The sequence below is a fragment of the Eupeodes corollae genome, chromosome 2 (genome assembly GCF_945859685.1).
Source record: "Eupeodes corollae chromosome 2, idEupCoro1.1, whole genome shotgun sequence".
Taxonomy (NCBI): Eukaryota; Metazoa; Arthropoda; class Insecta; order Diptera; family Syrphidae; genus Eupeodes; species Eupeodes corollae.
Window position 1 is genome coordinate 55,652,216 of NC_079148.1, and position 253,100 is coordinate 55,905,315.

At 32.8% G+C, this 253,100-nt stretch overlaps 10 protein-coding genes across 14 annotated transcripts; 3 read left to right on the top strand and 7 right to left on the bottom strand.

The window, feature by feature from the left end:
- Nucleotides 1–51,327: 51,327 nt before the first annotated feature.
- LOC129947315 (28S ribosomal protein S30, mitochondrial) lies at nt 51,328–53,268 on the bottom strand. Its single transcript, XM_056057835.1, has 3 exons — nt 52,715–53,268; nt 52,216–52,655; nt 51,328–52,156 (listed from the first exon to the last, which is right to left on the bottom strand). Exons 1-3 carry the CDS (start codon nt 53,179–53,181, stop codon nt 51,387–51,389), a joined length of 1,677 nt encoding a protein of 558 aa, XP_055913810.1. The 5' UTR covers nt 53,182–53,268; the 3' UTR covers nt 51,328–51,386.
- A 1,820-nt stretch (nt 53,269–55,088) lies between these two features.
- LOC129944336 (putative uncharacterized protein DDB_G0289263) lies at nt 55,089–65,859 on the top strand. 2 transcript variants are annotated; one of them, XM_056053693.1, is made up of 10 exons: nt 55,089–55,310; nt 60,245–62,558; nt 62,638–62,672; nt 62,742–62,923; nt 64,344–64,515; nt 64,575–64,718; nt 64,930–65,123; nt 65,189–65,310; nt 65,376–65,491; nt 65,563–65,859. In XM_056053693.1, the coding sequence occupies exons 2-10, from the start codon at nt 60,511–60,513 to the stop codon at nt 65,724–65,726; spliced, it is 3,177 nt and encodes a 1,058-aa protein (XP_055909668.1). In that variant the 5' UTR covers nt 55,089–55,310; nt 60,245–60,510; the 3' UTR covers nt 65,727–65,859. The 2 variants fall into 2 exon arrangements, with proteins under 2 accessions (XP_055909668.1, XP_055909669.1); XM_056053694.1 differs by lacking the exon at nt 55,089–55,310 and adding an exon at nt 55,498–55,714.
- A 13,239-nt stretch (nt 65,860–79,098) lies between these two features.
- On the bottom strand, nt 79,099–81,184 carry LOC129944926 (uncharacterized). The gene is made up of 5 exons (XM_056054585.1): nt 80,880–81,184; nt 79,646–80,818; nt 79,399–79,560; nt 79,183–79,332; nt 79,099–79,139 (listed from the first exon to the last, which is right to left on the bottom strand). The coding sequence occupies exons 2-5, from the start codon at nt 79,680–79,682 to the stop codon at nt 79,099–79,101; spliced, it is 390 nt and encodes a 129-aa protein (XP_055910560.1). The 5' UTR covers nt 79,683–80,818; nt 80,880–81,184.
- A 14,218-nt stretch (nt 81,185–95,402) lies between these two features.
- Nucleotides 95,403–102,516, bottom strand: LOC129947193 (ankyrin repeat and LEM domain-containing protein 2 homolog). The gene is made up of 10 exons (XM_056057645.1): nt 102,313–102,516; nt 98,798–98,959; nt 98,257–98,735; nt 98,047–98,199; nt 97,898–97,975; nt 96,762–97,820; nt 96,348–96,701; nt 96,164–96,279; nt 95,973–96,104; nt 95,403–95,897 (listed from the first exon to the last, which is right to left on the bottom strand). The coding sequence occupies exons 1-10, from the start codon at nt 102,362–102,364 to the stop codon at nt 95,651–95,653; spliced, it is 2,832 nt and encodes a 943-aa protein (XP_055913620.1). The 5' UTR covers nt 102,365–102,516; the 3' UTR covers nt 95,403–95,650.
- Nucleotides 102,517–104,997: 2,481 nt separating this feature from the next.
- On the top strand, nt 104,998–111,092 carry LOC129947265 (ubiquitin-conjugating enzyme E2 H). The gene is made up of 2 exons (XM_056057768.1): nt 104,998–105,511; nt 110,439–111,092. The coding sequence occupies exon 2, from the start codon at nt 110,449–110,451 to the stop codon at nt 110,995–110,997; it is 549 nt and encodes a 182-aa protein (XP_055913743.1). The 5' UTR covers nt 104,998–105,511; nt 110,439–110,448; the 3' UTR covers nt 110,998–111,092.
- Nucleotides 111,093–114,461: 3,369 nt separating this feature from the next.
- On the bottom strand, nt 114,462–201,481 carry LOC129944173 (phospholipid-transporting ATPase ID). Of its 2 annotated transcripts, none has more exons than XM_056053408.1 (24): nt 200,912–201,481; nt 175,261–175,707; nt 147,993–148,051; nt 144,375–144,587; nt 139,200–139,292; nt 138,812–139,055; nt 132,078–132,277; nt 131,919–132,002; nt 131,672–131,806; nt 131,358–131,606; nt 129,557–129,723; nt 129,367–129,490; nt 129,123–129,296; nt 128,770–129,046; nt 128,539–128,694; nt 127,726–127,843; nt 127,499–127,639; nt 122,876–123,027; nt 122,572–122,795; nt 122,265–122,490; nt 122,097–122,200; nt 121,774–122,022; nt 115,998–116,117; nt 114,462–115,917 (listed from the first exon to the last, which is right to left on the bottom strand). In XM_056053408.1, exons 2-24 carry the CDS (start codon nt 175,286–175,288, stop codon nt 115,690–115,692), a joined length of 3,765 nt encoding a protein of 1,254 aa, XP_055909383.1. In that variant the 5' UTR covers nt 175,289–175,707; nt 200,912–201,481; the 3' UTR covers nt 114,462–115,689. The 2 variants fall into 2 exon arrangements, with proteins under 2 accessions (XP_055909383.1, XP_055909382.1); XM_056053407.1 differs by lacking the exons at nt 175,261–175,707; nt 200,912–201,481 and adding exons at nt 148,173–148,894; nt 159,817–160,138.
- A 6,394-nt stretch (nt 201,482–207,875) lies between these two features.
- LOC129946138 (heparan sulfate glucosamine 3-O-sulfotransferase 6) lies at nt 207,876–212,505 on the bottom strand. Its single transcript, XM_056056200.1, has 4 exons — nt 212,118–212,505; nt 211,600–212,036; nt 209,142–209,412; nt 207,876–209,069 (listed from the first exon to the last, which is right to left on the bottom strand). Exons 1-4 carry the CDS (start codon nt 212,250–212,252, stop codon nt 208,833–208,835), a joined length of 1,080 nt encoding a protein of 359 aa, XP_055912175.1. The 5' UTR covers nt 212,253–212,505; the 3' UTR covers nt 207,876–208,832.
- A 3,937-nt stretch (nt 212,506–216,442) lies between these two features.
- Nucleotides 216,443–231,741, bottom strand: LOC129945367 (rapamycin-insensitive companion of mTOR). 2 transcript variants are annotated; one of them, XM_056055057.1, is made up of 20 exons: nt 231,452–231,741; nt 227,171–227,369; nt 226,912–227,098; nt 226,490–226,848; nt 226,271–226,424; nt 225,934–226,038; nt 225,668–225,872; nt 225,398–225,601; nt 225,005–225,336; nt 224,753–224,929; nt 224,484–224,692; nt 224,127–224,421; nt 223,890–224,053; nt 223,490–223,822; nt 223,301–223,425; nt 219,712–219,947; nt 219,435–219,655; nt 219,015–219,356; nt 218,855–218,949; nt 216,443–218,776 (listed from the first exon to the last, which is right to left on the bottom strand). In XM_056055057.1, the coding sequence occupies exons 1-20, from the start codon at nt 231,495–231,497 to the stop codon at nt 217,206–217,208; spliced, it is 5,559 nt and encodes a 1,852-aa protein (XP_055911032.1). In that variant the 5' UTR covers nt 231,498–231,741; the 3' UTR covers nt 216,443–217,205. The 2 variants fall into 2 exon arrangements, with proteins under 2 accessions (XP_055911032.1, XP_055911033.1); XM_056055058.1 differs by lacking the exon at nt 231,452–231,741 and adding an exon at nt 229,827–230,168.
- Nucleotides 231,742–233,098: 1,357 nt separating this feature from the next.
- Nucleotides 233,099–238,215, bottom strand: LOC129948024 (ubiquitin carboxyl-terminal hydrolase MINDY-3 homolog). The gene is made up of 9 exons (XM_056058831.1): nt 238,002–238,215; nt 237,514–237,644; nt 237,240–237,431; nt 234,483–234,638; nt 234,270–234,423; nt 234,067–234,204; nt 233,834–233,993; nt 233,600–233,759; nt 233,099–233,530 (listed from the first exon to the last, which is right to left on the bottom strand). The coding sequence occupies exons 1-9, from the start codon at nt 238,114–238,116 to the stop codon at nt 233,384–233,386; spliced, it is 1,353 nt and encodes a 450-aa protein (XP_055914806.1). The 5' UTR covers nt 238,117–238,215; the 3' UTR covers nt 233,099–233,383.
- A 2,888-nt stretch (nt 238,216–241,103) lies between these two features.
- LOC129947479 (chitinase-3-like protein 2) lies at nt 241,104–243,241 on the top strand. Of its 2 annotated transcripts, XM_056058052.1 has the most exons (5): nt 241,105–241,371; nt 241,451–241,569; nt 241,645–242,415; nt 242,474–242,621; nt 242,688–243,241. In XM_056058052.1, the coding sequence occupies exons 1-5, from the start codon at nt 241,331–241,333 to the stop codon at nt 243,082–243,084; spliced, it is 1,476 nt and encodes a 491-aa protein (XP_055914027.1). In that variant the 5' UTR covers nt 241,105–241,330; the 3' UTR covers nt 243,085–243,241. The 2 variants fall into 2 exon arrangements, with proteins under 2 accessions (XP_055914029.1, XP_055914027.1); XM_056058054.1 differs by lacking the exon at nt 241,451–241,569 and having other exon boundaries at nt 241,104–241,371.
- Nucleotides 243,242–253,100: the final 9,859 nt, after the last annotated feature.

Consider the following 253,100-nt stretch of genomic DNA (forward strand, 5'->3'; position numbering starts at 1 on the left):
ACGGATTTATATGGAGTCAAGGTATTTAGATATTCTGCTAAAATAAACATAGCAAAGGCATGCAGTAGTAGCAACAATATTGGAGGTTGGAGATGGTGATGGGTCTTTGTTGGTTTTGCGGTATTTTAGGTCAAAGTTGACAACTGCAATGCTCCGTCGGATTCCATTGTACGACTATGCAACTATGTGTGTGTATTTTGTATAAATGTGTGTGAATATAGTTTTATAGGGATTCATAGTTCATCATAAAATACAATATTATACTCGTACCTTACCGAATTTTATGACACAAAAGACAATTGGGGAAATCTTTTGTCAACTTATCTATCTACTTTATAAATCTATCATGTAGCATTCTACAAATATTTAAGTCAGTTTGATGGGAATGAAATTAATGAATTATACATTATTTATTTTACTAGCTTGCGATATAATGATGAATGTGTAACCGGAATTAATGTACAAAATATTTATCATTCAGTAGTCATTAGTAACAGAAATATTAGATTCAGCAGGATATTTGATGATGAATTCTTCTTACATAAGGTAAAATAATTCTCGTTAATCAATTTCTAATTCTGTTTCTATTAATAGGCTTTGTGATGATGAAAGTATAACATTTATAATACACGCTTTAGTGTATATACATAAATACGTCATACATAGGTTAGATAGGTAGGTTTCCCGATACAATATTAAAAAAGAGGCTGGGATACGACCCACACTGATAACTTCCGATCCTGTCTGTCGATTTGTCTTGCTTAAAAGTTTATATATATGTACTCGAATCAATTTTTACCAAATTTGCGTACTATTTTTTATAGATTTTATTTTTTATGAAAAAACGGACTATGAAATAAAAAAAGTTAAAAGACAATATTTTTAATTTTTAAAAAGCTATTTGATTCGTAAGTAAATTTTTACCAAGTTTTAGTATTGTTTTTTTTTTTTTAGAGTTTTATTTTTTGTAAAAAAAACTGTCAATTCGAATTTTTTAAAAATTTTACCAAATGTTGAAACAATATTTTTTATAAGATAAAATTAGTTTGAAGCCAATATTTAAAATTTTTGAAGAGATATTTGAGTCGCAAATCAATTTTTACCAACTTTTATACATTTTTTTTTTTTTTAATTTTTTGTAAAAAAAACTGTCAATTCGATTTTTCTTAAAATGAGTCCTAATGTTGAAAACAATATTTCTTTTAAGAAAAAATTAGTTAGAAGCTATTATCTCGAAGTTTTTAAAAGATATTTGAGTCGAAAATCATTTTTTACCAACTTTTGTATATTTTTTTCGGTTTTTAATTTTTTGTAAAAAAAACTATCAATTCGATTTTTTTCAAACCTTAACTGATTTTTTTAGAGATATAAGCAAATTAAAGCGAATATCTCAAAGTTTTAAAAAGATATTTTAGTCGAAAATCAATTTTTACCAACTTTTATTCATTTTTTTTAGGTTTTTATTTTTTATAAAAAAAACTTTCAATTAGATTTTTCTCAAAATTTTATCAGATGACAAAAACATTATTATTCGTTGCACAAAATTCTTAGGGTTTAGATTTGTTATTCTTCCTATCTAGAAGAAGTCAAATATCACGTCGAATATAAAAAATTAAGGGTACTGTCATGAGCGAAACAGGTAAGTGGATTTGAAGTTTCAGAAAAGAAACATGGGAAAAAATATCGGAGACATAAAAGACCGCTGAGACTTGAACCCGTCAAATACTAACTGTTTTGGAACGGCCCAAAAGGTAACTTTAAATCAATTGAAAGGATGAATTGTCAAAACCGAAGGCATGCGTTTCGATAGGAAAACCTGATGGCAAATTTTATAAAACGATTTTGAATTAACCTTATATTTTTTCCAAAGCAATGATAATATTGGTTATAATGTTCAGTTAGATAAACCATCAAATCACAGGTGGACCTATTACTCCGAAAACTGTCATTAAAAACCATTCGACCTTCGAGATACTTCTCAAGGTGATAAGTAATAGCGTTCCAATTACCTAAGAAAGAAGACACATAAGTTCTAGCCGTTGATAATTCGTGCGGGAAAGGAATTGAAGAACAACTCTTTCGAACAAAAGTAGCCTTTCAAACATTCTTCTCGGACTGTTGGATTAACAATTATTGTGCTTATTAACATAAGCTCCGAGATGAAAAAAGGAGTTATTACTGAAGATGATTTGTCCATGAAAATCTGAACCAGAATGATCTAACGTCTTAAGATCTTATGTCATTTTTCGGAATACCAAATTCCTTAGATCGAGAAGGAATCAACAGCCTGAATTTTCACAACTCTAGAAACTAAAAAGGAAAACAATATTCTAAGTAACGCACACATGGTCCTTTTTTTACATCACTTGTCCCAACACCTCGGTTGGGGATTCAAAAAAAGTTATATCATTTTTTTAATGAATTTTAACAGTTATAATGCATTGTTGTGAATTAAATTTAGGTGGCGTAGAGAACTAGGGCCTATTAACTTACAACTCTCAAACATTCCTGTGTGTGAGTAATTAGTAATGTAGAGGACCTACAGTTTAAACAATCTAAACGGCTAATTTGAAAAAGCACTGTTCATGACAAGAATTACTCTTGAAGGATTTGTCAATTTCTTGCAAAAGGCAGTACCAGTGAAAAAAAAAACCTTTAAGTTCCAAAATCAGGAATTGAACACAAGACCTCTAGCGATTTCTTGCTGAAGCTTGGTAGGGGTCACATTGCGAGAGCGATGTCGTCGACTAACAGCTTAATTTGTTACTACTCCAACAATGAGTACTACGAAAGTGCACGTTTAAGTGGCAACATTTCGCCCGAAGCTTTTCTCTATTAAGACAATCGAGAGCTGATATAGGATAGGTTGGTGATTCCGCTAATCTACCACCTCACCCGTAAAACTGTAGATAGGCGACTCCTTTACAGTCGAGACGTCTTCGCACTGGACGGAGCCGAAAGCCTTCGGTTCAGTAGGACTGTTTCCGATATTGACCGAAGAGATAGGGTGAAGCAGGAGAACCAGTTTTGATGGCTTCAAATCGAGAATAACATTTAAAGTTGTCTATTGCGTTTGGTCTTGGCCGGCTTACATAGGTTTAAGGATAAGGTTAGGGACAGTAAGGATGGCGCCAAAAAAAAATAAAAAAAATAACACAAGTAAAATACGTATTATTAAGTAGTATTATTGGTTTTGGTTGGTTTTAAGGAGGTTAAGTATTATAATTTGTTTCAGTTTTTTTTTTTTATTTAGTTTTAAGTTTTATACAAAATAGAAAATAATGATAAAGATACAAAGCTTTTTTTTTAATTTTCTTGGTTTTAGATTAAGTTCTTGTTAACTTTCCATAGGAAGTTATTGTAATGGGTCCGATTTGTCAAATTGAAAATTTTGACATTTCTCGACGTTTCAAGGTCCCTAGAGTCGAAATAAAAGATTTTTAGAAAGATGTCTGTGCGTGTGTGTACGTACGTTCGTACGTCCGTACGTCCGTACGTTCGCGACGTTCACGACGTTTTTTTCGTCCTAGCTCAAGAACCAGAAGAGATATCAACTTCAAATACATTTTGTTATACAGATAATAAGGCAGAAAATTGCAGAAAGGGCTCTCAAAAAAATTGCGTGGGTGGTTTTTTTACCATAGCAGTTTAAAAAAAGGTGAACATTTTGGTTAACCCCAAATATCTTACGAACCAAAAACGCTAGAGACTTGAATTAAATTTTATATAACAAACTGTAACGTGATACCAAACAGGTATATTTTTAAAAAAAAATCAATATTACGGTTTTTTTATAAATCAATAAAACTGAAAAAAAATTGTCACCTCCAAAATTTTACGACTGAAATATTATTTCATCTCCAAAACAATTTTGTGCAACGAAGAATATTGTTTTTAACATCTGATAAAATTTTAAGAAAAATCTAATTGACAGTTTTTTTTATAAAAAAATAAAAATCTAAAAAAAACATTACTCAAAGTTCATAAAAATTGAATATCGATTCAAATATCTTTTCAAAAACTTGAAATTTAGGCTTGAAGCTTATTTTATCTTATAAGAAATATTGTTTTTAACATTTTGAAAAATTTTGAGAAGAATCGAAGTGACGGTTTTTTTTACAAAAAATAAAAACCTAAACAAAAAATTAATAAAAGTTGGTAAAAATTGATTTTCGACTCAAATATCTTTTCAAAACTTTGAGATATTGGCTTCAATTTACTTTTATCTTTCAAAAAATATTGTTGTCAACATTCAGTTAAAGTTTGAAAAAAATCGAATAGACAGTTTTTTTACAAAAAATTAAAAACCGAAAAAAAAATTAACAAAAGTTGGTAAAAAATGATTTTCGACTCAAATATCTTTTAAAAAGTTTGAGGTAATAGCTTTAAACTAATTTTATCTTAAAAGAAATATTGTTTTCAACATTTGGTAAAATTTTTAAAAAAATCGAATTGACAGTTTGTTTACAAAAAATAAAACTCTAAAAAAAAACAATACTAAAACTTGGTAAAAATTTACTTTCGGCTCAAATTTTTCGGCTTTTCAAAAATTAAAAATATTGGCTTCAAACTTTTTTAATTTCATAGAAAATATTGTTTCCGATATTCAGTAATTTTTATATAAAAATCCAACAGCCAATAGTACGCAAATTTGGTAAAAATTGATACGAGTACATTTAAACTTTTAAGCAAGACAAATCGACAGACGGGGTGGGAAGTTATCAGTGTGGGTCGCATCCCAGCCTCTTTTTTAGTTTAAAAAATTGTTCCTAGACCGAAAGGCAGTAGTTATAAGATTATGGATTAACTTAGAGCAACCGCTCTGATTTGAAATTTGCGATAGTTTTTTAAGAATTTTTGTCTAGCTTTAGGATAGCTTTAAGATTTTGATAAAGTAAAAAAAAATAAAAAATAAACCATCACACCACTTACAAAATTTTAAGCACACCTCTAGACATTAATCGAAGAAAGGACTTAGTTCGTTTACACTCTTTTGGAGTCTGTATATTTATTTCTAAAGATAAACAACCAAGGTAAGAGTTATGAAATTCCACTGAAAAAAAAGCTTTACCAATCTTTCATTACGTTGCTCAACGGTAAGCTAAACAACTAAAATCAAAACAAAATCCTGGCTGACTCCTTGCAAATGTGTTTCAACTAAAAGATAAATGGTATGACAAAAAATGAAAATTAACCGAGGGTAAAAATAATGGATTTTTCATAGTTTTTCTCTTGGGCGCTTGGTAAAAAAAACCTCATATCAATGTTCCCATAAATACAAATTAACACATACATAACTAAAATAGTGTCATTTATGTAAAAGCTCTCGTAGAAAAATTCTATTAACCAAATCATCCAAGTCATACACATTGCGAGTATATCTACTCAGACAAATACTAAATGATATAAGTCACGTACTCTATTTTGTGATCCCCATCATTTTAATTTCCATTTGCTTTGTCTAGAAACCCTGCTTCATTTACATGCATATGTTATTTATGTATCTACGTACGTTATGTACATATCTATATGTAAAATTGTAGACTCTACCGAGGTAGAATAATGGAAACAGAAAATATCACCATCATTGCAATCGCAAAAGGGTCATTCACACTCATTTGCACAACAGAAATGACGACGACGACGAAGACAATGGACGTTCTATTCTATCTGACCAACAATGACCATATAGCAGACGTGAAGAGAATTATAGAATTCCACATTTTGGTCGTGTCTTTCGGTCTTCAAGAGAAAAGTCCAATTCCAAAATATAATATCCCTCAACGGAGATGAAGAAGAAGAGAAAGAAGAGGAAGACGAGGACGAAGACGAAGACCATGATAAGATTGACATTCAAATAGAGAGAAACGAGAAATATTGTGGTGCTGCAAAATCCTCAGGAGTCAGGACCAGGACCAGGACTAATACCAAGATGAAACGGCACCGGACAATCCGAATTCCGAAGAAGAACTTATGTAACCTAAATTTATTATTCTCAAGCAGTCAGTCACTGAGTCGCTCTTCTGAGTATATGTAGAATGTAACATAACTGTATACGAGTGTTTAGGGACGATATGACGACAAACAAAGCAACGCAACGTAGTCTTATACTAAAGTCATAACTCGTATAGTCCTTCCATTATATTGTGATATCAATTTAAGACTTAAGGGATTCACATTATGTGTGTAGATACAAATAGTTATCACTTTTACTTCCACATTAGCCCAGATGACTAAAAAACTTTTGATTTCTTTCCTGTCTACTTCTCTGATGATGAGGATATTATGTTCTACTATACGAGTACGTTACGTATCTACAACTGAGTATATATGGTGGGGAACAATAAGTATTATAGTACCTAGTTGTCCTCAGTAGCTGAAGCGTGCTGTTGGCCCATTGAAGAGATAAAGCCAGGAAACTATGCTTATAGTATACGAGAACGAGTACGAGAACGAGTAGCTATGCTTAGTAAGTTCGTGCTTATTCTGGCTGGGTGAAAGTAAGTAAAAGAGTTATCCTTTCTTTTTCCCTGTACTATGTGCTATGGTATCCTGTGCTTTGCTGTACTGATGTACTGTACTGTAATACTATGTGCAATGTGCGTGTTGAGCACTTTGAAAAACTTAACAACAAGACAACGAGTGCAATTTCTTCTTCCCCCCTTCTTGTTTTCCCTCTTTGCTTGTAATTACACAACTTCACAGCTAAGGGCGTTTTTTTTTTTTTGAGTCATATTCCCAACAAAAGGCATCACTGCTGCAGCCCCGTGAAAGGAAAATGAAAGTTTTGAGGAACGCTATCGTCATAGTCGAGATTGGTACCTACTTTTCTATACTATAAACAGAACATGATAATGGGGTGGTGGCGGGGGTGTAGTTGTTTGACTATATACATTTTAAAATAAAAAACTGCTTAAACAAGATGAAAGACTGATATTTTAAAGGTAGAACGTTTTTAGATTATAATAATAGGTGTTTATGTATTGAAATGTTTTCAAAAAAAATTAAAATTGAGAGTGAAAGCTTTGTCGGAGCTCCTATCCTAAGTGCAAACGTAAGTGGTGAAATAAAGTATTATTATAGTATTTTGCAGTGAGCAGGTTTTAGATCCATCAGAAGCATCTATGGGGATTGAGAAAAAATGCTCCTTTTTTTTAAAGCTTAATTTAATAGCTTACCTTTTTGGTGTTTGTAAATATACCACAATAACGGTGAAGACGAACCGAATTCCGCTGTCAGAAAGGATCATATTCACTTTGACGAATTTAAAAGCAGCTAGTGATAATTTGGTTAATATGGTTGAAAGAAAGCTTGCCCGATGTAAGGAACTTTATTATTGTTTGCCCGATACTGAAAAAGAGACCCTCTAAACTGCACCAACTAAAGAGGAATCAGTGTTCTTAACATTGCATTCAAAATGTTATATGTCGTAATACATGCAGAATACGATGTTCATATTGAGGCAGTTAATAAGGATCATCCCAAGGAAGACCCTTTAGGGCAAAGTGAATGAAATTACATTGAATTGATTCAATACGTTTTCTACGAAGTTCTTAATAGGAAGTCCATAGCTGACAATTGTACAAAGAAGGAATAACATAGGGATCATTGAACTCCTTTGCCCAGCGTCTTAAAAAACCAAGCATAGAATTTGATTTATTGACAATTAAATTAATGTGATGTGTAAATTCTTAGTTGAAACAGAAATGAACACCTAAATCTTTAAATGTGTTTAAATGTAAAGACGCGACAGAGTTTCTGCTGAGATATACAATAATCAAATTGAGGGTTGAGGGCGCAATTTTTTCCACACCAAAATGTGAAACTATCATTGTCAGCTTGTAAAAGGATACGCTCATGGGTGGACTTTATTATCTTAAAAATGTTCATGTCATCAGCAAAAATAATAATTTCACTTGAGCTTCATTGGGGAACACCAGATTCAGCAACAAAAGGTTCAGAATGATATTTTTATCCAAACATAAGAAAATGGTGGAAAATCAAGAGCTTTGAGTTTAATTAAAATAACTCCGTGGATAAGTCGGTAAAAAGCTTTAGAAAAGTCAGTGTATACACAGTCAACTTCATAACCTTGTTCTAAAGTGTTTGAACATGTGTTTGAGAATGTGAGGATATTTGTAACGGTTGATCTTTTTCTTACAAAACCATGTTGCTGATCGCAAATGAGATTTTTACCAAGGCTCATTTAACAATTCTCAAGTATTCCTGTGTTCGAGTAATATTGTCTTAATGGCTGATTTGAGATAGTACATTCATGATAAGAATTACTTTTTGAAAATCAATCAATTCCTAGCAAAACGCAGTACCCGTAAGAAACTCTTTAGATGACACAGGCAGAGATTAAAGCCAAGACGTCTGGAATGACAATACTACTCACTAACAATCACACCACAGGTACTACCAAACATGTTGATGTTTTTTTTTTTTATAATTTGCAGGCACTCAAGGGGTTATTAGTACCCTTTATATGTTTATATTCAAACACAGTGCGAGCTTTAGGAAAATAGGGAAGGATTAAAAAGGAGATACAGGTGCACATTGGTCTTAAAGTTCTGAACATCAAAATGGGAGGGAAAAACAGAGTTGGCTAAAGCATTCCACATTCTCGATGTGCGATTTAAGAAAGAATCTCTATACTTGATAGTACGCCCGAAATTGAGCTCAAGGGTAAACTGATGGGCATTCCTGGAAGTGCGAGTATTAGGGCTGAACTGTTTGAGGGGTGGAATGCAACTGGCTAGTTCAACAGAACATTTTTTGTAAAAATATCGATAAAACAACGAAAGGCATGAAACATTGCGACGGTGTTCTAGCGATGTAAATGTTTCGATTATAGTTCTATCGCCTATCATTTTTAAAGCCCTTTTTTGTATTCTATCCAAGAGATGTAAACTTGTTTTAGGGGCACCTGCCCAGTTATGCGAATTATATTCAAGCTTTGGACGGATGAAGGCTTTGTAAATTACAGCCAGATCAGAAGGGGTGAAAAATTTATTGCACCGTCGGAGAAATCCTAAGCACCTGGCAGCATTTTTGTCAATATCAAATATATGATCGTTCCATAAAAGGTGATCTGTGATACACATACCAAGTACTGCCAGTTGATTAGTTTCTTGGATGCAAGTGCCACTCATAGATAGTGGCATCAGGGGTATGTTACGCTTTAACGACAGGATACAGCATTGAGTTTTCGAAGCATTAAATTCTACACGGTTTTTGATTCCCCATTGTACAATGCTGTCAAGATCTTTTCCATCCGCTCGGAAAGAGACCTGTAGAGTAGGAAAGATGGAAAAGCTTACGCAGTGGTTTTGCCAGCGATAAAGAACACCTCTTCAGAACAATTGGGGAGATACTATCCGGGCCAGCGGATTTGTGTACGTCAAGGTCTTTCATTACTCTTACAACTGCACGATTGCGAAAGCAGATTCGTCCCATTGAATCATTTACGCTCTCAAGAACAAGAGTACTCATGACACTTTCCGGTAGCGTCGAATTAACAGCAAACTGTGCTGCAAGCAAATTGGCTTTATCAATCGAGCTAACATAGGGAGTGTCATTGTGGACCAGCGTTGGAACCGAGGATGACGTGGTGTTTCGTACGTTTTGTATAAATGACCAGACATTTTTACTACCTTTGGGACATTGTAGTATTTTTTTCCTTAATTTCTGATAATGCAAAAATTTGGTTCGACGATATGACCATTACATGTCTTTTTAGCTTGTTTGAACTTATTCCGGTTTTCCTCAATCGGGTTGGCTTTGTAACAACGGAAACTTACATCTCTGATCCTAATAACCTCCTTACAGCTCGAATCAAACCATGAGTTCTCTTTGGGTTTGATAGATTTTACCCTGTTCGGGATAAAATTTCTCATTCCACAAAGAATTAAATTTGTAACCATATCTGCGCTGGAATCCACGTCACTATCGAGGAAGCATAGTGACCAGTTTAAGTTCCTGAAGGTCCTCATAGGAGTTTTTTCTTTAACTGGGTTTTTCGACATGAGAATTTTGCAGATATGATACAATGGTCTGTTGTTCCTGGAGGCGGTAATACACTAATTGTGTATTTATTAGGGTCAGAGGTAAGAAACAAGTCTAGGGTGTTGGCGGATTGACCTGCAACGTCAGGGATTCGAGTTAGCTCATCGACAAGCTGAGTTAATTGATTTAACTCAGCAAAGATCTCAACATACCTTCCTTCCGGTGTTGACTGACCAGAATAACGAAGCCAAGATGAATTGTGTACATTGAAATCGCCCGCAATGACAATTTCAGTGTGAGGATAATGGGCAACAATTCTTTGAATGGAGTCAGACAGAGCATCAAATTCGTTAAAAGTTGCATTTCTGTCCAGATTTGGACTTCGATATAAAAAACATGTGTGGATGATGTGTTTATTTGCCGTGAATTTTAACCACATAAAGTTAAAGTTTGTGTTAGAGCATAAACCATATTGTGGCTGGAGTTGGAATGCAACATCATTTCTTATATATACGGCTAATCCATAATAAGGAAAAAATAATGGCACTAAGTTATACCCATTTAGATTGAATTCCGAATGATCGGAATCTTCACCTATTTGAGTTTCACTCAATGCAAAAACAGCTGGCCTGTTTGATGCAGTGTGGACATATCAAATTAAATGGGGTGGCGCAAAAGTCCGTTGTGAACCAGGGCCTAGTGACTTACAACTCTCAACCATTCCTGTGTGCGAGTACTGTTGTCAGGAATGGAAGGGACCTACAATTTTAGGCCGAATCCGAACGGCTAGTTTTGAGAAAGCACTTTTTTCATGACGAGAATTACTCTTGAAGGGTTTGTCAATTCCTCGCAAGAGGCATTACCCGCGAAAATTATTTTTTTTTTAAATTAAGGTGGCACGGGTAGGGATTGAACCCAAGACCCCTTGCATGACAGTCCAACGCACTAACTATCGGGTACTACCAGTGTGGACATATGTGGCATAGGAATTCACTCAACATTTTAATGTATAAAACTTGTAAAACAACAAAAGACTTTAGACAATGAGATAGGCAATGAAAGGTCAACACTGGAGTCTCTCGAGCAACCAAAATGTCGCTATAGAGGACCCTTATCATTTCAAGATAAAAGAACCTTGAGTTCTTGGTGTTATCTACGGTCCCGTATGCATAGAAGATAAGGAGAAGATGGGCTGTACAGTGATGTAGACTATAAGCCAGCTTGACAACGATTGATGGGTCATATAGTGCGCATGGAAACCAACGCTCAGTTTCCATCTCAGTCTTCAAATCCACCCCACAGCAGATAAATTCCACACACAAGTGAAAAGTGACCTCACCTCACTTGGAGTTTACTTAGAGTGTTTAGCTGGAGACATCTGAAATGTATCCTTGTTTCGCAGGACCGTAGTTTTCAATTAAATAAGTAAGTAAGATGTTAATAGTTCTTTTTGCTTCTTCCAACTTTTGTACAATTGAATCTTGAAGGAAATTTGATGCTTATATTGTTTAACCTTTTCTAATTCTTCGTTTTTCCAATACCATTATTAATTTCTTGCATACTGTCCAGTTCCATTAATGAAAAAAAAATTGTTTGATTTCTAATATTTAACTTTAAGTTCCCTAGGTCACTATAGGTTTTTAGTTTGTTGATCATCTGTTGCATCATATTTGTACTGACAGCCACAAAAGAGCAATGATTTTACACCCTGGTACATTGAGCTCACCCAAAAAGATAGAGGAAAGAACTGGACTAAGGAGGCAGCCCTGTTTCTGTTTCAAACTATTTCGATAATATATCCCATACAGCTGACTTATTTACGTAGTAAGGCTGTTGAAGACATAATTAGATTCGATATTTTGTAAAACAAAACTTTTCTATTGATGGTGTTGACAGCTGCTTTGAAGTCTAGATTGGATCTGATAATATTCATCGGGATAAAGATATTGTGAACTATGGAATAACGTTTTCTTAATTCGTCTTTATTTTTATTGAGTTCCCAAATGTTGTTAAATTAATACCAGTCCTAGAAAATGTTTTGACCGAAACACACAGCGAATCATTTGTTGGTAAAAAATGTATTAAATGTGAAAGCAAAGTAATTTAAATGGCATGCGATGCTTTTGAGGTTATACCTCTACCGCTTTTTTGAATATTTTGGGTGGTATCTTAGTCATAACTTGAGTAATGTTGTCAATTAGTAGTAGTAAAATGTTTTTTATTTCCAACGTAATATCTAGAAGTTACCATTTTCAAATAAGATTTTAAGTTTCTTTTGAAGTTAAAAATGCAAAACTTACGACATTGACAAACGTCATCATACAGTTATTAGTTTCACATTAAAATTTGGTGATAATTTTAACAAATTTTTTTACTGCTTATATTCTCTCACTAGTTTATTTCGGTATGGTAAGGCTACAGAGAAAAAAAAATCGCAAGTCCTTCAAAACTGGTGCTGTTTTCTCCATTGAGCACCTGGATTATTTGCGCTTCTGTTAAACAAACTTTCCCAAGGAAGGCCACCCTAAATTCCTTTAAACCCGGGCATCTCCCCAAGAAGTGCTGGATGTTTTCTTCCTCCCTTAAGTTGCACACAGTACATAATGATGATTCGTCCTGGTCAAATCCGTTTCCATTAAACTAGATTAAATCACATCTTGACTTTAAAATCCAGGTGATCTTGTTCAGTTCGAAACAATTGTTAATGTTAATCTGTCCTCTTACATCTTCCAGATATTTGTAAATGCGCGTACTGCTCTCAAATACCCTTCGTAGGTTTTCTTGTTGACCCTCTGATTTCAACAGCCGCAATAGATCATTGCGTTTTTGCATCCAATCAATTTTAGAAATAGATCTCTCATCCCAACGCAGTCCAAAAGAATATCCAAGATTGTTTCATTCCTTTACCCAGAATAATTTTTCCCTCAAAAGTATTTTTATATAGCTGATGCGCTAGTCTTGTTGCACATTCGAATATTGTTTTTGATATATATCTGAGGTGAAGATAGTAATGTCCGTCTTCCGCCCCAGTTTCCATTGCCAAAGAGTAGATTGGAGTAAATGTAGGCAATTTTAAAATTTGTTTTAAAAAATATGGTTGAAGTTTATCCACTTCTTCGAACATTCCAAAGCCCCAGATCTAAGCAACGTAGGTTTGAATAACTCTACAAACTGCCTCAAATAGTTTCCATTTGGGTTTAAAGTTGATATTTCTTTTTGCTAGAAAACATTGCCACGTTCGAGTTAATACTGTTCCTGGCTGCAGTGTTTCTTATTTCTACGTGCTTTGAAAACGGCATCTTTGGTGAAAGTGAAACTCCGAAGTAAGTATAGTTGGAGACAATTCGAATTCTTTCTCCATTTAATGACAAATTTTCTTGATTAGATAGCCTTCCACCATTTCTGAACACCATTATCTCGAATTTAGATAGATTTACCTTTAGGCTCCATCTAATGAAGTTACATTCCAGTTGCTTTATCATCTGCTGCAAGACCGTGACATCATCCGTCAGTATAATCATATCGTCTGCATAAAAGAGGCAACCTTATGTTCACCAAGTCAATAAAGAGTCCTCTTCCTAAAGATTCATGCAAATCGTTTATATACAGTCCGAAAAGCAATGGTGATAGCAAGCATCCCTGTTTGACTCCAAAAAGTGTCTCACAATATTCGGAGAGTTCTTGTGTTTTGGAGTATATGGCTTCTATGAAATTAACATATTTAGATTTAGAATTAGTAGTACAAACATGGTCTTTTTCGTGGCCCCACAGACAAAAATCCAAAGGTATCAAATCGCAGGATCTTGACGTCATAAAAACGTGAAAATGAACTATGTAGTAGGAATTTGTTCACAGTATGAAGCTATAATTGGTAACATTTTGTGGCTTCGCTTCTTGGAAGCACATAATTTCAATCAACCATCTTCATCTTTGATGACATCTTTGACACAAAAAATATCGACCAATGACACGTTTTTTACCATAGAAAACACCAAATAGTCAACTTGTTTAAATGCCAGGTCTATTTTTTTATCTCTTGTGGGTTTTGAAACCTACTCGTACATACATGTGAAAATATTTCTCTTTAATTACTTACCGAGTTTCAAATATGCCTCAGCTCAAAATCGTCTTCTGTTCCTTGTCCAAGAATCGTATCAACCTATGTAAGCTGCACTTACGATGTTTTTTGAAATTTATATGGATGGAGATTCATGCCATAGTGAGGATTACCCCAATCTTAATTGCTGCAAACACAGAAATATTGATAAATTCGGATCATCAGTAACAATGTTTTCGAATGAGACTGCATAAAGATGAGGTACGGGCCTTATGACATCTATAACACTTTTTTTTCTCTTGATGACGCCAAAATGACTGACCTTATACTTTGCGAATGATGTTTCACAAAGCCATGACTCTAAAATCAAAAACATAAATCATTCAAAGATGTCCTTTCTTATACTCATAAAAAAGTGTGTATACGCCTGGGTGAACTTACGTATGGATGTTTAAACCGGGGAGAAAAGGTCATCACATATGTACGTCATATTTACGGTTTCTTTTGTTTCAATTGATGATATTTCCATAAATATTAAATTAATTTAAGTTATTTATTTCTATTCAAGCCAACAGTGCCAACATTTTTTAATGTTACTTTTTAGTATCCTAAAGACTATACATCCTATATACGTCATATAAATCTTTGCCCTTTCTTTGCCACTCCTTGTCGATGCCAATCTTAATGTCTCTGAAAATAATTCCTTCAGCCCTTTAGCTGAAAAACGTCCATCTGCAGAGTATTTTGTATTTTGCACTATGAGCATTCAATATTAGATTCCCGCTCTTGATTCCTGTCAGTTATACCATGTCAACGAAAATTCAATTACAATTTTAAAACATTCTTCCCGCATCCTGATGCACCAAGTATACATACATACATTATACATTATATATACATATGAACATTCTATGTAATGTACATATATAGAAAAAGTTCTTCTAAGCAGTATTATAGTGCACCGATTATATTGGTTTTTTTCGAACGATATATAAACGACCTTCATATCATATCCTGGGTCTTTTTCTTCTCTGAATTTTTATCGTTCACTCTGTGTGTTAAGTAGGGCAAGGTGCCTTTTTCTTGTAGGTCAAGGCCCCATTCACCATATTCGCAACGTGACTTGGGAGAAGACTTGGTTGAAAATGAAATGCAATGCCAACAAAACCCCATCACATCGCATCGCATCGCCACGCCATCCATCGCCATATCACCATCATCATCATCATTATCATCTTCTTCATCATCGTCGTCGTCATCGTAGTCGTTGTGGGTATTCTTCTTCGTTTTCATATTTGAAAAAGACCACAGTATTAAGGAAAAGTTTACCGAACATGACAGCAAATAAAAATCCAATTGAAGCCAAAATTAATCGACATATAGCGATGAGATGTGAATGATCGAAATCGAAATAAGGAATATTCTTAAAAAGTATGAATGTTGATACATATGAAATCTACAAACATACAGATCTATAAACATACAAAAGTACATACGATACATACATATATTTGTAAAGTACATATACTACTTCATTGATTTTATTGATTTACCAAGAAATTTAAATGAATGTTGGTTGGTTGGAAAATACAAATAAAATGCCACATAATATTTGTATTGGTTTTAGAAACGTTTGTCAATCTTGTTTTTATAATTAGTTTTTGTTTGTTTTTTTTTTATGTAAATGTATCTTCTGTTTTATTAGTAGCTATGTTGTCAATGTTAATATTAAACTTTTACTTTAACAATTCGTTAAAGATTGATCACGACATCATAAAATACCATATTTATCTCTATAAACAAAAACTCCAAATTATTTTGTTGAAATCAGAAAATTGGTTTTGGTTGTTAAAAAAGTAGTTTATTCTTAAAATGTATTCTTTCAAAAACTGTAACACATTTTAAAACTATTATAATCATTTTAATAATTATTTTTAGTGATGGTTAGTTCTTGGTTTAATCTCTGCCTGTGTCATCTTAAGTTTTTTTAAGGGTACTTCCTTTTTTTGAGGATTTAACAAAACCTCCAAGAGTATGTAATTCTTGTCATAATATGTGCTTTCTTAAAATTTCCGATCGGATTGGGCATAAAATCTGTGGGTCCCCTCCGTTCCTGAAGTGACTCATACACTTGAATGGTTAAGAGTTGCAAGTGACTAGGCCCAAGTTATCTACGGACTTTTGTGTTACTGAAAAAACAAAAACCGTACGCATTTGAACTTTAATTTTAAGTCCAGTAGTTTTGTCAGTTGAATTTAAGACCTTACATGATATCTGTGATGCCTAAACTGTTTTAGTCAATCGTATGTAGCGTCCTTTCTGTGATAACCAGCATGGTTTTGTTAAAAAGCGTTCAACTGTTACTAATCTGTTTCACTTTACGTCCTTTTGTTTAGATGTTTTTGAAAAAAGTGAAAAAGTAGATTGTATCCTTACTGATTTCAGCAAGGTCTTTGACATCTTGTGTCATAAAACATTACTTTTAACCACCGAAGCAAGGTTTTAATGACAATTTGATAAACTGGATCTCCTCATATTTGCAATACAGACGTTATAGTGTTAAATTTCGTAATGAGTGTTCAAGTTCATTTGTTGTGAATTCTGGTGTCCCCCAGGGTAGTCACCTTGGTCCTATTCTATTTGTTTTATTTATAAATGACTTCCGATCATATAAACTTCATCTGTCCTAATATATGCTGATGACAGTAAGATGTTTACAAAATTAATTCTACATCTGACTGTCTTCTCTTGCAAGAAGACTCAATATTATTCTGAGAATGGTGCAACAATAATCGTCTTGTTTTAAATGTTGACAAATCTAAAACCATGAGTGTTCACGCAAAAAAAATTCCAATCGTTTTTAGTTACATGTTTGATTCATGTCCTTTGAGTAGAGTATATGTATTTTCTGTCTTGGGTGTTGTCTTAGATCCTAAACTAAACATATTAACTTCATAGTTAAAAAAATCAAATAGAGTTTTGGGTTTTATTAAGAGATTTGGACGTGGTTTCCGTGATTCATATTTTTTAAATTACTTTTTGTTTCATTTGTGAGACCAGTACTGGAATATGCTTGTACAGTATAGTCACCTTACTACCTACCGTACAAGTCACAAGACTCGAAGCCATTCAGAAAAGATTTTTGCGTTTTTGTCTACGATCCCTTCCGTGGTTCCATGATATTCAAACATTAAAACCTTATTCACATAGACTTTCTCTCATAAATCTTCCTTCTTTGACAATTCATAGGATGTACTTGCAGTTTTGGTTTATTGTGGGAATAATAAACGGAAAAATGTCATCATCATCAGTTTTTGGTAGTTTATACTTTAGTTTTAGTCGTTCAAGTATAAGACTCCAGAAACTCATTTTAGCAGATCAAACTATGGTGTACATAGCCCCTTAAATCAATTAATTGAAATCTATAATAAATTTCAGTCTTGTATTAATCCACCAAATGATAATATAAAAAGTGTAAATTGCAAATTAATATTTTTTAACAGCACAGTTTAAGTTTAAGATTTTAAGTTTATATTATATTAATAAGCATTGTTAACGTAAGTACTTACTTACTTACTTAAGGTGGCGCTACAGTCCGGGGCGGACCTGGGCCTCAACCAACAAGCGTCTCCAGCCAGCTCGGTCCCTAGCTAGCTGTCTCCAGTTTCGCACACCAAGTTGTTTGAGGTCCTCTCCCACCTGGGTGCGCCACCTGAGTCACGGTCTTCCTCTACTGCTCAGCCGTCCCTCGGGATTTGATTCGAAGACCTTCCGGGCTGGAGCGTTGATGTCCATCCGCTCTACATGATCTAGCCATCTAAGCCGTAGGACTTTAATTGTGCTAACTAGATCAGTGTCGCTGTACAGCCCGTACAGTTTGTCGTTATATCTTCTCCTCCATTCTCCATCTATGCGTACGGGACCAAAAATCACCCGAAGAATTTTTCTCTCGAAGCATCCTAAGACGCTCTCATCTTTCTTTCACAGGGTCCAGGCCTCAGCGCCATAAATGAGAACCGGGATGATGAGTGTCTTATAGATGGTGATTTTACATGCTCGAGAGAGGACTTTACTTCTAAATTGCCTTCTAAGTCCAAAGAAGCAGCGATTTGCAAGAGTTATTCTTCGTTTGATTTCAGCGCTGGTGTCGTTGTCTGCATTAATAGCGGTGCCTAGGTAGACAAAGTCCTTAGCTACCTCAAAGTTATAGCTATCCATGGTGACGTTTTGTCCAATACGTCGTCGTTCAGTGTCCTTTTTTGATGACAGCATATACTTGGTCTTACCCTCATTGACCACTAAACCCATCTTCTTCGCTTCCGTCGCAATGCTCAAAAACGCTCCACTGACATCACGCTTTGATCTTCCAATTATGTCAATATCATCTGCGTATCCGAGTAATTGGATGGATCTTTGGAAGATTGTGCCTCTAGTGTTGACGGTTGAGTTTTGCACAATTCTTTCCAGAACGATGTTTGAAGAAGTCGCATGACAGTGCATCGCCTTGTATAAAACCTTTTTTGACATCAAATGCATCGGTAAGATCTTTTCCGACCTTGATAGACCAGCGTGCATTCTCCATCGTCATTCTGCACAAACGGACAAGTTTGACAGGGATGCCAAAACTAGTCATTGCTCGGTAGAGCTCTTCCCTATAGATGCTGTCATACGCGGCTTTAAAATCGATAAAGAGATGGTGGGTATCGATTTGAAGCTCCTGGGTTTTTCCAAGATCTGCGGTAGTGTGAATATTTGGTCGATAGTGGACTTTCCTGGTCTGAAGCCACCCTGATAAGGACCAATCAGGTTGTTGACGAATGGCTTCAGACGTTAACATAATACGGCAGAGAGGATCTTATACGCAATGTTAAGGAGACTGATGCCTCTGTAGTTGGCGCAGTTTAGAGGGTCTCTTTTCTTATGTATCGGGCACACTATGCTGAGATTCCACTCATCGGGCATGCCTTCTTCCGACCATATATTGCAGACGAGTTGGTGCATGCTCCCTACCAAGTCTTCGCCTGCTGCTTTGAATAGTTCGGCGGTGATGCCGATATAGCTATCTTTACTTCGTCAAGGTCGGGTAGGCGGAATTGTTGATCTGCGTCGCCGAGGTTGAGTGGTTCTATCTCCCTTACAGCGGAATTCGGTTGGTCGTCGCCGTTACATAATGTGGAGAAGTGATCTTTCCATATTCTCAGCATCGACTGTGGTTCTACTACGATGTTCCCTTGATCGTCTTTACAGGCTTCGGTTCGTGGCTGGTACCCTTGGGAGGTTTTTTTTACCTTTTGGTAAAATTTACGAACCTCATTCCTGTTATGACATCCCTATATCTCCTCGATCGCGCGCTTCTCATGCTCTCTTTTTTTCCGTCTAAGAAGCCGGTCTTCCTCTCTCCTCTTCTGCTCGTAGAGCTCGCGAGCAGCTCTAGTCCTTTTGTGCAGCGCCGTTTTGTATGCGATTGTAGCCGTCTAACGTCGAATCTTCTCACAGTACTTCCTTGTTTTGGCTTGGATCGGGATATCCGTAGCCGTACCTTGGCTACAACGAGGTAGTGGTCCGAGTCAATGTTGGCCTCTCGGAATGTTCGGATATACTGGATACTGGAGAAGTGTCGTGCGTCAATCGCAATGTGGTCAATCTGGTTGACGGTTGATTGATCAGGAGATTTCCATGTCCCCTTGTGGATATTAAGATGCGTGAACTGCGTACTAGCTACCAGAACGTCTCGCCCTGCAGCGAAATCGACCAGCCTGAATCCGTTGTCGGAGGTAGTGTCGTGCAGGCTGTATCTCCCGATTATGCCACCAAAGATGTCTTCTCTTCCTAGCTTGGCATTAAGACAATTTTAATGTCATAGCCAGGGCACTGCTCATATGTCTTGTCCAAGAGCTCGAAGAATATGTCTTTGGTGTCTTCATCTTTCTCCTCTGTTGGAGCATGCGCGCATATTAGGCTTATGTTGGCGAATTTAGCCTTGATGCTAAAAGACTTTTTGTCTGAGCCTAGTTCCAACAACAAATCCACACCCAAATAGACGCTGTCTTTGTTCTCGGTAGCAATCGCCGTAGTAGATATCGCAGTATTTTAGTTTGCGTTTGCCCGGTCCATCCCATCGCACTTCTTGGATGGCTGTAATATCTGCCTTGCAGCAGTTTAGGGCTTCCGTTAATTGTTCGGCTGCACGTCTGTTAAGGGACCTAACATTCCACGTACATATCCGAAGTTCGTTGTCCTTATTTTGTTTGCGTGGTTGTCAACAGTGAATCCGTCCGTATCCGAGGCTTGTTGTTGCTTCGAAACTATGATGTTTTTACTTGGCCAGGAAGTCACCCCGACGGCACAACCCCCAACCTGGAGGGCCAAATCCTTAGTATAACTCCAAGGAAGGGGAGCCGGATGAACCGCTCCTTATAGGCCTGAGCTCCGAATATGTCGAAGAAGCCCTATAAGGTGTTCACTAAGTAGTTCGACCTTACTGGAACTATAAACGCCACCATTGATTCTATCTCGAGAATTCGTCCGCTGCCGCCTGGATAAGGAGAGGTGCCTTAGTGGAAACACCTCTCCCCCCCTCTCTCGTTTGCTGCCCCCAACAACTTTCCACTGGGGTTGGAACCCAATCTCCAGTTGAGGTACTAGGCACCCGATGTTCACCGCGGGGAGGTGAGAGTAGGAGTTGATAGACAGAGGTGGGTTTTGAGAAAAAAACCTGTGGACGCTTGTGTCCTCTTGAATGCACATTTCTACCATTTGAACATCGTTAACGCAAGTATTTAACAAATTATAACAATAAACCCGTTAGATCCAATAATTCTGACTCATTGGTAATTGGTTTATGATATTGGCCTAGTTAATAATAGAAGTTTCCGACCTCGAGAACGGAGCCCAATACCATTCCTTTGTGCATAATACTTTCCAAAATTAATACTGTTTATTTGTTAACTTCCCATAGGAAGTTATTGTAATCGGTCCGATTTGTCGAATTAAATTTTTTTACATTTCTTGACGTTTCAAGGTCCTTATATTTCAAATAAAAGGTTCTTAGAGAGATGTGTGTGAGTGGTGTGTACGTAAGTACGTTCGCGAAGTTTTTTTAGTCCTCAAGAACCAGTAGAGATATCGACTTTGAATAAATTTTGTTACACAGATTATACCCCATAAAGATGCAGAAAGGACTCTCAAAAGAATTGAATGGGTGTTTTTTTACCATAGCAATTTAAAAAAGGTGAAAATTTTCGTTAACCCAAAATAAATCACGAACCAATAACGCAAGAGACTTGAATTTAATTTATAATTAAATATTGTTACGTTATACCAAAAAATTATATTAAATCCAATTAACTTTTTTTTGTATAAATCAAAAAAACTGAAAAAAAGTATTTTCCACCTCGAATGCTTTTTACGAACAAAAAATGATTTTATCTTCAAAACAATTTCGTGCAATGAAAAAAAAACGTTTTTGACATCTGGTAAAGTTTTGAGAAAAATCGAATTGACAGTTTTTTTATAAAAATTAAAAACCAAAAATAAAACATTACTAAAAGTTTCTAAAAATTGGTTTCAAATCAAATATCTTTTCAGAAATTTGAGATATTCTCTTTAAATTAATTTTTATTTAAAAAAAACGTTCGGTAAAAAAATTAATAAAAGTTGGTAAAAGTTCATTTTTGACTCAAATATATTTTTAAAACTTTAAGATGGCTTCCAACTAGTTTAATCTTATAAGAAATATTGTTTTCAACATTCGGTTTAATTCTGAAAAAAATCAAATTGATAGTTATTTTTACAAAAAATAAAAACTTAAAAGAAATTTTTAACAATAGTTCGTAAAAATTGATTTTCGGCACAAATATCTTTTCAAATATTTAAGATTATGGCTTTTAACTAATTTTAACTTATAAGAAACATAGTTTTCAACATTTTTCAAAAACTAAGAGAAAAATCGAATTGTCAGGTGTCTTACAAAAAATAAAAACCTAAACAAAAAAAATTAATAAAAGTTGGTAAAAATTGATTTTCGCCTCAAATATCTTTTCAAAACTTTGAAATATTGGCTGTAATCTACTTTTGTTTTTTAAAAAATATTGTTTTCAACATTCGAACTAACAATTCTCTTGCAAAACAAATTAAAAACCTAAAAATAACAATACTAAAACTTGATAAACATATACTTTCGACTCAAATGCATTTTCAAAAATTTGAGATTATGTTTTCAAACTAATTTTTTCTTATATGAAATATTGTTTTTAACATTCGATACAATTTTGAGAAAAATCGAATCGAAAGTTTTCTAACAAAAAAATAAAAACCTATAAAAAGCAAATCTAAAGCTTGGTGCAAATTTACTTTTGACTCAAATATCTTTTCAAAAATATTGGCTTGAAACTAATTTTATCTCACAGAAAAAAATGTTTTCGACATTCAGTAATTTTTCTTTTAAATCCAACAGTCAGTTTTTTAATACAAAAATAAAATCATAGTACTCAAAATTTGGTAAAAATTGATATTCGGTTCTCGATATCTCGGGAACAATAGAAGATATTGACTTCAAATTGATTTCATTCATTTAATATATATGTTTATAATATTATAAGAAATACAAACTTTTAAGAAATGGTACTAAAACTGGTAATAATTGGTTTTCGATTAAAACATAGATTTTGAAATAAAACTATTTCATTAGATGACATTTAAAAAAAACTCGAAAACCTACAAACTTTTAAGCAAGAACTATCGACAGACGGGATGGAGAGTAATTAGTATGGGTCGGATTCCAGCTTTTTGTTATTCCTATTTTTTTAAGACCAACGTACCAACACCAAGTACAAGATTGGAATTACCGGATTTATAAATACGACTGTTTCTGACAGGGGGGATATAGACCCCCTATTCCATCCTATTTTTTCTTCTTTTTGTACTCCAAAGTTATGGTATTGGCAAATTGTCTGTTTTTGTTATTTTAAAAGTAGTTGATCGATTTTTGTTAGTAGTTAAGTGTAGTTTATCTTAGTTATTTCGTTATTTTGTAAACAGTTCCATTCTAAAAACTATTAAATCTACCCAAACAACTTTAGGCTCGAATGTTTTTGCCTCAATCGTATTACATAAATACATTAAAAAAATCTCCTTCAGAGTTAAAAATACCTATATAAGACAGAATCTCCAAATTTAATTTATAATTTTTGAACATCTTGCGTTGAATTATTTAATCACTTTTTTTAATATTTCAAAACTTCTGCCATTCGCTCTCCTAGACTTAATGAAAAACTCTTAGTTTTGTTTTTGTCTTGTTATCCTTTTTCTACTTAAAAAACAATTGTTTAGACGTTTGGTTTACAATCTGTCAATACCTTTTTCGGAGCTATAGATCAGTTTCGCACAACATTTACTTTGTGGGAGATTTTGCGGACTTACAAAGCGAGATGGTCACCGATCCCGATTTTCACCAGAAGATTATTCCGCGGTAAAGTTCTTTTTGATGAATTCAATACGTTAATAAACAATCCATAGTTTAAGCATTGCCGTTAAATCCTCAAAGAAGCCCTATTGGGTGAGCTCTATGGGCAAAGGGATTCATTGTTCTATATGTCTTAAAAAATTGAGGCGGTCATAAAATAACAGTCAATGGAAAAAGCTATAGCAACATGATTCGTGAATAAAGTGAAGGATTTTAATGTGGACGACTTTTGGTTTCACAAGACGGCAATACACGCCATACAGCCAACGAAATAATCAATTTATTGGTTTTTACTGCTAGTATTGTAATAATATTTTATTTTTGATTTTATAAAACAAAGTCCCAGTCTGTTTGCTTAAAACCCTGGCGTAAATTGAATATATATTGAAACCAAGTCTAAATTATTTTTAAACTCAAAGTCGACTCTGAAAATAAGTTTTAGAATGAGGATTGACTTTTTGATAAACTTTTAAACGATGTAAAGTACACTTTAACGCTAAAGCATTTGTCTAAATCCAAAAGTGAGAAAATGCTTCTTAGTTGTTTCAAAAGTTTACTTTATTCATTCGACGTTTGTCTTCGAAACAATAACTTCCGAAGGGAAGTTAAAAACTTAAAATGAATGTCATTTTGCCTCGAGGCTGTAAGACTTAAATTTGAACGAGCTAGTTCCTTTGACCCAAATTGGATAAAGAAAAACCAATGAATTAGCCTATACACAAAAATATCACATTCAAACCTCAAAGTTATACCTTCTTGGCTCTCGAATAACTCATATCCCAGGAAGCTATTGTTGATATAATTTTTTCTTTTCCCAAAGCATACCAAAAATGCCGATATTTTGTATCAATGAACTTTATTGGCAAATTCATAGTTAAGTGTTATCAATCCATTCCGTTCCGGCAACATACCCTACTAACATTTTATGTGTGCATATAGTGTAAGGTGTTTCCCCTGAAATTTCAAGACACCCAACCCTAAAATTAATTGTATGCAAACATTAAACACTCCAATAACCAACCATAAGCAAATTGATATCTTGGAGTGCTCATACAGACACACACCTCCTTAAAACGTCTCTAAGGACCATGCTAAGGACACACTACTCGTACCACCATAAAGAAAGAGCGACAGAGACAAAGAGATATATTTTGATCGTATTGTGACTGTAAGAACATCAAAAGTGCTGCTCAACGGATGTAGCTTTTATTATGTTCAATCAATGGTACTTCCTTCGTCCTCAGAATCAGAAGCCTATCAATATTTCAACATCAACAACAACAACAAGTAGTATCGATGCCATTTATAATATATCGACCTGTTTAGGCACAAAAGTGATTCAATTGGCAAATATGCTGAGCTGAACCTGGTCTATTTGACTGCGACCTTTGTAAACATTTCCTCTATGTTAGCTTGTTGTTCTCCAAAAGTTGAGGTTTTGTGACTCTGATTCGATGTGATTTTGTTTTCAAAAAAAAAAACTCACAACTCAACACAACAAAATGTTTGTCATCTTCTACTGATGTGATGTTTTTGGTTAAATGAGGGAGAAATAGTCATCTACAAAAATTTACTATATATATATGTACGAATGAGTATGCCATAGGGGCAATATGTAAAGGCTTTTCAGTTTTCACAATCAAATACGGACATAAGAGGTTAGATTTAACCTTTTTGAAGTATTTCGAACAAGGAATAAAGATGCAATTCCGATTGGGCGGACTTTTTGTTGTTCATTTTGTGTTACCAATTTTACATATTCTATCCTACATTTATCCGTATATGGGTACCTAGGTATGAGAGCTTTCGACTTTTCTACTTTTTGAAGATGGAATGTTGATTGTTGATATATTGAACGCATTGAATTGGTAAAACCCTAAAAACCATTGGGTATGTTGAATACGAGCAAATTTATAGTTTGAGCTTGTCAATGTGCTATTGTCAAGTAGGTACATATGTACGTTAGATCGATGCCGAAAATATTTCTTTGTGAGAATTCATTTTCTATACTTACATACATACATATGTACATATGTACAATACCATCCTATTTTGTGTTTTGAAATCAATCAAATAATGCCTGTAAATAGTGTTTGGAAAATTGGAAATTCTTTTAAAAACGAAAATAGTATTTGCTAAGGGGTTTCTTTCTAGATATAGAATCTTCGAAAATGTGTCGATAGAATGTATAAAACAAACAATTCGAATAGATTGCACAGATCGATTAAATTAGAAATACAATGGATGACAGATTTTCTATAATATTCTAGGCAACACAACATTTTGAAGTTAAATTCAAATATTTAAATCGAAAATTGAGAATTTGAAAAAAGTCTGGAAAGTACTAACCATAGACTTACTTAAGGATGGACTGTAGCTACCAATTTTAATCAGTGTCTTAAAAAGATTTTTTTAAGTTTGGTCTTCATTTTCTTTTTGTTTCAAACTAAAATTCCCCATTATTTGTAGTAAAATTATAACGTTAAATGTTTTAAATTCATAAATGTAAAAATAGGAACAAGTTTCGGGGACATTAAAATAGAAACAAAAAAATAAATAGATAAACAAATTAAATTAAATGGAAAACTATTCTGCATTTAAAAATTATTTTAATAGATGGTAGCCTGGCCCTTAGCTTTAATTACAGTGCGACATTTGTTGATAATCGACGGCATCTGTCAATTTAAATATTGTACCACTTCTATTGAACCATCCTCCAAAGTTCGGTTTAATTTTTTGTTAGATGTTTCCAAACCACGCATTTTAAATCTCCATAAAATGTTTCATGGGATCTAATAGACTTTTCAAACCAAACCCAAAACCAGGTTTTCGGCAAAAAGCTTTCGAAAACCCGAAAATCGTTCACCCCGAACATTTACACGTTTTCATTTGACATTTAAATTTGTTTAACACTGACTGTCAAATTTTGTGTTGATGAAAAAAATTGTGAGTAAAGAGTTTTGTTCTTCTCAAATTATTTGTAAAAATAAAATGAATTCTAACCAAATCAAATTGATTTTAACGAAACACTAGCTCATATCGAAGAAGAGTTTTAACTCCAGTTTTGGGAACGGGTGGAATTGGCTGACGGCATGAACCAACAAGAACTACAAGCTCGCTTGGCAACAATTCACTAAGGAGAAGCTAATTGTCTAGGAAATACATATGTATATCATAGAATCAACAACAAACAAAACTGTTTTATTTTATTTAAAACATTTTCTTCTTCTTTCACAACAAATTCAATCCAAAATACTGAGCTTTTGACTATTGCTTCTTTTGCCAAATGCGTCTTTAGAATCGCCATACATTGTGGCCGTCCGAGAAACTTAGAGGTGGGGTCGAGAAGATTCTGAACAATTTCGTGTAGGTTCTTATGGCCGGAGCAGAAAAGGTCAATTCCCAGTTCCAAATTCGTGCCGAAATCACACTCATCCAGGGCGATCACTGAAGCTGTTATGATGGGCTGTAATTTCTCCATGACTATCTCTTTGGCTTCTTTCTTTGAGAACTCGCATTTCTTGTCCAAAGCACTGAGGATCTTTTTGATGTTGGCATCGCTGTCCATCAAGGGCCGATAGCCCACTGTTGTGGTTTTATTCACTGGAACAACGATTCCCACATTGTAGAGTGTTTTAGCGCAAATTTTCCTAGCCCGCTGCGATATAGCCTCCACCAGAGATTTTCTTTCATATACTTATTCTCCTCCAAAAATGAACTTATCGCCTTTCTCATATCTCCTAAGCCCTTGTGATGGAACGGAGTTACTGGAAAGTCTGTTTCCAGGTAGTAAGCGAAAGCGTCGAACATATTTGTGGCAACGAGTTCGAAGACGCATCCCTTAGAAACGTCATTACGAACTATGAGCAGGTCTTCCTCGTCCTTGGGTTCGTCACGCCGGTAGCCATAGTGAATTCCGGTTTCTCACTTAACAAAAGCGTTTGAAACTATGGAGGGTCATAAAAGAACCGCCAATGTTGCAAATAGTCACCGGGGCTTTTATTCTCGACGTTGGCAAATTTTCCCGAAAATTTTTCTATTGCTACGCAGCTCCCGCAGTTTCCTTTTTTTTTGTCTCTTCCATATTCTGTAAATAAAAAACAAAAAGGAATAACTCTTATTTTGTAAGGAAATTGTATAAATAATATTATTTACCACGACCAAATTTATTTCGAAATGAAATATTTGTTTTGATAGCAGCCGTCAGCTGTTTTGTTTACATTAATCTGAGCGCTGAAATTTTGTGTCAAGTCCTTATTGGAAAACACTTTAGAACTGCATACGTTTCTCAATTATTTGTTCTTTTTCTTAATGTCTCTCTTTGATAATCTTACGCATTTGGGATTGTATTGCCCAAGACCTTTTGTCATATGTGATAGAGAGTTTTTAATGGCTGTTCCAAAACCTACAACTTTTACTGCAAGTAAGGCCCAGGGTTAATGTTTAAGTGCCTATTATAAATTGACAATGACAGGATAAATAGACTTGTTACTATTTTTAAGTTACTTGTATAGCTTAACTTATGCAGCCTTTAAATGGTTTATATAATATGAAGTGCTATGCTTTTTTGATTTAGTTTTATATAATTTTTTAAAAGCCATAAGCCATTAATTTGATTTTGGCACTTAAGGTCCACTATGTTTAGTCAAAAGCATCCTCTGACACTTTTGACCTACAATTATGATTCACAAGTTCTGAAAACCAAACGCAGAACTTTTTTAAAAAGCATTTGTACTTATTCAAGAGTTTTCCTTGTTATCCATAGTGTTCGGTTCTTTTCTGCCAATCAACTCAATCTTACACAATGGTTAGCACCACCATGTTCTACTTGTGAGTCTTTGCGTGTTGTGAAGACCTTTAGGGCTTCTCTGATAGAGAGTTACACTGTTGGAACATAGTGCACAAATTAAAAATGAAATTTTGTCTTCTATTTATTAAAGCAACTCTTCACGACATTTGCCTGTTTTTCTGTGAAAAGGTAATTGTTTAGTACCTTAACAAAACCAAAAGTCAGCCAATCTTTTAGGTGAGTGCTTTGAAGAGAACTCAAGTCAGTTTATTTCGCAACTAGTAAAAGAAGACGACGACGTTTGACACTGTACAACTTGTCGTATTTTGTATGATACGCTAACATCTGCTAACACTTCCACATATTCTACTGATTAACGATCTTAAATCTAGTGACCATAGAATACGACATTCATTCACGAATTGGGTTTTAAAATATTTAGAAGTTTGCCTTTATTTCGTTAAAAATATCAAACTTAGATCATTGCAGAGAAAATCACAGTTTTCACGGTTTTCGATCTAAGGCTAACAATAAAATCAGTCCGTACCAGCTTTTAAATGTTCGCTTAAATGTTAGTTCTTAATTTGACTTCTTTCAATAAAGAAAATATTTTTGTATTGCTGACAAGGGTTCCCCCCATTGAACATTGATTTAGTTTTTAACTTTTCTCAAGAACTTAACTAATTTTTTTTCTGCCAAAGTTCCAATGCTGTCTGAATAATATTTTATGACCAAAAATTTAACTGTTTTTAGTTTTCAAAAAAAATATTGATTTTTTTTTCGAAATTCGATACGTTGAAAATGGCTCATCGATGTTTTACAAAGTTGAAATGCAAGACGTCTAATAACAAGTTCTACAAAACTGGATACCAACAATATTTTAAAACTAAAATAAAAAAAATGTATACAATTTTCTCTGTAATTTAAAAACATGTAGAATAATATGAAAAAGTAAATTTTTGATTTGTCAGCTGTCAAGTGAAATGCTTCCTATGTGTGAAAATTTATTTTAAAAATCAAGGTTTTTGGTTTTCGGTGATAAGCTCACTTTGGTTAAATGGATACGTCAATAAACTAAACTGTCGCATTTGGAGTAATGGTAATCAAGGCACCATTGCATTCATAAGAACTAACTGTTCTTTGTGTACTTTATGGGTTTGTGATATAATTAGAATTTAGAGTCAATTTTGACCGCTATAGAGCCATAATTTCTGGGGAACTCTCTTATCAATTGGATGATGTGAAGAATCTGTGAGCATAGGTATATCTCTCTATAGCACAAAGTAGATTACAAGCAACATTCCGTTTAACCCTTCTTAATTTTCAAATAACAAACTAACTAACTAACGCGTTCTAGAATATCGCCTACACTCCGTTCTTTCAGCCCAAAACAATAAAATTAGCCTATCTGCCACTTTTTGTTCAAACTAACGGGATACTGCTAGTGCAGTGAAAAATTTCAAGTTACGCGTGTGTGGTAAAGAACAACAATTAATAAAAAATAGATTTTACGTTTGTTTGTGCTTATTTATAATTTTAGCGGATCCTGATTTCGAGCCAGATGAGGAGTCTTTTAAAGACGAGTTTTATATTGAGAAATTAATAGGCAACTTGGATAAAGACATTAGTAATTAAAACCCCGAGGAAGAACCTACCCTCCCGAGTTCAGGCATTTAAGTTCCATCAGGACCTCCCGCAAAACGAAGAAAGCTTGAAAATCTTAAATTGCTCTGGAAAAAAAAGAATCTAGAGCTAAATACGCAGCAGCTGGCTTTTAATGGCAAAGAATCGTTGGGCTCGGATATATCGAATCTTGATAGTCCTATACAGTTCTTTCTGTACTTATTTCCCCCGGAACTTATAAAGAAAATTTCCGAAGAAGCACATCTCTCTGTGGTACAAAAAGATCCAAATAACACTTTTCGTGAATCTGAGACTGAAATCAGGCAATTTATTGGTCTGGTTTATATAATGTCACTGAATTAGTTGCCATTGGAGTTTCGTCCTTGATACACCTCTCATCCAACAAACAATGCCATCAAATAAATTCGAAAAGATCAGACAGCATCTCCATTTCAACGACTACACTAAATGTCTTCCCAGGAGTAATCCTGGTGCCGATAGAATTTGTAAAATCCATTCTAGTTGTTGATACTTTGAATAAAGCATATGGTAGAGTTCCGCTATAATCAAGGCTTTGTGTGGATGAACAAATGTGCTCTACAAAAGCAAGGAATATTCTAAAAAGGTATAACCCGAATAAACCTCATAAATGATGTTACAAATTATACGTTTTGAGTGGTGTTTGGGGTTTCGGTTCACTTCTACCCCTACTTGGACCTTACGATGGCCAACTCCTGGCTGCTCTACAAAAAGGTGAGCAAAGATACAAATCTTCCTCACAAGGCTGCCATGGCATCCGCTGATTTTCGCCTGGAAGTTGCTGAAACTCTGTGTAAGATGGGCTCAAAACCGGTTTGACAACACGCCGATCTATAGAAAGTGATATTCTAGCAAAAAAAAAAAACATAAAGGACATGCCCAACATGTACCACCACAAGCAGTTCGCCAAGATCAAGCCGGTCACTGGCATCAATGGGCCGAAAGAAAATACGATGCAAGTTCCAAAAACGTTTTGGTTTCACTGTGAAGTGCGTGGTGGCTTTATGCTATACCAAAAACAAAAATAGTTTTAGGAATTTGCATCTTTCCTAAGTTGTTTTTTTTTTCTTACTTAAAATATCGTTTCTCATACTTTAGCAGTTATTATTATTATTATTTAGGAGGACTATTGGCCTGTCATTAGTAGTACCCGTGGCATGATGGTTAGTGCGTTGGACTGTCATGCAAGGGGTCTTGGGTTCAATCCCTGCCTCTTGCGAGGAATTGACAAATCCTTCAAGAGTAAATCTTGTCATGAAAAAGTGCTTTCTCAAACTAGCCGTTCGGATTCGGTCTAAAATTGTCCCTTCCATTCCTGACAACAGTACTCGCACACAGGAATGGTTGAGAGTCGTAAGTCACTAGGCCCTGGTTCACAATGGACTGTTGTGCCACGCCATTTGATTTGATTTGATCATCAGATAATACAATAGAGACAACAATCCAACATCCAGTCCATGATCCGGTCATCGCAGTTTGGATTTTTCGAGTGGATCAAAATCATGTCATCAAATTTGACGTTTGTGTTGTATGTAGTGGTGTGCGTCCATTTTCCATAGTCTTTTTGAAATTCAAATTTCATTTCGTTTAAATTGTCGTCGAGTGCCTAAAATCATTAACTCAAAGTTATCTTTACTATGCACACAACAGCTTTAAAGCTGTAGGCCGAAAATTCGTATAGTCTGCACCGTCTTCCCATAGTAAGTCCTTGAGTAGGTGCGCCTCCAAATCATGGAGTTCCTTTACTTCGAGAAATTGGTTCACCAAAAAACCAATAACTACCGACACTAAAGGTAAATCAAAAAAAAAGTAAACCAGATATTAACCGTTTCCTATGCCAAATGTGACATTTGAAGTTGCTCATGGCAAGACATAATATGCCCAGTAAAAAAAAAACAATGGATTGCGGATGAGATTGCGGAAGAGTTGCTGGATTGGATTTTACTCTTGTGGAGCCTCAGGGTAAATGAACTAGCAGTGACAGTTTCATTATAAATGAAAGGATGTGTTCACAAATTAAATCCAAAGTTGTCAACTCCCAAGTAGAAAACCAGATTTACGAACATCAAATCGGTTTTTCTAACTTCATCTATGTAATGTATCTCAAAACAGACGTTCATGAGATGCTCAAAAAAGTACAGAATTGATACATTTATATGTATATGTGTGATCAATGCGAATGTTGAAATATTCAAAATAATATAAAATCCACTTAAAATTTCGTATTGATATAATATTCATCTAAACCAATGCTAAATATTTACGTCGGAAATGAATACTTCGCTGTTCACAAATTTTGTGTTGATATTTTTGATATAAGTACAAGGTTATGGTATTACATTTCTCACATTACATCAGAAGTGGAAATATATCTGCATTATGTACTCTAATTTATCCATCACACATGTATTTATATTATATTTGATAGGTAAAAGCTTTGCTGTCATTGTGAATGTTTCACATTGGTGGTTTGAGAGCTTCTTAACTTCGGTTATAGTCTCTTAGATGCTTATTCCATTATCATGCTACTTAAACTTCATATGTACATAGTAATGAATAACTTATAATATGTCATATGTGCATGCTTAAATCCACTTTCTCTTAATCATATAAAGAGCATTAAGGGAACAATTAGTTGACAGTTCAAGTTCACATTTCTTCAAATCCAACCTACAAGCTTTACGATTTAACATTCATAACCAACATAAATAAAAAAGGAACGATGATCGAAAGTAAAACTAATCCGTATCCATATCAACGGACATGAATTAGACACAGATAAATATAGAGACCAAGGCCCAAAAATAAATCATACAAATAAAAATGACACTGATCGAAAACATCATTCCTAAATTATTATTATTATTTTGTGATATCTGCTTTCAGGTTTCAGATTGAGACCGAAATGAAAATCCAACCATATCGCTCGCTCTACCTCATTTATTTTCTTGGCTTCGATGGTGTAATCAATTTTGAAACAAAGCCCAATTCTGAGTGCTTTTCCTCTAGCATCTCACTCTCTCTCTCTCTGCTCGTATCTCTTCCTCTCTCTGGATGGATGGACATGGGCACTGAGCAGGATACGGATGTTGGACAAATGTTATATTTATAACACGGTGTATATGTAGGTTCCTATTCCTATTTATACGATATCAACCATACCCAAAACATAAAATCGATTTCGATTTGTCTGACAACTAATTAGACATTTTGCAATATAATATTGCAGGCTCATTAGAACCACCAAGTCCCATAAGCGAATCGCCACCAACTTCCGCTAGATTGGCTGCTTGTGAGCTTCTATAGTCAAAATTGAAGTATTAAGCCAAATTATTGATGAGATCTCATTTGTCGTCGTGGTCCTGGTCCTGTTCCTGGTCATGGTTGATTTTAAGACTTGGTCCTTTTTGTGCTTGGCATGGTTGGTTCTTGGTTCTTGGTTGGGTTGTGGTATAACAAGTGTGCCTGGAATTTTTATTTTACTATGAGAATATACAAATCTTAACCACTTAATTACCATTTTGGAGTAAGTAAAATGATTCTAGGGTGAGAAAGGTATTAAATTTGTATATAGATGGAAACGTGAGGCTCTTTTAGCAGCAACACTATAGCCATCACGTATAATTAGCTGATTTTCAGATTCGGATCAATAATAATTAAACATTAACAACTTGGCACATCTAAATTGTTTCCTCTTCCATTTCGTTCCATTTCCATTCGCATTACATTTTGAAGGACCTCTGTGCTGTCCCTAAATATAAAGAACCTACACCTTAACACGGATTCCGAATCGGATACACCCAGAACACCCTAAACTACGACTACACAACATTTCTGACATCAAACGATGAAGACGAACGAGGAATTGAGCACTGAGGAAAGGTTGGTGTGATTTAAGTCATATTCGTTTTGGGTGTTCGTGTTCGTGTTCGTGTTCACAAAATATAAAGGAATCCGAATCTGATTGAAGTTGATGCTGGACCTTAACTTTTGACTGGGATTTGGACTGGGCACTGGGTATTGGGATAGGAGGAAAGGAGAGGTTTTGGGTTTATATTATTTGGCTTGCTGAGCACGTTTTGGGTGCTCTTTCTATACCTACCGGTTGTTTATACTTGGCTAATGGAAGTTTGTGTTACATATACAACCAGCAGCGCCAAAGAGAGCGAAGCGGAGGGAATCACATCGAAAATGTTGAATGAAAATGCTGCATTAAGGGTCAGGCCCAGGGATTGTTTGTGCGGTGTGTTAATGGAAATAAATTAGAAACGTGTTATTTTAAATACGTATTTTTCTCTTGTTTTGTTTTTGCGTTTGTTTTGTGTTTTATAGGTATTGACTAAAAGATATAAAAAAGTAGGACAGCAAAAGAAAAAAAAATTATCCTTCAATTAAGTTATCAAAAAGTTTGTCGTGATATATTTGCTTTTTTATTTCATACATATAAAATAAGGGTGTATACCTAACGAAGCGATTCTTTAATTAAAGGAATATATTTATGGGAATACCACGCAGAGTGTTAGGTTAAATTAACGAAGTGTGCTATCAATCTAAGACAAGATTGGAACCTAACTTTATGGGTATCATAAAAATTCACTTATACTTATCTGTATAAAATAAAAGACATCGCGGTGGGAAACTAATTGGATTGAATTACATAACTTGAATTACTTCTTGTTAAAGTGTACTTACTTTGGTCAACCTAGCACTTTTTTCTGCTCTAAGATCTAAAAACAGCGGCGGCGGTGGTTCCCTTTGTCATCAACTCAGAATGTAGGTGTGCAGCTGGCCTTAGTTGATTGTGAATTATAATCATCCTACGACATTGCCGACAAGGTTATCTGTCAAAATAGAAAATGGTTTGATATAGCTAAGATGTCATATGAGGCATAAATCTTATTCAGCTGAGTTGTAAAATTAATGATTTCATTAAAAGATTTGTTAGTAATTTAACAATATTTATCAAAAAATAGTGTGCTGTCAAAAACAACTAACATTTTTTTTATGCAATTTAGAATTATCAAAACCTTTATTTATGCTTTAACTTATTTTCATTAAATTTGTTTCTAAAAAAAGCAAATATTCATGTTATCAAAACCTTTATTTATGCTTTAAATTATTTTCACAAAATTTGTTTCTAAAAAAAGCAAATATTCAGGTTCTCAAAATGAAACCTTGAATAAGAGACCGACAATTTGATATTAACTTGCCCTTAAATTCCTGAAACTTCCCTTCCGTCTTATTCTTTTGACGCAAATAAATAGTAAACATTGAGGTGACTTTTACTTGCGACTTATAGGAACTAAAGGTTGATTTTTTTAAAGCTGTAGGAAAGCTAAAAAAAATAATACATACAATTTAGAAAAATGCATGAAATCTTTATTTGAATGGATACTACGGGCCATATAATTTAATGCTTGAAGATTATTGCATACAAATGTTGACCTTGACTGTGCCTCAAATGATCCATCCGCTTATTCCAATTTTTGCATATTTTTTCAACATTTTGGCCGGTATCTCACGAAAAAATGCTTTAATTTTGTCTTCCAATGCGTCAATTGAAGCGGGCTTGTCTGCATAGACATGAGCTCTAACATAGCCTCAGAAACAATAGTCTAAAAGCGTTAAATTGACCGGCCCTGCACGTGAAAAAAAATGTTCACCGAAATTGCCTCTAAATATGTAAGTCCATTGATGCGCGTGCTGTGTAGTATGTGGCACCTTCTTTTTGCAAGTCAAGCTCTTACATTTTGGGCAAACAAAAGTTGGAAATCATCTCACGGTAGCGCTTACCATTCACAGTTCCGTTACGATTCGCATCATCTTTGAAAAAGTACGGTCCAATGATGCCACCAGCCCATAAACCGCACTAAACTGTGACGTTTTCTGGATCAAAAATCCTGCTTATTTACGTATCCACTGAGCCAGAAATGAGCTTCGTCGCTGAACACAATTTTTCGATAAAAAACGTGCGATGAACTTACTCAACAGAGCACGCATTTTGATAATAAAATTCAATAATTTGCAAGCGTTGTTCTTTTGTGAGACGATTCATGGTAAAATTATAGACCAAACTGAAGATGTTTGACAGTGAATCAAAACACGAAACGTGCGTCAGCTGTTTAAACCAGTGTTAACAAAAAGATAATAGCATAAAAATCACCCTTTATATTTCAAGTATTGCACTCGTAAAAAAATTCGAACTTGAGCTTTTAATCAAACATGACGATGTTAAAAAAGTAGAAAAAGTGGGTCCTCCGATACTGTCCGTCTGACTGTGCTGGCCCCTACATCGCAAACCCTTGTGTCGATTGAGTTGAAACTGGGAGTTTAAAGGTTTTAAGGCGATTGGCGTAAGCCGTTTTTTTTTATTATTTTTAACACGAAATACAAATTTGTTGGTTAAAAATTGAAAATTCGAAATTAACCTATCCATTAACTTTCTAAATTTTGTCAATATAGCTTCTTTTTACAAGAAAAACATATTACGGTATTGATCAAGAGTAGATCCCTTCATAAACCCGTTGTTTTGTTATTAAGTTTTCTCAAGAATATCATTTTTTTTTTATTTTTACAAATATATTGAATTTTGTTTACAAAAATCGATTTCTCAGAAAGGGGTCACTATGTAAAATGTATATTTATATAAGCACTTAGCAACTGCATACCAAAAATATTTTTTAAACAAAATTTAGAAGTTTTATATATAAAAATGAATTTAAAAAAAAATCCGCCATTTTGATTTAATAAGTTAATCTAGATTTCTTGCAATTTATTTTGCAAATACACAATGAAATCTTAAAATGTAATAAATGCAAACAGACTTTTTAGAAGATATTATCAAGTTCTAACGACCCAGTCGTGCATTTTGTTTCTTTCAAAATTGATTTTCTGTTGAATAACAAATACTTTCGAGATCAAAAAATTGAATAAATCTACTGTGTGAAGTGAATTCGCTTTGGATGCTATAGAACTGAGATTTTAACACGAATTTCAATAAAAAAAACCGCAGAAAGTGACACTTTTGTTAAGCTAATGGCTAATTGAAAAACAAAATGAACGGTTTTAATCTATTGATATAGAAGCTTAAAATCTCTTGAGATTTGAAGTAAAAAGACATTCTGAAACGTTTAATTTGTTAGTGTCTGGCAAAAGTTTCTTCCCAACTTATTTGTTTACCTGAATTTCTTTTTATTTAATTTTTAGAAAAATTATGTACTTAAATGCACCTATAAATAGTCCAAAAAGTCTCCGTACAGCAGCTTTTTTTGTTGGTTCTGAGATAAGTATTTACTATAACAATATATTAAAAACAAGAATTTTTAAAATCACAATTTCTTTAAATTTGGTAAAAAGGTGAATGTGGAAACTTAATTTTTTACAATGCTACCGCTTTGGTTTTTATATTTATTCCTAATACTTAAACAAAGTAAGGAGATGTTTTGGATTAAGAGTATTTCCTTATATTAAATGGGATCTAAATCAAATAGTTAGACCATATCTTGCTGGAAAACAGTTTTCTAAAATAATTTAGTAACTACAGTTTAGCCCTTGAAATGTGTTAATGTAAGGTTAAGATACACATCATGTTATTTAAATTTTATCAGCCTCCTTTACAGAACATTTTAAAGCGGTGAATAAAAACTCTATTTATTTATTTATTTATTTCATTTTTCGTGATTGCCTACAATCTGTAAGATATAAAATCTTATAAAATAGAGGTAAGCTAATTTTACAGAATTGAGCCAAAAATGTTACTTTAATTAATAAAATTGAAAACAAATTAATTATATGAGATATCTAAATATATACATAAGTTCAATTAATATCGTATAATAGCAAAATTAAATTCAAATTGAAAAATGAGCTTTTAGAACTTTTTTAATGCTTGTTGCACTTTGGTTTTCTTTTAAGTTACGCGGCAATGAGTTCCAAAGACGGACGGAATTTACAAAAAATTGTCGCTCCGATGTTAGATATGAGAACCGAGGAACGATTAACTGATGAGATCTGTGCGAGGATCCAATTCTAATTTTTTCAAAGCAGTATTGTGGCTGGCGTGTTATAAGAATATCAGAGAATAAAATTAAACTTCGATAATCGAGATAGTTTTCAAATGGCATATTCAGTAGGCGCGAAGCAAAACCAGATATTCTGTCGTATCTCCGTAGCCCGTATACATAACGTACGATAGAATTAAATGCGACATTTAGTTTACGTTTGCTCACATAATTACAATTACAATAAATTTCGCTACCATATAATAGGATAGGAATAATCAAAGACCTAGCAAGGAGAAAACGCGTTTTTGTTGGAGTAAAAGCTTGTGTAACCCAAAGTGTACGAAGTGCACCATATACTTTGCCAACAATTCCATTAATGTGGTTATCCCAGGTCAGAAAGCGGTTAAAAGTCACACCGAGATTTTTTGCTGTTAAAACGTATTCGATTGGAGCATTGCTCAGAACAATCGGTGGAAAGTACGTGAGATCAATAGATCTTCTAGAAATGACAAGACACTTAGATTTTTTAGGGTTTAAAACAAGACCATTTGACTGCGACCAATTTACCACTTTTTCTAAGTCCTCATTGACACAAAATGCTCCATGCTCAATAAGTCCCAGTGGGCAGCTAAAATATAACTGAATGTCATCAGCGTACATGTGAGATGAACAATTTGCAAGTGAAGATGGAAGTTCATTTACATATATTGAAAATAAAAGGGGTCCGAGAATGGATCCCTGGGGCACACCAATAACATTTGGTAAAAAACTAGATAGTCTATCTCCAACTTGCACTGCTTGTCTTCTGTTAGTGAGGTAAGAAAAAATTAATTTTGTAGCACCGGATGAAAAATTAAAATTTTGCATAAGTTTTCTACACAAATTGACATGATTGACAGTGTCAAAAGCCTTTGAAAAGTCAAGCAAAACCAAGAAAGTAATCTGATCTTTGTCCAAAGCTTGCCTCAGGTCTTCAGTTACATTTAAAAGTGCAGTTATACAACTGTGTTTTTTACGAAAACCAGATTGCTTTGGACTAAGCAATGAGTTGGCAGCGAGGTAAGCATTTACTTGTTTTTGCAGAATCCTTTCAAAGACCTTTGACAGAAATGGCAGTATGGAGATAGGCCTAAATTCGTCTTTTTTGGCATTTTTAGGAAGCGGTATGATTTTGGCATCTTTCCATAAGTCCGGGTACACGCCAGACATCAAAATAGTGTTGAAAGCAAAAGTTATGTAGGGTAATACAATTGGCAAAATCATACACAAAAAAGAAGGATGAACATCATCGAGCCCAACAGCCTTTGACTTAATAGAAAGAACACTTTCGACCACATCAGCACTTATTACAGCGGAAAAACCAAAGCCATGTTCATCGCGGTGATCGGTAAACGAAAAGGAATTTTCGACGCTGATTTGGGGGGTCTGCCCAGATGGAGTGGACACAAATATTTTATTGAGGATGTTACAATCAATATCCTCAGCTGGTCTGATTTTTGTCTTACCTATCCCAATATTATGAATGTTTTTCCAAAGCTGACGTCCGTTTAACGTTGTGGTGAGCTGTTGAGAGAAATGAAGGGATTTGGCTTTACGTATTTCCGCTACCACTCTATTTCGGAGCGAACAGAACGCACGACGCAGCTCATTCAAACGATACCGCTTCCAATTCGTATAAGCATCATCTCGCTGTTGGATTAAGTTTCTAATATTTACAGTGAACCACGGTTTATTGTTTGGTTTAAGAATTTTTGTTTTTAATGGAACATGAGTATTAAACAGATTAGAAATATTATAAGTTAAAAATTCAATCTGGTCGTTTGATGACGGTAGATAATACATGGCATCCCAGTTTATTTCTCGTGTACGATCGCCAAGTTCCTGAATATTAATATTATGGAAATCTCGATAAGTAATTTTTTCAACGGAGAAATCAAGACTAAATCTAAGAGTGAGAAAAATTAAATCATGCTTTGAAAAAGCTGGCGCAGAAAGCTGATCATAAAAAGCAACGTCATGAATATCGCTAACAAACATCAGGTCCAACAACGAAGCATCTCTACCAAAATAATGAGTTGGTACGTTAGTGTTTGCTGGTTTTAAATTGTAAGTTTGCATATTATGTGTCAGAACATTAGTATTTAAAAGATTGCAATTGAAATCTCCACAGAGTACAATATTGGGGGAGCTCAGAGAGATTTCCTCCAATACTGTATACAGTGGTGAGAAATCTATGTATCTATTAGGCCTGTAGATAGTACCCAAAAGCAAATTTCCATCATTACCTACAACTTCAACGAACAAATATTCAATAGTGCTATCCACAGTGGCTGAAAGTTTAAGTTTACATTTAATTGTTCTCTTAACATAAATCGCAACGCCCCCCCCAACACGGTTCACTCTATTAAATCGAAAAACTCGATAGCCCTCTAAGCAACAGATATCATCATTTAGTTCATCCCTCAACCAAGTTTCAGTGACACAAATAACATCTACATCGGAATCAGTAAAAATATCGCGAAATTCATCAATCTTTGGAAGCAAACTTTGCGCATTGATGTGACAAATCCGGAGCCCACATTTCTGCTTGCTCAGAACTCGAACCATCGAACGCATTGATCTATTATTAGACATTACAACAAGCAAAAATAAAGTTTTTTTTTTTTTTTTTTTAAGAAAGAAAATTTAAAAAGTAAATAATTTAAAAAAGAACTAATAAAAAAATTAATTTAATAATTTAATTTAATTTAATTTAAAGTTAAATTATAATTTTGAAAATATATAAGAAAAAAAGAAAAACAAAAAAAAAAAAAAAAAAAATTCAATAATATTAATTTTCATTCGAAAGTGATGATCTGGCAACGTCTTCGAGTCCCTCGATGCAGTCAACAGGAACAGCTGTGTCATCCGCTTTACCTTTGACATAAACAACTCCCCGCGCGGAGAAGACAAGTGTTATTTGTTTGCTCTTTCTCAATTCAAGTGCACGCTGCATTATTAATTTATTTTTTTGAGTTAAGCTTTCGCGTATATGGATTGCAGAAGATGATGCGGGGGATCCATCAAGAACGAAGTGAATGTCTTCAAGGCAAAGCTGTCTATTGTTTACTTTACGGAATTGTGCGATGGAAGTTAAAACATAGTTTTTGTCATACGGGGAAGTAAATTTAATTTTGATCGCAGAGTTTAGCGAATTAAGCTTCGGGCGAGTGCGGTATATATTAATCAGTGACGGTGGTTTGATATTAATGGTATCGCAAATTAAATTGAAAATAGATCTTAAATTTTCATTTTGCACGAACGGAATACCGAAGATAAAAGCATCTCTGGCGATAATTTGATTTTCGTATGTGTTCATCGTGTGTTTAAGTTTGTATAGTTCTTCGGCAATGTCACTAGAGTTATTGTTTACATTACTAAGTTCTGTGGCTTTTTCGTTTAGTAAAGTTTTAGTGTTATTGCACTCCGCGGTGACATTTGCAAGTGACATTTTAATATTGTTCATATCAGTGTTGAGTGAATTAATATTTAAATTTAAATCAGAATTATTTAATTCTAATTTGTCAACTCGGCTAGTTATGTCACTAATGTTTTTTTTAATGTCTTTGATTTCGCGGCCTAGCTCCTCTGTTATTCTTTTCTCGGACTCTTCAAGTTTTTGAGACAATAATTTAACGATAAACTCACTTTGTTGGCGAAGCTTATCATCCATCCAAGAGTGATCGTCAAGCCCCATGGGTTTTGTAGTGGTTGTTCGGAGGGGAGATGGATTAACACGGGGCGAACTTACGGAGGAGGAGCTTTTAGTGCGGGAAACTGAACGTGTAATATTTGCCATGCGAACGAGAGTTTTTATGTGTTTTATGTAAGCGGGTGAGTTTGTTTATGTAAGATAAGTAGTGTTAGTGTAGAGAGTCGGTAAAATTTCACTCAAAGTATAAATTTTCTTTGTTTAAAATGAGGCAAAGAAAAAAAAAAAGAAATTTAAGAAAATTATTTAACTTTAATTTGATCAATAATGAACACTTTTTCCGACAAAACAACAGTGTAATTCGTTTCAGAATGAATGGAACTATAAGCACAACAACTTTTTTTTTTTGGGTTGATTGCGTTTTCGATTAAAAATAAATAAAAACAGTGTCACCAGAATCAAAGCACGTCCACTCAGCAGCTCATATTGTTAATGTTCTCTATATGTTAAGTGTGTCAATAATTAAAAGTGTGGATCCGCCCTTGACCTTTCCTTCTTTTATTTCAGATATTTTGTTGAAAACTAAATGATATATACTCGCATTGTCAAGATCAGTAATGTCACAGTCGAATTTCATTCTGATCTGATAAAAAAGTGACACTTACGTTTCAGTCATAATCCTTTTCTAAAACTTTAAAAAATAGAACGATTCAAATTAGATTTTAGATTTTTCGAGAGAGACAGAAAGTTTAGATAGGCCGTGCTACACCTCCGATAAATTTCAATTTAATGCTAGGTCTAAAAACATTGGATTATACAATTATCTTACAAATCAGTTTTATTCGATTTGTTCAAATAATTTTGTTTTCCTAATCCAGAATTAAATAAAATTAAAAAGAAAGTTTGCTCTTACATCTCGATTAAATTCTTTTTTTTCATTTGATTCACATTATTGTACGGCTGCATATTTTATAATACACAATGTGATCAATATTGATAATCAAATATTACTGAACAGAACCCATACATAATATGACATACATATATGTATGTATAACATACGCAAATCTGGTGGCCACGATAGTATTCCTGCTATTGTTTTGAAGAGGTGTTCTGTAAAGCCGGTAAGCCCACTGCGTAAGCTTTTCCACCTTTCCTACTTGCCCCTTAAAAGGCGAATCCTCCTCCCTCTCCAACTATTGTTCAATAGCTCTCACGTTTGTTCTTTCGAAGGTCATGGAAACGCTGATTAATTATCAGCTTAAAAAATGTCTCGAAGAACAGAAGCTTTAAAATGACCAGCAATATGACATTCGTAGCAATAGATCCACTGGTAATCTCATGGTTTATCTCACCGAACTGTGTAACATCTCTTTACATCGTTTTGGAGAAAGTAAAATAATTGCACTTGATATTTCAAAGGCATATAATATGAGTTTGGCACCAAGATCTTTTATCGAAAATGCGTGGTTTTGGTATTGATGAATCTCTTCTTCGTTTGATTAAAAATTACATTTCTCACCTTTGAATACAAGTTGTATTGGATGGTTACAAGTCTGAAATTTATAAAATAAGTGCTGGTGTTCCCCAGGGCTCCGTTTTGTCTCCGACTCCCTTCCTTAACTTCATAAACTATCTTTTGTCTGTCACTTCTAATCCATTAAACTGTTTCGCTGACGCCAGTACTCTCAGCTTTTCATATTAGTTTTTAGATTAACATCGTTGTCCTTCGGGATGTGGAACTTCAACGCCAGTGTATGAAAAGCTCATTAAATTCCGATCTCGACAGCATTGTCCAAAGGGAGAATTTTATGCTTCGAAAACTAAATGCTGTCCCCTGTCGTTAAAGCGTAACCCCACCCCGATGCCGCTATCCATGAGCGACACTTGCATCCAGGAAACTAATCAACTTTTAGTATTCGGTATGAGTACCACAGATCACCTCTTATGGAATGATCACATATTTGACATTGCCAAAAATGCTGCTAGGTGCTTAGGATTTTTCCGACGCTGCAAGAACTTTGTCACCCCTTCTGGCTGTAACTAAAAAAGTCTTCATTCGTCCAAAACTTGAATATAACTCGCAAACAAGTTTAAGTATTTTGAACAAGATCCAAAAAAAAAAGAGCTTTGAAAATGATTGGCAATAGAACTACTCGTATAACCAAAATCATTACGTCACTCAAACACCACTACAATGTTTCATGCCTTTCGTTGTTCTACCAATATTCTTATAAACAGTGTTCTGTCCAGTGCTGCCAAGTTGACCTGTTTCATGTCAAATTTGACAAGATTTCATCGCTGTTGACATGAAATGAAATCTTGTCAAAAGTGTTTTGACTTGTTTGTGTAGGCAGAGTGTAATGTATTATACTATGAACGGCAATCAATGAAGTTACCTTTGAATATATCGCACCTTCGGTGCAATATCGACGCAATTGCAATTTTTTCTGAAATTGAGTTAAGAACGCCATAATGTCCCAAATGTCAAGTTTTATCCGTGGTAAAACTGACGTGATTGTATCTTTGCTAGTGCCCAAAAGAGGCCACTTTTTTGTTTGACACAAAAGTTTAAACTATAAAATTTTTCGGAGCAACAAAGTCGTAATGTACCTTGCGCTCCACAATAGTTCAAACCCTTCACAAGCTCAAAAAAGAAACAGGTGAAAGATATAAAAGGTAAGAATATGAACTCTAACTCACTGAATAGTCAGCTATTTTTAGGACTCTTGAAGTCGATTCTGTAGGCCTATTTTAGGGCGATATAGTATTTTCAATAAGCAAGCAAACTTTAACCGTGATTAGTGAACATTTAAGAAAATTGCATTTACGTCATTATTGCACCGGAGGTGCGATATATAATATGGAGTACGGCTTAACAAAAACCATTCCCAAATACCGAACTGTAAAACCTGAATCAGATTTTGAAGATGATTCGAATTTGAAAGACTTAGAGTTACAAACTAATCCTTATCTAGGATCAGAGTGCGAGGAAAAACTTAACGAATTGAAGATCAATTTGGAAGTTACCGACGCAGACATTCTTATTCTTAGAAAAAATTGCAAAAGTTTTATTATCAAGCTTATACAGAAGAGAGTGCCAAAAAATTTAAAAACTCTCAAAGAGATCAGCATGCTTTCTTTCGACACATGCCTTTCCCAAAATAAAAGCTAATCGCTTCCAGTTCTGGAAGAGATGAAGGTTGACCCCGATTAAATAGAAAAAAATTTAAGCCAATGGAGCAATCTTTGTTTCATAAAATGGAAAAATATAAAAGAGACGGTGGCTTTTTGGTGTGAAGTTTATTCGCATAAGGATGCCAGTGGAAAAAATCCATTTAAGGAGTTGGCAAAGTTTTCTTTATCAATATTGGTTTTACCAATTTCGAATGCACAAGTAGAAAGAATTTTTAGTCAATCAAATTTGATTAAAACGAAACAAAGACGATATGAAATCATTTGCGCAATAAATAACTTTGCAATTCCTGCAGAAGTAACAAAAAAAGTTGGAACTTATGCTAAATACAAAAATATAGATATAACCAATGAAATTGAATGTGATAGCTCAGATTTTGAAGATCTTTAACTTTATGTACCTTAACTTAAGTACCTATGTACCTATTTGTATATAATAATAATTTATGAAATATTATTTGTTTAAATTAACTCGTTGAATTGAAGTTGAAATACTTTGGCTTTGATTTGTTTATAATTAATAAAATGTATTTATGTTATCATTAATATTTGGTGTTTTGATATTTGACTTTTTTTTTTACTAGAAACCAAATTTTCAAATATTTGACTTTTTTTGAGTTGATTTGGAAGAGACAAATAAAGTCAACAAGTCAGAATTGACTTTATTTAAAATTTCGACTTGGCAACACTGGTTCTGTCAAATTAGCCAGTTGCATTCCCCTTCCCTCTCATACAATCAATGCACATCAGCGCATCGAGAATGTGGAGTGCTTTGCCCAACTCTGTTTTTCCCTATCATTTTGATAATCAACACTTTAAGACCAATCTGCATTGGCACTACTCTTTCTACTTACTTAAGGTGGCGCTACAGTTCGGGGCGGACCTGGGCCTCAGCCAACAAGCGTCTCCAGCCAGCTCGGTCCATGCTTGAGAGAGGACTTTACTTCTCAATTGCCTTCTAAGTCCAAAGAAGCAGCGATTTGCAAGAGTTATTCTTCGTTTGATTTCAGCGCTGGTGTCGTTGTCTTGTCTGCATTAATAGCGGTGCCTAGGTAGACAAAGTCCTTAACTACCTCAAAGTTATAGCTGTCCATGGTGACGTTTTGTCCAAGACGTCGTCGTTCAGTGTCCTTTTTTGATGACAGCATAAACTTGGTCTAGCCCTCATTGACCACTAAACCCATCTTCTTCGCTTCCGTCGCAATGCTCAAAAACGCTCCACTGACATCACGCTTTGATCTTCCAATTATGTCAATATCATCTGCGTATCCGAGTAATTGGATGGACCTTTGGAAGATTATGCCTCTAGTGTTGACGGTTGAGTTTGGCACAATTCTTTCCAGAACGATGTTGAAGAAGTCGCATGACCGTGCATCGCCTTGTCTAAAACCTTTTTTGACATCAAATGAATCGGTAAGATTTGTCCAACCTTGATAGAGCAGCGTGCATTCTCCATAATCATTCTGCACAAACGGCAGCATCTCTGATGGCTTGGATCGGGATATCCGTAGCCGTACCTTGGCTACAATGAGGTAGTGGTCCGAGTCAATGTTGGCCTCTCGGAATGTTCGGATATCCTGGATACTGGAGAAGTGTCGTGCGTCGATCGCAATGTGTGGCAATCGACCAACCTGAATCCATTGTCGGAGGTAGTGTCGTGCAGGCTGTATCTCCCGATTATGCCACCAAAGATGTCTTCTCTTCCTAGCTTGGCATTAAGACAATTTTAATGTCACAGCCAAGAATATGTCTTTGGTGTCTTCATCTTTCTCCTCTGTTGGGGCATGCGCGCATATTAGGCTTATGTTGGCGAATTTAGCCTTGATGCGGATTGTCGTGATGCACTCGCTCACACTGTTGAAACTCAAGACTTTTTGCCTGAGCCTAGTTCCAACAACAAATCCACACCCAAATATACGCTGTCTTTGTTCTCGGTAGCAGTCGCCGTAGTAGATATCGCAGTCTTTTAGTTTGCGTTTTCCCGGTCCATCCCATCGCACTTCTTGGATGGCTGTAATATCTGCCTTGCAGCAGTTTAGGGCTTCCGTTAATTGTTTGGCTGCACGTCTGTTAAGGGACCTAACATTCCACGTACATATCCGAAGTTCGTTGTCCTTATTTCGTTTGCGTGGGTTGTCAACAGTGAATCCGTCCGTTTCCGAGGCTTGCTAGTGCTTCGAAACTTAAGGTATTTTTTACGTGGCCAGGAAGTCACCCCGACGGCACAACCCCCAACCTGGAGGGCCAGATCCTTAGTATAACTCCCAAGAAGGAGAGCCGGATTACAGGCCTCCGAATATGTCGAAGAAGCCCTATAAGGTGTTCACTAAGTAGTTCAACCTTACTGGAACTGTAGACGCCACCGTTGATTCCATCTCGAGAATTCGTCCGCTGCCGCCTGGATAAGGAGAGGTGCCTTAGTGGTCACACATCTCCCCCCCCTCTCTCGTTTACTGCCCCCCAACAACTTTCCACTGGGGTTGGAACCCAATCTCCATTTGAGGTACTAGGCACCCGATGTTCACCGCGAGGAGGTGAGAGGAGGAGTTGATAGACAGAGGTGGGTTTTGAGAAAAACCTGTGGACGCTTGTGTTCTCTTGAATGCACATGTCTACCATTTGAACATAAAATTACTCTTTCATCCTTCTCTATTTTCCTAAAGCTCGCACTGTGTTTAAACTTTCGACATGCTAAGGGTATTAATAACCCATTGAGTGTCCTTTAAATAATACAAAAAAATGCGAAACCCTATTTTATTTATTCTTTTTCACACTAGGTGCCGTTGTGTCTTGTAAGGCTTGGTATCACCTTTGTATATTTAAACCATAGTACTCTCATGGTGGAAGTGGAATAGGGCGGCATCTACATATTTTTTGTGGAACGTCTAGCGAAGACATAAAGTTAGAAATCGATTGCAGTCGGGAGACTTATAAATGTTTTAATTTGCAATAGAGAAAGACTATAGTGAATTAACAAAAGTTTGAGTGCGAAAGGAATACACACTTGTTTCTTTGTGTTTGTAAAGGGTGATTTTTTTGAGGTTAGGATTTTCATGCATTAGTATTTGACAGATCACGCAGGATTTCAGACATGGTGTCTGATGCTCAGTATGCTTTGACATTTCATCATGAATAGACTTACTAACGAGCAACGCTTGCAAATCATTGAATTTTATTACCAAAATAAGTGTTCGGTTCGAAATGTGTTTCGCGCTTTACGTCCGATTTATGGTCTACATAATCGACCAAGTGAGCAAACAATTAATGCGATTGTGACCAAGTTTCGCACTCAGTTTACTTTATTGGACATTAAACCAACCACACGAATGCGTACAGTGCGTACAGAAGAGAATATTGCGTCTGTTTCTGAGAGTGTTGCTGAAGACCGTGAAATGTCGATTCGTCGCCGTTCGCAGCAATTGGGTTTCTGTTATTCGACCACATGGAAGATTTTACGCAAAGGTCTTGGTGTAAAACCGTATAAAATACAGCTCGTGCAAGAACTGAAGCCGAACGATCTGCCACAACGTCGAATTTTCAGTGAATGGGCCCTAGAAAAGTTGGCAGAAAATCCGCTTTTTTATCAACAAATTTTGTTCAGCGATGAGGCTCATTTCTGGTTGAATGGCTACGTAAATAAGCAAAATTGCCGCATTTGGAGTGAAGAGCAACCAGAAGCCGTTCAAGAACTGCCCATGCATCCCGAAAAATGCACTGTTTGGTGTGGTTTGTACGCTGGTGGAATCATTGGACCGTATTTTTTTCAAAGATGCTGTTGGACGCAACGTTACGGTGAATGGCGATCGCTATCGTTCAATGCTAACAAACTTTTTGTTGCCAAAAATGGAAGAACTGAACTTGGTTGACATGTGGTTCCAACAAGATGGTGCTACATGCCACACAGCTCGCGATTCTATGGCCATTTTGAGGGAAAACTTCGGAGAACAATTCATCTCAAGGAATGGACCGGTAAGTTGTCCACCAAGATCATGCGATTTGACGCCTTCAGACTATTTTTTGTGGGGCTACGTCAAGTCTTAAGTCTACACAAATAAGCCAGCAACTATTCCAGCTTTGGAAGACAACATTTCCGAAGAAATTCGGGCTATTCCGGCCGAAATGCTCGAAAAAGTTACCCAAAATTGGACTTTCCGAATGGACCACCTAAGACGCAGCCGCGGTCAACATTTAAATGAAATTATCTTCAAAAAGTAAATGTCATGGACCAATCTAACGTTTCAAATAAAGAATTGATGAGATTTTGCAAATTTTATGGATTTTTTTTTTCAAAAAAAGTTCTCAAGCTCTTAAAAAATCACCGTTTATTTTGGTTTGGTTGTATTTTAACATATACGCAAAACGGTAGACGATAATAAGACAAAAGCAGGTGAATTGCCTATATGTACGGATAAAGATCGTACACAAGGAGAAGAACCTTATGAATGTAAATAAAAAAAAAATCGGTAAAAGATCCTTAACAGACACAATATTGATACATTTTTGTTTACTTTGCCGTTTTCCATATAAAAGTCCATTGATATAAAGAAAAAACAAAAACAAATTCATCGGCCTCCATATGGAAGCTTTGTATATGAAAACATATACAAGGATAGACTCAAATAGAATGAAGGAAATTGTGTAGAGGAAAATGAATTATCTCCCTTATTCTGCTGGCTGTTTATGGAAATGGAAATAATATTTTTCTCTCGTTCCCCCGAAATGTCTCCACTATCGATATTACCGCCAACGACTCGGCATCCGGTCGCCCTAAAAAATTTTGCTCATGAGACTACTCTAGTTTTCATATACAACGGTATCAGTTTCTACTAAATATTTCAATAAAACTATGTTTCCATATTTCATTGGTCTTTAAATTAATTTTTGTATGTACAAGCAAAAAGCTTAATATTTACATATTTATTTTATACAAGGTTATCCTTTAAGGTTTCAAAAGTGAACGTAAATAAAACACTTATTAAATATTTCTTTTTTACAATGCCATCATCCTGAAGAAGTCACTCCTTCCTTCGATCACTAATGGATTCACTCACTTGATAACTGATGCGGTATTTCTGCCCTTATTTTATATTTTCATTCATAAATACCAAAAATTAACAATTATTCAATTGAAGATTTTGTAACAAAGGTTATCTTGTTATTCAAATTTAATATTTTTATGTACCGCTAAAGTTTAAGAAAAACACTTGAATTTTTCATATATATTTTCTCTGTAAGGAAATTTAAAATTGTATTTTAATACAAGAATTCTGTTGATAACATTGGCTACAGTTCCAGTTACCGAAACGGTTAACAGCATATCCTCGAACCGAATGTGCTAATATGCAAAATAATAGTGAGAACAGATATTTTAAAAGCTCTACCTACCGAAAGACGTCGCCATTTTCAGTTCAAAGAAACTAAAACGACCAAATTTCAATTTCAAATTTAAATAAATAATTTAAAATCTGGCCAGTAATTTGCTAACGTACCAAGCATTCAGTTATGGTTTAGAGAACTTTAAATTTCAAGCTAAACACTTAAAAAAAATCATACATATGTATATACATAAAAATGTATTTATTATTCTCATCTTGGACTGGTAAACAGTTTTTTAATAATTCAAAGCATGTGGCTTGGCTCCCGGATAAAAAACCTAATGTGGATTATTAATCTAATTGGAGACAATGTGATTCTCCAATATTACGATTTAATTCAATCGTGTGGATCCAACCGCATCGGGACATTAAAATCTTAAATGTGAATGGATATATTAAATATGCCAAGTTTAGTAAATTTAATCGCTAATCTCATATTCAATTATTTTTATTATTTATTTATAAAAGTATTTTGAAAAGAATCTTATAACTTCTTCGCTGTCTTTTCAATTCCTTAGGAAATCCGTTCGTTATTCTTCTCAGAAAATTTTCTATCTATGCAACTTTCTTACGAAATTTTTTAATCAGATGCATGGTTAAATCTTTATAAATATTTGCTAACATGGGCTAAATTATTGGATGAATTTTAAAAACTCAAAATTTGTACCAATATTGAAACCAATAAATTTTAAGTCTTAATGAATGTTCTAGAAATCGAAAAGCAAGTGAAATTTTATTCAATGTTTTACATTTCGATTACTTTCAAAAACGTCTGAAAACCAGTGAGCATTGAAAGATAATTTTTCATTAGCCCATTTCTCATATGGAACGACTGCACTTGTGATAAGCCTCTGATAGTAGTGTGACGCTTGCTATAAACTAACTATTTTCTGAAAACTCTTAAGTTTAAAAAAAGAAAGTAGAATTCGACTCCTAGCGGTGTAATTTTGTTCTAATTTATTTAAGCACAATTCCGAACAAGTTAAAAATGTTGCACTCGCAATTTATTTTAATGCAACACTTTCTCAAAAACTATTTAAACAACGCATCAAAATTTCAAGCATTTCAAAAACAACCAAATAAATAACTTATTAACCATTTAATTTGTTGATTAACAACTTTAACTTTTATTTTGATCTATACTTAAGGGTAATAAGTTTTCTTAAATCTAGGTTTGCTCTTTGGGCCTCCTGGGCGTACAGCTTTCGGAATATATTCCTTCGCATGCTGATCCAAAGTTCTTCTCCATGGATTAATTCCCAGTTCGAAGAATCGACGTTTAGCTTCCATTTGTCGTGTCTTATTGTCAATCTTATAGATCCTCTCCCACAAATAGATTTCAGGAATTTCCAAATGCCTTGGTCGATTTGCTGATAAATGTTTGAAAATTTCTTCCAAAAATTCACGTTTGTCATTGTCATCGATGTCGGCAATTGTTTTAGCTTCAGGTGACAAATTAGGTTGCAATTCGGAATTCGGTTCCACTGGGGCATTAAGATACAACTCAATTAAATGCCTAGCGACGTCTTCATTGAATCCAATACATTTGCCACTCGCATCGATCTCTTGGAATAAGCTCATTTCTTTGCTTCCCCAGCAGAAATTCACTTTTGGATTATCGTGAACATGATTGGAGTGGATCAGTGTCGTATTCAGTTGGTAACGGTAGAACGACCATTGTTTTCCGTTTGTGATAACTGTTTGAGTGGTCATGGGATAGGTCAAATCGTTGTAGGTGTTGAATCCGTTATAGTTGGCTTGCGCCAATAGCCACCCAAAGCTGGACTGGATGCCTTGTGCATGGAGGACTTCTTGAAAATCTTCAGGGCCGAATTTCGAATTTCGTACGACTAAGTGGTCTCGTGGCTGGAACGAGATAATTCCAAAACCACTTGAACTACCAGGCCAATAACCTGTAAACCAAACAATTTATTCTAAAATCAAGCAACAATCAAAGATGAAGATTACAAACCAGGGATATTTGTGGCATGCCGATAGCTGGTCTTGTAGCCAAGAGTTCGTGCATCAAATTTGTAGATAGGTATCTGCTTGGCCAACTCTTCGGAAGTGCTCTCCTGTATCGACTTGATAGGAGCCAGAGGTAAGCTATGTCGGATGGCTAGGTAAGGTTCGCCAGTATATTGAACAAGGCGATCAACAGGAATATCTAGATTGTCTTTCTGCCATTTGCAACCTCTTCTACTCTCTACGACGTTCTTCGACGGGTTCACTCCACCAACCGCCCAGAATGCTTCATGTCTTGGATTAAGATCAATTTCGACCTCTGACAAGTGTCCGGCATCGGCGCCCAGTGAATTAATCAAAGTTCTGTTGAGGTTTTCAACAAGCATCTGTCCCAGCATTTTATCTTTCTGTTGAGGAGACAACGACTCATCTAAACCATATTTCTCCCTAGAAACAAAAAATTAAAATTTGGTTAATTTGATGTCGAAGACACTAGACCAACGTACTTGAAAAATTCATGGGAATACTCGAGAGCTTCTTGAACGTTTTTCGAAATAGACTTTACAAATGATTCCATTTGAGCCTTGCTATTTTCGTCTTTTGCTGCGTTGTTGGGTAATTTCTCGTAGGCCTCCAAAACTGTTCGAGTGTAATGCTGATTTAGAGGCAAACAATTGTAAGGATTTTCGGCACTATTCAACATAACCGTCTTGAATCCATAATACCGGGGCATGTTGATTTTTATAAGTTTCTCTTCTACAGTGGGAACGGACTGTATTTGTTCATGCCATGACTGCTTTTCACGTCTCATGCGTGCTTCGCGGGACAATTCGAAGATTTCTGGATACTCTGGTTTGTCGGTGTATTCGTCGGAGGCAACATTTAGCTGAGGTTGTGCGGCATAGTGGCGTTTTGTTTTAATTGATTGCCTCAGATAATGGCATCTGGAGCTGCTTCTTTTTAAAGCAAACATATTTTGGAAAACTTAAATTTTTAATGAAAATCGTGAGAAAAAACCCAAATGCAGAAAATTTGGTTATGAAATATTATTTTTCGTTGACATTTGGTATTGACAGTTTTCTTGACATTGGTGAGTGTGTTCATGGGTATGGTAAAAAGGCGTGTTCCACAGTGCACCGTTTCTGGAAATAAAACTTTTCGTAGAAGTTTTAAAAAGGCGGATTGGCTTATAAAACAGAAGAAGTTGTCAGGAGTGTGTTATACGAAGCATGTATGCCTCAGAAAAATAAACTCTTATTACATAATACGATAAATTAGTTCTGGATGGATTCTTATTAAATTTATGTACACTTTTGTTGTAATTTAATTGCCAGAATTTGACACTTATTTCTTTTATTTTATTTTGTAATCTTTTTAATTATTAAAAATCATGAAAAACTTAATTTGGTGAAATACGGCACAAAATACCATTTGTTTCCTGACAGAAACCTTTCAGGCTGTAAAATAAAGTGGTTTTCCAACTCAATTGAATAAAGTCATACAAAATTTAAACAGATTATTTTTATTAATATATATATTTAAAACACGCTTTTTTAATTTTTTCTTTAGCAGATTATAATTTGTGAATGTATTCATATTTTTATTATATGTTAAATCAGATTTTCTAAAAGATTCAACACCGATCATTCTCCTATTTAGCATGCTAATAACCAAATTAATTTTATTACAATATCTACTACAATCTCTGTAAAAAAGACAGCATAGAATTGACATTTGTAAAATTTGCAAACGTAAACAACACAAAAATATTTGATTAAAATTAAATTTTAAAATGGATTCGATCTATTCAATAATAGAAGGCATATGTAAATATATTGGAAAATATGGCAGAAGCAAGGAGGCAAAAAGTATATAAAGACAAAATTAAACATTATTCAAAATATGACGATACAAGGTTTTATCGGTGCTATGGGTAAATATTTTTTTTTCAGCACAATTATATATTAAAACAAATATTATTCTTATTATATATTAAAAAAAGTATTATTCTACTTACTTTTTTATAAAATATTGCCACAAACAATGAACGGACAACAATCAAAATAAATCTCAACTCTTGTGAAATGGAAAGTATTTGTTGCGTGTGAAAACGACAGTGCAAACCATTGAGTTTAATTTAATATAAACTGTCCGTTTATAGTTGAGTTTCCCAACAATAAATTTAACTGGGCTTTAGCCCTTAACCTTACTATTAAAATGTTTATTGGTAGGGCAAAATATTTAAAACTTAGTCAAATATTTAAGTGAGCTTTAATTTTGATTATTGGTAAGGCCCTAAGTCTTGGAGAGAATTTTGTAAAGCTTAATTTTAGCTCAATCTTCGTACTATTTTTGCCAATTCGTTTGAATTCAATTTTAGTTCGGATTTGTTTTTTTCTTAATACAGAATAGAATTATGATTATGAGGAATTTTATTTGCATAAGTATATCATTTTTTTGATAGAGACTCTGTTTTAAAAACACTTTCCCTTTTATGGAACGAGATTAAACTTTTGTATACAAATACAAAATACAAAATACTATAGCGAACTAATTGCCGCCCCAGTTTGTTTTTCCCGAATGTAGTACTATACTATAGTTTTTCAATATCTATAAACATGACATTAAATAGATCTAAGCTTCTTGTAAATGTTTAAGTTGACTTCTGATAATATTTTAGTGTTTATTTATGAAATCGTATGGAAGCCCTAAAAAATGCGTTTTGATCTATTTTGCTAAAAATGATGTGCATTCATCAATCTTTTTGGCTGAATTCGTTCACTTTACGAAAGTCTCCACTTTCCAATTTTTTCCTTGCCGTCAAATGAATCAGCTGTCACTTTTAAAAAATCGTACATTTTATAATCGTCGTATCGTAGTCGTTCGTGCCGCCGCAATTTATTCTGATAAAAGAGATTTCTATTCTTCTTCAATAATTATTGATAAATTAATTCATATATAAAAAAGGTGCCCTTTAAAAATTTTACAACTTGCTAGTTCAAGGAATAAATTTATATATACATTGAGTTTGTTTTTTTTAAATAAAGAACTAATTTACGTGGAGAATTTCCAAAGGAACTTATAAAAAAGAAAAATCATGAGGTAATTTATTTTCTGAATTTTCTAAACCAACATACACTACAACTGTGTAGTAGTACAGCCATTGCCGCCGAATCAAATTTCGACTTCTCGAGTATTGAAAATTGCATTCTATGCAAAAAAAAAGAAGGACTGGAAGTCTCTCTCTCTTGTAATACAAAGCAAGAATAGTTTCAAGCCCCGTTAATCTTTATTTAAATGCAGTTTCTTTTGCAAATGACTAGGATTAGAAAAAGAAGTGGATTTGTTGTTTTCTGTTATGTCGGCTATCATTAAATATACAAACGCTTCCATTGCCGCCGTCGTTGTCGTCGTCGCCGCCAAGTTGTCTATATTGGGGCATGCCATGCCTAGCATTTATGCAAAACTTGATGAGTATTCTTCTAACCAAACTTATGCAAATTTGGGTAAGAATTCAATTATCTTTGATTCATTTCATCTCGTGAGAAACAGAAAGCATGTTTAAAATAGTAAAATGAAAATAAAAGTGAAGCGTAGGTAGGTATACGGTATACTACGGCTTAGTTATAGATTTATGCATATCTATGTCTATATTTAAATTGAAACAATTTGTGTAGTTTTTATATCTAAAAAGTTTAAGAAAAAATAAAACATTTTAGTAAGATTATAAATAAAAAAATCAAAACGAAAAACAAACAAGTGGTTTGATTTTGAATGCAGAAATAGTTCGGCACATATTAACTTAGTTGGTAAGGCTAACGCCCATATCATGTTGATAATGTATGTGAAAATAAGAGATTTTTGTTTGTTTAAATAATTTTATCAATAGATTTGTTTTTTTCTACTGCCTCTGGCAAGTTCAATTCTACTACTTTAGTAAAGGTTGCATTCGTAGCTCCATCTTCAGCTTCATATTTTAGAGATTTTCTCTATGACCATACATTCATATCGGTAACGCTTTTTACAACTTCTTCCACAGCTTTTACCATTGTCTACAGCCAAGAATGGTATTAGTCGAGGAAGTTGAAGAATTTTCTTTAATAATTTAAAGGCTATCTGCAGAGAGCACTTTTCACAAAAATTAAAATGTTCAAAAAACTGATTTTTTTAAAGTACCTAGGTTTAAGTATCTACTGTATAAAGAGAAAGACTACACAAATCGTTATGAAATATAAAATCTAGTTTTGTTAAGTATGTTGGTAAAGTTGGTAACAAGCAAGATTATAATTCCCATCGAAATATTCGTTTGGAGAATTTCCGTAGCGTAAGTGAATTCCAATAGGAACTGTGTTTATATCGAGTTATCCGTTCCGAAAAAAAAAATGGAATGAAGCATACAATTGCATTTGTTTGAACAAACAGTTTTTATATAAATTAGAAACATAATTATATACATTTCTTTCTTTTTTTTTTGGTGTTGGTCGTCCTGAACTTTTACCGTAGAAATATCCGCAGTTTCAAGGTCACTGTTTGGTTCTTGCATTTTTGTCCGATACTCAGTTTCTTTATCACACTTCTCTGTGCCATCTGTGACCTAGCTCCAAAACCGTCTATGGGATCTTTGAAGTTTATAATAACAGTTTCTTTGTCTGCAATAAAGCCTTTTTCTGATTGAACCATTCTACCACTAGTTGATTCTGCGTCTTTCTTATTCTTGAACAGTTTTATAATCACTCTATCCATCTATACCATCTTAAAAAGTTACTTTTTAAGTTTCAAAATATATTTTCAACCATTTACATTTCAAATTGGCGATTCAAGTGAGTTGACCTGATCCGCAAAATCGCCAAACTGCCGAAAAATCGCAGCTACACCTATTTTTGTGGACATAATCTTTACATTTTCTTCTTTTTCTAAATAAAACAAAAAATTTAATTTAAATAGTAGAAGAACGTTATTGTTAATATTTTACCTACAATTTGTTTTCATTTTCGAATAGATTGCGCAATGATTTTTCATCGGACAACTTCCGAAGAAATACATCGCATAGCTAATTCAAAATTTGTTGACTATTTGCATTGCGTCGTTGCGTTGCGTTCTTCCGAACGGATACCTCAATAGATTTATATATTAATGCTGTTAAAAGTAGTACTCAAAAATAAAGTCTATAACCAACAGGACGAGAAAACTTGTTAACAATAGTTAACTAGTGTTATTCTAGACGTTTAGATTGTTAAAATTTATAACATTATGACATCATTACATCGTTCCTAATCGCATTGTTTAAGTGTCAAATAGTTACGTTTTTTAACAATTAACAACTCAGTTCGGAAGCTGTTTTTCGTTGATTCCTCTCTTTTCTTATGGTAAAAAAAAACAAACGTTACATTCAGGAAGTGCTTTATTATTCATCTCATCATTTTTATTAAATTTCTTCAGTTTTTCTTTCATTGTTTATTTTGCTATTTAAGGGGGTCATCCCATGTAACGGACTGTATTTTAAGGAATTTTTAGAAGTTTCAAGTCCTCTTAACTATGAAAATACGATGCCTGGTCCATATTCCTTCCTCTTTTTTTTAAACTCTTTCAAAGCAGATTGTTCGGCTCTTGAATCCATGGCTTGTTTAACAGCATCACTTACGGGCCGCTCAGAACGTGAGATTCGCTTTTCATTACGTTTCTCAACATAAGTATGGGCTTCGCGGCCTATAGGGCATCGCATAACCGACGTTACTTTTAAATTACCTTCAAAACCTTCATTAAAGACTTCCTGAATAACTTTATCAGTAGTTTACCTGGTCCTTTTCCACCGATTCCTTAATTTGTTTTATCTTTTTAACAGCCAAATGTCGTATCTTTAAAACTTCGAATTTAAAAAAATCCCTTTTTACCGTATTCTTGGCATATTTAACCAGCAATTTATAAAAAAAAATCGATTTTTTGAACCCATCACATGGGATGACCCTCTTAAAGCTACAATCGATGGTGGTACCTAGTTTGACAGGTCAATAATTTCTAACAATTGTCGTTCTAAAAATACCATTTACATTTCCAGCTTTTAAAATATTTGTAATCCTATATTTCTTACCACGTCTTCACATTTATGTTTCATATAATCCACAAGGGCCTGCCATCTCTCCAATTGGATATTTTTTTTCCATCCAGTATCCACTGTGATCGTAAAAAGTTGATGGTTAGTAGTAGGATTGTTATTTATCAGTAGGATTGTTATTTAGTAGTAGGATTGTTATTTTTCAACTTGTTTACGTCTAAGTGAATTTTAATTCAGCACTTCCAATGTACGAATTTACTTTTATCCGTCCATAAATTATTCTGCCCTTCCCAAATAAGATTTATAAGACTAAGTCAAATTTCTATATATAGGTGTTAAGATTACATATTATGAATCATAGTTTCACTTTTATGTCTGTCTCCACAACTATGGCAATAAGTGTTGTAAGAGATTCCCAACTTTGCTTCATGCTTTTCTTACGGCCAGTGTCTGTATCTGCACAAAAGACCGATAGAACGGTTTTCGTTATGGGTAGGCCATATATTTCTAGATATAATACACTTCGTTAGATTTACGCCGCGCCGTCCTCAAGTGAGCAATGAAGTTCATCCAGACATTGTTGGACCAGTGTATAGGGAATGTTGTAGTCCTTACCAATAATGTTTATATAAGAAATATGAAAAAAATGAAAATATTGATATCAACTAATTAAACATAATCTGCTACTTTAATGACCACAAATAACTAACAATTGAAAAAATTTGCTTATTTAATGGATTTCAGAGACAAGAGACAAGGGTTGGGTTCAATCTCAGATAAAAAAGGTGTCCGGAAACCTTTTTATTAGTGTTTTACTTGTAAAAAATAAGCTGATCCAAAACAGCTGGGCTGATAGCCCAAAACGAAATCCAGCCTCCACAAATTTTGTTTTCTTTTGATTAAATATGTGAAGTTTTCGGTGATATATTCAATAATAAATATTAAATATTTAATATTAATTAAACTTGTTTAAGCCTGGTATTCAGGACAGACGATTGCTTCCGTTGCAATGCCTTTATTTTTCTTCATGAATTCGACGAGAGCCAAAAATTGATGTCGATTTGTTTGCTTGTTTTTATCGTTCCTTGAATGAATTTTAAAATTTTATATTTTATAGTGGATAAAATTAAAATAAAGCTAACTCACATTTATATATAATTACAATCAAGAAAGAATTGACGAAATCGAACAGTGAATAATAATAAACAATTTCGCCTGTGAATCAGCCAAAAAAAGCAGTTGGATTTTAACTTGCCGAACAAACATTATGACTTTTCAAATTCGCCTTCGAATTCTTTAATTGGTCGAAAAGAAAACGATTCGCCGCGAATCCCATAATCAGGTCCCAGTTGATTAGGCATGGTGGTGAATTTAAACGAACTTGAAAATTGATTTCAAATTTGTTTGTTGATGTTTAATGTCTATCTGCCTTTTGGGAACAGCTTAAATATGTTTTATTTTCGCTCAGCTATCAAAATTTAGCTATAGGAATCGTTTAATAAGAGCAATATTTTCAAGTGTCAATTTAAATTTGTACTACACAATGTCGATTGTAAGGTTTCCCAGCGCAAGTGTATATAGATCATCATCATCACATCAGCGGCCAGTTCCATTCGTTCCATCTTCTCTTACGCAACTAAGTCCAATAATTAATAGCGTCTTATATGATTGAGATTCGGAGTCTTTCTTCTTTGATTACCAATTACTTTTGTGTTATTACTTTTTGTTCAAAAATTGAATCTGAATTTTGTAATGTTAAAACATTTTGGATTTAGTTTGATTGTCTTGATAACACAAAACTTGCTTCTTAGATTATAATAAACAATAAGTATATTAATATAAAAAAAGATCATTGTGCTTAATTTTTGAATTTAATTCATTACTTGGCCATCAGTCCAATTTGTTTATTTGATGCCGGTTTTTTTGTTTCAGTTAATAAGATGAAAACATTAATATTTTGTATTATTTTTTATTTTATTTGCAGTCAATAAAAAATAAGTTCGTTGCAAGAACGTTCAATTCCCGAACTTAATTGTTTGAAGCTGACATGTTGAGCCATTTAAAGTGCTGCTTAAAAAAGTAATCAAATAATCTAACATCCAATGCGAACAAGTTGAGGTAATCTTCGTTTAAATAATATATACAGGGATCAGGAATACACAGCATAGATTCTAGAAAATTTGCTTTTATTTTATTTGTTTTTTATTAATAAACCTCAACAAACGCTATTTATTTAAATATAAAATTAAGATGTTCGCAACAGATTTAAAAATTTTAACATTAACTACAAATGATGTAAAGAGCGAGAATAATTCGCCAATGATAAGATATCAAAAACAACAAAATTTATCACAAAAATATCAAAACAATAATGTAATACACCATCACAACAACAATAACAATAATAATAGCAACAATAGAAAGAAAGTTCCAAAAGTCCCTGTAGTAAATAGTAACAATAACGCAAATAAGAATCATCACAATACCAATAGTCAGTCTTATGCAACGAACAATCACAATCATAATCACAATCGCAAAAAACTCAATAATCATCAATTAAATAATAACACTTGCACTACAAAATCAAATAGCAATATGATTAAAAATCAAAACACTCACACACCCACAAGCGGTGGTAGCAACGCCAATATAGTTATTAAAAATAACACAAATAACCTTTGCAGTGATCGTGATCAAATCGTGGTACCAAAAAGCCGCTGTGATAGCTTAGTCAGTAAAAATATTGCAAGTGACCTAATCTCTACGTCAACGTTTCAAAAACCTTCAACTAGCTCAAATTCATTAGTTTCGTCGTCTTCATCTTTGTCGTCATCATCATCGTCATTATCCTCCTCAACTAATATTGGTAATAATAGTAGTTTTAATAATAACAGTAATAATAATAATAAGGGCCGAGTAGCGATTCGATTTGGCACTACTGTATCGAATCATCAGCGCAAAAAGTCACAACAAATTGAAGAAGATATTAATAGTAAAAAGTCTCCAATTCCCATAATGGTGGTCAGTACCAGTGGGGGTTCGAATAATAATTATCAACAACTGCCAGCTGTTTTCACAGCGCCCATTTGCACAACATCGAGTGCTCCTTCATCTGCCCCTGTCTCACCGAGCTCGTATTCTCTCGATTTTTTACATTCGGTTGGTGTACAAATGGCGGGTGGTGCAGATCCTCGTCATTTGGGGAATAACCATCATCATCACGTTTATAGCAATAGTGCTACGGTATCTCCTGCTCGAAGTGCACATAATATGATTGTTCAAGGCCAGCGAATAATCTACCAGGACATACCTCCTCCAGAAAAACGAACCCTCCTCCTAGACCATACCCAACATAAGTATAGTCCGAAAGTTCATTCGCCTACATACAGTGACTATCAGAGCTATGATATTCCGATTCTGATAAACCAGAATCATCATCCTGGAGGCGATTGTTTTTCCTCACCGTACAACTACCCGCCATTAAACAACAACTACAAACGCAACAGCTTCATTCCCGTTTCCTACCCATACCAAAAATCACACAATGAAGGTTATGCGAGTGGAAACAATACACCAAACCAAACGTACAATCGAAACAGAAATCAATCGAAAGCGTGGAACAATGGCAATGCTAACGCGCACAAGAATGCTTCCAACGGAATGCCGAAACACAATGGGGAATATGCCAATTCCAATTCAAACTCCCAAAATATGAATCGCGTTAAAAACCATCAAAACATTAGGAACCTAACCTATGTGACAACAGATTCCAATAATAACAAGTATTTGGATGGAAGCAGTAGATCGCAATCATCCAGTCCAAAATCAGAGAATCCGGTGGCGATTAATAACAAGGCAACAAACAAATCTGAGTGTCCACCGCCTGTGAATACTCTCACTCAGATTCCAGGAAAAGGCGAAACATTAAATGCCGTTGATATCGCACACTATCGGGTCGCAAGCGAAGGTTATGAATCGGATTCTTCGAATTCCAGTTGCGGCAAAAAAGCCAATGCAGGACATCGTAATTTTCTCTCCTCTTCATCTTCGTCAATATCGTCTACGGAAATTCCTTATCAACCACCCTCGAGTATTGGTTTTAATTTCCCAACATCGTTTACCGAAGAAGACGTTATGCAGACTTTTTATGGATCAGAACATAACTTGGCGCATTTATTGCCGGCATTGCATGCCCAATTTATGTGTAGTGCTCATGGAATCTATCCTCAAAATGAAAATTCAACCGAATTCCAACAACAACAGCACCAACATCAACAACACCAACACCATAAAAAGAGGTCAATTAAAAGCATTTTAATTTAATTTTATTAAATTTTACATTAAAATTTTGTTTGTTTTTTTCTTTCTACAATTTAGTCAAACACATCGCAGTTCTTATCGAGGAGGAAGAGGTCGCAACTACATTCACAACAACGTTCGTTCGATTCATTTAACTAATGAGTTTTTATTTACACCTCCAGATAGATTTCTTGCCCGATCGCATCTCGTTGAAATAAAAGAAGTTCCTCGTACATTGCTGACGTGTTCAAAGTGGGATAATTTATCACAAGGCATTTGGAACAAATTTATTAATGCACAACAAACTGAAGACACATTCAAGAGGAAAATGAAACTTTGGCGATATTTGTACATTATTGTAAAGGTAAAGGAAACAATTATAATAAAACTAAATTTAAAATTTATTTAGTTGTAGAAAATAAACCAACTGATTTAGAATTACTTTAGAAAACAGGAATAAATTGAAGACAAGAATCAAACTTTTATTATTTTAAGGAAGACAATTTTTATTTGATTCAATAGTAGGGTCAATATAATCTTAATGTTTAAAAATTATTATACGCCTGCGACTCAAAGGATCCATCTGCTCAGTCCAGTTTTGAAAGTCCCTCGCTTTTATTTCGGTCTGTATCTCCCGAATAAATCCTTTAATATTGGCTTCCAGTGCGTTAATAGAAGAGAGTTTGTCGCTATAGATATGAGCCTCACAAAAATAGTCTTAAGTTATTAAATCGCAAGTAGGTTGCTAAGGAACCGGCCCTAAAACTAAAATTAACTGTTCACCGGACACGCCTCATAAATCGCCCATTGTTACGCGTACCGTATAGCATGTAGCACCGTGTTGAATTTACATATTACGCAAGTCAAGCTATTCTGTTTTGCCCAAAAAAAAGTGTGTTCGCTCAGTAGCGTTCACCATCCACAGTAACGAACTTTTCGATTCGAATCAAATTTTTAAGACGACCCAAAACCATCATACCATAATTTGGTGCTCAAAACAGTGAATTTTTCTGCATGCATTTGAAGCTCTTGCAATGCTTCTGGCTGCCCTACAATATAAATACGGCAGTTATGCTTTTTCACGTATCCATTTAACCAGAGATGATCTTAATCCCTGAACAGATTTTTGGATAGAAAAATGAATGTTAAACCAATTTCAGCCAAATTTTAAAGATGGTGAGTCGTTTGGCTTCCATTTTTATTAAGGCTAAAATCCTTCCTCAAAATTTCCTACGTATTGGATTAATCTTGCAACAGACCAATTGCTGCGATCGACATCGAATCGATAGTTCACGGTTCGATCACTAAAAATGGGCGATACAGCTACATATTCAGATTCATTAGAAATCTAAAATCTACTCAAGTATGTTTGTGGTTAATGTCCAGACTGCGATTCAAATTTGGTGCGAAATTTAGTCACAATTACCCGAAAAGTCGCCTCGGTAGGTAGACAATAAAGTGACCACAAAATAGAAGAAGCGCCCGATAAAATTTCTTAACAGAGCAGTTAATAAAATACAATAATATGCAAGCGTTGTTCGTTTTTAAGACGATTCAAAATTAAATAATAGACCGAAATGAAGATTTTTGACAGTGTTGCCAAAAAAAAATTCGTGCTGGAAATATTAACAAACTCACAAAAACACAAGCAGTGCCCTGTCTAGTGAATATTTTTATAAATTTTCTTAAATTCTGCTTAAATAGGAAAATAATAAAATAAATAAGTACAATATATTTTTATTTCGATCAAAATACATAAAATATTTATAATTGTATCGTTCAAGAATGCGTATCCCCGGCTTGGCCTTTATTTAGTTGGATCCACAATGTCAGGATTTGGTGCGGATACATCTGATATTGATATGTGCCTTGTATCACGAGCAATGTCTAATATAGACCCAAGAATGGAAGCTTTATTTAATTTAACTCTTTTAAGAGACTGTTTAATCAAGACTGGTAATTATATAACAAAGAAAAAGTTGTTTGTATTATTTTCATTTTTCCTAATTTTTCAGGGGAATTTGAAAAATTCAATTTAATTGGAGCTAAAGTTCCTATTCTTCGATTTAAGGATAGAGTACATAATCTCGAAGTTGATTTAAATTTTAACAATTGTGTTGGAATCAGAAATACACATTTGTTGTTTTGTTATTCTCAACGTAAGTTTAATTTCCATTTTTTAAATGTTGTTTATTTATTTTTCAGTGTGAATTCGTGAGAAAGATTTGTTATATAAATAATTCAAATGGCAGTTGTTTATGATCTTACTCGTCGTCGTGTGGAAATTGAATCACAGCGATTCGCTCAGCATAATTGCAACATATTATTATACTGAGCGAACTATGTTCATAATTGTTTTTTATTTCGTAGTCGATTGGAGACTGCGGCCGCTTGTACTTGTTATAAAACTATGGGCTCAATATCACAACATCAACAATGCTAAAAACATGACAATATCTAGTTATTCTCTAGTGTTGATGGTTATACATTTTTTGCAATGTGCTGTTAGTCCACCTGTATTGCCTTGTTTACACGAAATGTATCCTGATAAATTTACCTTAATTGTAAGTTTTATACATTCAAAATTTTATAATACAAGAAATTGCGCTAAGTTATTAACTAACTACAGCATCGATCAAATGATTTCGGTCATGTGGACATGAATGAAACAATGGCTCCATATGATTCTCAGAATACTCAGCCAATAGGACAGTTGTTCCTTCAATTTCTTCAATACTACAGTAATTTTAAGTAAGTTTTATTAAGAAATGAAGATTTTGGGATATATTCTTATTTCTACTTCTTTTTTATTGTAGTTACTCTCAATTCGCTATTTCTATAAGAACAGGAGCATTAATTCCAGTCGAATATTGCCGTCAAGCAAAATCATTGAAAAATGACATTCATCAATGGAAGGAGTTGTGCATAGAAGGTAGAGATCATTATTTTATATGAGTATATTATTCGGGAGCGAAAAGAAATATATATTATGTATTTTTTTAGAACCATTTGATCTCACAAATACTGCCAGATCTGTGTACGACTATGATACATTCGAAAGGGTGAAACTAGTATTTATAACCTCATACAGAGTGCTACAGGAAACACTTGATATAAATTCTATATTCACACCACTTGTTCCAGTTTGGCCAGTACAAGAAAACTAAATTTTGCGCACCAGCACCATAAAAGTGCTTTCGCAAATACCAAACAAAAAACAACAACAACACCAACAAAACATCAGCAAACAAGAATGATACAAATGAAAAAAGATATCACCATTCGTGTTGAATGCATAAAGTAAGTCATTTATTTATTTTCGTTATAATGTAAGATATTCGAAACAAAAATACGAATACAAAATAGGTTAGAAGGTTTTCTTTTTTTAGATAAAACTTAAATCTCTGTACATAACATTTTTATAAGATGAAAATATCCTATAAAATTAAAAAGACTGATTAGCTAGAAAATATTTGTTATAAAACATAATAATTATGTATTCATAACAAAAAAAAAATACGTAGCGTAATTATTATTATTGAACTAATAACTTTTTGTGTTTTCTTGTTTGTAAGTAAGTTAAATGTGTCTTATTTTTTTTTAAGTGTGAATTTGGACAGATAAAAATTGAAAAAAAAAGAACAAAATATTGATAGTAATTCCTCTTTGAATAGACTGATTAATTATTAAGGTATTATCTCTTGTGTCCACCTTTAAACGAAAAATGTATAAAACTTATTTTATTGAATGCCATTTCTGTGTTTTATGACTACGCAATGTACTTTTAAATGGTATTTATGTTACACTATCTATATTGATGAAATTTCAATTAATAATATTTCGAACGTCTTAAAACAAGTTACCTTCTAAGGTTTCAAATTCAATAAATTTACTTTATTTTTAATACTGATTTATTTAAAAACTTACGATTTGCAGATAAATTGATTGATTGGTTTTTATTTTGATAAACAAAAACAAGAAGCATGACTTTGCCGTCTGCCTAGTTGACTAATCATAAAACAAAATAAGAGCTCAATAATATATTTAAAAAAACTTTCAATTATAATTCTACTTCTATAGAGAAGAGCTAGCGTGCAGAATTGATATAATTTTGTAACTTCCATATTGTTAAGCAAGAGTATAACTTGATTTTGCGTCAGTATTTCGCTACCAAAAGTATTCCTTTATGTTTCTTTAAAAACTGGACATCTTCCAACAAAGTGTAAAACATATTCCCTTTCTTTTAAATTGCACTATGAGCATATAACTGGTAAGTCATCTCTTTGAGGTATAAAATTCAGCTGCTTAACTTCACCGCTCAATTTAACCATCATTGAAGTTTCGACAATGCTATTATTGTACCTAAAATAATTCCTCTCTTCCAAGTTGTGATTTATTTGAAAGTAGAGCTGCCTGTAATAGATCCTATAGCGTCATGCAAGTATTTTTTCTCGTTGTTTTATATCCACTGCGGAAATAATTTTTTTTTCTTTATAAAGTACCAACGCATTTACAACTGATGTTGAAAGAAGGAACTTAAAAGTTATTTTGTGATACCATCATATGGTTTTTCGCAGAGGCGTAAAATAGCAAGCCATTTGATCGGATATGTCAATACCTTGTTTGGCATGATTGTAGTCAACGATCATTTTCAATTTGTTGGTTTCCTGACCATTTCTATCCCGTTTTCCAGTTGCAACTTCCTCCAATCCATGTTTTGTGCCCATTATTAGGACATCGCGCTTATCTTTCCATTAAGCATAAACAATACCCGAATTTTCAAGCCCTTTTATTTCGTTTCTCCTTAGCTTGGCATTAGTAACATCTCTAGGATTCCCTTGTCTGTTACTGCGTAGAATACCGATAATATAAGTCTGACGTCCAAGGAGTTCTTTGGCTAAGGAAACAGATGTGTAGAAATTATTCGTCGCAATCGTTCTACCACTGTCTAGATATTTTTTAGCTAAGTCCAAGACAATTTGTGTTGAATGTGTACTAGTTTGGGTAGGTTTTCCCCTTTGATTACCTGTACCCGACTGGATCACAAAGTTTATACACTTTTTTACCATACTTATGTGATTTGCCTGGGTTATATTGCCGAAATTGCAGTCTACCACGTCGAGACACCATCGATTCATTAACTGCCACAACTTCGCTCGGATTTCTAGCGTTCATAAAGTTTTTTACAAGCAGTTCCAAAAGTACACTTACTTTTCCTAAGCGGTTACCACTTATAAAAGAGTTGTCCGCAAAGTGGATCTGCGAGATCACTTGGGGCACATATGAATTCTTGAAGAACCTGTCAGTACTCCAGTAGTGAGCAATAGATGGGTGTTTCACTATTCTCATATACACGACTGAAAAAAAATTGTATTTCCTGCTCGTTGGTATCTGTCCGTAGCCTTGCGCGAGTTAAAGAAAAAGAGTTTTTTAGTTTTGTGCTTTAGTTCTTTTTATTGCGGAGGTATATTCACGACTGAATTTCTAGATGTACATTTTTGTAGGTTGTTCGATCATATATATTTCACATTTATTTTTAAAATGCTGATCAAACAATTTACTTAATATAATATTTTACAATTTGATATTTTAATAATTGTCAATTTGACATTTTAATTAATTTATATTACATTTTATATTGAGCTCATTGCATATCCGTTTGGGGTTGTTGGACTATAATGGTGTCGAAGGTCACCATACAAATATGTAACTCGCGCGAAGAATGCGCCCCAAAAATTGGTTTGCATTAGCATTTGTTTCGGTAACAATAAATTGATAAACATCTTCCGTAACCATTAGTTGAAAAATGTCTATAGGCTTTACTGATGCTTGTGGTTGTGGTTAAATATCAGCATTCGGCTGAAAAGTGAAACTTTTAGACGATTATAAGTTCTCCAGGAAATTCGAAGCCACAAAATCCATATCATCATTATCGGAATCATTCGGTTGCGTTTTCCATAGAACATGTAGGGATTTGAACGATCAAAAGACTTGACCTTTGTTGTGATTGTTTTCAACTTCTTATAATCTTAAAATAACAAAGCAAGCACTTCTTAAATAAAATTATTAATTTATTGAATAAGAATCTATGTCTAAACACGTTCAACTATCAATCAAGAGTAGATATCCTTTCTTCCAATCAGTTTTAAAAAATGGTCGGTCAAAATATTATTTGCAATTGGTACCATTGCTTGTTTATTCCAGGGTTGTCAACAACCTTCAACCCGGAGATCGATTATCAACGGTAGCGAATAAACAATTTTCTTAAATTTGATCTTACTGACTTTGTCTCAATTCAACGAGGACTTTGAATGGCTTTCGAATAAAGACCATCAAAGCGAGCGAAATACAACGACGAGATTTGTTAAAAGTAAAAAGACAGTTAAAGTTTTAAGGCGAATTTATAAATATAAAAAAGATGGCGATTGGTATAATGTGAGTGCCAGATTTGAATTTTAAACGTCAATTTTGACAGTTACAGAATTTGAATTTAAATCCAAGGTATTTAAGAATTATTTACAACATTTAAAAATAAAAGTTAATGATGTAATGATTAGTAGTAATAATTTGTGCTTCAACAGGGTTGTAGTTTGTCGAACAATTATTTTATTTCAATCATTATATGTGAATTATAAATAGAAACTTGTTGACAAGAAGCTTCAGAGATATTCATATTTATCAGGTGCCATGTGACCCGCCGGTAGTGACACACATAAAACACTCAAAAATTGACACACCAAAAAACACGAGAACTATTTATAAACACTAAACAAACACTTTTATGCAATTAAAAATTGTATGGTGGCAGGGAACGTGTTGAAGCTTTTAAAGCATCCTGATTATTACCCAAAACGTTAAGTTCCATTCCACATTCTCTTGCCAAATTTATCCAATCAGTACACCAACTTGTTATGGTTCGTATTACTTGAAGCGCTGCTATCTTCGGAAGCCTATTATTGCTCATCTTCATAACTCTCAAGATTTAATCGACTTGCATTTTTAGGGTTCGTATGAACATAGGTGATAATCCTGATCACAACATAATAACATAGTTGGGTGTATTTAATGGCAGTCTAAAAATTCGCTTAATAAGCTATCGGAGAAGTTTCTCAACTGTTTCGTATTGTTTCGTCCTCCAAGTTAGTGTCGCGTAAAACATGACAGACTCAGATACCGCTTCAAATATCTTCACCTTGGTGCTATTTGCTATACTTTTGTCAGAAAAAACATCTTTTTAAAGTTCGTTTGTAATTAACTGGGATGCGACGTCGTTTATAAACACTAGATGCCAGAGATTATTACATTAGAGACAGGATATAAGTATGTTAATGTCCCTGTTTAATTATATTTTTACCGCATGATGATGTGTCTCATGTGACTCACGGCGCGCAGTTGAATATAGATGTTTCCCTAAAATGGAATGAAAGAAACAATAAGTATTTCATTATTAGTAGCTATGTCTGCCATTCTAAATTCTAGCTCCCGTAAGTGGATCTACACCAGCTTCCAAAAAAAGACTAAAAAAATCTACTTCAATAATTTCGCCGAACTCGTTCGTTTCCATTATTCATTATCGCCTACACGGAAGCGGCGGCGGCGAAAATTATTTTGTGTTGATTCTTCACGTTCACAGAGTAAAAGCATGTGTGATAAAGAAATTCAAGTAGTTCATCTTATGGTGATTTACAGCAAAAATGAGACTTTCTCGCGAAGATGGCCCTACACGGGGAACATTGAAATCAACGAACACGACAAAATCGAGCAAAAAAAGCGTTAATTTAGGAAGCCTATCAAAGGCAAATTGTTCTGCTGACTGGTCGACTGAAATAGGACAAAGGACGGTTAGTAAACATCTTTGAAAACTAAATACTCTCATTCCCCGCATAATACAGAATTCCGATTAATATACATTCCAAATCTATATTTTGGCTCGACAGTTTTTCGATTTGTGTTATTGGGCGCATTCACTAATATAGTCACTACGTAGTGAAATCATTCTCATTGGCTACTTCCAACTACAAAATGACGTATTGTAAAAATTTCGCCTACAAAGTTCAGATGCAGATTCTGATTCAATTTTTGTATTGAGACTTATAGGCAGCATGACAGAGTAGCTTATGTTAAAAAAAGTTGTTTTGACAAATTTACATTTTTGTCTAAAAGTTGTATTTATGGTGTTTATTGTTATTTGTAAAGTCGAATCATTAAACAAGATAAATACATCATGATTTATGTTATTTGTGATAAAAAATATTGAGCGCAAAGTAGAAAAAACTTAGGTTTTTCTGTAAAAAAAAAAAAACAATTTTCAAATAATGCTTGTCTTAAGTAACATAAGCTTCTCTGTCACATTTACACAAATAAATAAAAGAACCTTAAGTTGACTTGAGATTTTATGTCGGATTCCACTATTTTAAATAAATAGACATAGTGTATTTTTTGATAATTTTTAATTTTGATTATTATTAATATTAATGGTTAATTAAAACAATGAAAGAAAAATAAACCGTACAAAATTAATTTAAAGCTATTGGTTTAAAAAAAGCAGTTATAGAAACTAATTCGTACGAAATTCATTTATTCAACTTAGATTTAACATTAAAAATATGAGCATTTTAGATGAATTTTAATTCTCATCTTCACCTTCGGTTAAATCTGGATGGTAGTCTTCCTTTTGATTTGTGTTTAGGTGATTATGAAAAGGATGGTAAATATTGTCTATCAATGGCAGAATATCCAATAAATCACTCTTTTAGTTTATTTCCAGAGGTGAAGAATAGCATTTCTGCAAATCTGTAATTTTGATCGACTGAAAACCACGGAGTCTGATATTAAATACTCTAAACTCTTCGGCTTCATTGAGTGAAGTTTTAAAATAATCCATACCAAAATCTTTCGTGAACCTCATCAATTTAACATTTTGCCAAAAAAATGTCTGCCCATCACTATATACCTTGCGCAACATAAATTTTTCTTTGGAAATGCCCGAGACACTAAAAATATCATCTTGATTTATTTCCTTTGCATCAAATTTGTGTTTCCCGCCCACTGTCCTTACAAACTGATGCCAATCACGGGGATAGTGTATTTTGACCGTTGTTATTTTTTTCTTTTTTTTTTCGATTAGGGCATGATCAACTTCGCACTTCTTGTGCGTATGGCCGGGAAGAAGACATTTTGAAATCAATGGTTTCCACATATATAGTTTTCGAGTGAAGCAATATATGAATTTTTATTTTGTCCTGGACAACAATCGCTATATAGGATAACATGTCTAGTCTCAGATAGAAGGTTTTGAAGGTAGTTAAACACACATTAGGCGATCTCGATTCCACCACGATTTCCTATCGCTTCATGCCACAATAAAAAACATATTGGCTGTCCCGTATTACAGTCATGAACATGTCCGCAATGGTCGTTTATAAAAAGAAACCGAAGATGAATCAAATGTAAGAACTTTTATAAACATAGAGTTACCAGCTTTTAATTTGCCTGTCGCTTTCGATTTATACGCCAACTCAGCTTCAGGATGGTGATGATCTTGTTCCTTTTTAAGTATATCACGTTTGTCCTCAGTAGCAATATCAATTTTCATTTCAAGAACTTCACACTTATGAGAAGTATCTAATTTAGGCTTTTAAAATTTTAGATTTAGTGCTTTTTGTATATCAACAGGTTCACTTTTTTCAGTGTTAGTAAATTTAGGCATTTTAAATAATTCCGTGGAGCCTTTTGATTCCACTGTATCAAAATCTAAAACTGGCCTTGATATTTTAAAATTTAGTTCGTCAAAAATGACATCACGGGCTTTTATAAATTTTTGTGTTCTAGGATCCAAAATTTTATATCCATTTGGCTCATAGCCCACAAATATACCTTTAAAAGATTTGTCGTCAAATTTACTTTTCCTATTTTTATCGTGGACAAAAACAGTAGAGCCAAAAATTTTTAAGTTACCTATATTTGGTTTTCTGTTATGCCACATTTCAAAAGGGGTTTTGTTTGGGCATAATGCTTTTGTTGGGGGAAATATTTAATAAATACGTAGCAGTTAAAATTGCTTCTCCCCAAAAATATTTTTGTAAATTAGCATTATTTAATATAGCACGAGCTTTTTCTGTGAGTGTCCGATTCATTCTTTCAGCAACCGAGTTCTGCTGAGGAGTATATGGGACCGTTAAATGATATGTTATACCCTTTTCCTTGAAAAATGATTTCATATCATTTGAAATATATTCACGTCCATTATCACAGTAAAGTTGTTCTACTTTTAGACTAAAATGCACTTCACTTTTAGTTACGTAGTCTTTAAAAACTTCAAAAAGTTCTGACTTATGAGTCAATAGATAAACCACAGTGTAATGGGTGAATTCATTAGTAGGAACGAGATTTTTAATGACTTCACTATCTGCAGCCATTTTTCTTTCTCGCATTTCTATAAGTTTGTTTTTACTTATATGACCTAGTCTTTTATGCCATAGCATATAACTTTCGGTATCTTGCTTACAGGTATTAATTTCTGAATTTGTTTTCAGATTCAAATAATAAAACTGTATTATAATTAAATTTTTACATAACTCACCCTTAACCAATATTTCGTTGCATTTTTTAATTACAACTTCACCATTGTTTTCAAAATGTACCGACATCCCTGCTTCTTGAATCCTTCGAACAGACAAAATGTTATAGGGAATATCCGGTGAGTAAAACACGTTTTGTAGTACGCCTTTAATGCCATCCTTAGTTATAACGTCGATGGTTCCTTTTTCGTTGAAGTCCAGCGTTGTGTTCTCCTTTGCTACTCAAATTTCCAAGGATTGTTCCAGTTGATTCAAAGTTGAAAAATATTCACGCTTGTTTGCAAAGTGGTCTGTTGCTCCAGAATCCAGCAAAAATTTTATTTCATTATTCGCAGTATATTTATTTATATATTTTGTTTCGCCAATCATAAAAGCAAATTTTTTGTCACTTGGGATAATTGTTTGAACTGCTCCAGATCTGGTCCATTCCTTAGTCCTTTTGTTTGAATTGCGATGTTTATTGTTCGAAATAAATTTCTTATAATAAAAACAGTTTGCTTTGATATGGTTAGAGCGTCCGCAATGATCACATTTTGTTCGATTTGACTTTACATTAAATTTATTTCTTTTGAAAGTATTGTGATGTTTACGTTCATTTCTCATATTGTTTGTTGGTGTATTCAATTCAATCTGAAGCACTTTGGATGATGTATCTGTTTGATCAAGTTTTATTTGGTAATCAAGCAGCCTGGTTTTTACGAATGCCAGTGTCAAGTCCTTTTCCGCTAAAGTTTGTATGGCCGTCACAATTCCATCATAAGATGAAGGTAGCGATAAAAGTAATTGTGCCACTTTATTCATCTCGTCGACCTGAGCTCCTGCTGCTTGTAGCTCAGTGATTAACTCATCAAATTTTATGAAGTGATCAAATAAAGAGGTATCGCCTTTGAATTTAAATGTTAAGAGCTTCTTCTGCACCGATAACTGGGTGGCCAAACTTTTACGCTCATAAATTTCGTCGAGCTTCTTAATTATGTCCAATGCTGTCTTTTCTTCAGTTATCATGCCAATCATTGTGTCGTTCAGATGCTCAATAATGCATCCTTTTGCAATTCGCTCCATTCTCCTGAGTTTTTATTTTCGGAAGAGTTCTCTTCCAGTGCTGGAAGACAATTTTCTTCAGCAAGTAATGCTTTCAATCGAAATTTCCATATACTATAATTTTCTCCATTGAAAGGAGTTATATTCCTCTTATTTTTGGAATTTGACATCTTGGTACTTTTTTGTATTATATAATTTTATATAAAAGCACAACAATAATTAATTAATTAAACAAACACAGAAAGCAATGACTGGACCCATAGCCTATTGGTATTTTCAGTTGAAATAATAATAAACGCTTTTGTATTTAAAAAACTTTTAATGCATACACTAAGGCTATCTTACAAAGAATGAAAAAGAAGGAAAAAGAACAATTGTATTAAAGCATACAAATCATAGATATTAGGGAATTCCCCTTATAATATAAAAAACTCATAGGTTGCTTTTATTTAAATACTTACAAGTGATGACAAATAAATTTATAAAGTTGAATACTAAAGGATTGTATTTTGCCTTAAGGTGCAAACTCAATAGATATCCTTCGCGAGGATATTAAAAAAAACGCGAACGCCAGCCCAGAGGGCCGGCCCAACAGTTCGACTTACAGATTAAATGAAACAAGTTTTATTTCTTAAGGATCTGTGTATATTTAATTGACCGTTCTAAGTCGAGTCCCAATTAACACTGAACTCTCATAATAAATTTAAGTATAATGATACTCCGCCTATGCAAGGGTAAATTGCAACATAAGCATTTCCCGCCAATGGGAACAGCGGATGGAGATCGTATTCCAATTTGGCCTTGATACAACACAGTGCATTTACCTCGTAGTCGTATGCACTAATATGCTACCTCAGCATATACGTGGGAAATGCCCCGTGTTAACTGATATATTTTTATTTTTTTTATATGATCATTAAAAACAAAAGACTGTCTTGCGGCTTGTCGATTTGAAAATTCTTTTTCTTTCGGCCGACACTTTACCCATCAACATTTTGTGCTGAATTAGTAAATAAAATTCAGCCAAACAGCTAAAATGAACCCTATTCTCCCAAAAGCAATACTACTCATTTATCTCAATGAGATTTCTCTTTTCAGTGTCCCAAGTCACTATTCTCTGAACCTATCCTTAGCCAATTATCGATCTACACTACCGAATCGCAATATCGTAAATTTCGATCTTGTATATGTCACTTTCACAAGTCAAGATTCCTAATCAGATTCATTTTTTGTTTGTTGACGTATGGTCGTCGTCGTCGGTTTTCTTTAATTTGTATCTCGTCGTGTTTTGTATATTTCATAAATAATGTCGAATGGATTTTGTAACATAATGTTTGTTAACACAGTCTTAAGATCCTTCTTTTTTGCTTCTCCAAATCGCCAACGGCTGTTGGTGAGATGGAAAACCAAATATAACCTAATCTGGATATATATACAAAACATAACTTGGTTGTCTTAATGAAGAGAGTTGGACGAGAAGTCCTTGGACAACTAGACTACTTAAAACGAGATGATTAAGGTAGAACATCAACTCCCATCGATAAGCGTCGGTTCGTTGCTAGGCTTACATTAATTATTGGTTGTTCTTCAGCTACGAGTAAATATTCATAGAAGATGAATTGAAGAAAAACCAAATGATAATAAATACAGTGTCACAGTAAAGTATTTGTCCTGCAAGTACAAAGTATGGTGAAAAGCTATTTTATAGTATGTTTGTCAGGCAAAACTTTAAATATATGTATCTTTGTGGAATATTACACTGTGTAAGCAGTCTATAATAAAACTTCCGAAATTAAAGCAAAGAAAACACTTTTAATATCAAATTAATGCAAATCTTTATTATGGCGTGCTTTACACTACGACGGTCTTTCTGCAACTGACTCGTTCGTTAGCTTGTTTTATACATAATAATCTTGGTTTCTTTCGTTAAGCGTTAAGTGATATAATATACATATGGATAACTTACAACGTAGTAAATAGGCACCTCACACCGACAGTCTATACGTAGGGGAAACAATATGTGTATATATACAAATTTTTTATTTTTATATTAACTAGGTACTGAAAGGCTACAACTGTTTTATTTTAAAATCAACAATGTTCTTATTGGTTTTAGTAGAAGGAGTCCAGTTCCAATACATAACTTCTCCATACCAAAACAAATCAAAATATTTTGTGTTTTGAAAATTAAATAAACTTAAAAGAGTCTGCTTTCAAAAATGTTTTTTATTGGAAAAGTAAAAAAGTTTTTAATGATACATGCATACATAATATAATCATTTTGTTGCATACTTATTATCTTTTGAATCGTCTTGATAATATAATTTTTCTGGATCGTGTGCAACATAAATAATCTTGTCTGTGTCGAAATTTACGTTGCGCGAGTGCTCTTGTTGAGATGAAGATGGCTAAAATACAAAAATTGTACATAAATCTGAGTAAAAATAAATAAAAAATAGACTTACCATAATAACTTCCTCCATTATATCGTTGAACGCTCTTCTCAGTTTCAACCGTGCCAGTGTAGCCTGTGTGTCCAACTCTGAAGCCATGTACTGGCAAAGGAGGACGGATGGAGTCTTCGGGGTTTTAGAAGAAGAACGCATACTTTTGCAATGCCCATTGTATATATATTTACTAAGAAATATATATACAAATCAATTCAATCAATTCTGTTGTAGTACATATCGTCGCCCGAGAATTGTTTTGTTGTATCTCCCAAAAACACGATTTCGAGAAATCGCATTTAAAGGTTTCCGTTACTATAAAAAAAACTAAGCGATTAAGTTTTTTTTTTATTAGAATATATTGTGTGGAGTATCTTCTTTTGATTTATGTATTTAAAACTGTCCTAGCTATTTTGGTTTTCAAATTATAAAGCTTTTTCCCCAAAATGAGTTTGTCGTATACGCCACCAAAATAAGCTTTTGTTTCCATCCTATACACGTACGACAAAGTAAACGCACGTACGACATTTCAATATTCAAGCGTCGTGTTTATTTCAATAGGGATTAGTATGAGAACCAATTGAAAAAAGTCAATTTGCAATGATAACAATTAAATTTTATTTATTTTATAAAGGTTAATATAGCAATACATAAATACATACTACATACATCACATTTATTGAGTCTTTGTTTAAAGGCAATTTTGGTGTGAAAAAATCAACTTGATTAAAAATGGTAAACAAAAAACAAAAAAGTCATCCTATGACCATAAAAATATTAATGTAAATATAGGTACAAAATTAAAATCACATTTTGTTTCATAAAAACTAACTAAAAAGTAATTCTATGACTATAAAATATACGATTAAATCTATGAGATCAAAATTTTGGTTAGTAAACCTAACGTTAACATAAATAACTGTATAGGTAAAATAATAATATTAAATAATATATTATGAATGATTTTTTTCTTATTTTTTTGATTTGAACAAGGCTTCGTAGTAGTTTTGATCTACCTTTGGCATAAAAACAAATAAACTCTTCAGGTCATTCATTTTGTCTTTTGACAACGGTTTGGAGTTACTTGAAACAAGAAGATTTAGCTTGAACAAATTTTTTGGAGTTGCCAGGCTACTCTTGTTTGATTTTTTCAGTATTGAAGCTGTCTTGTATTCAATTTCTCTTCCGCTCGTTTTATAATAAGTTAAGTGTAAATTTTTCGTCTTTAATATATTTCAGAAACTTTATTTTACTGAATGGAATTGACGAAAAGTTTAATTGGCCAGCTCTGGCGGAAAATGCTTTAAAATCTGTTGGCAACATTTGAACTAATTTTAATTTTACGTTCTTAAATTGCATATTCTTAAGATGTCACATAAGTGAAAACTGGCTAAATATTTCCAAGTTGCGCAAGTATTTGTTAATAGAGCTATGGACGCAATTTACCTCTTGAATTAGAGAATGTCCAGGCTCCGAAAATGTTTGTGTAATTAATTTTAAGGATAATGCATTTTGAATGAAAAAAATCAAAGCAGTGGACATGACCTTGTTTTTATTTTGGGGGACGCAGGAGTCACTCCAAAGAGTCAGAGCTTCAATAAAAGGATAGTCAACAAAAATTTGATGCAGTATTTTTGAAACTGCGCTGGCAATATCGTCACCAGAACGGCCACTTTGCAACTCATTCCAAATTCCACAATAAGTTATTTTTTCTATTTTATTTGGCAAAATAAGTGTTGCGGTCATATTGTACACATTTAGTTTTCTCTTGTAAAAAAACGAAGAGGCATTACCTTTCGGCAGAGCAAAGACACTTTGGAGGTCGAAGCAGACAGTGGCATGCTTGGGATCAATGTTTTTCCGATCAAGATCTCGTTCTGCCTTCATTGATGCCTTTTCGTCTTTATGCTGCTCGAAATCATGCTTTTCAATTGTGCTCGGATTTTCATTTGCCTTGAAAATGAGGCAGCGGTCGCACTGGTCTTTTTTTGGCTTAAAAAACGACAAATTGAAACTATAGTTGAACTCTCTTCTGTACACGTGCTCTTTCACCGGATCATTTGAAAATTCTTTGTACAGCTAGTACATTTTTTTTATGCTTAAGTTGCTTTCTAAGTATTTCCTACTTGAGCTTGCTCTGCAGTAATGCGAGTCTATAGTTGGAAAGCTTGCAATATGATTTCGAACACCTTCAATTTGGTGAGGAGGTATTACTTTTTTTACATTTTTACCTCTTTTTTGCGGTTTAGGGCAGCCATTCTCGTTCAAATTCTTATAATAGGAATAAATGCGTCGCTCACTTATTGAAAGGGTGTTAAGAAAAAATATCTTGCATACTTGCTGTATTCTGTCATCGTTAGAAAGATAGTATTGGAATGTATTTTTTTTAATAATACTAGATTCTTGTCTCCTCCTTCGCACGTCGTTTTTCTTTATATACTTGCAATAAAAGGCCGGTTTCTCAGCGTCACTCAATTTCCAAAAGGAATCATGGATTCTTTGTCTGTCATCGCTTGAAAAGTTTTTAGAGCAGAAATAGAAACATGTTGTCTTGCATGGAGGTTTGAGACACCTTTTGGGCATGACATCCCCTTTGATGTTTTCATATGTCTGCCCTGACTCTCTGAGCTTTTGACGGATATGATTTTTCCATAGTTCCGGACGCCTTGCTCTTTTTTTCGTTCCGTGTGGAGAACCGTCACTTTCTTTAGAAAAATAAAAAACAAAACTTAATAGAAAAAGGTCATTGCTTCGTTGTAAATTAAATTAACCTGATGATGCTAAGTATTCCGAAGGTATACTTCTGAGCTCTTTATTAAAAGGAAGGCAATCTGCATTGTTATCGGGTGGTATATTTTCGGCTGTATGAGCGTCCAACTCTTTTTCTTCACTGGGTGGAATGAAAGTTGGATCGTTACATAAATCGTCGCTATCTAAAATCAATAATATAAACATTATAAAATATATGAGTTACTTATTAGGAAATAAAAAGAATATTAAACAATTATATCCACCTACCAAAATCGTTTTCAGATAAAACATCTTCAGATTCCATGTTTTCGCCAAAATCGTCTTCGTTTGGAACAATATCATCAATGAGTCTAACATTTAGATATAATAACAATAAGTTAAATTAAAATTGACAGTTTCAATAAAATATGTTTACTCATAAAACAAAATTAACAATATAATTTTTGTATGTACTTACGAAAGTATTGCCTTCGAAATTGTTCTCACCGGGGAATCCATTACAACCACACGACGCGACACGTCCTTACTCAACAAGATTCTGCTAACGACTGAATTTTTTTTGATCGCTCTTTGTATTTATACTTTTTGCACCTCCAGTTGAAATCTCTATACACGTACGACAAACCAAACCGCAATATTTTTTTTCTTGTTTGTGTTGTATTTCTCTATGATCAGTCCTTCATTATATGCGAGTCTCATACAAGTACGACAAACCAATTTTAAGGTTTCATTTTAAGTTTTTGATCGTATGATTTAAGCGTATACACTTACGACAAAACAATATTAAGAAAAAAAAAGAGAGAAAACACATGGAATTTTTGTCGTATATGCCAAAAACTGTCGCTTACGACAAAACAAAACTCAAGGGGTGATTATTTTGTGGACATACGACCAAAATGCATACTATTTACCTCAGCAACGGTAAGAGATAGGCAAACTCTGACAACAGAAATGAAAAGAGCACCTTTGAAAACATAATACTGCATATCCAGTTTAAAAAAAAAAACAATTTGGCGCTTACGACAAAACAATTTTCGGGCGACGATATGTTGATCTGCTTTTTTCGGTGCCAAAATTTTGATATGGGTCCCATCGACTGCGCCAATAATACCAGGAATTCCAGCCTGCTGGAAAAAGTGTAATTTAGCTTCAATTTTTTCTTCCTCAGAGAGTTCCATCTTTATCCATAATGGGCACAGATATTCCTCAAGAAAATTTATCACTTCCTTAAGAATGATGCTAAATGTAGGCTGTGCTAGTCCCAAATTAAAATCATTCCCAACACCTTTTTGGTAACCTCCCTCAGCAAGAAACCTTAAGGTGGCCGCTAATTTTAAAATATTTGGTACTGAGACAGAACGCCTCTCAGGAAAATTACTTTCCATCAAGTTTAAAATATATAGAAAGGCTTCTTTATTGAGTCGGAAATACATTTTAAACCTGGAAAATATTTTAAATATTGAAGTTCCAGTAAAAATTTTGTGAGCACAACTACGAGTACTTTGAATTAGGCAAATCCATTGGGTTAGCTGTGGATCGAATCCATCGTCTCTGCAAAACTAAATCTTTCTTTCTTCGTTTTTCCTCTTGCTGCTCGTCGTCCTTACTGCTGCTCCATGAAAAATAGCTGGCCACACTATACATTCTTTTAAGAATTTGTATTTGTAAACAAAAATTTCACAAAATAACAAAAACAAAATTAAATTAATTAAAATGTCTGTGTCAAAATGTCAGCTGTTTAAGTGGATCGCATTTGGAACTTAATAGCGACGAGGAGTCTGGCGTTTAAGCTACGCAATACCGATTTAAAAACGACACGACTACAAAAACGACAATTGGCGTTTTAGTAAAACGACTATCGCAATAAGGGTGAATGCCTCTACCGCCATTGCCTTGATATTTGAGCCCCGGCTTTGGCTGGTGTCACTATCAAAAGACGTAGAGACGTTAGTCCTACGCCTGTTTGGCTGTTGAACAGGCAGTTCCTCCTCGAGAGTCGTTAAAAACGACGCGTCGTCAATGGCAGAGTTCTAAAAAAAAAGAAAAGTTCATTTATACAACAATTTTAGATATTGTGAACTTGGGGATTCTTACAAGTTCAAATGAGGACGTTGATTTTGTTGATTTTAGAACCTTATTTGAAATATTTCCAGGTGATAGGTATTCCTTCACTGGTGCTCTGACCTGACTTTTTTTTTCTTCGTTTTTCTAGGTTGGCATTAAATGTTATTCTTAAATTAGACCACTTGCCTTTACAATTGTTTGGCGTCATATTTGTGGCGTCGGCGAACTCTTGCCATAATAATTCTTTTGGCAGTTTATATTCTGGACATCCCACAAACTCCGCCTCATCTCAATTTCTTCAATAAGCTTCATCGTATCTTCATGGGTCCACTCCTTCTCTACCCTCTTCCAATACGACTTCTTAATTTTGTTGGGCAAGTTTTCAGGCGACGGTGACCGTGTAAATGCACCAACCGTAATGGGCTGTACATGTTGAGCACTATCATTTTCAATATAAGCATCCATATCTGAAAATAAATGTTAACGTTTTTATACATTTTCTTTGAAATGAAAAAAAAAACAACTTAAAATTTACCTTGTAGTTTTCTCCTTATGGTGAAAAGCTATTTTATAGTATGTTTGTCAGGCAAAGAGTGTGTGTACATTTTCTGTAGATAACAATATAGAATACTCTGTCAGATAAAAAACTTATAAGTATATTTTGCAAGGAACACCATCATGAATATTACCATTATCACAAGTATCATCACTTTCATTTAAATAGTCCATTAGATCCTCTAATGAATTTATATCATCTCCATTCTCTTCGGCTACGTCAGTTTTTCGTTTTTCTCAGGGGGGGGGGGGGGCAAACCGAAGGGCTAGCCAAACCTTCCACAGCTTCGTTAACACCTATAAGTTGTAATATAGCTTATTCCACATATGTGTAATTGACTGTTTTATTAGGGCCATCTTCGGTTGCTCTTTGGTTTGCTTTATTTTCCGTTGCCTTTTTCCTCACATATCTTTTTTGGTCATTCCAAACCTTATAACCCTTAATAACAGAAGAACAGGTAACCTTTTTCCACTCAGTTTTTGACTTTATTGGATGTCCTGCACTGTTGAGATTATTTGCCGTTGTCTTCCAGAACTCTGAAATTATATCTTTATTTTCATTCGAATAGCATTTGGCAATATAGGGGTGTAATTGTATTTCATTCAAAAGCAACTCGCATTGCCTTCTATTTTGTTGTTTTCGGTACTTCTTGAAAATGAAAAAGTAGGAATTATTTTCGATTTTTTTTTTTGTTATTTATACCAATGTCTTACATTTTCTGCCAAAGTTGTCCTTTTCCGCCGCCAAATTTTAATTGAAAGAAAGAGTTGTCAAAGACTTGACGTTCCACCCAAAAACAAAGTTCACAATAGGTAGTGTACAATTTTCCGTCCGAAACTGACAATAGAAAATGTGAAATGTCATTTTTTTTCGGACGGAATCCTGAAAAAGTGAAACTCACAATAGGATTAGGTGATTAACTAAATGTTTGGTTATTGAACTTCCAACATTTTATAATTTAGTTCTTCCCTCCATTCTATGTCGAACGCCTTTTCCGCGTCTAAAGAACAGGCTGTGGTACGTTTTTTATCTTTCAAGTTATCTGTTATGTCTTTTGACCAACCGGTTGTGGTGGAGTTTTGGATTCTTGAGGTGTTGGCAACCTGTTTCTTTGTTGCCTCATCTGAGGCGGGCGCTTCTCCGTCGATTTTCTTCTTTTTTTTCGGCCCGGCGTAGGCCAGTCTGTAGTTTTCTGAGAATGTGGAGCGGGATATAGCTCTTGAAAATCTGTTGGATACCATGTTAACGCAAACAGTTGAGCAACCCTTGGTTGCAGTACTGGGAACCGTTGTTGTACGCAAAACTCTAATGGTTTTCTGAATTTAATTTTTTACGATTCTTCTGAACTGATCGAACCTCAGACTTGTTCTTCAAGAGGTACAGAAAAACTTTTCGGCTGAAGTACGAAAATCTAAATACATCTCGAACCTCCAAATGAATTGACGAACATAGGCCCACAAACGTCAGAATGCACCACCTCAAGTAAATCTTTTGCTCTCGTTCCGGGGCTTTTAAATGGAAGTCTGGTATCCCGCCCGGAAATCTTTTTTGTGCTCTTGAGTATGACTTCACCTAGTACTTTAATCTGGTGGTTGGCAAATGAACGGAGTGACTTTATTTTGCATTGTTTCAAGGTGTTTTTATTGCCATTTAACAATTGTATTGGCAGCACATTACATTCTGCGCCAATGTAGAGATGTATGTTGCACTTCTTTCCAAATTCGAAGTGGATTTCTTCCGTCCATAGCTTCGAATCCTGATTTGAATCCTTTGGTGTTGTTGGAATGGCAACATTTCCAATAAATGCTGACCAGTCGTTATCATTGCTTGTGTCACTTTTTCAATCGCAAACTACTGCCTTTACCGTATTGTCTTTGTTGTATCTTTTAATTTATTGTCTCATCTTTTAATTTATTGTCTAGATTGTCGCACTTCTTGCATGTATTCGAACGAGGTGACCAAAGCTGTTATTAAAATTTTGTTTAAAATACCTGTAGTAAAAGTCAAACGAAACATTTGGCATGGCAGATTCTACGAGTCCAGGTTCATACAGCTTCAAAAATAAATCATGCATTTTTTTTATATTTAACTCATGTGACGACGAAGACTAGAACCTAGAACGTAAGGATGGTCGTAGAAAAATTTAGCACATTCAGCACGTATGATGCTGATATCTCCGGCCACTCAGCTTAGGGTGGGTTCAGCAAGTCTTTTTTTAAACATCATTATCTTTATATCACCTACTTTGATTTTCTCCTTTCTATCATTTATAGAATAATTCGATCCCATGTCTTCAGATAATTTTTTAAAATTATAAAAGGATGAATGATCCATTTCGTGTACTTTAAATGGAGCTCCAGTCTTCTTCGCAGTTCTTATAAGTGTTATATATTGCTCTGGAACATAGATTGGAGCTGATTTTAGTGATCTCTTCACGTTGCGCTCTATTACTGAATGAGCAGAATCACCCTCATTTTGGGAATGACCTTTGATAAAAAATGTATGAGTTATACTTTTAAGTTTTGGCAAAACCTGGACAGCGTAAGCATATAAGGCCATCATAAATTTATTTTTCTGCTGCCCACAACAATTATCGCTATAAAAAACGACATCAATTTCGGTGTTTGCTTTATAGTTCAATTCCCTGAGGCACTTGAAAACGCACGTACAAATCTCGTTAGCTCCTCTTCCTGCTTGACCTTCATGCCAAACAAAACAATCAACTTCGTTGGTGCCAAGCTGACAAATAGGAAAATTGAAAACGTTGAGCTTAGAGACATAGTAAATTATTCCAGAATCTCCTTTCGGGCACTGGAGCACAGCCTGGAGATCATACACTAAAACGATTAATCGATCACTTACAGTGTCTTTATCACGGGTCTTTTCTTCTCTAGATAAAGTTTTCTCTTGTAAGTGTTTTTCATACTTTTCTTGCAAATCTTGTTTGTCTGTAGCGTTTTCATAGGCAACGCAGTCCTCACACTGGTCCTTCTTGGGGTTGTGGAAAGATATATTATAATCCTTTTTGAATATTCGATAGTATGCCATATATTTGGCAAAAGGAACGTTTTTCTCTTTGCATTGTTCGACGTAGTTTCTGTGGACTTCGGAAATAGTTTTGCCTCCATCGATGTACTCCCTGGAAGAATTTGCCCTGCAGAAATGACTGGGCATTCGAGGGATTGAATCAATGTGTTCTTTTATCCCATTTTCAGTGTCAATATCAAATTTATTTTTGGGAATGTGCTTTCCTCTTTTGTCGCTTTCAACTATATTTGAAACATTTAAGTCTTTCTTTTCCAGTACAGTTCTTATAGGTCTTTGAGTTATACCAAGTGTGGACATAAAGTAGATTTTGCATACCCTTATCCGGGTGTTATCGACGTTAAAATAAAAGGCGTTATTCTGACCTCGTTTTTTTTCTTGTACTGGGTTCTCCTAAATCTCGAATATACCTGTACTTAGGCTTAATCTCAACCATAGAACCAGCCAGAAAGTTTCTCTGCTTCTCGATACAACCCAAAGCCCAGTATCTTTCAAAAATAATTTTTCTTTTTTCTTCACTTATCTTGGAAGAACAACTCAGTCGACAATTACAAACTGGACCTATGCACCGCTTAGGTACAATTTTCTTACCTTTGGTAGCGACATACGATTGTCCTAAGTTTCGCAGAGTCTTAGCTATTGCTCTCTTTGAAATTTGTTTGTTACCTCTTTTTTTACCTTTTTTTAGCTCTTCATCTTGTGGGTTTTTTTCTATTTCTTCGACTTGGGGAGCTTTGTTTTCTTGGTCGATGGTTGGGCAAAAAGTTGGGTCTTTTTCAATATCAACGGAGGAAAAGTCCTTTTCTGAAGAACGCGATGACGATGATGATGACGATGATGAAGATGAGTCTGAAGTATCCATCGGAACAGCGAATGAAGGAAATACTTCATGGTGTGATGAGACATTGGGTCCACCAGGTTCAAAATCCTTGTGTTCAGAACTCGAAGGTTCATTTAATTCTTTGAATTGACTTTCATTTCCAGTAATTGTAACATTCTACAAAAAAAAACTCATTTTAGCTTTTTCTTAAAGCTAAATTAATTTATTATGCACTTACTTCTGAGTTTTGGGGACAAGTTATATGCAAAGGATCAGCTTCGAAATTGCTTGATATCATAAATAATTTTGTATCTGTAGTAATTGTTTCGTTACTATTTCTTGCTAGTTTGACGAGGAGTTCTGATCGGCTCAGTGATTTTCTGCAATAAGAAAGCAGATAAAAAAGATTGCAGTTTTCTGCTTTTGTCAGTTTTTTCAATGAAAATTGTCACTTTTGCGATCTCAAGAAAATAAAAACGAGCAAAATCAAACATCATTTTATAAGGTAAACTGGCATAATCGAAGAAAAACGATTTTTTTTTTATGTAAATTCAATAAATATTTGGACATAAAAGAGAAATGACATTATTCGATTAAAAAGTTAGTAAATAAACATTGCAAATATTAAGCGGTATAACGACATAACACAGAAGTGACAATTTGAAGAAAAAATAATGGATCCTTTTAAAAAGATTTTATGTCATAAGAAAAAAGTGTCAGATTTTTTTAAATTTCTCAAGAAGAATCTCGATTTTTTTTTAGGTAAAAACGTACTAATTCAAAAAAAAACGAATTGACACAAAAATCTTACCTGTTTGCTTCTTTGTTCTGCGACATCTTTTGGATTATGACGTTTCGTAGAAAAACTTACAACCATTCGCTCCGGCGATAAAGAAGAAACTAAAGAAATGACATTTATGGCTGAAACACATACACGCTTCGGCTTCGTCTGCGTTACGTTAGGCCTGCTTCGAGGTTGCTTTAAATGACATTTCTATTATTTCATCCCTTCAAAGAGCAAATATTTTGTTTGTTGACATTTTTTTTACAGCTGATGAGCTGTCAGACAAAGCAAATGTTCAGATAATTGAACTAGAGCTTCCGTTTGGAGTCACATTACCTTACATTACGTTCTTTTTCTTACGATTGTCAAACGAAACGTGAGGTCGAAGCTCCATTGTGATAGCATGCATTGAATTCCTATGGCTGAACTCGTAAACGTCAGGCGAAGCCGAAGCTGAACCGTGTATGTGTTTCAGCCATTATGCTGAAAATATTACAGGGATGTTTGTGAAAATCAACAACGACACTTTTTCACTACGCGGAGAATAGAAGAAGTAGAATAATGCCGATTACACAGAAATGTATAGAATTTTTTTGTGATTATTTTTGCGTTAGTTTCTTAAAAACGTCACTTTTCGACTTATGCCCGTTTGCCAGAAAAGCGACGATATCTTACTTTTACTTATTGAAAGGGCGTTAAAAAAAATATTTTGCGAACTTGTTGTATTGTATCATCTTCTGATTGAAGATGTTATTTAAACTTTTTTTTTTGAAGCGGATTCTTTTCTTCATTCCTTTGAAAAGAGATTTCCTTTAATGAACTTAAAATAAAAAGCCGGTTTTTAGTATCCGTCAACTTTTTAAAAAGTCATGGATTTTTTTTCTGTCCTTGTTGCACAAATCTTTGGAGCAGAAATTAAAGCAGTTTGTTTTGCATTGTGGTTTTACTTTCCTTTTCTCGTGAATTTTCCCTTTTTATGTGAAATATTACCTAGTTTATAAATAAATAAAATACTTTATTTTTATCCTATCTTCAGTTTAAATTGTATTAATTATTGCAAATAAAGTAAATAAACATCACCTTAATCCTATCAAGTTTGGTACATTAATCTTAGAAGTTACATCTGCGAGTCATAGAATACGTTCTAGTTTTGTTCACTTAAGATGAACTTGTGTACAGTGTACAAATTTATTTTCTGTAAAATACCAATTCATCTGTCCAAATAAACACAATAAGTTTTTGTTTTCTGTTTAATCATGTCGTCACTATATATCTCAGGTTGTTTATTTCTACAATATTGTTATAAGGTCCAAAAGTCATAATGTTATATACTTAATTTTGTGCTTTCAGAAAGAAAAAAAAAGTTAATCTTAATAATAAGAAACATGGATAAAGCAAAACAAGAAAAAAAAACAAATAAAATTAATAAAAAACCCATAAAAATAAACAAAAAGTAAGAAAACTAAAAAAAAAATATAAAATATCTTAAAAAACAACTAAAAATTGCTCTATAATAATATCAGTTTGTTCAATATTCAAGTAAGCAATAGCAGTTATAAAATAAATTGTGTCTTTGAATGAAAAATTAAAAAAAATAAAATCACGTATAAAGGTTGTGAATTTTGTAAATCTATCTTCAATTTATTTATATTTATATATACGCTTAAGTTTACGAATATTAATATGTATGTACTTTTCATAAGTTTGTTTGTTATCATCGATTTTATTTCCTAAATCTCAAGTACAATAATATCATGTAATATAAAACACAAAATAACAGCTAAATCCATCAGCGTGTATAAACAGAAGATAATTTGTATTATTATTATTACTGCTAACTAAATTTTCATTGTAATATTCAAAACTTATCCAGTTTCGAAGGCAAAGTTCTTGTTATTAGGCAAAACTTTAATGAATTAAATTCCTATTTTTGTACAAATTGCTAAACGAAAACAAAAAATACAATAAGAAAAAAAGCAGACAAATGTAAAAAAAAGAGAAATTAAAAAAGAACACCTCTATATTATTGTGAGGGGATGTGCAAGTAAAACATTTATCTCGATCCTTTCAATAGTTTTATATATATATTCATACATATACTTACATTTACAATATTCAATATATTTTTTAACTTGTAACTTTATTTCAATTAAGAACCATCGCCCAAACTTTGTGTACCATTTATATAATTATTTAAAAACCATTCCTGTTCAAAAACTACATATTACTATACTTGCACGTCTCTTATACACGAAAATTGTTATGTAAATGAAATTAAAAAAATATATAAAAAAAGTCTTTAAGTGAAAATAAAAAAAAACACGGTTACGTGAAAAGCAAAGAAATTGAATTTTGTATGTGTTTCAGCGTGAACAAAATTAAATTAAATTATGTTATTTTAAGATGACGAAAACACTTCAGATAAGTATAAAGAAAATTGCTTCTTTTGTATTATTAACTTCCCATGAAGTTATTGTAATGGGTCCGATTTGTCAAATTGAACTTTTTGACATTTCTCGACGTTTCAAGGTCCCTAGAGTCGAAATAAAATTTTTTTAGAAAGATGTCTGTGCGTGCGTGTGTACGTACGTTGGTACATCCGTACGTTCGCGACGATTTTTCGTCGTCAATAGCTCAAGAACCAGAAGAGATATCGACTTCAAATAAATTTTGTTATATAAATAAAAAGGCAAAAAGATGCAGAAAGGGCTCTCAAGAAAATTGCGTGGGCGGTTTTTTACCATAGCAGTTTAAAAAAAGTTGAAAATGTTGGTTAACCCTAAATATCTCACGAACCAATGACGCTAGAGACTTGAATTAAATTTTATATTATATATTTTGTAACGTGATACCAAATCAGTATATTTTTGGCAAACATCCAATCAACGGTTTTTTTTATAAATCAAAAAATCTAAAAAAATGTGTCACCTCGAAAATTTTAAGAATACAAAATGATTTTATCTCCAAAACAGTTTTGTGCATCGTTTTTAACATCTGGTAAAATTTTGAAAAAAAAATAGAATTGACAATATTCTTTATAAAAAAATAAAACTTAAAAAAAATCATGACTCAAAGTTGGTAAAAATTAAATTTCGACTCAAATATCTTTTCAAAAAATTAAGGTTATGGCTTCCAACTAATTTCAACTTATAAGAAATATTGTTTTCAACATTCAGAACAATTTTTTTGAAAAATCGAATTGACAGTTTTCTTACAAAAAAATAAAAACCTGAACAAAAAAATTAATAAAAGTTGGTAAAAATTGATATTCGACTGAAATATCTTTTCAAAACTTTGAGATATTGGCTTTAAGCTAATTTTATATTTTGAAAAATATTGTTTTCAACATTCAGTAAAATTTTGAGAAAAATCGAATTGGCAGTTTTTTTTACAAAAAATAAAAACTTAAAAGAAAATTTAACCAAAGTTAGTAAAAATTGATTTTCGATTCAAATATCTTTTCAAAAATTTGAGATTATGGCTTCGAAATAATTTTTACTTATAAGAAATATTGTTTTCAACATTCAGAACAATTTTGAAAAAAATCGAATTGACATTTTTTTATAAAAAATAAAAAGTTAATTTTATCTTTTAAAAAAATATTGTTGTCAACGTTCAGTAAAATTTTGAGAAAAATCGAATTGACAGTTTTTTTACCAGAAATAAAAACCTAACAAAAAAACAATACTAAAACTTGGTAAAATTTTATTTCGTTCTCATTTCTATTTGTTATTTAATGGTGGTACTAACGCATCTATGTTCGAAAATTGTCTTCGAATTGTGATTAGTTTAAAGCCTCCAGGAAAATGAAAGCCTCTTAGAAATGAAACTAAGTCCTCTTGCTATAAATAATCCCATATATTTTGTTATATTTATTTGAATTTATTTAACAGCCATTAAAGTAGGTTCGACGGGCTCTCTTAAAGCTTTCATAAACGTTTCAACTTTGTCAAAAAAAGTTGGCAGCCAAACGTTGGCAAATTTTCTATCAAAAAATTGTCCGACCTTTTGTACTTCTTCGTTGTACTCGTCTAAACACCCAATTTTTTGTATTTTCAAATAATTGTGCGATGTCCACTAGTTGGATATTGGATCATATTCTTTTCAAACAAAATCATCCAATTTGTATTTGGCAGAAAGTTTTTGAGCAGTAGAAAACAACAAAAGTTTACAAGATTTTGAAAGAATTTAAGAACTACGACAAGAGAAGTTATACAAAAAAAAAGGTTGAAATGGATTGGATGTATGAACAAATTTTGCAAGATAGTCGTTACTTTACTATATTCTACATTTTTTAAAAATGTTTTTGCACGATCGTTTGTTATTACTTCTAAAATAATGTTCAAACTCGTCGTCATCTTTCGAGAAAATGGACAGGTTCAGGCGGCATAAGATAAGGGCCTTGAAAGTAAGGTAAGTTTCCAGCATCTGATTGGCCTGCTACCAAAAAATTGCCTTCCAATTAAGGCAAATTTGTTGGAAAGTTAGTCAAACAGAAGCAGAACTTCATTTAGATAGATAGTAATTTTGTTGGTACTTTTTGTTCAATGAACATAAAGTAGAAGTTTGCGAAGTAAAGTTCTGAAAGTGAAATTCATGACACTTGAAAAACTAACAAGATGTTTTGGTCGAAATCTACGTTCAAAGAATGAAGTTGACTGCAAATGAAGTCCCTTTTGTTGCCTGAACCTTTCCAATGTCTTCCAATTCATAATTTTATTAAGTGCCAGCTTTTTGGCGCTTTGCCCATTGTGTCGGCTTTGGACTGATTTTGACGTCAGAGTCAGCCCATTAATCGTGTAATAGTAGTTTGATTTTTGATGAAAAATTCATATACAGTGGGGTGCAAAAACGAGTACATGTTTGTATCTCGTGTACTTATTGTTAAATAAGAATAAAAATAATGTTTCTTGTTTGATTCTTAGCAATATGGTTCTTATTAAAACGGGGAACATGTACAATGTGCTCAATTTTGCATTATGTGTTGCTTTGCTTGTATGTAATCCGCAAAAACTTCAAAAATTATTGTTGGATTTGCATTTCTTTGGCTGGTTTTATCTGTATTATTTTGATGTGAGCCGTATTGTGTATGGTAAGAACTTTATTTTGAACAGCATTCAAATAAATAAAATAAACAATAAATAAATATGTATACTTCAAAGATTTGTCAGTCTTATAGCCATGACGGAGAGATGTTCCTCGACGCGGATAGTAGCCAAGCGCTTAAAATTACCCAATCAGTAGTCATTAAAGTCTAGAAAAGGCGAGCTATTGTTCCTAAAGTTAAACTTGCACATTTTACAGAGTTGTCTTTGCAATTTTTTAGCTATGAGCTACCGTCATATTTCAACAGTATGGTGATCCAAAACACACTTTCAAAATCGTGAAGGAATCGCTCACGGAAAAAACTTTCGAATTGATGCAGTATCCTGCACGAAGTCCCGACATCAATTGTCAATTGTAAAAAAATGACTTTTGGGACATTACCAATCAGCTTTCTGATTTTATCAAGCCATTTTATTAAGAATCAAATTTGAAGTGAATTGCAAAAAAACAACATGAAAATCTGCGCTTTTACAATCGCATTTCTTTTCTGATGCATTTGCGAACGCAATCCCAATGCAGAATGTCTGCAGTAAACAAAAAGGTCTGACTAAGTACAAATTATTTTAATAATTCCCGCTCTTTCTGCAGCCAACAAATTCAGCTGCACAATCTGCCCGACGCACGCGAAGCTGACGAGACGACATTCTGACGTTTATTAACGGTAGGTACTGCAGTTCGACTAGGTTAGTTCGATCGAAATCTGCAGATAACGCAGTTCCTAGTTAGGCTGACGTTTATGAATACACCCATACTCTCTTATTCCCCTTTATTGTATGCATGAGTTACAAACATGTACTCATTTTTTGCACCCCATTGTACATACAGCGGTGAACACGAATTTAGCACATTGAAAAGAGTACAAGTATTTTTCTACTTTCAATTATTCATTACTTGCAAGTAACGGTCATTTTTATATTGTTACTATGATTACCTCATATGGTAATAAAAATGGGAAATTAATGATTGAAAAGTAAAATACCGTTTTGCGAAAAATGAAGATTATTTGTGTTTTGCATTGTTTTTAGTTGGACATAAATTTAGTCCGTTTTACAACCAAAGAGTGTATTTTTAATTTTTCTGTTTTTTTTAAAAAGAAAATAATAATTTTTGAGCTAATTAAATATTATTCCTTTAATGATCTATATTTAAGAGATTTAATGATCCGTTTAAGACCTCCAGTGCCATTCGAAGCATTGTGAAACGTCAAAATCATTCTCCACTAGCTTTGTAGCTGATTTTTTTAAACTACGTCGGAGGGGAAATTTCAACTACTTCTGTAGTTAGATTTAGCCAATCAGAATCCCTTGACTACGTAGCCACTAGCTTTGTGAATGCGACCAATGTTTGCTCAAGGACCATACGTCGCCGATTAAATGAAAACAATTTATGTGGGTGCGTTGCTCAGAGAAAACCGCTTGTATAAAAAAAAATCTGATATCTAGGTTATAGTTTGCCAAACCTCACCTAGACAAACCAATTAGTTTTGTTGGAAAAACGTGTTCTGGAGCGATGAATCAAAATTCTGCCGGTGCGGATCGGATGGGAAAAAATATGTATGGCGTCCAAAAAACAGGGAATATGATCCAAGGTACACCATTAAGGCGGTGAAACACGGCGGAGGCAAAGTTATGGTCTGGGCTGCTTTTTCATGGCATGGCGGCGTTGGCCCCATCGTACAAATTGACACCAAAATGGATCGGAACGTGTACAGAGATATGAGCCGGTTATTATGAAAGTGGCATAAGTCACTTTTTCAAAAAAAATCGAGTTTATGGCAACACTAAATACAATTGAACGGTATCTTTTCATTTTTAAAAATTTGCACTCAATAAGTTGAGAACTATTGAGATTTCTTCGAGAGAAGTATTGGTAATTAACGGTATAACAAATATCTTAAATATCTCGACTTAAAACAAAAGTGACTTATGCCACTTTCAAAATAAACGGCTAATATCCTGTTGGATCATATGATACCCTACGCAGAAGACAATTTGCCGTTATTATGGCGCTTCATGCACCACAACGACACACTTCAAAGTTAGTAAAGTGTGCCTTCAAAGTTAGTGAAGTGTGCCTTCAAAGTTAGTGAAGTGTGAATTAGAGGTAAATAAAATCGACGTTTTTAAGTGGCCAGCACAATCACCCGATCTTATCCCGATCGCGAATTAGTGAAATGATGTTGAACATCACATTGAGCAAAAAAAACAACCAATTTAACACAATTGTGGCAGGAGATTCAAAATGCATGGTATGCAATTCCAAAGTCACGATGTGAAGCTTTGGTTGAAAGTTTTCCAAGAAGAATTGCTCCTGTACTGCAAAATAAAGGGATCCCTACCAAATACTAAGAAAAACTTAGAATTGATAAGGGTAAGTAAAATTTTATCAAGAAACTCTTGAATGTGCTTAATAAGTGTCCAGGCGAAAAATTGATGTTTCTGCATTCCATACTTTTTTTTCTTACAGATGTTAAACATATTTGATGATGTTCTATGAAAACATAGTGCTATGTTATGTATGTATATATGTAAAGTAAATAAAATATAACTAATTTCATAATAAGAAAACAAATTAAAAATTAATGGTTTTTATTTTCTTTAACAAGTGTACTAAATTCTTGTGCACCACTGTATGTAAAATATTAAACATTTCGTCTTTGATTATTTCAATATTCAGTGTTCTTTCTATACTTTGGTACCGTATTTTAGCCAGCTCTCATAATTTAGTGTACAACAAATATCAATTCTCTATAGCCAAAGACAAAATTGTCTTGACCTTTTATGGTCACTTATCAACACAAACAAATGGAACCGTAGCACGAACCTTGAATGCGAAGTTTTCATTTAGTTTTGAAAAGGTAGACCTTTTCAATTTCGCTAAAACTTTATTATAATAAAATTCTTACGCCCATGTTCCGAATTTCTATCGAAAGTGAATTGAAATCACTTTTCAATTTCACGTGAAAAGAAATTTCATGTTCTTCAATTAAACCGATTTCGAAAACTTCGAAATTACTTCGAACTGTCAGTATCATCCATTTTTATTTTTTTTCTGAAGTGAAATTTTTGCTGTTTTAAAGATGGATGCAATATTATTCTCAATTTTAAGTGAAAAAAGGAAGCAGAATTCAAGAGAAAAAATAAGAAGACGAATTTTGGGAGACAAATCAAATATAATGGATTTACCTGACATAATGTAATTGCATGAAAATTATGTAAAATTGTTCTCATAAATAAAGAAAATTCTTGGTTTTCTCTTTAAAGCTTGCATTGTTTTTTTTAGATCAAGCAAACACGTTTTTTTATATGTTCTAAGGGAAATAAAACCTTTTATAATACCTTCATCGATTCCTTCAGTTCAAAAACTTGCTGCAACCCTCCGATTCCTAGCAGAAGGAAGCTAACAAAGATCAATTCACAGAAATAAAAAATGTGAATGCGTTCAAAAAATGTAATTAACCGAAATACAGAACACCCATTTGCATGTTCGAAAATCCAATTCACAATAACGAATTGTGGAACACCCAAATTCACTTTCGCAAAGTATATTCGCAATAAGTGAAATGCAGAACATGGGCAATAAATTTGAATTGTTGTTTTTCAAAACATATCCTTAGGTGCTCAAAAATAATTAAAAAGACTTTTTTTTTTGTTAAAATGCATTCGATAAGAAAAATATATTTTTTAATGGATAATAAGGAAACAAAGAAGAAACAAAAAAGTTAATGATATAACAAATTTGGCCGAACAATACAAAATGCAAAGTATCATTCTTTCCTTTTTTTAAATTCAATCTGAATTCAGAAAGAATATTACTATAAAATAGATTGTTGTTATACATTTATGAAAACTTTGACGGTTCAAGAGAAAAATAATTAATAAAAAAAAAAACAGAACTTCAAGTAGAAACATTCATCCAAGCAAGTTCACTGCAAGTACTATTTTCATTCGCATCGGACAGCGAGAAACTAACATCTTTTCGATTTTCTCTATAAATTATGAGATTTTCCATTGTTTTGTTCTTTAGCATAGGTGATGGATGCGATGGACGCGACGGAGAATTGAAAAGAGTTCTAGGTGTTGGCAGTCGTTCAGTAATTGAGAATGATAATGACTTCTTGACAATCGCTGATGGTGATGGGAAGCTATAAAAAAAAGAAAAAGAAGGGAAATCATTAAGTATAGTCTATGTTGCGAGAGAAACAACAAATATTCCTTACTGATCCATCTCTTCATTTGAATAACGCAGAACTGCTGCTTTCCAAGCATAAATATATGGATAGGTTTCTTTGTTTATATCAAAATGAAATATTGCATTTAATACATCTAGGTCTCGCTTGGTTGGTTCATTTCTGAAATGAAGTTTGGTTTGGTAAAACTGTTTTACGATAAAATAGTAGCTAAATAATACCCCAATAAGAATAAATGATAATCTTCGGTATCGACACTTTCAACGGAGAGCTCTGATGGACTCTCTGGCGGCGTGACAAAACACTCATCAGCATCATCATCTGAACCTAAATCCGACTAAATAGTGGAAAATTGAGAAAATTATCCGAATTATGCTTAAATCAAAGATCAGTTAGTCAGTTTACCCAAAAAACATCTTCGCCTTCATCATCGTCTACTGAACCATCTAATGTATCAGGCTGGGTTCTCCATTCTTGAGATTTGACTTCAGCAACATGGCTGGGCGGTGATGATCTCGCTTTACGTAATTCAATTCGCGACCGTCGACTCTCCCTTCGACTTAATACATTATCCCACTTACAACCACATTGCGATTCCTTAACCCATGCTTGAATGCAATTTTCTTCGGTCTTAAGGTTCTCCGATTGAATAATACCAATGTTTTTGTTCATATAGAACAGCATTTTATTGCAAACACATAGCAAATGCTCTTTTCTTTCGCCAGGTGACGAAACTATTTGCTGGAGACACTTTTGAATCTACAAAAAAAAACAAAAAATTGGAACCAATTTTACAAACAAATCAACAACTTCCAATACCTTTGTTTTATTAGTTGAATCAATACCCTGAGCATCATTCAGATAGCTGGCAATTAAGAAGGCAAATCTTGAATGCACTTTTGTGAAGTTCACATTTAAAAAACGAGCATCGTCCATAAAGCTAACTATTAGCGATTTCAGTCTTTTTAATTCGGAAAGGAAGGCATCGTTGATTGAAACAATGCTATCAATATTATGTAGCAGATTTTTTGTCATTCGCTTTGCAAATACCTGCAATGACTTTTCCACACAAGTATAAGGCATTGTTATTTGTGGAGCATTGTTTGCTATTGATTTATTATACATTTGTCTGCTGTCGTGATCGTCTTCAACTGCATTTGCTGTTTCAGTGCGTAAACTCAATTTATCGAGAGCCGTACATAAATCATCCAAGAGCACTTTATTTTTATTAACAACAACTGGCGGTTTGTTCTCTTTGTCCTTTTGCGCTAAGAAATTTTCAAATTTCTTTAAACCCTTCTCCGAGGCAATATCAATGAACATGCCTAGAAAATCCCAGTATTCTTTCCATTCGACATTTTGTTCCTTTGCTAGTTCTCTGCCAATTATTTCAAAGCCCTTCTCGGCATCCATGAGCTTTAAATGTCGCTCCTTAAAGCCAGGACTATCGTAACGATCTATATAACTTCTATCAAGCTGTAGACCACTTGTTGATAATGAATCATTTGCATTCAAAACAATTGGTGATGCAATGTTGTTCTCTCGAAAGGTGGAAAAAATATCTTTTTTCCGATATGGTGTCAGGCAATTCGTGTTGATTATGCCTCCATTTTCGTATGTGCCATTATTATTGTCCTCTAGCAGTTTATTGTTGACAATTATTTTGTTTGAATTGTTTAAAGGGCTTTCATCTATTTGTGATTGCTTATTATTTAAAATGTATTTTCTGTTTGGAGTTAAGGAGAATGAATTGTTTAGGGATTTTGGTGTTAATTTTGTTGGAGTACTGGTTCGGCTGGGGCTTTTGAAGGGACTGTTGGGTAGTGGTAAGGAATTACTAGCCAAACGAGGTGGAGTCTTCCAGCGTCGGAAAAAACTCTGAAGAAAATTGAGAAGAATTTCAAAGTTTAAATTAATAAAAAGTAAAAATAAAAAAACACATTTCTTTTGCATACCTTTGCTTGTTCCTTATTCATTGGCCCAGCCACTGCCTGAATTTCAACTTCAGGACTCATAGGGTCAGAATTTAGATTCTAAAATGTTTTAATTAGTTTTTATTTCGGTTTTTGTAAGTTGTTAGTAAATATTAAAGACTTTTAATTACCGGTGGATTATTTGTGGAAAAAGGCTGTCCAATCGTCGGAGGAACAATATTGTTGGCAGAACGAATAACGGGAACATAAAAGCGTTCTTCAAGGAGTAGTGCAATTTTTTCTATTAACTCAGGACTTGCACTAGGATCACGCGAACAGATAATCTAAAAAACAAAAACAAAAATTCAACAGGAAATCCAAAACAGAAAAAAATAACTTACATCTTTAGGCAAGAGACCATCGTTATTTAATTTCATTTTACACTGACGATACGATGTGAGAACTTCAACAACTTCAACAGCGCCTATTTTAGCCGCTAAATGCAATGGAGTCTCACACCTTCCCTTTTCAGGCATATTTAGAAAATAATCCAATATAATTGCACTCGCTTCGATGCAAACCTTTTGATTCTTTTTACCATACACTAATTCGATGAATGCAATATTAGAAACTGTTTCGAGAATAAGTGCGGCAATTTGAGATTTTTTATTTAAAGCACAAATATGCATAGCATTGTAACGAAAGCCTTCTTTAAGTGATGTTGGTGTATCTGCCGAACTAATTAGGAATCTGGGATTGTCCCAAATTTTTGTGTTAACTTTATCACGATCACCTGATTCGATTAATTTACGAAATTCTGTGAGTTCTTGCTTTGTTGGAGCACGATATGCTGGCTTCTCCAGATTTACTGGAGAGCTTGCTAATTTCAAAATAATCATACAAAATTAATTTTTTATATTATTGTTTGGGTATAAAACTTACGTTTTGCGTCTGAATATTTGGATTGGCATACTTCGTAGCCAGTTTCGGCATAGTTTGCAGCATCATCAGAGTTTGAAAATACTTTCAGTCGGGCATCTTTGTGTTGCTTCAGTAAGGTAAGGGCTTCGACTTTTTTTTCAAAAACACATTCTCGCACGTTAACTGGAAATATATAACACAAAGTTTTAAGACCAGCAGGAAGTATCAAATGATCACAAATTAAACGCTATCAATACATAAAATATGAAAGGATAATAAACCTGGACACACAAGGCAATACATTCCAGACAAACCTATTAAGTTTGCAGCTTAAGGCGAAATACAACAGTTCAGTTAGTCACTTATATAACTTCATTCATGGTCATAAAGACCACATCTCCAAATTATAAAACGGCGATGACGAACCGAATTCCGCTGTAAGGGAGATAGAACCACTCAACCTATGCGGCGCAGATCAACAATTCCGCCTACCCGACCTTGACGAAGTGAAGATAGCTATATCTAAACTTAAGTCAAACAAAGCTGCTGGAGCTGACGGCATCGCTGTCGAACTATTCAAAGCAGCAGGCGATGACTTGGTAGGGAGCATGCACCAACTCATCTGCAAAATATGGTCGGACGAAAGCATGCCCGAGGCATCAGTCTCCTTAACATTGCGTATCCTCTCTGCCGTATTATGTGAACTTCTGAAGCCGTTCGTCAACAACCTGATTGGTGCTTATCAGTGTGCCTTCAGACCAGGGAAGTCCACTATCAACCAAATATTCACACTACGGCAGATCTTGGAAAAAACCCAGGAACTTCAAATCGATACCCACCATCTCTTTATCGATTTAAAAGCCGCATATGACAGCATCTATAGGGTAGAGCTCTACAGAGCAATGTCTAGCATCCTTGTCAAACTTATCCGTTTGTGCAGAATGACGATGGAGAATGCACGCTGCTCTATCAAGGTCGGAAAAAGAACTGTGCAAAACTCAACCGTCAACATTAGAGGCACAATCTTCCAAAGGTCCATCCAATTACTCGGATACCCAGATGATATTGACATAGTTGGACGATCAAAGCGTGATGTCAGTGGAGCGTTTTTGAGCATTGCGACGGAAGCGAAGAAAATGGCTTTAGTGGTCAATGAGGGCAAGACCAAGTATATGCTGTCATCATAAAAGGACACTGAACGACGACGTCTTGGACAAAACGTCACCATGGACAGCTATAACTTTGAGGTAGTTAAGGACTTTGTCTACCTAGGCACCGCTATTAATGCAGACAACGACACCAGCGCTGAAATCAAACGAAGAATAACTCTTGCAAATCGCTGCTTCTTTGAACTTAGAAGGCAATTGAGAAGTAAAGTCCTCTCTCGAGCATCTAAAATCACCATCTATAAGACACACATCATCCTGGTTCTCATTTACATATATCGCTGAGGCCTGGACCCTGTCAAAGAAAAATGAGAGGTTCTTAAGGATGCTTCGAGAAAAAAATTCTTCGGGTGATTTTTGGTCCCGTACGCATAGATGGAGAATGGAGGAGAATATATAACGACGAACTGTACGGACTGTACAGCGACACTGACCTAGTTAGAAGAATTAAAGTCCAACGGCTTAGATGGCTAAGTCAAGTAGAGCGAATGGACATCAACGCTACAGCCCGGAAGGTCTTCGAATCCAATCCGGAGGGATGGCGCAGTAGAGGAAGACCGCGACTCAGGTGGCGCACTCAGGTGGGTGAAGACCTCAACTAACTTGGCGTGCGAAACGATATGTTGCCTACGATAGCATTGAAAGGTCCTAAATAAATGTTCACGACTTTTTAGGTTGACCATTATCGAATGATCTAACAAGCAAGTTAAAATATTAGGATTGCTGTCCAGGCCAATGAACGTCTACAATGCACTCAGACAAGGGAATGGTCTGGCCTGTCTTTCAGCCTGTCGTTGCAGAAAGCAATCCGTGATTTTGGTCCACCAACAAGAGGGATCATCTAGCCAAATAACTGCTTACTCAGAGGACATTTACATCATCTTGAGAAGCAAAACAACCTGTAACTGATGCCTCATTCCAGTAGCACAGGCGAAGCATGAATTGGAAGGATTGCAATATTTTAAAAATCAAGCAGTTGATAACAGTATATGAATAGGTAGGCGAAAAAATGCGCGGTCAGCTTACTATAGTCCGTCGAAGCTATTTAAATCCAAGCTCTTAGCCCCTTTCGAGAGGACAGTCTAGAGGAGAATTGTTGACCCATTATGTGAGGAAGGATAATTCTAGAGACACAACAACCGTGAACTGCAATCTACTACGAAGCAGATATTGTACAAATGATTAAGCCCGTTTGTCTTCGTTTGCAAAAGCGAATGAGCGAAGAGAAACCAGACCGAAAAGTCTTTTTTAGAAAATTTATGGTACAGCTGGAGAGATAGCGATCGGGATAAATGGAGAGACTTTTTGAATGAGGATGGAATCGTATCCTGGTTTTAGATCGAACTTAAGAACGAAATTCCAAGCCATACATCTTAGAAAATTGATTTTTTTGACTACCATAAAGTTAAAAACAAAATTATTTTCTTTATTATTTTTAAAGTATATTGTTATTAAGTCAGTCTATTAATTAAAATTAAGAAAGAACGAAAATTATGTCTTTTTTTATGGAAAGAACAGAAACAGCAACACATAAGACATGATATTTTGTCAACAATTCGTCGCATGTCATCAGAATCAGTCTAGATATAAAAAATGTTGAAATTTTCTAAGAATAAATCAGAGGATTGTCTAAAAAGCTGATTCGTTACTATTTAAAAAAACAACAAATAAAAAAAAAAGAAAAAGAAATTTAAATCGTTTTTGCATTAGAAATCAAATTTAGATCACACAATTGAAAGCTGCGTGTCCTAAGAAAATGTAAAGGAATGCTCAACAAACATCTGGTATTGGCTACTTGCCAGTGCTTAAGCTCATTAGAGCGCATCACATGAAGGGCCAGCCACTGATTTCCTATCGAAAGTGTATTGACTTTTAACAAAACCAAGAAAGAAAAAAAAATTGAATGACTAAAATTAACAACATAATTAATGTTGTTTTTCGAAAGGTAGCGTTTGCAGGTAGTTTGTTTGAAAACAAAACATTGGACTAAACCCAAAATACAAAAAGGAAAAAGAGGAGGAATAATAGAAAGAAAATCACACCACTATCTGCCTCTGCAGTCTTGTTTTTTTTTGTTTTGCAGCCAGACAGACTTGTGGGGCACGACGAGACGACAACGACAACGAAGACAATGCAGGTTAGATGATGGAGAAAAAACATTCTTGTATGGATTTACTTTTGTTATTAATCTATTAAGAATTTATATATGAAATTATATTTGAATCGATTTCAAGTTAACAATAAAAAAGGAAAGGAAGAAACGGACTTCACAAATAGAAAGTTTCACCAGGATTGGCGAACGGCGAAGTTAAGTTCGTAGATGACACACATAAGGCGGCATAAATAATTGTGATGGACAAATTAACTTACCCAATGGGTCCTGGGAGCCCTTTTGTGGAATGTGCACACTAAAATATGACATTGTAGTAACTCGAACGAAAATTAAATTTAAAAAAAAAACTAATAATTGCAAGTTAAATTATGAATAATAACATTAACTGCGGCTAAGGAATTTCTTTAATCTGTTTATCTGCTGTTTTTTCGTTTTTATATTGAAAATGCATTTGACAATTCGAAACAAAAACCTGTGAAGATGGTTGTGGTTTGATGTTTGATCCTGTGCAAGGGCCAATCCACAATAAATACAAATTAGAGTTAAGGTGTAAGTGTAGTGTGAAAAGAAGCTAATGGTCGCGTTCTGGTAACTATCCAGACAAATATTTACCCTGAGGCTCCACAAGAGTAAAATCCACTCCAGCTTCTCTTCCGCAATGTCATCCGCAATCCATTGTTTTTTTTTGTATGTCTTGCCATGAGCAACCTCAAATGTCTTATTTGACATTAGAAACGGTTGATTAACCTTTAGTGTCGGTAGTTTTTGTTTTTTTTTTACAAAAAAAAAATGCTTTTGAGTAATAAAAAATAAGCCCTGAGAAGCTGGAGGAACTGCTATGACCGGATCATGAACTAGATGTTGCATTGTTTCTATCTATTCGATTATCTGAGGACAGGCCGATAATGTTCAATGGAGACCTCAAGTTAGATTCATGACGAATATCAGAGGTTAGTTTTGATTATCTCATAGCCTTACTGTCAATTATACTCGTTTTAGACTTGGTGTAGTTAAAAGAAATGAAATTAGTCAAACAAATCCTTATTTTAAAAATATTTTCCAACCTGTTCTATGTCAAATATTTTATTATAAATGTTTAAAATGTAAAACTCTGGTTGATATTAAAAATATTAACAAACCCAGCTGATTTGCAAAGCTATTCCAACCGATCAGCTTTTAAAAACAATTCGAAATATCACAGGAGGAGAGCCACCTCTTAAGTTATCAGACTCGGAAAAGGGAGAGCTCATTTCACTATAATATTTGAGCGGGCTCTTTTGTAAGGTAAAAGGGCGAATTTTATGGTTGAGAAATTCAACTTTAACCCTAGAAAGATAACCTACGTCGAATCGACGTATAAATCATGTGTTATGGTCAATGAAATATGGTTATCTTTCTAGGGTTAAAACCACCGTTAAATATAATTAACTTCACGATTTGAACTGCCATTTTGACATTAAAAAAGAGCTATGATTGTTTGTGATTGTCAATTCTTAGTGACAATATTTTATACAAAAAAAGTGGAAGAATATTTTGTTTCAATATATTAAATTGTTTTTTTGTGTACTGAGTAGTTTCCCATCATTATTTTCTAGTTAAATACTTCCGCCTCATAAGTAAATGTATTGGTTTTTTAAGTATTTGAGACGTTTTGACAAACGATCTTTGTTAGATTTATTGTTTCATTTCTAGTTAAGATTGGGATTTCGATTTTTTTATTGTCAATGTTTAGTTAGTTCTCGGGTATGTAAATAAATAAATTAAATAAATTGCGTGGCGCAACAGTCCGTTGAGAACTAGGGCCTAGTGGCTTACAACTGTCAGCCATTTCTGTGTGTGAGTAATGTTGTCAGAGTCGTAGGGGACCTACAGTTCTAAACCGAATCCGAATGACAAATTTGGGAAAGCACTTTTCATTTCAAGAATTACTCTTAGACAATTTGTCAATTCCTTGCAAGAAACAGTACCAGTGAAAAAAAAACTTTATATGTCATAGGCAGGGATCAAACCTCTGGCATGACAGTCCAACGCACTAACCATTATGCCACGGGTACTACAGAAAATGTATCATAGCTTATTTCTCTATACGATATATGCAATAAAGTCGATTTCGTCAAAAGGTTTAATTTAGTTTGTCCTTTTTCAAAATTCGTGATTTCTTCAATAATTCTTTAAGAAAAGCAAACGAATTCATCCTTAAAGTTATCAAAAAGAACGCAAACCCTATTGCGAACATTTTTGATCTTCATGATAGAACTTTTTACGCTGCTAACTGCTCTGTTGGTACTTTATCCAACTAATAAGTTACTCGTTACATTTACTTCTAGTTAGGCCTCTACTCAGGTCCTAAATGTCTATCATTTTATAAATGACTGAAAAAGAAAATTCGAAAATTAGTAGTAGATCTGCAAATTGGAAGGAAAATAGCAAGTCATTAAATTTAAAAGCTGCAGCCTGCAAAATATTGCTACAATAATTTTATAAACTCTTTGCTTACTTCCTTCAGTAATATCTTTCTAAAGAAATATGTCTTTAATTATTAATTTTGTTAAAATAAATATTTTTGTTGTTTATGTTTATTTTTACAAATATTATTAGTGCCACTTAAAATGTTGTCTTTTTGGCAGCTAATGTGGTAGACCATGTAATAGAGCGTATAAATTTAATTCTACGATGCCAATGTGTGTTTAGTGATTTATTATATATTTAAAATAGAAAAAGTACCACAATACAGATTATGAAGATCCACTTTTATTAATAATAAATCTTTGCCATTACTCAGTCAGTTCATTAGCAAAAATTGTCAAGTTCTGACAACATTGTGAGAATTGTTAATCGTGAGCACTCAGCTTTAATTTCTTGTCTGAATTCAATACATTTTTGTTTGTTTTGTGAACACATCCGCTGTCTTAAATCGATGCGACCCTGAACGAAAAACTTTTCTCCATAACAAAAAATTGTCGTAGGAGATCACTCTATTATACTTTTGTTCAGCAAGACAAAAAAGAAATTAAAATTAGCAATTCTCCGAGTCTGCTTTTATTTTTGTTAATTTCTATCGTCAAATTAATTAACAAATTACTTATTCAACGAATAACTGTGAATTGTAAAAAGTGTACTTAAGTCCATCACACAGAAATTCATAACAGAAAAAAGAGCAATCCCGTTTGAATGCAGTTATAAATTATATTTTATTACTTTATAATACTGTTCCAATCGAATTGGTTGTGTCGTTGTCGTTGTCGTTGTCGTTCTCGTCAAAGTCGAAGTCGAAGTTGATTAATATTTAAAAAAGAAATAAAATAAAAGAAAAGGCTGTGTTTTTGGTATTTGGTATTAATAGTCAATACGAGAGAGACTTTGGCAATAATAAGAAACTTAATGGAATAACAAAGTGTGGTTTTCTATCTATCGGAATTTCACGCAGCTGAAACGCAATAGAATCTTTATAAATTGGTAAGAAGACAAGACACACACTGAATCTGAATGTGAATATGTATTAACAGAAAAAAAATCCTCAAGTTCACTTCTTTCTCTGAGCAATGTTATAAAATCAGCTCGCCAATAAGCAAGTACGATTTTATAAAACAAAGGAAGCCCTTATTACATACTTACTCGCATTATTGTTTCCTTTGTTTACTTGTCATATTTCGCATGTGCTATCAATTTGTTAAACAGACTCTGAGAACCTAAGGAAGTCTGACAATGACAAATGCAAGATTTTACATAAATATTTTTGTTTTTATTCTCTTTTATAAATAATTTTATGAAAATAGACTCTATTAGGTATTAAAGCGAAACAAAATCTTGTATGTTTTGAGGAAAATCGTTATTCAGTAGTTCGGAAAAGATTATCTTGTTGTTTGCTAGAAATGTGTGATTGAGTGAGGGTCATCGCAAATTGTAGGTAAATACATATCAATGGAAAATAAATAAATCAAAACTCACGCAGAAAAACACACTTATAATCAAAAGTCTAAAATGAGAGAGATGAAACTTCTGCTGCTGCTAACGTTGGAGGACAACATTAGATTATTTTGTTATGTGCGTTATTGTTGTCTGTTGTGTCATAATGAGTGGAAAATAATTTTAATATGCATAGAGCACGGGCAAAAATAGTTGGAAATCAAATCAGAGTCGTAGCAGCTATCATTTGCACCGCCCATAATGAGCTCTGCTTGCATATTTGGATCGTTAATAAGCAATGATTAATAGTTTTTTGTTTTTCATGTACATATGTATTTCCTCTTGTTGCTGTAGCCTTAAATTTAACAAGAGGATTTTTTTCACAATTTGTGAACTTCTATAAATTAACAAGTTTAGGGAATTAATAATGTTTTTCTGATAATCCACTTTTGTAGAATTTTGTCTTCATCAAGTCCGCTTAGCAATAAGCAATTTTGGCAATATTGTTCCAACTATGGGCTGATAAAATGAAGACTCCTAGACCAGTTATTGGTGCATTGTAATTAAATCTTGGATCTTTTCTTAAATCTCTGGAGCTGTTAAAGTACAAAACCAATGCGTAAGCTTTTTCATCTGTCCTACTCCTCTGGGATGGCCAGCCTATTCCCAAAAAAGGCGGATCTTCACTCTCAGATTATCGAACGATTGCACTTAAGTCCCTTCTTTCCAAAGTCATGGAAACTCTGATTAATTATCAGCTTAATAAATGTCTTGAAGATCGAAAGCTTCTTAATGACCGACAATACGGCTTTTGTGGCAATAGGTCCACTGGTGATCTAATGGTTCATCTCACCAAACAGTGGAACAATTCTTTACATCGTTTTGGAGAAAGTAAGATTATTGCACTTGATATTTCAAAAGCATTTGATAGAGTATGGCATCAGGCTCTCTTATCGAAAATTCGTGCTTTCGGTTTTCATGAATCCCTCCTTCATTGGATTAGTAATTACCTTTCGAATCGTTCAATACAAGTTGTAATGGATGGATTTAAGTCTGAAAACCAAAAAATAAATGCTGATGTGCCCCTGAGCTCTGTTCTATCTCCAACCCTCTTTCTAATTTTTATTAATAATCTCCTGTCTGCAACTTTTAATCCAATACATTGTTTCGCTGACGATAGTACTCTTAGCTTTTCAGATTCACATCCACTGCACCACAAAATATGATAAGCTCACTAAATTCCGAGATAAACAGAATTGTGCAATGGGGAATAAGAAACCGCGTGGAATTTAATGTTTCGAAAACACAATGCTTTCTTGTATCGTTAAAGCGAAATATACCTACTTGCCATTGTCCATAAATGGCACATGCATTCTCGGTATGTGTATCACCAACCACTTTTTGTGGAATAATCGCATACGCGATGTCGCCAAAAATACCGCAAGATGTTTGGGTTTTCTAAGGCGATGCAAGAAGTTTTTCTCCCCCTCTGATCTCGCTGTTTTCTACAAGACCTATATACGTCCAAAGCTTGAGTATAACGCTCATATCTAGGCTGGTGCTCCTGTAACTTACTCAAGCTTCTTGGACAGTATTAAACGTAGAGCATTTAGATTAATGATAGCACCATCATAGGATCGTCGTAAAGTTTGTTTTCTTACGCTTTTTTACCGTTAATTTAACGTTTCATGCTCAAGAGAAATAGCCAGTTGCATTCCCTCCCTTAAACAGTTCAACAGTAATACTCGCGCTTCTATTAATGCTCATCTGTATACCCACGAGCCCTATTTCGGTCGTACTGTCAAGTACAGAGATTCGTTCTTTAGCCGTATTACGCGAATGTGGAATGCCTTACCAAACTCTGTTTTTCCCACCCATTGCAATATTCAGGAATTCAAAACCAATGTGCACCGACACCTCCTTTCAACCTCTCTCTCCTCTTCCTAGTGCGTTATAAAAAAAATAAGTACAGATATTCTTTTCTTTAGCCGTACTATACGAATGTGGAATACTTTACCAGGTTCATTTTATTTTGTTAATATAATTTCCCCTTAATGTGTGTCTCCTCTTAAAACTAGCTTTCCTCCTTCCATGTAAAACATTAGTTTATTGTATCCTTTAACTTTTCATTGTGAGAAAATCGTTTACCACAAATATTTTTTTCTTAATAACTTGGGGGGCAAGTCCGAGCTAAAAGGTGAATTTCTTCGAAACGACATTCGCGAATTCGTGCTGTGTGAAGTGTTGTCGTCGTTGACCCTTCTCTTTCTCTCAATTTCTTCTTTAAACGTTGCATAGTGAATGCGTAAGACGTGGTGTTTATTCACCAATTTTTTTTAGTCGATCAGCAATGTACCCTTTGAATCCCAAAAAACTATAGCCATGAACTTTTCGCTAGAAAGATTGACTTCTTCTGGGATCCTTCTTATGACACTGCGTAGAGTTCTGATTGTTCTTTAGTCATAATAATTGCACGGTAATAATTCGATCAATAAATAGGAAGATAAGGGACATATTTAAAACACTCTAAAGTAAGCTGTTAGCATTTGTTTTTAAATTCCTGTGAGTATTCTCGACGCTTACTTTTCACAGGTTAAGGCAGCTATGTAGAAAATTACCTTTATTCGGTGAAAAAGTATATCGACCCTTACATTTTTTTAAAGGCAGTCGTAATCATTGAACGAAGTCATCTTCAATGCTCTTAGTACTTCATTAAAATTCACTTCACCGTTTTTAGATGGAAGGTAACGAAGGTACAGAATCTTGATGTACAAACTCCATACCTTTGTGAATACATTTTTAGATTTTGTTGAAATCAATTTAATTACAAAGTGATGCTCAATTTCCTTTTTCTTCAAGCCAGAAAATAGTAATGTGATATTTTACAGTGAAGTAGTTAATTAATTAATTATTAACAGATATCACGCTTTTTTGGAAAAAAGAGAGGACTTCTATAGTATCCAGAAGCTGTGATTGGGTTAAAAAAGAATAAATAAATAGATATGTCGGAGCATGTGCACCCACCGACTTCGTCATTGGACTTAGATTTAGTATAATAAAAATTCAATAAATAATACTTAGTATGTACATATGTACATGCAAAAAAAGCTCCGAAGGATTTCATAATTCTTTCAAAACTATATAAAAATGCATTTTAAACTAAAACAAGTCGTAAGTATAGAAATTTTTCTTTTTTAAATAAAAAACTATGTTTAAAAGAATATATTATTACCTATCGAGTTTCGTTGAGTAGAATACTTTTGGTATTGACTCTCACATAAATTTTGTGGCCTAATAAACCTGGGTGTATAGTCATATTTTTTTAAATTATATTATAAGTGCAATAGACAGGTATTTATTGAACTTGTTTATTGCATTGTTTTTTTCTCTATGGAAAATTGCTAAAATTTGCAAAAAAAATGTCTTACCAAACATATGAACTATTTAATCTTGTTTCGACGACTATATAGTAATAATTTCAAAATGTAAGTTATTTGTGTCTGATTAATAATGGGTATAAACTCAACACTGTCCATGTGTATAAACCCAATTCCGTCCTAGATAGAAATAAGCTATTTGTAGGTAATATTGGTCCTATTAACCTCCTGTTGTTCAACATTTTTGAAAATAACTTAGCTTAATTTCGGACATTTCGTTTTCCCTAGAAAGACTTGGCTTTATCTAAAGGGGAGATAATTTGGCTTCCAAAATATTGTTGTTTCCGTAAATATTTTGGATACGTGCTTTGTGCAAGAGCGAGTTGTAAATCGTTGCCTGCCAACCATTGGTAAACCTCTTCACCCAAAGTCTTAATAGTTACAGCAAATCTTAATATTGAAGTATTGTAGAATGACAACCGTCTGCAAAATGTATTGCGTCCAGTATCAATTAAAGGCGTCTTGAAATGCGAACATTTTAAACGGAATTATAATTGTTTAAATTATTTTACAACAAGTAAGAAAAGTGGTTTTCAATACCTATTTAGCAATCGTTTGAAGATTATCATCTTACGTGAAGTGAGACTATCGTCAAAACGCTATCGTCTGAGACAGAGTAGTTAAGTCGCACGATCATGGATGCCACGCAACACTCCTACGACGCGAAATAATGCTCTCGTTGATAGCTTCCTTCCTTTAACTAATTATTTCGATACGTAGCTCAAATTAAACTGTTGTAATGGTAATAAATTTGCACGATTTGCAAACGTTGCTCTGGAGTAAGTCTTTCAAACTTAGCATAAATAAAATTACGGCTACCAAAAAGACCAACCCCGAAAAAGTATTGCCAAATTAAAAAACACATGTCTAAAAAAACAGCTGTTATAACTTGCCTTGTGTTAGAGAATTATTTTTTGAAAATTACCAATGCAAATTATGTAGCACGTTTGGTGTTGTTAAATATTCTTTTTTTAAATCTATTAATTATCTTTGCAAAATGCCTCATTTTATTTAATTTTTTGTTATTGATACATTTACAGAGCAATAAATATGTCATCCCCAAGTGCTGGTAAACGTCGCATGGACAATGATGTCATCAAATTAATTGAAAGTAAGCACGAGGTGACAATCCTCGGTGGTCTTAATGAGTTCCATGTGAAATTCTTTGGACCACAGGGTACACCGTACGAGGGTGGCATATGGAAGGTACGCGTATATTTGCCAGATAACTATCCCTTCAAATCACCTAGTATAGGTTTTGTCAATAAAATTTACCATCCTAATATCGATGAATCATCGGGCACTGTTTGCTTAGACGTTATTAATCAAGCATGGACGGCGCTTTACGACTTATCTAATATATTCGAGTCATTTTTACCGCAACTATTAACATATCCAAATCCGGTCGATCCATTAAATCGTGATGCTGCTGCGTTGTATTTGCATGAGCCTGAAGAATATCGGCGAAAAGTTGCCGATTATGTTCAGCGATACGCAACAGAAGAAGCTTTACGTGCACACCAAGAACGTGAGAGCTCAGACAGCGAGTCTAGCATGTCCGACTATAGTGAAGATGAAGCTAGGGATATGGAATTATAATATCGTTTTCGTTTTAATTTAAAAAATAAATTTTACAAATTTATTATTGTAACTATACACATACATAATATATTAATTATAAATTATGAATAATAGATGACTTTTTTTAATTAAGTTTCAAATAAATGAGTTTTATTTCAAAACAAAATAAATTGGTGTGTTGTTTTTTTTTTTCTTTTTTTAAATGTTGATAATAATATGGTACCCATTATGCCCAAAAACTTGATTCTTTATTTTCCGATTCCTTTAACATACTGTGAGTATGGTGATATTAAGAAAAAAATAAGTCATTAAAGTTAATAATGACATTTTTATACTTATTATGATTACCCTTAATTTGTTAACAGTTCAAACACAGTGTTCGAAATTCTGCTCGAAATTGATTGTCTTTTCATTTCTCAAAAAAATTGAAATTTATTTGGTAAATAAACACAATATTTTAATTTTATTATAGGACGAACTCAAATTAAAATTAAAGAGAATTGGTCAATATACTGGAAAAGAATATATATATAGCGACTGGATTTACTACTTAAATGAAAACATAATATTTAGCATAATCTTGTTTTTTAGAAGACCGAGCTCAATAATTTTGGTCCATCGATCAAGTCCTTATTTAATTTTTTTTTAAATGTTCAGGAAAATTGGCAATACTTTCGAGATGTTGACTGGGTAAAACCTACATGAGGGTCCTTCTCCTTGCCGACTCATTTGGTACTCACATTTAGCAAAAAAAAACACAACTAATGATTTTTTTGCAATAGGGAACGAATCGAAGAGAGTATCCAGTAAATACTATGGCAAATATTGAACAAACTAACTTTAAATGATCCAAATTATGACGCTTATTTTTAAGAATGATTTGTTCTAAAAAATATGACAATGATTCAGGAATATCGTTATTTACATCCTCGAACATTCTACCAGGTGGCGGGTACATAGAATTATCGAATACACAAGATTGAATATCTTCTCGAAGGGTTTTTGCCGCAGCTTTCAAAGTTATCAGGCGTTTTTCTTTTTCATCCAAGTTTTTATTAGACTAAGCTTGACTTAAACTGTCTTGGCAATTGTCTATAAAACAGATAAATGTTAATTTTCCAGGCTTCTCAGTAATAATAATTCTACGACCATACTTTGACTTCAATCGTACTTTTATAATTCTGTTATCTAAAGTTACATTTTGAGAAACATTCTTTAATTCTAAAATCGTAAACTGGCATTCGTCACTACTTTCGATGAATTTAAAAATTTCCTCCATCGCAGAGTTCACATCCTCTTTTGGGGACGCCCAATTTTACCGCCAGTATTAGGTCTCAGGAAAGATTTGTAACAACTGTCATGGTATTTAGCATCAGAAGCTATTAAATCATACTCAAAATTAATACGTGCAATGACAGCTTTTGATACGTCATCAGAACGATCTTTAGCTAATTTCAAAAGGGATTCTTTAAAGTTAAATGTAGAAACTTTGTAAATTTTTTTTCGAAGACTCTGCGGTTTCTTTTTCTCAGCCTCTTCATCTGCTTCATCACCACAAAATAAACAGTTCTCTTAAAAACAAAAGCTGGATTCGCTTACTCGCGCTCTAGTACGAGGTGGACTTACTTTTGAACTACTGGCTTCTTCATTTTCCCGTTGTCTTTTTGCTGCAGAGATTGAACTTTTCCGGGTGTATGCTTTTCTGCAATCCACGTGTATTGTGACGGACTTTTCACTTCTTAAATACTCAATAAACTCATCATTTCTCGCAACACTTGCATCGATTAAAGTTTGCATTCCACGACTAACCACAACAGTTTCATCTTCAGACAAAAGTTTCTTGCAAATAAAACAAAATTGTGACATTTTTTTAAAATAATGATTAACACAGACTCTAATAGTCAACGCTTCTAATAAATACGTATATTCATTAGAACAGAACGTTTAACAATAAAAGAAGCCGGTATAAGAAAGACACGAACATTTATATGTGGGGCAAATATGTGCATATTATTTTGAACATAACTCTTACAATCGCGATATCTCAGGAACGGTGATACTTAGAAAAAAAACCATAGGCACCATTTTTGTAGAGAATTTTGAGATTTACAAATTCGGTCTGAGGTATTTTTGTCATAAAACTTACCGTTTTTGAGAAAAAATCCAAAAAACCTAAAATGTTGACCTTTGACCCCGAATAACTTTTTAAGCTCGCATGGGATTAATGGGAACTTTTAAATTTTTATTTCTTACTGTAAACCCAAGGTCTCCACCAAAATTTGGCTCTGTCGGAATTTTTGTTATTTGACCACTATTTGTGTGTCTAAATTGACCGGACTATTAGCATTTACACCAGCGATTTGATAGGTAGTCTAACAAAGGCAATTCTGTACGCCGTACAGAATGGCCCAAAAGGTTGATGTTATTATAATTCTCTTGTAGCGTTATTTAGACAAGATTAAGCGATATTGCGTCGATTGGAAACTAAAAATAAACGTCCAGAAGTCGGAGAAAATTTTGTTCTGGGCTCCGTTAGCTGGGGTCACGAGGGAAACGTGCAAGAATAGTAGGAATAAGTTGATCGTCATTGATCTTCACTGGTAGCGATTAGCGGCCAAAAGTTTAGTGAAGTATGTCGGTATCTGGTTCCGAGATGGCGAAGTTTCAGCGGCATTGTTTACGAAGCTGCTGTAGATACATCTTATAACGAACAGTCGAGTCTTCTTGTGTTCATTACTATTCAATAGAGGTTCTATACAACTGGACTTGAATCAACGGAATTAACAAATTCGTGATAAAACTTGATCGAAGTCACGTTGTAAGAGCTATGTCCTCGAAAAAAAATATAATTGTACCCAGATGAAAAATTTGTTGAAAGTGCACGCTTGAGCGACTTTACTCCTCATTTTTATTTTAGAAACTAAGTAAAAAATATTAAAATTACTTTTTTCAGTTTTCTAATAAAATAAAAAAAAAAAAAAAATTGAATTAAGTTAAATATATTGTGGGTACAGCCAAATGTTCGACTTGAAGTGTCCGTATGGTACCAATAGTAGTAGTTAGCTATTACTATGAATTTTTGTTTAGCTTTAAGATCATTTTAAAAATGAATTTAAGAAAGTGCCAGGGACTGTTATATCAGATGTCTTGGATTCAATCCCTGCCTGTGCCACCTTAAGTCTTTTTTCACAGGTACTGTTACTGTCCCTTTCGAGGAATTGACCAATCCTCAAAAAGTAATTCTTGTCCTGAAAAGTGCTTTCTTAAAATTAGTGTTCGGACTCCACATAACAACTGTAGTGCCCTCTCTTTCTGAAATTACTCGCACACAAAAGTGGTTTAGAGAATGCTAAGTCACAAGACAAGTCCCTGGTTTTCTAAGAGCTGTTAATCGATAAATATTTACGATACACAGGGAGATAATTTCAGGGTATAAATTCTGGAAAATTTATTGAAACGCTAATCATATGAAAAGAAAATGCTTTTACTTAAAATAATTTCTTATGTTTTATTACTAAATAAATTGGAACTAGACAATTCCTTACAATTTAATATTCTTTACAGTAAAAGATTTGTCACATAATATTATTTGGTGTCAGTTACAAAATAAAAATCCAAAAGATATACATACCTACACATTTTTTAAAAAATAAAATAATATTAAATACAGAAACTAATCAATTAAAACATACATTATTTTTACTCTATTATTATTATTTAGTTGTTGTTTATTGTTTATTGTTTATTTTTAAGATAAAGCAGAATATAAGGCAAAAATTGGGAATTTTAAATTAATTAAACGACAAGACACGTTTTTGGTGATTCAATCGAACATTTTCTCCTGTTTCATAGAAAAATCTAAATATCTTTTATTTTGTATTAATTGTACGATTTAGGAAATATTAGTAGTTAACCTCTTTGAGTGATGCAATTTTTTCTATTCCATCATAGTAGTATGTAGATAGTGTAGTATATCGTCGTATATATGTATGTATAATTGTTAATATACCTAATATTCGATTGATATTAATTTAAGAATTTAAGTAAGCCTCTCCTTTTATTATTACTATTTATGTATTATTTAATTTGTTTTTATTTTAAGTCTTATTTTTTTATTTAACTTTACAAAAATTTAAATTCAGTTTTAATTTAATGTATTAATTATTATTAAATTACTACTTAAGTATCTCTTTTAAAGTATGAATAAAATAATAACATGAAATTCCGAATTAATACTTTTGTTTTTTGTAGACATTTGTTTAAAGCAAAGTATTCAAAAATGAATAAAGTCTTAGCAGAAGAAAATAATGTCCACTAAAAATATTACTAAACAATAAACAATCGCACAAAAATAAAACTTTACTACAAACTCCGAGTCAGAAGTATTGTCGTATTTTTGGGAGTGGGAGTATTATGGACGTTTTCATAAAATTTGCCAAAACACCATACCCACGACGACGCACGAAGTTGCAAAGCATTCAATTTTGGATTTCGTAGTAAAATTATGATTCCAGATATTTGGTATAGACTCGCAATGTAGGCATGATAAATGAGCTTAAATTTAATAATTATATATACAACTATTGTTTTAACCTATAATTTTGCAGGTTTATAATAAACTTAATAACTAGTTTCACAAATTGTCTTGGTTTGGTGCAAATTGGTCAATATAACCGTTAATTTTTCTTATCATGACTTTATTAATATAATTTATAGATTTATAGTATCTAAATCCTGGCAGGGTGCGCGTGGACTCACTTCGTCTGATTTATAAGGCGTTGCAGAATTAATGGGAGATGTAGTGGTAATGTTCTGTTTGGTTTCGTCAATTTCTGAAGATGATAACTGCCTTTTTGTACCCAGGCCAAGTGGGAATGCGAACTCTTGTGGAAGTTTTCGCATAATTTTTCCAGATGTAATAAGACGGCCAAAACCTTCCTGAAAATGCATGATAAAAATATTAATTTAAAAATATGGGAACTAAATTTTGGGTTAAAAAGGTTTATAATTAATTTTACCTGATGAGCAAATGCATATCCAGATCGTAAAGAACGTCGGCCTCTTCTACTCGATGTAACGCGTTGAATATGAGTACCTTGTCTTAACTTTAATTGAGCAGCTCGTTGTTTATAGCGAATCTTGAAATAGATACATTTATTATTTATTATATTTATACATGATGGCATTTCCAAGCAATACAAAATCCAGAAATGTTTTCTGATAATATTTATTTATTTATTTAATAATGATACATTAATGATACAGCTTTAACCAATTTTCTATAAAGTTTATTAGGGAAGAAGCGTTATTTCTATAACTTAAAAATTGGCGCCTTAATGGCACTTGTGTTATTATGGTGACTGTCGCTTTTGAATTTTGTTTTTGTTGAAATACTGTTTTATTCTTATTTACGCAGTGACCTTTGAAGAATTCATTAATTATTTCAAAAGCGTTATATTTTGTGATAAATCTCTTTTCAATTACTTGCCAACGACCATACCACGATGAAAATATCGGTTCTCAGCGTTGTTAGTGACGAAGGTTGAGCTTCAGCTCATCTTTAACTCAATAAAAACAAAAAGTCATCAGGTGTCGATGGTGTATCCTACGCTGTACTAAGACTTTAACCGATGGAGGAAATTGACATTTACACCACACTCTTCTATAATGCACTCAATGCATATTATTACCGCTGTGGGTCATCCTCTCCAAAAAAGGAAAAGGACAACTCCAACTTGTCAAATCTTTGGTCGATAAGTCTTCTTCCGAGCATCGGCAAAGTTTTCGAAAAAGTCATCAATAGGGCTCTGACTAAGTGGGCTGCAGACAAGAAAATAATTACGGATAAACAGTTCGGGTTCAAGGCGGGTCATGACACAATTTTAAACTCGTTTTTGATATTCAATGGAATAAATCAAAACAACAATGGACAGGTACTGTTCTGGTTGATTTGGAAAAGGCCTTTGACACCGTATGGTTAGAGTGTCCTTACCTAAAACTGAGCAGGCTTGGCATAAGCAAGCCATTGTTGTATATACTTTATGATATGCTTAACGGTAGAAAGTTTGTTGTTAAAAATGGCAATATAACTTCTATTTCGACAGACATATAAATGCTACTCTTTTCAGGGCCAGAGGAGCCTTCGCTCTGTAGAAACGGCTGTTTTACAGCAGTCGGCTTGACCCCAGAGTGAAGGTAATTTGCTACATGGAGCGGCTTGTTTACGACGCTGTACCGGCTTATATCTGACAGACGAATCTTCTTACGTGCATCACTATTCCAACGATGTCCTATACAACGGAGCTCGAATCAACAGAATTGACAATTTCGTGATAAAACTCGTTCGAGGTCACATTGCAAGAGCTATGTCTTCGACCAACAATTTAATTTTCGGGACGTTCTATCCGAACGACGAGTATTTTGAGAGTGCACGCTTGAGCAGCTTCATTCCACCAGAGGCATTCCTCTTTTTATAGATGGATGCGGGCTGATACAGGATAGATTGGCAGTTCCGGTAATCTACCACGTCAGACGACGAACCGTGAATAGGCGACTCCTGTAAAATCGGGACGTCATGGCACAAGACGGAGCAGAGCTCCTTTGGTTCAGTAGGGCTGTGTCTGAACGGGACCGAACTGATAGGGTGAACAGGAGAACCAGTTTTGGTGGCACTTGATAGTGGGTAGACGGGATAGTGTTTTAAACCTTGGTCGGCTTACATACTTGTCTTATAGTTTTAGGGTTTAGTTTTAAGTAGAATATGCAAGGTGGCACAACAAATATAAAATTAAAAAAAAAACATGGAATAAGAAAAAAAAGGAAAATGAAAAACAACAAATGTTAGATAGTTAGATTTACTGGTGGTGGTTGTTCTAGGCTTAAGTAGTTTATAGGTAGAATAGGTAGTTTAAGTTAATTTTAAGTTTTATTTAGGGACCTAATTTTAAGTAGTTTTTAGGTAAAAATAAAAAAGATATTGAAATTAGTTTTTTAAATTTGCTAATAAACAAAAATAAAAAAAATTTATTACAGTAAAATAGATCTTAGGGCCGAAGGGTGTAAGTATTAAGTGTTATATTTTAACTTAAAGTTTCCGTATGGGACCAGTAAGTTAGTTGTAAGTTACGGTTAACTAGGCTAGTTTTATGAATTTTTGTCTATCTTAAGATAGTTGAATAAATTAATAAAAATGAATTTAAAAAAAAATCCTATCACCGAAATCAATCATTGTCGGGCGCGGTTAGAACTTAGATGGGGGACTACTACTCTCTTATCAATTACAGGTTAGTTCAATGTGTAGTGTGTAGTAGTTTTTTTTGTGTACAGGTAATTTTTATTTGCATGCTCTTCGGTTTTTGGGCATTGAGGAGTTAAGCCACAAGTTCTTGATAAAAGGACAAAACCAGAATGAGGATGACAGCGACCACATCCTCATTGAACGGCATGTTAAGCGTCAGCTGAAGAGTGGTCCGATTTATTCAACAGATGGCTTTATTTATATAATCAAGGCAGGAAGTTGTCAGTGAGCTATGCCATGTTGGTTTGTATGACATAAAGGATCTGGCGACAAAAATGGTTCCCTAGAACAAGGCCAGCTTAAAACTTCACGACACAAAGGTCATTAAAGCTAACAGAGATCACCATAATTCAATATTTCAATATATGTATGTTAGAAGTCCTATTTTAACGAAGTCTTTTCTCTTCAAAAATCCTATAGCAAGAAGCCTATGCTTGCGGAAAAAAAGATCTGTTGGCTTTTGTTAATAGAATCGCACATACCAAAATATTACAACTTTTATCAAGATCTTTAACATGTTCAAAATTTGTTTTAACTTAAACTCAAACATTTGCTTTATTTTTGTTTTTAATAAATAAAAAAATACTTTCAACAGTTCCTTTTTTTTTACTGAAAAACAATAATTTTGTTTCAATAAGCGGAAAGTATAATAAACTTTTTTTTCAGCCATCAATAAATTAATTTTATAGTGGAAAGAAAGCCATATTTCTACTTATGGCACATTTCAAATATTTTTCAATCTTAATAAAGTCACATGTGAAATTCTTTGTTGTTAATCTAAAATTATTAAAAAAGAATTCAAAAACTCAAGAACCAAAATTTAATTGCATTACATTTAACTGCAATTTAAAGCTCTATCAAATAAAACAAAATAAAAATTGCTACGAAGAAAACAATTAAACAATATTAAATTTATACACTTCAAATTGTTAATGTCCTTTTCTGAAGAATAACGGTTTTCTTTTTAATAATCGATATATTAATTTTTGTATAGGTTTTTTGGCCATAAGCATATTGAAAAGTGAAAACTAATAATACTGGTTGGAAAAATTTAATTTTTTTTGTAGTTGAATTATAATATTATCTAAAAAATGTATGTCACATCAGGCTTTTAAATATCCAACCTATTATTAAATGCTTAAAACAACAAAGCCTAAATTAAAGCACATCCTATATCCATTAAGAATAAATTGTATGATAAGGTGAAAAGAAAAAATCCTTGTCTTCTAGATAAAATTTAAATTATTTTGAGTATCTTAGTTTCTGGGAATTCTCATTACTTATTATATTATATGAAAACTACCGAGGCATATCCTTTATAAATGTCATTGCGAAGATATTTTGTGGTGTTCTCATTAACCGGCTTGAAAATTTGGTGGATGTAAACAACATTCTTACAGAAGTTCAAGCAGGCTTTAGAAAGAACTATTCGACGGTTGACCATATATTTACTTTAACATCAATAGTAAAAGCATTTCAAGCCAGAAACAAAAAAGTATACACATTGTTTGTGGATTTTAAAGCTGCATTTGATTTGGTGAACCACAATGCTTTATCTTTCAAACTTCCCCAACTTGGAGTGTCAACAAAATTCATCCAAATAATCCGTTGTTTGTACACAGATACTGAAGTTGCAGTCTGGGATGGCAAAACATATTCAAAATTCTTTAAATCACTTACTGGAGTAAAGTAGGGATGTCTACTCTGTGCTCTTCTATTTGTTCGTTTTACTAATGATATAGCTACTCCCATTCCAGGAGGTGTCCGAATTGCGGGTATCGTAATAAATGTATTACACTACGCTGATGACCTTCTTTTGTTATCCTAAAGAGCAGAAACCCTTCAATTGATGGTAAATCGTCTTACGGACTATTGTGTCAAGCGGGGTCTAGTCATCAACACAGACAAAACGAAAGTAATGGTCTTTTCGCTTTCCAATCGGAGTGAAGTTAGGAACACCTGGATACTTAATGGAAGTCGTTTAGAAATATCGAAAGAATACAAGTATTTGGGAGTTTTACTAAATCCAACCCAGGATTATAGCAAGCACCTTGCAGAAAAAGCAAACACTTCACAAAGCTTAATTAAAGTTACTTGAAAGAAGATTTTTTCTAACGATCACATAAACCTTTCAACAAAATATAATATTTTCAATGCAGTCGTGAAATCTTCGCTTTGTTATGCGGCACAAATATGGGTTATGTAAGAATACGAAGAAATTGAAAAATTTCAAAGAAATTTCTTAAAGAAAAAATTCAATATTCCCCTAACAGCACCAACAGGAAACATGCCTGCCAAAACTTTTCACTTTAAGACCAAAGTTATAGGCTGATTATTTAATTTAAGTGCTTGGTCTGCGGGAAACTCGGTTATGTAAGATAATGATGGTTTACGAAATTCGGAATAAGGACTGGTGAACTGAACAATATTGTTCAGATGAAAACGAAGTTCTACGAAACCATCCAATAACTTGATGAATCTAACCGTCCATCCAATAACTTGAAGAATCTAGTGTGACAAGAACTACCTCCAAGATTCTTTCTCCTATTAAGATATTTCCTTAATTTTTAAATCAAGATGCAAACTTCTACATTTAAATGGAAAACTATACAACGGAAGCTTTGACCAATTTTGCAATTTATGTAACTTGAGAGTTTTTTACAAAATTGAAAATGATGACTTGCAATAAATGAAAATTTGAATTAGGAATTTGAATATTAGCCTTTATTTTACTCTATATTAAGTTTTGAGTTTAATACATTCATAGTATTGCAAATTCGTTTTAGTACATAATGGTGTAGGGTTTTTTCAGATTTTTGTAAAACTGTTGAAATTTTGTATGAGATGAAGAATAGGTTATAATATACATATTTGGAAAACCATCACAAATTAATTAGGAAACAGGTTTCTTCGTGAATTTAGCCTTAAAAAAACGTGTATATGTATTATGTATATATGTATGTGTTTTTTTCCGGAATTTTAAAATGTTATCCTCAAAAGCTTTGCTTAATAGAGTAATTTAGTTTGATTGCCTGGAACACATTTTTGTCGATCTTATTTTTTATTTATCTTTATTTTTTGTGAAATGTAACCTTTTCACGAATCTGCTGAATTTAAGAGCAAAGAACTAGTTCGAAGAGAATAGGCATCTTTTATGACAACAATATGTTCTAACCTTCCCAAACATTTAAAAATAAAAAGGGTTGCTGTAGTTCTAATTTCTTCAATAGCCTGCGTTAACAGTTAATGTTTTTTTTTTAATTTACTTTTCGAAATATTCTACTAAGTTTGAAAATTTACAATTAAACCAACATTTTAATTTATTAACTATGAGCACTACGGATGTTTTTATGAAAATAGAGACTTATAAAACTCACAGAATATTCTTTTTTTTTAGTTTCTTGCAAATCCTTTTTGCAATACCGATTATAAAAAAATTTAAAATTTCAAAAAACGTTCACTTTAGTTTACATTCATAAATCGTAAAAAAAACTCACCTTATCGGATAAACTAGGAAACAGATCGACGGAATAAAACTTATACGCCAATACCGGCATTGTAATGACGGTTACGGTTATAACTGTGGTACACCAAAATGTAGCTTCTTTCATTGCATGTGTTAATGAACCCACGTACGGTCCACCAATAATGTAATTATAAAAATAGTCCAAAATAAAATACCATATGAGACTTCCCCAAATCATAATGTGATTAACTACGGTCCAATAGGATGTATAAAGAGCGATCTAAAATTATATTGTTTTTAAATTCACATTCAAATAAACTCCGATTAGATATCAAAATACAAAGACTCTCTTACCTGAGCTGTGTTATCTATGATTAGTATTGTTGCCACAACAGCTCCCAGAGTCATATGATCACTTAAAATATAACCACCTGATGAGATTCCATCTTTGTACGTTCCTAAAATAAAAGTTTTGTTTTTTTTTGTACCAATATAAAAATTAAGTTAAATATTATGCCTTACCATATGGAATTAAAAATAGGACTAGGGAACTAAAGACTCCGTGCAATACGCTACGCACGAATTCCTGAGTATTGAAGAGGGAACTCTTCAATCCGGGTGTATAAAGCTTTGGAAATTCTACACTATGTTTGTCAGAAACGTCTTGTTCGAAAACACCAAGCGCTAAAACTGGCAGTGATGTGTAGAATAGATTGTATACTGATATAAACATCGGGTCAAAAACGGTCTACAAAAATATAGCGCATACACAGCAATTAGGTTAACAAATTGTTATTTTGAAAAAGGTTTTATATTATTTTTTTATTACCTGCGCGCTAAAACCACAAAAAAACGAATACCAACAATGGCATAAAGTGAAGGCAAAGTTTTTATAAAAAAAGTATCGTAAAAATTTACACATTCTATAGTACGACCAGCGTCCGTGTACTAAAAGAAGGCGTTCAAGATATCGAAATTGTGCAATCGAGTAATCACTAGCGAGTACTGCCTGCAGTCCTTCTTGCCCTGATATTCCTACACCGATATGTGCCGCTAAAAAGGGAAAAAGAACACATGAACAAATAATAACGTTTTATTTCTAAATGATAATTAAAAAAAGTAGAAATTCTAACCTTTTATCATTGAGACGTCATTGGCTCCATCACCTATAGCCAACGTTACTGCATTTCTTGAACGTTTTATAAGCTCAACGACTAAAGCTTTTTGAAGTGGCGTTACTCGGCAACATATAACCGACTTGCATTGTCCAGCAATATCGAGAAATCTAAAAACAAAAAATGGAAGAATTTAATATTTGATTAATTTAAGTGCTAAGCAAATGACAGAATAATAAGGAGGTAGTCCCTAGAAAAAGAGATTTTATTCTCTGCATAAACGGTGGTAATAGTCAACTTAAGCTTATAACCCCATTTTTAGTGTCAACTACCAATTGATAGTCGATTCATGTATATAACAGTTTTACATTTTTTAAAGGCTTTGATAATTGATAATATCCTAGACTTTTGTGAAAAACATGATAATATACAAATAGCAATAAAAAGATGGTTAAATTAATGCAGTTTTAAAGACCGAACTTCAATGTTTACGAGGGTCACTTGAAAAGTTACCAACCTAACAATTGGCAGGTTCAGGCGACATAAGGAACTTGAAAGTAAGGCAAGTTTCTGGTATCTGGTTGGCTAGCTGCCAAAAAATTACCTTCCCATTAAGGCAACTTTAATGAAAAGTTGACTGGAAGTTGACTAAGTCAAGTCAGCTTTTGTCAAAATGACAGAAAGCCATGTTTTTTCATTCAACTGAAAGTTGAACTTTATTTTTCTATGATTTTTTTATTTTCTGAACAAATTGGAAAAGAATTAAGTAATATATTTTTACAATACAAATTTCAAATGTTGATTGACATGTAGCTTGCCTGAGGAGTGTTTTGTAGAAAATATTGTTTTTGGTAGTTTGAAATGAATGACACTTGAAAAAATAACTAGCTGCCTTGTTTAAAATTTGGGTTCAAAGAATGCAATTGACTGCAAATTAAGTACTTTATGTTGTCTGAACCTGTCCAATAGAATTTACTCCTTGTAATTATATTCACTTCTCCTAGCGATGCTTTTATTTGTCTAACTCGTCCAAATAGTATCCAGAGTTTTTTTGTGGGCTGTTTATGCAGCTCATTTCCACTTGAATTGAGGAAAATTCTCGAGCTCATTTTTCAGATAAGGGAAAAAATCAAACAAAAAATCTATAATCAATGCAAGAAGAAGAATTGATTATGCCTAAACTGACCTAACAGAGCGTTGAAAACGTTAATACCAACATGCTTTTGTTGTAATGGTGTGTAAACCCACGTCGTAAGTAATGAACGGGCTAATGGGTTGGGCCTGTAAAAATCGGCCTTTTATATATCACTTGTGGAAAGGGTAAATATACTCTTGGAGGTATAAAGGACAAAATGATCTCAATTTTGTCTGACAGAATACAACAGCAAATGTAACAGCCTAACGGACTGCACCATATCCAGGAAGATATGGCCTACCTATAGCGAAAAGCGTTCTATCGAACTTTAATGCAGACCCAGCCATGAAATAGCCAGGGTCCCTGCAATATGTACCGGATATTGGCCGATAGACGACCATGCAGAGAAGCTGGGTATCCCTCACAATACTCACTGCTGTAGCTGCGGACACCAACATGAAAGGGAAACTTTGATTCGCTTTCTCTGTAAATGTCCAGCCCTGGTCAGTTCTAGAATGTTTAGCTTCTAAGGGCATTCCTTAAAATTCTTTATGAAATTCAAAGACTGAGATGAAAATCAAAGACCTCATTTCCTCTCTGAATGATAGGAAATGGCTCTAAAATCGCTAATTTTTTGAATATGAATCAGTCATGATATTATTTTTTATATGGTACCAAAACGGCACTTTCCAACTTTAGTTGAGTCCCGCAGTAACTTCTCCTTGTGACTGGCATATTTAAATATCTACCTAAGCTCGGTAGCCCAAATTACGAAGGCTTTTTGCCTTTCAAAAACAAGCAACTCTGTACTCAATTTTTTCCATTTTGACGAAAACGAAAATCAAACATCCAAAATGGCTGAAATTTTGGAAAATATCTATCAAGAGGTACACGGCTACAATCACTAACTTTTAGTAAATAGTGCCAAAATCTTTAGGGTGAAGTCACCCTCTGATAAATTATCAACTGATATTTGAAACTTTTCTAATAAGCTTGACCTTTTAACGTCACATTCCTCAAAATTTCAGAGTTTCTTTTCAAGTTTTACCTTCAGCCCCTTTCATGCATATGGGACACATGTGTCCCGACAGTTTTTACAGTTTTATGCAAAAGTTATTCTGATTTTACCGAATAACTTTTGCATAAAACTTTGAGTTTGTTGAGTTTGTTTTTGTAAACTTAAAAGTAGGCTTTACCATATTCTTTCTTTCAAATATAAAAAAAAATTGCGGTGAACTTTGCAAGTTTTTAGTCTGCTGTACGTCTGATTTATTTTTTCGTTTTTATAATATTTTTTGATTTTTTGCGAGTGAGTGATTGATCATATTATTCTTTGATGAGTATTTTATTAGTTTTATCTGTTTTTCTTATTTTTCAATGACGAAGTGTACGTATTTTTGTGAAGAATTAAAGAAGGACACTGCTGTCCCAGTATTCACCAAAGGAGTGTTTTCTAGTACATTTCATTATTACGCTAAATAGGAATTTTTATGAGTTTGGGGGAACATTTGTCTTATAATGCATGTCTTTAAGAAGGAATAGGGAATTTTCCTTACGTGAAAATGAGATTGGATGATAAAGATGAAGAAGATCAGCAGTTTTCGGCCCAAGACATAGATGCAGGTCCCTCAACTGTTGAAATTGAACCGATCTCTTCACATACAGTTGACGAAAATGTACAGGACGTAGAAGAAAGTCAAGGGCAGTAACAAAGAGTAGAAGCAAGGACGGGTTTGACGCCGTCGTTCAACTGGAGGAAATACTCATATGACCCGTACCATTTCCATGAACAAGAAGGATATAAACATGGCGAAATTATTATTTCAACTGATTTTACTCCCTTGAAGATTTTCGATGCATTGGCAAAGTTTGATCGATTACTTGATGAAATTATTATACCTGAATCGGAACGATACGCATTGCAAAATAGAAGACCTTTCGCTCCCACTAGTGCAGAGACGAAGGCTTTTCTGGGGATGAACTAGGTGATGGGATATCACATCTTGCCTACATTCCGCAGCTATTGGTTGTCACATCCTGATATGGAAGTTCCTTTCATTGCAACGTTATGCCACTCAACCGGTTCGAAGAAATACGAAGGAACCTACATTTCAGTGACAATACAAATGAACCATCTAGAAGTAAATCTAGATAGAGCAATGTATAAGATACGCCCAGTGTTAGATCATTTCAACGACAGTTTTCAAAACGCTATGACAAACACAACAACCCAATCAAAAGATGAGCATATGATTAAGTTCTAAGGTCATAATATTATGAAACAATTATGTCAAAAATAAACCAGTAAAATGGGAATTTAAAATATGGTGCAGATGTGATTCAAGCACTGGCTATCTATTTCAGTTTGACCCGTATACTGGGAAAAAAGAAGGTGGTGTTGAAATTTGATTAGGAGAATCAGTGGTTTTACAACTTTGCAAAGACCTTCAAAATTTGGGTTGTGAAATATATTTTGACAACTTTTTTAAGTCTCCAAATCAGCAACATAAACTGGCAAACATGAACATAAGAGCTTGTGGAAAAGTTCGTTCAAATAGAAAGAATATTCCGAAAAATTTTACTGCGGATAAAATGATGAAAAGAGGGCAAATATATGGGATTAGCTCACAAGGGATTTCCTTCATAAAATGGATGGACAATAAAGCCGTTTTTATGTTGACAAATTTCGTGTCGCCGATTCCCACTACTAGGGTGAAAAGAAGAATTCACGGAAGAGGTGTGAAAATAAATGTCAATTGTCCCGACGTAGTAGTAAAATATTATAAGAACATGGGAGGCGTTGATTTGATGGACCAAAGGAAAGTTTGCTATGAAGTTGATAGAAAAGCAAAAATCAAATATTACCTCAGACTATTCTTTGATTTGCTCGACATTGCAATGAACAACGCCTATATAAGTAATAAGTCGTTCCCTCATTGCTGAATTCTCGTCTCGTCAGAGAGCACAACCATCTACAGTTATGACGAATAAAAGAATTGGTAAAAAGGGGAACGCCGTCTCATATTATGGTAAAAACAAATATAAGGAAGAGGGGTGTACAATGTGCCAAATCTCGTGTTGAAAATCGCATTAACAATACTTTTTTAACGTTCAACGCACACTTATGTTTCACATAGGAAAGAAATTGTTTCCAAGATTATCATTCAAATATTCTTTGTTTTCAATTAAAAAAATGTTCAGTTCCCTTGATATATGCATTATTTGATTCACCTTATCTAATAATTTTCACCTTAGTTTTATTCAAAACGGTCATTTGCGCAACCTTTGACGCATACTGGGACACATTTGTCTCGTGTTTAAAAACACAGAAATAGTAACAAAATTAAACATTTTTTATATAACTTTATGTTTAAGTTGACCCTAATAGTCAATTAAACCCATCATACAATTTTGTTTGTTTTTTAATATTACTATATCTAATATCTTGCTTATTATCCTTGTTATCGTTATTATTTCTTACAACTTTAAATAGTTGTTTTTCTTACCTCGATTCAAGTTCCGGCGAAAGACAATGAACAAGTGAATGTCCATTAACAACAATGGCAAAGCCAACACGTTCTTCCGTATCTATATGAACCTTTGCTGAGTTTCTTTCCATCTCGTCGTACATTTCATTACATTCAGCGCTGAATTTAAGGAGAAAAAAAGTGAAATCAAAATTAATATTTTATAAATTATAAGTTTATATATGTAATTGCTTGTAATAATTTACCTAAAAGTTACCACAGATATCGCAGGTGGTGATGGCACTGATGGTTTAGATTCATTCATAGAAGATATTCCATTTTGGTTTGGTTTATTTAGAGATGTGCTTAAATTATCTACAATGGCTGATTTAAAATTAAATAATTAAAACAACTGTAATTAACAGTAATTTTTTAAATTTCAATTAAAATTCATATGTAGCTTATTAATTGACTACACTAGATCTTATTTCTTAAACATGATTAAAAGAACAGTATAAGCCAAAATTGGTTAATATCAGACTAATTTGGTGAAGAAAAAGAATGCATTCAAATAGGGGTTCCCATCGGTAATTTTTTTCTCGTGAAATAATATATCAGCTGTCAAATTTCTCTTCCTTTCAGAAGAAGAAGAATTTACACAAAACTTTTATTAGAAATACTATTTTTAATTTGACTTAGGGGTAGTTTTAAAAATCAGTGGCTAACTTCATCAAACTGACAAATTAGAGTTAAAATTAAAAAAATTGAAAGTCACTAGGCCCTAATTCTTAACGGATTTTGCGCCACCCAATTTATTTTTTATTTTATTTACTCTGCCAAATGAAACAAAAAATAAAAGCCACATAGTTTACAAAATTGTAAGGAAAATAATAGTTTATAAATACTGTTCTGGTAAACTTAATTTTTACTTGAGGGAACTCTTAAGATTTTATCCATAGTCTCAAGTTAAAATGGTGACGGTTTAGGGTTTCTTTTCTTATGTTAACTTTGAATATTATTGAAATTATTCAACCTTTTATTAAACATTTTTTTAACTCTATAAATGTATTTCAACTTACGAGGATTTGGATGAAATTTATTTACAATTTTTACAGATTCCTTAAATAGTTTTAATTGTTTTTCAACTTCGTCAAATGAAGTACCATCAACAATAAACACATCGACAAAATCATCGGTGAGTAATTGGCAAGAATATCCAATGTTTATTGCAGTTTCTGAAAAAAAAACACAAACAATTTCATTTCAACTTTCACATTATCATGTTACAAAAAAAAAGAATCTAAATTTACCTTGCTTATCACCAGTAAGTACCCAAATCTTAATGCCAGCCATTTGAAGATTGGCAATTGTCTCCGGTACACCATCTTGAAGTTTATCTTCGATTGCAGTTACACCAACTAATTGCAGTTCGCATTCAATTTCTTCATAAATTGCATCAAGTTTATCTTCTCGATCGGTGAGGGAAATCGCTGCTTCTTGTTGTCTCCGACGCCACGAATTAAAAAACTCTTCTTCTAAATGACGTTCGGCTAGCACCAAAGTTCGAAGACCTTCACCAGCAAATTTCTAGAGCAAATGATGAAATATTTCATACATATGTTAATATACTTTCAGTTAGCAAAGAAAAATATTGTTTTATTACATTCAAATGCTCTTGGGTTCGGGCCTTTATATCTAATTGACTGGAACTTAATCTATCGTAAATAACATTATCTGCTCCTTTGCAATATAAAACTAACTTATTATTTCTACGTAATATCACTGACATTCGTTTTCTAACGTTGTTAAAATCCAATATTCCTAAAAGTTCGTATTCCTTTGAAAAAATATTTAAAAAAAATCATTAAAAATGTTGCACTATTATGTAAGTAAGGTATTTCTCTAACCTCTTTTCGACCCATAACTTCTATTGTAATACTGTTTGGCGTCCTAGACCTAAAAACAAAACCAAAATTTCTTGCTGCCGATACCAGTGCTGATTCATCCGGGCTCTGTGCTTGGTACTCTAATCTGTAAAGAACTTTTTTGGTTAGTAAATATGATTGGAAAGAAAAAGGTGATGTATCATCTACTTACCTTCCATCAACATACTCCGGCATAACTGTATGACAAAGTGCTAGCAAACGAAAAAACGTATGCACATGCTCCTCGTCTGATTTAACAGCATCCAGAAGTGTCCTATCATGCCATTTGAAAGCAGGTTCATATTCTACGTTAGAAGAGAAGTCCACTAATGGTATATCCTATAGATTAAAGAATTAAAATGTTCTAAATTAAATATTCGACCCTTATTTTTTTTTTGTTTTTTAAAAAGCGCACACTCAAGGGTATATTACAAGCCTTATTATGCAGATGAAAAGTGTGAACACTAGGAAAAGGAGAGAGGGTTTGAAAGGAGATGTCGGTGCACATTGGTTTCTAGTTCTTGAATATGGCAATGAATAGGAAAGACAGTCGTAAGTTATTCCGCATTCACGTAGTACGGCTAAGAAACTAATATCAGTATTTGAGAGTTCCACCGAAGTTAGGCTCGAGGGAATACTGATGAGCATTGCTAGAAGCACGAGTACTACGGCTAAGCTGTTTAAAAGGCAACTGCCTATTTCTCTTGAGGATATCAAGATATTCACTCTCATGGAAAACATTGGGATTTTGAAGCATTAAATTCGGCGGGTTTTTTTATTCCCCATTGCACAGTGATGGTCGGAATTTAATGAGCTTATCATATTTTGTCGTTACAGTTCCATATCCGAGAAGACTATGTGAGCCCGAAAACGAATATAAAAAGCTAAGAATACTATCGTCAGCTAAACAATAATGTATTGAATTAGAAGTCACAGACAAGAGACCATTAATAAAAATAATAAAGAGTATTGGAGATAGAAATGTGCCCTGGGGCACATCCATCCACTCCATGAGTCCATCCAATACTGCTTGTATTGAACGATTTGAAATGACAAACTCTTTACTTGTATCGACTACTAAGAAGCTTTTGATCTTTGAGATATATCTTGAGCTGATAATTAATCAGCATATTCATGACCTTGGAAAGAAGGGACATAAGTGCAAAAGGTCGGTTATTGGAGGGTGAGAAAGATTCGCCTTTTTGGGGATGGTCTGGATAAATGCTGTCTTCCATCCGCTTAAAGCAGACGTGAGGAGTACGACAGATGAAACAGCTTACACAGTGGACTGAACACTACTGAACGGAACCCCCCTTCAGATATTTTAAATTTTGTTTAAATTGTAGTACTTCCTTAAATTTTAAAACTGCCAAATCTTTGATAATGTTTTAATCTTTAAAACTTTTTTATTGAAACAATTGAACTCGATTGAGTTCAAATTCATTTCTTCATCAAGTTCTAAATGGTTTAAACACCGATTTACATATATCTCAAATTGAGATAAAATATTGAAAAACCCGGTCTTGCAATCTGTTTACTTTTTCCAAAGACTAGACTTTTATATTAAATTTCCATGTACATTGTGATCAGATAAAAGTTTAGACTATTTCCAATTTTTCAAATTTACAGATGCAAACCATAAGAATTTATTTAGAAATACTATTTTAACGACAATTATAACAAAGGCCTGACATTTTTAACTTTGATAGAGATTGTTGCATTTTTTGATCAAACACAAACTGCAGGATGTTTTTAATAATATTGTTGTAAAATGTCAGAATTCAAAGTCAGCTTTGACTTCAGAGTGTTCATTTTAACCGAAGCGACATGTAAAATTTCTATAACTCAAAAATAATTTGAAACCCAATTCTACAGGTATGATTGGATGTGAATCAATGCTGGAGTTTTTCATATGTACATATATATTTCTTAATAGATTGAACTTTTAATATATTTTAGAGCTAAATACTTACATCAGTAATTTCAATCACTTCACCCGTCCTCGAATCGTAAACATCACCAAAAGATTTACCATTTATACTGCATTTATTGAATGTCATAACATTTTGTGTTAGTGTTCCAGTTTTGTCAGAAAATATATATTGAATCTGGCCCAATTCTTCATTAAGAGTTGTTGTCCTTGCTTTTGCATGGGTTTTGGTCTTCTCATAGCACATTTCTTCGTCCCAATTAATTAAAAACGATTGGGCAAAACGAATTACCTAGAAAACAAACATTTTTAATTTATTTCCTAAATAATTAATTAGATAGTTAAAAGTTAAGTCACCTCCACTGAAACGTAGAGAGATATTGGCACAACAGTGTTAAGAACAATTGCATAAGAAAAAAATACTAATAATCCAATAATAGTGGCACCCTGAGCAACGTCCTTTGGTATAATATTTTCCCATGGTAGGTAAACCTGGCGATAACAAAAATATTAATATCGATCTCATAAATATCTCATAAATGTGAAGCTTCTTTTTATACACAGTGAACTGTTATAAGAATGCCTTAAACACTATTCAACTTACTTGAAAATGTTGCCCGATGAAACCTTCCCAAAGTGCACAAGCAACAGTAAAAAATGCGCAAATAGAAAGTAGGAAAAGGACAATCTACAATAATTAAAAAAAAATTATATAAACATTTATATTAATTTTTTACAAAAAGAATTTTAAATTAAAACTTACACCAATAATGATAAAATTTAAAAGTCTATCTACTCCAGTGCTCTTGAATTGCGTTTTGCCAGAATTCTGCATAAGTTTTGTATCTTTGCCAGCAAAAACAACAACTCCATAGCACCACTGTGTATTCCTTAGAACACATCCACGTAAAAGTATCTTTTCGTTGTCTAATGCAAATCTTTGATTGTTCCACAAAAGTGTTCCTTTAAATAAATAAATACAAAATTAAATACATTTATTTTTTTTTAAACCAATTTAAATACAAAAATAAATAAATTAGGTGTCGCAGAGAATTACAGCGTGAAAAGAAAAACAATGTTTAATAACAAACTTAAAAGTTAACCGCTTTAGTAGTGTCAGGGCTTTTTACCCAAAAGGCCAAATCGCTAAAATTAAAAAAAGTCATAGAGCTCAAAACAATTGTACTAACATTTTGTTGTTGAACGGTTTGGGCAATATGTATTACCTACGAGTAGGCTTTGGCCCCTAAAATTTATCGGGTCTTATGAAATTCAAATAAAAAGAAGCGTTCGGTTTTATTGGCCAACAAAATAACGCCAAGATATTAAAAATTCAATAGCCTAACAAATTAGTTTGTCTTTATTTTACTTTCAAAAAACCGTGGAAAGTAAACTTAATGTTTTGTTTGCTCACAGTGTAAGCAATGGGGAAATATCTATGGGGGACAAGCTGCCAACCCCCCCCCCCCCCACTCAAACTCCCTGCTTCAGCTCACTATATTATTTGGGGTAGGTGCCAAAGATTCTTTGAATCCGGTTTCTTTAAATGCAAAGAAACTGCATACACCTAACTTGGATCCTACCTCAAATTCTGTAATGGCCTGAAGCAGGGGAGTTGCAGGGGGACAAAAGGTCCTCCATACATATTTCACAATATAAATTTGAGCGTTACGAAATTGAAAGTGGGTTTGAACGATTTAACATTTTATTTGGGAAATAAAATTTGTGGAAATTTCTTAGGGATAATTTTTGCGACGTTTTTCTTTTTAGACTTTATGTCATTTTATGATACGTCATTGGGTTTCGTAGACAGAATAAAAATCATAATGGTCGTAGTGCTGAACAAAAAATATCAAATCCCAAATTCAAAACTAAAAATTCTTTTGGGCAAAGCGACAACTAACAATTTGGGCGTTCTTTTATTTGTACCTTATGTGGGCGTAATGACAATCGCTTTCGAGATTTTTTTAAAAATTTGTTTGGGTTTTATGGCCAATTTTGGGATTTATGAAATTTTAGGATTTGGGCGTTATGGGCGTACTTAAGCACCTGTTTGAAATTTTAAAGTTTTGAGTTTTGGAAATCAAAGTTACTTAGCTTTGGAAAGACAAAATTATTAAAAAAACCATTTACAAAAAACAATTGTTTTTAATTGATACTATAATCAAGTACTTAGTTTGATATCACTTTGATACCGAAATAAAATAAAAGGGTTTTGACTATTAAAAAGTTCTAATAGCCTTGCATAATTGTGCTGTTATTCCTGGGAGGAAATGTATCTACATTCTTGTTCAAAGATCTCTTATTTTTTTTTAATATTTAATGAAACAGTTATTCCAAGTTTTCATTAAAACAATTTTTTCGACTCAAGGGACTTTCGTAAAATTTAAACTATAGTGCTGATGATATTACATGCAAGGGTGTGATTTGTATGAATAGTTGATCGTATCTTCTTGTGGGACTATGTCATGCAATTCCAGTTTAAATTAATACATCCAGCCATATGATAAACTCAGAATATAAATTTTAATAGATATCGTAATTTGGTAAGCTAAATACCCCCTTCACCGTCTTTTAAAAATTGACTTTTAGTAACTTGAGACTAAGGGTCCGGTTATAGCTATCAGTAAAATCCATTAGTCAAATTTGAAACAGGAGAAATCTGAACTGTTTTACTGATAAGCTTTTATAGCAATCAGTAAATTTACGTCATTAAATGTTGTTTTCTTTCGATCATAACATCGAGCTTCGCGACTCACACAATTTTTTTACTGTTGCTTTCATCACACAAATTTTTAATGATGTGATCGAAACAGTAACAAATTGGAAAACCAACAGTAAAACGAAATAGACTTCTTTTTGGTTTTTGACAGATTTCATCATTAAAAAATAAAAATGGATTTATAAATTAAATAAAACTATGCATTGTTTCTTTTTGAAAAAAAAATACTTGAATATAGGATTCTTATTGCATTAATCGTTTGCTAGAAATAAATCTGTAACATGTTCAAAAAACTAAAAACAAAAATTTTACTGATGCTGACAACTCGTTGACGAGCAAATTGACGCTCACGAAAACACGTTTTTGAGTCAAGGCTTGGACAATTTTGTATGACTGTCAATGCTATTGGGACACGATGACTCGTTTTTGGAACGAACTGTCGGTCATCGTATCGCAGCACTGAGAGGGCAGAATTAAATACTAAGTGAAAGGATAATTTTAAATAAATTATAAAGCAACGTACAATGCAGAAATTAAGTTTGTTTTATAATATAGTTTAAAGATACAGGTTAGTTTAATTTGGTTTTATTTTGGTTTACTATTTAAATAGAACCATGAGTCTTGAAAGGACAAAACCACAAGGAAGAACAAAAGTTTCAACAAACTGGAATGTCTTGACACTTAAATAATTTTTAAATAAAAGAACACCGAAATTGTTAGTTGTTATTTTGCCAAAAATGATTTTTATTAACTTCCCATAGGAAGTTATTGTAATGGGTCCGATTTAAAAGATTTTTAGAAAGATGTCTGTGTACGTTCGTTTGTACGTCCGTACGTTCGCGACGTTTTTTTCGTCCTCCATAGCTCAAGAACCAGAAGAGATATCGACTTCAAATAAATTTTGTTAAAAAGGCAGAAAGATGCAGAAAGGGCTCTCAAGAAAATTGCATGGTAGCAGTTTGAAAAAAAGGTGAAAATTGGTTAACCCTAAATACATATCTTACGAACTAAAAACGCTAGAGACTTGAATTAAATTTTATATAATAGATTGTAACGTGATACCAAACAGGTATATTTTTTGAAAAAAAATCAATACAACGGTTTTTTTTATAAATCAATAAAACCGAAAAAAAAATTTGTCACCTCCAAAATTTAACGACTGAAATATGATTTCATCTCTAAAACAATTTTCTGCAACGAAAAATAATGTTTTTGAAATCTGATACAATTTTGAGAAAAATCGAATTGACAGTTTTTTTTATAAAAAATAAAAATCTAAAAAAACATTACTCAAAGTTGGTTAAAATTGAATATCGATTCAAATATCTTTTAAAAAACTTGAAATTTAGGCTTCAAGCTTATTTTATCTTATAAGAAATATTGTTTTCAACATTTTGAAAAATGTTGAGAAAAATCAAATTGACAGTTTTCTTACAAAAAATTAAAAACCGAAAAAAAAAAATTAACAAAAGTTGGTAAAAAATGATTTTCGAATCAAATATCTTTTAAAAACTTTGAGATAATAGGTTCTAACTAATTTTTTCTTATAAGAAATATTGTTTTCAACATTAGAACAAATTTTGAGAAAAATCGAATTGACAGTTTTTGTACAAAAAAAACCTAAAAAAAAATGTATAAAAGTTGGTAAAAATTGATTTTCGACTCAAATATCTCTTCAAAAATTTTAAATATTGGCTTCAAACTAATTTTATCTCATAAAAAATATTGTTTTCAACATTTGGTAAAACTAAAAAAAAATCGAATTGACATTTTTTTTTACAAAAAATAAAACTCTAAAAAAAAACAATACTAAAACTTGGTAAAAATTTACTTTCGGCTCAAATAGCTTTTCAAAAATTGAAAATATTGGCTTCAAACTTAATTTATTTCACAGAAAATATTGTTTTCAATATTCAGTAATTTTTGTATACAAATCAAACAGTTCGTTTTTTCATAAAAAATAAAATCAACTAAAAATAGTACTCAAATTTGGTAAAAATTGATACGAGTACATATAGACAAACTTTTGAGCAAGACAAATCGACAGACGGGATGGGAAGTTATCAGTATGGGTCACATCCCAGCCTCTTTTTTTAATTTTGAATTTGGGTTTTATGACTTTTTGAGTTTGGGCTTTATGTCATTTATTATGGGCACTACGACGATTATGATTTCTATCGTTTCTTATGTCTTATTACCAAACGATGTAAAACAAAAATCATAAAATGATATAAAGCCAAAAAATAAAAAGAGGATGGGATGCAACCCACACTGATTTGTCTTGCTTGAAAGTTTGTATGTTTTGTGTGTTGGGTTAAAAAAGTTGTCAGTTACCAACAATATTTTACAAAAAAAACAGAAAAGGTTTAGTTTGAAAATCTAGGCTGTTAACTGTTGGATTTAAAAAAAACGACTGAATATCGAATATTTTTAATTTTTAAAAGTTTTTTGAGTCGTAAGTAAATTTTTACCAAGTTTTAGCATTTTTTTTGTAAGGTTTTTATTTTTTGTAAAAAAAAACTGTCAATTAGATTTCTTCAAAATTTTACTGAGTGTTGACGATATTTTTTTAATAGATAAAAGTAATTTAGAGCCAATATCTCAAAGTTTTACCAACTTTTATTAATTTTTTTATTTAGGTTTTTATTTTTTTGTAAAAAAAACTGTCAATTTCATTTTTTCGAATGTTGAAAACAATGTTTCTTATAAAGTTAAAATCAGTTGGAAGTCATAATCAAATTTTTTCAAAGATATTTGAGTCGAAAATCAATTTTTCCCATTTTTTTGTTAAATTTGTTTTCAAATCAAATTGTTTTTTATTTTATTTTAAACTGTCAATTCGATTTTTCTTAAAATTTCACCAGATGTTAAAAACTTTATTTTTTCCTTCACAAAATTGTTTTGGAGATAAAATCATTTTGTGTTCGTAAAATTTTCGAGGTGACAATTTTTTTTCAGTTTTTTTGATTTATAAAAAAAACGTTAATTGGATTTTTTTCAAAAAATGTGTTTGTTTGATATCACGTTACAGTTTATCATATTAAATTTAATTCAAGTCTCTACCGTTTTTGGTTCATGAGATATTTAGGGTTAACCAAAATGTTCATCTTTTTTTAAACTGCTATGGTAAGAAAACCGCCCACGCAATTTTCGTGAGACCCCCTCTGCCTTTTTATCTATATAACAAAACTAATTTGAAGTCGATATCTCTTCTGGTTATTGAGCTATGGACAACGAATAATACATCGCAAACGTACTGACGTACGTACACACGCACGCACAGACATCTTTCTAAAAACCTTTAAACGTCGAGAAATGTCAAAATTTTCAATTTGACAAATCGGACCAACGTCGTAAATATTCCATTAAGAAAACGTTACAAAGCTCAAATAAAATGTCATACCACCGAAACCAACTTTCAATGTCGTAACGCCCCAATTCGGAAATGTTGAACAAGCAAAGAATATCGTTTTATTTCACTTTAAAAAATTGTCCTTATATATATTTCTGAAAGTAAAATAAAGCTAAACATATATTTAACGCTTTTTTGATGTTCCGCGAGTTTTTGGTCGATCTGAAATTTCGGGGATCAAATTTAAAACCCAAAATGTCGTAGTGACATCTTTTGAGCGATATTTTAAAATTGGTTTGGAAAGTAGAACATTGCTTTTGGGCTTTGTTGTATTTTCTTCTAAAAAAGTTTTTGGGTTATTGAGTCATTTTTGACAATATGACATTATAAGTATATTAGCGTTATTTGGCTATAATGCCGAAAGCTTCTTTCTATTTGGAGTTTCATAACCCCAAACAAGTTTTAACGTCCAAACTAGGGTAAAATTGCCGAAATCGTAAAACAACAATATTTTACTAAAATAGTTTTGGGATTTATGATATTTTTAATTAAGGCCATTTAGGCGAAAAGATCTAGCGTCTTTATCTGTTGTACTTAAAAAAGCCAAATATTATTTTATTTAAAGGGCTTTAACGTTTATGGGCTGAATTTATTTTTGTTTCATTGAATGTGAAATTAAAAACTACACTCAAATTATTTGACACCAATGTAAATTACCTTCCACTTCCTAACGTTGACTCACATTTCGTTAAATTGTGTGATTGTCAAAGTTTTTCGAATCAACGCGATTACTAAAGCCACAAACGTGTCAGCTCATTTTGAAACTCTTAGGCATTGAAACTGATGGGACACCTGACAGAGAAAATGTTGATTTCTTTGTGACGTCAGATAGTGAATTCGTCAACCCTTTACATTGATCGTGTATTTGTTGCTTAAAGTAAAATTTTACGATACGTCCATCGTAGTCAAATAATTTTATACCAATACGAAATTTAAATAAAAAAAACATTTCTTCGTAATTTGTTTAGAACTCCTGCAACTTTTCGAAATATCAGTTCACAAAGTTTTGGAACGATACAAAATTTAAATAAAAAAACTGTTTATAAAATACGTAAAGAAAAGCTTTTGCAAAATATGATTAAACATTTCGAAAAAGGTTACGTCGTTTGGGTCTTAAAAATAAAATTAAAAAAAGAAGTGCGGTGATAAATAAATACCAAAGTTTTAAAAAATCTATAATGTCATCGATAATAATTGACCAAAAGATTCAAGTATCTTTTAGGAATCAATTATATTACCATTAAGTAAATAGTTAAAAGTTCAGTATAAAATCATTAACTCAATGAGATATTCTAATAAATTTTATGGTAATTGTACTTAGAAATTTTATTACGTTGTAAAGTTGTGATTTTTTAAGGTATACCTTCAAATTTATTAAGGTGATTATTTGGCCGTTCACAGATAATCTCGCCATTAAAGCCCCAGATCAAGTCATGTTTCTGACCCATTTCAATTGTTTCTGTTAAACATTGTTTGCACTTTAAATTTGTTTCGCCATCAAGTTCTGCTGTTTCAATGAAACATAATCCATTTGGCTCACTAGTTGATAATAATAATATATCGGCAGCAACAAACTGATTGTTCTCCATACGGATCACATCTCCAACCTACAAGATTAAGAAATCCATATTGTATGTAATTTAAATATTTTAAATGATATAACTTTAATTGTTATTAGCTCAATATTTTCGAGGCTAATTACTTGTATATACTATGATAATTAGTAATAAAAAAGTATATTCTTGTCTTACCTGTACACCTGACCATTTTTCATCAACTAATTTGCCGTTTCGCAAGGTTTTTGATTTTCTATTATTTACATGGGAATCTGACAAATGGCGTTGCTGGAAAATAGAAAATATGCATATTTACATTTGTTAAATATATATATCAGAATCTTAATGCAAAATTAAAGAGTTTGGAATTAAATAAAAAAAAGTGAAACATGCGTATGTACATAATAACCATTGGGTCACCTTCAAGAAAGCTCTTGTTCTTGAACTTCGAGTGGCTATTTCTTCGTATGAGGTGAATATATAAAATCTAATATTCCACATCAAAGGATTTTTTTTTCGTTCGGACAGTAAAGAAATTTCGACTATGCATTAACAAAAGAATGGCCTTGAAAAACAGAGTTAACTTAAACCTTATAGTTGGACTTATAATGTACGTCAAATATACTTTTGAACTGAAAGCAAGAAATAGGGCAGAAAAACGTTCTAGTAACTAGTTGTTGGCGCAACAGTCCGTTGAGAACTAGGGCCTACTGACTTACAACTATCAACCATTCCTATGTGCGAGTAATGTTGTCAGGAAGGTAGGGGACCTACAGTTTATATGCCTAATCCGAACGGCTAATTTGAGAAAGCACTTTTTCATGACAAAAGATACTCTTTGAGAAATTGTCAATTCCTCGCAAGAGGTAGTACCCGTGAAAAGACTTTAGATGGCATAGGCAGGGATCGAGCCCAAAACCTCTGGCATGACAGTCCAACGAATTAACCATCACACCACGGATACTACTGATATGGTTTTCTACATTAGAAAAACTTTCAAATGTTATAAAATTATTTTAGATGTTCTTGAGTTACGTGAAAAAGTAGATCGTGTATTTACTGGCTTTAGTAACTTGTATCATAAATCACTAATCTTAAAACTGTTTCATCAAAGTTTCAACGAACATTTTTTGAATTGGATTTTACTGTACTGATAGACAGTGCAATGGCTGTACAGTCCAAATTTATTGTGAATTGGTGTTCCTTAGGGCAGCCATTCCGAGCCGATTTTATTTAATATACTTATATATGGCTTGGTTCCGATCATAACTAATTTGTTTTTTATGTTGACAAATGTTTAACCATGACTTTAAGTAGAGTGTCTGTTTTTGCTGACTTGGGATAGTTTTGGATTCGAAAATAACATCAATTAAAAATATTAGTTTTGTTTTTAAAAAAGCAAACAGTCTTTAGATTTATTAAGATAGTTGTTGCCATTTCCGCAATTCTTTTTCTACTCAAATTATTTGTGGTTTGTTTTAGCGATTAATTCTTTAATATGATTATGCTTCAATGGCGCCTTTTATTCAATATATATTACGAGAACTGAAGCGATTCATAAAAGGTTTTTTCGTTTTTGATTCCGTTTTTTCTTGCTGTGCTGAAATGTTCTACTTCCTTATTCCCAAATGCTTACTTTTATTAATCTTCCTTCCTTGAAAAACCATAGAAAATATTTCCAACTTAGTTTTATTGTAGCAATAATAAACTAAGTATCAATCGGTTTTTATTCACTTTAACTTCAATTTTAGTCGAGCTAGTAAACGACTCGAAGGTTAGGTTAAGATGGCAGTTGACAAGAAAACCAACACACTTAGACCAATCGTTAGTTTTTTCAACCATTGAGATGTCAAAATTTCTTAGATCACTAGTATCATTGTAGGAAAATTCTACAAGGTCTTCGTCTTTGCGATAGGGCAGAGAAAGTGAGACACTGTCTTCTTTTCATCCATGCACCTTCTGCAAAAATCGATTGCGGCGGCAGCTCCAAGTCGAAAAGCATACCTGCCCTTTAGGAAGTGTAAGGATTCCTTAAGTTTCGAAGCACCAACAAGCCTCGGATATGGACGGATTCACTGTTGACAACCCACGCAAACGAAATAAGGACAACAAACTTCGGATATGTACGTGGAATGTTAGGTCTCTTAACAGACCACGTGCAGCCGAACAATTAGCGGAAGCCCTAAACTGCTGCATGGCAGATATTACAGCCATCCAAGAAAGGCGATGGGATGGACCGGGCAAACGCAAACTAAAAGACTGCGATATCTACTACGGCGACTGCTACCGAGAACAAAGACAGCGTCTATTTGGGCAAAAAGTCTTGAGTTTCAACAGTGTGAGCGAGCGCATCACGACAATCCGCATCAAGGCTAAATTCGCCAACATAAGCCTAATATGTCCGAACAGAGGACAAAGATGAAGACATATTCAAAAACATATTCTTCGAGCTCTTGGACAAGACATATGAGCAGTGCCTGGCTATGACATTAAAATTGTCTTAGGAGATTTTAATGCCAAGCTAGAAAGAGAAGACATCTTTGGTGGGATAATCGGGAGATACAGTTTGCACGACACCACCTCCGACAACGGATTCAGGCTGATCGATTTCGCTGCGGGGCGAGATGTTCTGGTAGCTAGTACGCAGTTCACGCATCTTAATATCCAGATTGACCACATTGCGATCGACGCACGACACTTCTCCAGTATCCAGGATATCCGAACATTCCGAGAGGCCAACATTGACTCGGACCACTACCTCGTTGTAGCCAAGGTACGGCTACGGATATCCCGATCCAAGCCAAAACAAGGAAGTACTGTGAGAAGATTCGACGTTAGACGGCTACAATCGCAAGAGACTGCCATGTCCTTTTCCGATCGAGTCTCTAATAACCTGCATCAAGCATTGAAAACCAGTGGCAACATTGCCTTGTAGCCATTTGACGACGAATGCCGGCAATCACACGCAGCGAAACAAGAGGCATATAAAACGGCGCTGCACAAAAGGACTAGAGCTGCTCGAGAGCTCTACGAGCAGAAGAGGAGAGAGGAAGCGGATGGACATCAACGCTCCAGCCCGGAAGGTCTTCGAATGCAATCCCGAGGGACGGAGTAGAGGAAGACCGCGACTCAGGTGGCGCACCCAGGTGGGAGAGGACCTTAACCAACTTGGCGTGCGAAACTGGAGACAGCTAGCTAGGGACCGAGCTGGCTGGAGACGCTTGTTGGTTGAGGCCCAGGTCCATCCCAGACTGTAGCGCCACCTTAAGTAAGTAAGTAAGTAAGGTTTCCTATAACGGATTGAATGTGAAATTTACCAACCGAAATGAGTTGCTTAGAGCGTTTAGAATTAGCATGGACCAAATTAGTTTAGTTGTATTAGACAATTTGGTGTGCTTTCTTTATGGCATAATGCTTTAGTATGTGTTTTAAAGTAGCTAGGGGTTTACCGATGTTAGATTTATTATCCAACAATGGTAAAGTTGTTTCACAAAAGATGATCGGCAGTTTCGGGCTGTATAAGTGAGTTTGATGAGACTTCCAATAATTGTATGCCTGCTTGACTATCTGGGAAGATGCGTATATCAGTAGTCGATATCACATTTTGTTTGAACCAAGAGAAGGCTTCTTTGATGGCCTTTACAGCTTAGTTGTGTTTTCTGAGGCGATGAAAGCTAGGCTAATGCCTATGCATTCCATTCAAAATTGTTTCACTACTACTGTTTCTTGCAGCGTCTGAGATTTTTCCCACAGGTTGCATTTCTGCAGACAGAAAAAACGGAACACATACTCTAGAAGTTGAAGCAATCTTCTTTTCCTTTCAAATCGCATAGCGTGCAAAACTGATTAAAACTGCCGTTGTATGATGAACCGTTTAAATTAAGGACTTCACATCTTGTTATAAATATTAAGGATATTTGACTATAATTCAGTGACTCATTAAAGTAGTTTGATTCCATATGATTCAGGTTCAGTTGCGAGTAAAGAATCCTGCATTGTGATTTTCGAACTTCCTCCATAAGAGCATCGCGTTCCTATGTATGATTTTGTAGAAAACCTCTTTAGCATGGTTCAAATTTGATGGATTTAGCGATATTGTTTCTCCACATGCGTTTCCTAGAGCTTTCCATATCGACACCCACCAGTTCTCGTTTCTTAGCTCATAAAGTGCCATTCATTTTGTCAGTCGGTGATCATGATGGGATAAAACCTTTAAAATGTAGTCTGCTTGTAATATAAGCGTGCTAGTAAATATTTTTGGAAGTCCTGTTTCCAGATACAAGGCATAGTTAGGTGTTTTTAGGGGTAAATTAAAAAGTTTCTTCAAAAACTTTTCTATGTCCTTGTATTCGTCGATTCGCCATACCTGGGCAGCGTATCAAAGCGAAAACTTTGTGAAGTCTTGGCTTTGACATTAACGTGATTTTTATCACTATCAGGTACTTGTATTCATTAGTAATATGTACAGGGCTTCCTTTAAAGTGCCAATTGTATGCAGCGTGGTTACGTGCAGATCTTGAGAACACCATTATTATTGATTTATCTACATTACTTTCAAGTCCCCATTTATACCAATAATCAGCTAGGCGATTTATCATTATTTGGAGATTTTTAGAAGACTCAGAAAGTAAAACCAGGTCATCAGTATATAAAAGAACATTTATTTTCAAGTCCGCAATGTGGAGACTTCCAGGTAGATAATAAAAAGTGTAAATAGAAGAGCACTTAAAAGGCATCCTTGTTTTACACCAGAGTCCGTTTCAAACCATTCACTATCCCAGACAGCTGCTTTTGATTGGGAATACATTTCCTTTACAATTCGGATGAACTGCGTAGATATACCTAGCTGGGTAAGTTTGTAGAAAAGTGCATACCGATTCACCAGGTCAAAAGCAGACTTAAAGTCAACGAAAAATGCATAAACTTCTTTATTCCGTGCTTGGAATGCTCTAACTATGAAAGTCAGCACGAATGTATGGTAGACGATGGAAATTTTGTTCAGGATATTATTGGTTTCAACCCATGGCTCAAGCCCGTTAGCAAGTACACCTCAAAACACTTTATACATTTTCTCCCATCGGTTCGGTATAACAAAGTCTTTTTAAAAGTATTCAAAATATTTGTAGACAATGACAGTTGACTGATTTACGAAGCTTGAACGCCGCCGTTGCTCGTAACGTTTCTGCTTCCATCTTTTTTTTAATAGTATTCTTTAGAATTAAACCGATATCATGAATATCACAAAAAGTATCGTTAAAATGACTAAACCACAAATAAGTTTGGTAAGATTGGGTATTTGTAAAAGTTGCGAACTTTTTTAATCTAAGACAATAAAAGAAATATTAAATTATTAACAAATTTTTAACTTACAATATCATCATATGCATCTTTAACAGCTGTTAAAGTTAATACTCCAATAAGTGGTATTGCTGTCGTAATAGGTGTTAATGATGAAATGGCTGGAATCAGTTGCAGTACCAAAAGGCACAAAAAATAGAAGTTGGCAAGACGTTGAAATTGTTCTAATAGATTGAGTGGTAGAAAAGTCATTAAGCTATATTTGGACGTTTTTATGTAGTTATTCTGTAAATAAAAACAAAAAAAAACACATGTAAAAAAAAGCTTACAAAATTAAGTACATAATGAAAACACTAAAGTAACTTAGTCAACTTTTAATAGTTCAGTAACAAGTTGAATTGTTATCCTTTTATAAATAATAATAAGAATGAAATGCTATGAGAGATTTAGTGAATAGTGTCAAAAGACATTATTTTGAAGAGATCAAGTGAATAAAATTAAAATCATATCAAAAAGTGTTTTTAAATTCTAGTCCTTTAATCTGATTCAACACTCATCTGATTTTCATTAACTTTTTTAATAAGTAAATTCTAGTGATTTATTTAAAGGGTGATTTTTTAACTATTATATTTTTGGCAACACTGATTTAAACAGCTGACGCACGTTTCGTGTTTTGTTTCACTGTCAAATATCTTCAGTTTGGTCTATAATTTAACCATGAATCGTCTTACAAACGATAAACGCTTGTGAATTATTGAATTTTATTATCAAAATGCGTGCTCTGGAAGGAAAGTTCATCGCGCAGTTCTTCCAAACTTTTGGTCAGTTTAATCGACTCACTAAAGTGGCTGTTAGGGCTATTCTGACTAAATTTCGCATCTAATTTACATTGTTGGACATTAGAACACCAACACGCTTACACAGAGCGCAAACTGAAGAAAATATCGCAGCTGTATCGGCCTGTGTTAATAATGACAATCAATTATTGATTCGTAGCCCTTGCAGCAATTGGGCCTCTGTTACTCAACAAAGTGAACATTTTTGCGGAAGGATTTACATAGGTGTGATTTTCAAAATACAGCTGGTGCAAGAATTGAAGCCGAACGATCTAGTGCAACGTAAAATTTTTGGTGAATGGGCTCTTAGAAAGTTGGCCGAAGATCCACTTTTTTACCGACAAATAGTGTTCAGCGACGAAGCTCATTTTCGTTTTAATGGATACATAAGCAGAACTGTCGATTTTGGTGTGAATATCAGCATTGCAAGAGCTACCAATGCATTCAGAAAAAGTCACAGTTTGATGCTGTTTATGGGCTAGTGGCATCATTGGACCGTACTTCTTCGCAACGTAACTGTGAATGGCGAGCGCTACCGTGAGATAATATCTAACTTTTTTTTTGACCGAAATTCAAGTGCTTGACGTGCGCAACTTATTGAGAGATGAGTTCGGTGAACATTTTATTTCACGTTCGGTACCAGCCAATTGGCCACCTAGATCGTGCGATTTAAAGCCTTAAGACTATTTTTTTTGGAAATAGAAAGACAAAATTGAAGCATTTATTCGTGAGATACCGGCCGAAATGTTGGAAAGAGTATGCTAAAATTGGACTAACCTGATGGACCATTTGAGGCGCAGTCAAGGTCAACATTTGCATGAAATAATCTTCAAACATAAAAATTGCATGAAATAATCTTCAAACATTAAATAATATGGACCGAACTATCGATTCAAATAAAGATTTCATGCATTCTTTTGAATTGTATGTTTTTTGAAAAACTTTCCAATAGCTTTTAAAAAATCACCCTTTACATACATATAAAGAGTGTTTTTAGTGGCGTGGACTTTTAAAATAGAATAAAAAAAGATGTTTTTTCAATTGACATGAAATTCACTTTTCTTAGAAGAATAATCTTCTGGCGTTAATTCCAATTGTCAATGGTTTTTTCCAACATTTATGGCTTTATACCGACAAAAATTCGTTTAATAGTCTATCGCTTTTGGCTTTTCGGCAAGCGACCATATATGTATATCTCTACAGAGAATAATCAAGCGGCTTTAAATCGCATCAGCTTAAAGTCCAATTCACGGGTCCGTAAGGTGAAACTATGCGGTTCCCAAATGTTTCCTTTTATAAATCAATTGTGGCAGATGGTCTGACATCTTGCACTTGCACATCATAGTTATTCAATTTATGAATGCAAAAGTATGTAATCATGGTTCTATAGCTGTCGCCATTGACTGTAACGTTCTGGCCAGCATCGTTTTTAAAAAAGTAAGGATCAATTATTTCACCAACCTATAACACCCACCAAACACTCAGTTTTGTTGCTGTAAGGGTCCGGCACTCCGGCCACGCAATGAGCGACGAGCGACTGAGCGACGAGTCGCTAAGTGACGTAAAAAAAATTAGAACGTATGAAATCGTATGGAGGTGGCCACATAAACCCTAAGCGACTCAGCGATTTTGTAAGCGACAGAGTGACGTCGCTCTGCAAATCATATCTATTTTAATTTTTCAGGCGATCGCTGAGCGAGACGCACGTAGAAATAAAATGTGTACAATAAACACTGAAAGTTTAATTCCAGCTATCCAAAGCCACCCAGTGCTATGGCAGGACACCCACGAATATTACAAAAATAAAAATGTCATCGATAAAGAGTGGGAAAAAGTTGGACAGATTTGCAATTGTTCTGCTAAGTTTTATTAATTTAATCTTCAATTGAATAATTTCGAAAAATCTCTGATAATTTAAGATGTTTAGGAATTTTTTATTTTTTGTGAGTACAGGCAATGACATTTATAGCAGAATTAATACCAGAGATGTTCTGTTTTAAATCTTAATAGGTGTATATAAGCATTTACGTGACACTGGCATAAAAAACGTATTTATCAAAATATCAGACATGTGCCCTTTGCGAAATTGCATATTCAATTACAAATTGTATTTTTTGTTCAATGCCCGAATTCCCGGAAATATTGCGCAAGTTCATTTCTTGTATTCAACGCATTGCTTGAGCTTCTTTTGTAACGAAGCTGTTCTTCTTGGGTTGTTGCATTTGTTTGAGCTAATCAAAAGATGGTACTGACATACGACAATATCGCCAAAACCATTCTGGAAATCGACGAAGATTTAGATATAAATGATGAAATTCACCATAATTTTCCCTTTCACGATTTATTGGGTTGTCCACCGAATCTACGGATTCTTGATCTTCTTAAAGATCTATAAATATGAACGCGACTTTCAACTAGTAAGCTATGACGAACGGCACTTGACGATGGCATTTTTTCAATTAATCGCTCAGCGACGTGTCGTTTAGTAAATGGCCACCCATCACTCAGATTGATCGCTAAGTGACTCGTCGTTCGGTCGCTCAGTCGCTCATTGCGTGGCCGAAACCTAAGGGTGCCTCAACTTGCACTTGAGGGTTATGATCTCTCCAAATACGATTTTCAAATTATATTTGAAAGCGTTGTTCAATATAATTCTATTCATGTTCATAAGCAAAACCAAACTAACGATAATTCACTTGATAGCTGACAAAATCGCTGACAGTTAAAACAAGTGTTGCCAACTCAAAAATTACACCTGTAAAACACCCATTATTTCTAAATTATGTATTCTACAAAAACTTAAGACTTGATTAAATTAAAACGAACTTGTCGGTAAGAAAACTAGAATACTTACAGCATATTTAAATTGCGCATTAAATTCTCTATCATTGGCCCGAATTCTTCGTTCGTTGTCTGAAAAATAGATGTTAAAAAATGTAATTTAAATGTTGTTTACAGTTTGATTGGAAAGTTAAGTTATAAACACTTTTTAATATAGTAGAGGTAAATATTTTTACAGAAGAGAAACAATTACCCGAAAAATAGTAGGAATTTCGTCGTCGCCTGATCTGTGACAATCGACGTATATTTTTATCGGACATGAGATTATCGTCAGCTTGAAGACCTAATGATGTACTTTTCGAACACTTGCAATTTGAACTCTTCCAAAAACCTAATACCGATTTAAATGACAAGCTGCTGCAACATGTCCCCGCAGGTGTATTGCTTTCTTCATCTACATTCGAATCATCTTCTGTATCTCTAGCCGTTTGTACTTCATATAATATCTCAATATTACTATTTAAATTCAATTGTATATTTGTTGGTGTTGTTTTATCACTTGAATCCGAAAGTGTTTGTATATTTGATTCGGATCGGCGTTTTAATTTAATTTCTTCGCTCTTTTCCGGAGGTGTGGCTAAGCTGTATAGGCTTCTAGTTCTTAATTTGTGACTTTTTGGATTACATATGGAAGTGTATTTAGAAAAGTCTCTTCGATTACCAAAAAACTTATCTTCACTATTAGCTGGGGTTAGTGATTCTTCGTCAAAAGAATCAACTTTGCAGGTCACATGCATTTTGTTTTTGTTATTTTAATATTTGTTTTGTATTTTAGTAAAATGGGAACTTATAATTTCATTTTAAAGGAAACATTCACATGCAGTTAACGGGCTTAATGGTGCTTTAGTAAAAAATAAATAATATTTTTGAATCCATGCTGTTTTAGAAATTAAATTGATGACCATTTTACAGAATCTAACAAAATTTAACAAATATACAGTAAATGAAAATATCTGAGTGTTTTAATTTGCTGTGTAAATCTGAGTTTTTCTTTAAGGAAGAGTTGACTGAATTAAATTTTGTAATATTTTTTTTTTTCACATGACAAAAAGTAATTCTTTTCAGTTTCTACTTTGTGTTTTCTCTGCAAAATAAAAATTACTATTTCGATATCTTTTACTTAAAAGTATGGTTTTGACTTATTATTTCTTTTCCGTACCAATTGGAGAAATAAAAAAGTGAGTTTTTATGGTAACTCTGTGATGCTTAAAAGTGGTTGAGAGCAAGAAAATATAAAAGACCATTGATTTTGTGGTTTGAAATTGGTAGCGCTGGCATTTGACAATTACCAAACCCAGCTGTCATTTGAAGTGTCAAAGTATTTCTTTTTAAATACCTGGCATTAATGTTAATAGATCGCGATTATTGTTGAATAATTCAAAAATTACGTTTTTGGAAAATGTTGAGTGCTCAAGACCAAGGTGTTTTACCCTGCGAAAACATTTTCAAAGTATGTGCATCACAAACAAATTAAAACTTATTACGTTTTCTAACATAAAGTACAGGAAATATTGAAAATTATTAAAATTTTCTAAAGTAAATAATTATTCTGAATAACATTATTAACTTCCCATAGGAAGTTATTGTAATGGGTCCGATTTGTCAAATTGAAAATTTTGACATTTCTCGACGTTTCAAGGTCCCTAGAGTCCAAATAAAAGATTTTTAGAAAGATGTATGTGCGTGCGTGTGTACGTACGTTTGTACGTCCGTACGTCCGTACGTTCGCGACGTTTTTTTCGTTGTCCATAGCTCAAGAACCAGAAGAGATATTGACTTCAAATAAATTTTGTTATACAGATAATAATGCAGAAAGATGCAGAAAGGGCTCTCAAGAAAATTGCGTGGGTGGTTTTTTTACTATAGCAGTTTGAAAAAATGGTGAAAATTTTGGTTAACCCTAAATATCTTACGAACCAAAAACGCTAGAGACTTGAATTAAATTTTATATAATAGATTGTAACGTGATACCTAACAGGTATATTTTTTGAAAAAAATCAATATAACGGTTTTTTTTTAAATCAATAAAACTGAAAAAAAAAATGTGTCACCTCCAAAATTTTACGACTGAAATATGATTTTATCTCTAAAACAATTTTGTGCAACGAAGAATAATGTTTTTGACATCTGATAAAATTTTGAGAAAAATCTAATTGACAATTTTTTTATAAAAAATAAAAATCTAAAAAAAAACATTACTCAAAGTTCGTAAAAATTGAATATCGATTCAAATATCTTTTCAAAAACTTGAAATTAAGGCTTCAATTTTATTTTATCTTATAAGAAATATTGTTTTCAACATTCTGAAAAATTTTGAGAAAAATCGAATTGACAGTTTTTTTTAAAAAACTAAGAACCTAAAAAAAATAATTTATAAAATTGGTAAAAATTGATTTTTGACTCAAATATCTTTTCAAAACTTTGAGATATTGGCTTTAATTATCTTTTATCTTTCAAAAAATCTTGTTTTCAACATACAATTAAAGTTTGAAAAAAATCGAATTGATAGTTTTTTTACAAAAAATAAATACCTAAAAAAAAACAATTTATAAAAGTTGGTAAAAATTGATTTTCGACTCAAATATCTCTTTAAAAATTTTAAGTATTGGCTTTAAAGTAATGTTATCTCATAAGAAATATTGTTGGTAAAATTTTTAAAAAATCGAATTGGCAGTTTTTTTTACAAAAAATAAAACTCTAAAATAAAAACAATACTAAAACTTGGTAAAAAATTACTTTCGGCTTAAATAGCTTTTCAAAACTTATAAATATTGGCTTGAAACTTATTTTATTTCACAGAAAATATTGTTTTCGATATTCAGTAATTTTAATATAAAATCCAACAGTCCGTTTTTTCATATAAAAAATAAAATCTACAAAAAGAGTACGCAAATTTGGTAAAAATTGATACGAGTACATAAAGACAAACTTTTAAGCAAGACAAATCGACAGACGGGATGGGAAGTTATCAGTGTGGGTCGCATCCCAGCCTCTTTTTGTCTATGTTATCCACTGAGAAAAAGGTGTGGTGGCGCTATACAGCAACAATATGCATTTACATCAACTATAGTCATCATGACAGCTTGACATATGACAACGATGATGACAAGTTTAATTGGGAGATGCACAAGCATATAAAAACACAAATTATAGCGCCATTCATGCATGCATTGGAATTTCTTGTGGTCAAGAAACGATAGATTTATTTTCAATATTATTTTGTTATATTTACATAATCAATGAAAAATACTTCATTTTTTAATTTAAATATAAAAAGTGACTTTTCTTTGTTCAAATTTAAAATTAAATAAAAAACGAATGAAAATAATGAAGTATCGTTAAGATGAAAATATGTAAATGCATTGATCAATAGACAGTTTTACCAGCAATTCAAACAAGAACACTTTTGGGCATTTTTGAAAAGAAAAAGGAGACCGTCTAAACTGCACCAACTAAAGATGGATCAGTTAACTTAACATCGCCTAAAAAATCTTCTCTGCCTTAATATGTGAACGTCTAAGGCCCATCGTCAACAACCTGATAGGTCCTTATCAGTGTGATTTTAGACCAGGAAAGTCCACACTCGATCAATTATTCAAATTATGGCAGATCCTGGAAAAAAACCCACCATCTTTTCATCGATTTCAAGGGCGAATATGACAGCATCTACAGGGAGGAGCTGTATAGAGCCATGTCTACTTTTGGCATCCCTGCCAAACTCGTCCGTTTGTGCAGGATGAGCATGGAGAATTCACGCTGCTCCATAAAGGTTGGAAACAACTTAACAGAACCTTTCGATGTCAAAAAAGGTTTTGAGACAAGGTGATGCGCTGTCATGTGATTTTTTTTAACATCGTGCTTGAAAGAATAGTGCAGAGCTCACACGGCAACACTAGAGGCACTATTTTTCAAAAGTCTGTCCAATTACTAGCATATGCTGATCACATTAACATAATCGGAAGAACTCAGCGTGATGTCAATGGGTCTTTTGTGAGTATTGAGGCAGAGGCGGCAAGAATGGGTTTAACGGTTAATGAGGGAAAAAAAAGCACATACTGTCGTCAAGAAAGGACATACAACACCGACGTCTTGGTCGAAACGTCACCATCGATAGCCGTAACTTTAAGGTAGTTCAGGACTTCGTCTACCTAGGTTCCGCTGTAAATGCAAAAAACAACACCAGCGCTGAGATCAAACGCAGAATAACTCTTGCTAACCGCTGTTTCTTTGGACTAAGAAAGCAATTAAGTGGTAAAGTGCTCTCTCGAGAGCGAAGTGTCGCTATATAAGACCCTTATCATCCCCGTCCTACTATACGGTGCAGAATAGTGGACTATGACAAAAGCGGATGATAGCACCTTGGGTCGGTTCGAGAGAAAAGTTCTTCGTGTGATCTACGATCCCGTATGCATCGAAGGGGAGTGGAGAAGAAGATGGAACGACGAGCTATACGGGCTGTACAGCAACGTAGACTTAGCTAGAAGGGTAAAAGCCCAACGACTAAAATGGCAGGGTCACGTAGAGCGCAGGGAAACACCCACAAGACAGCGCAGTAGAGTAAAGGTTTTTGATATTAGGTTTGTGTGTTTTTTTTTCAAAATTAAAGTTTTGAATGAAAACTAAAAAAAATACTTTTACCCATAAATCTTTAAATAGTTACTTGCTACAAAACATTTTTAAGTGTTATAATTCATAACTTTTAAGCATTACTGTGCGCTGTTTATAAAAGTATAAACGCACGTCTAATGTAAAGCAATTCAATTCTAGAGTATTTTCTTATTTCTTATGTTATATTAATCACTCTCAATTTATACTTCTTTGAATAAAGTACAGCTTTTATAACGTTGTTAAATCGTGGACTGTCTATTCTTTAAATTCTAACATTAATGCGCAAAACGGATTACATGCATTTTGGCCTTCTTTCTTTAGCCTTTTCAAATTTAAGCCAAGTTTGTATTAAATACAAAACTAAATCAGGTGGTGCTACAGTCCGTTGTGGATTAGGACCATGGATGAATACCAAATGACAAAAATTACTCTTGAAGGATTTGTCAATTTCTCGTAATAGGCATTACCATTGCATAATATTTTTAACGTGGCACAGACAAAGATTAAATTCAAGGCCTCCAGAATGACAGTCCAACGCACTTACCATCGCTATAATTAAACAAGAAACGGTTTGAGCTTTTGCTATATCTGTTATAAGCGAGTGTTAAACCAAACGGAATGAATTAGAAAATAAGTTCAAGTGACTTTGATACACCCTGCATAGACAGTGATTACAGTTTCTTTTAATAATTCATGGAACACGTTATAATTAACAATATTTTAAAATTGCTGTTTAATATCGGCATAAATCATTTTTTCCAATGATTTCAGTATAAAAAAAATGATAGTGAGCTTAAATAAATTAAGTTGAACAATAACTCTTTTGGGAATTTTTTAATATGTTTAGTTTCCGATGAGTTAGATACTAGATTTTTTTTTAATTGACAGCACAGGTTGTTATATTTTACTCAAATATATAACATGTTATCTGTTTTCAAGTAATTGAAGAGGGCCATTACATCCACAAAAAGTCAATGTTTGGCGCGCTCTTTGATCTGTAGCTATGATTGGACCTTACTTCTTCAAAACCACGACGATGGAATGACTGTCACCGTCAATTCGGAGAGTTATGGTCATATAATAACCTGCTATTGAAGAATACTACTTGGAGAATATACACACAAATCCACCGAATATGACTTTGTTGCAAGAGACAATTTTTGGCCTCGTAATTTCTCTTCGTGGCATTATTAACTGGCCACCAAGAGCATGCGATCTGGAACCACTGGACTTTTTTGTTGCGCAAAAGACCGTTTAGAGCACTTAAAAACCAGTATTAGTCAAGTAATGGCTGAGATTCCGCCCAATGTGTGTCAAAAAGTGGCCAAACATTTCCTCATAAGAATCGATGCTTGCAACAATTCACATGGTGGTCATTTAAATGATGTAGTGTTTTACACATAATGCCAACGTTCAAATTTTATAATAAAAAAGAAATATAACGAAAAAAAAATATTGTATGTGTTTTATTAACGGTTACTTTTGAAACCACAAAATGGATCACCCAATGTTGGTTCACTTAAAATTTATAGATTTCAAAAGAAATGATGTTATACGAAAACTATTGTGTTAAAAATTATTTATTTAGAAAGATATGATAGTATTAGTAGAAAGAAGACAGTCATTCTGTTAAAGTTTTAGTGGCACGTAAAATAGAAACTCTTGCAATTGAAAAAAAATAAAATGCACGACTGGGTCGCACGAACTTGCTCCTGTATGCAAAGAGTGTATTTAAAAAGTACCTATATAAGATTTAAAAATATACCTGTAAAATACTTTTGTCTTCAAAGATATAAATGCCATTCGATTTGTCAACAAAACCGCGCTATTCATCCCAAGACACAACTCATCCTAGGACAACTCATCCCGGAAATGAAAAATACTTGTAAGCATACTTAACGAAAATAATTGTTTGTGTATTTAACTAGTTTGTTCGAAGCTTTTTCCTTTCGATAGCTTTATTTTAATTTTATATTGGAAGAACCAGGATGTAAAATAAATTATCTGAAGATAAGAAGGAGGCAGCACATGTATGTTTTAATTGTAAAGCGATCGTCTATTGGCTGTGTAGCTAGGTAGGTGTTTAAAACGAATAGGGAATAGTTAATTGGCGTACTCAGCTTTATGCAGATAGATAGATAAAGACATGTTTATGATAGTAATAAATTAATGCCATTGGTAGGTAGAAGTATACTTAATACAGTCCAATAACATTACTTCTTTCCTACAAACATGGCGCAAACATGGATTTATTACGTTCAATTTATTTTTTTCGTTAAAGCTTAAAAAAAAAAAACAAGTATATGAACAGGTACAAGAAATTGCTTTTCATGTGTTGTTTAAAGTCAGGCTCTTGGGCATTTTGGATTTATGAAGTGACATGTAAGCAGTAGTTGTAGAAGTTGTACGTAATACCTATATAGGTTAGCTATAATGTGTATACGATGAAAAAGTGATTCTAATAGAAAATGCATACACTCTTCCTGGCCCGTTTCTTTAACTTGTACTAACTATTTATTCTTTTATAGGCAAAGGCAAGTAAAATATTTGTGAAACAACCTTATTTATAAAGAATAATATTTACAAATCATAGATACAAAGGTAGGTAGCTTCTTGATAGACACTTTAAAAAAGATTGTTGATTAAATTTAATAAATAAATCATATTCGTTAATCCGATACAGTGGCGCTACACAGCCATCGTTGTATCTTTTGGATAAAAGATATGAATCTAATTAGAATGTTGTCAAAATAATGCGCTCTTTCGGGCTCATGCACAGTTAAAATAATTTAAAAAAAAACTATTTTAAGATTCAAAATTTTACCTAGAAACTAAGTTTTTCTTCATAAATTTAAATGCCATTTTTAAATCAAAAAACCCTTGATTTTTCGATTTTTTTTTGAATATCGTTAGAGCGTTTTTTTTTTAATTAATTTTTTATATACAAAAAAAATTTTAATTTTGTTCTAAAAATATTTTTGGTATGCAGGTGTTTAGTGATTGTAAATATATGTTATACATTTAAATTTTGTACAAAAATGTTAAACGGTTTTTGAGATATAAAATTTTGAAAAAAAAATCAATATTTTTTAAAAAATCCAAAACAATCAAAATCGCACTTTTGATAATCAAATATTGTTAAGTTAATATAAGAGCCTATACAAAAAAATTATTTAAATCAGTTCATAAGTTGGTGAGAAAATTAAAAAACAATATAACGGTTCTATGAGCGGTACCTTTCCTGAGCAATGCAAAAATGTGTTTTTCTTGTTAAAAGAAGTCAAATTCAAAAATAAAATTCTAGAGAAAATTAAAAAAAATCTATCGGTGTGTTTTTGAGAAAATTCGAAATATTCTTTTTTAGACTAAAAAATTTGTATGGGTTTTTTTTTACGCGAATCAAAACCTTAACTTCCAAGTTTTAACTCAATCGACCCAATGGTTTAGGTTGTAGGAGCTTGGACAGACAGACAAAACAGACTGTACAGAATCGCGGGACCCACTTATTTCGACTTCTCTTCATTGTAATATCATGTTTGATTAAAATCTCGAGTTCAAAATTTTGGCACGAATGCAAAACTTGCCATATACTCGTAGTTCCTATATGTCGCAAGTAAAAATGGGTGACCCTGTACAAACAATGTTGGTTCAGTTAAAATATATAGTCTTCAAAAGAAATTATGTTTAAAATTGTGGTAAAAACTATTTATTTAGAAACATATGATAGAAATAGTAGATAGTCTTTCTGTTAAAGTTTTAGTGGCACGTAAAAATAAAGACTCTTGCAATTGAATTCAAAAAATTCGACTGTTCACGAGGAAATTTGACAAATTATTGTTACATGCACAAAGAATGGGTTTAGTTTCAAAAATAAACAAATTCAAACGGATTTAAGAATGATTGTCAAAGAGCAAACTTTTTTGCCGCACAAATGAAGTACACTCAGTTATTTAGGCGTACACACAATTTAATTTGTTTCTCCTGAAATTAGGATTTTTAATCAGACTCCAAATGTTTATAGATTATCTTTTTTATATATTTTCCTTAATTTTCAGCTATTTTAATTAGGTTTTCGAATATTGTAATGCATTAAAATTGTTTTGTATGCAGAACTTTAATTATTTCCTACTTTTTTATAAAAATAAAACAACATATTTATAGATTTTTTTTCTATTTAATTTTCTAAAAATTGTGAATAACCTAATAAAGGGTGATTTTTTTGAGGTTAGGATTTTCATGCATTAGTATTTGACAGATCACGCGGGATTTCAGACATGGTGTCAAAGAGAAAGATGCTCAGTATGCTTTGACATTTCATCATAGATAGACTTACTAACGAGCAACGCTTGAAAATTATTGAATTTTATTACCAAAATCAGTGTTCGGTTCGAAATATGTTTCGCGCTTTACGTCCGATTTATGGTCTACATAATCGACCAAGTGAGCAAACAATTAATGCGATTGTGACCAAGTTTCGCACTCAGTTTACTTTATTGGACATTAAACCAACCACACGAATGCGTACAGTGCGTACAGAAGAGAATATTGCGTCTGTTTCTGAGAGTGTTGCTGAAGACCGTGAAATGTCGATTCGTCGCCGTTCGCAGCAATTGGGTTTGTGTTATTCGACCACATGGAAGATTTTACGCAAAGATCTTGGTGTAAAACCGTATAAAATACAGCTCGTGCAAGAACTGAAGCCGAACGATCTGCCACAACGTCGAATTTTCAGTGAATGGGCCCTAGAAAAGTTGTCAGAAAATCCGCTTTTTTATCGACAAATTTTGTTCAGCGATGAGGCTCATTTCTGGTTGAATGGCTACGTAAATAAGCAAAATTGCAGCATTTGGAGTGAAGAGCAACCAGAAGCCGTTCAAGAACTGCCCATGCATCCCGAAAAATGCACTGTTTGGTGTGGTTTGTACGCTGGTGGAATCATTGGACCGTATTTTTTCAAAGATGCTGTTGGACGCAACGTTACGGTGAATGGCGATCACTATCGTTCAATGCTAACAAACTTTTTGTTGCCAAAAATGGAAGAACTGAACTTGGTTGACATGTGGTTTCAACAAGATGGCGCTACATGCCACACAGCTCGCGATTCTATGGCCATTTTGAGGAAAAACTTCGGAGAACAATTCATCTCAAGGAATGGACCGGTAAGTTGGCCACCAAGATCATGCGATTTGACACCTTTAGACTATTTTTTGTGGGGCTACGTCAAGTCTAAAGTCTACACAAATAAGCCAGCAACTATTCCAGCTTTGGAAGACAACATTTCCGAAGAAATTCGGGCTATTCCGGCCTAAATGCTCGAAAAAGTTACCCAAAATTGGACTTTCCGAATGGACCACCTAAGACGCAGCCGCGGTCAACATTTAAATGAAATTATCTTCAAAAAGTAAATGTCATGGACCAATCTAACGTTTCAAATAAAGAATCGATGAGATTTTGCAAATTTTATGCGTTTTTTTTTTTTTTTAAGTTTTCAAGCTCTTAAAAAATCACCGTTTATTATTATTTTTTTTTTGTCACGGGTACTACTTCTTGTTAGGAATTGACCAGGAAGTAAATCTTGTCATGGAAAGTGTTTTCTCAAATTAGAATTTGTCTTAAAACTACTCGCTCACAGGAATCGTTGATAGTTGTAAATCACTGGGCCCTATTCCTCAACGGACCCTTGTGCAACGTAATTTCATTTATTTTCATATTATTTGATGATGGTTTGAAATTTCTCATATCGTCATTTACGTGCTATTTTTGGGATTGCTACAAAGAATATTATTTTTAACTTTTAAATTTCGAATGGATTGAAATCAATATTCAAATATATTAACTATATTCCAAAACCACGTGACGCATGAATTTTCAATCCTTTAATAAATATTATAATACATGTATCTATACAATATGTGTATACGTTTGAATGTTAAATTATTTAAAAGTGCGTTAACGATTCAAAAGTTTTTATTAAATTTAGATTTTTCTACTTAACTGTCGTTCGATTACAATCAAATCCCTTTGCAGTGTATCGGTTTTTTAAATCTATTTTTAACATTCAAAAAGAACCTCTTTGACAATCGCTCAATTAACAAATTACTCGCTTTAATACATGTAATACCAAACGCACCCCGATGAATCTAATTGTATTATCAAAATTGCTTGATTGATTCAATTGAAAGATATACTTTTGTCAATAAACCATCAGAAATAAAAAGATTTCACTGATTTTTTTTTCGACACTATCAACAATAAAAAGGTTTCACTGATTTTTGTCGACATTGAAAAACCATAAACCATGATATGTCGGTTTACCTTAGTCTTGAAAATATTGTGACATTGCATGCAGAGAAAATTGTTCCTTAAAACCACATTACACGCAATACCTAGTATACTCGATAGCTATTATGTAGCTCTTTTTGAAGGATATGAATGGTAGGAAAGTAGGTATAACCTCTATTGTTGCAATACATCACGAACACGAGACACTATATCATATAGTAGGTGGGTGACTTGACTATGAACTAGCCACTCTTTGAGTGGAATAAACTTTTTATTTTATTCTTCTTTTTATTGATTTTTACCATCCACAACACGACACTACGACGAGCCAGTCCCTTGAACTACTTTAGTGGTCAAGTTGTTAAATTCAATGCATTTTTCTTTTTTGTTATTTCATGTAAGGATTTTATTTTGTTTTAGATATTTTTTTGTTTTAAGTTTATTTTATAAAGATTTTGAATAAAGTAGAGGTTAAAAAAACATAGAAGCACAAGCTTTAGAAATTTGAAACTTAGATATGTGTCATTAAAATACTTCATAACTTCACACAACTGCAGATGCAAATAAACTGCAAGCATAAACATAATGCACTTGTCACATTAAGTGAATATTAAGAAAACAACAACAAAACAAAACCAGAAAATATAGGTACTCAAGAAAATTAGGATTGGGTCATCACATCACTTCCATGTCGTCATTGAAAAACACTTTCCATTTCAATTGGGAATTTTAAATAAAAAACCACAAAAAACGAATTATTTTTACAATCAACATCCGTACACACATCATATTACATAATAAAACTTAAATAAAACACTTTGCTAATAAAAAAAGAATAATTAACAGATTTTTATGTCGCAAAAACTCTTCCTTAAAAAGAAAAACTGAGGCAGGTAACACTCATGGAGTGGAGGAGGAACATAGTAAATTGTACAATGTATGTTTACTTTTGTATCGTCTTTGGAAGCAAGAACTTTTAACTATGTAAACTTCTTGGGAGATAAAAACCACAACAAAATAACTAAAAGCATTCTAATTATTTCTATGACCGACACTTCGAAGAACGACGACCGACGACCGACGGCGAACCGACGAAAAAGACGACTCAACGAACTTCTGCTTTAGCCTGCCTAGAGTAAGAGGTACATAGGTATACTGGCTAGGTTAGGTACATTCACTTTGTGCAATGAATCAGCTTTAACTTTTTGTTATTTCTTTTTTGTTGCTTTAAATTAAATTTTCTTCGTGAAGAAAAGAAAAAAAGTTATTTTTATGTTATTTGCACTTATTTGCACTTTGGATTTTGTATTCTATTAAAACGTGGATGGAAACTTTAATAAATTATTATTAATACAAAGGAAAAACAAAACTAACAACAATAAGTTAAATAAAAGAAGTTAAAAATTCTAGTGTTAAAAGTGCGAGCAAACCGAATGAAAAATAAAATTAAAATATTTTTATATTTTCTTTTTTCCTTCACTCATGACACAACATGCACATTTTGATCACATTCACAATTACGCTTTTACAATATTATATTATATATTATAGCAATAATATAGGTATGTATATGTATATGTATATGTTTAATAACAGCAAGCCAGCAGCAGCGGCAAAGGTAAAGGCGACATCGACAGCGGCTTACTCAAACAACAACAGCTGTTTACGGCAAAAGCAAAGAGTCTAATTGGAAGGACCTGCTGTCATTTGCCATTTACTATAATATGACGTCACCGTTTTGTATGCCACCACCACACCATACCACGATAAAGGTAAGAGAGTACAAAAACTAACAATAAGTGGTAAATGTAAGAACGAGTGAAGTCAGGCCAAATTTTATCGTGTGACATCATGCGGAAAATCCAACGCAAAATGAAAGCATTCAGCGATAAGACTGCTATAACTTACAACATGAAAAAAATACAAAAAAAAAAATAAAACGAAACGAAACGCGGTTAATGGTTAATTAGTTAGTTTGATGTGGCCCTTTTATGTTAGCTGTGTGGGAAAATTATAGTAGGTATAGTAACAATAGCGGTCGTCATTTTGTCGCTTGCAATTACTCATAACTTTGGGCATCTAAAGTTATCTTTTAGTAAAAACATACGCAAGGTTTAACTATTGTTTATGTCGGTATCAAAGCTTTAAATTTTATGATCGCAGCGTTTAAATAATTACAATTAACTCTGTAAAAATAGATTGAAATGTGAATTTAATTTCAGAGTATGTATTTTTTCATCAATGCTTACAAATAAATGAAAATTTGGAATATTTCGATATAATGTTGGGTGAGGTTAGGTTAAGGGATTAGGCCAAGTAGAAGTAACCAAATGGGCTTTTTGTGGATGTGGATGTTCTTTCAGAAAAGCTAAGAAAAAAGAGCCTGGGATGCGACCCCCACTGACAACTGCCCATCCCGTCTGTCGATTTGTGTTGCTTAAAAGTTTGTAATGTTGGGTTAAAAAAGTTGTCATTCAATTCAACGAATTATTCTTAAAAAAATTAAAATTATCAACAATGTTTTTCATTCAAAGAAATAGATTAGTTTGAAAATCTAGTTTTGTTAAATAGATTTTTAGTCGAAAACACATTTTTCAAATTTTAGTTTCTTAAATTTTTACAAATCCGATGAATGAAATTAATTTGAGAGACATCAAGAACCGAACATCAATTTTTAACAAATTTTCGTACTATTTTTTGTAGATTTTATTTTTTTATGAAAAAACGGACTGTTGGATTTATAAAAAAATTAAATTTTTACCAAGTTTTAGTATTGTTTTTTTATAAGGTTTTTATTTTTTTTGTAAAAAAAACTGTAAATTCGATTTTTCTCAAATTTTACTTAATGTTGACAACAATATTTTTTAAAAGATTAAAGTAACTTAAAACCAATATCTTAAAGTTTTGAAAAGATATTTGTCAAAAATCAATTTTTACCAATTTTTTTGTTTATTTTTTTTTAACTGTCAATTCGATTTTTCTCAAAATGTTTGCGAATGTTAAAAACTATATTTCTTACAAGTTCAAATTAATTGGAAGCCATAATCTCAAATTCTTTGAAAAGATATTTTCAATTTATTTCAATTTTTACCAACTTTGTGCAATGTTTTTTGTTAGGTTTTTATTTTTTATAAAAAAAGCCAACCAGATGTTAAAAACGTTATTTTTCGCTGCACAAAATTGTTTTCGAGAAAAAATCACTTTGTATTCGTAAAATTTTCGAGGTGAAACATTTTTTTCAGATTTTGTTGATTTATAAAAAAAAAACGATAAACTGGATTTTTAAAAAAAAATATACTTATTTGGTATCACGTTTCAGTTTATTATATAAATTTAATTATCAAGTCTCAAGCGTTTTTGGTTTGTAAGATATTTAGAGTTATACAAAATTGTCACCTTTTTTTTAAACTGCTATGGTAAAAAAGCACCCACGCAATTTTCATTTGAGATCCCTTTCTGAATCTTTCTGCCTTATTATCTGTATAACAAAATTTATTTGGAGTCGATATCTCTTCTGGTTCTTGAGCTATGACCGACGAAAAAAAAGTCGCGAACGTACGGACATATGGACGTACGGATGTACGAACGTACGTACACACGCACGCACAGACATCTATCTAAAAATCTTTTATTTTGACTCTAGGGACCTTGAAACGTCGAGAAAAGTCAAAATTTTCAATTTGACAAATCGGACCCATTACAATAACTTCCTATGGGAAGTTAATAAAGGAGATTTTAAAAATAGAGTTTTATTAAATAAATAATTTACTGTTTAAAATAATTATTGCAAAATGGCGGCTGTTCATTGTTTTCGTAATTACATATTTTTTTAAGGATCCGCATCCGGACCAACAGTTTCCGTAATTTTTGAATTATAATGGGTTAATGTTTTTTTGGCGAAATGCCGCACTTTTAAAGTAAAAAATGTAAAACTTCCCTTATAAACCACATCTCAATTGTTAATAACAAATAAACTGCGCTACTTTAAAATTCAACTAACTTTTAAGGAAACTGTACTATGTTCCAAATTTCAAGTCATTAGCTTAAATTACGGGCTGTAAGGCCACGTTTACTTAGCCAGAAGAGTAAAAGTCCAACGACCGGCCCGGAAAGTCTTCGAATTCACACCCACAGAACAGCGCAGTAGAGGACGACCGCGAATCAGGTGGCGCGCACAAGTGGAAAGTGACCTCACCCAACTTGGAGCACGACACTGGAGACATCTAGCTAGGGGCCGAGCTAGATGGAGAAGTTTGTTGGGTGGGGCCCTATTTCACACTGGACTGTAAAATTATAAGTTATAAGTCCGGCAAACTTAAGAAAAAGCAGTATTGAGTTAAACGTGTTTGAAGTTTTGAATGATAGAAAATCAAGAGTAATTTAATAATACCTTTAGCATATACATTTGGAAATTGAGTACTAAAAGGTTTTTTTCCCGACTTTTCTTTTGGTACAACATTTTGAGATCCTGGGGAACAATTTGAGATACAAAATACTGATTTTTAAACAATTCTAAGGTGGCCTATCTCCTACAAGCAATTAGATCGCTAAGATCATTACAGCAAAAGTCTTTTAAGTGAAGAAATTAAGAAAAACGTTTGCTCCTCTTCGCCTGATACACGCTACAGTAATTGGGTAGACAAAATGAGAAAAATACTTTTAGCCTGTCGGAATATTCATACGCCTCCATAAAACCGGTTCCAAAAATGAATCATTCTCGCAGGTAGCTCTGGAAAGGACCATTTGAAGATTAAACAAGATTTAGATTTTTAAAATATTGGGACCATTTTTAATATATGCAAAGTATTTATTTATTTGTAAGCGGAAATTCATTGATTTGTTTAAAAAAACATTATACATAAGTTCATTACTCATCTCGAAATAGATTATAAAAAGGTTTCACTTAGAACCTTTAGTTTCCGAATATAATTTTAGCTAAGGTTCTTCTTAACAATTTGTAATTGTTAAGAAGAACCTTAGTGCAAAAGTTTATATATAATTAAAGAATAAGTACGAGTAGTTGGACTGTGTATTTTTTAAAATTCAATTGATGTCCGATTTGTTATTTTGAATGGCTTCTTAAAAGTGTCTTAATAATTGTAGGGTGAAAGATGTTAAGTCAAAAATTAGGTGAAATAAAATCCTGTTTTTGAAAATTGTAATTATCAGTCGATTCATGATACTTTTTCTCATAAAAAAACGCAAATATTATTTTTAATCCTTAGAGTTGTTTAAAAGTATTAATTGCAAAATTTTGAATAACTCATTGTTAAGGGTTAAGCAATTTATTAAGGTAGTCCAAATTGGCAAACCTTTTTTTTCGTTTTGCTAACTAAGTAAATTTCTAGATTGCCTTTTAAAACGAGCATCCAAACATGTCTAAAAAATTAAAGTTCGTGAAAATTAACAAAGCAAAAAAGCTTAATCGCAACTATCAAACGAAATTCCCAACTGTTGACTAGACCATACCATCCTCTGCTTTTATATGAATAATTGTAAGAATGTCATAAGGACTTAGCAAATTGCTAAAAGTTAAAGTTACCATTCCGTGATTTCAACATTAGGAAGTTTCTAAAAGGTATTTAAATGTAACAATTGTTTCAAACTAGGAAAATCATCTTTTAAGCTTAGTAAATTGTTAAAAATGGCTTTAACATTTTATTTAATCGTTTAAAATTTTGATCCATTAGCTTTCGAAAATGAACAATATTTTAATTTACCTTTGGTAACAAATTCACCTGAAAGCCTTTAGTTTTCAGTTTGAAGAGATGTTCAGGGTACTTTAATTCTCAACATTAATATTATAATTTTGGACACTTAAGACGTAAAAAAGGTAGACAAGGCACGATAAGAGTGAAATAGAAACAATAGCTATCTGAAGCTTCGAAGTATTTGAAAGTTTTTTGTTTATTTTTAGTCAAACTAAAATCTTTGAAATTTTGTTTTATTCTCATAGAAACATCAATAAAACAATATTGCCATGGGACGTACACGGACCTAATTTGTCTCTAATTTTGGTTGTATCTTAACATAATGCTATGCACCGCAACTAAAGGCAGAGTACGTTCGGCTTAACGCCTTTTGTATAACTTTATTATTAGCCTTAAAACACAACCCAAAGATATTACATTCAAATATTTTTTGTTTAAGAAACCAATACATATCCTTAACAAAAGGTTTATAATTAAATGTGTACAATAGATGAAAAAGTTCCTAAGCATTAAGGAGCTATCAGGCCTCGAACAAACGAGAGAATGTTCGCATGAATCACATTTTCATTTTACGACGACAAATAAAAAAACAAAAACAAAACAAACTGCGAATGCCAATTTTAAAATGCAATTTCTTCGAAGATAAACATTTAGTGTACGAGTAGAGTATGTTTGTTTTTTCCCATACACCCTACATACAGTTCTGTTCACTTGATTAGACGCACACATTTTTTTTTTAACATAAATTCAATTTTTTTATAATTGTGTGCAAGAATTATCAAGCAATTGCATTTTTTAGAAAGCTTATTAAGTTCTCAACAAAAAACACCAACAAATGGTGAGTGAGTGGAAGATAACGGATATTTTGACTCTTTCTTGTCTATGCTGTAAGAAAAAGTACAGTTTTCTTTTGTTCACATGATTAGACGCATCTGTAAAATAGTAGTAAAAATGAAGCGCAGACTTTTTGATTGACTCTTTTCTTATTTTTTTTTATGTTTCTTTTAACTTTTTAGTACTTTGTAGAACCACCATGTTTTAAAATCACATCAAAAATCCTGTTTTTTAATGAATCGTAGAATTCTTCTTCATACTTTAATTAAATCTTCTTCCAGGCTTCTTTGATGGCGAAAAAGAGCTCTTCACAGGCCAGAAATGTTTCCTCTTTATTTACATCATGGAAATAGTAGTTGTACCCACCAGCGCCATCCAATTTTTTTTTTTTCATCTGAAAAAACGACATTTGCCGAATGGAGCACACTTCCAAGGTCGATATCCCACGTCATGTGAAAGCGTCCGGATTCCAACCGCAATTCTTTTCGTACGGCGCGCGTTTAGTGGTGTTTTTTTAAGTTTTTTTAATTTCAGATGGTCTGCGCTCAAAAAGCGGGTTTTGTCCGTCCCTTGTAATTCGTTCCATATGAAGAACTGTTTTTTATGAAATCTTTTATAACATGGTCACTTCGGCCTATTTTTTCGGCAATACTTCTCAGGGCAAATCCTTCGGAATGGAGCGCGTCAATTTTTCCTTTTTCTTCCGCGGTTAAAACTTTTATTTCCCTATTTTGATTAAAAATAATTGTAAATGCTCTTAAATGCTTAAACTTTGAAGTGAACTCAAATCCACGTACTAGATCGCGACCAATTAAATAATTTAAAGTGTGCGTCTAATCATGTGAACAAAAAAAACTGCACTTTTTCTTACACCATATACAAGAAAAAGACAAAATATCCTTTATCTTCCTCTCACATACGATTTGTTGCTGTTTTTTTGTTAAGAACTTAATAAGCTTTCTTAAAAATACAATTATTGCTTGATAATTCTTGCACACAATAATAAAAAAAATCAAATTTATGTAAAAGAAAATGTGTGTGTCTAATCAAGTGAACAGAACTGTACATACATATGTATGAACATACAAGTGTGTATAAATTAAAACTATGAATATGAATGTAAAACTACATATAGTATGTTATAAATAGTTACATGAGTCCAATTACTTTTTATAAAGTTCATTGCGTGTGCATAGTATTCAGTATTCCATTAAATGCATTTAAATAAAATGTACAAATGTACTTAGAATGTATAAAAGAATCTAACAGTAGATGATATCATTGCTTTAAAATATATATCTTGAAATGTTCTTAATTCTTTTCACATATCATTTAAAAGTTTTTTTTGTTTGAGGAATTTGATTAAAACAAATAAAACAGGATATTACAAAGCAATCTACATAATTTCATTATTTTTAAATGGAAATCCCCTAGATTTACTATATTTTTACAATGTATGAGTCTTACAAGTAGTAAGTTAGATGTCAACATTTAAGCTTTGTATTTAAAAGATTCATTGGGGTTCTGTTGCTGGACAAATAAAATAATTTTTGTATTCTTGTCGGTTAAAATTACTGCGCCAAAATTACGTTTGAGATAATTTATTATACGAAATTAGGGCAGACTTTCATGTTATGATGGCCTCATTTCCTGTTCTTTTAGTGTTTGAGTAAAATAAATAAGGATTATGGGTCAAATAGCTTAAGGAAACAAGAAATTGTATTTTTTTGTGGTCATTGAGAGTCTAATACCTTTCAAGTTTTTTTTCCTTAAATTAAAAAAGAATTGTATGTGTTAAAAAAAAGGGGGTTGATGTTTTTTTGCAAGGAAATATAAAATAGCTGACCAAGTATAATTCAGAGAAGTCGTATAGGGCTTTTACTTAATTGAAGGGTATAGGTACTTAAAGATATGTCACATTCCGAATTTTTCCAATTAACAGTTGTATTAACTTTATAATTTGTATTGACACCCTCATAACTTTCCTTATATAATTATTGTATTTTCGAAATATGAGAAAAACCAAAACTTTGTTCAATTTTCTACGTAAATCAAATGTTTTGTTCTGTATAGGAAATTTTATTTTTTTAGAGTTGCAAATTTCGAATGGGCGGTAGCCGTCGCGTGATGGATGGACTGTCATGCCAGAGGTCATGGGTTCGATCCCTGCCTATGCCATCTAGAGTTTTTTCACTGGAACTGCCTCTTGCGAGAAATTGACAAATCCTCTAGGGGTAATTCTTATCAAGAAAAGTGCTTTCTCAAATTCACCGTTCGGATTCGGCTTAAAACTGTAGGTCGCTTTCATCCCTGAAGACAGTACTCGCACACAGAAATGGTTGAGAGTCACTAGGCTCTAGATCTCAACGGACTGTTTTGCCACCCAATTTTTTTTTTTAGATTTCGAAATATATAAATAAAAAAGAGGCTGGGATGCGACCCACACTGATAACTTCCCATCACGTATGTCGATTTGCCTTGCTTAAAAGTTTGTCTATATGTACTCGTATCAATTTTTACCAAATTCGCTACTATTTTTTGTAGATTTTATTTTTTATGAAAAAACGGACTGTTGGATTTTTATATAAAAAATACTGAATATTGAAAACAATATTTTCTGTGAAATAAAATAAGTTTGAAGCCAACATTTTTAATTTTTGAAACGCTATTTGAGCCGAAAGTAAATTTTTACTAAGTTTAAGTATTGTTTTTTTTTGTAAGAAAACTGTCAATTCAAATTTTTTAAAAAATTTACCAAATATTGAAAACAATATTTTTTATAAGATAAAATTAGTTTGAAGCCAATATTTTAAATTTTTGAAGAGATATTTGAGTCGAAAATCAATTTTTACCAACTTTTATACATTTTTTTTGGGTTTTTATTTTTTGCAAAAAAACTGTAAATTCGATTTTTCTCAAATGTTGAACACAATATTTTTGATAAGAAAAAAATAGTTATTGAGTCAAAAATCATTTTTTACCAACTTTTGTTAATTTTTTTGTAAAAAAACTGTCAATTCGATATTTTTCAAAATTTTTACCGAATGTTGACAACAATATATTTTGAAAGGTAAAAGTAAATTAAAGCCAATATCTCAAAGTTTTCAAAAGATATTTGAGTCGAAAATCAATTTTTACCAACTTTTATACACTTTTTTTAGGTTTTTATTTTTTGTAAAAAAACTGTCAATTCGATTTTTCTCAACATTTTTCAAAATGTTGGAAACAATATTTCTTATAAGATAAAATAAGTCTGAAGCCTAAATTTCAAGTTTTTGAAAAGATATTTGAATCGATATTCAATTTTTACGAACTTTGAGTAATGTTCTTTTTAGATTTTTATTTTAATAAAAAAAACTATCAATTACATTTTTCTCAAAATTTTATCAGATGTCAAAAACATTATTCTTCGTTGTACAAAATTGTTTTACAGATGATATCATATTTCAGTCGTAAAATTTTGGAGGTGACAATTTTTTTTTTCAGTTTTATTGATATATAATAAAAACCGTTATATTGATTGTTTTCAAAAAATATACCTGTTTGGTATCACGTTACAATATATTATACAAAATTTAATTCAAGTCTCTAGCATTTTTGGCTCGTACGGTATTTGGTATTTAGGGTTAGCCAAAATTTTCACCTTTTTTTTAAACTGCTATGGTACGAAAGCACCCACGCAATTTTCTTGAGAGCCTTCTGGTTCTTGAGCTATGGAGGACGAAAAAAACGTCTCGAACGTACGGACGTACGAACGTACGTACACACGCACGCATAGACATCTTTCTAAAAATCTTTTATTTCGACTCTATTGACCTTGAAACGTCGAGAAATGTCAAAATTTTCAATTTGACAATTCGGACCCACTACAATAACTTCCGATGGGAAGTTAAAAAAGAGGGTGGGATGCGACCCACACTAATAACTTCCCATCGCGTCTGTTGATTTGTCTTTCTTAAAAGTTTATAGGTTCGTGTTGGGTTAAAAAAGTTGTCAGTTGAATTATTCTTAAAAATTTCAAAATTACCAACAATATTTTTTATATAAAGAAATAGTTTAGTTTGTAAATCCAGTTTTGTTAAATAGAGTTTGAGTCGAAAACAAAATTTTTACCAATTTTTTTAATTTTTTACAAATTGGATGAATGAAATTAATTTTAGAGACATTACGAACCGAACATCAATTTTTACAAAATATGCGTACTATTTCTTGTAGATTTTATTTTTTTATGAAAAAACGTACTGTTGGATTTTTATAAAAAAAAAAACAACTGAATATCGATAACAATATATTCTGTGAAATAAAAAAAGCTTAAAGACAACATTTTTAATTTTTAAAAAGCTATTTGAGTCGAAAGTAAATTTTTATTTTAGTATTGTTTTTTTGTTAGTTTTTTATTTTTTGTAAAAAAAAACTGTCAATTCGATTTTTCTCAAAATTTTACTGCATGTTGACAACAATATTTTTCAAAAGATAAAAGTAGTTTTAAGCCAATATCTCAAAATTTTGAAAAAATATTTGAGTCGATAATCAATTTTTACCAACTTTTATTATTGTTTTTTTGTTTAAATGTTAAAAATTTCATTTTTCGTTGCAGACAATTATTATTATTATTTTTTCCAAAAATATATTTGTTTGGTTTCACGTTACAATATATAATAAAAAATTAATTCAAGATATTTAGGGTTAACCAAAATGTTCACATTTTTTAAACGGCTATGGTAAAAAAAACATCCTCTCAATTATCTTGAGAGCCCTTTCTGCATCTTTCTGTCTTATTGTCTGTATAACAAAATTTATTTGAAGTCGATAACTCTTCTGGTTCTTGAGCTATGGCCGATGAAAAAAACGTATGAACGTTCGTACACACGCACGCACAGACACCTTTCTACAAATCGGGCCCATTACAATAACTTCCTATGGAAAGTTAAAAATGTTGGACAAACGTTTTCCAAGGGCGATTCTCATTACTTTTTAAGAAGTGTATCTTCACAGAGTACTTAAACTTTTAAAAATATTTTTTTTTGAGGGCCAAATAACTTTTTTTCTTAAACAAGATTAAATATGGTTCTTTGTTTTGCATAAGCAGCCTTTTTTATTGAGCGTTTTTTCTGAACTTACAAACCAAAAATATAAACTTATGATTTCGGACCAACGAATGATAAGTCAAAGACAATAATCAGTGCAGAGATTTTCTTGTTTTTTGTTCAAGCCAGATGAGGCCCAACCCAGAAGAAAAATACAGCGAAATCGATTTAAAATCTTAATTTTCAAGTTTGAACACAATCGACCAAATGGTTTGGGCTATAGGGGTGAGGACAGACAGACAGACTGACGAATCGGGAGACTCACATTTTCGACTTCTCTGCCATCATAATATTATGTTTGATTAAAATCACGAGTTTTAAATTTTGTACGAAAGAAACACACATATACTCGGAGTTTCTAATTGTCGCGAATTAAAAAAAAACTGGGATCCGACCCACAATAATCACTTTTTTAAGCACTATTCACATGAGCACGACCAACGAATGAACGAATATTCGTCAATTTTGACATTTCTTTCACATGACAGTTTTTAATTCGTTCCGAATGAAGTTTGACAAGGAGCCACAGCCAAACACCATTCACCACATAACTAAAACAAGAATGATTTTTTAGGTTAAGTACGCGTCATTATTTTATTCGTTGTGAGTGTGGATAATGTGGAACACGAATAAAGTTTGACAGTTCGTATCAAGTACAATTTTTTTCGTGTAGAATAAATTTGTTTAATTAATTTTATAAATATATGATATTAAAAAGTAAAAGTATGCATCATAAATCAAATAGAAACTATGTTGCTATCGTTTTGTTAAGAATTTGTGTGGAAATATGTCTTCAAACGTATATAACCACACATTTTGCAATTCATTCGTCAATCGTTGGTCGCGTTCATGTGAATACTACTTTAAAGTTTTTGTTTTTTTTTTTATAAAAAAAATACAGATTTGAAATTTCGTTAGCCATTAATTTACATAGATATAAAATTTAGCATAGAAACAAATCATTTTGAAGCTAATACCTTCATTTACTCACGTGATATCGAGAATCAAATATGAATTTTTAGTAATTTTGCGTACTGTTTTTTTTTAGATTTTAATTCATATGAACAAAACTGAATGTTGTTTTTTTTTCTTCAAATTTTAATGAATGTTGAAAAATGATTTTCGACTCAAAAATCTGTTCAAAACTTTGAGATATTGGCTTTTAGTTAATTTTGTCTTTTAAAAAAATGTTGTTGTCAACATTCAGTAAAATTTTGAGAAAAATTGAATTGACAGTTTTTTTTACAAAAAATATAAACGTAAAAGAAAATTTAACAAAAGTTAGTAAAAATTGATTTTCGATTAAAATATCTTTTCAAAAATTTGAGATTAGGGCTTCAAACTAATTTTATCTTGTAATAAAAATTGTTTTTATCATTAAGAACAATTTTTAGAAAATCGAATGGACATTTTTTTTTACAAAAAATAAAACCTGAAAAAAAAAATTAATAAAAGTTGGTAAAAAATGATTTTCGACTCAAAAATCTTTTCAAAACATTGAGATATTGACTTTAAGCTGATTTTATTTTTTAAAAAATATTGTTTTCAACATTCAGTACAATTTTGAGAAAAATCGAATTGACAGTTTTTTTTACAAACAAAAACCTAACAAAAAAAAAAAACAATACTAAAACTTGGTAAAATTTTACTTCTGACTCAAATAGCTTTTCAAAAAATTAAAAATATTGTTTTCAAACTTTTTCTTTTATTTCACAGTAAATATTGTTTTCGATATTCAATAGTTTCTTTTTATAAAAATCCAACAGTCCGTTAAAATCTACAAAAAATAGTAGTAAAATTTGGTAAAAATTGATGTTCGGTTCTTGACATCTCTCAAATTAATTTCATTCATCTATTCATTTGTAAACATTTGTTTTCCAATAAAAATCTATTCCACAAAACTAGACTTTCAAGCTAAACTGCTTCTTGATATAAAAAATATTGTTATTAATTTTAATTTTTTAAGAATAATTCAACCGACAACTTTTTTAAACGAACACGAAAACCTACAAACTTTTGAATTTTTGGAAAAAAAAAAATTAATTTCGAATCTTATATAATATTTTATATCTAAAGAACTTTCTGCAAACGAATTGAAACAATAGCCATCGAGAAAATTGTGTTAAGCAATATTCACATACAGTTCTGTTCACTTGATTAGACGCACATATATTTTTTTACATAAATTTAATTTTTTTATAAGTGTGTGCAAGAATTATCAAGCAATTGCATTTTTTAGAAAGCTTATTAAGTTCTCAACAAAAAAAACACAAAAAAATGGTAGGTGAGTGGAAGATAACGGATATTTGTTCTCTTTTTTGTATATGCTGTAATGAAAAGTGAAGTTATTTGTTTGTTCACATGATTAGACGCACGCTTTAAACTATTTATTTGGTCGCGATATAGTACGTGGATTTGAGTTCGCTTCAAAGTTTAAGCATTTAAGAGCATTTAATATTTTTTTTAATCAAAAATGGGGAAAAAAAGTTTTAACCGCGGAAGAAAAAGGAAAAATTGACGCGTTCCAATCCGAAGGGTTTGCCATGAGATGTATTGCCAAAAAAATAGGTCGAAGTGACCATGTTATAAGGAATTACATAAAAAACAGTGCTTCATATGGAACGAATTACAAGGGACGGACAAAAACCGCTTTAACTCCTTAGGACAAAAGAAAACTTATAAGAATTGCGTCAAATTCAGCTGCCTCCACCAGCAAAATAAAGGAAAAAGCAAGGATAACTGCAAGCATATCCACTATTCGGCGAGCTATTTTGATTGCAGACCATCTGAAATTAAAAAACTTAAAAAAAAACCTCCACTAAACGCCGTACGAAAAGAACAGCGGTTGGAATTCGCACGCCTTCACATGACGTGGGATACCGAGCATAGAAGGGTGCTGAATTGGTGAAATGTCGTTTTTTCAGATGAAAAAAAATTAATTTGGATGGCCCTGATGGGTATAACTACTATTTCCATGATGTAAGAAAAGAGGAAAAGTTTCTGACAAGTCACCATTCGAGGCAAGGAGGAGTAATGGTTTGGGGAGCCATTTCGTACTATGGGGCGTTTGATTTGGTCAAGATTTCCTTAAAGTATTTAGAAAAATTGTACGATTCACTAAAAAAAAGAATTTTTGATGTGATTTTAAAACATGGTTGTTCTACAAAGTACTAAAAACATAAAAGAAACATACAAAAAAAATAAATGAGAAACAAGTAAATCAAAAAGTCTGTGTTTTATTTTTACTACCATTTTACAGGCGCGTCTAATCATGTGAACAAAAAAAAACTTCACTTTTTCTTACAGCATTTACAAAAAAGAGAAAAAATACCATTTTTTGGTATTTTTTTGTTGAGAACTTAATAAGCTTTCTAAATAATGCAATTGCTTGATAATTCTTGCACACACTTATAAAAAATCAAATTTATGTAAAAAGTAATGTGTGCGTCTAATCAAGTGAACAGAACTGTATATATAAAACTAGCGGCCCGTCCCGGCTTTGCACGGGTAGAATTCTACTACGCGTCCTAGCTGTTAATGACCGTTGTCAATCTCGCTGTGTCAGGAGCCGCTGCGAGCGTTCAGTGCTAGATTCCCGTGGACGCTCTCATACTTTCCAGACGATCTGAATTTTCAGAAGAAGACTCTCCAATCCGACGAACTTTTGCTAATCTCGCTTGGGAACTATGCTTAGATAATTGCGACCATCTTCTTCAAGGCATATTGCTATGAAGAATATTTCTTTTAAATAAGAGAAATTAAGAATAAACTAATAACTAATAAAAATAATAATAAAAAAAACATTATTCAAGTTCAAAAAGATAGTTATGAAAACAATTTTGACAAATATTATGAAAAAGTCTGATTCCTAATACTAAAACTAAGTAGTTCTGAAAAGAACTTTTTAAGTGAAGCATAAAAATGTGTTAAAAAACATGTATTTTTATTTTAATTTAATGATATCTTTTGAATAGATTTCAATAATTCAAAAAGTAATTATCAGGTATTGAGACAGTCTTGAATATTATATTATTTATTTGGATAAAAATGTATAAATGGTATGGATAACACGGTCTGATTTTGATCGGTATTTCTATCAATTTGTTAAATGTAAAAAAGGAGTTATAGTGACGTAACTACAATAGTTAGATATATGGTCTCACGAAGTTTTTTGTAGATATTGATACATTCTATAATATTGTCTAACATATGTTTGTCCTATCATTAACACTCTTCGCAGCGTATGCGATGAAAGGCATTTTATGGCTAATTTTTGTACACCTTCGGTTGCTTTTAATAGGAATTTCAAAAGATTTCTATAGCAATCTATTACTAAATATAGCTTATGGTACTCAGTGATAATGTGGCTTTATAATGCATAAAGAATTATTAAAATCGGTCCAGTACTTTTTGAGTTTATTCGTTACATACAAAAATACAAATCATTTCTCTTTATAATATTATTGTAGATGTAGATTAAGGATCTCAAACATTTTTATTTCCATACCATAATCGTGGTACAAGGTCTTATTTAAATTTCGTGTTCACTTTTTTCCGAAGGTATATAGTTACCACATATAAGAGATAATATTTGTTATATTAATATTCTACAAAAGATACCAGACTTCTTATGGCCTTAAGAAAACTTGCATTAACCATTTTCGTTGAAAAGTAAAAATACTTATTAATCATAATATGGATATACTATACTGTTGTATGCATACAGACAATAATAACATAAATTAACAAAGGCACTTACCGCTTTGAACTGCCACCTTAGGTGGCATTGTGATATCCAAGCTTCTATAGAAATATCCTTTATAAGTTTATTTTGGTTATCCTTATGTAAAATAATATTTAGTTAATGTTGTATACATATATGTATGTAGATATTAGCGTTTATGAATAATTAATTAAATCAACAGTTTCTTTGAAACCAATTTCATATACACAAAATAAAATATGATAACATTCATAAGAGAACATTAATTAATTATCCGTTGCTATTTGTTTTAGTTATAATATAATATCCACATTTTCTATTTGACTTAAACACATATTGTTTCAAATACATTTTGATTGTTGAATAAATAATCCAGGGGGTCGTGGCTTAAGTGGTGGAGGCATTCGTTTAAGATTGATTGACGATTTCCAGTGTGTAAGTGATAAGTACTCCATGAAAAACTTATAAACACACTGAAGTGATCTGGAAATAAAAAATAAAAAAAAAGAATTTTAAAATGTTATCATACATTGTCAAGATTTTAAATATTAAAACATTTTGAATACGTTTTTCTAAACTATTAGCCAAAAATGGTAATGATTTTTTGACTAATGAAATCATAATATATAACTATTCTAACTGACACTACATAACTTTTTAATTCGATATTGCAATCTAGTTCTATTTTAGAACTGAAATTAAATTCTTCAATATTTTACTTACAATGTACATATATTCAAAACTATGTACATATTGGCTTATTCATTATCTATGTAAAATAACTGAATGTTAAAAAAACTCAGTCCTAAAGACCAATGTGTTGTTATTAGCTTCCTTACTTACAAACTCCAAGTCAAAAATAATAATATCATAAGATATTCATAAGTTTTGAAAGGTTAGATAGGTGAGTTAAGCATACATGCTGAAAAATAGAATCGAGTAATCGGAAAAGTTACCATAGACAACGGTGTGTTGTATGCTTCTTAATATGGTTAATAAAACACAAGTACATATATTAGCAATTATTGCATAATTCTTAGACTCAAAAAATTACATATATAATTAAATGTAATGTTATCTTGCAAATTCAAAATTATTTACATGGATCAATAAAAATAAAACACTTCCTATAAATCTCTTAAATTTACGATCACAATAACATTCTAATTAGACTGATAAATAATATTATTGTTTGAGGAATGTCTAACAAGGTATCAAACAAAAATATATGTTGGTAAGAAGAGACGACGCAGGTGTACGTACATACATACATTTTATGTCCAGTAGTCTATTTGTAGATTAAATAATAAATTCATTCAGAAGGTAATTAATTCAAACTCAAATAAAATGCTGACCTGTTTATAATTGAAGCTCATTTGCTTTGCTAATTTTAATTGCAATCAATTTAAAAAAGGTGTTATGTGGGTTTGAGAGTGTGCATGCACATCTTCGAGTAATCAGCGTTTTTCAATAATTTGTAATAGATATAGATTTCAATATTCAACTTGATTTTCTTATATTCATAGGCACAATAATCTCTATATAACTGAGAAATTATTTTCGACATTTTGAAGTCGAATAAAAATCATTTTTGTTTTGTTTTTGGTTCATTACAAAATTAGTGAGCATTCCTTATGTATGTACTGTGTTTTTCAAATTCCGTAAATACGGATTTGATTAATTTTAATAGTTCCAATACAGGTGCTACATAATATTGACACACTAGGGCGTATACGTACTTTTATTTTAAACATATTACATTTTTGCTACATTTTCAGTAGGGGCGTTGTACTGCAATAAAAACTACTGGATCAATGATTTTTAAGTATCAAGTCAGTTTATTGAATTTTGATAAGCTAGTAACTTTTAAAAAGGAAGGTACATTCGTTATATTGTGCTATTGCTATAAAACTAATAAATTAATACAAATACATACAAAGATTTACAGAAGCTTATCATAAAATGAATGACCATTAACCATTAGAGCAAGCAGGATTCAGAGAAAGCTTCTCAACCACTGACAACAAATTGAAAAATAAAACGAATTGCAAAAACCACCTTACCTCTGCTGTATTGACTTTTCCAACGTTAAATCAAAAGAATAGCCTTACTCTTATCAGATCGGCCACAAACATACACAATAAAATGAGGGTGGGATGCGAACCACACTGATCACTTCCCAGTTTGTCTATCGATTAGTCTTGCTTAAAGGTTTGTAGGTTTTCGTGTTTTGTTAAAAACGTAGTCGGTTAAATTATTCTTTACAATGTAATTAAAATAACTAACAATATTGTACATACATATGATGGAATAGTTTGATTTCAAAATCTTTTTTTGTCAACTAGATTTTTAGTCGAAACCCAATTTTCACTAATTTTAGTAGCATTTTTTGAAAGTTTTTTATTTCTTTTATGAACAAATACAGATTAGATTTTTCTAAGAAAATTTATCGTAATCATTTGAAATCATTTTTAAGTCAATATTGTAATGTTTTTTGTAGATTTTAAATTGAAAATTAAAAATTTTAGCGACTGTCGAAAACATTATTTTCTAAAAGTTGAAATAAATTTGACGCCAATACCTTTAATTTTAAAAAAAGTATTTGAGTAGAAAGTAAATTTTTACTTAGTTTCAGTATTGTTTTTGAGGTTTTTATTTGTTGTAAAAAAAAACTGTCAAAACGATATTTCTCAAAATTTTACCGAATGTTGAAAACAGCACTTCTTATAAGAAAAAAAAATTGTTACAAATCGTAATCGAAAATTTTTGAATAGATATTTGAGTCGCAAATCAATTTTTACCAACTTCTAGTAATGTTTTTTTAAAGGTTTTTTATTTTTTATAAAAAAAACTGTCAATTCGATTTGTCTCCAAATTTCACCAGATTTAAAAATTTTATTCTTCGTTTCACAAAATTATTTTGGAGACAATATCGTGTTTTGCTCGTAAAATATTCGAAGTGACAAATATTTTTTTTTAATTTTTTGGATTTAAAAAAAAATTTAGTTGGATTTTGTTTCCAAAAATTAACTATGTAGTTGGGTATCACGTTACACCATATAATTTAAATTTTAATTCAAGTCTCTAGCGTTGTTGGCTCGTGAGATATGTTATGTTAACCAAAATGTTCATCTTTTTTTTTAACTGTTATGGTAAAAAAACCACCCACTCAATTTTTTTGAGAGTCCTTTCTGCACCTTTCTGCATTATTATTTGTATAAAAAATTGTATTTGATGTAGATATCTCACTTTTTTTTTCTTTTTTTTTCGAATTCATTTTTATTTATTCAATCTTAAACCTATCTTAAAGCTAGACAAAAATTCATAAAACTAGCCTAGTTATCCATAACTTACAACTAACTTAATGGTCCCATACGGACACTCTAAGCTAAACTATAACACTAATTACTAATGCCTTTCGGCCTTAAGATCTATTTTACTTCAATTTAAATTTTATTTGTTTTGTTTTTATTAGAAAATTTTGAAAAAACTAATATCAATATCCTTTTTTATTTATTTTTACTTACAAACTACTTAAAATAAGGTCCTTAAATAAAACTTAAAACTAACTTAAACTACCTATTCTACCTATAAACTACTTAAAACTAGAACAACCACAGCAGCAAATCTTACTATCTAACATTTTTGTTTTTTTTTGTTTTTCATATTTCGTTGTCTTTTTTTTTTTTTTTTATTTTTATTTATTTTTTTTTAATGTTTTTTAATGTTTTTTTTTTTTTTTATTTCTTGTTTTTTGTTTTTTTTTTAATTTTTTTTTTTCGTGCCACCATGCCTATTCTACTTAATACTAAACCCTAAAACTATAAAACAAGTATGTAAGCCGACCAAGGCTTAAAACTCTATCCCGACTACCCACTATCAAGTGCCGATTGAAGCCACCAAAACTGGTTCTCCTGCTTCACCCTATCAGTTCGGTCCCGTTCGGACACAGCCCTACTGAACCGAAGAAACTCTGCTCCGTCTTGTGCCATGACGTCCCGATTGTACAGGAGTCGCCTATCCACGGTTCGTCGCGTCGTCTGACGTGGTAGATTAACGGAACTGCCAATCTATCCTGTATCAGACCGCATCTATCTAAAAAGAGGAATGCCTCTGGGGGAATGAAGCCGCTCAAGCGTGCACTCTCAAAATACTCGTCGTTCGGATGGATCGCCCCGAAAATTAAATTGTTGGTCGAAGACATAGCTCTTGCAATGTGACCTCGAGCGAGTTTTATCACGAAATTGTCAATTCTGTTGATTCGAGCCCCGTTGTATAGGATCTCGTTTGAATAGTAATGCTGTAGTAATAATGTTCGATATAAGCCGGTACAGCGTCGTAAACAGTGCCGCTCGAACACCCGAAACTTCTACATCTGGGAAGGGGCAACGTTGAACCACACAGGACAACCATAAACGATCATTGGCCATATGAGGGCCATGTAGCAAATTACCTTCACTCTGGGGTCAAGCCGACTGCTAAAAAACAGTCGTTTCGTCAGAGCGAAGGCTCCTCTGGCACTGGTCAGAGCAGCATTTATATGTCTGTCGAAATATAAATACTGATCTAACCAGATACCGAGGTACTTCACTACACTTTTGCTCGCCAATGGCTGCCCGTGAAGATCAACGATGACCATCTTGCGCCAATTCTTACACGTATCCCTCGTGGCCCTAGCCAACGGAGTCCGGAACAGAATTGTCTCTGACTTCTGGACATTTATTTTCAGTTTCCAGTCGTCGCAATATCGCTGAATCTTGTCGAAATCACGCTTCAAGAGAATTCTAATAACCTCAACCTTTCGGGCCGTTCTGTACGCAATTAAATCGTCGGCGTACGCAATTGCCTTTGTAAGACTACCTATCAGATCGCTGGTGTAAATCCTGACGAGAATCGGCAAATTCACCGCTCCCTGTTGAAGACCATTTTAAATTGAGAATGTTGAGGTAGAAGTTACATTGCCACTTTTGACAACAAACTTTCTACCGTTAAGCATATCATAAAGTATATACAACAATAGCTTGCTAATGCCAAACCTGCTCAGTTTTAGGTAAAGACCCTCTTACCATACGGTGTCAAAGTCCTTTTCCAAATCAGCCAGGACAGCACCTGTGCATTGTTGTTTTGATTTATTCCATTGGATATCAGAAACGAGTTTAGACGCAGCATGAATTGTGTCATGACTTGCCTTGAACCCGAACTGTTTATCCGGAATTATTTTGTTGTCCGCAGCCCACTTAGTCAGAGCCCTATTAATGATCTTTTCGAAAACTTTGCTGATGCTCGGAAGAAGACTTATCGACCGAAGATTTGACGGGTTGGAGTTGTCCTTTCCCTTTTTCGGGAGAGGATGTACCACAGCGGTCTTCCAATGCACTGGATAATATGCATTATTCAGTGCATTGTTCAAGAGTGTGGTGTAAATGTCAATTGCTTCCGTCGGTAAATGTCTTAGTACAACGTTGGATATACCATCGACACCTGCTGACTTTTTGTTTTTTATTGAGTTGAAGATGAGCTGAAGCTCAACCTTCGTCACTAACAAGGGACTTGGTCCCGTTTGCTCGGCGATTATGGCATTTGCCAAGGAATCGTCATTGAACCGCATGAAACCGTGGTTCTCAGATCGCCAATGTGTGATATCATTACGGAGGTAAAAGTTATTAAGTAGGGCTCTGTTTTCCAGGTCGTGGTTGGGGCGAATGCTAACATTCACCTTGTACACTGGCTGGAAAGCAGCTCCCACCGCCTCCTTCGGATCTTCAATTATGTAAAAGTCATCGTCAAAGATGGCTTCCTCTGGATCTATCTCACTGATTCTTGAGCTATGGACGACGAAAAAAACGTAGCGAACGTACGACCACAAGCACGCACAGATATCTCTCTAAGAATCTTTTATTTCGACTCTAGGGACCTTGAAACGTCGCAAAATTTTCAATTCGACATATCGCACTTATTGCAATAACTTCTTATAGGGAAAAAATAATACCGCTGAAGAAAAAACGGACAAAATAAGAAAAGAATTTTATTTGAAAAGAGGAGAGAACGGTGGAGGTGACCCTATGTCCCCGCCACCGTTTTTTGCTGTGCTAGAAGATTTTTTTCAAAGACTGGAATGGAAACATCTAAACAATCTAAGATTTGCGTACGACGTTTTTCATATTTCAAATTCAGCAACACAGATTCGGACAATGTTGAATGAAATCTCGTTCACTTGCAGACAGGGTAGACTACGTTTAAAATTGACTAAAACAAAACCCGTGTTTTCCTGGAAAATTTATCAATAGTATAGTAAGATTATACAGAAATAACAAAAACAATATTCGCAGTATGAGTACTACCGATAAAAGTTAAGGTAGAATTTTACTATGGATGGGTTTTTGACATTTATACGAGTCTCGAATGGATCTTATGCGATTTCGTTCTCAAATGTTGGTACGATTGATATTGAATTTGTTTCTCGATGGTTGTGTTCGTTGAGTAGTTGTGCACTTAGATCATGTGTTTTCTATTGGGGAAACAAATTAATCTGTTACTGTTGATATTATTTAGTTTTTTTTTAATGAAAATGGACTAACATGGTCTATTTTGCAAGAGAAAAAAATATAAAAGATAATTAAGTTTTTGCTATTTCAACGTTGCTCGATCTGTTCTGTTTAAGTGATATTAAAAAAGTTGCACTTTATGACCAACTTTCTGCACCAAGTTTTTCAAGACATGACCTGATATTTCTTGAATTCGATTTTCATATTTCTTCATATTTAAGAACATTCCAGTACAGGGACTTAAGAAATATTAATTTAAATGCATTGGAACACCAAGCTAGAAATGGAAATTGGGAAGCTTTGTATTATATGCATTCTACAACGGAACAAGTACAATTCCTTAACGAAAATATTAAAATCTTTTACGATGCTCACGTTCCTTTAAAAACAGAAAGAACTGACGTTTATAGGCCTCCTTGGTTCACTTCCAAAATACGATTTCTTATACAGAAGCGTGATGAAGCTTATAAATGGTGGGAACGATATAGACTATTGGAACTAAGACAAGTTGACTGCTCCCTAAGGAATAAAGTAGTACAAGAGATAAAAGCTGCTAAGGCCACGGTTTTTTCTTCACGTTTAGGTTCATCTTTGAACAAGTGTCAGTTGTGGAAGAATTTAAGAGAAATGGGTATTGGTAAACTTAAAGGTGACGCGGTTGCCAATATCGAAGGCAACGTCTTAAATCGTAAATTTGTTTAGTTACCATCCATACCCGTCTCCATGAACTTTGAAAACTCAAACGATGTAAGACTGGGCGAGAGTGCCATAACCTCAACATTAAGTTTTGGTTTTACCACCATAAACGACACGAATATAGTAGGGAGCCTTTTATCTTTAAAATCTAATGCTTCTGGCGTTGATGAGATTCATCCCATATTTTTAAAAGTTATTTTGCCGATTCTCTTACCATACATAAGTCATATTTTTAATTACATTCTTGCAACAAGTGAATATCCTCCTCATTGGAAACTTGCAAAAGTCATCCCTATCCCAAAAAATTCAAAAAATGGATGATCTTAGGCCCATATCCATTTTGCCCTACATCTCGAAAGTTTTTGAAAAATTGGTACAAAGACAAATGAATGCGTATTTAAGTCGTACGAATCTATTAACGCCAACCAATCTGGTTTCCGTAAGAGGCATAGCTGTATTACCTCGCTCATAAATGTGACAGAAGATTTGCGCCAATCGATGGATAAAGACAAAATCTCGTTTCTAGTTTTACTAGACTTTTCCGTAGAATTCTCTGTTCTGTGCAATAAACTTCATAATGAGTTTAATTTCTCATCCAAGGCTGTGGATTTAATCAAATCTTACTTGAGTGGAAGAAAACAAGCTACTAGGGGAGTTCCACAAGTTTCAATTTTCGGTCCACTGTTGTTTTCATTGTACATTAACGCACTTCCTAGTATTGTACTGTAAAATCTGTACTTACGCTGACGATGTGCAGTTGTACCTAAGTTGCAGAGTCGGTCTCATTGAACATCATGTAGCTTGTATAAACGAAGATTTGGAGAGTATTTCACGTTGGTCTCAATCTCTTGGCCTTAAACCCTTTGAAATCACACTGTCTCGTTATTTCACGGAAACCATTAGACTCATCCTACTTTCCATTGGTATTCCTTAACAATACTCCAATTATATACTGAGACAGCTAGAAATCTGGGTATTGTTTTTAATCGCTGCTTGAGGTGGGATAATCATATAAATTCAGTCATAGGAAAAACGTATGGTGCTTTACGTTCCCTTAGAGCCTCTCAATCTTTTACCCCTATCAAAACTCGAATTATGCTGGTGAAAACATTAATATTGCTAATTCTTATTTATGAGTGTGAAATATATAGTTCGTGTAGTTTTGAAAGCAAGCGTAAATTAAATGTAGCTTTCAACAGAGCAGTTCGTTATATCTATGGTTTACGATGATATGAGCATGTTTCAGCGTTTTCAGTTAAGCTTTTCAACATGACATTTAACAGTTTCCTGGAGCTTCATAATCTACTTTTGTTTTCTGACATTTTACTAACGCATGAACCCCGCTATTTGTTTGAAAGAATACGAATACCTACTTCGAGTAGATCCGGACAACTCATTCATCCGCGGTACTCATCCTTAACATCTTAGCTCCAATTTTTTATAAATAGTATTCGTCTTTGGAATAGTCTTCCACGCGATATTAGGAGTATTGAAGATCCGCGAAGGATGAAGATAGAAATTAGAAATCATCTATCGTCTTTAAATGTTTGAGCATTAATTATGATTAGAATTAATGTAATTAGTTTTCTTCTTAGTTTTCTTTGTTATAGAATAATTGAAACTACTTTGAATTATCTTTTATACTACTTATAAAAATGCTTATTTGTAATAATAGCTTTTCACTAGTTTATAAGGTATTGTATCTTACTGTGTTAAGCAAACGATAATTAGTTGTTAATTGCTATGTTTGCACCAAAGGTTTATCTCAGTTTAAATTAAATACATTTTTTTGGTGTTTCCACCACACAAGAAAATTTAAAAATGATTAACTACAAACAAACCCCCTTCTTGAAGTTTATTATTATTCTGACAGGTCTTCTTTCAGTTATACCAATTTTGAAATATACAAAAATCTGGCTACTGCCGATGGGTTTTCTTGAGAATTTTCTACTATACTATTAATAGAATGCCAAAAAAACACGGATAAAGATATTGACTACTCATATAAAAGTGGACATTTTTGGAAAATAATAAAATAGACTTCGTTGAAGTTTACGTGTACCAAATTTTTAAAAACTAAGACGAAAAAGAAATAAATAGACAAATCGATAACGCTAGAAAATAGTTTTGACGTACAGGCTTTGAATATGGCAAACTAAAGTGGAACGAAATTTTTTGAATATTACAACAAATACAAAGGATTAGCAACGAGGAAATAAAAGAAAGAACAAACATAACTGAAGTGACAACTCTAATAAAACAATTAAAATAAAGTTCGACTGATCACAAATCAAAAATCGAAGACCAAAGATGCCCGATGACGATTATTTGCGTTTTTTTCTTGTTCGCAGTATGTACTGCAATGACTTTATGCAGCGAATTTGGGAAGAGATAAATTAAAATTCAATAAGTGCGTTTTTTTGATATTCCATATTCCCAACAAAACAATCCACAGTAGCCAGAATTTTGTTTTTAAAAATTGGTAGAACTGAAAGAATAATAATAAAAAAACACGCAAGGAGAAGAAAGTTTTGTGAAAATCAAATGTTTAAATTAACTTAGCAAAAAAACTAACTAAAACTAATAAAATGGACAATTTTCAGGAAGAAATGGTAAGAAAACATCTGGAAATTGGGATTCTATATAAAAAGTTCATTTAACGATTGCTTCAACGAGAGGATTTGTTCGTAGACTACTACATTAACATGTGGTGTTGAAGCGAGCTTAAAACCTAAATTCTTTATGTGCCTGCATCAAGTTGAAATGAGCTTGATTCGCCTCGATTCCGGTCGGGGATCGGAGTCGAGTCAAAATTTGCGAAGAAAAATCTGTTTGGAGGAGTTGGTTTTACAGATAATGCGTTATAGTCTGTTTATTTGCATGTTTGTGTATACAAAATATAATTTTGTTTTAATCAAATTACATATTCATAGCATATTCTTATATGGTGCTGAACAAATCAGTTCTTCATTGTTTAACACGAATCAAACTATCTCACTTCACACGTCGAAACACCATTTGCATTTTAGAAAGTATTGCCATACTTAATCATTTTTAATCCTTTTCGTGCGGAGGAAACACCAAAAAGATTTATTTAATCTAAACTGAGATAAGCCTTTGGTGGAACCATAGCAAATCTTAATTATCTGGGCAAAATAAGCCCAGTTAGTCCATTTTCATTAACAAAACTAAATAATTTCAACAGTAACAGATTGCTTTTTTCCCCAATGGAAAACACATACATAATTCCAAATGCACAACTACTCAACGAACACAGCCATCGAGATACAAATGCAATACCAATCGTACCAACCTTTGAGAACGAATTTGAGAATCGTATAAATGTCAAAAACCCATCCATAGGAAGGTTCTACTAAAACTTTTTTTACTGCGGATATTGTTTTTGTTATTCGTGTAAAATCCTACTATACTATGGATGGATTTTCCAAGAAAACACGGGTAATGCATGGTTATAAAAAAGATAACCATGTAGTTGAGGGTAACAAATGTTTAAGGTATTGAACATAAGTTTTATTATTACAAGAATCCAAATTGAGATTTAATTGGATGGATCAATAAACATATGTATCTATATACTATTAAAATCAAACCTTACATCAGTTTGCTATTATCTTTGTAGTTTAAACTGTCAACTAAAACAAACCGTCGTCGTGGAGTGATTATTATAAATGGGTTAACATTGAACGAATCGATGAAAAATATCATCATCTATCAATGAAATAGTTTTTAAGTGATGAGTCATTCGTTTTTCATTGTCAGACATTCGGAAGTACATAAAGTAAGAGTTAATGTTTTTTTGACAAATCATTTTCACCAGTGAAAATGTAAATACACTTAAGCGAGCTATGTCCTCTATGGCAATGAAAATCCAAAAGCAATTAGCCATTTTTAATTTACCTTTCCGTTCATGTTTAAATGGAAATACTGAAATGACGGTTAAATAAACACTTTGGGGCAATTATAAATAGGTATTTTTCATGATTCAATAATTGTCCTCAGAGTAAAATTTCGTTCGATTCAGAAGGTTGACATGCACAACTAATGTCCGTTTCAATATTCGGTTTTAATAAAAGAAAATTTGTATATATGTAGTTATTTTTTCAAAATATTTTTTTTTTAATGTTTTAATTTTAATATTTTATTTTAGTTTATTAAAAATGATTTAAAATCATGAAAATGAATATAAAAAATAAACCAGCATTGTGTTCAAATATGCGTTTAGACCCGATGCAATGATTGGCCTCATCAGAAGATGACCATTACGCCTTGTCTTGACGCATATTGTTTCGAATAAATCGAGAATCCATATAATATGAGCTACATAGAGCTACTGTGAATTATATGAAGGTGTAATGGTCAACTTCTGATGAGCCCAACCATTGCATCGGAGCGAAGCGCATATTTGCCCCTAAAGTATGATGCAATTTTCAGCTATATTCACTGTTTACTTTGTCTGTGGGAGTGGCTAAGGTTCGGCGTGTTTTTATGAGCTCGGCGATTTTTGCTTGTTCAAACAATAGAAGAATTGAAGAGTCAAAGAATTGGTATTAAAATTTTGCGTTTTAAATGAAATAAATTGTAACAAAGTGTTTGAAATGTTAAAAAAGCCTATGGTGAATCTGCTATGAAAAAAAAACTAGTGTTTACGAGTGGTATAAGCGTTTCCAAGATGACCGGGAACACGTTGAATGATCGCCGAATTTCGATCAAAAAAACAATCGCATAAACATCGCTCAGGAGCTGTTAAATGACGTCAACGATGATGAAGTTTGCTTGAAAGGGTCATAACTGGTGATGAAACATGAGTGTACGTTTATGATGTCGAAACTAAAGAACAGTCGTCCACCTGGAAGCATCCAACGTCACAAAGCACGTCAAGTTCGATCAAATGTAACGGTTTTCCTTACTGTTTTCTTCGATTATAATGGCATAGTGCATCAAGAGTTCTTACCACAAGGTCGTACAGTTAATAAGGAGTATTACCTTCAAGTTATGCACCAATTGCGTGAAGCAATCCAAAAAAAACGCTCAGATTCATCGATATAAACGAATACATAAATATTTTCTTGGAAAACCGAAAATTCCGGGTACTTTTTGAGCACACCTTAAACCATAAAGAAAAGCTTAAAGATAAAAAAGCCTATAGTTATGTTAAAAACATTTTAAATTAATGATAAAAAAAGATCATAATACCATATAAACAAATTATGTGTAGCTTTGCATGATCAAAAATCTTCAAATAAGTCAGACAAAAAATCTTTTAAGCCAATTTAAAGCTTTCTGAAATGTAGATCTTTAAAATAAGATTTATAAAGATAACACTGATGAACAAGGTAATAATCAATTTATACTTTTACTAAAGTTGAAAACGTCAAAGTTCGAAATCAATTTTGCGATACAACAAATCTTATTGAGTTATCTTACGAGTATGTTAATTCATGAAGTAGTAATGATTTCTCAAATCCACAATATCTTACTTCGATATTTTGTTTTATTTCATTTAGGATTTTAATTATTTTTCGAATAAACCTAATTAGTTGTAAGTCTTCACCTGCCATACACTTTTCTTTAAAGCAAAGCTGAATAATTCATACTAAAATGGTTCTTAATAGAAAAAAACACTATAAAAACAATTTTTGATCTTATTATGAATTTGTAGTCTTAATGTTATACCATCAAGTTTTTTGTATATATTGAACAAAATATAAAAATAATGTTGAAATCGGGTTCTTCTGAGTATGAGCACTTATAGCTAAAATAGAAGTTCGAATTCGGAATCAATACTTAAAATTGACTCTAGAATGAAAAATTAAAAAAAAACATAAAAGAATGATATTCAAGGTTTTTTCGAACTTCGGATAGAAGCAAATGAAGACCCATAAGTCATCTGATAACTAATGACGAACTACGAGTTTTTCTGAGTATGAGCACTTATAGCTAAAGTCAGAGTTCGAATTCGGAATCAATACTTTAAAATTGACTCTAGACTGAAATGTTAAAAAAAAAACATAAATGAATGATATTCAAGGTTTTTCAAACTTCGGATAGAGGCAAATGAAGACCCATAAGTCATCTGATAACTAATTACGAACTACGGGTTTTTCTGAGTATGAGCACTTATAGCTAAAGTCGGAGTTCGAATTCGGAATCAATACTTAAAATTGACTCTAGACTGAAATATTAAAAAAAAACATAAAAGAATGATATTCAAGGTTTTTCAAACTTCGGATAGAGGCATATAAAGACCCATAAGTCATCTGATAACTAATGACGAACTACGAATGATATGCAAACAATTATGTTCATATAAGGCTTGCTTTTTATTTATCTCCCTATATGTTCAAAAATGGGCATTCTGAAGTATTGTTTGATATGATTTTAATTAAATAGAACATTAATCGAGTAACGCAAAAATGCACTTTTAAATCCATGGGACTTAATGAACCTTTCGTTATGTAGATTTTGACATATTTTAAAGATATTTTATAGATATTTTAAAGATCATACGTATGTATAGGAGTAACCCTTCACGTCAATTTAAAGTCAATTCTGGTGTACCTCAAGGCAGTCACCTTGGTCAATTGCTGTTTATTTTGTTTTGCTAATGTTTTGTCTTCTGTTTTAAATAATTATATACCGCTAATCAATGCAGATGAAGTTAAAATGTTTTGAATTATTAGGTAGGTAGAGATACCAGTCAGAAGCATCCCTTGCTGCACGACTTAATAAGCGTTGGAAAGCTCCATTTTTGTATCATAAAGTTGTTGGACCTATGTGTGGAGAACAAAAAATAAATTTATGATGGATTTATATTGAAAACATAAGCGATACTGGGCCCATTTCATCACGTTCAGGAAGGAAATAAGGTGTTTGATTGTCATCTTGGAAAGTTCATCAAGATCTTTAAGGAATGGCTTTCTGAACGTAACAAGCTAGAACTTCGAATCGTTAACACCACCAAGGATTTTAAAGAATTACAAGAAGATCTAAATCAATTTTTGGAATGGTATGATACAAATCTTTTGATTTTAAATTGAATTCATAGGGTTTGAATAGAGAATTCAGCTTTTCTGATGTTGGTGTTGTACTTGACTCAAAAATAACGTTTGCTGATCACTATGATTATACTCTAGAAAAAGCTAACAAACCACTTTATTTCGCCAAAAGATTGTCTTAAGAGTTTCGTGATCCATACGTTATTAAATTTTTGTATGTTTCTTTTGTAAGGCGTGGGGGCCAAACTGTTTCTTTTATTTTGAAAGAATAGAAAATATTCAATATATTTAGATTTTAATGATTTTGTCTTTGTTTTTCCCCTGGCCTGGATAGACTTTTATTACATTCATACACTTAAAGGCTTCTCTTAAAAAATCTCCCATCTGTTTCTAGTTATACAGAGTATTTGTAGTTTTGATTTACTAATTATAATTGTTATAATAATAGATAAAGTTGCAAATATATATAAATATAGTTTAAAAAAACAGAATTTTAAACAAAAAGCCTTAACATAAAACGGTATTATACAGAATTCTGTTCCTAAAGAATTCTAAAATATAGTATTTCGACCCTCTTCCTAAAAAAACAAAAATGCGAAATCGTTCACGCTATATGTACATACATATATGCATCTACTCTACATACATATGTATAAAGGTACTTATTAAAAACTGGTATAAGTTCAAGTTAACTTTTAAATTTTTTAACAGACAACAAAATACAAGTTCACGTTATAAAAAATTCATAAGAGACGTGAGAAATATAAAGGTTCAGAACATGCCTCGAGTTTACACGCATGTTATTGAAACTTGTAAGAAAACTATACATAAAATACATGAAGGCACCTCCTACATGCATTTAAATACGAAAAAATAAGGAGGTCAGCCTGGGAATTAAATCGATGCCTTTTTCTTTCGAGTCAAACTAATTAAATACGAACATTCTACACTAAATGTACTGTACACTTATTTTAAGTTATCAGAGCTTCTAGCTTTTTATCTAAAAGTTTGTCAATATTTTGACAAAGTTCAAATCATTGTTTTTGAAAAAAAAAAATCCTTTAAATAGAAGCCATTCCAAAAAAATGCAAAATATTGACACTCTCTTACAGCACATGATGGCATACATTTTTTTAAATCACACTTTGGTCTGTAAAATTCCTTTTAGGCGGTAGATAAGCAAAGATAAGGTAATCCCTTTTTCAACAACATGTGAAATCCCACGTGTAGACAATATTTACATTTAAAAAATGTTCTCAAGCCATAGAATAAAATCAATAGCCGTTCGTGTGTCTATCTTGTATAAGGCCACTCACTGCAATTACGCTTGTCTCCTTGTCTGCACTTAATATGTGTACATACATAGTATATTTAATGTAGGTACATAAAATACATATATAATTCTAGGTCATATAAAATAATTTAACACAGATTCGAGCGTTATAAAGTAAATAAACTACAGTTAGGTAAATATAATAAAGAAACAATATGACCGTTAAACTATAACTATTCAACACGATGACAGCGACAAAGACAACAGCGTCGGGAACGGGAACGACAATGACGATGATGTGCAGATAACATGAATGTTAAATTTCAAAACATAGGTAATAAATAATTATTGCATGTTATGTAAGGTTGTAATTATGAGCTCATCAATTCATTGTGATTTGAACAATTGTAATGGTTTCTTTGTTCGATGCATATCTATTAATTTTTTACAATTACATGGAGCTTATGGACAAAAATTGATAATTGCTGTAGTTTGAACTTTAGGTAAGAAAGGATTATGGTTGTTCAAAGAACTTACAGTTTTTCTTCTTTTTTTAATTCATACAGTCACCAAATAATCACTTTTTGCTACTTTTGGTAAAATCATCTAGTCCTCAGTTTTTGATTTAAAACAAATAAGAGCAAGGAATTCCAAAAAAAAATGCAATGGGTCACACGAACTTGCTCCTGTATGTAAAGAGTCTGTTGAAAAAAGTACCCATATAAGGTTTAAAAATATACCTGTAAAATAGTTTTGTCTTCAAAGATATAAATGCCATTTGATTTGTCAAAAATAGTGTGATTGATCCCAAGACACCATTCATCCTAGGATAGGACAACTCATCCCGGAATGAAAAATACCTGTAAGCATACTTAACGAAAACAATTGTTTGTGTATTCAACTAGTTTGTTCAAAGCTATTTTCTTTGGATAGCTTTATTTTAAGAAGAACAAGGATGGAAAATAAACTATCTGAAGATAAGAAAGAGGCAGAACATTCCTTCTTTTCTACAAACATGGGGCAAACATGGAGTTATTACGAACAGGTAAAAGAAATTGCTATTCATGTGTTGTTAACAGTCAGGCTCTTTTGCGTTTTGGATTTTAGTTATGAAGTTACACGTAAGCAGTAGTTGTAGAGGTTGTACGTAATACCTACATATATAGTTGTACGTTGAAAAGTGATTCCAATAGAAAATGCATATACTCTTTCTGGCCCGTTTCTTTAACTTGTACTAAGTATTTATTCTTTTATATAGGCAAAGGCAAGTAAAATATGTGTGAAACAACCTTATTCGTAAAGAATAATATTTAAAAATCATAGATACAAAGGTACCAAGATAATACTTCTTGATAGACACTTTAAAATAGATTGTTGATTGAATATATCATATTCGTTAATCCGATGCAGTGGCGCGGCACGGCCATCGTTTTTATTTAAAATAGTTATAGTTACCTATAAAAATACATAAATATGTAACAAATGCATTAATTTCTATAAAAGATAGGTTAGGTTAGGTTAACGTGGCTGCGGATTAGAATCCACACCGCATGAATCTAGAGAATTACTTCTTACTGTTTGAACCATTTTGAGCTTTTTATAAAGCGAAGAAGATATTTGATATCCTTTTTAGCTAGTTTACTGGGATTATCAAAAGAGTAGTCCCCCAGATGAAGTTTGCGTCTGAGTAAAAGAGCAGGGCAAGTGCAGAGGAGGTGAGAGATTGTTTCCTCTTCTGCTTTGTCCATACAGCTCCTACAGAAGTCATTTGAGGCTACACCAAGTCGTATTGCGTGTCTTCCTATAAGACAGTGTAACGTAAGGACACCTATTAGTGAGCTTATATTTCTTTTAGCATAAGTTTACATGCAGCTATCGGTATACCTATCTCCTCCCCTTCAGGTGAAATAGGTATGACGGTTCCATTTTTAGCGAGTTCATCGGCTCTACAATTTCCCGTAATGTCTCTGTGGCCCGGCACCTAACATAGGTGAATGTTAAATTGCTGCGCCATCTTCATAAGAGACGATCGACAATCGAGGGCTGTTTGAGATTTGGTTGAGACACCATCAAGAGATTTAATAGGAGCCTGACTGTCAGAGAAGATGCGGATATCAGAAGTTGATATCACGTTTTCTCTTAGCCAGAAGAGAACCTCTTTGATCGCTAAAATTTCCGCTTGAAAGACGCTACAATGATTAGGGAGGCGGAATGAGATGATTAGATTAAGCTTAAAGATACGAATGTTATTAAATTGGAACAAAATCTTAAAAAAGATCTTAAAAAAAATGATTAAATCTGCTGAAAACCTTGACTTCCAAGTTTGAACTCAATCGATTCAATGGTTTAGGCTGTAGGAGCGAGGACAGACATACAAAACAGATCGGACGGAATTGCGGGACCCACTTTTTTCGACTTCTCTACCATCGTAATATCATGTTTAATTAAAATCTCGAGTTTGAAATTTGTACGAATGCAAAACTTGCCATATAGTTCCTATAATGTCGCAAGTAATAATAGTAAACTTTAAATTTAAAAAAATTACACTTTAATCCTTTTTCTTAACTTTTTGTTACCCAAATTTTGATTTTCAAAATTTCCGAAAATTAAGCATAGTTTTCTATTGATTTAAAAACAAGAGAATAGATAAACGTGTTGGCTTTAAAAAAAAATTATAAAACTTCGTTGTAACTGTTACCAATACTTTTAATTATTTATTTTCTATTTAACGTACATATTTTTTTTAAATTGTTCCTATGCTTAGTTTTAAGTGTTCTATACAAATCCGTCATTAATTTTTTCGCCTGAGTTATCGTACTCTCCCCTGTTTTTTGTTAACGCCATTTTTAGCCAAAAAATAGGCGTATTTCTTATAAACCCAAATAATATTTTTCTAAGAACCTTATCTTACCTTTTTTGCAGATTCTTATTTTCTTCTTCTTTACAAACTGACTTTTTGAAACATTTGAATTAATGTTAAAAATGATATTTTTTATGAGATATAATTAATTTTCGAATATTTAAGTCGAAAATGAATTTTTACAAACTTTTAGTTATATGTATATTTTTTAAGTTTTTATTTTTTGTAAGAAAACAGTTAGTACGGTTTTTCAAAAATTAGTATCAGGTTTTAAGAACATTATACGTTGCGAAAAATTATTCTGGAGCTGAAATTTTTTTTTTTCGTAAAACATTCGAGGTGACAAATTTTTTCTTTCAGTTTTTTTTTTTTTATTTATAAAAAAAGAAATGTGAATTGTTTTTTTTTCTAAATAAAATTAATTTGGCATCACGTCACAATGTATAATATAAAAAATTAATTAAAGTTACTAACGTTAACCACCGTTTAATTTAAGTACATTTTGCGACTTTATATGTTATTATCTGAAAAAAAATGTATTTGAAGTCGATATTTCTTCTGCTCCTTGAGATACAGATAACACAAACAGACATCTATCTAAAATCTTGGATTTTTATAACGTCGAGAGATGTCAAAATTATCAATTCTACAAATCGGCCCAATAACATTAACTTCCTACAGCCATAGAGACATTTTCAAATGTTTCGAAAAAAGAGTAATTGTGAGAGAGATGCTACGTCGGGAGGGATGCAGCACTCAACCAAATTACTGCTTCTGGTCATAAGGGCAAATACATTTTTTTTCAACTTTTTATTCTTTAAGTATTTAATCAAAAAGGCATGACAAACAATTGTTTATATCGGACATGTTCCCATTTATTTTGTTTTTAGCTTCCTTTTGGACTATGGAAGTTTTTTAGGTTGCTGCATAAAGTCGACGTGGGAACAAGTTGTACCAATTCAGAACTTATTGTGTTTAATACAAGTTACAAGAGTCTTAAGTTTAAAATTTGCTGCGGCACATTTTTATTTTGTATGAAAATTGTAATTTTATTTGGTTTAGTATTTTATTATAGTAGAATATAAATTTAATCTTAAGTTCTTTAAAATAATGTTTGCTTTATGTTTATAAAATAACTACATTGAATTTTTAAAAAGCACGGCATCTCTTCCGCAATTAACCTTAAGAGAAATTCAAATATAAAATAGATGATGTAATGATACGCCTGCATAAATTCCAATTCTTATTTTTTTAAAGGTCTTGGTTTTTTTCTGTCACAATAATGTTTTTGCAATGGAAGAAATGATACTTGAGAAAATGTTTACAATATTTTTTGTTAGCGTTCATATTGAAACGTCATTTTAACTATCACATTAATACTTTCACTCGTGACTATCAAATTGCATCAGATCAATTTCGTTGTTGAAAACAGTCATTTATCAAAAGTTATCTTAGCCTATTCAACCCCACGTTAAATAATTTGCTGTTTTATATTATTCAACTGCTGGTCGTGTTTTTTGGTCTTTTTACTTAGCATGTTGAATAATTTTTAAAGCAATTATAGACACCAACATAAAGATCTTTTTGATCGGAATCAGAAGAGTATGCAATGCAAGCATACATTACTTACCATTGGTTATTATGGAGATCAGTGAATTTTCTTAAGAGTTGAATAGTACATTTTTGTTTATTGGACAGCTTGCACTGTTTTTGAGAACGGATATCTTCTATAAGGTAATATCTATGCTAATAAGCTTCTCTGCCTGAACTATGGGCCATTGTTATGCAAAATTATACATTTTGTATTTAGATAGGTTTCATATGAAATGGCAAAATGTAAATGTCAACTGCCGAATTATTTTATTTTTGCAACACCCTAGTCATCGATAAAACATAGATTTCTGCAGATCACTGAAATCAAGCATCAGAAAACGCGGTGCTCATTTCATATCTTCCTAAAGCACTAAATAAAACCTATGACAGTTTTTCTAAATGATTTTTCACACTTCATTTACTGTCTTGTATCTAAACTAAATGCATAATTAGAAACTGCATAATTAGAAACTTTGAGAATGGATGCTATTAATTTAAATTGAAGTTTCTACTTTTGTTTAATTCAAATTGTAAGTTTACCAACCAGAAAGGTAATCTCTTGTTTTTGATTTGTTGTTTTTTAGTTTTCTATTTGATTTAAATAAATTAGAGATTAACTGTCTATTCTACATAATGTACATACAAAAGTAGTCAACATTTGTAAATCATTAATTTAATTAGAAGTTTTCCTTACCTGTTGCAGACCTGAAAGTTGTGTTTTTTGGGCTCTATAACATTCAATTTTCGGAATTTGTGGTGTACCTAGATGCTTCATATTTAAAAGTATACCATTCAATATTCAAATAGGCTTGATTCATTGAAGTCAATTGCCAGTTCTAATTCAGATTTAAACCTTACGGAGTGGACGATATAACCTGAAGAAAATATTATTTCACCTGCATAGACCTACAACCAGTAAGCGAAGATCAACAGAACCCTTTCCCTACATTATTATAAGATTAAGAGATGAAAAAAACTTTGAATTTTTGACATGACAAAACAAACAGGTCAAAGTTTGTAGGCAGTTGATCTTGATGAAATGTAAACAATGTAATTTTTTTTTAGGTATTTAAGAAAATCAAAATTTGTCTTATGATTTTCATACATATGTACATAAATATTCCTTTTAATTATGACTTTGGGCAGTTTTTTGTTTAGATGAAGTAAGAAACGTTCCGAATACAAGCCTTCAGAAATTGCTTGACAATCGATGAGATATAACTTGATTACCTAGTTATTAATATCTGTCTACTGTGGCGTTTGTGGAATATGTTTTGTTTCTACCGAAATTTCATGATTTTGGGCATTATTTTTGTTTAAAAATAAGTTCAAATTTGTATCTTTTCGTGAATCTCTATAATCTGAAAAAAAATTTAAGAACTTTCGGTACCAATAATATCTCACTGCATAGTGTTAATGGTGGCCTTTTATTTTAATTCATTGTATTTTGGTATTCATATTTGCGTTATTAAAAATCTGTATTTGTTTTTGTAATTTTAGGGAATATACAGACGAGATGTGCCTCAAAAGCCAGAGGTCAAAAACCTACATTAGATTATTTATAAGGCCTTTGCAATAAATACCTAGACAAAATATGGATCTACTGGATTAAGGACGCGGCTCTTTTGGTCCAAAAATACTACATGACTTAAAAGTAGTATAGTATATATAGTCCAATTTTCTAAAAAACTAAAACATATTTTTAGATTTATTTTTCTGGTGTTTTATCATAAATTGACAAAGACATTGATTACTGAAATACAAATATTAGTCAATTATTGTAGTGCGATGATATGGAAAAGAGCAAGATTTTTCAAAAATTTACTCTAAGAATGGGTTTCTGGCTCTCAAAAAAATTATATCACAAAAATGTAGGTGTTGCTGTTGTTTTCCAATCATTGATTTTATGATTTTGGATTAAAATAAATAAAAATAAAATTAAATCAGAACTACCGAAATTGACGCTATAATACTAGTGCTAAATAAGTTTGAAAAAAGAGGTTGGGATGCAACCCACACTGATAACTTCCCAACCGTCTGTCGATTTGTCTTGTTTAAATGTTTGTAGGTTTTCGTGTTGGGTTAAACAAGTTGCCAGTTAAAAAAAATTACCAACAATATTTTTCATATCAAGAAACAATTTAGTTTGAAAATAGATTTTTAGTAAAAAAACAAATGTTTACCAATTTTAGTAGCATTTACTAAATTTTTATAAATTGGATGACTGAAATTAATTTGAGAGATATCAAGAACTAAACATCAATTTTTACCAAATATTTAGTATTTTATTTTTTATGAAAAAAGTGAATGTTGAATTTTTATAAAAAATTTACTGAATGTCGAAAGCAATATTTTCTCTGAAATAAACAGTTTTTGAAGACAATATTTTTAATTTTTGAAAAGCTATTTGAGTGGAAAGTAAATTTTTACCAACTTTGAGTAATTTTTTTTTAGGTTTTTAGTTTTTGTAAGAAAACTGTCAATTCGTTTTTCTCAAAATTTGTCCGAATGTTAAAAACAATATTTTTTATAAGTTAAAATAAGTTGGAAGCTATTATCTCAAATTTTTGATAAGATATGTGTGTAGAAATCAATGTTTACCAAATTTTGTTAAATTTTCTTTTAAGTTTTTATTTTTTTGTAAAAAAACTGTCAATTCGATTTTTCTCAAATTTGTTCCAAATGTTAAAAACAATATTTTTAATAATAAAAAATTAGTTGGAAGCCATAATCTCAAGTTTTTGAAAATATATTTGAAATTCAATTTTTACCAACATTGAGAAAGTTTTTGTTAGGTTTTTATTTTTTATAGTTTTCAGTTTTTTTTATTTATAAAGAAAAAAAAACTTTAATTGGATTTTTTTCCAAAAGTATATTGGTTTGGTATCACGTTAAGATATATAATATAAAATTTAATTCAAGTCTCTAGCGTCATTGATTCGTTAGATATTTAGGGTTAACCAAAATTTCCTATGTTTTAAACTCCTGTGGTAAAAAAAAAGCACCCACGCAATTTTCTTGAGAGCTTTTTCTACATCTTTCTGCATTATAACGGACATACGGACGTACGGACGCACGTACACACACACGCAAAGTCATCTTTCTAAAAATCTTTTATTTCGACTCTAGGGACCTTGAAACGTCGAGAAATATCAAAATTTTCAATTTGACAAATTGGACCCATTACAATAACTTCCTATGGGAAGTTAAAAATTAGTTGAGTAAAAGTTCATTGAAGGTTTTAAACTTAACGATTTTCCAAATCAAATTAACTTACTAATTAATAAAAGCACACAATGTGTAAAACGATATTCAAATATTAAATTATTCATATTTGCATAAATTTTCACCCTATTTTGGTGTCTGAGAACAAATCGTGTAAAAAAAAATAAAATAATAAAAAGTAGTTTCCACCCAGAAGATTGCCTTAAAAATATGTTAAATAGCACACGTGCATTTGTGCATTGTGCTATTTTGCAAAGCAAAAACAGGTTGTAAATGTAATACAAAATTTAAAAACAAATCATATGTATATGCTTAAAAGATGTCGGTTTATCTCGCTTAATACTGCAACAAAATATTCAAAACAATGTTTGGTGCGATATTTTTCTTCGTTCTCCTAATACTTGAGGCGAAAACCTTTTCTTATCAGTTTTTTGTTGTTTTTGTAGGTGTTCGCGTTTTGTTAAAAAAGTTGTCAGTAGATTTTTTCTTAAAAATAAAAAAAATTGTCAACAATATTTTCCATATGATGAAATAGTTTGGTTTTAAAATCTATTTTTGTAAACGAGATTTTTAGCGAAAATCAATTTTTACCAATTTTAGAAGCACTTCTTGAACATTTTTATTTGTTATGCATATAAGCAAGTAGAGATAAGATTTTTCCAAGACCAATATCTTATGTTAACTACAAAATTTAACACAAATAAGACAATAACTTCGTTTATTCAAGAGATATCGAGAATCGAATATAAATTTTACCAATTTTGCGTACTGTTTTTTGTAGATTTAAGAAACTGATTGTTTGATTTTTATACAAATTTGACTGAACGTTAAAAACAATATTTTCTGTAAGATAAAATTAGTTTGAAGTCCATATCATACATTTTTGAAAAGATATTGAAGTCGAAAATCAATACAACTTTTAGTAATATTTTCTTTTTTTAATTTTTTATTTTTCTCAAAATTCAACCAGATTTCGAAAACGTTATTCTTCGTTGCATAAAATTATTTTGGAGATCAAATCATTTATTGTTCGTAAAATATTCGAGGTGATTGATTTATAAAAAAAAACAGTTAATGGAGTTAACAAAAATATATTATTAAAAAAATTTAATACAAGTTCCTAGCATTATCGATTCGTGTGATATTTCGGGTTAAAATGCTGTGGTAAAAAAAACACCTACTGGATTTGCTTGACAGACCTTTTTGCATCTTTTTTCATTATTATCTGTAGAACAAAACTTATTTAAAGTTCTTAAGATATGGACGACGAAAAAAGCTACACACGCACAGACAACTCTCAAAAACTCTTTTATTTAGACAGAATGGACCTTGAAACGTCGAGGAATGACACAATTTTCTTTTCGACAAATCGCACCTAGTACAATTACTTCGTATGAAAAGTTACTAAATGAATAATACGTATTTTTAAGACGCCAAACTTTTAAAAATTTGTTAATGAGTATCCAAGAAAAATGTTTGAGTTAAAAACTGTGATTAATAAAGAATGTCTGCTGATGTAAAAAAAAAAAACAATCAACTACAACATTTAATTTTATTGGTTCAATATTTAATCACTGAACAAATCGTGGTTGATAGATCCACTTTCAGTAAAAATCTCTGGCAGAGTTACAAAAATATTGTAATACAACGAATAAATTATTTATTAATAATATGTTAGCCAAAAATCAATTTTATTTACCCATGAATCTTTGTTGTAATTATCACTTATTATTTTTTTGTGAACTCTGATTTCCTAGCAGATAGGAGGTACGTATGCTCTTTTAATATTTGTTTTAATTAAATATATTTTGTGCACTATGCTCAATACTCGTGCCGCAAAAAGAAACACGATAAAGATTGTAATTTTTATTTGGTAAAATCCACCCAGTCATGACGTCACAATTTTTATAAATAACTATTCATTATGTTTCCCTTTTTTTCTTTATATCTCGGTTTTTCTTACATCTTTTCATTGTTTACATTCTGAATGTAGATATTGTTGTCTATTCTCTAATATAAACACAAACAAAGTAAAATGCTTTTATATACTCGTACCTTACCCACTTAAACTTCTATTTGACCTGAAAGTCTTGACTAATTTCAACGTGTATTTTGTTTCTGTACAGTATACTTACTATACAGTACATACCACATAGCCTCAAGCTCTGGCAAGCATGTTAAGTTATCTCATATCTGATATCAGCAAAACCATGCCCTCAATTAGTTGAAAGGAAAAATAACCCTCAAAGTTAGGAGAGGTGGTTACTGGTTAACTTAAAAGGCACAGGAAAAAATGAAATCACGTCGTCATAAAATAGAGTACTAATATTACACAAGAACGGAAAACTCCAAATTTGATTTATTGCAGAGTGACATCACTTCGAATTTTTCTCTTTTTTTAAATTAATATTTATTCATATTGAATACACGCAAAAGAAAGCCTTTTAACTGTTATAGTTGGTAATGATAAAATAATTACCTGGAAATAAATTCCTTGGTTAGAATAAAATACGTCCATGCTAAGTGTGTTAATAATCTTAAAGTTGGCCTTGGGCTCGAACAAAATGGGTTATTGTGTGTACTTATAGTATAACTTAACTATACACTTATTTATTTATTTTATTGAACACTCAATTATTTATCAATATTTTTTGTAGTTTCCGAAGAAATTTCAAAACAACCAACGTACTTTATTTATAAAGTTTTTTTTTTCTAAGAAAACATTATTCCGGTAACTTTTATTTTTCATCGCAAGGGCATATTTCAAAATCACTTATAACAACAACAACAAATATGACACTCTAGCGGTTTAGCAGTCTTCCAAGAAGTCGGAAATCTGTCTACAAGGCAAGTAGTGACAACTTGAATATAAAATAAAATGCATCCTTAGCAAGTAGAGAGTGTATTGAGCGCGATAAATTAAAGTCGTTCCGAACTAAATGGCATTCCGGCGGCAACTAAAATGTTGACCTAGTGAAATGGCTATTACTCCAACTTCAAGTTCTCAGCTCAATCCCGGTCGTTGCGCAAACACATTCATTTTTATACTTATACTTTTTGTTAATAATTGTGTTTTTGTATAAATTTATTATTGAAAAAGTAGCCGACATGCAACGATGTTGAATCGGTATTGGCATCGGCTAGAGTAGAGGGCGTCCAGTCCGTGCGTCGCTCGTTCTTCCGTCGTAGCCTTCCGTCGTAGTCATCGTCGTTTTCAACCGTATATAGTAGACTTGACCGTGGAAAATTCTGAATGAAAGACATTGTGAATTTGTAAGATGTAACGATTGTTCGAGTAATGCTTGATTTGTTGTTGGAAAGCATATTGACAAGTTCAGTTTTTCCCCCCTATTTCAGATTAAAAAAAGCTTAATAGTTCTCTTTCTCCAAATAAAATATTCAAGTGTGAGAACTTAGGAGAAATATAGGGTGGCGTTTAAGTATAAAGCACAGCTGGAGTTAATATAATTTTAATACTTTGAGAAAGGGAGGCACGGATTTACACTGATCAAAAATCCTAGAGTTAAAAGCAATGTTCTGATGTCATTTTGAAGGATTGAATTGAACTTTGATCGTTAGTAGTTTTTAAAAGTAGATTTTAAATAGATCTTAGGGTGAAATGGGAGGATGATTAAAAAAACGGAGACCTATAAGCAGAGTTTGCTGAAGAAGTTAAAATGTGAGTTAAATTTTACTGCTACAACGTTCCCTGTAAATGGAAAAGATAAAAGAAGTATTTCTAAAAGTGGGGGCTGGAGAATTTATTGGAGCAATATTGTATTAATCTTAGTGTTGAGTTAACTTTAAGACTAAGTTAAAAAAAATATGTTTATTTTTTAAATTGATAAGCTTTAGAACAAAAAGTCAAGTATCCTGACGAAATTCTGAAATCACACCTAAAAATTTTGGGAAAAAATGAATAAAATTGAAATTAAATCAGTTTGCCTTATTTAGAAGCACATTTTTGTAAGACTGTAGAATTTGACTAAAGCATCTACAGTGGCTATCAAAATAATATCAGCGTAATAGGCAAGAACCTATAATTTTTCATAAATCAATAACACAGCCACTTTTTCGCAAATCTACTGTATTTTCGTACTCAGAGTAATTATGTTTACAGGTGCAAGTGATAATTTAGCGGTAAATTTTCATTGTTTTGTTTAAATGGCGCTTTGTGTAGTGTGATTCATTATTTTAGGCGAGCAAAATAATAGCAATCATTGACAAATTTAATTTAAATAATTGTGTTTTAATTTAAATTTTAATTTCAAAAGTGATAAAAATTAAGTCCTGTTATTCTATTTTATATTTCCACTAAAATTGTAATAACATTATTGAATTTATAAATTTAAAGTGGATCGAGGCAAGCACTGCACATTGGAGAGGCGGGAAATTATAAAAAAACTTGTTTTGGAAGCAAAGCCTATAAAAAGATTCAAGAACTTCTTGGCTGTTTGACGAAGATTATACGGAATGCCATAACTTTTGAAGAAAAAGCAGAAATGAGAGGACGTAAACAATCTCTAACACCATCTCATAAAAAACGTGTGGTTCGTTTTTCAAGAAATAGTCCTACAACAGCAGCTACAGAGATTGCAGACGAGCTTGAGGTTCCGTGCGGTGTGCATACGGTGCGAAGAATACTAAGGGAGCATATCCTAAATGCTCGCAGTCCAAGAAAGGTTCCACTTTTAAGGAAGAACCATATAGTTAAAAGGATGAAGTCATGTCCAATAATAGACTTTTTTTATGTACCTCATTTAATGAACTGAAATTCCTTTAAAAGACACTTAAAGAGTCAGTTAATTGACGGATGAGTAACCAGATACTGTTATAATCTGTCGGAAAGAAAAAAAGGTCTGAGAGTTTTAAACAACAAGTAGTTCTCGGTGGCCAATTGTGATCATCTTTTCACCTCACAAATATCTTCTTGCATAAATTCGAAATGTGCCTGTCTGCAAAATTTTCATAATTTTTGTGTTGAATTTTAACAATTTAACAATTTTTTTTGTTCGTTTTAAAATTCTTCGCTTACTTTCTGCACTAAAATATTTTAAAAAGATATTTTAAAGAGTGTGGGTAAAATTCTCTTACAAAAAAGTAAACGAACGGGAAAACAACAAATTTTTTCTACAATTTGACTGTCAAAAAAATATAAACTTTGAAACATCATCGTTTTATTTCGTGTTTAGAATCTATGTACTATATTTATTTTTTGTAAATGGATAAATTAAGATAACACGTACTTCAATCATGGTCCATTGTTTTTTTTTTATGAAAAACTTGATTAGATTGAAACTTGAAAATTCAATCTTGTTGCTGTTCTTTGGGAAAAGAATTTTTAATTTCATAAGTGGCAGCCAAAGCGAGCAATTTATTTAATTTATTTGAAATTCTATCAAATTTGGCACTTTTCACAAATCAGCCCAAAAACATTTTTTGTGTTAAAATTCGTAGGTTGGGGAACTATTTTACATTCTCATGAGCGCTCTCTTTTACAAAAAAAACTACGAAATTTTTGAGTACACGAACAGGATTTAGTTAAATTTCCTAATTTTTCGTAAAATTACACTGTTTTAGGAAGATACGCGAATGAACCTATTATTTATATTGTTTTTTTTTTTTAAAGTGACAGCAGCCTTCATACATCTTATTTTAAAATATTATATCCAGTGAGTATTTATTTGAATACATTTTTGTACGTGGGTATTCTTAAATTTGTGTTTCCAGAAGGGTTTGGACAGCTGGCAGGGTAAGCATTCGACACATTTGTCGAGCATGTTTTAGGTGATATTAAACCCTATTATTGATCCTATCGTAATGGGAATCTTTTACGAATTCCGATTAAAACTATTACCAAATACGTTCGTAGTGAAAAACCTCAAACGCATGGTTTTCGTGATTCTGTTTTTTTTTTTGGAATTCGTAAAAGTTAACAATTACGATGAAATCCATATGGAATGTTGTTGGTAATTTTCCGACTATTTAAAAAGATGCAATTGACTAATTCGACATTTTTAAAAGTCAATTTGCCCAATCCATCATTGATTTCGCCATAAGAGAAGTTATAACTTGAACGCCTGCCCATCCGATATTCATATTAGCCTCGGACAAATAAAAGCGATAAATTGTGGGTGGCCATAGTAATTTAATAATGGGTGAATCATAGCATTAACTAATTTTCCGTTTTTAACTTCTTAGGAAATAATTGTAATTGATCCAATTTTGATCCTATAGAATGTGAATCAAAGATTATAGATTTATGTGTGTGCATCTATAAGTAGGTTCGAAAAGATTTTTCGGCTCCCGGAAATAACGCCAGAATTTTGTTTTGGAAAAAACGCCAGAAAATGTTTTCTGCTTCAAATTGGAAAAAGAAGCAGAATTTTTTGTGGAAAGTAAGCCAGAAACATTGGAAATTGTGCCAGAATTGTGTTTTTACTAAATGTAGCAAACTGTTTGCTACGATTTCCCGGCAGCATGGACATTTGTAATTTTCGTTTGAATCTGCAACTGCTTGAGCTTGCTACTTTAAGTTGTACTCCGAGCATATTTTCATATGTCTACACAGCAACAACACAACGTTTGGTGGAATAATATTACATAATATTACAAAGCAATTAAACAATATTTCTTACAATAGATGATAGAGACAAAGAATGTGTAGTAAAACTGTTTATTTATTACAAAAATTTATACAAAAAAACAGTTTTTTTTGGAATTTCAGGCATTTTTTTCCTAAGAATTTTCTGGCGTTGTTTCCATTTACAGAAGTGGAAAAAAGGCAAAACAAAATATTTGGAAAAAAAGCCAGAAATAAAATTTTTCATGTTTAGGAAAAAGCGCCAGAAATTTTATTTCTGGCTTTTTTTCCAAATATTTTTTTGCCTTTTTTCCATTTCTGTAAATGGAAAAAACGCCAGAAAATTCTTAGGAAAAAATTCTTGAAATTCCGAAATTATTTCAGAAAAATTTGAGATTTTTGCCTAGGAAAAAAAGCCAGAACTTTGTATGAAGAATTTTCTGGCGTTTTTTCCAAAAAAAATTCTGGCGTAATTTCCGGGAGCCGATTTTTCCGTCGTCCACATCTAAAGAACCAAAGAAAAGATATAGACTTGATAATGTTAGTTGACACACAAAAATGTAATCTTAATTTTTTTATATAAAACATAAAAACTTTCAAAAAATCCTACTTTGATTGGTACAAATTAGTTTTAGACTAAAAATCTCGTTAATAAAAACAGATGATAAAATCAAACTTATTTTATCATACGTAAAATATTGTTGTTAACTTGTAATTATTGTTTTAGAAAAATTCAATTGACAACTTTTTTTTATAAAACACGAAATCCTTCAAACAACAATAAATAAAAAAAACTGCTAAGAAATTGTTTTCCACTCGATAATTAGGAGAACATATATTCATATATTTTTAATAATAATTTTGTACAGTTTAGAAAAATCCACAGACGGTTACGGATGGGGAATTATCAGTGTGGGTCGCATCCCAGCCTCTTTTTAAAGTTATTCTGCACTTTTCTAAAACAGTTTCTGTATACCTATTCTTTTCAGTGGCGTGAAATAAAGCCAATCTTTAGTAGGTGGTCATAGTTCACATTCACTTTGATAGTGAAATAATGCCAAGGTTTTTTGATAAATTCGACTAGCTTATTTTTACGGTGACTATAAACATTGAGGTATGTAACCTGCAGGCACCCTGTTATAGGTTGAGTGTATGCAAACCATTCTTTTGAAAGTAAAATAAGCCCAGTTTGACCTTATTTCCCTTTATTTTATTGTAAGACCAACTGATGAAAATTGGAAATGTTTAACTCTACTTGGTTTTATTTCACGGCTCCATTCTTTTCGACAATATTTCACATGAGTAGTTATTTATTATTTACAACATTTTGTTATTCCCGAATTCCTATAAGGATTGATGGTGAAAGATTAAAGATAGAAATGAATTATAAAAACATTAAAATTTTAAATTTTATCAATGTTACTGGAAAATCCCAAAGTCAATGACTATTTTCTGTCTTTAAAAACTCGTAGTTTTTTTCCAATTTATTTTCATCCCTATATTAAGCACCAAAAAACCAATGACTATTTTAATTTTTTCTCAGTGTAAAACGGTTGGCTGGAAAAGTGACAACAAAAAAGAGCGTCACGTCGCATTAATTTCAAATAAACTCTACTAATAGCTAAGTCATCGCTTTTTAACTGGTATTAATATTAAGAAAAAAATAGAAAATTTTTCGCCCATTATAGCTAATATACCTTCTGATTTTATGCTTTGTTTAGATTAATATGGAAATTAAATCAATTTCTCTATTCATTGACATTGATTGATTCAATAAACCTACGTACACTTTTCATAAGAAAGAATTCTAATTATTTCAGGGCAGCGCAGCGAACGCATCCGGACGATGATAATTTGAAGTGGAAAAATATCATTTTACCATTTTTGAGGTCATAATGTATTCTTGGTGAAAAAAAGAAATTAGTATGCATAAGTAAATGTTCAGATAAAATGACTTTGCTTTCTGGGATTGTGTTTTTTTTTTGTTTTTTGTTTTTTTATTCCCGGCGGTACTTTAACCTGGTTAAACATTAGAGTCAAGGACAAGTTCACATGGAGGTGGGTTATTATTAAAATCTCTTCCCCTTTTTTTCTACACATCCATTGTTCTAGTTACCTACATTTCTTATCTTTGATTCCAAAAAACTTCCAACATCGAACAATTTCGATTTTTGAATAGCCTTTAGTTCATGAATAAATAAATTTTAAAAATTATTTTAAGACAAATTAAAATAAAGATATCAATTATTTTGAAGTAATTTTACCTTTCACTTCAGTTATGTATTTCATTGCATAAATAAGTTATTACTTTAAATATTTAGTGGTTTTTAGGGAATTTCGATTTATAATACTACATATTATCATATGCATCGTTATAGCCATGATTTTTCAAGAATCCAAGACAACTTGTCACTATTGTTGTTTCTATCAGAGCTAATGATCCCATCTGGTTGCGGGGCTAGTAATTTTAAAACTATTTTTCTATGATTTATCCTTTTTACTACATTAATAATTTGAATTATAGACAATCCCCTTCAGTGGATCACTGTGGCGTATACTTGTTTTTTTTTTTTAAGTTGCGATTTTTAATATAAAACTGGAACTTTTCTAAATCAAAACGTCCTCATAATTATAATATGTTTCCTTGGTTGAAATTTGTATGTTGTGGCACTGAAATCGAGAACTGAAGTCTTACACCAAGGTTCTTAACTCAACGTACAATGTAAAAGAAAATTAAGAAAATAAACTTTTTTGGTCCAAATTTAAATTCAGCGACTGATTTTTTAAACCAATTTTCATCTTCTTTTTTGAAGGATGAGTTATTTTTTTTGTCTTTAGTTATGGAAAAGAAAACACAATGTAAATTTTATTTTATTAAATATAATTAATCAAAATTGTGCATTTGAGCGTAATATGAGTCAAAGACTTCTTTGTTATGGAAGATAGTTTTCTTTTTATCATGTTATTTTTACATACATGCATTTGGTGCATTTTAAGATTACCTTATTAGAAATTTAGGACACACGGAAAATTGTGAAGGCATCTACCTATACAAATTATTTATGAATATGATAAATAAAAAAAAACAAATGTAGTTACATATATTTTGGTGATCAAAATTTGTGAATAGAAATCAAAAACAATTAACTCATAATAATCAATCGATGTCGCTAACTATTTTAAAATGTTCACCAAAATATAACCATTCTTCTAAAGTTAAATACAAATTTACTTAAAATTAGAATAAAGTCAATAAATGCATTAACTTAAAACTTTAATATGTTTTTATATGAACTACTAAAATTGTTCTTCTTTAAAAAAAAATACTGATTAGTTACATTTTATACTTAACTTAATTTTTAAATGCAGCATCATTGATATGACATAAATATAAATTAATATTAATTTTCAAAACGACTTTTTCTATATATTCCTATGAAAATGATAACTTAAAAACAGAACAAGATAATAAACAATTAAGTTAGGAACTAGCAAGTTCAATATGTCTTCAAAAAAAAGTTTGAAAATATATAGGTACATATCGGATTAATATACAGATATAGATTCATATAAGTTTTTCATAGGTACTACTCGCTTACTCAAAGGGTTTTCATAAAAAATTGAAATACTAAAAACTCAATACTATACAAATCTGCCAATAGATAATAATCGATACGATCATTTATAACGTTTAAAAGTTGTACAATAATAATTATAACCTATTGTTTTATATAATATATAAAGATAAGTTTTTTTTAAAGTAAAAAGCCTATGTTAATATTCCTATACTATATAAATCTTAAGAACTCTAAAATATTTACGGCCATCCAAAATTAATATTTGTCATTTGATAAAATTTATTATTAAATGGTCTATAGAATTCTCTTAGTCTTTCAATTGCAGCTGGATCTATAAATGGATGGTTTCGCCCCTTAGTCTTGCCTAAACAATGTGGTGTTGATTTAGCTTCGGATTTAAATAAACATGGAAATCCTTTTGTTGAATTAAAATAAAAATGTTTTTCTGTTACAACCCGTTTTAGTCCAAGAAAATCCTAACAAAATTACAAAATCAAATTCAATACTTGAAAAATATATGTATTAGGAACATTTAATTTCAAACTTACTTGAACACGACCAATTTCAAAAGCTGGATCTACAATCAGCCTTTCCCCACTAATAAAAAGTAATTGTGATAGTGGAAAATATTGTAGCCATTTTTCGAGATGTTTTGAATAGACTCCGATTTTGACTGGACTCCATGTTGTGTCAACGACTTCAAATGATCCGTTCATAAAAGCCAATTGTTCGAATTTTTTCATATCAGTTTTTTTACTCGCCGCTTGGGTGTAGTCCGAAATAGCACGAGTCACAGGATCTCGAACAACAACAAGAAGTCTAAGGAAGAGTTAAGATAATGCACACTTTGAAATATTATCAAGCTTTCTTACAACGATGAATCATTTATTATGAATATAAGACCCCTAGGACCCGCGATAACTTTGTATCCCTCACTGTACATTCAATGAGCCAAGAACAAAAGACCATCGTTAAATAGGCAGCTTTAAGAACCCAAGACAAATTCATTATTTATTCGGGGTTTAAATACGCATTGGACTCTTTGGACTCAGATGACATAAGGCAATTTTCTAGTATCTGATTGGCCAGCTGCCAAAAAACTGCCTTTCAATAAGAGCATCTTTGTTTGAAAAATTCCTGGAATTTTAATCAGTATAAATCTGCTTTACTATCAAGTTAAATCTACTAATGTCTAAATTTCAGCGGATCATGTTTTTTTCATTCATTAAAGCTGAACTTCATAAGTATGTTAATTACTTATTCAGTGTACAATTTTATTTATTAAGATGAAAGATCGCTGTCATAGAAGAATTCAGACGATCTGTCACGTAACGTTTGAAAGACAAATGACATTTCTGTTTTCGTTTTGACAGCCAAACCTAGTGAATATTTGTGACCATTAACCTGTAATTTATGGTCTTTAACTTAACTTAACTGAGGAAAAAAGTTCGCTCTGCGCGTTGTTGTTGGCCGGGAACTTTTGTTGATCATGTTCTCATCTTCGTTTGTCTAAGAACCCCTTTACAAGTTTAATGCGACTTAAACTGCTTCGGTTTCAAGCAACTAGTAAGATCGCCAAGCGTCATAAACTTCAAACTCGGAACTTTACTTTACTAACCCCTACTTTCAGTTGATCGTGCGAAAACTACCAAAAGCATATTTGTCTGCTAAAAAACTCCTCGGCCGAGCTATAAGCCTATCTCAGCTTGTATTTTGTATTTCTTTTCCAATTTTTCATGGAACCCGTTTATACAAAACATTAAATGGAATTATGCAAAAAATAAATTAATCACTGAGTAATAAAGTTTAATTTTAAGTTGAATGAAAAAACATGATCAACTGTCATTTTCACATGAGTAGACTTAAGTTCATAGTGGCTGCGTTCAATCTCGTGTTGGATAGGGTATCTTGGATAGGTTTAATTTTAGATACCTTGTTGAAGGAGTTGGATAGCTGTATTGCAAAAAGCAGAGAAGCATTAAAGTTTCGAAGCAAAAATTGTTATAATGTTATTTAATGGATAATTCAACTGATTCGTCGAACGGTGATGAATTGATAGGTGCTTAAAAATTTAACAAATAAGAGATAACCTTAATCTTTAATCTATGTTAAATTTCTTCTTAACTCAATTGGAATTCTATATGATTAATAATTTACTTTCGAAATCTCCGGTTTAAAACGATTTACGTTTAACAGAAAACTTTCCTAATAGAAACGAGGACCATTATGAAGTGACAATACCTGGATATAGTTTGGAAGAGTTTTGATCTTATTGCTGAGGCAAATAGCGTCTTCATCGCCTATTATGTACAGAACATCCTCAAATCCAACTTAAACTAACATTTTTTGTTTACCAACAAATACAAAAAGCTGAAATAAATTTGTAAGTTTCTTGAAATTCAACCATGTGTTGAATCAGCTGTTCTGTCAGAGACCTACGAGACCTCGTACATACCCCAGAAATTCTTGGTTAACTTTGGGTTCCTTTTTTGACATCTCAGCTGTTTTTGATCAGCTGTTATTTTTCACGTAAAACACTAACAAAAAGGTATCCGGCTGCCCTATCTGTCTGAGATTAAACGCAGCCAGTTAGTTTAAGAGAGACTTTTCTTGACTTTCCAAAATAGTTGCCTTAATTGGAACGCAATTTTTTGGGAGCTAACCAATCAAATACCTAAAACTAGCCTTATTTTCAAGTCCATTATGTTGTCTGTAGTGACAGCGAGATAAAATTATAAGACGTCAAAGTCAATCACATCAAAATAGTCAAATGTAAACACAGCCTTAGAGATTGTCAAATTAAATGCAAGATGTCTTTCTAGTTTATCTTAACTTAATTCATCATTAAACAAATTCAAAATAGACATTAACCCTGATTACGTATGTCGTTAAATTAAAACGACACAGCTTTAGGATTTATAGTTTTTCTGTTGTCTTAATTAAATGACAACCTTAATTAGGTTGACTGACCTTACAAGATACAGTTTACACATAAATTAGTCTTACTTTGTGCTAGGATTCATATGATGTACTCTTTGAGGCACCTCCTTGGTGACAAAGTAACTGGGTGACTTTTCCATTGTAATTTGCCCCTCTATAGTGTATGGCATATGATGGCGATACCAATGCAGACCTCGATTATAATGTCTATCGAAAAAATGAACCTCACACCCAGCAGCTCGCACATCTGGATGTAGCCGGATAAATTCCAATAGTGCACGAGTTCCACTCTTTTTCACACCAATTATAAGAGTATCCGGCAAATGGCGTGACGGTCGCAATCCTTGTTGTCGAAGAAATCTGTACTTAGGTGAGCCATCTATTTCCGTATAGTTGTACATCAATGGTACTATTCGAACAATAGATCCTAGGATTTTTATTTCCGGTGGTTCTGTCATAACAACTGGAGACATTACACTTTCCACAGAGCTTTGAAACGAATGCTAATAATATGGATATACATTATTGAGTGTACACTAAATATAAGAATTTTTAAAGATAAGAATTTATCATTTATGTATTACCCTTTTAAAAGATCGATTTATACGTGGCATTAAACACGAATTAAATGTATATGAAACATATAAAACAGATATGCAAACTAAAAATATAATCGCTACCGTGCGATTACTTAGATTGGAATACCAATTCGCAAACATTTTTTCTTCTTTTTAAATCCGACAACAAACGATTTTACATAAAATTCACCGCAATCATCTAAGGAATACATTTACACTCAAAACTTAATTTTCTATATATTTTTTAAGTGATTCTAAAAACATTTTTAAATAAAATAAAAAAATTTAACTTCTTTTTTAGATTGTGGAGGAATTGATTATGTAAAATTTGTGTAAAAATCGACTTTTCAAAAGATAGAACCCTTCAATTAGACAGATGCATGTACATGCACAGTTCTTTCATTTTTGTTTGTGTTTTCTTTTTTATTTTTCAAGGCATTTAGATGGAAATCTATCAATTTCATTCATAAAATAATGTTTGGTTTTTGTTTGTATCTGCGCATTGAAAAGTTTTTAGAAAATTGAGAATTACAAAAGGGATGGATTTTGTAACTGTTATACTTTGTACATTCAAACATGAATCAGTACCTATCACAGCTAAGGGCAGTTTCACAGGGTGCTCAAGAAGTGATACATCAATTTGCATTTCATCAAGTATTAGAGCCATTAGTTAAAAAAATGATATTTTTGTCACCCTTAAATAACGCACTTGTTTTAAACAATTTCCCAACTTTAGCATTGTTGTTGATTTTAAATTTAAAAAGAAGGCTTTTAATCTTGGAAGGGGGGGGTTTCACACCGTTACCAAAACGACAAGATTTTGAGCACCGCATACAATTTTTTTTTCATGTTCTGTAAAGGGGGCTGATATTAAAAAAAAAAGTCCGCAAAATCAATTTTAACTCCAGATTTTTGTACAGATTTGCATATTCACGCCACAAAATATCTGTACAAGTTGACGAACTTGAGCAAATAATAAAATTATTCTGATTTCTACATACTTAAATGTGCAAACCGCACAAACAACCCCGCTGCAGTCCGACCTCTCTCCCACCTGCGTGAACCACCTGAATCGCGGTTTTCCTCTACTGCTGTCCAAAGGATTGGATTCGAAGACTTTCCGTGCTGGAGGTTTGGTGTAAATTTGCCCTACATAATCCAGCGATCAAAGTCGTTCAACTTTTATTCTTTTAACCAAGTGAGGTTCGCTGTACATGTACGTCCCGTACAGTTCGTAGTTAATTCTTCTTATCCACTCTCTATCTATGCAGACAGGACCAAAAATCAATCGAAGAATTTTTTTTTCTCAAAGCATACCAAGACGCTCTTAATTTTTTTTGACAGGCTCCAGGCCTCAGCGCCTTAAACGTTACTTTCGATGCTCGAAAGAAAACTTTACTCCTTAATTGTACTATCAAGTGCCTCGGTAGACAGTCCTTAACTGCCTCAAAGTTTTGACTGTCTTTGGTGACGTTTTGCCAAGACGTCGTCGTTTAATGACCTTTTACAATGGCAGCATATACACTGCCCAATAACCGATTATAGCGCCTCCTATCCTTCCTGTCTTTGGAGCTTAATATCAGCCAATCAAATAAAACATTTGGAATTGACTTTTTGCCCATGAAAGTTTGCAACATTACCCTCGAAAAGAAATAAAAGTTTCAGTACGATCTCAATAAATAACATTTTAATAGAATTTTAAAGGATTAATAAGAAAAATGTTGTTTTTTCCGGACATTTTATTAGAACCCCCACTTAAAAATGCCAAATAACATAACAAAATGGGCAGAGAATAATTTTAAGTTTTTTTTTTTTAATTTTAATTCCTTACATTTACAACTTATTTCTAAAAAAATTAATAGTGTGTTGTACCACCACGGATAACTATGACCTCGTAAATCCTGTGTCCAGAGAAATAGTCTGCCAGGCACTTTTTATTCCTACAATGAGTTACGATTCAGTTGGATATTGACTTCCAGACTCGTAAACCTTGCGTGCTAGCCACCCCCAACATTTTCTGTTAAGTTAAGGTCGGGCGAACATGGCGGCCATTTCAGTAAGGGTTCTTTTTGGATCGTTAGAAATTGCAATTCAATGGTGCCATAGCACATTATAGCTCCCCTTACCATGACACCACTAGCGCAGCTGTGCAGTCGATCTAAAGTATGCTCTTCCTTTCGAAGTTCATGAAAGTAGTAGGTATGACTCTCAAATTAAATTTGTTGGACATAAGTGCTCTGCAGAAATCGGGGCGTTCCGTCTTTCGATGTCGATTAAGAGGTGTTTTTTTTTAAGACGCTTTAAATGTTCAACATTGGAAATAATTCTTTGCACAGTCCGCAGTCATGCTTTTACACTGTTTTTTCTTTAATCTTGGCTGCAGAGTCGTGTGAATTGGACGCGTGCCTCAAAATAATTCCCTTGTCAGCTGCTGTAATGACAGAAGATGGCCGGCACATTGTCGCATTTGACAGAATAAAGGTAAACAAAATAACGGTTCATTTCCAAAACTCAAGTTTTTTTTAGAAAAATATTAAGCATTGTACATATTAAACGTTCGGTGTTATTTGCATTTACGCTGAAATATAAGAGGGGGAGCTAATCGGTTGTCGGGCAGTGTATAAAGTATAAATATCCTTATGGCTACCGGAAAAAGCTCAAGAAAGTATGAATGGGCAGGTTCAGATAACATAAGAGAATTCATTTGCAGTCAACTTCATTCTTTGAACGTAAATTTTGACCAAGGCAACTAGTTCGTTTTTCAAGTGTCATGCATTTTAAATTCAAAACTTTACTTGGCAAACCTCTACTTTAAGTTCATAGTAGAAAAAGTACCAAAATAATCATTATCAACAAAACACTCCTCAGGCACGCTACAAGTCCATCACGATTTTAATTTTGTATACGATTTTAATTAAGTCGCATTAGTTATTTCATTTCCAAATTTACAAGGAACGTTTTTAAAGAAAGCATTAAATGAAGTTGTGCAGAACAAAAATAAATCATAGAATAATAAAGTTTAGCTTTTAGTTGAATGAAAAAACATGATCAATCGTAATTTTGACATATGTTTACTTGACTTGATAGTTAGGGAGATTTTTCTTGAATAACTTTCAAGTGAACTTTCCAATAAATTTGCCTTAATTGGAAGGCAAGTTTTTTACAGCTGGCCAATAAGATGCTAGAAACTTGCCTTATTTTCAAGTCCCTTATGTCGTCTGAACCTGCCCAATGTCGTTGACGGAGAAACTACTTTCTAGGATTTGAAACCATCGTTTCCGCTGGCCAAAAATCTTAAAGTTACGATAAGCGATGATAGGCGGATCTTGGTTTTCTCATTTTAGAATTTGTTTTTGGACAGAAGTGTTTTAAAAGCTTACTTAATTTTTAAAATCTTCTTTACAAGTTAATTTTAATTCTCTTAACAATTTTGTTTAGCAAAGTTTTTGTCTTTTTAAATACATGATCAGAATATAATATTAAATTGATGGTCTTGTATTTAAGGTTTGTATATTTGCTCTTTCTCTCAGAAAGGATCTTATGTATTTAAATAATTTAAATCATTACTAAAGTTTTTCCAGATTTTAAATTTTTGTGAATACCTTGATAATTACATATTACAAATATTTAAGTTGACAGACATATACCACTTTTTTGGTGAAGTAAATTACTAAAAAATCAGCTGATAAAGTATTTGCTTATACAACTAAATTTGGTAAGCCTTATAGCTCATATGACGCAACTGGATTAATTGGTCAAAACTCATGTGCGAAGCGATAAGAATATAATAGGATTTCTGATCCGTATTGTATTTGTGTTCCAGTGCTCAGTTTAATGTATCCAAAAAGTAGAAACCACTAAAAAATACTAATTTTAATTTTACATGTGTTTAACAAATAAATAATTTTAAATACATGGGGTGCCATATTCAATAACGCAATTCGGAATTCCTACGAATATGAAAAAAAAAAACAATCTGAGGGGAGATCATAGCCTCTACGACCCCCCTCCCTTCCCCTCTGGATCCACCATGTGTCATTTTAGGATGGGAATGAAATATTTAAGAAACATAAAACAAAAGCAGTTTCAAACCAGTTGTTTTCCACAATCAAAACACCATCCTTAAATAGAAACCATAAAAGGCCTTCTCTAATTTTATCATAAGTCAATGCCTATCAAAACTTAAGTCAATTCTCTGGGAAATTATTGGAAGGGATATTTTATGGGTTTTAAAAAATCTTTAGTACCAATTAGCGAATATGTGCCGAATACTTACTTATTTTCTCTCCAAATTTCAAGGCATCGAAGACACGAAAAAGAAACACAAGATCTACAATATATAATCTTATCATCTCAAATTTTTTTTAATTCTAGCAAACAAATAACTATACAGTTTTTAAATAAAAAAATATTATGAAAAAAAAATTAAATAAACAACTAAAAATCAAGCCGTTAAATTAAAAAAGGAAACAAAATATTTAAATAATAATAGAACAGCATTCTGGTCACTAAATAAATGACTTATATGTATATCGAAAAATGTGTATGTGAGTGAAGATAAAACTATTCCGGTAAATATTTTATGAAAATAATGGACTGATTTACTGATAATAAAAATAATTACAATAATTCTATTATCTTTTCTGCAAATAATAATATTACAATGCACATAATATAAATATAAAATTTAATGTAGCTACAATTAATGGAATTTTATTTTATATTTTATATTGTATTTTTAATTTAATTTTTCTCTTAAAATTTAATTATTACTTTTTGCTTTAATTGTTGTTGTTTTTTTTTCTTTATTTATTTTATTTTTTATTTTTGTAAACGACAACGACGACGTTTTTGTTTTTGTTGTTGCTTATGAAATGGAATTGTTCATGATGTGAATTTAAATTTGAATTTGAATTTAAAACTGCAATAAACTCTTGCGGTGGTATAGTTGAATATACAGAAAAATGGGAAAATAATTTATATATATTTTTTATACATTCATATTTATTGAGGATTTGTTAGAAGCATTAAAAGATTTGACACCTTTCGATGCTGTCAAAAACAAACAAGTCTATTAAAATGGACTCTTTAAATTTAAGTTTGCTTAGCCTTGGAAAGGACCGCCTCGGATTTGGAAGATTGTATCCGCTTTTCACAGTACAGACTGCCAATGGGCTTAGAGAGTGAAGCGGCCAGACTTTTTGTAAAAGTGAATTGACCGATATAACTCACTGCAGTCGAGGTGTTTGTTGTGTTTGAGCTTGTTATGGGTGTAGTGGCTGTAGAAGATGGTTGACTTTGACTATGACTTTGGCCAATTGTCACAGAATTAAACTGTGGGTCGGTTGTCGTTGTAGTTGTTGCTGTCGCTGTAGGCGAGTAAGCCTCTTTTTTTCTTCGATCGGTTATAGGAAACTTATTTTTTGTACAACTCAAATCCAGTTCGAGTGTATAAAAGCGACCTCTGCTGAATTTTTTGTTTTCGTTTTCGATAACAACTGCAGGCTGCTTGTTTAGGATACAGTTGCAATTGTTTTCGTTTATTTTATTATTGCTGGCAGTGTTGTTTTTGGAATTGCTTAAAAAATTATTTTTAAGCACTCCCGGACTTAAACTAGATTCATAAATATTATTAGTTTTACTGTTGTCGGCGTCGTGATCGTTATTTAACTGTAATGTGGTGTTTATCGTAGTTCGGCTGTCGGAAGGGTTCATTGATATGATGGTTGTTGAGGATGATTTGTTGTCCGACGGCGATAGTTTTGAGCTTAGCGGTTCGATTAAATTCTCACAGCTGGTCTCGTAAACGCTTTCAAGGGGTGGGGATTTTATGTTTGACTTGTAGGCTGGAAACCAGCCGGAATTTGGAATCACAGGTGGTGTCTGAGAGGTGGGTGTAACACTCGCAGACTGTTGCTGTTGTGGTGGGGTTTCTGTTTCAGATGGGGAGGTCTCTTCATTTGGTTCGGATATTTGCCGCAAAGGTTTAGGCGGACACTCCTTCAACTTTCGAGCTATGATCTCACTCGGTTCAACGTTGAAACTTTCAAAATTCAAGTCTAAAAAGAGCTCTTGAAGAAAGCGCCGAGCATTCATGCGATAAGTACTTCGTCCTAGGAATTTACACACTTCCGAATACAAACAAATATCCTGGAAGGATTCCGGCTGCTTTTGCTTCAACTCGAGCAAGGCGAATTTCGATTGCTTACTACTCACTGGATTAGCCAAGCGCATGACATTATACAAAATCACTGTGGTAAGATGATCGGGCATACTATCTTCGCTGTGAATGCTTTCGGGTGAGTTGAATGATATTTCTGACAGTTGAATCGAGGAACTCGGATAGGATTTCAACTTCTTATTAAATATACATGTATCGCTGCATTTATTTGGTTTATTGTTGTTCGTCCGAGAGCAACGCAAACAATTGCTGCGATTATGTTTGCCAATCCATTTTGAACGTTTACTCACAGAAGAAACGTCTGAAAAATTGCTTATGACAGAACTTTGGTCGCACTCGTTTATAGAGTCATTGAAAAATTGTTGTTTAACGCCCATAAGATTGGCATCAACTAAATCGTGGTCTTGAATGTCTCGCGAAACGTATGTGGTAGTCATGTTACGCGTAGGAAATAGATCAAGAATATGTTTTGGAAGGCAAATTCCTAAAAAACAAAACAAAAAAAAATGCCAACAGTTAAAACAAATCGAAAAAAAATATAAAATGAATATGACATTGTTACCTGAGTAGCAGGGGCCTTTTGAGTCGTTTTGTAACAGGAACTTTGGTGCTGCCAGTGTTGGTAGAGGAACTTGGAGATCTTCAACAGTGAATTGCCTAAATTAAATATAAATTAGTTTTAGTTCTCCAATTCTCTGTTGTATTTTTTATTTAATACTTACGAATACACGTTAAGAGAAGTATGACGATCCAGACTTCGTACTTTCATCTTACGATGCAAATCACTTATCGAAGACTTTTTTTGACGAAAAGTTGCATATATTTCATTGCGATCAATGATTTCAGCTATTTCGTCGGCTGCAGATTCGGATAGAACAGGTCGACAATGCCGTCGAAGGGTTCTTAGTTTCGCATAGCCCTCAAAATCCAAATGGCTTATTGGTGTTGGTAAGTATGTTGTGCCAATTAGTGACGTCCGTCGGAGAGGAAGAGCGAGTCTGGACGGGATATCAGCGAGATTGGACATCGAAGGAATCGGACTTAGTTGTATTTGTTGAAAATCTCTATAGGTTTATTTAAAAATATAAATAATATTTAACTTTAATATTTACATGCTTAGAAAAACAAAAAAAAAAACATACCCAACAGTAGTTCGAGCTGGTACCGATTCACAGCTGCTTACTCCAGAGGTATTCGAGTCAGTACAAGAGTTACGACGTACCCTATGATGATGTAAATGTGTCCCAGCTATGATGCTTATTACATCTGTAGTCTTTGATTCAGACAATGATCTTGTGTGTTTTCCAGGCCGAGTGAAAGCTGGATCAGTCATAGTTTTTGATTGTGTAACGCATCCAACAATCTTTAATTAACATGTTATAGAAATGTAATTATTCAAAGAGTAAAGTAAAAACGTACCTCGTCTTTGCTATCGCCTTTGCTTTCGCCTGTTGTGGTTGTGTCATCAGCCAGCAACAAATTCCAATCACTTCTTGTGTAATATGATCCTTCAATTTGATCATCTAAACTTGGATAATTATACGAAGGTACGTCTTCACACGGATGCCGCACAGGTGTAAAATTATTTGAAATCCAGTCTTCGGGTTGGTAAACAGGCCAAATTGTATTTCGATCATGTCGTACGCACAGCCAATCTAAAAAATAATTAGAAAAAATATCAAAATATATTAAATTGGATAAAGAATTAATCACTAATAACATAGATAAGACATAGTGAGAGCAATTCGTTAAGGGTTATAATACTAAAAAGATATTACGAATGCACATTGATTTACAAATGTCTGTACATTGTAAAGAGTAATTGTTATGCTGCTAAAATATAACAAAATGTACTAAAAAGTATATTTGAATGGTTTGTGATGAATGTATCTAGAACTAAAAGTTGTTCAGTCTCCTCATTGTAAGTACCATTAATGGATAGTGAAATTTTAGGGCAGCATTGGTTTATCGACGCATTAAATTTTTCACGTCGGTGGACGACATCCGAAGGAAAAGAATGAGAATCTTAAAACTAAGCGTACTTTCATTAACGAAACAATTATAATTAACAATTAATGGATAAGAAGTTTTAGACAAAAGATCATTTATAAAAATAGGAAAGAGTTTCGTAGAACAAACAGAGCCTTGGGGCACATCAGCGTTTTTTTGTAGATATCAGATTTGAAACTGTGCAATACTACTGGAGTTGAACGATTTGAAAGGTAGTTTCTAACCTAATAAAAAGCAAATCATCAATACCAAATGCACTTTTTCCGATAAGAGAGCTTTATTAGGGCAAGTATTGATAAGTAAAGTAGTACCCGTAGCATGATGGTTAGTGCGTTGGACTGTCATGCAAGGGGTCTGGGTTCAATCCCTGCCTGTGCCACCTTAATTTAAAAAAATAATTTTCGCGGATACTGCCTCTTGCGAGGAATTGACAAATCCTTCAAGAGTAATTCTTGTCATGAAAAAAGTGCTTTCTCAAAACTAGCCGTTCGGATTCGGCCCAAAATTGTAGGTCCCTTCCATTCCTGACAACAGTACTCGCACACAGGAATGGTTGAGAGTTGTAAGTCACTAGGCCCTGGTTCACAACGGACTGTTGCGCCACCCCATTTGATTTTGATTGATAAGTAAAGGTAAATCGGTGGAAACAGCGTTGCACACTTTAGTACGCACCGTCGAATATTCCTTCCATCACTATGATTGCTTTCCTTGACATCGAAGGTGCCTTTAACAACGTGGACACATCTGCACTAAAATCTCTAAATGTAGAGTTAGCTTCGGGAGTTCATTCATAGCAGAATAATTAATTCAAAACTGGGCAACTCTTCTGGTAGACGATTCGTTAGTAGAGGGACACCCTCTCCCCTCTCCTCTGGAACCTAGTGGTGAATGAAATCCTAACTAGTCTCGTTGCTGAGGGATTCAGAGTGATAGCCTATACGGAAGCTTAACACCCTAAAAGAACTCTTACAAAATGCCTTAGACTTACTAATTCTTTGGGCTGATCGGTGTGGACTGGGTGTTAACCCACACAAAACCGATTTGGTCTTATTTTCGAGGAGATACATAGTTCCATTTTTCAACCCTCCCTACATTAAGGGAATCCAATTAAAATTCTCAGACGAGGCTAAATACCTGGCTCTTGTCTTAGATAAAAAACTAAATTGGAAGCGCAACGTACAGGAAAGAGTCAAAAAAGCTAACGTAGCTCTCTTTTCTTGCTAAAAAGCTATTGGTAATAAATGGGGCTTACAACCTAGAATCACGCATTGGCTATACACATCGGTAATCAGACCGATTTTAATGTACGGTATGGCAGTATGGTGGACTGCTTTCGAGAAAGATATAAATAGGGATAAGTTAAATAGAGTCCAACGTTCAGCTTGCCTATGTATAAGCGGATCGCTTCCCACGACCGCATCTGCGATACTGGACAGGGACACCTTACTCTACCGAACACCTCTTGACATATTAAGCAAACAAATAGCAGCAAGCTCTGCTATTTGCCTCAAAGTTTTGTCGCAGTGGACTTACAACAATATTAGCCACTCCGTAATTCTTAGGTATTTATAATATCAGATCTTTTTCGGAGGATAGGACATTCCTGGAAGATGAGTCAATCAATTTCTATACAGATGGGTCAAAAACAAAAGAAGGGGTTGGTGGAGATGTGTACTCTGAACGATTGAAATTAAGTCTCTCATTTCGCCTTTCCCAATCATTGTAGCGTGTTCCAGGCGGAACTTTTGACGGATATCAACTTTTGGCGATAAAGGAAGTCTTGTCCTGGCTTAAAGAAAACGTGATATCAACATCTGATATCCGTATTTTCTCATATAGCCAGGTCGCTATCAAATCTCTGGACTCTGTCTCTAAAAACTCTATAAGAGTCCATAACTGTCGATCATCTCTAATGGAGATAGCGCAATAGTTTCATATTCACCTTTGCTGGGTGCCATAGAGACATTCCAGGTAACTGTAAGGCAGATGAACTCGCCAGGAACGGTACAGTACAGCCCATCCTACCACGTTTGGCAAGTACTGGCATACCAATCGCTACTTGTAAACTGTTGCTAATACAAGACGCTGTGAGGAGGGCAGGCATCAGGTGGAACAACATCACCACGTGTCAAGTCACAAAAAACATCTGGCCAACACTGGATTTAAAACGTTCAAGGTGCTTGCTCTCTCTAAGCAGATCCCATATAAGCTGTCTAATAGGAAAGAACGCCATGAGACTAGGCGTATTCTCAAATGACTTTTGCAGAAGCTGTATGGACGAGGAAGAGGGGGAAACAGTTCTTCATCTTCTCTGTACATGTCTTGCTCTGGCTCGAAAATGCAAGAATTACCTAGGAGAATTCTTCTTTAACGATCTAAACGATCTAAATCATATCAGCATAATCAGCCTCTCACGTTTTGTAAGGAACTCAAACTGGTTCAATTGAGCTTAGGAGGAAGCCTTAAGATTCATGTGGTATCACAATGAGTCATTAAACTGGCCTAAGTGTGTCCGTTTCCATCTTGGACAGCCACTATAACCTTACCTAACCTAGAGCTTGATTCCGAACTCTATCACGAGCAGTTACCTTTTTTTTTCAAAGTGGTGTAAATATTTGTCCCACTGTTCGATAAGATTAACCATTCGATCATCAGTGGACCTATTGCTATGAAAAAACATATGGGTCATTAAGAAGCTTTCGAACTTCAAGATATTTCTCAAGGTGAAAATTGATCAGCGATTTCATGCCTTGGAAAGAAAAGGCTTAAGTACATTCGGAGGGTAGATAGTAAGAAGGATTCGACTTTTTTAGGGTCAAGCTACGAAGATGCTGTTTTTCATTCACTTAGAAAAAGAACTGTAGAGTAGAAAAGATGGAAAAGGTTACGTAATAGTTTTGCCAGCGTTATGGAACAATAGCGGCGATACTATAATTTGCAGGAAATCGAAATCAAGGGTTCAAACCTTCGCCTAGATGTTTAGAAGGTTTATACTTACTTAATTTGAACAAACAATTTGCTCCAGCAGTAGTACTTCCAATTAATCCAAGTACATTAAAAGCAGTCGCTCGAATCGAATAAACTTCCGCCTTCGTTGCCAAGTATATAATTTTTTCATATATTCTGCAATTACAAAAAAAAAAAAAAAAATATTTTTAAAACAAAAATAAAAAATAAAAATTCTTACCTTGGGAAAGATTCTAAAAACATTTCGATTCCATTCGAATGCGTCGAAGCATGCCCTAATGCCCACAAAGCTGATTTCAGTTCAAGACAGTCATTCTCATCGTTCATTTTTGATTTGTTTATACAGTCCACCAAACCTGGCAAATCAGCAAAATTTTGAAGTGCTACTATTCCTTGATTCGTCTGTACTAGTTGTCCATATAAATGCGGTTGAATATAAGGTGGAATAACAATAGGCCTAGTTGAACAGTTTCTTCGACTGTAGTAGCCATCTTCATTTTTGATGTGCAAGGTTAAACTGGAATGCGTATCAGCTTCAACCAAAAGGACGTATCTATAAGAGAAAAAACAAGAAATAAACATTTGATAAAGGAAAACTGCAATTTAATTTTGTTTTAAACCTTTTGTTGTAACCATTCTTCCAAAATTCAACTTCTTCTTTGATTTTTGCCTTTCGGTGATTCAGTCCACGATAAATCGAATAGAAACGTGACATAAGAAGCCGTCCAACATCACCAAGTGGCTTAAAATTTGGCCAAATGCTAACGAGTTCTTCTAAATAGTTCTAATATAACAACGGGAGGAATTAATAAATAAGCAATTATGATACAATCGTATGATATGATTATAAAGCGAACCTTTTCATAACATGCTTCATCAAGAACATCGATAGCAGCTAACACAATGCTTCGTTCTGAGTCTTTAGTCTGATTAATAAGAAGGGGAATCCCCCAAACTTCAAAATTTGGAATCCTAGCTCTAAGCAAGACTAGTAGAAATTGCGTTGAATAGAGACGGCCACTGCGAGTTTTTGCCGAAGTCAGTGCTTTTTCGAGAATTTTTCTCGTATACGATTCGAGGCCATAGTCTAAACCAGATACGATTAGTTTAACATAACAAACGTGATCGGTACTCGAAACCAGAGTCGTTAATCTATTGAAGAAATATAAATAAATTCATAATTTTCCTTAAGTATGTAATATAATTTAAGTTACTGTTCAAAAACTGCAGTATTTGTTAAAATACTTATCCCTTTCTCCTGACGACACATACGACCGATAAAGAGGAAATACTGTTGGCACATTGTATTGTTCATATGTTGAGGGCTAAATAGACAGTCATGAGCTCTATTTGATGTTGTTATAGCTAATAGGTGTTGACTTATATCCGAAAATAAATCCGTAAGCTGCCACATGCTCTCCAACTAAAGAATGATAAAAAGATTAGGTACTTAAAAAAAAAACAATGTTTTAAAATAGTTTACCTCATTGCTGGCAAGCAACCAATCAATCAAATCGAGACCTGCTGTTACATATGCTGGAACTGTTCTACCGTGCGCTAAGTCTTGGTGAGAGAAACGATTACTACTCGGCTTAAAGTAATGAACGATTCTCTTGAGAAACCTAGTTTTAGTATCGTCTAGTTTTCCTATAGCATCCGTCTAGATAAGAAATTAAATACATGAGTTCGACATCAAATTTTCATTCTTTTACCATCACAAAGAAAAAGAACTTACTCTTAAAATAGTTGTGACTATTTCCCAATCCCAAGAATTGCCATCGGCCAACACTAATACATTGGAGTCCTTTACTAAACGATTGAACTCACGCATGTTTTCAAAAAATTGCCTAAACTTTTTCTTCTTCAAACGAAAACTTGAACGTCTCATAGTCGATGTTGGAAGCGAGTGAGATTCATCAGTTCCAGTTCCTCCACCACTGATACTGGACGACACCGAATCTAATCGACGTCGTTCGGAATTCTCTTGGGCAAGTACAGCATTTCCAATCGTTGTAGTAACTTCGTAATTGTTAATGTCACGCTTAAACAGGCGCGTATTTATAAGAGCTGAGAAAATATAACTTTTATCATCACACATTACAAAGCAAGTAATTGATTTAAAACAAACCTCCTCCTTGAATAATGCTGTCTAAGAACAAACTACATGACACTGGTCGATTGCGCAGCATCTGATGGTAGTTTTGAAGAGCTGATATTGAAGCAATGGCCTGATGATTTCCTTGCGTGGCATGTGTAACAAGTGTTGGTAGTGCTGGATATGTACTACATATATCGGCAGGTAAATGAGTATGCATTAAATGAAGAATTTTACCTGCAAAATTAAAAGATTTTTAAATGAAAACTCCAACTCAAACATAAGATATAAATAAAAGCTTACCAATTAAAACTGTTGCACGAACTGAAATGAAAGTATCACTTGATACTATGACTTCAACAAGTGCATTTAGTAAACCCGTTTCCAAGAAGCAATACAAAAGTAGGGCTAAATGCTGTTCACATGTGTTGGGTGCACGACTTGCAAGACTAGGTAAAATAGAACGTCCTTCCATTGCAACAAATCCATTACTTAACAGCCAAGTATCCTAAAAGAGTAAAATTTATTTTTATGCAATCGTTCTAAGCTAAAAAAAACCGTTTTCTTACCTGAAAATCTGAAGGATCCACCGCTGATAAAGCTACCGAATATTCGTCTGTCCAAATTGGTTGCGGAAGACCCAAAATTTCATATAGTAAATCTAAGATTGCTTTCTGTAATGGAAACAATATTTGTTATAAAAATTATGTTTGGTAAATGTAAAGTATTTTGCATGCAACATAAAATACACACAATTTGTTTAAAGAAGAAATAGAAGTACAAAAAACGGATCTCAAATGGATTCAAATGTAGACAAGAATCCTTCTTACAAGATTGGGGATTGATCGACCCATAAAAGAAAGTAGTACAAGTAGAGTGCATCTATCAAATTTTGTATGTACTTACCCTAACTTCCAACTGATTTAAATATAAAACATCAACTATAGCTTTCAGTCCAGAAGGATTACTTGGATTACAAAACTCCAATGTTCCAGCCCAACTTCGGAGAACTGAAAGCAATGCCAATCTACTACTTGTGTATCTTAACTCACGGGCATCCCTATAAAATCAAAATGCTTATAAATGAACTTTCAACACGATTACCACCCAACAAATTTGACTTACTTATTTTTATCCATAATACCCAGTCTATAGGTAAAATCGCAGTATGGTGCTGCTAAGCAATCTAATCTTATGCCTGAAATATTTCTTGTGTTTGGCCATTCGAGCAAATGCAACAAAACGCCACACAAGCTTTCAGCTATCCGTGGATTGTGACATTCCAATACATTTCTGGTAATCGCCCCAACACCACCGCAAACAACCATCAAAGTTGGATTCAAAACTCCAAATTCACATAGCGTCGCAAGGCAAGCCCTTAGCATATTATCGCTATCTTCGATGCCATTATTCGCTAGTGATACCAAACAGCGTACAATGACAGGACTCACATCTTCTGGTGATATAGCGAGAATTTTTCGAACCTAAAATCAAATAAATTCAATGAGGAATTAATTTATTTCGAGTGTTGAAAATAAGAAACATACCAATTTAAGGCCCTGTACTCGTTCGTCGTCATTCCTCAAAAGTACATCAATACTTCGGCAAACCAAATAAGGCAATTGCAACGAATTGAATATTTTAATGTCCTTTGGCGTTAATAATACATATCGGATAGCTCGCAGACCAGCTGCTCTAACTTGTGTAAATGAGTGTATCAGTGAAACACTCAAGCTAGATTTTAAAAAGAATATTATTAGAATATTTTAACTTCAAGTTATAAGAAAAAAAAAATATATGTATTACCAATACAAAAATTCTTCTGTTGAAAAACCCAATTGGGGTATTTTGTTCTCTTGAAAGAGTGTTGCAAATCCATTGAGGAGAAACAAGCGCTTTGCGTCCCTCGTTTCTTTAATGCATAATAATTCATAAATTTCAAATGCATTTTCTGCGGGTGATTTTTGTGGATCCAAGCGAAAATAATCTTCTGGTTCCGTCGAAACTGTAAAATAAAAAATAAATAACATATATTTAATTTTTTCTACATAATTTAATTTTTCATATGTGTATAGTTTTGTTGCTGGCTGGTCTCTTAGACAGTGTTTCCTTTTTCAAGATGGTTGGGTTTATTGTTTGATGGTCAAGCAGTTGCGATTAGTCTCTTAGTAGAGATTTATTTCATTATTGAACAAGGAGTTGCGAACACTTTTTTATAAAAATAATGCCACATTATTCTTATAACTGTGTACTTCACAATCTTTTGTGGACAAAATTTAGTTCTACCTAGATCTCTTTAGCAAATACTTGACTGTTTCACTAAGATCAGAAGAAGATTTAGGGAGCGAAGACAACCCTAAAAATAAGTTTTTATGAAAACACTAACTAAAGCGCTTAGAGCCGTATCTTTCCCAATAAATTGACTATTGACAATAGAAAACTTTCAACAAAAGACACCTCTTTCTCATCTTTAACATGTCAATGAATGGGAATTACGGGCAGAAGAAGAATAGGTAGACATTTTAAAGAAGGAGGATTTTATTCTGTAATTAAAAAGAGGATAAAGGAATGCAATAGTCTAAACATAATACAAAAAATTAGGTGGCGCAACAGTCCGTAGAGAGTTATAGGTGACTTATAACTCTCGGCCATACTTGTTTGCGAGTCATTCCAGGGATGGAAGGGACCTACAGTTTGTAGTAGTAGTAGTAGTAGTGTGTGATTTTATTTAAAACAAAATATTGAAATACATTATGCATACTTAAACACAAAATATAGCATTGGCTTTTGCCGTCAGCCTACAGTTTGTATGTCGAATCGGAACGGCTAATTTGAGAGAGCACTTTTCAGGACAAGGACAACTTTTTAAGAATATGTCAATTTCTCGCAAGACATTACCCTTGAAATATTAATTTAGTTTAGGCACATGTAAGATATTGAACTTAAAACCTCTAGCAGGACAGTCCGACGCACTAACCATCACGCCCCTGGTACAATTCCCTAAATCCAGAAACGTAACCACAAATTTTAAGCTGCTAATGTACAGTGCCAGGTACTTAACAATTGGCATCTTAACAATTTACAATCATACTATGACAAAAAGTAAGCTAGGTAAACTTCGGTGGGTAAGCAGTTCGCAAGAACGAATAGTTATCGTATCGTAGAGTCCTTTCAAATAAATTCTAAGACATGGTCAACAGAGTTTTGGCTTTGGCTCGCAATTATCATTATAGAAAGAGCCCAGGATCAGACCCTGGTTGTTGAGCCGATGATGATGATGATGATGATGGAAATAACATTACATTTGGCAGGTTTAGACGACATAAGGGACATGAAAGTTAGGCAAGTTTCTAGTATCTGATTGGCCAGCTGCCAAAAAATTACCTTCCAATTAAGGCAACTATAATGGAAAGTTGACTGGAAAGTTAGTCAAGAAAAATCTCTACTTCTATCAAAAAGACAGTTGATAATGTTTTTTCATTAAACTGAAAGCTGAAATTTATTACTCTATGATTTATTTATTGTCCATACAACTTTATTTAAGGCTTTCTGTAGAAGGGTTCCTTGTCAATTTGTAAAGAAATAACTAATATTTCTTTACACTACAGAATACAAATCGTGGAGGACTTGTAGCTTGCATGAGGAGTGTTTTTAAGACACTAAATTTGTTTTCATAACGCTTGAAAAATTAAATATTGCCTTGGTCAAAATTTACGTTCAAAGAATGAAGTTGACTGCAAATCAAGCCCCTTATGTTGGCTGAACCTGTCCAATGTTAGTCAAGAAAAATCTCCCTTATTATCAAGTCAAGTCAGCTTATGTCAAAATGACAGTAAACCACGTTTTTTCATTCAACTGAAAGTTGAACTTTATTTCTCTATGATTTTTTTTTATTTTCTGACCAATTTTATTTAATGTTTTGAGGAAAAGGGTTCCTTTTAAAATTGAAAAAGAAATAAGTAATATATTTTTGCAATCCAAAATACAAATGTTAATTGGCATATAGCTTGCCTGAGGAGTATTTTGTAGACAATATTGTTTTTGGTAGTTTTTGTACGATGAACTGGTGGTAGAAGTTAGTGAAGTAAAGTTCTGAGTTTGAAATGTATGACACTTGAAAAAGTAACTAGCTGACTTGTTCAAAATTAGCGTTCAAAGAATGCAGTTAACTGCAAATTAAGTCACTTATGTTGTCTGAACCTGCCCATTATTATAAAATTTATAAAAAGCCATTTCCAGTGCTATGAAGTTGCTATTACATTTAATATTGGAAATCTGTCAGTTACCATACAGTTTTTTAAACAATTTAAATGTGCGAGTTATTTTAATTTTTGAAAGAAGACGTAAAAATGTTCGTCACCTCATACAACTATTCCTAACCGGGGTTAATATTATGAAAATTAGTCTCCAAGTCGGAAAACATTAAAGCATTCTGATAGTCTCTTAATTGATACCTACATACCTCGAATATTTCTATTTCTCTTAATATATTCATAGGCAGGCATGCAGGTGCAGTTAGATTCCCAACAATAGCATCCAGATTAAGTAAACATAGAAAGTGTGTGTTTTCTAGAGAAAAACTATCGTCGTCGTCGTCGTCGAGTTGTATTTATTTACAAAAATTATTCAAAGCCTCAAACCAAAATCATTTAATCTTAAAACTGGTTTAAGATTTAAACAAAAATACATAGAATTATTGGCGGCGGCGGGCGGCCGGCGGTGGCTTCGGCGTTGCGCGACGGTATGAAACTGCTTGATGTAAACAATTATGTATGCAAAATATTCATTTTAGCAAAGAAAAAATGTACAACGCAAAAGATTTGGCAGTAGAAGATGTGCAAAAACCAATAATTCGACATAAACTAGGCCAAAACAGCACTTATCATCAAATTAGCAAGAAGAGAAAGAAAAACATACATAATGAAACTATAAAACAAATGGAATTGCGGAAAAGGAGGAAAACACGGAACAGAAACAAAAAAATCCATCCGATAGTGATTCAATGCTCCATTCTCAATTTCTCATGCCATGCCACATATTTACGGAGCATGCCTCTGCTTCCTTCACACATCATGTTTACGACCATTAAATACTATACTCTACGTTCTCGTTGTCGGCTACAACTTTTCCGTTGTCGTTGCCGTTGCTATTGTCGGTTGTCCCAATTTGCTAGCAAATTTTAATGCTGTTTCACCTTCGTCACTGGTTTTGGCAATTAAATATTTTAAGGGAAATCATCATCATTATCATCATCATCATCATCACCGTCGTCGTCGTTATGAGTCACGGAATTGTTTGCGTAATTGCCTTCGCCAAAACGTAAATACTCCAACGCCCAACATCATCTAATGTAAGTTAGGCATAAGCATTCGACGACATTCGGAATTCCGCAAGCCGGAACCAGGCGGTTCTACTAGAATCTGGATATGCATGCAAGCAAAGCTAAGCACGCTTCAAAAATTCAACAACCCAAACTGCGGTTGTTCTTCTTCGTTTTTCCCTCTCTGCCACGGAAGTCACAACCTCACAACAGCGCTAGCGGTAGAGGCAGCGGCAGCAGCAGAGGCTACGCAAATTTCACCGTGTCGGTGTCACACCACCACCGCACCGTCACGATCCTAAATACAAAAGAAACTCCTAAAACATATTTCTATTTTAGTCTATATTCATCTAAAAATACATTTTTGATACAAATCACGGGTTGTTCGGTAGATGAAAATATAAAATGCGACAATGGACTAGAAATGAAATAATGTTTACACCCTGCGCGTCCTTCAATGATATCGCCACCACCAAACCAAAACCAACCACACCATCATCATCACCGCCACCAGCACCAGCACCAGCACTGAACACCACCGTCACCGTCGTCACTTTTTTTTATTATTTTTTTTTTTTTGACCATCCTACGCACTTCATTCGATTTTAAACAAATTCAACACAAATATCTCAAAAACTCTTTGTATTTTGATTGAATTGCAACATTTTAAATGAAACACTTTTATTTCTTTTTGATTTTGGACTTGGATTTTATTTTTTTCGTAGACATTTTACAAGTTTGGGAAGATTATTGTGTTTGGTGTTTACCTTTGGCACGAAACTTCCTTTTGCCTATTCGCCAGCTAGAAGCCATTTTCAGTGTAAAGTAAAATTTATATTTTGGTTCTTTTTCTTTAGGAAAAGTATTAAATCGAGGGCATTTATTCGCATTGCGGTTAAATCACACTTTTGGGCACGGTCGCGTTTGACGCGTTTGTTTGTTTTTTAAAGAATAAATAGAAATACGATTTATGAAAATTTATTAATGAGTTTATTTAGTGCGTTATACCGAAAAATTTCCATTTTTTATTACGAAAAAGATTTTTTGACTTCTTATCATTTACTTTGAATTGACATTTATTCGCCATTTTCTTTTCTATAATATTTTTGTTGGAGTGGATGAATAGGGAAAAAGAAAAGGCTTTGGCATTGCCATCGTTTAGATGGAATTTAAATTTGCTTGTTGATCTAGTACATTTTTTTTGTTTTGAATTTTGTGGAACCGATATTCTTGACAAATGGTGATAGTTGCATTAGAATTGATTTTTTATTTGTTTTCTTAATTGATTTTTTTTGTCTTAGATCCTAAATTGAAACAAGAAAGCAATATGTATTGGCATTTAAATCGGTCAATGAAAATCGCCTTCATAAGCGGGGAAACTGATATCTGAAATGTTGACAGTTGTTCAATCGAATGTTCCATTGGTTAAGTGAATTATTTTTTTCCAGTGTTAAGTGCTTATTTTCTTTATGGGATAGGGCAAAAAAGACTTTTTTAAAGTACAAAATTCAAACACAAGCTGGAAGAAATTGATAAACATTTTTTTAGTGATAAAAAGCTCATATTACTTAGTAAAAGTAAAATTTCTGACAAGAATTTATCTTCTAACGAATATTTTTTTGCAGGATATAAGTCAATCATAAGCTGCTAGATATTGTTAAGAAAAATCTTTATTCATTTTCTAATATGACGAGGAATTCTTTTACACAAAACTAAATAAATAAATCACTAATTTTGACATAAGTAGACCTGACTTGGTAATAAAGGAACCAACTTTTCAATAAAATTAACTTATTTCGAAGGAAATTATTTGGCAGCTGTCCAATCAGATATTAGAAACTAGTCTTACCTTCAACTCTCCTGAAAGCATTCCATTTGTACACAAAATGACAGTTTTTATTCTTGGTTTGACAATAATTGTCATTTGGATTATTCATTATGATTTTTGTAACAAAAGTTGTTTTTGAGTTTGAAATCACTTTGGGATGACTTTTTGACACTTTTGTTATGATGGAAATGTCAAAATTTACATATGATTTTTTGGGCGTTTCATATATAGAGTGACACAAAACTTCAGAAATGATTTGAAATTTACATCGCCACTTGTTCCATTCACATGAAATAATATCAAAACAATCAAAAAGTTAAATCTTATTTTAACCAACCAAAAAATAAATTTCTTTCTTAAAAATTTTCAATCGATTACTTTCCTTAAAAAACGGTAATAAAGAGACTGTCTAACATGAAGAACTTCTTGCAAGAAACCGTAATATTTCCTTTCTTGGGCGCCATTTTTGAGTTATGTTTTTCGTTCAATATTTAAGACCATTGATCTAAAAATTTTAAGCCGAAGTTCTTTTCGACTACCACATGAACTTTGTCCAAAACTTAATTAAAAAACAACTGCATCACAATTAATATTGCTTTGTAAATTGAAACACTAGTTCTGCTTTATTTGGCATTTTTTCTAGAAATATTAGTTTGTTAAGAAATGAGGAAAAAGAAAATACTATGCATTTAACTATTTTTTGTTTTGTTTGTTCGTTTTGTTGTTTTTAAATATTAAGAAGGTTATCGAAACTAATATGCCAATTTTTGTTTTGTTTTTTGTTTGTTGTGAGTGTGTTCTTTTTTTTTGTTTTATTTTAAATTTGTTTTTTTTTTTTATTTTGTTTTGCATATTCCTAATTAAATTAAAATTAATTTAACGATGGTACTTTCGAGCCACTCCAATTCACATCAATATTTGGCCATTTTGTTTGCAAACACGTAAGCATTGGATTCGAAACACACACCGATTTTAAATCACATTCTAACATCACGGCTGATCCCCTATTGAAACGCACCTATAAAATAAAAATACAGACAAAATATAAGACATATATTTCTTTGAAAAGAAAACTGTTGAAACTCACTTTATTGCCCTCATTTGATCCAGGGATTCCATTATAATGCAATAAATCAAATGTATCTGGTGTGGAGCGCTTTTCAACAGGGAAAAACTCATCCATAAATGCATTTAAGAGTATTATGCCTAAATTTTCGGGATCAAGCTTTTTCACCATTATTTCGACACTGCAATTAAAAATAGATCGAAATAGAAAAACATATTTTTTTATACCAGAAATCGGTGTTTGACATAGACTTACTATTCTGGCTCACTGACTAGATCTAACGACGCCAAGACATCTTGTAGAACAGGCGCTGGAATAAAATTATTTCCTTCGGGGTCGTATGATTTGAATATCCTTCGAGCTATTTCTGACGAAGTTTCTGGTGAAACTAATCTCTTTTCATGGCTAAACAATACTAATTTTTGAAAAGGATAAACGTTAAATAAAGTTTTGAATTGTTTTAAGAAATCAGATGTGTTTAAAATTACCAGTAAGATGCGTTTCTGAACCCATCACCCAGACGGGATTTTTTGGATTTTTGTAGAAAGATCCAACAGTGCAGTAGCGCATTTGTTCCATAAGAGTGATAAAACCAATTTCACTTTGTTCACTAATACCACGTAGTTCTATAAAATTTTACACAATTTATTTGATTAAATTAATTAAATTTAGACAAAAAAAAACAACATACTTAATCCACCAATATCTTCTTCGTGGTCCCAAACGTGAGCAACAGCTTGACCAGTTAACATGAGATTTATAAGACCTTGCGATCCATAGCCATAGGTATTGTGAATGAGAGGTTCTGATGTGTCGGAAAGCTCTGAAGTGACATTTTCAAAGCCCTATAATATAAAAATGGGTTTGAAACTCTTTTTGTACACTCTTAAAGAAAAATTATTACCTTCGTTAAGAGGACACTATACATAAAGAGTAAAACACCAAAGTCGGCTGTTAACGTTCGAAAGTTTTCGGATAGATATTTGGATACATCATCTATATCATCTAGATTAATCACTGACAGGTTCTTGTGGAAGTTTTCTGGTAGCCGTTCAAGAGCCTGTTGTTGTAGAAAAGAAACTTTTAATTTAATAATAAATGTGACCTTCCAGATAGGCAGAAGTTTAAATTTGATTTGTTTTTGTTTATATCGCCATAATTCTGGCTTATTTGTTTTAGAAATTAAAGTTAGAAAATGACGAAAACACACAAAAAAGTTATTGCAAGAAGCAATAAATACGCTGGCTCAATTGAGTAACAATTTTGATAGACCTATGCGAGTAATCGAAAATTTAATCAGTCTTTTCTTACTTCTACGAAGAATTGACGAAAACACTCAAAAAAGTTAGTCTCAAATAAGACTTCGAATTTAGTTTAAAATGTTAGGTTCTAATTTAGGTCTTTTAAGGGACCAGTATTTGAGAATATTAACATTTTTCAGTTAAGTGTCTACAACTCGATTCTGAAAGCTTAATTGCTGATGTTTGTATACCTTTGATTAATATAGTTTGGAATAGCATACACAGTGGTGGACATATAAATAACACATATTTTGATAAATTTGGTCTTTTATTAAATATACCAAGTGTTTTTGATAGTTTCCCACATCTCGTCTAAGTCTTGGAGATTGTTGCCTTTATATTGACTCCCAGTATCATTTCACAGATTCTCAATTGGGTTCAGATCGGGAGAGTATGCTGACCATATCAGAACGTTAGCATAATAATGTCGAAAAAAACATTATCGTGCATAAAACTCTATATCACTAACAATGGTCATCTATTTGTCAATTCTTGAGTTTACTTTAAAAATTGAGCCAACACCGTGCCATGAGAAAGCTCTCCATCTCATGGTTTATCTCACCGGACAGTGGAAGAAATCTTTACATCGTTTTGGAGAAAGTAAGATTATTGCGCTTGATATTTCAAAAGCATTTGATAGAGTTTGGCATCAAGCTCTCTTATCGCGTGCATTTGGTGAATGAATGAATCCCTTCTTCGTTGGGTTAGAAATTACCTTTCGGCCAATTCAATTCAAGTAGTATTGGACGGGTTCAAATCTGATATTCCTAAAATAAACGCTGGTGTGCCCCAGGGTTCTGTTTTTTCCTCATTTTTATAAATGATCTTTTGTCTAAAACTTCTAACCCACTAAATTGTTTCGCGGATGACAGTACCCTCAGCTTTTCATATTCGTTTTTAGATTCTCATCCTTGTTCCCCGGATGTGGACTACCAACGGCAGTGTATGATAAGCTCATTAAATTCTGATTTTGACAGCATTGTTCAATGGGGAATCAAAAACCGTGTAGAATTTAATGCTTCGAAAACTCAATGCTGTCTACTGTCGCAAAAGCGTAACCCTCCCCCAATGCCACTATCCATGAGTGGTGCTTGCATCGAGGAGACTGAACAGCTATCAGTCCTAGGTATGTGCATTACAAACCACTTGTTGTGGAGTGATTACATTTTTCACATCGCCAAAAATGCTGCTAAGTGTTTAGGTTCTCTCCGACGATTTACCCCTTCTGATTTGGTTATAATTTATAAAGCCTATATTCGTCCAAAACTTGAGTACAATTCCCATATTTGGACAGGTGCTCCTAAAGCCCACTTGAGTCTCTTGGACAGAATTCAAAAGAGAGCTCTAAAAATGATAGGTGACCGTTGTCTAACTGAAACTTTTGCTTCTCTCGAGCACCGTCGTAAGGTTTCATGTCTCTCATTATTTTATCGCTACTTCCATAAGCAATGCTCTAACGAAATAGCCAGTTGCATTCCTCCCCTCAAACAATTCAACCCTTGAGCCCAATATCGGTCGTACTGTAAAGTACAGAGATTCTTTTTTAGCCGCACTACACGATTGTGGAATGCTTTACCGGACTCAATATTTCCCACTCATTACAATGTGCAGGCATTCAAAAAGAATGCGCATCGGTATCTCCTTTCAAATCCTATCCTCCCTTCCTAATTTCTCGCACTGTGTACATTCATTATAAGTTTATTCATATCCCCTTGAGTGCGCGTACAATATAAAAAAAATCTGATCTAAATTTACAGGACTTTGATTTATCACGCTGTAGCACATTCTCCCAAAAATTAAGGGGGTTTCAAAGATTTGCCTTTGCATGGAAAATTTGTCTGTACTATTTATGTATTTGTCCAAGCTAAAATAAAGCTGTCAATAAAAAACATGAACCCCTCCACGGTTTGTAACTTTATCTATTTTATCAGTCTTGAAATGAATTTTGAACTCCTCTTGATGTTAAAATATTTGTAACTTCATTTAAAAGTACGCTATTTTTCGTTTTGAGTATAAAGCAGACAAGTCACATTCCAATTATCATTTAGCTCCTTAAATCTTATCATATTCATAATCAATCATATTCGTTTGTCACTATGGACTTATTTACCAACCTTCATTTTAATTTTTAATTGAATAGCTTAAGCTTTGCAGTATCAACACAGATTCTTTCAGAATTACTTTTCCCGCCAAACCATATCTACCCTTATGAGTGTCTTTGGAAAATGCACTATTAACTTTGATTTATCACTCTACGAGTAAGTATGAATATTTTTATTCCAATGATCAACCTACCCTATATACAAACCTGCAGGGTGTCTTTTATTTAAAAATAAAAAAAATAATAAAACTACACTTACGGCTTCTGGAGCATCATCTGTATCGGCAGATGTATTCACGTTGCCATCTTCATCTGGTGCTCCTGTTGAGGATTCCATCGCTTCTACAGCCTCTTCGTGAAGGGAAACAATTCGAAATTTGGTTTCTTTGCACTTCTCAAGAATATTACAAAGCGCTTGTATAAGAACTTGTTTGCATTTATCGTGAGTCAACTAAAAAACAAAACAAATATAGGCATTAATATACATATTTATAATTGACACATATCATCTATATGGTTGTAATTATTGTTACATCTTTCAGACAGTGATTGGGGGTATCCATGAGAATTTTCAATAAGTATGCCTGCACTGGAGCAATAACAGCACAAGGGCCTCCCTGTCGTTGCACAAGAGCAGACGGTTCCGCCTCACTGAACTCGAAGCCTGTAATGAAGTATTGTTTCTTGTTATTTAGTTATTCTAGACTGTACATAGGTCCATATGTATATATTTTTTAAATGATGTCAATAGTCAAAAATGTAGAGCTAACGATTTTTCTTCTCTAGCGGTAGTGGAACACATTCAACAAACTTTTTAGCCCCTTAGAATTCTTTTTACAACAAAGGATGCAATTAATAGAATCTCACACTTACAATTTCAATAATTATGCACAATACTGAGTCTAATTAGACGGGTGCTTCAATATCAATTATAAACATTTATGTACATATATGTAGCTAAATTGGAAGAAAATAATAGAAATTCCATAGCGTTGGGGTGGGTTAAGATTTAAGAACAAACCTTGTGACCATCGCCGGAATACATCGAGTTTTATATTTTGACCCCATAGCAGATTTCGAAATTGCTGTAATTCTTGGTCATCATCTTTTTTTGAGGCACTTGAACTCTCACCCATTGTAAATTTAATTTTAAATTGTTTATATATTTATCCAACTAAAATTTATTTTAATTGGTTTTCTAACAAGCAAATTGACAAATTTTTGACAAATGCAGTTTCATTGAAATGAAGTTGAAAGGAAATGTCAAAAAATGCAAAAGTTCATCTGTTTTCTTAAGCAGGGATGATTGTGAGGATAGTCGATGTTATGGTGGTATAACAAGCCCAGACTTTTTGTTTCTAGAAATAAACACTACCTTTGCCAGTTTAACACTGGAAAGTTTACCTTCAGCACTTTATCACAGTGCTGGTCGGTTTACCATGAGAGCAGGTAACGTAGTTTATTATTTTAAAATTACCTTCCCATTGCATACTTTTGTGTTATTTTTTATTTTCATTCTTTATGACACATCCAAAATGCAATTTTAAAAAGTAAAATTCAATTCAGATTAAATATTTTTGACATTAGTTTCGTGTTATTTTTTATTTTTATTCTTTGTAAAATTTAAAGTAAGTTATTGTAATTTTGTATGTTTAGTTTGAATATTTAACCGAACTCAAACTTGAGCCTGCTTGCTACCTTTTCGGTTATTTACGAAAGAAGCAGGCTTTAGATTCACAGCAATTCGGATTAATACCGAAGCAGAAAGTTTATTTCATGCAAATATTCTTGCCAGTCAGTTAAAAATTGTAAAATATGTGATGCAGCTCATGATTATTTATCTAACCCTTACCCTTAACCGTTGTTTCTTTGTATCCCCGAATAAGGTAAACCTTAGGGTAATCCATTAATACGCCAATAAAATGTATTTACATACGTTGATTAGACAAATATTACTACTCCACAGCAAACGAAAATAATGAAGATACTGATGGAATAAGGAAAGGAAGTGCAATAGTTTGGGAACATTGCCACAGAGATAAACTGTCCAGTGGAAAGTTGGAAGAGGTAAATATTCACGTATAGGAAATAAGAGACTTTAAAGGGATGTACATAAGTATCATATGTCTACCACTCAATACAATCAACCATTATAAAAGTTGACTGGAAAATTTGTCTGGTATTCCAAACTATGAATTGAAGCTCACTTGTTATTATATTAGCTACTTATATATTTGTTTAGATTGCAAACTGAAATTTTACCTTATTTATTAAAAATATTGTTTGAAAAGATTCCTCGTAAATTTTTAAAAGAAAAACTATTTTACCACCATACAAAAAAATTAATATATTTCTTAGATAATAAAGTTTTAGTATTTTTTCCGTGGTCATTATTTCATGTCATGGGCCTTTGATGTGATCTCCACGATCGTGCAATTTAACAGCGATTAATTTTTGTTTGCAAATTCACTTGTCTACGCATGTGCTGTAATATGCGGTCACAATTTCTGCAAAAAGTTAAAGAAAATTTTCTTGGCTGAATTGTATTCCAGTCAAAAGCGTCGGCCACTTTCCCAAGATCATTTTTAAATCCTTAAAGTAGAAATGAAATGTTTTTGGTACAAAAAAACGTTATTTTTGAAAAGTGACTGATAACTAAAAAATTAAAAGAAAAAAGCAATTTTTTAAATACAAACAGTTGTGTTAAAAAAAATAGCAGTGCTCTCCAAAACAAAAGGGCCCTCAATATCAATGTTTAATATATTCCATTAAAGTTCTCATAACAAATTAAAATATTTTATTCATAATAACAGAAAATAAGTACTATCTATTTTTTACCGCTAGCTTTGTCACAGTAAAAACCGTTTTTTAAATATATGGCTGTTCATAAAAATAGCAGTGCATGACAAAGTACTAGAACTATTGCGTAAGGAGTAAGAAAAATTGTAATAAGTTATATGAAAGTATACAAATAGTGTTAGCTTACAATTAGTACTTTGTTGCATAACCATTATTTTTATGATGCTTTGCATCTACGAGGCATCGAGTCCACTAAAACCTGACACCTCTCGACTGATATTGCGTTCCACGAATCCCGCATTGCTTCCCAAATTTTTTTTCGAATTCTTGAGTTTTGTTTTATAAACTGCGTTCTTCACATCATCCCACAAATTTTCGATGGGGTTAAGTGGACCACTCGCTAACAGACAGTTGAAGTCCATTTCTTATTTTCCTAGAGCCTATTGAAGGGTAATTTTTTGCTAACTGAACAATTTTTCTGTCAGTTCTTTCAGTAGTCATCCTTTTTGGGCCTCGCGTTTTTGGTTTATTTTGCCATTTTGAGGCGTTACTGATCATTTTTGCTAAGCAGCCTACGATGTCTTGAATATTTTGGTAGGTTTTTCCTTCCAAACGCAGTTTTTGAATTACTTCGGCGCAGTGTCTTGACCGTCCCTTTGTTTATTTTTGAGCTTATACTTATTATTTTTTTATACGCTAGTATGTTACAAATACTTAAAACTTTAAGTACTAAAATATTTACTTACCGAAAAATAAAAAAAATTGAATTTTTAACCTTTTTAGTTATAAAATGAAAAGCACTGCATTTTTTATGAACACTCTATATCCAGAGAGTTTGAAATAATGTGTGTTCACCAGGAAAAGTAGAGTATAACTTCAAGATAAAAGTCTCTAATAGTCTAATATAAAAACGAAAGACCATTAGATGCAAGTAACATGTTCATTTTTTTAAAGTTTTTTAAATAATTGCTAATCTAATCAAATTTGACCAACACTGCTATTTTTATGAACACAACTGTGTATGTTTTTCACGTGTTTCTAAATAAACACACATGGAACCGCGCTCATCACACACAATAACGTAATGTGATAAGTAATTTCAAGTAATATTCCCTTACAGAGAACACGTCTACATTTTTGCTTTATCAAAAACAAGAAACTAGCTCTTCATAATTATTATTCTATAACAAATAATTACGAATTTAAATATTTTCTATGCTTTGAATTTAATTTAAAACATCTTCCCTGTATTGTATGAATTTTCATCATCCGCTTCACCCTGTAAGAAATACGGAACCCAGAAATGTCAATTTTCTTTGTTGTGACAATTGGCTTTCGCATATCAGTACATAGCATAAATAAAAACTTCAATTTGTTTTGTTAATATTTCTCTTCAATATTAACTTTTAGCTAAAATTAACAATTAAAAATTAAAAGTGATAAAATCAAACGAATTTATTAATTTTATCAATCGTGTTAAAACCAACAATTGCTAAATAACTTCAAATGAAATGACAAACATAAATCAACTCGAATAAAAATAATCAATCAATGGCTGAGTATCAATTATTCGATGAGACGAATGGATATCGGTTAGTTTTATTTATTTAACAATATCATCACGAGCTTTGAATAACAATTTTTTGCTTAATTAATCCACTCTCCTTGAAGCTATTCGTATTGTAGATTGCGTTTGTTTGTCGCTCTATATGTTCTAACCACTATAGCAGTGTTTACGTATTGGAATGCCTTTTACACTCACCCGTTGGTGTACCCTCCAAACTTATCAGGCAAATAGGAACAAAAATAAAAACCATTTGAATAGCTAAAATGATTCATTGTGTTCTCATTTTCTTGTTTATTAGATGTCCCTGAGTGGTGGTACAAACGAGCATTCTACTATGCCAATAACATACACGAAACTACAAACATATCACATGACTTTCGAATCTATCAACTGAACCATTTTAAGAATTCCTCCAAGAATTCCCTGCACTATGATGTCAAGGAACCGCCTGACTACGATGAGACCATTTATCGTGTCAAAGAAGAAACGCCCATGAAACGTCTTGTTTGCTACTACACCGTTCCAACTCCCTTGAAACAGATGGATGCTCTGCGATTGTCTGAAGTGGACGGGTACCTCTGTACGCACATAAACATTGGCATTGCAGATGTCCAAAACAATACCATCACCCTGACAGATGATCTTCGAGCGGCTTTGAACGAAAGCCGCAGCCTTCGCACAAAGAACCCTAACATTAAAATACTCCTCTGGGTAGGAGGGGCCGATTCGAATGGATTCGTTGATATGGTTCGCAATCATGCGAATAGGAAAATTTTCATACAGTCTCTGAAGAAAATTCTAAGCAATCATTCGTTGGACGGTGTCGATCTCGATTGGGAATTTCCAACGGCTTACAATAGAGAGCGACAGCATTTTTCACAACTATTGCGTGAAATTCGTCAGGAGTATATCCGTGAAAGGAAAAACTATCTGCTGACCGTTGCAGTGGCGGCTGCGGAGGGTATAGCTTTGTTTGCTTACGATGCGAGAGAAATTAACTTGTATGCTGATTTTGCTAATATTATGACTTACGATTATCATTTTTATGCTAGGAGTACACCATTTACTGGTAAACAGTTTTTTTTTCAAATCAAAGTTGAGTCAGTTTTTAACTTCTTCTTTAACAGGTTTAAACGCACCATTATTCGCACGCTACAAGGAACACTCAATCTTGGGGACATTGAATATTAATTATTCGGTTAATTTTTGGCTAAAGAGTGGACTTGATAGACAAAAATTGGTGGTGGGACTACCTACTTATGGACATTCCTTTACGTAAATAATCAAAAACAAAAGAATACCCCTTATAAATGTATATACTAACCTTTCTTTTATTTTCAGTTTAGTTAATCCCTTTAACAATGGTATAGAAAGCCCAGCTAGTGGTATTGGTGGTGTGGGTAGTATGGGCTTTGCTTCTTTTTCAGAAATATGCTGGTTCAGACAGAACAATATATTCCTAACAACAGTATTCGATGAAGTTACATGTTCGCCATATATTTACGGTGGAACTGAATGGATATCGTTTGAAGATGAGAAAAGTGTTGCTTGCAAAACAAAATACATCGCAGAAAATGATTTGGGTGGGGCAATGATTTTTTCGCTTAATACTGATGACTATAGTGGATTTTGTGACCCAAAATCGAAATCAAATAATGTTGAAAGGTCAACAAAAGAAGATTACTTGAAGTTTCCTTTGGTGCAAACGGTCAAAGCGATACTTTTTGATGGGAAATAGAGAACTTTAGATTTTTATTTTTTGTATTGTTTATTTGTTATAGATCTATGGAGGAATGCTGTGCTGTGTATACTGTATATATGTTATAGTTATGTATGTTTTAAATAATAATGTAATATTGATTGAGTCATGATAAATAGACGTAAAGAAATCTCAAGTAATTTTTTGTCTTAACATGTTTTTTCGTTTTCAGAAATTCAATAAAAAAGTCAGTTGATCTTTTAGAAATAAAATACAAGAAGTGGAGATCTAATTTTACTTCAAATCTAGTTTCAAAGCAAGAATGTTTCAAGAAATTGACTGTAAGTGTTTAAGAAAAAAATCTTATTTCTTTTATTTAAGAAGACCAACTAGAAGATTATTATGGCAATATGAAAATGAACCTAAGTAAGTTTTAACTTAAGCAAAATTTATATAGAAAATGTGAATCAATCTAACAAAAGAAAAGTAACGTAAACGGCATTTTATTCAAGTTTTCCACATTTTTCAAATTTGTAAGAAATTGTTTTCAGGATTCTATCATTTGATGGATTTCACAACTTCGAATACTTTTTAAAATCACTAAGTTAAATTAAAGCAGTTGACGTATATCATGTTGTTCAAAAAATAACTCAGTGTATTGTCATGGTTTTTATTTACATGTGTTTATTTGTGTTCATGAACATACCAGCTATCTGTAGGTTTGCAGTTTTTTGCGATAAGAAGTTCCTGATAATGTAGTTTGGGAAAAACTCTGGTTTCGAAGCTTAGTTTTTGAATATGTTAGTTACTAAAAGAACATTGTTTTACTCGAAATATTGTGGAAAAGGAATTTGGCTTGCTGAAAAATCATTTAAATTACAAAGAAGACTTCTCACGAAACAATTGTATTACATAAGGAAGTTAAGGTGTATTTATCTTATGTAATAAATAATTTTCTCTTTCCGAATTGAAATCACTTAAAATCGCAAATATCGAAATGTAGAACACAGAGATTCACTTTGTTTTGAGTTCGAAAAAATGAAATATGTACAGTGGCTCCCTGCCAAAATGATGCATTCAATTTCTTTGCTGAAAAACTTTAATAACAAGGGAACCGCTTGAAAATGAAGAGAAAACCATACGTTATATTATTTATTAGGTTTATTCCAATGATGGTTTAACGAAAAATGAAGAATTTATAAATTTTGATAGCTTAAAAAGCCATAATAATTATTTTGTTTAGAAACAATGTCTCAGCTAAAATGATGCACTCAGTAAAATGTATGTGGCAGATCCTTTTCAATTTCATTTGTGTTTTAATCGCATAATTAAATATTTCAAATTTGCGAAATAATAATTAAATATTTTAAAGATGGAAAAAGCCAACGAAAAATTGCAGAATGTTAAAAATGGTAAAAATTAGTTCTTCAACAGTGCAACATATAATTAAACGTTATGTCCGTGAAAATCGAGTGGTGAGTAAGGCAAAAGAAGCTCCAAATAAAATATTTTCCGATAGTGATTGCCGATGGTTTGTAAGAAAAGTGAAGGAAGATTCTACCTTAAGTGCACCTTAATTAGCCCAAGAAGCAGACAAAATATTTCCATAAAAAGTGCGGCGCTGAGACAATACGCCGGATCTTAAGTGATGCCGATTTTAATGGAAGGAGTGGCCGAAAAAAGCCATTCATCAGCAGTTAAAAAAATAGAAAGATTCAAATTTTTTTGGAACACCGTAATATTTACTGATGGAAGTAAATTTAATCTTCACGGATCGGATGGTAAGGGGTACGTTTGGAGGCAGACAAATACGGACCTCCAGACGAAGAATTTACGTGGGACAGTGAAACACGGTGGAGGGCATGTTATGATGTGGGGCTGTATGTCTTGCTGCTGCCGTAGGAAACCTGGTTTTTATCAAAGGTAATATGGACAAAAACATGCATCTAGATATTTTGAAGCAAAACTTGTTGCAAAGTAATGAAAAACCCAACATCAAAGACAGTTTTCGACTATATCAAGATAACGACCTAAACACAAGTCTGGAATTGTGCAAACTTGGTTAATCTGGTGCTGCCCTCATGTCATGCAACACCCTGGCCAGTCGCCAGACCTAAATGCTATCGAAAATTTATGTTCGAAGCTGGAGCGCGAAATTTGAAAACATGTGATTTCATCCAAGGAAGATTTAAAAAGGCTCTTTTGGAAGAATGGGCCACAATATCCTCGGAATGCACCTCAAAGCTTGTTAAATGAATGTCAAAGAGACTGGAGTCAGTACTTAAGCAAAAAGGGTATCCGACGAAATACTAAGAACATTTTACTACTTTTTTCCACAGTTAAAACAGCTTTTTTATTGAACTTAACACATAGCAACATTTAAGCTGAGACATTGTTTCCAAAAAAAAAAAATATAACTGGTTACGCTATTAACAATGTATAAACTCTTTATTTTTTGTTAAAACCACCAATTGAATAAACTTAATAAATAACATAACGCATGGTTTTCTTTTCATTTCGAAGTGGTTCTCTATTTATTTAAATTTTTCAGTAAAGAAAGTGAGTGCATAATTTTGGCTAAGAGCCACTGTAGATATCGATGAAAATGAATTTCAGAATTTCAATTTATATTTTGAAACGATTTTAATTGCATTTCCAGTGAAAGTGAAATAACCTAGCTGTATAATTTTTTAAGAAATTTGTAGATCCTTTTGAGTTTACTTTGCCAAAAGTACTTTTGGCCTAGAATAGTTTTAAAATAGTATGAAAGCCAAATGAATCCTTAAATAGTCATAAAGTTCCTCATTTTGAGTAGCGGATCCAATTTGATTTAACTAAATAGAGCAATATCCCCTTTGTCAAATGTTTGCCTCTTGAAGTAAACATACAATTTAATGTTGCAAAGTCTAAGGTCCTTTCTTGTTAATCGCTATTAATCTTGAATTAAAAAAACTGAAGCACAGACAAAATATACAACAAAAACAAACAATTGTTTCAAAAATACTTAACTATATAAAAAAAATAGATTTTTGAAATGACTCATTTTACTTATTTAAGGCGGCACTTTATTTAAAAAGGTTTTCGTTGATAGCTATTTTTTAGTCAGATCCAAAAATGGCGTTGTATTTGAACGATAAACATTTCCGAGCAATAACAAAACTCGTTGAGTTACTAAAACAACAACTATTTAATTGTGCTTCCTCAAGGCTGGAATTACATACATATGTATGTTTCTTTATTTGTGATAGGTACTTAGTCTTTGGTTCTTTGAATCTCAATGACGGTAGAAAAATTTCAATTAATATGAACGAACTAGACTATAACGCAATGAAATATATGTAATTCCAGCCAGTTGTTGTTGTATTACTCAAACCCTACTAATAGTCTAGAATTGAGCCCTCATGGCTCACATACTAAATTCAATAACAAAATTCTTTTTTAGCTCTTTAAAATATTTTTAAAGTTTGTCTTTAAAGTTATACTTTACTTCCCATACTTTCTCTTTATCCAGGAAGATTTTGTGCACTTTTTAAAAGCGCGGCGGCACGAAAACAAAAACCCACGCTTCCTTTCCGATTGAGCATCTATACAGATAATTGTATGAAAGAAAACAAGAATATGTAATTAAAAAGTCTTATGTCCAACCATCATCACTTAAAAAAAAACTTTATGTTGCTTTAGTAGGTAGAGGACTTAGTGCAGGTAATCTTCATATTACTTCTTTCTTTGAAGTTTTGATTATTTCTTCAATTCCTTGGACCAAGTACCGTTAAACAAAATAAAAGAAATCAGGTTAAAGAGTTAAAAGTAATTTTGGGGAGCTCAGTAAGATAATATTTGCAATACTAATGATAATGACATAAATACGAGTATGTACATAATTATGCACATATTAACGATTTCATAAAAGAAAACTGAAAAGGTAATAAAACTTGTTTGATGTCCTGAAAAATTTGATTAAGAGTTTGTGTATATGGTGCAGCTGCAGGATGCATTCTGTCGGTGTTTAATTATCATATTATCAGACCAGAAGGACTGGAATACTTTATTTAAAAAAAAATATCTAAGTACATAGCAGAAGAATAGACAAGGAACGAGTAGGAGCCCAGTGCATTTGTAATCCGAAAGTATTGGATTAAAGTAGGGCCCCATCATTGTTTTTTATTAATTAATAAGACTTACATAATTATGTTGATCTAATTTTTCATCTTTAAGCATCGACTTTTAATATGATTCTGTGTTAAAAATGTGCAAATTATAATAGAATTAGGGTTTTTTAAAATGAAAAATGTCTATGTTATAATCTTAAGGTATTTGTATTCCTTTTGTTTTTTATTTACATCTTAAAACTAAAAAAAGAATGAACGACTGCATCTCTCAAACTTGCTCCTGTTTGCAAGGATTTTTCTTTTAAATGTTACCTATGATTTAAGATTTAAAAATATACCTGCAAAATAAGTTTGTATTCAAAAATTTTAATGCCAGTTGATATCTTAAAAAAAACCTTATTTTGTCAAAAAATTGTAATTCATTTGCATGCGTATATACAAATTTTCAATTTTTATTTAAAAATATTTTGGAATACAGTTATTTGGATATCAAATGGGTTGGGGTCTAAATAATGTATGAATCATAATACTCTATTTAAAATGCTGTATATCAAAAAACTGTATTTCAAAATACTGTATGTACAAAATACTGCACGATCAATCTGCTGTATCTCAAAATTTTAATATCAAAATTATGTATTTCAAAATTCTGTAAATAGAGCTGAAAAGTAAAAACCATTTTGGCAATGTAAACAAATATGCACATGAATAGTTCTTATCATAATCAACAATGCCATACAAAATTGCACTAAACTAATTAATCTGTCAAAACCATCCAGTATTAAAATTATTATGAGCTACAGTATTTTGACAGTACAGAATTTTGAGATACAGTATTTTAAATGTACAGTTTCTTGAAATACAGAATATAAAACATATTATGTACAGACATACATTAAACATACCTATGATCATACAGTATTATACAGAATTTTGACCTTACAGTATTTTAAAATACAGCATTTCGACTCGCTTCCATATCAAATTTCGAAAAAAAAAATAATTACTTTTTTAAAAATAATGAAAATAATGTTTACATTTTTGATCATCAAATACTAGTACCTACAACCCTCAACCATTCCTGTGTGCGAGTAGTGTTGCCAGAGGTGGAAGGGACCTACAGTTTTTATGACGAATCCAAACTGCTAATTTGAGAAAGCACTTTTTCATGACAAGAATTACTCTTGGAAGATTTGTCAATTCTTCCCAAGAGGCAGGCAAAAAAGTTAGGTGGCACAGGCAAGGATTGAACCGAAGACCCCTTGCATGACAGTCCAAGGCACTTTTTTTTTAAATTCATTCATAAAACTAGCCTAATTAAGTATAACTTACACCTAACTTACAGGTCCCAAACGGTTACTCTAAGTTGAACTATAACTCTTAATGCTAATACATTTCGGCCCGAAGATCTATTTTACTTCAATAAAATTGAATTTATTAGAAATTTTGAACAAAAAAAACTAATGTCAATATCCTTTTTTTATTTTTACTTAAAACTACTTAAAATAAGGTCCTTAATATAAAACTTAAAGCCAACTTAAACTACCTATTCTACCTATAAACTACTTTAAACTAGAACAACCACAGCAGCAAATCTAACTATCATTTTTAACATTTTTAACATTAACATTTTTTGTTTTTCACATTTTGTTAACAGTCCAGTACAAACTAACCATCACGCTACGTACTGCATATGAAGGCTTGTACAGAAAAATTGTATTGAATTCGGTTAATGAGTTCTTAAAAAAAGGGGGAAAATCTATTGGTTCTTTTGAGCAAATCCTAGTTTTCGATTTTGTTCAAAAAAAATTGTACTGTTACTTTTGATCTTAAAAGAAAAGAGCTGAACAAACGCTTTACCCGAATTTGCTTAAAGCTTTAATTTCGAAGTTTGAACCCTAGCCCAATGATTTGGGCTGTATGGACGAGGACAGACACACAGAAAGACGGATATGGAATCGAATTTTTTAACGAATGCAATACTTAACATATAGTTCGTCTGTGTCGCAAGTAAAAAGTAATCTTTCTCGTCTATATCACATTCTCAATATTTAAAGTTTCGAGCAAATACATGAATAAAACTAAAAACGCTTTTTTGTCTGAAATCATGTACTTCGGGAATGATAGTAAAATTTTTACGAAAACCTCCTGGTAAATTATTCAAACTTAAGCTTATAAATAATCTCAAAGAAAAATAATTCTTGGCAGTTGGAGCGGGAGGAATTGCAAGTTGATCGAATTATTAACTTCCCATAGGAAGTTATTGTAATGAGTCCGATTTGTCAAATTGAAAATTTTGACATGTCTCGACGTTTTAAGGTCCCTAGAGTCGAAATAAAAGATTTTTACAAAGATGTCTATGCGTGCGTTTGTACGTACGTTTGTGACGTTTTTTAGTCGTCCATAACTCAAGAACCAGAAAAAAAAATCGACTTCAAATAAATGTTTCTAATAAGGAAGAAAGATGCAGAAAGGGCTCTCAAAAAATTGCGTGGGTGGTTTTCTTACCACAGCAGTTTAAAAAAAATTAACATTTTGGTTAACCCTAAATATCTCAAAAACGATAGAGACTTGAATACAAAACAAGTATATTTTTGGGAAAAAATCTAATTAATGGTTTTTTTATAAATCAAAAAAACTGAAAAAAAAATGTGTTACCTCGAAAATTTTACTTATACAAAATGATTTTATCTCCAATTAATTTTGTGCAACGAAAAATAACGTTTTTAACATCTGGCAAGATTTTGAAAAAAATATAATTGACAATTTTTTTATACAAAAACATTATTAAAAGTTGGTAAAAATTGATTTTCGACTCAAATATCTTTTCAAAACTTTGAGTTTAAAGCCAAAACTACATTTATCTTTAAAAAATATTATTGTCAACACTAAGTAAATTTTTGAGAAAAATCGAAATCGACAGTTTTCTTTTACAAAAAATAAAAACCTAACAAAAAACCAATACTAAAACTTGGTAAAAATTTACTTTCGACTCAAATAGCTTTTCAAAAATTAAAAATATTGTCTTCAAACTTTTTTTATCTAACAAAAAAGTTTGCTTTCGACTAAAAATCTTTTTAACAAAACTAGATTTTCAAACTAAACTAGTTCTTTATATGAAAAATATTGTTAGTATTTTTCAAATGTTTAAGAATAATTCAACTAACAACTTTGGATTAAACCCTACGAACTTTTAAGCAAGACAAATCGACAGACGGGATGGGAAGTTCCCAGTCTCTTTTTTATTTTGGAACAAAACAAGTATATTTTAGTAATATAATATTTTTTAACTAAAACCTACAAATTATTACCAGAAACTCTTTAAAATAATGTATAGTAAATAAAACAAACTTTAAACACAATTTTTAGGAAGGGAATTATTCTAGGGGTAGGAAAACGTGTTAAGTGTTAACCAAAAAACACTTCTCAGAAGTGGTATGTTATAAAAAGTTGGTTAAAATCTTTGCTCATTCCCACAAAAGATTTTTATGATTTTGGAATCCTGTGTTTAATTATAAGCTATTTTTAGTTTTACTTTATTGTAACAAGAAGATGTAGTTATTTTAAAAATATCTACCAATATTTTAAAAGTCTAACGGTTTTCCTGCAATTCATTACCTTACTTATATTAACGAGCTGTTTATACAAAATTTCTTTTGATCATCAATTTTGTATTAAAAAACTAAGTCTTTTTCTTACTTTAATTTTTTATAAATAGCTTCTTTAAATATTACACCACGTCCAAAATTATTTACTGATTTAAAACAAAAATTCACTATCCCTTTCCTTCAGCTTCACTTTTTAGGGAAGTTAAACCTCTTTTTATTACGATTCGACTCGTATTGAAAAATGAAAGCATCAGTTTGATCTTATTTTTTCAACCGTTTTAAAATTTAATTTAAGTATAACATAAGAAATTATTGAAATTTATTTAAATTAAATAAGACATCAAATGGTTCTAAATAATAGACATAAATTAGGTCGGGTAACAGACCGCTGAGAACTAGGGCCTAGTGATTTACAACTAATTGCATGCATAATGAAAGAACAAACATTTTAAATCTGATTTAAATTCGAAAACATTTATTGGTTAAGCTCCAGTTACTATTCACTTTTCTTGCGTTCATGCTGTCTTCAAGCTCCAACAGATTGCTTGTTTTAAGATTGCTATAATAATTCCGGATGACTCAAAACAAATTGTTTCATACGTATGCATATGTACATAAATTAAGGATTTAAATCCTTGCAAGTTAAAAATTGTCTTGAAATGTTTCTAGAAGTTAAGAGGAAACATTTGCATCGGAGTAAAATAAAAATAACAACAAATTAAAACTTTCAAATTAAACAAAAAAAATGCAATAACATTTTGGACAGTTTTATTGCAATAAGTAATTGACCTTAGTCACCATCACCATCATCATCACGATGGGTTCAATGTCACGTAATAAAAAATCTAAATCCGTTCACTCAGCATCGATTGACACATTCCTTTGGATGTGAAATTATTATCGATTGATTTTTGCAATGCGATACCGCTGCCGGCCGGTTTGATTAAAGAAGAATTTTTCTTCTTAAAAGTGGGTCTTTGAAGAGTTAAAATCATGTACCATTTCCGGAAGACATTTTTATCTTGTATACCTAATTTCATTTCAATACCTACCTGGAGACGGTACGCGGCTTGAACTCTCGTCTCTCTGACTAACAAGAAATTTATTTAAGTTCCTATATTTTGAAGTGCGAATAAATTAAACCGATGGAGTGTTAAATTTGTCGAAAATCATTGTGATTAGTCATAGTCATTCCATTCTGTAGCAACGCGACGCCTTTTATGCATTTAGAGAGAGAACATCAACCAAGGAACGCAGACGTCAACGACGACGCGACCGCGATACGAACGTACAATGCTATCTGATAAAAACAGCTTAACAATAACAATAACGTAATATTTTTATAGTTCTTATAATTCTATATTCAAAAAGTTGCAACAGGTTTGATAAGACTTCGAAAAGTTTCTCTTTCGATAAAAATTATAACCCTTCTTTCGCTAGCTCTTCAGAGTTCAGACGTAGGAGGCTATCTATCAGAGAGAATAGAGGGAGGATATTGGGAACTCATTAAGGTTTATAAGAAGTTTAGATTCAGACTTTGGTTTTGAGAAGCAAAAGAAGCATAAGCAAACACTCTGAGAGTAAACTTCGAATATTTGTACAAAAGTAACCAGTGCTGCCGTCTACGATAAAAAACTTGAACTTTTTTTATTGTGTTTTCAATATAAACAAAAGATATCACTTATCTACATTTATGTATACATTTATGTACTATGTTTGTTTTATTAATAGAAATGCGTTATAAGATATCAGGCGTAAAGGGTGTTCATGTTACTAACCTTGTGATCATTTTCAATTACATTATCATTTTATTCGTAGCTGGTTTTATGTCCATTAAAAATCATACTTCCCTTCATTATAACTCCATAAGTAAAAAATAAATTTAATAATAAGGTGGAGAATCAGTTCATGAAAACCAAGGTCTAGTGACTTACAACTATCAACCACGCCTTTGTGAGAGTCAATTCAGGAATGAAGGGAAAACAAATTTGTATGAAAAATGCGAACTTGAATAAGCACTTTTCGTGGCAGGAAGTATTTTCAATTTCTTGCAAGAGGGAGTACCATTAATAACAAATTTTAGGTGACACAGGAAGAGATTAAACCCTTAGGCCTCTGACATTACAGTCCTACGCACTAACCATCACGCAGCGGGTACTAAAACTTCATAAATAGCATTCGTTTTATTGTGGTTTTGATTAAGATTATTTATTATTTTATCTTAATTTTATTGATGATATTAGATTTAAAGACAAATTATGAAGAATAGAAGCTTTAAATGTTTATGTTTATGTTTAGCTTTATTCTTTTCAAAATACCTAAAATCAAAGACTAAAGG

Bases quoted from the DNA above. Each gene is read 5' to 3' on its own strand.
- LOC129947315 (XM_056057835.1), bottom strand. From the start codon at position 53,181: ATGTTTGCTTTAAAAAGAAGCAGCTCCAGATGCCATTATCTGAGGCAA. The intron at 52,656-52,714 runs GTACGTTGGTCT...TTTTGTTTCTAG, and splicing joins TATTCCCATGAATTTTTCAA to GGAGAAATATGGTTTAGATG. The intron at 52,157-52,215 runs GTTTGTAATCTT...TTTGGTTTACAG, and splicing joins GCATGCCACAAATATCCCTG to GTTATTGGCCTGGTAGTTCA.
- LOC129944336 (XM_056053693.1), top strand. From the start codon at position 60,511: ATGTTCGCAACAGATTTAAAAATTTTAACATTAACTACAAATGATGTA. The intron at 62,924-64,343 runs GTAAAGGAAACA...GTATCGTTCAAG, and splicing joins ATTTGTACATTATTGTAAAG to AATGCGTATCCCCGGCTTGG. The intron at 64,719-64,929 runs GTAAGTTTAATT...TTTATTTCGTAG, and splicing joins GTTGTTTTGTTATTCTCAAC to TCGATTGGAGACTGCGGCCG.
- LOC129944926 (XM_056054585.1), bottom strand. From the start codon at position 79,682: ATGGAATCTGAAGATGTTTTATCTGAAAACGATTTTG. The intron at 79,561-79,645 runs GTAGGTGGATAT...TATTGATTTTAG, and splicing joins TTTATCTGAAAACGATTTTG to ATAGCGACGATTTATGTAAC. The intron at 79,140-79,182 runs GCAAGACAACAT...AAACTTTTCAAG, and splicing joins AAGGTGTCTCAAACCTCCAT to CGATGACAGACAAAGAATCC.
- LOC129947193 (XM_056057645.1), bottom strand. From the start codon at position 102,364: ATGTCATATTTTAGTGTGCACATTCCACAAAAGGGCTCCCAGGACCCA. The intron at 96,702-96,761 runs GTATTGGAAGTT...TTTTTTTTGTAG, and splicing joins ATTCAACTAATAAAACAAAG to ATTCAAAAGTGTCTCCAGCA. The intron at 95,898-95,972 runs GTAAGGAATATT...TTTTTTTTATAG, and splicing joins TCAAATGAAGAGATGGATCA to CTTCCCATCACCATCAGCGA.
- LOC129947265 (XM_056057768.1), top strand. From the start codon at position 110,449: ATGTCATCCCCAAGTGCTGGTAAACGTCGCATGGACAATGATGTCATC.
- LOC129944173 (XM_056053407.1), bottom strand. From the start codon at position 148,716: ATGCATGTGACCTGCAAAGTTGATTCTTTTGACGAAGAATCACTAACC. The intron at 132,278-138,811 runs GTATACCTTAAA...ATTTATTTAAAG, and splicing joins TCACCTTAATAAATTTGAAG to GAACACTTTTGTGGAACAAT. The intron at 128,695-128,769 runs GTAAATTTAGAT...TTTTTTTTTCAG, and splicing joins ACTTACTGGTGATAAGCAAG to AAACTGCAATAAACATTGGA.
- LOC129946138 (XM_056056200.1), bottom strand. From the start codon at position 212,252: ATGTTTGCGAATTGGTATTCCAATCTAAGTAATCGCACGGTAGCGATT. The intron at 209,413-211,599 runs GTAAGACTAATT...ACTCTTCCTTAG, and splicing joins CATATGAATCCTAGCACAAA to ACTTCTTGTTGTTGTTCGAG. The intron at 209,070-209,141 runs GTAAGTTTGAAA...TAATTTTGTTAG, and splicing joins TTGAAATTGGTCGTGTTCAA to GATTTTCTTGGACTAAAACG.
- LOC129945367 (XM_056055057.1), bottom strand. From the start codon at position 231,497: ATGGCTTCTAGCTGGCGAATAGGCAAAAGGAAGTTTCGTGCCAAAG. The intron at 226,849-226,911 runs GTATGTTTCTTA...ATTTGATTTTAG, and splicing joins GAGTACAGGGCCTTAAATTG to GTTCGAAAAATTCTCGCTAT. The intron at 225,602-225,667 runs GTAAGCTTTTAT...TTAATTTTGCAG, and splicing joins TCGTGCAACAGTTTTAATTG to GTAAAATTCTTCATTTAATG.
- LOC129948024 (XM_056058831.1), bottom strand. From the start codon at position 238,116: ATGGGTGAGAGTTCAAGTGCCTCAAAAAAAGATGATGACCAAGAATTA. The intron at 237,645-238,001 runs GTTTGTTCTTAA...ACTTCATTACAG, and splicing joins ATTCCGGCGATGGTCACAAG to GCTTCGAGTTCAGTGAGGCG. The intron at 234,424-234,482 runs GTAATAATTTTT...TTTATATTATAG, and splicing joins ATAGTGTCCTCTTAACGAAG to GGCTTTGAAAATGTCACTTC.
- LOC129947479 (XM_056058052.1), top strand. From the start codon at position 241,331: ATGGCTGAGTATCAATTATTCGATGAGACGAATGGATATCG. The intron at 241,570-241,644 runs GCAAATAGGAAC...CTTGTTTATTAG, and splicing joins GTACCCTCCAAACTTATCAG to ATGTCCCTGAGTGGTGGTAC. The intron at 242,622-242,687 runs GTAAATAATCAA...TTTTATTTTCAG, and splicing joins ACTTATGGACATTCCTTTAC to TTTAGTTAATCCCTTTAACA.